At 32.7% G+C, this 288,358-nt stretch overlaps 5 protein-coding genes and 1 long non-coding RNA gene across 15 annotated transcripts; 3 read left to right on the top strand and 3 right to left on the bottom strand.

Annotated features, from left to right (window-relative positions):
- Window positions 1-47,965: 47,965 nt before the first annotated feature.
- On the bottom strand, window positions 47,966-183,335 carry LOC114342772 (zinc finger protein 665-like). Of its 9 annotated transcripts, XR_007698629.1 has the most exons (5): window positions 183,097-183,335; window positions 147,914-148,036; window positions 122,763-122,885; window positions 66,263-69,086; window positions 52,315-52,471 (listed from the first exon to the last, which is right to left on the bottom strand). XR_007698629.1 is itself a non-coding variant. In XM_050653413.1 (4 exons), the coding sequence occupies exons 1-4, from the start codon at window positions 183,209-183,211 to the stop codon at window positions 48,119-48,121; spliced, it is 1,626 nt and encodes a 541-aa protein (XP_050509370.1). In that variant the 5' UTR covers window positions 183,212-183,335; the 3' UTR covers window positions 47,966-48,118. The 9 variants fall into 9 exon arrangements, 8 of the variants coding, with proteins under 8 accessions (XP_050509370.1, XP_050509366.1, XP_050509367.1 ...); XM_050653413.1 differs by lacking the exons at window positions 52,315-52,471; window positions 66,263-69,086 and adding an exon at window positions 47,966-49,383; XM_050653409.1 differs by lacking the exon at window positions 52,315-52,471 and having other exon boundaries at window positions 59,486-69,086.
- On the top strand, window positions 173,623-175,233 carry LOC126886466 (uncharacterized). The gene is made up of 3 exons (XR_007698630.1): window positions 173,623-173,892; window positions 173,943-174,029; window positions 174,135-175,233. It is a non-coding gene; the product is annotated as an uncharacterized LOC126886466 (long non-coding RNA).
- LOC126886464 (uncharacterized) lies at window positions 181,424-182,876 on the top strand. The gene is made up of 2 exons (XM_050653415.1): window positions 181,424-182,167; window positions 182,225-182,876. Exons 1-2 carry the CDS (start codon window positions 181,755-181,757, stop codon window positions 182,541-182,543), a joined length of 732 nt encoding a protein of 243 aa, XP_050509372.1. The 5' UTR covers window positions 181,424-181,754; the 3' UTR covers window positions 182,544-182,876.
- Window positions 183,336-192,150: 8,815 nt separating the features above from the next.
- Window positions 192,151-192,792, top strand: LOC126886106 (uncharacterized). The gene has a single exon (XM_050652949.1). It carries the CDS (start codon window positions 192,151-192,153, stop codon window positions 192,790-192,792), a length of 642 nt encoding a protein of 213 aa, XP_050508906.1.
- A 4,140-nt stretch (window positions 192,793-196,932) lies between these two features.
- On the bottom strand, window positions 196,933-225,907 carry LOC114344297 (zinc finger protein 43-like). Of its 2 annotated transcripts, none has more exons than XM_028295139.2 (2): window positions 225,505-225,907; window positions 196,933-205,685 (listed from the first exon to the last, which is right to left on the bottom strand). In XM_028295139.2, the coding sequence occupies exons 1-2, from the start codon at window positions 225,620-225,622 to the stop codon at window positions 204,121-204,123; spliced, it is 1,683 nt and encodes a 560-aa protein (XP_028150940.1). In that variant the 5' UTR covers window positions 225,623-225,907; the 3' UTR covers window positions 196,933-204,120. The 2 variants fall into 2 exon arrangements, 1 of the variants encoding a protein (XP_028150940.1); XR_003654681.2 differs by lacking the exon at window positions 196,933-205,685 and adding an exon at window positions 218,639-219,148 and having other exon boundaries at window positions 225,505-225,644.
- A 10,861-nt stretch (window positions 225,908-236,768) lies between these two features.
- On the bottom strand, window positions 236,769-287,959 carry LOC114344298 (uncharacterized). The gene is made up of 5 exons (XM_050653408.1): window positions 287,704-287,959; window positions 287,500-287,643; window positions 285,979-286,191; window positions 257,623-257,940; window positions 236,769-243,648 (listed from the first exon to the last, which is right to left on the bottom strand). Exons 3-5 carry the CDS (start codon window positions 286,180-286,182, stop codon window positions 242,359-242,361), a joined length of 1,812 nt encoding a protein of 603 aa, XP_050509365.1. The 5' UTR covers window positions 286,183-286,191; window positions 287,500-287,643; window positions 287,704-287,959; the 3' UTR covers window positions 236,769-242,358.
- Between the last annotated feature and the right edge of the window lie 399 nt (window positions 287,960-288,358).

The raw sequence follows: 288,358 nt of genomic DNA, 5'->3' as shown, positions 1-288,358 counted from the left end.
TTTTGTGGATATATTTGCTGACAGGCGGTTGGAGATTCTGCCTCTGTGCCGTTTTAAAAAGTTTGAACCCCAATCGGGGCCAGGAGTGTTGTTTGTGAATCTGCGTTCGACGCGCCCCATTTTATCCAGGAATGACTTAACCAGCAGGCGTAAGTCTAACAGATCAAAAGGAAACCCCCAGGCGGATAATGTGTTCAAATGATCAATGATCAGGGTTTCTTCCTCCATTGTCAAAGCGCATGGCCTTCCTGCTACACTAAACGTATTCTTGTTAGAAGCTCTTAAATAGAGAGTAGATCGAGGAACTTTATATCTTGTTGCTGCCTCTCTGTAAGTTAAATTCCCACACTGAATCTCTCTTAGGGCGTCCTGCATGTTTGTTTCGGTGTAGCTATTATACGGCGTATAGTTTTGGCCGTTGCGACTGTGATGAAGAGTCTTTTTGTACTCTCGAACCATTTTTCCACTGAAAAATTAAAAAAAAACTTTTAGTAAGGGGCTATTCTGGACTACGGGGCAATTCTGGACAGTCAAAAAATGCCTGTCCAGAATGGCCCCGGTTGACAAATATACTTATAACTTTTTTTTGGCTAGAACAAAAAACACAACCTCAAGGGTCAATAATAACAAGCCATGTAACATTTTGTTAAGGTGAAAAACATTACCATTACTTACTTGGAAATGAGTGCAGCACAGAAAGCTTGACCGCTATATTTTTTTAACGGTTTTTCCACGAAATTTTGTTTGCGCGCCAAAAGGTGAAAATGCCCAGCGCGGACCTTCCAACAGTTATCAACCAACTGGCTGAATTTCTCGCGAAAAGTTGTGAAAATCACGCCACCCGCAAGTGCAGGCTTTCGGCGCGGTTGCCACGTTTACCTGAGAAAACGCGTTGTCCAGAATTACCCCGCATGTCCGGATTAACCCCGTTATACGGTACAAAGAAGTCGATAAGGTCTGGGATTTTATTTGTGTCAGTAGGCCAGTATGTTGGCTTTCCCGTTGATATTGCGTCGCATTTTATGTATTTCATTGCTTCCAAAAATTCTTTCCCTTTGGTGGTAGTCAGTCGTGACCCCCAATGCGTATGTTTTGCATTGAAGTCTCCTCCAAGGATAAATCTATGTCCTTGACTGGTCAGGAAATCTACATATTGATTTTTCTTGATGGCATGTCTTGGCGGACAGTACACCGCTGTGACAATTACCTCATAGTTTTTACATTTAATTTTTACTGATGTGGACTGAAATTCTTGAGTTCTGTATCCCATTTCCTGATAGTGCATAATCATAACAAATACAGATGAGGACATCACAATGAAGATAGGACTAGATGAAATAGAATAAGTGCACGATTATATGTATATATATATATATATATATATATATATATATATATATATATATATATATATATATATAGGTATCTGGGTCAAATTATAAAACTTGACAAGGAAAACCAAACAGCAGAGATTCAAAAGACGAGTTAGACTGGAATGGGCGGCATTTGGCAAACTAAGCTATAGGTACATCCTTAAAAACAAAAGATACCTACCCACAACATTTAAGACCAAGGTATACAATCAATGCGTACTCCCTGTTCTCACTTGGTTCCCAAACGTGGACGCTTTGCAAAAGCAAACATAGTAGTCCAGAGAAATAAGGTTTGTCGGGACACTTGAGCAGCTAGGTTGCAAATGGGTTTTTTTGGATACTATATACCTAATACATTATAAATACAAAAATGCCCGTCACAGTTCGGACGAGAATTTTAGTCATTAACAAATAAGGGGCAAAATGGCAGTTTCTTCGTTTAAATCGCTACTGGTAAAAATAGGGTAATTAAATATCTTATTTAAAATATTCAACTTTTACCAGATTAGCGAAGGTTTAAAATGGCAATTTTTGAATTTTAATCCGATCATTTGTTGTTTTCCTAATTGCAAAATAAGAATAAACTTTGGAAAATAAAAAATTTGCTATAACTTTTGAGAAAATCAACTTCAGACTTTGAAATTGCACAAGTTGGGTTAACCAGTACAATATAATGCCCAAAAAAATTTCAAGACGATTCCTGAATTAGTTTAAATTTTATTCAATTTGTTTATCCCAAACAGATTTTTTTTGCAATGTTATTGTTCAGAAAATAATAAGGATACAGCAATTCTCTGGAAACCACATAAAAGAAGAATACTTATATGTTTTCAAAGTGTTTAAAAAAATCAATAAAAAATAATTTTTATCATTCCGTAAACATTTTACTAAAGTAGAGTCATTTTTGGCTTATAAACAATTTAAATAGCTTTTTTGATATTAACTGTAGAGTAAATCTACTTTGGGATTTTAAAAGCTGGTATTTTTACACGAATTTTTGAAAAAAAAAAGCTTTTTGCATAGGTTAATTACGGTCAAAGTTAGCCACTTTTATTGTTTAGTTCATAGTTACTTCTATACACATAAAATTCTCCTATAACAGTGTTAGATACCAAACTCCTCCGAAACGGCTTGACCGATTTTTATGAAATTTTACACGTATATACTGTAGGAGTGAGGAAAGGTTTTAATCTATTTTTCTTACCCATAAGTTATAAAGTTATAAAAGTTATAAAGTTATAAAAGTTATAAAGTTATAAAGTTATAAATGACTTTTTTTTATTTTTGTGGACAAAATTGTCTACCTTAATTTTTTATGATCTAGCAATTAAAAATACATACAACCCTTAATTTTCACTCTTCTATCACCAACTCTTATTTTTTAATAGCCATCTATATATTTACATCCTATAAAATGCACCTGTTACAGTGTTACTTGCCATACACCTCCGAGACCGCTTGACCGATTTTCCTGAAATTATATGTATATCCAGTAGGTCTTAGAATTGGTAGTAATCTATTTTTTATAGCTCTAGGTGATAAGGGGGTTTACTCCTACATTTTGTAATGTTAGGTGGGGATATGTGTACATAACGTACTCTGCAAGAATACGAGTACATACAAATTTAAAAAATTATGATTAAAATCCATCAACAAGCTCCGGAGATATTAATCGCAACATATGTTTGAAGGATCAATTTTATTTTTTGAGTGCACGGATTTTAATATTCCCCCCCCCCCACCGATCACGAATAGACTTCATTAGGACGTCACTTTTAAAGCTTTATTAACCACTCTGTTGAAGTTCAAAGTTTACTCAAACTTTCACACATAAACTATATACCATGAACTTCAAAATGGCGCTAGTTGGGTTGCTTAATTATTATCTACAAAGTAGCAGTGAATTAAATAAAAAAAGTGGCCAACTTTGACCGTAATTAACCTAGGCGAAAAGTTTTTTTTTTAATTCGTGTAAAAATGCCTATTCAAATCCCAAATAGACCGGGCAGTATCGTCGCCCCCGCTAGCGAAATTATTCCGATTCGATTTTTTTGCACAAACTTACTCAAAAGAGGTTCTTATAACATATTATGCACAGGGTGCCGGCGGTGCCGTGGTCAAAAAATTGTTTTTCTACAACCGTGTTAAAAATGCAATTTCTAGCACTCCATACGAGCGTTAAAAATGCTACTTTAAGGCACTAGTGCTTTAAAATTTTTAGGCACTGTAGTTCGTAATGACCGTATAGGAAATTTTGATGTAATGTCAAAAAAATATAAAAATGGAATGTCAGTCAAGTTCAAGTAAAAGTTTTTGTAGATATTGTCCTGTAATTACGTTTTGTAGAAAAAATATTGTATGGTATGCGTGTTAAAAAGTACATTTTTAAGGCACTCATGCGAATTTCACAATTCGCTTCGCTCATTCTGCAAACATTCACATGCGTGCCTTAAACGTGTACTTTTAACCCTTATGTCATAAATAACTATTAAACATTTTTTTTAAACAAATTCAAAAAAATCATTTATTCATTGCGAACGATTTTTTTTAGATAATTTGGGTTATTCTGAGTAAAAAAAGTATCTTTCTCTGATTTTTCTCTAAAATTGATTGTTGTCGAGTTATATGGCCATTTTCGCATTTTTCAAATTTTAAATCGCGTATAACTCGACAACAATCAATTTTAGAGAAAAATCAAAAGAGACCTTTTTTTGCTCAGAATGTCCCGTATTATCTAAAAAAATTGTTCGAAGTGAAAAAATTATGTTTGTGAATTTGTTTAAAAAATTTGTTTAAACAATTTTTCGACCACGGCACCGTCCGGCACCCTGTAGATATGTTATAAGGACCTCTCTTTGAGTGTTTTTGTAAAAAAATCGAATCGGAATAATTTCACTAACGGGGGCGACGACACATCCTGGACCATAGCGCTAATCGTTAATAATTAATTACAAATAACAGCTTTATGATAAAATAATGACAAAAATCTCTTCAGGACCTTGAAGAAAGTGTTTAAAACTTGATTTGGTCACTTTTTGAATTTCATAATAATAATTTTTAATTGAGTTATTAAGCCTTGAAAATTGCCATTTTCGCATTTTTCAAATTTTTAATCGCTTATAACTCGACAACAATCAATTTTAGAAAAATATGACAGGAGGCCTTTTTTGCTCAGAATGACCCAATTTATCTAAAAAAATTGTTTGAAATGAAAAAATTATTTTTGTGAATTTAAAAAAAAATGTTTAAACAATTTTTCGACCACGGCACCGCCCGGCACGCATCTAAACATTCCGTATATGTATTTGGAACCTAGGAGTTTCCTATTGGTTCGTTGCAGCACGCGGTAATATTTTAACCAATAGGCGGCGAGGTTCCAAACGCATATACGGAATGTTATTCGGTCCCAAATTCATATACGGAATGTTAAATATGCGTACACCGAGAAAGATAAGTTTTTATTAGAGTCTGTTAAAAGGAGATTGATTTTAAAATACTTGTTACTGTATTATTAAATAAAAATAAAACAATTATAGTATTTGGAATGTTATTTGGTGGGAAATTCATATACGGTATGTTAAATATTCGTAGAATAAAAAGACGATTTTTATTAAAGCCAGTTAAAATGAGACTGGTGTTTAATAGTATATTATGTAACGAGCATTTAATGATGGTCGTTATGAAGCGAGTATAAGGGATACGAAACGAGCCGCCTAGCGGCGAGTTTCGTATAGAATACGAGCGTCATAATGATAATTAAATGAAAGTTGTATACATGATTTTTTCTATGATCATTCACAAAAAAAATATATTCAAATTTATTAATTTTGTAACGCAAACAAATTTAGTAGTTTGTCAGTCTGACAGTTTGTTTACATATTAGAGAACTGTCAAAGCGTATGTATTTGACTCGCCATTAGTTACTGCGCGTGTGCCACCTTTATCGCAAATGTCATATCGCGATTCTATTGGTTAAAAATCTGTAACTTAATGAAAATCTCTATCATAATAAATTTCATTATAATACAGGTAGTGACATCATAATTGATATATTATTCGCGGTGTGCAAGTACTTGGAAGGGGAAACGAGAAACGACCCTGCGCGAGTCGCGGAGAAATATTGCAACTATCTTAAATAATTCATACTGTCAATTGAAATTGTCAAATTGACGTATATTTCATACCTTCTGTCGATGAAGCAGAAAAATTATATATTGCTCCACAATATTGATATGATATGCAATTATTATATAAAGGTAAATTTAATTAATTTTATTTTGCTTGCAGTACTGAATTTTAATAACTAATTTTATTTACTACATACAATTGTTGACGTTTTCATAACATAACCTGAATCTTATTTTTTCTTCTTATTATTTCTTTGGACTATGGCCTTGACAATTATCCAGTAACCAGGACTAATATAATTGGCCAATATAATTAAAAGTGCGAATTTTAGTATAGAGCGTAGAAATAGGGGTCGCTTTGCCGAACTTGCACGGTCCCAATAGTATGAGAATAGAAAAATTATTGTTAATGTATTATTAAAGATCCACCAGGTAAAAGGTTTTCCTGTAGTTGGCTGTATACCATATAAAACAAAAAAAACAAATAAAGTCCTTTATAAAAGGTATATGTTTAAAATCCCTAAAAAGGGCTACATCACAGAACTAGTTTTCGATTGGTTGACCAATCATTATCAGTGCTTTCCTAACATGAATACAACCTGATAAAATGATGCAAAGGTTTTAAAATTTTGACTACGGTTAAAAAAAGTTTTAAGTTATACTCACGTGACCTTACCATGCTAACCACCAAAATATAATATTACAAATTTTATTTACATATATTACATAATTACAAATATTTTGGTGGTTAGCTTGTAAGATCACGTGAGTTTAACCTACAACCTTTTTTGACCGTAGTCAAAATTTTAAAACCTTTGCATCATTTTATAAGGTTATATTCATTTTAGGAAAGCACTGATGATGATTGGTCAAACAATCGAAAACTAGTTCTGTGATGCAGAACTTTTTACGGATTGTAAATATAAACCTTTTATAAAGGACTTTATTCGTTTTTTGTATTATATGGTATACAGCCAACTACAGGAAAACCTTATTCCTTGTGGATCTTTAATAATACATTAACAATAATTTTTCTATTCTCATACTATAATATATCAATTATGATGTCACTACCTGTATCATAATGAACTAGAAAAAATCGTGTATACAACTTGCATTTAATTATCATTATGACACTCGTATTCTATACGAAACTCGCTTCATAATGACAATCATTAAATGCCCGTTGCATAATATCGTCTTTTTGTTCTACCAATATTTAACATACCGTACATGAATTTCAGAGATGCAGAAGACGCAGGAGACGCAGAAGACGCAGGAGACGCAGAATATCGTGGCTACGCAACCTGAGAGAATCTTACGGATGCACATCAAACGAACTTTTCAGAGCAGCCGTCTCCAAAGTCCGAATAGCTATGATGATTGGCGACCTCTGTCGCGGAGATGGCACTTGAAGAAGAAGAAGATATGAATTTAGCACCAAATAACATTCCAAATACTACTTTCTCGGTGTCATAGGCGTAACCAGGGGGCGGTTTTGGGGGTTGTAACCCCCCCCCATTGGGATGTACTTTGAGCTCTATACACTTAACACCATAGCCCTCAGAGACCTTCCACTAGTTGTAACCCCCCCCCCCTTTCAGGTAGTTGTAACCCCCCTTAGGATCATCCTGGTTACGCCTATGCTCGGTGTACGAATATTTAACATTCCGTATATGAATTTGGGACCGAAAATATTACCGCGTGCTGCAACGAACGGAATGTTTAGATGATATATTATAAGGACCTCTTTTTGAGTAAGTTTGTGCAAAAAACTCGAATCGGAATAATTTCTCTAGCGAAGGCGACGATACTGCCCGGTCTAAAAGTAGTTTTAACCTAGAGTCAATATTAACAAAGCTATTCAAATTGTTTATAAGCTAAAAATGACTCTACTTTAGAATAATATTTTCGGAATAACAAAAATGACTTTTTAATTATTTTTTTTATAACTTCAAAATATAACTATTCTTCTTTCATGCAGTTTGTACAGAATGGCTATATCATAATTATTTTCTGAACAATAACATTGCAAAGGAAAAGCTCTGTAGGATAAACAAATTGAATAAAATTTAAACTAATTTACCAATCGCCTTAAAAATTTTTGTAAATTATATGGACGGTTTGTCTCAACTTTTCATGCAATATGAAAGTCTTAAGGTCATTTTCACAAAAGTTATGGCAAATTTTTTATTTTCGAAATTTGTCTTGCAATTTTCGAAGCAACAAATGATCGGACCAAAATTCAAAAACTGCCATTTTAAACCTTTGCTCATCTACTAAAAGAGGGATAAATAACATATTTATTACACTATTTTTACCTGAAAAAAAAATAAAATAAAGTAGGTCGCCCAAGATTGAGATGGGAAGAACAAGTTAGACAAGAAGCAGAGAAGAGAGGACTGCAATGGAGTATGGCAAAGCAATTAGCTCAAAATAGAACAGCATGGAAAAGAAGTATCAAAGAAGCACCACAAGATCAAAAGATATGGACAGAAAGATGGGTCAAATAAGTAATTTATATTCATTAAAATTGTATTGTTAAAATAAAAGTATTGCATGATTATTAAAATGTATTGAAATGTAGATATTGAACTAGTTGTAAACAGCCCAACACCGAAAGGTACGAATGGGCTTAACTGATTAAATAAATAAATAAAATTTTTACCTGTAGCGATCTAAACAAAAAACTGCCATTTCTGACCCTTATTTGTTAATAACTAAAATTCTCGTTCGAACTGTGACGGGCATTTTTGTATTTATAATGTGTTAGGTATTTAGTACACAAAAACCCATTTGCAACCAATTATGGCGTGCATAAGTATTATGTATGTACGTAATCTTATTATATTTGGAATATTGTAGCAAACAGTAATTTAGTATCTATCGTGGCTGAATGGATCAAGTAATCCAAAGCCAATAAAGAAAAAAAACCTGGCTGCTCAAGTGTCCCGAACATGGTATATTTTTGCCTTATTTCGCTGGCGTATAGACAAAATCATAAAAATTTAAAGAGCACAGTGGCGGCGCGTGACTTTTTCTAAAGTGTTACCAAAACCAGATTCAAAAAATCTTATTAAAAAAAATTAAGATATGGCTAAATGTATAAATACAGTGTGGGTCAAAAGAAAAGAGTCCACCTCGATATTTGGCAGTATTTATTAGATTTTAAGGAAATGACGAAACAGGACGATTTTTGGTCTAAGGGGGACACATTTTTACGGTACATACATCTGTCATTTGTCAACCCCCACCCCTTATTTTTAAATAGGGAATAGGGGTCGTGTGGTAGCTCATTTGAAAGGTTATTCAATTCTCTATTCGGTAATATTAACATTGACATAATTATTTATACAGAGTGTACAAGAAAAATGATTTTGAATTAAATTAATTGACACAAAAAGAAGAATGTATATAATTTATTTAACTCAAAATACATTCTAATGTTGACAGAAAACAGAAAAAAATGTTTATTTTATAAACAAAGATTGTTGTTGCTTAAATTCAATATTCAACCTACCAAGAGGCAGATGCATGAGTGGCAGCTTGAACATTGAAATTAAGCGAAAAGCAACGTTTATTTATCAAAAAAACATTTTTTTATGTTTTGTGACAGCAGTAGAATGTATTTTGAATTAAATAAATTACATACATTCTTCTCTTTGTGTTGATTAAATTAATTAAAAAAAAATTTCTTAGACATTCTGTATAAATAATTATGTTAATGTTTATATTACTAAATAGAGAATTGAATAACCTCTCAAATGAGCTAACACATGACCCCTATTCCCTATTTAAAAATAAATAAAGGGTGGGGAAAGTGGAAGGGAGGAGGTTAAGAAATGACAGATGTATGTACCGTAAAAATATGTCCCCCTTAGAACAAAAATCGACCTGTTTCATGTCCTTAAAACCTAATAAATACTGCCAAATATCGAGGTGGACTCTTTTCTTTGGACCACACTGTATATGGCTTCAATAATATCATTTTGTATTATCACTTGAAACTCTCGAAAAAACAGGTGACGTTTCTAGATGTTGGCAAAATTTTTGATCATTTTTGTCAATTAATGTTAAAAATTCCCTGTAATTGTCTCGATTGTCAGGGTCGTCGCTCTCAAAATTACCACGAAACGCTAATTCTTGTTCGGCCAAAAAACATACGGTATCTATTATTAGTGTGGTGCTAAGGATATACTTACCTATCCATTTTTTTTTTAACAAACTCATTATGTTTAGCAATATTTGCTTTAAAAGCTTATAGTTAAGAGAACTTTCGATTCTTGTTTTGCCAAACTGAATCAAATTGGCTATACATCTTACATTTAGGTAACGGAGAAATTTCATGTTTTCTTTTTAAAACTCTAAGTCTATTTAAATCGTGAACTCGGCCGCTGGTCCGCCCATTTTTCTGTAGAAACCAGAAGACATGGCCAACAATACAGTCTATTTTTCTTGCAACCACATAACCAATGATTTTCACTGTACCAACTAAATTTCGGATCCGGAGGTTATGAAACGAGCTGTCAATGATGTATTAATTAATAACATGAGCATAAGGAGAAGCGCAGCGCGTAATGAAGTTAAAAACAGCAGACTTGCTATGTATGTAAAAAGGGCAAAATATGTTGGTACCGAGCACATGGAATTTAAACCCAACTTTTGTAAAAGCCAAATCCTCACTCCTGATATGGAGACAGCATTAGAAGAATATTTACTCAAATCTGCAGCAATGTTTTATGGCCTCACGCCCAAATTGGTGAGGCGCCTGGTATTTGAATATGCTTCTATAAACTCGAGAAAAGTACCTAACACATGGGAAGTAGACAAGATGGCGTCAGAGTCTTGGTTCACTAACTTTACGGGTCACAAACGATCAAATTTATCGTCAAACCTGGTGTGAAACTCAAGCCATGTTGGCAACATTGTACAGCAAATTTAGTTGTACCGGGGCCGCTACTTACAGCACCTACATTTTAAAATATTATAGTAGATGAGATCAATTTTTTCGCAATAATAATGGTTAATGGTTTTTCGTTGTTTTTATGAAACCATTACATTGAAAGTTTAATTCAAAATCAATAGATTTTTGAAAATCCACTAATGTTTTAATAAGTTAAGGTGACCAACTATTTTTTGTTCAAAAAGAGTACACTTTGCAAGTATTGAAAATATGAAAATCTCCTAAACCTACAGAAAAATTTAAATCCTAATACTAAATCTGTTTCTGGGCAAAAATAATTAATCCTAATACTAAATCTGTTTCTGGGCCAAAAATAATTAATCCTAATGTTTCTGGGCGAAAAATTTAAATATCCTACTTCTAAATCTGTTTCTGGGACAACAATTTAATTAATCCTAATACTAAATCTGTGTCAGTGCCAAAAATAATTAATCCTACTGTTTCTGGACCAAAAATAATTAATCCTAATACTCAATCTGTTTCTGGGCCAAAAATAATTAATTGGTCCTAAAATGTTTCTGGGCTGAAAATTTAAATCCTTCTACTAAATCTGTGTCTGGGACAGCGGACCCATAAAATATTTATGTACATAAAAAAAAAGGATTACGAACGAAAACTTGTAAATATATGCTAAATAAATAATATGAGTTTTTGCTATCTACTAAATAATAGTTTTTCTCACTTAATTCGCGCAATTAGTCACTTTATATACCTAACGTCACAATGAAAAGTCTCTATTTCTCTGATTGAAATACAATCTTACATGACTTGTCTTATGTATTCATATTCTGGGCTAATTAGCAAAATACAAAGAAAAGTTATTTACCAGCAATTTTATTGCTGGAATCGAATCTTATTATTGTATGTATTAATAATATAGGTACGCAAAGTCCGCAGATAGTGTCCCACATAACAATGATGTTCGCATCATGTTCTAAGCATATGCTACCAACATTCGTCGAAGTATATCCTTTTTAGTATATGCATAGTACAAGCATAGCATGTACCATAAAAAACATTCTAAATTTCATGTTCTTTGCATGTGCTTCGAAGAATATTCTTGCACCGAATATACTGAGCACATTCGTGTACGTAGTATCTCGGAATGTTCGTAAAAGTTTATTCTTAGAATATACCTTAATCGAATATTCTTAGTATATGCGTAAGTATATGCAAAAGTATATGCTTAACACATACTTATATATACTTTTAAAATATCTTAAAAAGAATATACTGTATGTATGTACCTATAGGAAGAAGAATAATGTTAGCCTATAGATTATCAACTTCGCGTTAAGAATAATTAATAAAATTTAGGTATTTTGGTAGGTACTACTGAACTATCTAATTCATCATTTTTTTAAACCGTTTTAATTGTATGGTAAAAAAGTTTAAAACTTAATTCTATTGAAGAAAAATGAGAAATTCTCGTTTCGTTTTCAATTGAAATGAATACACCATTTTGATTTGAGTTTATACCATAAAAATATTTTTACCTATAATTTTCGGGAATCCGGAAACGGCCATTCATTGTCATTCTGACCCTTGCATTGCATATTTTATACCTGCACAAGGGAAGGGGGTAGGTAACAAAAAGGCAAAATATGAAAATAGTTTCCAGTACAGTGAAGGCATTTATGTCTACGCTGTGAGGAAGAAGCGACTGTATTTGTAGCTACAAGGACTAAAACACTTTAAGAACATAAAAAGCAGCTTGAAAATAATAAATTCATATTGGTACTTCAATATTTCCTAAATACCTAGTAAGTAAAAGTATGTATAATGTATATAGATACCTATAAATTTTAGTAATTTACATACATATTATATTTAATATTTGGCTATTATATAATTATATAAGCAGCATTTTTTTTTTGATGTGCACATAATAACTAAATATATTACTTATATTTTATATATAGGCTACTTACCCATATAATATTTATTATACATAGGTACCTATATAACTAACTGAAGTTTATATATTTTATACTTACTTTTTACGTAATATTGTAGAATGTAATAATACATTCTCATATGCAATTAGAATATGTAAATATAATATATTAGTAGAACCTAGGATGAGATTGGGTGATGTTGAAAACATACTTCTGAGAAATATAGCACATCCTTGGAATATTCTTCCCATATACTAAAAATATGTGCGATAGTACATTTTAAGTATATACATAGAAGGTATATAGCACTTCCTTGGAATATTCTTCCCATATACTAAAAATATGTGCCCTAGTACATTCTAAGTATGTAACTAGAAGGTATATAGCATTTCCTTGGAATATTCTTCCCATATACTAAAAATATGTGCGATAGTACATTCTAAGTATATAAATAGAAGGTTTAAAGCACCTACTTAGAATCTTCTAAAAAGTATGTTCTTGGTATATACTGAAAAGAAGTGCGGTAGTACATTCTAAGTATATACATAGAACGTTTAAGTACTGTAATGTAGTATATACTCAGTATATGCTCTGCACATTCGCAATGGTAATTACGCATATTCTAAGTATATACTTTTTCTGAAAAGTATGTTCTATGAATCTACTAAGAACATGAAATTGTTATGTGGGGTGCTGCTTTTTTTATGAACAAAATGGCACCCAAAAATCGTGTTTTTTTCAATTTTTGCTCTATAACTCCAAATATTTTAACTTTATACCAAAAACACCCAAATAAAAATTCACCGCAATTAAATTCTGCATAGAGACGTGTTTTTCCCGATTTACTTCGAGACGAAAACTTTCCCCGGAAAAAGCGGGTTTTTCCAACCAAATCTTTAATTTTCAACTAAAATTTTAGATAAGTAATTGTTATTCAATAACTAAATAACTTGGTAATGTAAAAGCCCTTTACGTATAGATTATAATTCCAGAAGCCGATGGAAATTGAATCAACAGTTTAGCAACAATTGAACTGGTAATTCAAAATTTACGGTCGCTATAATAACGACAATAATTATGATGCATAAGAATAACTATGATTTTTTTATAAAAAGACACTATACCTATCTAATCTACTTTACAGAATTGAAATTGGATTATTTAAGCGGCCTCAGGAATATTTTAAAATTATAAACAATTTTTTGGCTTATAAACAAATAGAATATCTCGGGAAGTATTAAATTACAATACTCAATCAATTCATAAACAACAATATTCAAACAATTCATAAATTTATAATGTTTAGCACCATGCAAAGCTTTAGTTAATAAGTCTGCTGGCATATCAGCTGTTTCTAAATATCTCAGTTCAATTTCTTTTCTGGATATCGTATCCCTAACAAAATGATAACGCACGTCTATGTGCTTCGACCTTTTATGGAATACACTATTCAGAGAAAGCTTTTGAGCCCCTTGATTATCATTGTACAATACAACAGTAAAAGATGTACCCAAGAGTTCTATCAAAATATTTCTCAAATAAATAGCCTCTTTTGAAGCTTCACTAATTGCCAGATATTCCGATTCGGTACTAGAAAGTGACACAGATCTCTGCTTCGTACTCTCCCAGGATATCACAGATCCAGCAAGTTTAAAACAAAAACCGGTGTAAGACTTTCTATCACTCACATTTTGTGCCCAGTCAGCATGAACAAAACCTTCCAAATTTTTGTCATTTTTAGTAAATTTCAGACAAAATGACTTGGTAGCCTTTAAATACTTTAAAACCCTTTTTGCTGCATGCCAATGAGATTCATTAAAACAATTGTTGAACTGACTTAGGTAACTTACGCAATAAGAAATATCAGGTCTAGTCATAACACAAAGATACATTAAACTTCCAATTAAATGTTGATATGGCACATCTAAATTACAATTGCCTTTTTCAAAAATTGGATTAACTTCCATTGGTGTGGTCACAGTTTTAGAACCTGTCATCTTAAACTTTGCCAATAAGTTGTCAATATATTTTTCTTGATCAAGTGTTATAATATTTTTATCTTTGTTTATATTAATTCTAACACCTAAACAGTTTTAAGCCTGTCCCAAATCTTTGATTTTAAATTTTAAACTCAATTCCTTCTTAATAAACTCAGTTTCATAAGCATTATTCGAAAAAAGGAAAAAATCGTCTACATACAAAGCAATTATTGTCATCATAAGACCATTTTCTCGTTTAATAAAAACACAAGATTTGTAATTTGACTTTTTATAACCTAATTCTGTCAAAACTACTTCAACCTTCTTATGCCAAACCCGAGACGATTGCTTTAAACCATAAATGGTACGTTTGAGTTTTAAAACTTTATTTTCCTGACCCTGAATGATAAAACCTACTGGTTGCCGCATAAATACATTTTCTTCCAGCTGACCATTCAAAAAAGCTGTGGCAACATCCAAATGAGTTATATCTAAGCCTAAATTAACAGATAGTGCTATCATTAACCTAAAAGTGGAATGCCTCACTACTGGAGAAAAAGTTTCCTGAAAATCAATACCATATTGTTGTGTAAAACCCTTGGCCACTAGTCTAGCTCTATATCTAGTCTTACCTTCACTGTCAGTCTTTCTTTTGAAAACCCATTTACAGTCTACCACACTGCCTGTTTCTGGAATGTCAGTCATTTCCCAAGCATCATTTTCATTGAAGGATTGCATCTCTTCTAACATTGCTTGCTTCCAATTATTCCCATCTGGTCTTCCCAGAGCTTGTTGGACAGTAATCGGATCATTTTCTAGATTATTTTCTGTGCATAGATATGTCACATAATCAGAAAAATCTTTAGGTTTTCGGATACGCTGAGGTCTGTCTCTATCCTCCACTGGTATATTCTGCCCCTGCACATCTTCTTCAGGTTCATATTCGCTAACATCACTTGATTCATTTACAGAAGTATCAGGTGTAGCAAAGGTTTCTGTGTCAGTTTCTTGCTCTACTAACTCTGGGTTTTATGGAAAGTTTTCATTTTCCCCCACTGAAACTGATACTTCCACATCTTCTGCAGAATTTTCACTTATAGAATTACCAATTTTATCCTCAAATATAATTACATCTCTGCTAGTAGTGATTACGTTTGTTTCTGAGTCAAACAGCCTAAAACCCTTAACGTTTTCTGAATACCCAATAAAAATCTGTTTCTTAGATTTCTTGTCCCATTTCAGTCGCTTTTCTTTAGCAACATGGACCATTGCATGACTTACAAAAACTCTAAAATGGCTAATATCAGGTTTTTTATTATACCACATTTCATAAGGAGTTTTGCTATCTAATCCTGAAACAGTCGAACGATTTCTAATGTATACAGCTGTATTAACAGCTTCTGCCCAAAATTTCTTTACAATTGAGCATCAAATACCATACACTTTGCCTTTACTACAATGGAACGGTTTAATCGTTCAGACATACCGTTTTGTTCTGGGGTATAATGGTTTGTTTTCTGATGTACAATACCATGACTTTCTAAAAAACTGTCAAATTGTTTGTTCACAAACTCACCCCCGTTATCTGATCTAAATGTTTTAATCTTTAGGTCAAGTTGTGTTTCAACTAACACTTTGAATTTTTTAAACGCTTCGAAAACTTGATCTTTGATTTTTAAAAAATAAACAAATGACATTCGTGTATAGTCATCAATTAAAATAAAAAAATACTTAGAGCCTCCAATTGACCTAGTTTCCATGGGTCCACATAAGTCTCCATGAACAACTTCAAGTGGCTTTTCTGCTCTTGTACATGTGTTCTTAAAAGACATACCAGTCTGTTTACCTTTACAACAAGTAATGCAATTAGATTTACTTAGCTTTGTAACATCTGAGCAACTGAGTCCTAAAACAGAACCATTTTTCATTTTATCCATGTCCAAACTATTAATATGACCAAGTCTACGGTGCCATAATTCAGAAGAGACATTAAAATTACATTGTTCAGAATACTGTACATTAGCTACATTAAGTTTATACACACCAATACAAAGTTCAGCAACAGCAATTAGACTTATCAGCATTAAAAATTTTACACAACATAGGTTCAAATATTATCTTATTTCCATTTTTAAGCAACTGACTAACTGACAAAAGATTTGTCGACAGCTAGCTCCTGAATCTATATACCAATCTGTTTTCTGAAAGTTCGTACTCAAAAATACAACACTAAAGGCATTTTCCTTTTTGTTTTGAGATTTTTCTTTTGCTAACAAAGGACACTTGTTTTGTAATGGCCTAACTGTTTACATCCGAAGCACCTAACTTCATGAGTTCGTTCTTCTTTTTCAACTCGATCACTTTCACCAAAATTCTTGCTCACTGTCGAATTTGACTGATTTCGATTTGGCTTATTTCTGTGACGGGTAAAAAATGCACCACTTTTATTATCACTATCACTTTCCATATCAAGGAGTTTTGCTTTAATACTATCAGTGGTAATTTTAAGAGAAGAACTTTCTATTGCAAGTACCATGGGTGTAAATTTCTCAAATAAGCCCGCAAGCATTAGGGAACCCACTAGTTCATCATCGATCCCAAATCCGGTACCTCGTAACCTCTGGCTTGTTTCTACAATCTGATTAACATACGAAACCATTGTATCACAATTTTCTAAACGAATAGAAATCAAATTGCGTAACAAACTTATGCGTCGTGTAATGCCAGAATCGTCAAACATTCACTTCAATTTATCCCATAACGATTTTGTAGTCTTCGCCTCCTTTATATGTATTGTTATGATCTGCTTTCTATTACTTTTATATTAATTATTATTTATTTGATCAATTATTTAATTAACGCAAATCATACATAAAAATATTAAGAAAAAATCTCAGGGTGCCTTTTGTCAAAAAAATTTAATTAAATTCTCTTAGGTTATCTTATCCTTTCTCGTGGCTTCAGTATCTCTTAGTTGATCCTTATCGGGACAAAAAAGGAAAAGGAAATAAATAGAAAAATCATAAATAAACACATACAAATACCTTTATTATCACAAGCAATGCTCTATAAATTTATCAATTAAATCCTGTGGGCATAACTTGTCCAAAAGAAACTTTTACCATATAAATTAATCTAATTCAAACAAATATTTACCGCTTTGTTCTTGATGCCCTTAATAAAAAACAAGCTAAACAAACAAATTTGGTATTCGCAAATTACTTATACTTCCTATTAAATTTTTGAAATGTTAGAATCTTAAATGCATATGCTTTTACGCAAAAAATTTCTGGATACCAGTTTCTATCGCGGTGTAATCAAAATGTATGATTCCGATGATTCAACTACAGCAGATGAATCAGGAAAAGAAAAGCTACAGATGTTTTGGATGCATTTCAACAATCTAAAAAAACCACCAGATCTCCAAAGAAAGATGACGGTTCCAACAAAGAAATGCTAACGCAAATTATGTCTATGTTAAAAAATCTTACAGAGGACACAGAAGAAATAAGAAAACAACAAAAAGTTTAAGATAAGAAAATGAAGGAGATTTCCGAGGAACTAAAAGAACTCAAAAAAGAACAGATTGAAAATAAAAACGAAATATCAGCAATGAAGAAGAATAATGAAAAAATGTTAAAAGAAATTAATAATTTGCAGAAAGAAATAATGAGTTGCAACGAGAGAATTCAATACCTTGAAAGCGACAAAAGAAGGAAAAATATAGTTATACAAGGCATCCCGATAACTACAAATAATCCAAAGATATTAAGAGAATCAGTAAAAAAATTTATCGACAAGGAAATGGGTATAGAAGTAAAAATAAATGAAGCAAGGAAATTGGGAGATAAAATATACTTGGTCGAACTGGATAGCAAATACGAAAAGATGAAAATAATGAAAAACATACCTACATAAACTCAAGGAACTGCCGAACCGCATATACATAAATGATGATCTAACAAAACGTGAAAGAGAAATACAATCCAAAATTAGAGCAACTGCTAAAGAAGAGAAGACCAAAGGGAAAATTGCTAAGGTGGGATGTCAAAAGTTAATTTTGGATAATGAAGTATGGAAATGGAACAGAGAAAGAGAAAAGTTGGAAAAAGTAAATTATAACCGCTCAAAAAACTAATAAGCAATAACGGACAGAACAATACTATAAAGACGACACGGCAAAGAAAAAGGAGACAAGAGGGAAAAGACGAAACAGAAAAGAAAACAATAAAATCAAATGAAGTAATACGTATGGCGACATGGAATATAAGAGGAAGTCACAAAGAAGGAAAATTAAAACAAATGGTACTTGAACTTAAAAGATATAGTTTTCAGATCGTCGCATTACAAGAAACAAAGTAATTAGGGCAATACAGTCAGGAAATAGAAGATTACTTATTCTTTAATAGTGGAGGGAAAAATAGAATGTTGGGTACAGGCTTTTTAATACATAAAAACTATAGAGCATCAATTGTCGAATTCAGAGCAATATCCGATAGACTTGGTGTTCTTAGAGTAAAGGGAAAATTCCAAAAAATATCATTTGTAAATATTCATGCGCCTTCGGAAGAAAAAGAAATAGAGGTAAAGGAAGAGTTTTATAACCTACTGGACCAAGTATATGAAAGCATCCCCAAATATGATCTCAAAATAGTCCTTGGAGATACCAATGCCAAAATAGGTAGAGAGGACATATTTATGCCTACTATAGGAAAATACAGCTTGCATCCAACAACGAATCAAAATGGACACATGCTCATCTACTTTGCAAGAGAAAAAACCTTTTAATAAAAAGTACCTACTTCCAGAGAAAGAAAATACACAAGGGCACTTGGAGATCGCCGGACAGTCAAAAGGTAAACCAAATAGACCATGTTTTAATAGAGAAGGATGTAGAAAAAAGCATAATGCATATACGTTCATATAGAGGGCCAGATATAGATTCAGACCACTTTTTAGTGGGAATAAAAATGAACCAAATAATACCTATAAATAGAAACAGAAACAGAGAAAAACGCATGATTAACAAGAAGTCAGGTTACAAACAGAAGAAGAAAAAAAGGTATACCAGTTGACACTTAACAAGAAACTGGAACTTATTACAGAAAATGACAATGTAGAACAAACATGGGACTTCAGCGGAAACACTTTACATAGAGCAAAGAAGAAAAACCAGCGCAATTTTACGAAATAAAAAGAGAAAATTTTACGAAGATAAGTTGAAAGACATTGAAGAGAATTACAAAAATAATCTTATTAGAAATTTATATCAAGGCATTAAAAATCAAAAAAGAGAATATAAACCACAGCCCATTTATTACAAAGATAAAGAAGGAAAAATGATATTTGATGACCAAGAAATATTAAAACGATGGAAACAATATTTTGATGAATTTTTAAACGGGGAGTACACAAATAATCACAATGAAGAAGACACAGATGATGGAAATGAAGAACACATAATTCACGATAATGAAGGATACACAGACGAAATAATGTATATGCAAAGAGCCAGTACGGAAGATCTAGCACCATCCCTAAATGAAGTTGAAATTATCATTAAGAATCTAAAAAACTATAAATGTCCTGGAAGTGATTCTATAACAGCGGAAATGTTAAAATATGGAGGAGCGCAGCTGACACACAAAATACACAAATTACTAAAAAACATATGGGAAAAGGAAGAACTACCAATGGAGTGGAAGCAAGCAGTGATATGTCCTCTTTATAAAAAGGGGGACAAAGCAGAATGTCAAAATTATAGGGGCGTGGCACTATTAAATGTAATATATAAGATATTAGCAGTCCACATCAAAAACAAGCTAGCAAGAAGTCTTAACAATAGCATAGGTGAATACCAGTGTGGCTTTAGAAAAGGGAGAAGTACTATAGACAACATCTTTACTTTAAGAGAAATACAAGCTGAGAGCTATGAATATAATAAACCAACAATGGCACTCTTCTTAGATTTTAAGCAAGCTTTTGATAGAATAAAAAGAAAAGAAATATATAAAGCGTTAAAAAATCTAGAAGTTTCACCAAAAATAATAAGAATGATAAAGCTTACACTTACGAAAACAGAAAATAAAGTAAAAGTAAATAACAAACTAACAGAAAATTTCGAAGTGAAAGAAGGAGTACGACAAGGGGATCCGTTGTCATCACTGCTAATTTAGGGCCGGTTGTTCGAACGCTAATCAACAATGATCATTATTAAATATTTAATTACTGTCACCAAAACTGTCAATGTCAACTTTGTTTGGGTTGCTGAAAACATAATTAATTACAATTATGAGATTTATGATTAATTATGTTAATAATTATTGTTATATTAATTGATCATAGTCTCAGAATTGTAATTAATTATGTTTTGACAACCCAAAAAAAGTTGACATTGCCAGTAATTAATTATTTGATAATGATCATTGTTGATTAGCGTTCGAACAACCGGCCCTATTGGAAATGATAATAAAAGAGGCTAATATTAACAGATCAGGACATATATATCATAAAAAACATCAATGTTTGGCATTCGCGGATGATATAGTAATTCTATCCAGAAGCAAGGAACAATTAAAAGAGGTAGTAGCACAACTAGAAAAGGCAGATCGAGAAAAAGGACTTTATATAAATGAAACAAAAACTAAGTACATGGAATGGACCGACAAAAAATTCGAACAAGGGCAATATTTAATGATAACAACGAATGAAGGAACAATGTATAAATTTGAAAAGGTATAGATTTGAATATTTAGGGACCTTATTTTCTAGTAAACCAAATATCCGGGATGAAATACACAAAAGACTATTGTCAGGGAATCGTTGCATGTATGCACTCAATAGAATACTCAGAAGCAAAAATATATCCAAAGCAGCTAAATTAAGAACGTATAAAACTGTGATACGACCAATAGTTACGTATGCCTCAGAAACCTGGACTATGACAAAAACCGAGCAATCAATGTTACAAGTATGGGAAAGAAAAATACTTAGGAGGATATTTGGGGGAAACATAATCAACAATCAGTGGACACGAAGAACAAACAAGAAGTTAGAAGAATTGTATAAGGAGCCTAATATAATTGCAGTTGTAAGATCACAAATACTTAGATGGTTAGGACATGTCCAAAGAATGGCTTAACTTAGAATGCCTAAAATCATGTTAAGCGCTACAATAGGTGGTAAAAAGAGAAAAGGAAGACCTAGGACCAGATGGAGCCACGAAGTTAATGATGACCTGAGGTATCTCAATGCAACCAATTGGAAAGAAAAAGCGAAGAACAAGCAAGAATGGAGGAAGATTGTAAACCAAGCCATGAGCCTGCTTGGCTCGAAGTGCTAATGTATATATATATATATATATATATATATATATATATATATATATATATATATGTGAAATGAGAAAATAAAATATTCTCTTGGCAGCCCGGCGAATAGCAAAATCAAGCTTTATAACAATAAAGCTATGAAAGGCGATGTAACGGAACACCAAGTAAAATGCAATTATTACTTGGTGGATTTATAGAAGAAACCCACTAGAGTATGCTTAGCGCGACCTCTATGTGTGAAATGAGAAAATAAAATATTCTCTTGGCAGCCCGACGAATAACAAAATCAAGCTTTATAACAATAAAGCTATGAAAGGCGATGTAACGGAATCCTTTTTCCGACAATACATCATGCAAACACCGTTTGGGCTAACCAATTCGTCTCTTACTGGAGAATACAGTAAAATGAAATGGATAATTGCATTTTAGCCGGATTCGAACCTCACCGGAGTCCGACTAGTTTCGAGTCATGTCAACTCGTCATCAGGGGACACTAGGTGAGTGTTCGAATTCAAGTAAAATGCAATTATTACTTGGTGGATTTATAGAAGAAACCCACCAGAGTATGCTTAGCGCGACCTCTATGTGTGAAATGAGAAAATAAAATATTCTCTTGGCAGCGCGGCGAATAGCAAAATCTTCCGTTACATCCCCTTTCATAGCTTTATTGTTATAAAGCTTGATTTTGCTATTCGCCGGGATGCCAAGAGAATATTTTATTTTCTCATTTCACACATAGAGGTCGCGCTAAGCATACTCTGGTGGGTTTCTTCTATAAATCCACCAAGTAATAATTGCATTTTACTTGAATTCGAACACTCACCTAGTGTCCCCTGATGACGAGTTGACATGACTCGAAACTAGTCGGGCTCCGGTGAGGTTCGAATCCGGCTAAAATGCAATTATCCATTTCATTTTACTGTATTCTCCAGTAAGAGATGAATTGGTTAGCCCAAACGGTGTTTGCATGATGTATTGTCGGAAAAAGGATTCCGTTACATCGCATTTCATAGCTTTAGGGCCGGTTGTTCGAACGCTAATCAACAATGATCATTATTAAATATTTAATTACTGTCACCAAAACTGTCAATGTCAACTTTGTTTGGGTTGCTGAAAACATAATTAATTACAATTATGAGATTTATTATTAATTATGTTAATAATTATTGTTATATTAATTGACTATAGTCTCAGAATTGTAATTAATTATGTTTTAACAACTGACATTGACAGTAATTAATTATTTGATAATGATCATTGTTGATTAGCGTTCGAACAACCGGCCCTTATTGTTATAAAGCTTGATTTTGCTATTCGCCGGGCTGCCAAGAGAATATTTTATTTTCTTATTTCACACATAGAGGTCGCGCTAAGCATACTCTGGTGGGTTTCTTCTATAAATCCACCAAGTAATAATTGCATTTTACTTGAATTCGAACACTCACCTAGTGTCCCCTGATGACGAGTTGACATGACTCGAAACTAGTCGGGCTCCGGTGAGGTTCGAATCCGGCTAAAATGCAATTATCCATTTCATTTTACTGTATTCTCCAGTAAGAGATGAATTGGTTAGCCCAAACGGTGTTTGCATGATGTATTGCTGGAAAAAGGATTCCGTTACATCGCCTTTCATAGCTTTATTGTTATAAAGCTTGATTTTGCTATTCGCCGGGCTGCCAAGAGAATATTTTATTTTCTCATTTCACACATAGAGGTCGCGCTAAGCATACTCTGGTGGGTTTCTTCTATAAATCCACCAAGTAATAATTGCATTTTACTTGAATTCGAACACTCACCTAGTGTCCCCTGATGACGAGTTGACATGGCTCGAAACTAGTCGGGCTCCGGTGAGGTTCGAATCCGGCTAAAATGCAATTATCCATTTCATATATATATATATATATATATATATATATATATATATATATATATAATGCCAGAATCGTCAAACATTGACTTCAATTTATCCCATAACGATTTTGCAGTCTTCGCCTCCTTTATATGTATTGGTATGATCTGCTTTCTATTACTTTTATATTAATTATTATTTGTTTGATCAATTATTTAATTAACGCAAATCATACATAAAAATATTAAGAAAAATCTCAGGGTGCCTTTTGTCAAAAAAATTTAATTAAATTCTCTTAGGTTATACTTATCCTTTCTCGTGGCTTCAGTATCTCTTAGTTGATCCTTATCAGGACAAAATAGGAAAAGGAAATAAATAGAAAAATCATAAATAAACACATACAAATACCTTTATTATCAAAAGCAATGCTCTATAAATTTATCAATTAAATCCTGTGGGCATAACTTGTCCAAAAGAAACTTTTACCATATAAATTAATCTAATTCAAACAAATATTTACCGCTTTGTTCTTGATGCCCTTAATAAAAAACAAGCTAAACAAACAAATTTGGTATTCGCAAATTACTTATACTTCCTATTAAATTTTTGAAATGTTGGAATCTTAAATGCATATGCTTTTACGTAAAAAAATTTAAGTTCTGATTATAAAGAAAATCTATCACATAGGTTATTGACTGACCTTTTTGATTTACACACAATGATGTCTCCTCTTGACCCAAACAGCTTCTCCTTGTTGACTATGTTAGGCTACCAATCAAAGCCCTCTCCGTTCTCAGCAAACAATCCAGCAGGATACCAGCAACTATTTCTCCAAAACACAAGCCAGGCCTCTTTTTGCCAGTACTCGTTCAATAAACTCCAAAACTCTCTCCTCTCTTTCTCTAAAACAATAATCTCCTGAGACCCAAGTATCTTTTTTACTTGGTGTCACACATAATTTTAATAACGATAATTCTTGCGGTAACACAATAATCTTTTCTTTTCCAAACTGTCTCAACATTCAAACAAAACTTTCCCCATTCCAAATTGCCAAGCCAATCAGAAACATTTCTCTCTCCACCTTCCTCTGTTTCATATTTGAAAAATCCAGTCATTCTGTCAAACAATACTTCTACTCAAAACTTATGACTTTTCGGAAATTATCTAAATTTTCCTATCATTAACCAAACATATTTAAAATTCCAATTCTCTTTACCTCTATTTTTCTAAAAACTAATAATTGCATCTACCTGTGGTTTACCTTTTCCCGTAAACAATCTTTTTAAAATTATAATCCTAAATAAATGTTCGTTTCACTTTTTATTTACAAAAATGTTTTTAATATTTCATGGAAAAACTCATTAAGGAGAGAAATCTACTACGTGAAAGCTAACTTCTAATAAATATTTACAAATTAATATACAGGGTGTATCAAATTTATGTGCCCACGTTATATAAAAAAAATAAAATTTTTATTCTATCTTTGATTGATAAATTGATACACAATAACATCCCCGCCTTGTTTTGAGATAAAATCGTTTTAATAAGTGCAACAAAAAAATTATTTTCTCTCGACAACAAACTTTTCTCTTGTTATCATGTTATCCTAACCTATTTCTCTTATCCTACCTTAAATTTTATGCATTTGTCTTTATTCGTGGTATTTGTACACATCATGGATATTGTAAACTCCTCGTATCTTTTCTGATTCCATATGCCTCAGAACATAACTGTTTATTCCATTTTCATTTTGCACGATGTATGGACCCTCGAAAATAGGCATTAGTTTTGCGCAAACATCCCCAATGAGATTTGATACTCGTAATGCCCTTACAAGCACCTTTTCTCCCTTCTGAAAAGTCACTGGTCGTCGTCTCCTATTATGATTTTGTCTTTGGAGATATTTCTCATTACTGCGCTGCAGCCTCCTCTGCACAGTTTCCAAAACTCGTTGGTATTCCCTCTGTTCAGGTTCTTCCCATGGCCGTACTGGCATAACACCCTTCATGATATATTCCGGAGTCTCTTTTGTCACCGTACTTGGAATGGTGTTTAAGTAGTTTTCTATTTCTGCCACTTTCCTATCCCATCGTCGATGTTGTCCATTTGCAGCAATACGAAGGAATTTCGTAGTCTCCTGTATAAAACGCTCTGAAGGATTACTTTCAGGATGTCGGATACTGACAAAATTTGTCACTATTCCCCTCTCTTGAAGCTGTCCGTTGAAACGCTCACTCCGGAAATACGTCGCATTGTCTAAGAGAATTCTTCTTGGTGTTCCTACGGTGGCTATAAAATTGTCAATCTTTCTCATTATTTCTTCCCCCTTTGTCGTACGGCAACTGTATAACTTTACGTATTTTGAAAATATATCGACCATCACCAAAATATGTTTGTTCCTTTGTGTGGTCATTATCAGATCACTTAACATATCTATTGCTACAATATCCAATCTTTGACGGGATACAATATTTTTAGCAATATTTTAATTTCTGAAATTTCTGCTTTTATATTTTTGACATATTTCGCATTTTTGGTTCACTGCTTTGGCAATCCGGTAATCTTTTCGGCAGATATAGTTTTCTCGAAAAACGAGCCAAACCTTCCTGCTACCGATATGCCCATTTTCATCGTGTAATTTTTGTATGATCCTCTCTGCCAATGTCTGTGTTACCAAATATAGTTCCTTTCCATCGATTCTTTTGAAGAAAATGTCATTTTCCCTCTCCGCTCTTCTTTTTTCTTTTTCCTCCAGATCTTCTTGATTTATTCTTATTTCGTTTAACGAAAATACACCTTCCTCTTGTGTCAAGATATTTAGTCCCACCTGAAAAACAATTGCTTCCTTTTTTCCAGTTCTTAATCCCGTGTGAGAGCGTGGGCTATAATGTTGTCTTTTCCTTTTATGTATCGAAACTCAAAAAAAATGCCTCGATGTATACGATTGTTAACCAGTCGATTTTTCATGATATGCACCAAAGCTGCATGATCTGTTTCGATTGTGAATTTTGCTCCTATAGGGGAGTGCATTTAGATTTTCACTTCGGAAAAAATCAAACAAGATAAAACTTTTTGTAATTTCATTAAGAAATGTTTAATAAACAACATATCAAAAAGTTCTACTCGAGAAGTGGGTGCTTCATTTTTTGTTAAACAAATGAACAGCGAAGTTAGATGTTTTTTTAAATAACTCCGAAAATATAATTTTTAGAAAAAAACTGACTTGACCATTGAAAAATTCAGAAAATTTTACAAAAAAAATCTTATATAAAGATTTTTCCAAAGTTAAATCTCTAGCTTCTGTAATTTTTTATTTATAACGCTAAAGTCACCCTTCTCACACACATTGGCGCATGTAAACTAGCGTTGGAAGAAGTGCACGGTTGAGTTTTTTTAATGTAATTCTTTAACTAATGAATCAAAAGAAATTTTATAAATTGGACATGAAAGAAGATGAAATAAGCTATCTTATGGTTGTAATAAAAAGAAATAAAATGTATGGACATAAGTACGGTGTGGGCGGAAAGTGAGCCTTACATGAATTTTGTTTAAAAATGATTTAAAAATGTGTAACTAATACAATTTTACTTCTAAAACTCCGAAATTTGCACAACTTACCTCTCAATCATCTGACTAAACGATGTTTCATTCAAAAAAAATTTCAAAAATTTAATTCAAATAATACGATGTCTCAAAAAATGTAATTTTTGGAAACTTCGTAGTTTTACAAAATTCCCACCATTTTAAAACGGTATTAGTCAAGTTTGAATAAATATAATAAATTTTTTTTGTTATTTGTTTAAAGCTTGGGATGTAATCTTTAAAAAACACTGAATTATTTTAATTTAAAAATGAAATAAACAATTTCTTTTTGAGAAAATTAAGAAAGATAACAAAAATGTAATAAAAAAACAGAAAATTACCAGCTGAAAAAATGTATATACAGAGTGATCAAAACTATTTTCTGTAAAAATTACCTATAATACATTTAATAATAAGCTTCAACAATAATAAATGTTCAACAAAAAATTTTTTTTTAGCTCTTATACAGTATGTCTGCGTAACTTGGAACCTATTCATAACTTTTTTAATATCAGTTTTACGAAAAAAAAGGTATTCTTTATAAAATACTCTGCATCATATATAGCATAAGATGCAACCATCAAATATCCAATTTTGTTAATTTTGTACGAGGTATGTCGAAAAATATGAATTTCACTCAGGAGTAAAGTACCTTTATATTTCACAATATCGAAAATGTTTATAAAGAAAAGTTGTTTGGAATTAGAAACTATATTTCAATATGTAATTATATCCTTCTAATCGAAAATTTGTTTTTTTTTAAATATTCTTTCTAATACATTTTAATTTTTAATTTATTTTGAAAATTATTTGTTTATCTTTTTTTTAAGAATGAAATTTCATATTTGTTTGATTGGATTCTACTTGTTTTTCATTTAAATATCCGCCATTTTGAAATTTAAATTTTTAATCTTTAATTCAGATTCAACAACCTGTTAAAAATAAAGACAATAAATGTTTTAGAAAAATGTTCTTTATTATGTTCTTTTTAAAAAAAATCCGCATCTTGGATCCGCCATTTTATAGTTTATAATGTTAACATTTAAGTTAGGCTTATCAAAGCTCTCAAAAATAAATATATGTAGAAATAAATACATTTTGTAAAGAAATTATGATTTTACAACTATTTTTTAAGTTATCCGCCATTTTGGATATGCCATTTTATAATTTAAATTATCCAGATTTGATTCAGGTTCAGCAACCTCTCAAAAATATCCACATATATGTAAACAAACACGTTTTATAAAAAAATCGGATTTTACAACTACTTTTTAAGGATTTTTAGGAAAAAATCCGCCATTTTGAGTCCGCCATTTTGAATTTGCAAATTGTAATGTCAGATTCGGGTTCATCATAATCAAAACTAAAATAAAAACATTCTTTATCAAAATAAAATGTTGAATTCACCCATATTCTTAACATTATTTATACAAAACAATTGTTATTGTTTAAACAATTAATAAACAATTAGCGGCGAAATTTGTGAGTAGAACTTTTTACTTTAATATATTTGTAAACTAACAAAAAAAGTTTTAGAAAAATATAACCTTGTTTGATTTTTTCCGAAACATTGTATCTTTTCGTTCTAATTGCACTCCCCTACTAATAGATAAAACCTTAATTTATTTACACAAAAAAGTACGCTAGCAAACTCTAATTCAGTCACAATGTATTTTCTTTCGTGTGTTTTTGTCACCCGGGAAATAAAACAAATTGGCACTTCTTGGTTGTTTTGTATCTGCGACAAAACTCCCGCGAATTTTTGGATGGACGCATCAGTTCGTAATATGAAAGGTAAATTGTACATGGGATGATATATTTTAGTTCCTTTCGAGAATTCTTCTTTTAATATTTGGAAAGCCTTCTCTTGTTCTTCTTTCCAATTCCATTTAACACCTTTCTTCAGTAATTTTATCAATGGAATCTCCTTCTGGCTCAAATCAGGAATTACTTTTTTGAAATAGTTGATCGTACCAAGAAAACCTCTCAATGTTTTCAAATTAGTTGGCCTTGGGTATTCATCTATGAGTTTTACCCGGGCCTCGGCTAAACTAACTGTTTTTGTTTCCAATTTAAAACCCAAATATGTCACTTCTTTTTGAAAAAATTTACATTTTTCAATATTCAATTTTAATCCGGCCTTGTCCAACTCTTCTAAGATAATTTTTATGTGTTTCAAATGACTCGATGTATCTGGTGAAAAAATTAGTAAGTCATCGATGTAGTATACTATAAAATCTTCATATCTGTTTAATATTGTATGGAGAGCTCTTACCAGTGCTGTAGAAGCACTTTGTAACCCAAAAGGCACTACTTTAAATCGGTACACAATACCATCGATCGAAAAAGCGGTGTAGTTTCTACATTTCTCTGCTAAAGGTATCAACCAAAAACTATGTTTTAAGTCAATTTTAGAAAAAATATGTGATCCTGTAATTCTCCCAAAAATAGCCTCGATGTTGAGAGGTGATTCATATTGAGATACCGTGTGTTGATTTATATTCCGGGCATCCAAACATAGCCTCAATTCTCCACTGCTTTTTTTAACAATCACGATTGGGTTGATATACGGCGAGTCACATTTTTCAATATACATCAGATTCTATGATTTGATCTTCTAATATTTTATTGATTTCTCCTTTCACCTCCTGTCGGTACTTATATGGGATGGGGTAAGTTTTCGATCGAAAATTTCCTAAGTATTTAATCTCAAATGAATGTTCATACTTTTTGGCTACTCTGTTTTCTTCATTTATTAAATTTTCATACTCCCTCAATATTTCACGCAGTTCCTTCTCCTTTTCTTCTCCACATATCAATTTTATTTCTTTTTCCTCCGATTATTTACACATGTTTATTGTGTATTCTGCCTCCTCCATTTTGCATACTTCTTCATCAAATATATGAAAATATTCAAATATTCTCTTTCGCCTTCTTTTTGTATTCTGATCTCTTCTTCTTCTGGGCTCATCTTTTCTTTTGAGGAATCCCAAACTTCATTTTCTTTAGTCCATCTTTTTTCTTCTTTTTCTTCTTCTGGGCTCATCTCTTTTTTCGAGGAATCCCAGGCTTCATTGTCTTTACTTATCTTCTGCTTCTTTCTCCTCTTTCTTTTCTGTCCTTGCTTCATTGCCAAATTCATTTCCACCGTTTGTTTTTTGTCTACATTATCCTTTTTCCGTTTCTCATGTTCCTTGTCCATTTCCAGAACGTCCTGTTCTTCTTCTTTTCCCTCTGTGATTTTCATACTGTTATTTTTGAAATCTATCACCACATGTTTTTCTGACAATTCATCCACTCCTACGATCATATCATGCATCATGTTCGGCATTATAACACATTGTAGTGCATAAAATTTCTTCCCCAATCGAACCTTTATTCGTATTCCTTCATTTATTGTTGATAAAGTCCGTTTATTTGCGCCCACTAAATTTACCCTGGGAATTTTGTAAATTAAATTCGTTAAATCAACCTCTTCTATTAATTTCCTGTTAATCAATGTAATTTCCTAACCAGTATCAATCATAATTTTAATCGGTTTTTCATTGATAAAACCATCTACAAATTTTAAATTTACTCCACTTCTTTTATCATTATTTCCTGCTAATTTAATAAATTCCTTCGGGTGACAAAAAATTCCTGTTTGTTCTTTTGTGTCTAGTGAGCGCCTTCGTGAAAGGACGCTTGCTGTTCTTCTTCGCTTCTTCTTCCGTCGCTTTGTCTCTCATTATCATATTCACCTATTTGCGTATTGTTTACCGCTCTTTTATTTTCTCTTGGTCTGTCGGACCCGTATCGGTTTCCACGATTTTCCTGTTCATTCCTTCTATTATCATTTCTGTCTTTTTGATATGTGCGGGTGCTATTTCTATTCTGGTTTTCTCGATATCTGTCTTCGTTCCATTGCCGATTTCTTTGTTCATAGTTTCCTCTTCGTTGTCTCTATTTTCGTTTTCCCTCCTATCTCTTCTTGTATAATCTCTCCTAAAGTTTTGTCTTCTATCTCTATAGTCTTGATTTTCGCGTTGTCTATAATTTTCTTGCGATCTTCTTATTTCTCTTTCCCTCATTTTTGTTTCTCGTATTTGTAAGAATTGGCACAAACTGTCGATATCTTTGTAGTTTTGTAAAGTTATGTGATCTTCTAAGGTATCTTCAAAATGTCTGGCTATCAGTTCTACTAGCTGTTCGGACGAATAATTGTAATGTATGTTCGGACGAATAATTGTAACGAGTAATTGTAATGTAGGTGTTTTGCATTGTTGTATAATTGTAATGCGTATGTTTTTTCTGAAATACCCATTCTATCATGGTACCTCCCATTTTGCAACTCCTTGTATATTTCCATCTGTTGTATTTTTCCCCAGAAATAACTCAGGAACTTTTGTTCGAACTTATGCCAATTGTCCAATTCTTCTTCTTTGCTATCAAACCATAAACTCGCCTCATCTTCAAGATTTTTCCTTATCATTTCTTTGGCTGTTTCGAAGATACCGATGTATCGTACTTTCTTTTTTAAATTATTTCCCCACCAAATCTTATTTTTACATCCTCTGTACTATGGATAATCGTTTCCCTTCTTTCTCCGGAATTTTGTTGATTTCTGATATCATCAATTAGTTTTTCATTTTCTGTTATTCTTTTTTCCAAATCTTCTCTGTCTACTTGAATAGCATTTTCCAACTTATTTTCCAAATTTTCTAGTTCCTTCTTCTGGCAATTTGTTAACTCCTCCATTTTATTTTGTATTTTCATTTCTTGTTCTTTTATGTGATCTTTCATTCTCATTTCTTGTTCTTTTATCTCGTTTTTCATTGTTGTCAAACAACCTTTTATTTCCTTTTCATACTTTTCTATGCGTTCCTCTATTTTGTTATTGTTCTCTTCTATTGCTTGTTTTGTTTCCTGTTGATTGTCATCCATTTTTTGACCCATTTTTTGTTGTGTTTCATCTATGGCTCGTTTTGTTTCTTCCTGATTTTTATCCATTGCCTTTTTTGCTTCCTCCATTGCTTGTTTTGTTTCTCTTTGATTTTCTTCCATTTTTTGATGTGTTTCATCCATTTTTTGTGACTGGAGTTGCATCAGGTCATCAGGTGTAATAATTTATCTATTCCTGATAATTCCTGTTTTTCTGATGCCATGATTGTTGTTTCGAAAATGTCTTCTTGTTCTATATGTTCTTCTTGTTTTTTGTTTTCTTTGCTTTTGCTTCTGGTGGTCGGCATGTAGTTAAAATTTTCTCCCCGCCTGATACGAAATTCGAAAATACCTTGTATGCTGTAGAGATGAAAATTTTTCTCTCCCCAAATATAATCAATTTATCACACACATTTTCAAATTGATCAAAATTCAAATCAATCAAAAATAAAATAAATATGTAAAATTGTACCTAGATAAAAAAAATAACTCAAACGAAATATTTCATAAATTGTAAATATATCAACTTTTTCCGACGGGCAAATAAATTTTCCTTCACCTGTTTTTCCGTTTCCTATCCTTTCAAATTCACAACCAGAGATACTTTAAGGCCTTACTTTGGTTCGCCATGTTGTTATGATCTGCTTTCTATTACTTTTATATTAGTTATTATTTATTTGATCAATTATTTAATTAACGCAAATCATACATAAAAATATTAAGAAAAATCTCAGGGTGCCTTTTGCCGAAAAAATTTAATTAAATTCTCTTAGGTTATACTTATCCTTTCTCGTGGCTTCAGTATCTCTTAGTTGATCCTTATCGGGACAAAATAGGAAAAGGAAATAAATAGAAAAATCATAAATAAACACATACAAATACCTTTATTATCAAAAGCAATGCTCTATTAATGTATCAATTAAATCCTGTGGGCATAACTTGTCCAAAAGAAACTTTTACCATATAAATTAATCTAATTCAAACAAATATTTATCGCTTTGTTCTTGATACCCTTAATAAAAAACAAGCTAAACAAACAAATTTGGTATTCGAAAATTACTTATACTTCCTATTAAATTTTTGAAATGTTGGAAGCTTAAATGCATATGTTTTTACGTAAAAAATTTTAACTTCTGATTATAAAGAAAATCTATCACATAGGTTATTGACTGACCTTTTTAATTTACACACAATGATGTCTCCTCTTGACCCAAACAGCTCCTCCTTGTTGATTATGTTAGGCTACCAATCAAAGCCCTCTCCGTTCTCAGCAAACAATCCAGCAGGATACCGGCAACTATTTCTCCAAAACACAAGCCAGGCCTCTTTTTGCCAGTACTCGTTCAATAAACTCCAGAACTCTCTTCTCTCTTTCTCTCAAACAATAATCTCCTGAGACCCAATTATCTTTTTTACTTGGTGTCACAAATAATTTTAATAACGATAATTCTTGTAACTTACTCTCTTGGACTTTACAGAATCAAAGAGGTATTTCTTCTCGATTTGATTTGTCTCTCGTTCCACTTTTCAGCTACTCTCACTTATCAAAACAACCACTAGTACTTGCTTCTGAACTACTCACGAAAACTTTTGACTGCTCTTCTCGAATGCCGGTAACATCTTTTCTTTTCCAAACTGTCTCAACATTCAAACAAAACTTTCCCCATTCCAAATTACCAAGCCAATCAGAAACATTTCTCTCTCCACCTTTCTCTGTTTCATTTGAAAAATCCAGTCATTCTTTCAAACAATACTTCTACTCAAAACTTATGACTTTTCGGAAATTATCTAAATATTCCTATCCTTAAACAAACATATTTAAAATTCCAATTCTCTTTACCTCTATTTTTCTAAAAACTAATAATTACATCTACCTGTGGTTTTACCTTTTCCCGTAAACAATCTTTTTAAAATTATAATCCTAAATAAATGCTCGTTTCACTTTTTATTTACAAAAATGTTTTTAATATTTCATGGAAAAACTCATTAAGGGAGAAATCTACTACGTGAAAGGTAACTTCTAATAAATATTTACAAATCAATATACAGGGTGTATCAAATTTATGTGCCCGCGTTATATAAAAAAAATAAAATTTTTATTCTATCTTTGATTGATAAATTGATACACAATAGTATATAAAGAGATGGATCTATGGTTAAGATAAGTTTTGCTTTAGTTTTCTGATCTTCACTCTTCGTGGCTGCGTCAGTTCCTGGTTCACTTTCGACACGTTCAGCAAGTCCTTCTAAGATGAAAAAATTCTGAGCAGCGAATGCCCAATCGTCATAATTAATACGACCTTTTAACTTCGGCACGTTCATCAACTAATTAGACGCCAATTATCTCTACAACAGAATCTGCACTTACTTGTATTACTATCAATTTTCTAATAATCAACCCTGGATATATCACGAATCAAACTGGACCATAACCTGTTGTTTAAAGTATCAACACAGTGGATATCTTACTGGGAAATTAGAAAATAAGTAAAACGCCATGTGCTCTTTTCAGAGTTCAGTAATTAACAGTGCGAGTCTCGTAAATTGCACGGCTTCGAGCCACGCTTCACGCAACCGTATTTGCGTACTTGTGTTTTGAGTTGTGTGGTCGTGCTCTGGTCGAGTGGAGTTATAATTTACCAAATTTAAATATAATCGTTTCTACTGATTCATAATATGTCTATAATACACACACCCAAACTTCTATGGAATCACCATGTATTTCAAAGTAATATTTATCTCTTTTGAAAAAACTTGTTATTGTTGCGAATATTAAAGGTTTTTATTGAAAATAAACAAATATATAAGACAATCGGATAGTACAACCCGGTACGATATAGATTATTTGCTTACGTTGCAAGTTGAACGAAAATAAATAAACTAACTTTTGCGTCAAAAAACGAAAATATGCCTCCTGTGGGGTTATAAAACTTACGACGAGGAAAGATTATTTGTCTTGTGGAGAAAGTAATGTTCTCAGATGGACATAGCTGCAGAGCTAGGCGTAATACAGGGTGTTCTGTCCAAAACATATGCTAGGTAAAAGGAACTAGGAAAGCTTAAAAATAAAGCAAGGGAAAGTCGCCAAAAGTAATAACGGCTCTCCACGATCATTTAATTGTCCAATCATCTGGAAGACACCCAACCATTTCTCACCTGCAGCTCCAAAGGCAGATTTTGGAAGCTACAGGTGTAACTGTTTCAGTTGAAACGATAAGAAGAAGAGCTCGTACCAAGAAGTATACAGCAGGAGACAGTTAAGACCGCGTCTCACCATCAAATAATTTGATCAAACAGTTTGAGCAAACTTGACGTACTTGAGGAAGTACGTCAAAGTGACGTCACAATTGCAGTTTTTTTGAAATTCTAAAAATCTGTGCTCTCACTATCAGTCTAGTTTAATCAAATATTTTGTATTGAGTTGTCTAACTTGTTTGTACTTTATTTAAAATTAAAATTTTTCATTATTATCCACAATGAACACTCAGGATGTGACGTCACTAACTGTCACTTTCAGTTTGCTCAAACCAGTTTGATCAAATTATTTGATGGTGGGACGCGGCCTTTATGGGTTCCCGAGTTATCCAGGCAGCACAAGATTGATCGCCTAAATTGGTGTCTTCACCACCAAAACTGGAACATTGGGAATTGACAAAATGTGCTATTTTCAAAAACAGTCAGGATTTAATGTAATCAGATGGAAAATCAGATGACCCACGAAATCGTGTACTTAGAGGTCCAGGAAGATAAGCAAGAACGAAAACTGTCAGATCTGTTCACAAATATGCAAGGGGAAGTGTAATGTTCTGGATGGGAATTGTGATCCGTAAAAAAACTCATTTAATTTTCATCCAATCAACTTTATCTGCTCACAGATATGTTGATAACCTGTAGTCAGGCTCTGGAGAGGTGCAACAGGAGAAAATTTAATTTTATTGCATGATAATGGACCTCTACATACCATTAGAGTGACTACAGACATCAATGAAGCAGAAGGTATCCCTTGTTTGGAGTGGCCTGCTTGCTCACCCGAGCTTAATCCTATAGAGTATTTGTGGGATATGCTTAAAAGAAAAATTAGAGCTCGCCGGGATAATCCACAAAACACCGCATGGCTAGTACAAGCTGCTTTTAAAGGATGGAGCAACCTACCACAACAAAATGTTGATAATTTGATTAGGAGGGTGCCCACGCAAACTAAAGCTTGCATAAGGACTAAAGGTGATAACACTGACTACCACAAAATATAAAAAAAATAAATAAAAATAAGTAAAACATTATTTGTTTTACATTGAAATTTTGTATGCTATTGACTTTAAAACAACTACTTTCAATTTGTTTGTTAAATACTTTATTGTTTTATTTAATTGTTATGTATTTGTTATTAAATTGCTTTAAAATAAATATTGTTTAACCTCATGTGTTCGTTTTTTTAAATTCGCACGGAATAGTAAGAAATATCAGATGATTCCATATAAGTTTGGGTGTGTGTATAATATATTAAAGTTTTTAAAAATTGCTAATATTATTAAACTTTTTAACATTGTATTTTAATATACTTTGTTTTATTAATAATAATATTACCTAAGTATTGCACCTTGTTCAAAAAAAGTATTGCACCTAAGTATTGCACCTTGTTCAAAAAAAGTTCAAGATAAATACCGCGATTTTTTCATATGAAAATGCAAAGCAAAATATAAAATTTGCAGAGTATGTAAATGCTTGTTTTTTGATAAAATAATACAAATTGTATGTAGGTAGGTAGAGTAGCAAAGCGTTGAGTAGTTATAGCAAAAGTAGCTACGCCATGTGAGACACGATAAGGATGAAATTAGTTTTATATTTTCTTTTCTCATGGAGCATGCATGATGGAGAGTTTTTTAAAATACGTAACAAAGCATGTTGTTTTGTTATCTATGTTGCAAATATGTTGGTTTTTTTTTCAAATTACAAAATATGTTGTTTTCAATACAAGTACCTAATTGTTGTTATTATTTACTGAGCCGTAAATTTACACTTGAGACACTGTGTCAGGTGAGGTGTTTGAAAATTTGAGTACCTTGATTCTGTGGTGTGAATTTCTAAAACTTTTAAGTGTGGTTAAACTTTTGTTTTATTTTCAAAGTGTTCTTTTTGTTGTAAGTAGAAAATGAATCGTTGTACTAAGTGTAACATGAACTTTTCGAAATCTTCTAACTTGAGGGCACATGTAAAAAGAAAACATCCAGGTAATATCATATTTTATACAGGGTGTTTGGTAAAGAATGAGCCATAGCTTAACCGTAGATTTCTGAGCTTAAAATAGGTCGATTTAAGCTAACTTACCTTAGTACTAAAGTTGATAATAACAAATACAGTTTGTCAAAATTAAACTTTTATTTTATTTATTATCTTGAATATTGAAATTTGGTAAGCGGGGTTTTTTGGGATGTCTTCTTCTTCTTCAAATGCAAATCCACTAATGGATGTTGGCGATCACATTTTCCATTAACTCTCTGCTTCTTGCAATGTGTATCAGAGATGTCGTTAATCCCTGTCCATTGCCTTATGTTTCGGAGCCAGGACATTTTCTTGCGTCCTATTCCTCTCTTGCCTTCAATTTTACCCTGGATTATAAGTTGAAGGAACTGGTATTTTTCGTTTCGCATGATGTGACCCAAATACGCCGTTTTTCTTTTCTTGATGTTTTCGAAAAGCTGACGTTCTTGGTTGATTCTTTTTAGGACATCCACATTTGTGACTTTCGCCGTCCATGGTATCTTTAGGATACGGCGATAAAGCCACATTTCGAAGGCTTCTAATCTGTTTATATCCCTCGTTTTGAGTGTCCAACCCTCTATGCAATATAGCAGCACCGACCACACGTAGCATTTAGTAAACCTTAGTCTCAGTGTAAAGTCGAACTCTGAGCAGGTCAGTACCTTCCTGAATTTTACGAAAGCTTGTCGAGCTTGCTCAATGCGACATTTTACTTCCCTGTCCGATGCCCAGTCTTCAAAAAGCCACGTTCCTAGGTGTTTGAATTTGCTCACTCTCTCAATGGACTTAGTATTCAGTGTTATGGTGGAGTTTTCAAATGCATCCAAGTTTCTGGAGATGATCATGAATTTGGTCTTTTTGGTATTAATCTCTAATCCCGTTCGCTTACTGTATTCTCCGATTATAGTGACAAATTGTTGAAGATCTGCTATGTTGTCGCAAATTAAGACCGCATCATCAGCATATCGTATGTTGTTGATCAATACTCCATTCACTTTGATTCCCATCTCTGCATCTTCCAAAGACTTGAAATATGGCTTCCGAATAAATGTTAAATAAAAGAGGGGAAAGCACACATCCCTGCCGAACACCCCTTCTTATATGTATTGATTTGGATATAGAATTGTCTATTTTTAATTGTGCTGCCTGAAACCAGTACAAGTTTTCAATGCATCTTATGTCTTTTTGGTCTATATCAAGCTTCTTGAGGATCTGCATTAACTTGTGATGTTGGACACGATCAAACGCTTTCTCGTAGTCTAAAAAGGACAGGAATACGTCCTTCCTCTGATCGTAACAATTTTGGACCAACACCTGTGTTGCTACTATTGCTTCTCTTGTTCCCAAACCTTGCCTAAACCCAAACTGAGAATCACTGATGTCCCATTCACATTTTTTGTATAATCTTTGATGTAGTATTTTTAAGAATATTTTTAAAGTGTGACTCATCAGGCTAATGAGTCTGTGATCCTCACATCTTTTTGCATTGACTTTTTTGGGTAGGGGAATACATGTATAGAGCAACCACTGCTGAGGATAGCAACCAGTTTCATAAATAAAATTAAATATTTTATGTAGTGCTGAAATTCCCCTATCATCTAGTAGTTTTAGTATTTCTGAAGGGATTTCATCAGGTCCAGGTGCCTTATTGTTTTTTGAATATAATATTGCCTTTTCTATTTCCTCTTTAGTGATTGAAGGGCCAGTCAGCTGGTCGTCTGTATAAACTTCACTCATGGGTCTTTCGTCATGAAAGAGCTCCTGGATATAGTTTTCCCATATATGAATTTTCTCTTTTTCACCTAGCACTACCTGGTTATCCTGATTAACTATAATAGTTGGTCTTCGTTTTCTGTATATTCCAGCAGTCTCCTTAAGTTTTTTATGTAAATTCCGATCGTCCTGCTGTCGTTGTAAATGTTTTAGATCGATACATTGTTGCTTAAGCCATTCATTTTTTGCTATTCTTATATTTGCTTTCATTTGCCTGTTAATGTTTTTATACATATTGCTGCCATCTGGGTCATTCTTGTGTCGTCGTCGTTCATCCATTAGTAATAGTATTTCTTCTGTCATCCATTTTTGCTTCTTGTTCTTTGGTTTGTACCCCAAGTTGCTTTTCATGATGTCTGTTACAGCACTTGTAATCGTATTCCATGTTGGTGTTAGATCTTCGGTAATGTTTGTCGTCAATATTTGAATTTGTGTGTTTATTTCATTACTTATTTCTGCTTGTATCATTGGATCTTTCAGTTTATCCAATGCGATCTGTTGTTGAGTTTCAGGCTTGTTTTTGCATGAAAGAGCGATCTTTATGACGGCCACTAATAGTACATGGTCAGACGGCACATCTGCTCCAGGATATGTGCAAGCTCTTTTGACAGTTGTGCTGAATCTACCGTTGATGAGAATGAAGTCTATCTGATCTCTTATTATGTTCTGAGCTCTATCGGCTGGAGATTTCCAAGTATAAAGGCGACGGGGGTGGAGTTGGAATCAGAAGTTTTTGGGATGAGAAATCTAAATTCGCTACCAAAACTGATGTATTACCCAGAGGGCGCCACATACGTCTAGTAACATATAAATTGACATTATATTGATTTTTTCCCACCTTTACACGTATGAGAGGAGTATGTCAACTAAAACTGTCACTGTGACAGTGGCATTTCTCAAACTCGTTCGATACGTCTAAAGGTGGGAAACAACAATATAATGTCAGTTTATGAGTTACTATCGCTAAATTTAATACCTCTACTAGGTTCATCTCTTTTTTATCTCACAACTTAATATCTTTTCCATCTTTTGCGTTATTTTGTCGGTTATTAGTGCGCTCATGACTGTATATTTTTCAATAAAAATTTTTGTTCTCTCAATATTTTTACTTAAAAAAAGGTATACTACATTTATCTCACTATATAAACTCAACTACTGTTTTCGAGATAAACGCATTTTACATCTGCGATACAACATAATTTTTTGCATAATACCATTGTAGCTAGACCCGAAAAATAAACATGAAACCATAATAATTGTGCCAGTTCTCATATTTATGTCATTGCATCGCAAATTCCATTTGAAGAAATTTGCAATACATTTTTGTAAATTTTTATGATTTTAAGTTATTTTTTGGGTGTAACTACAATGCTATTACTTATGCAAAAAATTATGTTGTCTCGCAGATTTAAAATGCGTTTATCTCGATAACGGTTGAGTTTAGCGAGATGAATGTAGTAGTATATACCTTTTTTAAGTAAAAACTTTCGACCTTTTTTTTAAACTCAGGAATCTAAGGTTAAGCTATGGTCCATTCTTTACCAAACATCCTGTATATCTACCCTTTAATTTAATGCACTACGTACAATTAATGTTTTAGATATGCTAGATATACTACTGCCAAATAACGTTCAACAAAGTAAATCTACTGTTCCTTGCTTAGAATGTAATAAAAAGTTTGCAAATCTGAGCAATCTTAGAGTTCATGTGAAAAGGCAGCATCCAGGTAGGTATAACGTATAACCAATACCAATACACTAAGTCAATCATAACCAAATACAATAATTACATACATGTTTTTTCTTTTTCAGATAAACTGACGAAATAGCACCTGTTAACAAGAAAACTTATGTGTGTTCCAGCTGCTCTGAAAGTTTTCACAATTTAAAAAAACTAGTTTCTCATAAACAAACTCATAATAATGCCTTAACAAAATTAAATTGCACGTTGTGTCAAAATATTAATTCTGGTCGAGAAAATTTAATTTTACATTATAGGAATGACCATTTCATTAACATTGAAAATAATTATCTGGAATTTGATACTTTTGAAGATTTTGAATCATGGAAATGCAAGGTTGAAGAAGAAACATTCTCATCATTTGTAAAAATGTATGGTTCAAAGAAAACCAGTAAGTGTACCATAACAAACTATAGTTGTCATAGGTCGGGTGAGTTTAATTCTTTTATTTTTGTTTTTAATTTAAAAAATATTATTCTGGTTATTTGACACTTATACAGGGTGAGTTATGAGGAACTGTACATACTCCTACCTCGTATAGAGGCCCCTATAGGGAATAACAAATGACCATTAAAAAGTATCTGCTCCCATTGTTTAATAATATACAGGGCGAGTTTCGCATTTTGACAGAAACTTGTATTCGTCATAATTTTTGAACGGTCAGATCGATGTGTCTCTTAATTTGGTCAATCGTTACACTATTACCACCTAATCAACTGATTTAGTCAAACTAGAAAAAGATCAGGTCCGGCTTTAAAAAATTAGTTCGTTTTGGTCTTAGAAAAAATTTCACCCTGTATACGCTTTTTGAAAACTCTAATATGAATTTTACAAATTAGACAAATAGGCAATTAAAATTGCATATTTTTCCCCACACGATTACTTAATTTTTTCTCTTTGGACTCTACAGTTTAACATAGACGTGATCAAATAGATAAATTTTAAATTTTTTCACTTAATTTTTGCGATTTAACTTTGCAATTCAGGAATCTGCACCTTTTATTTTTAAAAATTCATAACTTTTACGAGAAGAAGACTGAAAGTCTACAACAATTGTCATAGTCTTCACAATGGTAAGAGATATGTGGTACCATGTCACCTTTGTTTCTTGAGGTATCCTCTAACCACTGACCAATTTTCGTGAAAATCGATGAAGGTTCACCGAAATTGAAGGTAATCGTTGATTTTTACCTTCAGTAACTGCACTATACAAAATAAATTGCATGTTACTGATCTAAATGCGCGTAATTTGGGAGCTTATAAATTATTAAATGATATGTAGTCGCCAAATAATTAATTTAATACATTTTAAGTACAACTTTCTCTTAAGCCGGGAAGATAGGGTGGTTTTCTTGCGAAGGGGTTGTAGCTCAATAATCGAAATGCACGTGATTTAATAGTTTATTCTTAGAGTATATAAGCTATAGGAATTATATCAGCAATACGATATATTTTAAGTTTTCTCAGCATTTTTCTCTTAAGTTAAATCAATTAAAGGGTTGTTTGGGGGTGAAGGGGATGAGCTCAAATATCGAAACTATACAATTTCAAGAGCTCATAAATAGCTCGTAATTCTGCCGCAAAAACCGATTCAATATTCCTATTTTTAAGTAGTGGGGGGGGGCTGACTCAGCCCCCCACTAAAGTATTAAATTCCTGCTCAGTGGAACGAGCTCAAAATTTTTAGTTTGCGGAATATGAAAGCTCATAAATCAGGGCTATTTGTTTTTTAATTTTTGCAAGTGGGGGGGGGCAGCTCAACACGGGTTGGTAATTCTATAAAACTACGAAGATTTCAAAAATTACATTTTTTGAGACGTTATATCATTTTACTTTAATTTTTGAGATTTTTTTGAATGAAACATCATTTAGTAAGATGCTTGAAAGGTAAGTTATGCAAAATTAAGAGTTTTATAAGAAAAATTGTATTATTTACACATTTTTAAATAATTTTTAAACCAAATTCATGTAAGGCTCACTTTCCGCCCACACCGTACTTATGCCCATACATTTTATTTCTTTCTATTATAACTATAAGATAGCTTAAATATTTTTCTTTCATGTTCAATTTGTAATATTTCATTTATTGATCCATTAGTTAAAGAATTACATTAAAATAACTCAATCGTGCACTTCGGCGTACGTTAGTTTACAGTGCGCCAATGTTTGTGAGAAGGGTGACTTTAGCGTTATAAATAAAAAATTATAGAAGAAACAGATTTAATTTTAGAAAGTTCTTTATATAAGGTTTTTTTTTGTAAAATTATCTGAATTTTTCAATGGTCTAGTCAGTTTTTTTCTAAAATTTATATTTTCGGAGCTATTTAAAAAAACATCTAATTTCGTAGTTCATTTGTTTAATAAAAAATGAAGCACCCACTTCTCGAGTAGAACTTTTTGATCTGTTGTTTATTAAACATTTCTTAATGAAATTACAAAAAGTATTGTTTGTATCTTGTTTGATTTTTTCCGAAGTGAAAATCTATATGCACTCCCCTAACTTGTATGATTTTTTTCCAGTGTGCATAGCGACGAGTTTAATTATAATGACTAATAATAAATCTGTATGCCGGAGGTAAAGGGCACATGTCACAAATTTGTAATTTTACAGGAGAAGCGTTTTAAGTTTATTTTTGTGTTTGTTTATATACAGGATGGATGTTAATACACATTATGTCACAATCCCTTGTCGAATTTATTCTTAAGGTTATTAACTTTCAAAATTGTATTATTTAAAACACATATTGTTATACTAAACTTGATTTATTTTTAATAAAAAAAAAACACAATGTAGTGTACATAGTGCTGTTTACCTCTTTAAGATCTTTTGGGTCATGGTGTACTAGATGTTTCCTAAAAATGCATTATACAGTGTTAAACTTTAATTAGTTTCTCCTTCATGACAAACATTACAGGGTAAACTGTAATACTTTACCCTCCTTGTTTAATACTGGATTTATAAAGCAATGTACACAGAGGTATAGGATTTCATGTCAACATGGTGCCCGCTGCCTCTAAACAAAATGTGACATGATACTTTTTATAAAGTGCTTATCTTTGTTATTTTATAAAGTAGGACATAGTGCTTTATACCTCTGTGTGGAGAATTAAAAGTTCATTATAATATTGACAAAAATCCTAATATTGACAAAAATAGACATAGTGCCCTTTACCTCTGGCATACAGAAATATTCAGAGTACTTTTTTAATTGATTAAATTTTACGTAAGTGTTTTTGGACGTTTACTTTTTAACAGATTCTTTCTGTAGTCGTAATACTAAAACAATAAATAAAGCTAACTACTGATTTGTATGATTTATTATAAGATAGTATGGTATAACTAGACCCAAACCCAGACATCCAAAGTGAAAGTTATCCTTCAACACAAAATTGTTCTATATGGTCCACATAATGTTCAGAAAAAAGTCACACCATTTTGAGCGTCGGGTTTGGGGGGAGAGGGGGGAGGAATCGGTAAATTCGTAGTTTTTTACGTTTGCAATATTTTTAAAACTGCGGTTTAGCATGAACAACCGTCTATACAAAAATGTTCTACATTAAATTTGAAATAAAAAAGGCCCTATGCATAATCCTTCTAAAATGAACGGTTACAAAGTTACGGAGGTAGTATAGTATAATTGGTCCAAAAACAGGCCTAACCCAGGCATCTAAAGTGAAAGTTATCCTTCAACGCCAAATTGTTCTATATGGCCCACAAAATATTCAGAAAAAAGTCACACCATTTTGAGCGTCGGGTTTGGGAGGAGATGGGGGAGAAGTCGGAAAATTAGTAGTTATTTTACGTTTTTCGTCAATATTTCGAAAATTATGGTTTAGCGTAAACAATATTCTATACAAAAATATTTTACATAAAATTTAAAACAAAAAAGGTTCTATACATAATTGTTATAGCAATAACGGTTCCAGAGTTGCGGAGGGTGAAAAGTGGAGGTTTTCAATACTTTCTACTTATATTTTTTGGGCAATCTATATTTATAAAGAAATTTACTTTAACAGGATTCTGGTTTGTAAATAAAATTTGCTTTTTTGTTTTAAATTTTATGTAAGACATTTTTGTATAGAACATTGTTTACGCTAAAGCATAGTTTTAGAAACATTGAAGAAAAACGTAAAAAAGTACTAATTTACCAACTTCTCCCCCATCTCCCACCAAACCCGACGCTCAAAATGGTGTGACTTTTTTCTGAACATTATGTGGACCATGTAGAACAATTTGGAGTTGAAGAATAACTTTCACTTTGGATGTCTGGGTTATGCCATCTTTTGGACCAATTATACTATACTAATCAACTATTTTTTAATGGGAAATAAGCCACAGTTTTATCAAAAAAATGATTTTATTAACGTTTCGAAGCCCAAATCGGGTTTCGTTGTCAAAATACAAAATACTACTAAAATAAACAAAAATGTTGTTGCTAAGTAAAAAAAAATTCTAATAATTTATTTAATCTGACTCATTTATATTGACAATTCAGATGTATATTATATTATATATTTTAAAGTAGAAGACTTTGAAATTATATCGCCAATATTTATGAGTTGCGTTCCTGGGACGACTTTACTAAAAGATAGTTCATTCGATTACATGAAATCAGTCCCAACTCAAGAATATCTATATACAATACTAGCGCCGTAACTTTTGAACTGTTCATTTTAGAAGGATTATGCATAGGGCCTTTTTTATTTCAAATTTAATGTAGAACATTTTTGTATAGAGGGTTGTTCATGCTAAACCGCATAGTTTTAGAAATACTTGACGAAAAACCTAAAAAACTACGAATTTGCAGATTTCTCCCCCCCTCCCCCCCCCCCCCAAACCAGACGCTCAAAATGGTGAGACTTTTTTCTGAACATTATGTGGACCATGTAGAACAATTTGGTGTTGAAGGATAACTTTCACTTTCGATGTCTGGGTTATGCCATCTTTTGGATCAACTATATCATATTAATGTTCCAAGAGCTGAGACATTTTTGAGTAGGTATTTTAGGCAACCTGAAAAATTTTCAGGTGACTCTTCCATGATAGCCTAATACAAAAATGCCGGTCTGGCTGGAGGGTAGCGGTTATTTTCCCCAAAAATCCCCCCAAAATTAAACAAAAGGGTAAAAATTGTTATTACAAAAAATATCATTGACGTGACTTTAAAGTAAATTTAAAAATTCAAATATAAAGAAAATAAACGGGCCAGGCGACTTGAGGGCGAATTTAACTCTGCAAGATACTTGCATGAGCGCCCCAAGATTATTTTCAGGGGATGCATCTGAACTAACTACTATTAACGAGTATAAATTATACAACTATACATGCATAGCTATGTACATTACTTCCGGACAGGGAGGTGCAATTGTTATTTTGACAGGGTATTTTTTTTAATATTAAAAATAAACATTCTAAAAAAGACAGGTTTTTTGGTGAAATTTTCCAACTGCCAGGTGATGAAACAAATTACGCGTGCATATAAATGAAAAGCGCTATAGGTAAGCAGCAGTGTGAGAAAAAGCGTATACCGATAGCCGTTTGCGTCCTTTGTTGTAGCTGAGCGAGTCCGTTCGCTCGAGAAAAATCACGTGACCTGGCGATATCCATGTTGTTGTTCCTCAAAACGTTATTCCTCAAGTAATTATTATATATTATAGTTTTTTAAGTAACTTTTTCTTAATTAAAGAAAAATAATACGTACTATACAATAGATTTTGCAAATATGATAGAAAAAAACAAATTTATTATTATAAATATATAGGTAGAAAAGTATAAATCTATAACCTAAATTAATTCTGTGTCCGAATCTTGTACTTCTTCTTCAAACTCCTCATCTGAGCTTAAATATTCATTCTCTTCTTCTTCGACTCCCCTCGAGATTCAGATTCCTCTTTTACATGATCTGTAAATAGTTGTAATATGTTTTTAGAATTAATTAAAAATTAATTAGTGGAGTTTCTACGTATTCTCCGTCCTTTTATACGGAGTCGAAGCCTGGGCAATCACGGGCGCATCTGAAGAAAGACTTGCCGTTCTTGAGATGTGGAGTTATCGAATAATGTTAAATATATCATGGACACACGTAACAAACACGGAAACATTAAGAAAGATGAAAAAGGCAAAAGAAATACTCAACACTATGAAGGCAAGAAACATTAGCTACTTTGGTCATATACTAAGAAATGAAAAACGTGATGTGATTGGTTACTATAAGGAAAAGTATTAAGCATTGGTTATATAAGTAAGAATACATAGAAACTTAATCAATTAATCACTAATTAATTTTTCATTAATTCTAAATACATATTACAACTACATATTTACAGATCAGGTAGAAGAATCTGAGTCTCGAGGGGAGTCTGGCGAAGAACAAGAGAATGAACATTTAAGCTCAGATGAGGAGTTTAAAGAAGAAGTACAAGATTCGGACACAGAATTAATTTAGTTGATAGTTTTATACTTTTCTATCTTACTTTTTCTATCATATTTGCAAAATCTATTGTATAGTACGTATTATTTTCCTTTAATTAAGAAAAATTACTTAAAAAACTATAATAATATAATAATTACTTTAACGTTTCGAGGCACAACAACATAAATATCGCCAGGTCACGTGATTTTCTCGAGCGAACTGACTCGCTCAGCTACAACAGAGGACGCAAACAGCTATCGGTATACGCTCTTTCTCACACTGCTGCTTACCTATAGCGGTTTTCATTTATATGCACGCGTAATTTGTTTGATCAAATGGCAATTGGAAAATTTCACCAAAAAAACCTGTCTTTTTTAGAATATTTATTTTTCAAATTGAAAAATACCCTGTCAAAATAACAATTGCACCTTCCTGTGCAGAAGGAATGTACATGTCTATGCATGTATAGTTGTATATTCTATACTTGTTAATAGTATGTACAGATTCAAATGAAATCTTCTGAAGTTCAGATGCACCCCCTGAAAATATTCCTATGGCGCCCATGCAAGTATCTTGCAGAGTTAAAATCGCCTAGCGTGTTTATTTTCTTTATATTTGAATATTTAAATTTACTTTTAAGTCATATCAATGATATTTTTTGTAATAACAATTTTTACCCTTTTTTAACTTTGGGGGGGTGGGGGGTTTTGGGGAAAATAACCGCTACCCTCCAGCCAGACCGGCATTTTTGTATTAGGATATCATAGAAGAGTCACCTGAAAAATGTTCAGGTTGCCTAAAATACCTACTCAAAAATGTCTCACAGCTCTTATACTAGAAGAATTTAAATAAAAATACAATATTTCCATAAGTTTCCGAAAGTTTACCATATTCCCGGAAATTTTACATCACTAAGAGTGCACTCTCAAATGCACTTTCAAATTATTTGATTGATAAAATTGCTTAAAACAAATTTCACACTTGTGAGGTTTTTTTCCAATGTGCACTCTCAAATGTCTTTTTAAACTACCTGCTTCACTAAACGGCTTAAAACAAATTTCACACTTGTGAGGTCTTTCCCCGGTGTGTACTCTCAAATGTTTTTTTAGAATATTTGGCTGAGAAAACTGCTTAGAACAAATTTCACACTTGTATGGTTTTTCCCCGGTATGCACTGCTATATGTCGTTTCAACTTGCCCGCTGCACTAAATTGCTTAAAACAAATTTCACACTTGTAAGGTGCTTCTCCAGAGTGATTTTTTGTATGAGTATCTAAAGAAAATTTGTAATTAAACTGCTTAAAACAAATTTTACACTTGTATGGTTTTTCCCCAGTATGTACCCTCAAATGTGTTTTCAAATTACTTGCTTGATTAAATTGCTTAAAACAAATTTCACACGTGTGAGGTTTTTCTCCAGTGTGTATCCTTAAATGCTTTTTCAAATGGCCTGTTTCACTAAACTGCTTAAAACAAATTTCACATTGATACAATTTTTCTCCAGTGTGCAACCTCATATGTTGTTTCATATGACCTAGTTGAGAAAACTGCTTAAAACAAATTTCACACTTGTGAGGTTTTTCTCCAGTGTGTACACTAAAATGTTGTTTCAAATTATGTGCTGTAGTAAACTGCTTAAAACAAATTTCACAGTTGTGAGGTCTCTCTCCAGTGTGTACTCTCAAATGTTGTTTCAAATTACTTGCTGTAATAAATTGTTTGAAACAAATTTCACACGTGTGAGGTTTTTCCCCAGTGTGTATCCTTAAATGCTTTTTCAAATGGCCTGTTTCACTAAACTGCTTAAAACAAATTTCACATTGATACAATGTTTCTCCAGTGTGCAACCGCATATGTTGTTTCATATGACCTAGTTGAGAAAACTGCTTAAAACAGATTTCACACTTGTGAAGTCTTTCTTCAGTGTGAACTTTGAAATGCCTTTTCAAACTTCTTGATTCAGTAAATTCCTTAAAACAAATTTCACATTTGTAAAGTCCTTCTCCAGTCTGACATTTCATAAGTTCATTTAAATTATTTTTGGATTTAACATCTTTAGAGCAATTAGAACTATTTATTGTTACTTCTGCGGAGTTTAGACTTATTTGTTTTTTATTAAACGAATCCTGGGGTAACGTCTCTATAATTTCCATTCGGTTCCTCTTGCAAGACAGACCTGAAATAAAAACGAAATATCCAGTGAATTTAGAAGAATACTTTATATACCTAGATGAGCATTTAACTAGGTACATAAATCAGAAAGTTATATAAATTCAATTTAATAAAAATTTAATTAGGATTTAATAAAATCCAGCTTTAAAACTGCAATAAGGTTATATCATTAAAACTTCCTGTAAAAACTAGGTAGGGTTCAATTCTAAATTGTATAAATAGCCTTATTGCGTCTAAAAGTGCTATACAAATGCTTATGGTCATAAAGGGAGAAAATTAAAAATGTTCACAGAATGACAAAACTGTCTGGATAATAAAATATTTTGGATCAAGTTGCAAAAAGGAGCAGTTGCGCTCCACCAGTTGTGTACACCAATTGTGAAATGGATTACTTTATTGGAAGGCAATATGTTTCAAATATCCCAGGTTGCCGAGGCATTTAAGGATATAGAAAATATTTTTACCGAGAATATTCCATTATTTCCAATCAGTAAGTCTGAGGAAAACGAATGCTTACCTAAATTCGAAAAAAGAAAAAATGGCAGTGAAGCCTGTGCACTATGCTGCATACTTACTTGATCTTTCTTTAACAGCACAAAGCCTCACTTCTGAAAAGCACATATTAGCTATGCAGTGTAGAGACAAGAAAATAACCAATTATCTTAAGTTTATTGACAAAAAAGAAAACATTTTTACAGAACTAACAAAGTTCTATGCAAAGGCAGACCTTTGACCAATGGATTTTATTTGATCTAAATCCATATCAGAACATGAAAGATTAATCAAGACGGAGAGAGACTCTTCATCATATTCTCTTCATGATACAGAGTCCTGCTTGTGTGAAGAAAATTTCTCTAATTCAAAAAATAGACTCATATTTATATTTTTTATAATTATAATTCCTAAGAATTTTGTAGTTTCTTTTGTTATTATTAGTTACGAAAAAAGTTCCTGCTTTAATACTACATAGAAATACAGATTACCTGAATTAAATTCCTACGTAATCAATTTTGGTTTTTTTTTTATCTTTTTTATTTTTTTTTAACAAAATAATTTTTTTTAGTTTTAATTATAATAACTAATAACAAATATTCATAGTATTTTTTTAATTGATTAAATTTTAAGTAAGTATTTTTGGACGTTTACTTTTTAACAGATTTTTCTGTAGTCGGAATATTACAACAATAAATAAAACTATGATAACTGATTTGTATGATTTATTATAAGAATTTAAATAAAAATACATTATTTCCATAAGCTTCCAATATTCCCGAAAATTTTAAATCACTAAGGGTGCACTCTCAAATGTCTTTTCAAATTATTTGCTTGATTAAATTGCTTAAAACAAATTTTACACTTGTAAGGTTTTTCTCCAGTGTGCACTCTCAAATGTACTTTTAAAGTACCTGCTTCACTGAACGGCTTAAGACAAATTTCACACTTGTAAGGTTTTTCTCCAGTGTGCACTCTCAAATGTACTTTTAAAATACATACCTGCTTCACTAAACTGCTTAGAACAAATTTCACACTTGTGAGGTCTTTCCCCGGTTAGACAAGGCGAAAACGGCGGGTTCGAAGGGAAAAATATTCCCATGAGATTTTTTTGCATAATCACATTCGTGAGACATCCCAGAATAAGGTTCAAAAAGTCGCCCACGAGAAAAGTGGGCCAATTTTTTTTAACAATTTTTTTTAATCAAATTGCAAGAATCAATATTTTTGGCCTGAACAATTTTTTCTTTAATTTTTTGGACCATTCTGGACAAAAAAGGTCTCTTATAATTTTTCTCTAAAGTTGATCGTTTTCGACTTATAAGCAATTTAAAATTGAAAAAAACGAAAAATGGCGATTTTCAAGGCTTAATAACTCGTTTAAAAGTTATTATTATGAAAGTCAATATATGACTAAATCAAAGTTTAAAGCCCCCCCTACAAAATCCTGAAGAAATTTTTGTCACTATTTTATTACTAAGCTGTTATTTTTAAGTAATAATAATAAGTGCCATGCACGTGTGCGGGGCTGTAAATGCTGAGTGCGAGAGAGAAGCCATTCCAGCAGTCCAATTGTGCATCTTACTCGCACTCACATTTACAGCAGCGTCAATATGATCTAACCACTCATTGTTATTAATTAAAAATAACAGCTTAGTAGTAAATTAATGACACAGATTTCTTCAGGATCATGTAGCGGCGACTTTAAACTTTGATTTAGTCACTTTCTGACTTTCAAAATAATAATTTTTGACCGAGTTATTAAGTCTTAAAAATGGCCATTTTCGCGTTTTTCAAATTTTAACTTGCTTATAACTCGAAAAAGATCAACTTTAGAGAAAAATTATAAGAGACCGTTTTTGTCCAGAATGGTCCAAAAAACCTAAAAAAAAATTAGTCCGGGCCAAAAATATTCATTTTTGCAATTTGATTAAAAAAAAATTGTTAAAAAAAAATTGGCCCACTTTTCTCGTGGGCGACTTCTTGAACCTTATTCTGGGATGTCTCACGAATGTGATTATGCAAAAATATCTCATGGGAATATTTTTCCCAATGAACCCGCCGTTTCCGCCTTGTCTAGGTGTGTTTGTCCCGGTCCCAAACTCTCAAATGTTGTTTTAGACTATTTGGCTGAGAAAACTGCTTAGAACAAATTTCACACTTGTATGGTGCTTCTCCAGTGTGATTTTTTGTATGAGTATTTAAAGAAATTTTGTGAGTAAACTGCTTAAAACAAATTTCACATTGATACAAATTTTCTCCAGTGTGCAATCCCATATGTTGTTTCATATGACCTAGTTGAGAAAACTGCTTAAAACAAATTTCACACTTATAAGGTTTTTCTCCAGTGTGGACTCTCAAATGAATTTTCAAATGTGATGCATGACGAAACTGCTTCAAACAAATTTCACATTTGTAAAGTCCTTCTCCGGTCTGACATTTCATAAGTTCATTTAAATTATTTTTGGATTTAACATCTTTAGAACAATTAAAATTGCTTATTGTTACTTCTTCGGAGTTTAGACTTATTTGTTTTTTATTAAACGAATCGTCGGGTAACGTCTCTATAATTTCCATTCGGTTCCTCTTGTAAGACAGACCTAAAATAAAAACGAAAAAACATTGGGAAACATATCGAGTAATATTTTAATTATTATAGTCCAGTAAACTTTCTGCAACTTAAATAAATTGCCAAATCGTGGTATTTCCATTTGAACTTCCTAAGTTTTGCAATAGCTTCCTCGATTAAACTGTAGTTTACAAGTTCATAGTTCTTGTTACCATGCAAGTTATTGATGATTTGTATATTTTGATGGGATTATAAATTAGCCAAAGGGACAATTTTGAGTCGCAGTCTATTTAGAATAGTTATCTCGTTAACAAGTGCGTAAGTCATTGTTTGAAGTTACGTCACTAGAGTGTAATTATCAGTAGCTGTCATTAAGGACAGTCTATTATAGAAAGTTACCTAACCACATACTTAGTTAGTTACCTACTAATACCTCTTGTCTTAAGTCACAGGTTCCTAGCAGAAGGTCATTACAATGCGAAAAACAGCATGGGGCTCAAGACTAACAGCGCCAGGTAGAGTACTTTTATACCATCATCCAAGTACTGCAGTTGAGTTACCTATCCACATACGCTCCAACGTACTGGTCTAAGGATCCAGCTAAAATACCAGACCTACTTGATTTCTTCATAGTTAAAGGCACAGCAGCTGGTTACCTAAATGTAGAACCAAATCTGGACCTTTATTCTAATCACACACCAATAATAGCACAAGTTAGTGCCACAATTATAGAAAAAGAACTCCCTGTAATGCTATTCAACAATGAGATACTAATTGGTAACAATATAGAAACCAAATTGAGGCGGAAATTGACTTAAAAATATCATTAAAAAAACAGAAATTGAACCTGCAGTAAATCACAACAAACATTATCCACACTGCTGCGAAAAATGCAACACCAGAAATATAAAATCGCAAGAAAATAGCCGAGAAAATAAAACTCCGAAGGATTTGGCAACGTAATAGACACCTGACAAACGGGAGAAACTATGACAAAGCTTCTAGAGAATTAAAAGAGCTTATAAATTAGCCAACTTCTAATAAGGCTACTTCTTGTTGGAAACTAAAATTGTTGGAAACACAATTTCCTTTCCACAATTTTTTTATGCGATCAATATTCTCCGAGTTAAGGAGGAAAATAGTGGAAGCGGAGGGGAAACATAATTATTGAATTATCTCATTTATTATTAACTTTACGACATAATTGTACATAAACAAAAATAAAGAGAATTATATTTTATACAATTTTTGAAACTTCCAATGAAACACCAACCAAACTAAGTACATAAACGACATAAATAATAACTTATATGCATTAAGTTCACTTAATTTTATTAACTAGCGGGTTTTATTGGTTGAATTATTGAATTTGTCTGTCGATAATTAAATGTCATATCAGCTAACATATTTTAATATTCCAACAATTTTTTTTAAATTTTGGACACTGTTGGGGGGAATTTTCCCATCCCCCTCTTAGACCCGCCACTGGTTCTCTCGAAAAATTGTAGTAAATCGTAATTGCAACAATTTCAGTCCTTACACTTTTTGTCGAAAAGTTGAAAATGGCGAAGTGATTGAACAAAAACAGTTGCTTTAAAATCAATCGGGTCTTACGCTCGCGCTTTTAACGCATACGTACTACCTTAAATATTGATTTTATCAAAAAATGAAGGAGATCAAAATTGTACAAAATTTAATTCTCTTCATTTTTGTGCAAGTTAAAATTTGTTGTAAAACTAATAATAAACGAGATAATTCAATAAATCAATAATTTATGCTCTAACCGTCACTATTTTTCCCCATAACTCAAAAAATATGGACCGCACGAAAAAAATTATAATAAACGAAATTATAGAAAATCGCATTTTCAACAATTGCAGTTTGTCTATTTTTTGTAGAAAAGTTGAAAATGGCGGAGATATTGAGCAAAAACGGTTCTCGTTTAAAATCAAGATGTCGGCTAACGCAACTGTCAAATTCAGTCGAGATTTTAAATTTATACTACTATTGACCCCCCCTAAAGATTACAAAAATAAAATTTGGGGCAGCTCCTAATGCAAGGTCAAATGGTATCCCGACTGGGCTAATTGTAGATATCAAAATTGTATCTTTAAGTAACACAAACCAAACTGTTTTTCTATATTTTTAGGACCAATACAAACCGAGATACGGCATGTTAAAGGTTAGCTTTTTTCGTCAAATGCATAATTTAAAATAATCAAAGACAAATAACTGGAAAACTTTGCATTTTTCCAGGAAAACGTAGATGATGTTTTTTCAAGCATATAATAAGATCTGTAAAAAAAAATAATAAAAAGTTTCTAGCATAAAAATTGAACAACTTATGATAAAAAAAAGTCGGTACCTGTTTTTCTCTACGAAAAAAAAAAGCAGTGAAAACAACCCCCTAACTACCCTCGTAATTAAAAATTGGTCTTCGCCTTTCTGCAATTCCTTTTATATGTATATTATCAATACACCCAAGAAGTTTGACCTATTTAAAAGGCCTAATTTTAGAAAAATTTGAGTTTAAAGAAAAATTTATTTTTTGCAATTTCGCATTTTTTTTACCATTTTCTTCAAAATATCTCCGAAAATACTAGAAATACGAAAAAAATGATAGACAACTAAATTGTAGCTTTTTTAATAACTAAAATTTCCTTATGCATAGATTTTCATTACAGTGAACAGTTAGCGAGATAGAGCTGTTTAAAACATCTATTTACGAGCAATCACCCCCTTATTCGAGCCCTTCAAACCCACCTCACTTAAAAATTAAGGGATCTTACGGAATTTAATTTACATAGTCGTATAACTCTTCAAAAATGTTACAAGCCATTATTGAAAAAACTTTTTGTCGACAAAAATGAAGGGAGCTATGTTTATAAAACTAATTTTTTTTTCGAAAAATTCGAATAGTCCCCTTATAAAGCATTTTCAATGTATATAATACCACAGAACCGGTTCGTATACTGGATGATGACTAAAAAACTATTTGTATGTGTATTTTTACATATTTGTAAATTCGTATTTTTGTGTAAATAAATGTTTTTGTAATTCTTTAATTCTACTTTTTTTTGTGTATAGATCTATTAAATTATTTACTTATAAAAATTGCAATGTTATTAAGGGTGGTTTTTAAGGGTTGAAATATTATGATATTATATCCTAAAGCATAAAACAATCATTATTTAACCAGTCAAAACCAAATTTTACCCATATTAAAGTTTACAATGTTTTTATATAATTTTTGACAATAAGGGGTAGTTTACACCCCTAAAAATAATCAACACCCTTGAAAATGATATAGAATATGAAGTACAGGGTATGATGATCCTAACCCCAAATTTTTATGTAAATTGATGCAAGCCGAAATTATTCTTATAGGATAAGTAAACCTTTTATACATAGCTCCGACAAGGGTAGTTTTAAGGGTTGAAATATTACGATATTATATCTTAAAGCATAAAACAATCATTATGTAACTAATGAGAAGCAAATCTTGATAATATTAAAGTTTAAAATGTTATTTTATAATTTTTTACAATTCGGGGTGGTTTTCACCGTTAAAAAACCAAAAGCGTACAACGGCTCAATATAGAAAATGAACTAGAGGGTGAAATGAGCCTAATCCAAAATTGTTGTACAAATCGATACTGGAAGAAAAAATTGCCAGGTTTTGCCATTTTTCCAGCTTCATTTCCTCGATTAATAACTTTTTTAGTTTTAATTATAATGACTAATAACAAATATTCAGAGTATTTTTTTAATTGATTAAATTTTAAAGTAAGTATTTTTGGACGTTTACTTTTTCTGTAGTCGAAATACTACAACAATAAATAAAGCTAACTACTGTTACATTTTTACATAAATGTTACATTTTGTAGGCCATAGTTTGCATTTGTTAGAGGAGTCAATTTTATTTTTTTAATGTATAGGGGCAATCAGCTTAAGTTTAAGTTTTTGGGGTCGCCACCCTTGTCCCCCGGCCTCTATCTTGGAAAAGGGGTGTAAAGGGGTTTCGCGCTATATCTCGTAAACTACCAACCCTACAGAAAATCTATTGATATATAAAATGGAGCAAATTAAATTTTCTACAATTTTGTTTGTATTACTTTTATCGGCAAGTGATCAACAAAAAAGATATAAACAAAAAGTAAAAAATTTTTTAACAAGTTTCCTCTTGGATTTTCTAACTTTTATTTCAGTTGATTTTACAATAAAATAACATTATAGCAATTTTGTAAAGGGTTTTTCAGTGAACAATTTCCACTATAAAGTTGTTTAATTCTATTTACTTATCAAGTTTTACAGCGCTCCAAACTTGACCATATCCTCGAATGCTCATAGGGATACAATAAAAACAAAACGTTAGGCTGACTTTTGGGGGAAATTATTTGTCAGTGGGAAAGTGGAAAAATCTTTACTCACTGTTGTCGGCGAACGTTTTTCGTCTCTTTATATGGCCGAAATAAAGACGATTCTCTGGAAACCCTGAGATGCAAACGATTCGTTAAAACAGTGACAAAAAATGCATTTAATCTCTTCTCACTTCCTCCAACCCCAACAAGATACAGCCCGTTTCCAGACTCCGAGTGTATCACCAGATTCAGTTATGGCTTGGTAAACATTGTGATCCAGAAGATTGGGACTGGAAAAAGCATGGAAAATTTTGGATACTAATCCAAACTTCCACGCCTCCAGTACCCTGAGCTTATTAAATTCATCTTTTGCAGATGCAATGGAAACTGGAAGTGCATGTGGTTGCCGAAAAGCACACCTCAAATGTTCAGCAGTGTGCCTCCATTGTGGTGGTGAAAGTTGCAGCAACATCGTGGACATATCAACGTTAATTATTGAAGAAAATGAATTGGAGATGAATTACCGACAATGACGCCAACTCTAACTCTCATTATATTATTATATTATCTTATTATCACCTCGGATACTGATTCAGATCTTGACTCGCAGCCTGGACCATCGAAAAAAATTAAAAAAATAATAAGTATGATAGATCTTTTTCAACATATAATAATAAATAATATTATTTTGTCTACAAATTGTCCGTGTATTAGGTCTATTGGGGATACCACAAAAAACGCGCCTCCAGACTCTACCTCAGATGTGGCGGGGAAAAGGGTCAAAAATAGCTTAATAATAGCATAGGAAAATTAAAATCATAAAAATAAATCTATAGATAGAAAAGGGTCAAAAATAGCTTAATAATAGCATAGGAATATTAAAATCATAATAAATAAATATATAGATAGAAAAGTAAGCCTTGTTTTTATTGTATTCCTATGAGAATTCGAGAATAAATAAAATTAAACAACGCTATATTATTTTACTGTGAAATGAACGGAAAAAAAGTTAAAATCAAAAGAAAACTTCTTAAAAAATTTTCTCTTTTTTTTTGTTTATAACTTTTTTTTTGGTCACTTGATGATAATTCATAACTAATGGATATAAAATTGTAGAAAATTTAATTTGCTACATTTCATGTGTAATTAAATTTTCTGTAAGGTTGCTAGTTTAGGAGATAGAGCACGAAAGCCTTTTGCACCCCTTTTCCAAGATGGCGACCGAGGGACTAAATGTAACATTTCAATGGACATTTTTTTTCGTTTTTTTTTTCCGAAAATTTCCAATATTCCCGGAAATTTTATATCACTAAGTGTGCACTCTCAAATGCGTTTTCAAATTATTTGCTTGATTAAATTGCTTAAAACAAATTTCACATTTGTAAGGTTTTTCTTAAGTGTGCACTCTCAAATGTGTTTTCAAATGACCTGATTCACTAAACGGCTTAAAACAAATTTCATACTTGTACGGCTTCTCTCCAGTGTGGATCCTTAAATGCTTTTTCAAATTATTTTTGTCACTAAACTGCTTACAACAAATTTCACACTCATAAGGTTTTTCTCCAGTATGTAATCTGAAATGTGTTTTCAAATCACTTGTTCTAGTAAACTGCTTAAAACAAACTTCGCACTTGTATGGCCTTTCTCCAGTGTGTACTCTCATATGTATTTTCAAAGTGTTTTTTTGGCTAAACTGATTAAAACAAATTTCACACTTATATGATTTTTCTACAGTGTGCACTCTCAAGTGTGTTTTCAAAATGCCTGCTTCACTAAACGTCTTGTGTACAAGGGAACACAACCGGTGAGTAAACAAGAAGACGTGCCTTTTAGAAGAAGATTATAGTACAAAAGTCCTGTAAAAATTGTCCTGTCCTACCACGCGCTAGAACCGCCACTGCATTTAACTATGTATAAATGAGAAAGTCATCTAACTTCAATTTCATTACCTATGTAACTTGTCGACTTTTAGGTATTTTATGGTCATATTTTTAGGTGTTTCAGATGCAATTGTGATTTTACGTTTTTGAATTCTCCTCGATGTCTTCTTTCTTTTATGAATAAAATAACTTTTTTAATTTTAATTACAATGACTAATACAGTAAGTAAATCGTTCAGCTGGACATAGGGAACATACATTGTATATATTTAGATACATAAATACATACATTGTATTATATTGAGACAATTGTGGCAACTGCGCTCTCTCGATATTAACCTCAAAATTGACAACTCATTTCAACTGGCACAAATAAACGTCAAAATGACAATGTAGTAGCTAAATATTTTTGGCCTAAGGGAATGGGAAAACTGTTTATTTTTTAAATTAATTTTTAAATAAAAACTTTTAAAAATTAAAGTAAAATTATTAACTCATTAATCATAAACATTGTTTTCGATTTATGTCTGGGCAGCCTTGCTTCAAAACTCACTCATTCTATTCGTTCTAACAGCTATATATTGCACTAAAAACTCGTACTCGAACAGAAACTTCAACTAACACAGGTCAGCGCAGTTGCCACAACTATCTAAATGTATATTCCCTATGTCCAGCTGAACGATTTACGTACTGTATCAAATATTCAGAGTATTTTTTTAATTGATTTAAGTACGTATTTTTGGATGTTTACTTTTTAACAGATTTTTTCTGCAGTCGCAATACTACAACAATAAATAAAGCTAACTACTGATATGTATGATTTATTATAAGAATTTAAATAAAAATACAATATTTCCATAAGTTTTAGAAAGTTTCCAATACGAATATTCCCGGAAATTTTACATCACTAAAGCGCGTGACACACACGCAAACGCTGGTTTAAAGATCGCGGACTTAAGTCGACTTTACATTACATGATTTATCATGTGATTTGTCATATGATTTGGTCATGGAGTGAAATTTACATGTTTACACTGTGTGATTTGTCATATGATTTTGCATTGTTTATACGGCTCGTTTTGTCATAAGCATTGTCATGCGGCTCGTCATGGGAAAAATCATATGACAAATCATGTAGTGTAAAGTCGACTTTACTCGGCTCGCCGTTGGTGACACACGGCAGACTTAGGTATATTGTCGGTATTTTCAGCACCTACGTTTCATTAAAATGAACACTCACATTTGACATTACATTTTACAAAAAATATCGTTTTATTAAAAAAAAATTGTCGTAATAGACCACCGTAGTTCATTTATTCGTTCACTTTTTGTAAGTGAGGTAAGCTGTCAAAATTATGATGTGAAATATATCACGTGTTTTTGATCTATTATAATTTAATACAATGTAGGCCTATAAATAAGTCGGTTTACTCAAAAACAAATAATCTAAAATAATTTAGTATAATAGCTTAAAATAGTTTTTTACGGTTGTCTAAAAAGTTATAAAATGTAACTTGTCTCCTTTCAACAATAAACGATTCAATTATTTATAGGAAATTTGCTTAATTAGTGAAAATATACACACGAAAAAAAAACGAACACACGAAGTCAAACAATATTTATTTTAAATCAATTTAATAACAAATACATAACAATTAAATAAAACAATAAAGTATTCAACAAACAAATTAAAAGTAGTTGTTTTAAAGTCAATAGCATACAAAATTTCAATGTAAAACGAATAATGTTTAACTTGTTTTTATTTTTTTTTGTATTTTGTGGTAGTCAGTGTTATCACCTCTAGTCCTTATGCAAGCTTCAGTTTGCGTGGGCACGCTCCTAATCAAATTATCAACATTTTGTTGTGGTAGGTTGCTCCATCCTTTAAAAGCAGCTTGTACTAGCCGTGCGGTGTTTTGTGGATTATCCCGGCGAGCTCTAATTTTTCTTTTAAGCATATCCCACAAATCCTCTGTAGGATTAAGCTCGGGTGAGCAAGCAGGCCACTCCAAACAAGGGATACCTTCTGCTTCAATGATGTCTGTAGTCACTCTAATGGTATGTAGAGGTCCATTATCATGCAATAAAATTAAATTTTCTCCTGCTGCACTTCTCCAGAGCCTGACTACAGGTAATCAACACACCTGTGAGCAGTTAAACTTGTTGATTGGATGAAAATTAAAGGAGTTTTTTTTACGGATCACAATTCCTCTCCAGAACATTACACTTTCCCTTGTGTCAGATAATCGTGGCTCAGTGGAGGATGCACTTCAGATTATGGAAACACCAATAGCAATTAGAGAATTTATTAATAAGACCGACACTAGGGTAATTACCCCGGGAGAACGTTGAGTATTGACTGTGAGTGGTACGCGATTTAGTTGAAGACTCTTTCTCTAGCTGAGATATCATAGTTTTATAGAAGCTGAAATTGTGTCATCGTTGACACGAGAACCGCGTGATTTGTGTATCTAACGAAGGTAAATAGTTTTACTTTCTTCAGCACTTTTGTAACATTTCCAAATTATATTGTTTAATATTGACAAATTAGTATCTAAATTAATGATCCACATTTGTAAATATAAAAACAAATTATTTCGTGCGATCTCCTGGGTGATATAATTATACTGTTCAATATCGGATATTAATTCTGAATATTTGGTATTGGACATACTGCCCAACGGCCAATCTGGCCCAAGTGTCAGTACTCAATGTTTACAAGTATAACATAAACATAATATATTTCTAACATGATTATACAAAATAGTTTAAGAATAAATTAATATCTCTCCAACCGTAACCTTAGATCTCAATGTCGGACTCTATTATTTAGATCAAAATTGGGGCTATTGGAAGAAAATGTGGTGAGTTGAACGTCGGCTTTGGAAGTCGACGGGGAATCGTCTTTCCGGTTCCTAACTAACGTGTGTACCTCGCGTTCGGGTTTCTAATTAAGTGGTTTACCTGAGCGACATTTGGGTGTAACAGGACAGTATTTCCATAACGCGAGTAGCCCAATTACGCTAAATAAGGCCAATGTGATTCTTGTATCGTTCGCCAAGGCCTGTGTGTTAACTCTTCCTCCAGACTCTCCTCTTCAAATAGTATAGGACGGAGCTCTTCTCCTTGTATGTTAATGTGAGTGTGTGGTGTCGTATTTAACTTACGTCGTGTCCTCGTCACCAATTGTGCTACGGGAGTGATTGGGGTCTTCAGGTAACTGGTAACCGCTGTCTCCACTCCATTGCTAGTGGGGAGTAGTGTAATATTCGTCGTTTGGGCGATGCATCGGGGTGAGAGTTTCAGAAATGTGACTCGTTCCAGGACTCTTTCGTTCCGATTTCCATCACAAATAATAAACAAGTGTATCGTGATCGGCGTGATAACTAGCCAGAGGTTGGGAGTACCCATCTTACTCCACTGAGCTTGTTTTATTGTCCGGGTCACCACTGGACATGTGCTATTCTTAAATCGCTCATAAATTTCTTCTAGTATACAGTTTGGTTTGGTATCCATGTTCATTATAGCCGTTGGAGAGCACCCTATCTGTGCCCTTGTTAACTGGAAGCATCTTTCTCTATCTTCCGAGGTCAATTCGAAGTAGTGAAGTGTATTATAATCTACGATCAGTAGATTCCTTGGGCGGCAAATGAATGCAACACTGACCCCTCGACCCTTAGTGGTATAGCAGTGACCTTGAGCATGTTGTATTTATTTCTCCCTGTCACTATGAAGTAGCCGATGACCGTTATGTATTTGTCGCTATGTATTTGTCAGCAAGCGGCTATGCTTAATTGTACGTTAAATATAAACATATATATGAGATTGCTTTGTAAAATTCTGAAAACTACGTATTCAGGAAGGTTGGACGGTAGTACAACGCAAAAACCGACCAAAAAACAACAATCGACCCAATCCAATTAAAGGAACGAGCATGAATGTATGTGCAGATCTTACAATGGCAACAAAACAATCGGCAATATTTGTATCTGGTTTTTCTCCAAAAACAGAGGCGCAACAGATACTCGATTTTCTAAAACACAAAGATCTGGACAATGAGGTAATATGTGAGAAAATAAAGACTAAAACAGACAAGTACAAAAGTTCTTTTAAACTCACTTTACCTGATAATAAAAAAGCAAATATAATGAGAGAAGATCTATGGCCAAATGGTACTATCATTTTCTAAACCTACAGACACGCTCTCTCAGAATAAATCAGAGTGGCGTGGTAAACCTTCAAAATTGAGTGTTATACACTTAAACACTCAATCAATTGGCACCAGCATCAATGTATTAAATAGCATCTCAAAAGAATATGAAGATTGCCTTGCTCTTTGCCTTACGGAGCATTGGAAAACTGAAGACCAGCTTCAAAATTACAATATCAAAAATTTTAAACTTGTATCTTCTTTCTGTAGAGGTACCAATGAACATGGTGGAGCAGCTGTATATGTTCGAGATAAATATGCCAGTACAGCCAGGGAGGACATTATTAGTTTGTCTGAAAAATCAGTATTTGAATGTGCAGCAGCAGAAGTCCAGCTTAATAAAATGAAGATCGTTATGCTATCAATTTACAGAACCGAACAACCACAGATTCTTATTGAGAAATTAGATGAAATATTGTCCGATTTGATTTGTAAAGATTGTATAATTTTTTTAGCAGGGGCTTTTAACTTACAATATACTACAGGACGCAAGATGGCCAGGTATTTTAAAAAAAAATTAAGCTCTTTTAATATAATTCCTTCAATAACAGAATTCACACGCATAGATGGTGACAAAAAGTCGTGCATTGACAATATTTATACAAATATTGAAGCTTTTACATCAAAAGTTTTCAACCCTCACACATCAGATCATTTGGCTCAGATAGTTAGATTTGAGATCGGTCGAGTGCCTTCGGTAAGTATTAACAAACGCCAGTTTAATGCAGAAAACAAACATTTCAAATTCTTTGTTTGTTAAGTCAGGTGGATTGGTCTAATCTCTTTGCATGTCATTCACAAATAGGAAGAATTTAAAAATATTATAGAAACATTATTTCAGCAATGTTTTCCTGTAAAAAGATTTAATAGCAAAAATCCTTAAGAGAGTTGGACAAGTGCACCAGAGGTTACTTCCTGTAAATCACGGCTGGATATTTTGTTCCCTTTAAGTGCCAATAATGAGCTGTATCGAGAGGACTGTAGGGCTGAAAAGCGTAGATATAATAAACTTTTGGTTGAGTTTCGAAAAAACTTTTATCATAAAAGGTTGGAAACTAGTGATAACAAGTCTAAAGTTTCATGGCAAATAATCAAAGAAATTAAAGGGAACTCAAAAAGCTCAAATGTTCTGGGCTTACAAGGTGAGTCAAATGCTCTATCCAATGAAATCAACACTTTTATGGCAAATGCAGCTATAAATGCAGTCAATAAAATCAAGCCGGTAGAAAACTTCAGCATTAATATCAGCACTGTCTCAGAAAGTATGTTTTTGTTTTCTGTTTCTGAAACTGAAATTCTAAAAATAATTCAAAATCTAAAAAATAAACATAGCTCTGGTCATGATGGAACATCTACAAATATCATTAAATATGTTGCAGCTGAATTAAGTTATCCTCTAACTTACATTATAAATAATTCCTTCACATATGGCTACTTTCCATAAAATTTAAAGACAGCTCTGATGAAACCACTGCACAAGAAAGGTGATCCAACTAAAGTGGAAAATTATCGACCCATCAGTCTTCTCTCGTCCTTCTCTAAGATTTTTGAAAAAGCTATGTATAATAGACTTGAAAATTTCTTCAGGTCAAAAAATCTTCTCAAACAAACACAGCATGGTTTCCTAAAGGGCAAATCAACCTATACAGCTATATTTGATTTTGTTACTAAAATACTTGAAAACTTGGAACTAAAAAACAAAACACTAGGAGCTTTTCTAGATCTGCCAAAAGCATTTGACAGTTTAGATCATCAAATACTGCTGATCAAACTTGACAAGTATGGAATACGAGGCCCAGCTTTACGTTGGATAGTCATTTATCACAGGAAGGTCACAAAGAGTTTGTCTGGAAACTAATAGTGAGAGAACACTCTCAGAAGCACTGGATCTCGTGTTGGGGGTACCCCAGGGTAGTGTTCTTGGACCTTTTTTATTTCTTGTATACATCAATGATCTTGCTGAATCTGTAACAGATGAATCATCTAGCCTTATTAATTTCGCAGATGACTCAAATTATCTGATTTGGGCCAAAACTGTTGAAGAGTTGCTCTTAAAAACAGGTGAAAATCTGGAGAGGGCTGAGAGATGGTTTGCTGGGAATAAATTATTGTTAAACTGTGATAAGACTGTCTTCATCTATTTTAGAACCATTCAGTCTCGAGGTCCGATCACGAATATGGTAAATATTCGATCAGACCACATAGAAGCATCCAACTCTGTCAAATTTCTGGGTACCAATATCTGCAGTGGTTTGTACACCTATTGCAGTTATGTAAAAAACTGAACTCTGCATGCTACTCAATAAGAGTGCTTAAAGAATACTTACAACAGGATACTCTTCTCACTGTTTATTATGCTAAGTTTTATTCTCAATTACGTTATGGAATCATGTTCTGGGGAAATGCAGTGGCAACATCAGAGCTTCTTATCATTCAGAAAAAAGTAATACGGATTATTCTTGGGATGAAAATCAAGAGCTCATGCAGGGGGAGATTTAAACTACTAAATATACTTACTTTTCCAGCCATCTACATTTATGAATGTTTAAAGTTTCTTTTTAAGAACCCTACATTATTTAACCATTACATCCCCAATCATATCCATCACACAAGAGCTCTAAACCTAACTATCCCTAGACACAGGCTTACTCTAAAAGAACGGAGTCCACTATATGCCTGTATCAAATTCCACAACAAGTTACCATCAGCGTTAAAACAAGAGATTCAATTTGGAAGATTTAAAAGAGAGTTATTTAAATATCTGGTCATTGTAGAACCATATACTGTGGTGGAATACCTAGAGTATTAGTTGTTTTTGTTTTTGTAATATGTAATGTCTAATTTTTAATTTTAATTTTAATTATGATAATTGTTCTATGTACTTTAGATTTATACAATCTCTTTTTTTTACTTTTACCTTTAATTGACGTTATTTGCTCAAATATGTAAAAATTTTATGCAAATAAAAATTATTATATTCTATTCTATTCTATTTATTAATCAATCTCTTTTTTTTGCAATACTACTATCTGTAATAATAGGTTTGTTCTAGCAAACAGTCAAACTAGTCAGAAACCGTCAGCAAACAGTTGGTCAGTGAGAGAACATAATACAGTCACCAGTGCTATCCCCTCTACTCGTGCTGGTCAACTATTCGCTGATGGTTTCAAACCGTTTGAAACTGATGCTAGAACAAACCTAATTTTAACTCGCAATGCTGACTGATTAAATCTTTTCAAGGTGAGTTACCTGTTATTAAATATTGTTAAATGGTGTATGTGTAAGCTAAATTAGTTTTAACTGAAAATTTGTATAGAGTGGATTATTATATACGCTCAATATTGGAGAGATACAATTTATTCAAAAACTTACGGTTTTCCTTCTGATTCTGGACGTTGCGGCTCTCCTGGTTCTGCTGTGCTCCGTCAGCAGTCCTGTAGTTTGGAGTCTCTGCGGCTTGTCCTGGCTGTGTGGTGGCTCTATGGCGCTTGATTGTCGACCTCTGGCTCTTCTTCGTCTATCTGGATCTGTGGTGGTGGCTCTAAGGCGCTTCATTGTCGATCTCTGGCTCTTATTCGGCTATCTGGATCTGTGGCTCTAGGGCGCTTGATTGTCGATCTCTGGCTCTTATTCGGCTATCTGGATCTGTGGCTCTAGGGCGCTTGATTGTCGATCTCTGGCTCTTATTCGGCTATCTGGATCTGTGGCTCTAAGGCGCTTGATTGTCGATTTCTGGCTCTTATTCGGCTATCTGAATCTATATTTGTGAACAGATCTGACATTCTTTTCTTGCTTGTCTTCCTCGACCTCTAAGTTTACGATTTCATGGCTCATCTGATTTTCCATCTGATTAGATTAAATTCAGACTGTTTTTGAAAATAGCACATTTTGTCAATTACCAATGTTCCAGTTTTGGTGATGAAGACACCAATTTAGGCGATCAATCTTGTGCTGCCTGGATAACTCGGGAACCCATAACTGTCTCCTGCTGTATACTCCTTGGTACGAACTCTTGTTCTTATCGTTTCAACTGAAACAGTTACAGCTGTAGCTTCCAAAAGCTGCCTTTCGAGATGCAGGTGAGAAATGGTTGGGTATTTTCCAGCTGATTGGACAATTAAACGATCGTGGAGAGCCGTTATTACTTTTGGTGACTTTCCCTTGCTTTATTTTTGAGCCTTCCTAGTTCCTGTTACCTAGCATATGTTTTGGACAGAACATGTATTACGCCTAGCTCTGCAGCTACGTCAATCTGAGCATTACTTTCTCCACAAGACCAATAATCTTTCCTCGTTGTAATTTATATAACCCCACACGAGGCATATTTTCGTTTTTGGACGCAAAAGTTAGTTTATTTATTTTCGTTCAACTTGCAAGTCAAGCAAATAATCTATACCTTACCGGGCTGTACTATCCGATTGTCTTATATATTTGTTTATTTTAAATAAAAACCTTTAATCTTCGCAACAATAACAAGTTTTTTCAAAAGAAATAAATGTTACTTTGAAATACATGGTGATTCCATATAAGTTTGGGTGTGTGTAGGTGTAACTTAAACGCAGTAAAATAACGGCTCGCGGCTAGACGCAGTGATACACGTACAGGCAAGAAGTAAAATTTCAAACTTGTTGGATCGACGGCGTACTTACTCGGCGGACTTAAAGTACGCGTATTTGCGGTGACATACGTGCGAAAAAGTCGTTGAGCCATAAGTTCGCGTGCTTGCTCACGTGTGTGTCACCTCTTTAAGTGTGCACCCTCAAATGTGTTTTCAAATTAATTGCTTGATTAAATTGCTTAAAACAAATTTCACACTTGTAAGGTTTTTCTCCAGTGTGCACTCTCAAATGTGTTTTTAAAGAACCTGCTTCACTAAACGGCTTAAAACAAATTTCACACTTGTACGGCTTCTCTCCAGTGTGGATTCTTAAATGCTTTTTCAAATTATTTTTGTCACTAAACTGCTTACAACAAATTTCACACTCATAAGGTTTTTCTCCAGTGTGTAATCTGAAATGTGTTTTCAAATCACTTGTTCTAGTAAACTGCTTAAAACAAACTTCGCACTTGTATGGCCTTTCTCCGGTGTGTACTCTCATATGTATTTTTAAAGTGTTTTTTTGGCTAAACTGATTAAAACAAATTTCACACTTGTATGATTTTTCTACAGTGTGCACTCTCAAATGTGTTTTCAAATTGCCTGCTTCACTAAACGTCTTAAAACAAATTTCACACTTGTGAGGTCTTTCCCCGCAGCGTCTGTGTCGTTTTAGATGTGTCATCAAATGTCGTTTTAGATAATTTGGCTGAGAAAACTGCTTAAAACAAATTTCACATTTGTATGATTTTTCTCCAGTGTGCACTCTCAAATGTGCTTTCAAATTGGCTACTTGTGAAAACTGCTTAAAACAAATTTCACACTTGTACGGCTTCTCTCCAGTGTGTATCCTTAAATGCTTTTTCAAATCTCGTGTTTCACTAAACTGCTTAAAACAAATTTCACACTTGTGAGGCTTTTCTCCAGTGTGCACTCTCAAATGTCTTTTCAAATCATAGGCTTGAATAAATTGCTTAAAACAAATTTCACACTTGTGAGGTCTTTCTCCAGTGTGAACTTTGATGTGTTCAGTTAGATTACCTTTCCGAGTAAACGACTTGAAACAAATTTCACACTTATAAGGCGTCTCTCCAGTATGCACTATCATATGTCGTTTTAAACTATTTTTCTCACAAAACTGCTTAAAACAAATTTGACACTGGTACAGATTTTCTCCAGTGTGCACTCTCATATGTTGTTTCATATAACCTAGTTGAGAAAACTGTTTCAAACAAATTTCACACTTGTATGGCTTTTCTCCAGTGTGTCTTCTCAAATGTTGTTTTAAATTACTTGTTAAAGTAAACTGCTTAAAACAAATTTCACACTTATAAGGTTTTTCTCCAGTGTGAACTCTCAAATGAATTTTCAAATGTGATGCATGACGAAACTGCTTCAAACAAATTTCACATTTGTAAAGTCCTTCTCCAGTCTGACATTTCATAAGTTCATTTAAATTATTTTTGGATTTGACATCTTTAGAACAATTAGAACTATTTATTGTTACTTCTGCGGAGTTTAGACTTATTTGTTTTTTATTAAACGGATCCTGGGGTAACGTCTCTATAATTTCCATTCGGTTCCTCTTGTAAGGCAGACCTAAAATAAAAACGAAATATCCAGTGAATTAAGAAGAATACTTATATTCAGTGTTCAATCTCAAATTAATCCCTTAATTTGTATTCTCACATTATTCTTAACTTCCTAAACTTTTATAGTTTCACAGTGTACAGTTGAAACATATCGAGTAATATTTTAATTATTAGAGTCCAGTGAACTCTAATTAGTGAATATTATTCTTAACTTCCTAAACTTTTATAGTTTCACAGTGTACAATTGAAACATATCGAGTAATATTTTAATTATTAGAGTCCAGTGAACTTTCTGCAACTTAAATAAATTGCCAAATCGTGGTATTTCCATTTGAACTTCCTAAGTTTTGCAATAGATTCCTCGATTAAACTGTAGTTTACAAGTTCATAGTTTTTGTTACCATGCAAGTTATTGATGATTTGTATATTTTGATGAGATTATAAATTAGCCAAAGGGACTATTTTGAGTCGCAGTCTATTTAGAATAGTTACCTCGTTAAGAAGTGCGTAAGTCATTGTTTGAAGTTATGTCACTAGAGTGTAATTATCAGTAGCTGTCATTAAGAGCAGTCTATTATAGAAAGTTACCTAACCACATACTTAGTTACCTAACTAATACTTCTTGTCTTAAGTCACAGGTTCCTAGCAGAAGGTGATTACAATGCGAAAAACATAGCATGGGGCTCAAGACTAACAGCGCCAGGTAGAGTACTATTATACCATCATCCAAGTAATGCAGTTGAGTTACCTATCTACAAACGCTCCATACTGGTCTAAGGATCCAGCTAAAATACCAGACCTACTTGATTTCTTCATAGTTAAAGGCACAGGAGCTGGTTACCTAAATGTAGAATCAAATCTGGACCTTTATTCTGATCACACACCAATAATAGCACAAGTTAGTGCCACAATTATAGAAAAAGAACTTCCTGTAATGCTATTCAACAAGAGTACCAATTGGGAACAATATAAAAACCAAATTAATGCAGAAATTGACTTAAAAATATCATTAAAAAACAGAAATTGAATCTGCAGTAAATCACTTAACAAACATCATCCACACTGCTGCGAAAAATGCAACACCAGAAATATAAAATCGCAAGAAAATAGCCGAGAAAATAAAACTCCGAAGGATTTGGCAACGTAATAGACACCTGACAAACGGGAGAAACTGTGACAAAGCTTCTAGAGAATTAAAAGAGCTTATAAATTAGCCAACTTCTAATAAGGCTACTTTTGTTCTGAACGTTTATAAAAAATTTCAACTTTAAAAAAAATTTAGATTGCAAAATTATTATGTAAAATCCATTAGGTCGATTTTAATGAAATTTTTTGGACTGTTTAAGTATGTTAGATACATTTTCTAAGCAAATTACAAAGGTTCTAAGTGCAACCGAAATGGTTGAAAAACATTAAATAAAAACAGGCATATTTTGCCCCCTTATTTTGAATTTATTGCTATTTTGCAGAAAGGGTAATAATTTAAGACATCTTTAACCAGTCGTACATCATAGAAATTTTAATTATCTTTAGTTGATTTCTGCACGACTTTGTTCCAAAATGAATAATTTTATGGTTATAAGCAAGGAAAGTAGAAAAATTCGATGTTTTTCGAAATTTTTAATTTCTTTATTAATGGTCCGGGCATATTTGAGAAGGAGCATACGTCAATTATTATTACCTAACCTAAGTTATAACCTAACTTTATTTGCAAACATCCGACCGTCACCTCTCACATCCACCTCAAAACAGATCAGCTCTTGTCTATAAGGCTTATCTCCACTGTGTTTCCTTAAATGCTTCTTCAAATATCTTGTTTCACTAAATTGCTTAAAACAAATTTCACACTTGTGAGGTCTTTCTCCAGTGTGTACTATCAAATGTTGTTTCAAATCACATGCTTGAGTATAAGATTTCCCATCTAAATAGTTAATTACAAGATTTCAAACAAATTTTACACTGGTACAGTTTTTTCCAGTATGCACTCTCATATTGTCGTTTTAAACTATTTAGCTGACAAAACTGCTTAAAACAAATTTCACACTTGTATGATTTTTTTGCAGTGTGCATAGTGATGAGTTTAATTATAATGACTAATAATAAATATTCAGAGTATTTTTTTAATTTAAATTTTAAGTAAGTATTTTTGGACGTTTACTTTTTAACAGATTTTTCTGTAGTAGGAATACTACAACAATAAAGCTAACTACTGATTTGTATGATTTATTATAAGCATTTAAATAAAAATACAATATTTCCATAAGTTTCAGAAAGTTTCTAATACGAGTATTCCCGGAAATTTTTCATCACTAAAGCGCGTGACACACACGCAAACTTTCGGTACGCGATGTTTAAAGATCGCAGACTTACTCGGCTCGCCGTCGGTGACAGACACGCAAACTTTAAGTACGGGGGGTTTAAAGATCGCGGACTTACTCCGCTCGCCGTCGGTGACACACGGCAGACTTAGGTATATTGTCGGTATTTTCAGCACCTACGTTTCATTAAAATGAACACTCACATTTGACATTATATATTACAAAAGATATCGTTTTATTAAAAAAAATTGTCCTAATAGACCACCGTCGTTCATTTATTCGTTCACTTTTTGTAAGTGAGGTAAGCTGTCAAAATTATGATGTGAAATATATCACTTGTTTTTGATCTATTATAATTTAATACAATGTAGGCCTATAAATAAGTCGGTTTACTCAAAAACAAATAATCTAAAATAATTTAGTATAATAGCTTAAAATAGTTTTTTACGGTTTCTAAAAACTTAGAAAATGTAACTTGTCTTCTTTCAACAATAAACGATTCAATTATTTATAGGCAATTTGCTTAATTAGTGAAAATATAGGTGTAACTTAAACGCAATAAAATAACGGCTCGTGGCTCGACGCAGTGATACACGTACAGGCAAGAAGTAAAATTTCAAACTTGTTGGATCGACGGCGTACTTACTCGGCGGACTTAAAGTACGCGTATTTGCGGTGACACACGCGCGAAAAAGTTCGTCGAGCCATAAGTTCGCGTACTTACTCGCGTGTGTGTCACCCCTTTAAGTGTGCACTCTTGAATGTGTTTTCAAATTATTTGCTTTATTAAATTGCTTAAAACAAATTTCACACTTGTAAGGTTTTTCTCCAGTATGTAATCTGAAATATGTTTTCAAATCACTTGTTCCCGTAAACTGCTTAAAACAAACTTCGCACTTGTATGGCCTTTCTCCAGTGTGTACCGGGTGGCCAACTAAGAACGGCCGTCGGCTATATCTCAGAAACGGATTATGTCAGAGCTTCGGGATAAAAAATTTTATGACAAAAGTGACCTCGAGAAAAGCCTGGAAATTATTTTTAGAATTGTAGGTCTACCGCTAGATGGCGCAATTTAAACAGAAAAATTTAAAAAGGAAAATTTGACAAAATTTTACCAATTAACAGGCATTCAAAATACGATCATCTTATTCTTCATAAAATTATGCGTATATTTTGTAATACAAGTTTTGGTCAATCTTTTAAAATAAGAGGTAGGGGAGAGTGGGAACCTTGTTACGGAAAAGTGCTTGTAAGTCCGGTTCTGCTTAACCGATCTTTACAAATTTGGTCTTGTTGTAAACAGCTCTTTACTGGCAATGTAGGAGTTATAATGTCGAAGCAACCTAATATGTTTGGTACCTGCTAGAGGGCGCTATTTAATTTTTATTTTAAATCTAGTTTTCCTTGAAAAATATTAAATAGAAACATACCGTTTTATTATCAGATTATAAAAGAAGAATAAATTAGCAATAAAATACCGAAAACAGCATGTCGATATCTTCTTCCAATCCGGAGATATCTTAAAAAACGTGTTAAATGGGAGAAACTTTTATGCATATTCTAATTTCGACTTATTATGTTACTATATTATTAGGTAAGTAGGTATATTGTACCACCATTTATCTTATGAATCAAGGACTGATGAAAAGTATTAGGAAACTATTACCTAAGTCGATTAATCAGTAACAGTCAAATTATTACACTTCAGTAATAAGTATAAAATAAATTGCCCTTTACATACCTACAAGCAAGGCTATGATTAACAAATGAATATCGCTTCTAATGTCAAAACTTTTAATGGCGTTGTAATTGTGTCTATTGTTTATGTTGTTACCTTTTTAATTAATTACATTCGTTAATATAAATATAAAAATATGATTATTACAAATGAAGAAGCTTTTGACATGTTGGCAGTTTATTTTGAATGTATGAGAAATGCCACTGTTGCTGCTAGAGTATATGCACAGCAGTATCCCAACAGACGACATCACGGTAGACGAGTTTTTATTCGAATCGCACAACGTTTACGTACGACAGGAAGTGTGCATTTACCTTTGCATCGAAGACGTCGTATAGGTCGCACTGAGGAAAATGTAATAAACGTTTTAGCGTTTATAAATGTAAACCCCCATTTAAGCACAAGAGCTATCGCCAGAAGTTTGGGAATAAGTCGAACCACTGTCCAAAATATTTTAAGAGACCACAGGTAACTTTAGTAAATCATATTCGTTTACTTTATTCGCAATTAGAATACGCCATAATTTTTATAGTTCATCCAATATTTGAATGATAGTTTGTAAATATTTATATTTTCCACATTTTGCAAAATTTTAATTATCTCAAAATTTACTATTTTAGATTGCATCCATATCACCTTGTCCTACACCAACATTTAAATGCTGAAGATTTCGATACCAGGCTGGATTATTGTAACTGGCTACTAAATATGATAGACGACAACCCCGAATTACTTTCAAGTATTATGTGGTCAGATGAGGCTACATTTCGTAGTGATGGCCATGTAAATCGCCATAATATGCATTACTGGTCTGAAACGAATCCCCATTGGATGCAGGAGGTTCGGCATCAGGGTCGTTGGTCTGTTAATGTATGGTGCGGTATTCTAGGTGGACAAATAATTGGACCATATTTTTTTAATGAAAATTTGAATGGAGAAAATTATTTAGATTTTCTAATGAACCAATTGCCACTACTTTTAGAAGACGTACCATTAGCAACTCGTCGAGACATGATTTTTCAGCATGATGGGTGCCCAGCACATTACTATAGAGGTGTTCGGAATTTCTTAGACCAAACCTATCCTGATAGGTGGATAGGACGTGGAAGCCTATTTGCTTGGCCAGCAAGGTCCCCCGACCTAACGTGTTTGGATTTTTATTTGTGGGGAAGAATAAAAGAGATAGTTTTTATTAATAGACCTACGACAAGGGATAATATGATTCAAAGAATACGAGATGCAATACAAAGCATCCCAGTAGCAGAAATTGAAGCTTCCGTTTTATCCACTCGTCGGAGACTTTTGTCTTGTATTGCAAATGATGGACAACATTTTGAGCACCTTGGGCGCCATTAGTCTTAGTTTTTTCTCAGTAATTACTATTTTGGAATTTACTTAGGTACTTAGTTTGTGTATTATTGGTAGTAGGTAAGTATAAATTTTAATTTATGTAGTTAAAAGCCAATTGTATCTGAGCATTTTTTTTTATAATTTATGATTTACAATGTATTGTTATTGTAAATTAATGTAATTTGTAAGACCTATGCAATTATTAGTTAAGTTAGTGGGTTTATAACTACTGTTAAGTTAAGCATAAAAGTTTCTCCCATTTAACACGTTTTTTAAGATATCTCCGGATTGGAAGAAGATATCGACATGCTGTTTTCGGTATTTTATTGCTAATTTATTCTTCTTTTATAATCTGATAATAAAACGGTATGTTTCTATTTAATATTTTTCAAGGAAAACTAGATTTAAAATAAAAATTAAATAGCGCCCTCTAGCAGGTACCAAACATATTAGGTTGCTTCGACATTATAACTCCTACATTGCCAGTAAAGAGCTGTTTACAACAAGACCAAATTTGTAAAGATCGGTTAAGCAGAACCGGACTTACAAGCACTTTTCCGTAACAAGGTTCCCACTCTCCCCTACCTCTTATTTTAAAAGATTGACCAAAACTTGTATTACAAAATATACGCATAATTTTATGAAGAATAAGATGATCGTATTTTGAATGCCTGTTAATTGGTAAAATTTTGTCAAATTTTCCTTTTTAAATTTTTCTGTTTAAATTGCGCCATCTAGCGGTAGACCTACAATTCTAAAAATAATTTCCAGGCTTTTCTCGAGGTCACTTTTGTCATAAAATTTTTTATCCCGAAGCTCTGACATAATCCGTTTCTGAGATATAGCCGACGGCCGTTCTTAGTTGGCCACCCGGTACTATCATATGTCGTTTTAAACTATTTTTCTCACAAAACTGCTTAAAACAAATTTGACACTGGTAGTTTTTCTCCAGTGTGCACTCTCAAATGTCGTTTCAAATCACAGGCTTGAATAAATTGCTTAAAATAAATTTTCACACTTGTGAGGTCTTTCTTCCAGTGTGAATTTTCATGTGTTCAGTTAGATTATCTTTTCGAGCAAACGACTTGAAACAAATTTCACACTTATAATGCGTTTCTCCAGTATGCACTGTCATTTTGTCGTTTTAAACTATTTTTCTCACAAAACTGCTTACAACAAATTTGACACAGGTACAGTTTTTCACCAGTGTGCACTCTCAAATGTTGTTTCATATGGCCTAGTTAAGAAAACTGTTTCAAACAAATTTCACACTTGTATGGCTTTTTCCCAGTGTGCCTTCTTAAATGTGTTTTAAAATTTTATTACCTGCTTGAATAAATTGCTTAAAACAAATTTCACACTTCTAAGGTTTTTCTCCAGTGTGCACTCTCAAATGAATTTTCAAATGTGACGCATGACGAAACTGCTTCAAACAAGTTTCACATTTGTAATGTCCTTCTCCAGTCTGACATTTCATAAGTTCATTTAAATTATTTTTGGAATTAACATCTTTGAAACAATTAGAATTGCTTATTGTTACTTCTTCGGAGTTTAGACTTCGGTTTGTTTTTTATTAAACGAATCCTCGGGCAACGTCTCTATAATTTCCATTCGGTTCCTCTTGAAAGACAGGCAAAAAAAAACGAAATATCCAGCGAATTTAGAGGAATACTTTATAATTATACCTAATCTCCGTTTACATTAGAATCAGTATGGTTGTATATTGCAAGCGGGATTGCCATTCTGTTAATTATCATAAATAAATGCTTCTTTAGTATTTCACAGCAGTTAACAGCGATAATCCTCTAAAAGTACCTGTCTAATACTACTATCCTACGTACACTGAATCTAATGTCTGACATGCAATATAGATGAGCATTTAACATTTAACTATGTATAAATCAGAAAAAGTCATCTAACTTCAATTTCATTACCTATGTAAGTTGTCGACGTTTAGGTATTTTATGGTAATATTTTTTGTGTTTAAGATGCAATTGTGATTAAAAAAAAACTATCTACAGTGTGGGGCATTAGTGTAACAAATTCCAATTATTCGTTTGTCGTAAGAGATGCGAACAAAAGTTATGTAGGTAAAAGATAGGGTACAGATATGACCCTAATTTAAAAATATTTTCAAATATACAGAGCCACTCGTATTGATAGCGTGACACAAACTTATGTTTTTTATATGGAACACACTGCATTTTTACATTTTTGAATTCTCCTCGATGTCTTCTTTCTTTTATAAATAAAATAACTTTTTTAGTTTTAATTATAATGACTAATATCAAATATTCAGAGTATTTTTTTAATTGATTAAATTTTAAGTACGTATTTTTGGATGTTTACTTTTTAACAGATTTTTTCTGCAGTCGGAATACTACAACAATAAATAAAGCTAACTACTGATTTGTATAATTTATTATTAGTATAGTATAGTTGATCCAAAAGATGGCCTAACCCAGACATCCAAAGTGAAAGTTATCCTTCAACACCAGATTGTTCTATATGGTCCACACAATGTCCAGAAAAAAGTCACACCATTTTGAGCGTCGGGTTTGGGGGGGAGAGGGGGGAGAAATCGGTAAATTCGTAGTTTTTTACGTTTTTCGTCAATATTTCTAAAACTATACGGTTTAGCATGAACAACCTTCTATACAAAATTGTTCTACATTAAATTTGAAAAAAAAGGGCCTATGCATAACCTTTCTAAAATGCATGGTTCCCAAGTTACGGAGGTAGTATAGTATAACTGGTCCAAAAAACGGCCTAACCCAAACATCCAAAGTAAAAGTTTTCCTCCAACACCAAATTGTTCTATATGGTCCACATATTGTTCAGTAAAAAGTTACACCATTTTGAGTGTCCGGTTTGGGGCTTTGGGGGGCAGATGGGGGAGAAGTCGGTAAATTAGTAGTTTTTTTACGTTTTTCGTCAATATTTCTAAAACTATGCTTTAGCGTAAACAATGTTATATACAAAAATATTCTACATGAAATTTAAAACAAAACATCTTGTATACATAATTGTTATAACATCAACGGTTCCAGAGTTACGGAGGGTGAAAAGTCGAGGTTTTCGATACTTTTTATATTTTTTGGGCAATGTATGGTATAACTCTATACCAAAAGCCCAGACATCAAAGTGAAAGTTATCCTCCAACACCAAATTGTTCTATATGGTCCACATAATGTTCAGAAAAAAGTCACACCATTTTGAGCGTCGGGTTTGTGGGGGAGAGCGGGGATAAATCGGTAAATATAAAAAGTATCGAAAACCTCCACTTTTCACCCTCCGTAACTCTGGAACCGTTGATTTTATAACAATTATGTATAAAACCTTTTTTGTTTTAAATTTTATGTAGAACATTTTTCTATAGAAGATTCTTTACGCTAAAGCATAGTTTTAGAGATATTGACGAAAAACGTAAAAAAACTACTAATTACCGACTTCTCCCCCATCTCCCCCCCCCCCCCCCCAAACTGGACGCTCAAAATGGTGTAACTTTTTACTAAACAGTATGGACCATATAGAACAATTTGGTGTTAAAGGAAAACTTTTAATTTGGATGTCTGGGTTAAGCCTTTTTTTGAACCAATTATACTATACTACCTCCGTAACTTTGGAACCGTTCATTTTAGAAGGGTTATGCATAGGGCCTTTGTTATTTCAAATTTAATGTAGAACAATTTTGTATAGAAGGTTGTTCATGCTAAACCGCATAGTTTAGGAATACTTAAAAAACTACAAATTTACAGATTTCTCCCCCCTCTCCCCCCCCCTAAACCCGACGCTCAAAATGGTGTGACTTTTTTCTGAACATTATCTGGACCATATAGAATAATTTGGTGTTGGAGGATTACTTTCACTTTGGATGTCTGGGTTTGGGTCTAACTAATACCATACTATATAAGAATTTAAATAAAAATACAATATTTCCATAAGTTTCAAAAAGTTTCCAATACTCGAAAAATTTTAATACAAATTTTGTCCTGGTAAAAGGTATATTGGTTTAAAAAGCACCTATAGGGCTACAAACATAAACAAAACGTTTTCGCTCTGTAATAAGAGCATCATCAGTGTTACAAGCACATGGTGAGCGACCCAAAAATACAAAGGTTGAAACCTTTTACAAATAGACTAAAAGTATTATATAAATACAAACATCCTAAAATTCAAAGGATGGATAAAATTCCTATGGATGCGGCTTTAGGGCAACATATGACTCCCACAGGTGGTAAGTGGGTTAATGAATTAGGTCATTATGTTATAAGAGGTGACAGGCAACTAGTGTTGAAATTCATTTTTCCTTGTGGATTTTTTTCCAATACTCGTATTCCCGGAAATTTTTTATCACAAAGTGTGCACTCTCAAATGTGTTTTCAAATTATTTGCTTGATTAAATTGCTTAAAACAAATTTCACACTTGTACGGCTTCTCTCCAGTGTGGATCCTTAAATGCTTTTTCAAATTATTTTTGTCACTAAACTGCTTACAACAAATTTCACACTCATAAGGTTTTTCTCCAGTATGTAATCTGAAATGTGTTTTCAAATCACTGGTTCTAGTAAACTGCTTAAAACAAACTTCGCACTTGTATGGCCTTTCTCCAGTGTGTACTCTCATATGTATTTTCAAAGTGTTTTTTTGGCTAAACTGATTAAAGCAAATTTCACACTTGTATGATTTTTCTACAGTGTGCACTCTCAAGTGCGTTTTCAAATTGCCTGCCTCACTAAACGTCTTAAAACAAATTTCACACTTATGAGGTTTTTCTTCAGTGTGAACTTTCATGTGTTCAGTTAAATTATCTTTTCGAGCAAACGACTTGAAACAAATTTCACACTTGTAAGGCGTTTCTCCAGTGTGCACTCTCATATGTCGTTTTAAACTATTTGGCCGAAAAAACTGCTTAAAACAGATTTCACACTTGTGAGGTCTTTCTCCAGTGTGAACGTTCAAATGCCTTTTCAAACTTCTTGATTCAGTAAATTCCTTAAAACAAATTTCACATTTGTAAAGTCTTGCTCCAGTCTGACATTTCATAAGTTCATTTAAATTATTTTTGGATTTAACATCTTTAGAATAATTAGAATTGCTTATTGTTACTTCTTTGGAGTGTAGACTTATTTTTGTTTTATTAAACGAATCCTCTGGTAACATCTCTATAATTTCCATTCGGTTCCTCTTGTAAGACAGACCTAAAATAAAAACGAAATATCCAGTGAATTTAGAAGAATGCTTATACCTAGTGTTCAATCTCAAATTAATCCCTTAATTTGTATTCTCACATTATTCTTAACTTCCTAAACTTACACAGTATCACACTGTACCATTGAAACATATCGAGTAATATTTTAATTATTAGAGTCCAGTGAACTTTAATTAGTGAATATTAGTCCAGTGAATATTATTCTTAACTTCCTAAACTTTTATAGTTTCACAGTGTACAATTGAAACATATCGAGTAATATTTTAATTATGAGTCCAGTGAACTTTCTGCAACTTAAATAAATTGCCAAATCGTGGTATTTAGATTTGAACTTCCTAAGTTTTGCAATAGTTTTCTCGATTAAACTGTAGTTTATAAGTTCATAGTTCTTGTTACCATGCAAGTTATTGATGATTTGTATATTTTGATGAGATTATAAATTAGCCAAAGGGACTATTTTGAGTCGCAATCTATTTAAAATAGTTACCTCGTTAACAAGTGCGTAGGGCAGTCTATTATAGAAAGTTACCTAACCACATACTTAGTTACCTAACTAATACTTCTTGTCTTAAGTCACAGGTTCCTAGCAGAAGGTGATTACAATGCGAAAAACATAGCACGGGGCTCAAGACTAACAGCGCCAGGTAGAGTACTATTATACCATCATCCAAGTACTGCAGTTGAGTTACCTATTCACATACGCTTCAACGTACTGGTCTAAGGATCCAGCTAAAATACCAGACCTACTTGATTTCTTCATAGTTAAAGACACAGGAGCTGGTTACCTAAATGTAGAACCAAATCTGGACCTTTATTCTAATAATAGCACACCAATAATAGCACAAGTTAGTGCCACAATTATAGAAAAATAACTTTCTGTAATGCTATTCAACAAGAATACCAATTGGGAACAACATAGAAACCAAATTGAGGCAGAAATTGACTTAAAAATATCATTAAAAACAGAAATTGAACCTGCAGTAAATTACTTAACAAACATCATCCACACTGCTGCGAAAAATGCAACGCCAGAAATATAAAATCGGAAAAAAAGCCGAGAAAATAAAACTCCGAATGATTTGGCAACGTAATAGACACCTGACAAACAGGAGAAATTATGACAAAGCTTCTAGAGAATTAACAGAGCTTATAAATTAGCCAACTTCTAATAAGGCTACTTTTTGTTCTGAATGTTTTTAAAAAATTTCAACTTTGTAAAAAAAAATTAGATTGCAAAATTATTATGTAAAATCTATTAGGTCGATTTTAATGAAATTTTCTGGACTGTTTAAGTATGTTAGATACATTTTCTAAGCAAATTACAAAGGTTCTAAGTGCAACCGAAATGGTTGAAAAACATTAAATAAAAACAGGCATATTTTGCCCCCTTATTTTGCATTTATTGCTATTTTGCAAAAAGGGTGATAATTTAAGACATTTTTAACCAGTCGTATATCATAGAAAATTAAATTACATATCTTTAGTTGATTTCTGCACGACTTTGTTCCAAAATGAATAATTTTATAGTTATAAGCAAAGAAAGTAGAAAAATTCGATGTTTTTCGAAATGTTTAAATATTGTAAATTTTTTTATTCATATTCCGGGCACATTTGAGAAGGAGCATACGTCAATTATTATTATTAAAGTTGTCACCTAACTTTATCTGCAAAAATCCGAATGCCACCTCTCACATCTACCTCAACCCAGATCCGCCCTTGTCTATAAGGCTTTTCTCCAGTGTGTATCCTTAAATGCTTTTTCAAATATCTTGTTTCAATAAACTGTTGTGAGGTCTTCATTCAACTATTAGGTAAAAAAAACTCGTATAAGGCTGTATAGAACATTAATAGTCCGCGTTCTTACATATGGATCAGAGGCATGGACGCTAACTAAAACAGATGAATCCGCTCTATCGATTTTTGAAAGAAAGGTGCTACGCAAGATATTCGAAGCGGTCTGTGAGAACGGAATATGGAGGCGTAGATATAACTTTGAACTGCAGAATATCTACAAGCATATGTTTGGTGGAAAAGATATTATCACTGTAATTAAGCGAAACCGCCTGCAGTGGGCAGGACATGTAGCCCGAGCCCCTGAATCGAACATGATAAAAAGGATTCTAACAGCTCAACCCATGGGAATGAGAAGACGGGGTAGACCAAAGTTGAGGTGGATGGACGGGGTAACACAAGATGCCGAGAAGATCGGAGTCGGCAACTGGAAAGTGCAGGCAAGGGACAGAACAGAATGGCGTAGAACGCTTGAGAAAGTCGAGGCCCTCTAAGGGCTGTAGCACCAAGATGATGATGATGATGAAGATGAGGTCTTTCTCCAGTGTGTACTCTCAAATGTTGTTTCAAATCAGATGCTTGAGTACACGATTTCAAACAAATTTTACACTGGTACAGTTTTTTTCAGTATGCACTCTCATATTATGTCGTTGTAATTTTAAAACGGCTGAAAAAATTGCTTAAAACAAATTTTACACTTGTATGATTTTTCTCCAGTTTGCATAGTGGTGAGTCGAGAATATTTCCAAGCGAATATTCGCCTATAAAAATGGAAATATTTTCCTGACCGCCAATATTCCTGAATGGAAAAGTCTCCGAGAACTTTCGAGAATATTTCCGAGAACTTTCCTTAAAATTTCCAATAACTTTCCATAATATTTCAGAGAACTATTGAGCATATTTCCAAGAGCCTTTTGGACATTAAGAGGCAGTGACGTGACGTAAATTTACATTCAAGTAGCGCTATTTAATTCACACGACCGGCGAACCAACACCACTGCCAATTATTTTTAGTTTCTTTTCGTGGTTGAACAATTTGTTAATTTTAATTTAAATGAAAATTGAAATATTAGCTTCATTATTTTTATAATAAAAATTTAACTAGCCCACATATCTCTTGCCCGATTTAATAAAATCCAGCTTCAAAACTACAATAAGGTTATATCATTAAATCTTCCTGTAAAAACTAGGTAGGGTTCAATTCTTAATTGTATAAATAGCCTTCTTCTTCTTCAGGTTCCTTCCCCTATCGGAGGTTGGAAATCATCATCGCTATTTTAATTTTACTGGCCGCACTTCTGAATAATTGTAATGAGCTGCAACCGAACCACTCTCTCAAATTTCTTAGCCAGGATATTTTGCGTCGTCCTGGGTTTCTCTGCCCTTGCATAATTAACCTAACTAATACGTACTTCTCGCCCCTCATTATATGACCCAGATATTGAATCTTTTTAATTTTAAGAGTTTTTATGACTTCACATTCTTTCTTCATTCTTTGTAACACTTTAACACATTAGTTACTTTTTCAGTCCACGATATTCTGTGGATTCTCCTGTAGCCTTATTGCGTCTAAAAGTGCTTTACAAATGCTTGTTTATAAAGGGAGAAAATTAAAAATGTTCACGGACTGACAAAACTGAATGATAAAATATTTTGGATCAAGTTGCAAAAAGTAGCAGTTGTGCTAACACCAATTATGAAATGGATTACTTTATTGGAAGGCAATATGTTTAAAATATCCCAGGTTGTCGAGGCATTTAAGGATATAGAAAATATTTTTACCGAGAATATTCCATTACTTCCAATCAGTAAGTCTGAAGAAAACGAATGGTTACCTAAATTAGAAACAAAGTAAAGAATGGCAGTGAAAGAAAATAATCAATCATCTAAAGTTTATTGACAAAAAAGAAAACATTTTTACAGAATTAACAAAGTTTTATGTAAAAGCAGACCTTTATCAATGGATTTTATTTGATCTAAATCCATATCAGAAAATGAAAGATTAATCAAGACGGACAGAGACTCTTCATCATATTCTCTTCATGATAAAGAGTCCTGCTTGTGTGAAGAAAATTTCTCTAATTCACAAGAATAAAATCTTAATTATTTATATTTTTTATAATTATAACTTCTAAGAATTTTGTAGTATCTTTTGTTATTATTAGTTACGAAAAAAGTTCCTGCTTTAATACTACATAGGAATACAGATTACCTGAATTAAGTTCCTATGTAATCAATTTTGGTTTTTTATCTTTTTTATTTTATTTTTTTTTTTAAATAAAATAACTTTTTTAGTTTTAATAATGACTAATAACATATTCAGAGTATTTTTTTAATTGATTAAATTTTAAGTAAGTATTTTTGGACGTTTACTTTTTAACAGATTTTTTCTGTAGTCGGAATACTACAACAATAAATAAAGCTAACTACTGATTTGTATGATTTATGATAAGAATTTAAATAAAAATACAATATCTCCATAAGTTTCCAATATTCCCAGAAATTTTACATCACTAAAGTGTGCACTCTCAAATGTGTTTTCAAATTATTTGCTTTATTAAATTGCTTAAAGCAAATTTCACACTTGTAAAGGTTTTTCTCCAGTGTGCACTCTCAAATGTGTTTTCAAATGACCTGATTCACTAAACGGCTTAAAACAAATTTCACACTTGTACGGCTTCTCTCCAGTATGTATCCTTAAATGCTTTTTCAAATTATTTTTTTCACTAAACAGCTTACAACAAATATCACACTCGTAAGGTTTTTCTCCAGTATGTAATCTGAAATGTGTTTTCAAATCACTTTTTCTAGTAAACTGCTTAAAACAAACTTCGCATTTGTATGGCTTTTCTCCAGTGTGTACTCTCATATGTATTTTCAAAGTGCTTTTTTGGCTAAACTGATTAAAACAAATTTCACACTTGTATGATTTTTCTACAGTGTGCACTCTCAAGTGTGTTTTCAAATTGCCTGATTCACTAAACGTCTTAAAACAAATTTCACACTTGTGAGGTCTTTCTCCGGTGTGTACTATCAAATGTTGCTTTAGATAATTTGGCTGAGAAAACTGCTTAAAACAAATTTCACATTTGTATGATTTTTCTCCAGTGTGCACTCTCAAATGTGTTTTCAAATTGCCTGCTTGAGAAAACTGCTTAAAACAAATTTCACACTTGTACGGCTTCTCTCCAGTGTGTACCCTTAAATGCTCTTTCAAATATCGTGTTTCACGAAACTGCTTAAAACAAATTTCACACTTGTGAGGCTTTTCTCCAGTGTGCACTCTCAAATGTTTTTTCAAATCACAGGCTTGAATAAATTGCTTAAAACAAATTTCACACTTGTGAGGTCTTTCTCCAGTGTGAATTTTCATGTGTTCAGTTAGATTGTCTTTTCGAGCAAACGACTTGAAACAAATTTCACACTTATAAGGCGTTTCTCCAGTATGCACTGTCATATGTCGTTTTAAACTATTTTTCTCACAAAACTGCTTAAAACAAATTTGACACTGGTACAGTTTTTCTCCAGTGTGCACTCTCAAATGTTGTTTCATATGACCTAATTGAGAAAACTGTTTCAAACAAATTTCACACTTGTATGGCTTTTCTCCTGTGTGCCTTCTCAAATGTGCTTTAAAATTACCTGCTTGAATAAATTGTTTAAAACAAATTTTACACTTGTAAGGTTTTTCTCCAGTGTGCACTCTTAAATGAATTTTCAAATGTGATGCATAACGAAACTGCTTCAAACAATTTTCACATTTGTAAAGTCCTTCTCCAGTCTGACATTTCATAAGTTTATTTAAATTATTTTTGGAATTAACATATTTAAAACAATTAGAATTGCTTATTTGTACTTCTTCGGAGTTTAGACTTATTTGTCTTTTATTAAGTGAATCTTCAGGTAAAATTTCCATAATTTCCATTCGGTTCCTCTTGCAAGACAGACCTAAAATAAAAACGAAATATCCAGTGAATTTAGAAGAATACTTCCTAGATGGGTATTTAACTAGGTACATAAATCAGAAAAAGTTATCTAACTTCAATTTCATTATGTTACTTGTCGACTTTTAGGCATTTTATTGTCATTTTTATGTGTATCAGATGTAATTATAATTAAAAAAATTAAGGCACTCTGGGGAGTGCCGACAGAAGTGGAAACTTCATGCGAACCAAACGCCTTCGGGTATACACTCCTTCTAATTCAATACTTTTCTCCATCCAAAAAATGCACAACGTCCCCAAAAAAGTTTTCATTTCAAAAATTTATTTCGCCGAAGTGATGACAGTTGCTAATTAAATATTTTCCCCATCCAAAAGTGCACCACGGCCCTAAAGAAGTTTTCACTTAAAAATTTATTTCGTCGAAGAGATGGCGGTCGCTAATTTAATACTTTTTCTCCATCCAATAGTGCACAACGTCCCTAAACAAGTATTAACTTTAAAAATTTATTTCGTCGAAGAGATGACTGTCGTTATGACGGTCGCTAATTTGATACTTTTGTAGAGAAGTAGAGGACCTTTTTCCAAACAGCATCCTTTTCTAAATAGTAAGAAGGTCCTACAGTCTGTGTAAGTATCCTTTGTTCATTTGGTAATGGTAGTTTAGCTTTTCTTCTAGAACCCTTCCATTCCTTAAAAAGGAATACACGCCCCGCCACCGAACTAAATCAAGCTGCCGTTCGCAATGATCGTCTGAATGTACTTGTTCTTTCTTCTTTAGCACTATTTCGACCCCAGTACCCAAGTAGTTTGTGTTAATCCCTGGCTCCATCTGAGCAAGCCTTCTAAACGCTTCACTTTTTCCTCATCCAAAAGTGCACAACTTCCCTAAAGCAATTTTCACTTCAAAAATTTATTTCGTCGATGTGATGAAGGTCCTAATTTAATACTTTTTCCGCATCCAAAAGTTCATAACGTCCCTAAAGAAGTTTTCACTTCAAAAATTTATTTCGTCGAAGAGATGACGGTCGTGACGACGGTCGTTAATTTAATACTTTTTCCCCATCCAAAAGTGCACAACGTCCTTAAAAGTTTTCACTTCAAAAATTTATTTCGTCTAAGAAATGACGGTCGCTAAATTTAATACTTTTTCTTTTCCCCATCCAAAAGTGCATAACATCCCTAAAGAAGTTTTCACTTCAAAAAAACAATCTATATTGCGGCATCCTTAGGTGCCTATAAAGTGGCAACAGCCTGAAGGTTCCGACATATATGAAATAGTGCACCGTTGCTCTTTAAAGTACTCAGACAAGTCGGGGTCGATAGATAAAGCAGTTTAGAAAAATGAAAAAACAAAAAAGAAAACGAAAACTTGGGCGCCAACCTACCTGCGTAGGATTTTTGTAGATACAAATCGAACAGGAACTAAATGGTTGCCAAAAATTATTCTTTAAAATTTTCTGAAATGTGCGTGCATTAAATGTAAAATAAGAAATTAGAAATAAATGTAATAAAAAAATGAAAATCGTAAAAAAATTAAAATTCTAAACATTTATTTTACGCCAGTAACACAATAACACAAAATAGACGAAAACTTAGTCCTAAAAAATTGTCTCCTCATATTCACAGTGCCAAATCAGCATGAGTTCTTTTAGTCACCGGCACTGGAATTTACTATGATATAACACTATACAGTGATGAGAGCGCTAATAACCGGCAAAATAGCGCAAAAGATGGAAAACACATAAAGTTGTGAGATAAAAAGAAATGAAACTAGTGGAGGTGGGAGATTTAGCGATTAAAACCTAAAAATATACATGCTATTTATTTTTTCCCACCTTTAGACATATCAGAGGAGTATGTCAACTAAAACTGTCACTGTGACAGTGGCAGTTGTCAAACTCGTCCGATACGTTTAAAGATGGGAAACAATAAATAGAATGTATATTTTTAGGTTTTTATCGCTAAATCTCCCACCTCCACTAGTTTCATTTCTTTTTATTTCACAAACTTAATGTGTTTTCCATTTTTTGCGCTATTTTGCCGGTTATTAGCGCGTTCATCACTGTAGAAGAAACGTAAATATAGACATACAAGATAATAAAAAATCACAAAACATAACACCGTTAAAAAATGTAAAAATATAAACCGTTAAAAGTATAAATTGTAAAGCCTAACGCTTGTTTCACACACTAAGAATTTTGAACGTGCGATGGTTGAAATGCACCGCTTGAAACGTTCGGTGAAGGGAGGAAGATTCCATATGATTGCTCGAGCCACTATGTACATTTCAACCATCGCACGTTCAAAATTCTTAGTGTGTGAAACCGCGCTTAAGGTACTATTTGTATAGAAACTGCTTGCTAATCTTACTGTTGCATAAGCACATAGTGCACCTATTATTGTCGAAATTTAATTTTAAAAAATGTCCAATTAAAACTAGAAAAACCGAACAAAAAAATTGTCAGCACTGTAGGTTTTATTTATTTAAGATGCTGAGCTCAACAAATTCTAGGTAGATATTATTAAAATATACATTAACTAAATATACGATATATCATATTTTTATATAATCAAACATCAAAAGAAAGTTAATTTGGTTTGTAACCACTGGACAGTTAAGGCAGAAACGCATTAGAGTCGTGGACGCGACTCGACTTGTCGCAGACTAGTCTAGCTCAGATTCTTTACGTTTTAATCTTCATAAACGCACTTGGAGTCGCACTCCCGACGAGAACTTGATTCAATCTATAATGAAAATCTCAAGTCGTCTACTGTCTTGTTCGCGACGAGTCGCGTCCGAGACTCTCTAATGCGATTCTGCCTTTAAAATTAGTAAAAAAAAAATTAGGACAGTCTAATTATGTACACCTCTCCATTGAAGTTGATACTTTTGAGAAAAACTATTATAGAGTCAGATCAAAAATTGTTACCTGGATGCAACAACGGTACCATACTTAAACACTAAAAAAATTCGCCAGGGAAGCTGTCACTAGATACTTATTTCAGATCCCATAAAGAAAAAACGGTAATGAGAATCAGTAAAAAAGCTTGTACTGGACATAAGCAACACAATAATCAACGAATATATATATATATATATATATATATATATATATATATATATATATATATATATATATATATAACAAGGAGAGGTTAGCGCGAGTTAATAAATATCGGCATGGCTCGCAATAAGTATGAAAAACAAAATATGCACAAGGTGGAATGCAACCATAGACACGTGTTTCTGACTTATTAGTCGTCATCAGTATGATATAGCTAAACAGGTATGATATAGCTAAACAGTATGATATAGCTAAACTCGCGCTAACCTCTCCTTGTTTGATTGTTTAAAACGTTCTAAACGTTTGGCATTCCTTGCCTCAGGTAGCTGTAGCTTCCTCCGTGGATTTGTTAGTTGTTGCTCTCGAATCCTGAGGGTCTTCTAACATTATAGCCACAAATTGGTTGCATTGCTCCTGTTTAGCTATATCATACTGATGACGACTAATAAGTCAGAAACACGTGTCTATGGTTGCATTCCACCTTGTGCATATTTTGTTTTTCATACTTATTGCGAGCCATGCCGATATTTATTAACTCGCGCTAACCTCTCCTTGTTTGATTGTTTAAAACGTTCTAAACGTTTGGCATTCCTTGCCTCAGGTAGCTGTAGCTTCCTCCGTGGATTTGTTAGTTGTTGCTCTCGAATCCTGAGGGTCTTCTAACATTATAGCCACAAATTGGTTGCATTGCTCCTGTTTAGCTATATCATACTGATGACGACTAATAAGTCAGAAACACGTGTCTATGGTTGCATTCCACCTTGTGCATATTTTGTTTTTCATACTTATTGCGAGCCATGCCGATATTTATTAACTCGCGCTAACCTCTCCTTGTTTGATTGTTTAAAACGTTCTAAACGTTTGGCATTCCTTGCCTCAGGTAGCTGTAGCTTCCTCCGTGGATTTGTTAGTTGTTGCTCTCGAATCCTGAGGGTCTTCTAACATTATAGCCACAAATTGGTTGCATTGCTCCTGTTTAGCTATATCATACTGATGACGACTAATAAGTCAGAAACACGTGTCTATGGTTGCATTCCACCTTGTGCATATTTTGTTTTTCATACTTATTGCGAGCCATGCCGATATTTATTAACTCGCGCTAACCTCTCCTTGTTTGATTGTTTAAAACGTTCTAAACGTTTGGCATTCCTTGCCTCAGGTAGCTGTAGCTTCCTCCGTGGATTTGTTAGTTGTTGCTCTCGAATCCTGAGGGTCTTCTAACATTATAGCCACAAATTGGTTGCATTGCTCCTGTTTAGCTATATCATACTGATGACGACTAATAAGTCAGAAACACGTGTCTATGGTTGCATTCCACCTTGTGCATATTTTGTTTTTCATACTTATTGCGAGCCATGCCGATATTTATTAACTCGCGCTAACCTCTCCTTGTTTGATTGTTTAAAACGTTCTAAACGTTTGGCATTCCTTGCCTCAGGTAGCTGTAGCTTCCTCCGTGGATTTGTTAGTTGTTGCTCTCGAATCCTGAGGGTCTTCTAACATTATAGCCACAAATTGGTTGCATTGCTCCTGTTTAGCTATATCATACTGATGACGACTAATAAGTCAGAAACACGTGTCTATGGTTGCATTCCACCTTGTGCATATTTTGTTTTTCATACTTATTGCGAGCCATGCCGATATTTATTAACTCGCGCTAACCTCTCCTTGTTTGATTGTTTAAAACGTTCTAAACGTTTGGCATTCCTTGCCTCAGGTAGCTGTAGCTTCCTCCGTGGATTTGTTAGTTGTTGCTCTCGAATCCTGAGGGTCTTCTAACATTATAGCCACAAATTGGTTGCATTGCTCCTGTTTAGCTATATCATACTGATGACGACTAATAAGTCAGAAACACGTGTCTATGGTTGCATTCCACCTTGTGCATATTTTGTTTTTCATACTTATTGCGAGCCATGCCGATATTTATTAACTCGCGCTAACCTCTCCTTGTTTGATTGTTTAAAACGTTCTAAACGTTTGGCATTCCTTGCCTCAGGTAGCTGTAGCTTCCTCCGTGGATTTGTTAGTTGTTGCTCTCGAATCCTGAGGGTCTTCTAACATTATAGCCACAAATTGGTTGCATTGCTCCTGTTTAGCTATATCATACTGATGACGACTAATAAGTCAGAAACACGTGTCTATGGTTGCATTCCACCTTGTGCATATTTTGTTTTTCATACTTATTGCGAGCCATGCCGATATTTATTAACTCGCGCTAACCTCTCCTTGTTTGATTGTTTAAAACGTTCTAAACGTTTGGCATTCCTTGCCTCAGGTAGCTGTAGCTTCCTCCGTGGATTTGTTAGTTGTTGCTCTCGAATCCTGAGGGTCTTCTAACATTATAGCCACAAATTGGTTGCATTGCTCCTGTTTAGCTATATCATACTGATGACGACTAATAAGTCAGAAACACGTGTCTATGGTTGCATTCCACCTTGTGCATATTTTGTTTTTCATACTTATTGCGAGCCATGCCGATATTTATTAACTCGCGCTAACCTCTCCTTGTTTGATTGTTTAAAACGTTCTAAACGTTTGGCATTCCTTGCCTCAGGTAGCTGTAGCTTCCTCCGTGGATTTGTTAGTTGTTGCTCTCGAATCCTGAGGGTCTTCTAACATTATAGCCACAAATTGGTTGCATTGCTCCTGTTTAGCTATATCATACTGATGACGACTAATAAGTCAGAAACACGTGTCTATGGTTGCATTCCACCTTGTGCATATTTTGTTTTTCATACTTATTGCGAGCCATGCCGATATTTATTAACTCGCGCTAACCTCTCCTTGTTTGATTGTTTAAAACGTTCTAAACGTTTGGCATTCCTTGCCTCAGGTAGCTGTAGCTTCCTCCGTGGATTTGTTAGTTGTTGCTCTCGAATCCTGAGGGTCTTCTAACATTATAGCCACAAATTGGTTGCATTGCTCCTGTTTAGCTATATCATACTGATGACGACTAATAAGTCAGAAACACGTGTCTATGGTTGCATTCCACCTTGTGCATATTTTGTTTTTCATACTTATTGCGAGCCATGCCGATATTTATTAACTCGCGCTAACCTCTCCTTGTTTGATTGTTTAAAACGTTCTAAACGTTTGGCATTCCTTGCCTCAGGTAGCTGTAGCTTCCTCCGTGGATTTGTTAGTTGTTGCTCTCGAATCCTGAGGGTCTTCTAACATTATAGCCACAAATTGGTTGCATTGCTCCTGTTTAGCTATATCATACTGATGACGACTAATAAGTCAGAAACACGTGTCTATGGTTGCATTCCACCTTGTGCATATTTTGTTTTTCATACTTATTGCGAGCCATGCCGATATTTATTAACTCGCGCTAACCTCTCCTTGTTTGATTGTTTAAAACGTTCTAAACGTTTGGCATTCCTTGCCTCAGGTAGCTGTAGCTTCCTCCGTGGATTTGTTAGTTGTTGCTCTCGAATCCTGAGGGTCTTCTAACATTATAGCCACAAATTGGTTGCATTGCTCCTGTTTAGCTATATCATACTGATGACGACTAATAAGTCAGAAACACGTGTCTATGGTTGCATTCCACCTTGTGCATATTTTGTTTTTCATACTTATTGCGAGCCATGCCGATATTTATTAACTCGCGCTAACCTCTCCTTGTTTGATTGTTTAAAACGTTCTAAACGTTTGGCATTCCTTGCCTCAGGTAGCTGTAGCTTCCTCCGTGGATTTGTTAGTTGTTGCTCTCGAATCCTGAGGGTCTTCTAACATTATAGCCACAAATTGGTTGCATTGCTCCTGTTTAGCTATATCATACTGATGACGACTAATAAGTCAGAAACACGTGTCTATGGTTGCATTCCACCTTGTGCATATTTTGTTTTTCATACTTATTGCGAGCCATGCCGATATTTATTAACTCGCGCTAACCTCTCCTTGTTTGATTGTTTAAAACGTTCTAAACGTTTGGCATTCCTTGCCTCAGGTAGCTGTAGCTTCCTCCGTGGATTTGTTAGTTGTTGCTCTCGAATCCTGAGGGTCTTCTAACATTATAGCCACAAATTGGTTGCATTGCTCCTGTTTAGCTATATCATACTGATGACGACTAATAAGTCAGAAACACGTGTCTATGGTTGCATTCCACCTTGTGCATATTTTGTTTTTCATACTTATTGCGAGCCATGCCGATATTTATTAACTCGCGCTAACCTCTCCTTGTTTGATTGTTTAAAACGTTCTAAACGTTTGGCATTCCTTGCCTCAGGTAGCTGTAGCTTCCTCCGTGGATTTGTTAGTTGTTGCTCTCGAATCCTGAGGGTCTTCTAACATTATAGCCACAAATTGGTTGCATTGCTCCTGTTTAGCTATATCATACTGATGACGACTAATAAGTCAGAAACACGTGTCTATGGTTGCATTCCACCTTGTGCATATTTTGTTTTTTATATATATATATATATATATATATATATATATATATATATATATATATATATATATATATATATATATATATATATACTCTCAGTGTTTAGCGTCTACATTCGTTCCATAACCATACAAAAACACGAGTTAGTAGGTAAACTCGTAAATTATCCTAATCACTTCGATATTTATCCACAAATGATCTAGATCATTTACCACTGCACAAACTTTATTTATTTTGCCAAAATCTTTAAATATCCACGATAAAAACCGAAAAACCTCAACTCTACACTAACGGTACTAATCCGCCATCTTCCCCAACGTAAATTGATAGTACCCTCTCCCGGTCCCGGCGCGTCGATAAGGGTGGATTTTCAAAAATATCACCCTTCCCTCGACATCTACCAACCAAGGTATTTAGTAAATTTTCGGGTATATGTTGGTTGCATACCTAGTAGTGCATATTTCGAAGATTTCAAAAATTGCTACAATATGGAAAGATCAATAGAATCTTCACTGTTTAACAAATCACAAAAGATACACCACTTTACAACCATTTATTCCACAAACTACTTGGTTAAAGAATTTTAAAGCTCCACGTTAAAATGTAACCACCATAAAGACTGATTTATCTTGAGACGGGACATGGAACAATAGACGGCACACGTCCCGTTGCTAAACTAGAATATAAATAAGATCCTTAAAAATACAATTTGAGTATACTATACATAGTTTAAAGGAATTTATTAACAACTAGGTCATGTCAAAAAGGAGGTGGCCATTTTTGTATAACGGACTCTCTCTTTAACGGGAGTAAATGGACTCTTCCATTAACTATTTTACGCTTTTACGTGTAATTTTCATAGACATAATAAATCGTTAACCATAAAAATATTTTTACTCGAAATATTTTTTATTATACTTCATCAGTAATTAATTTTTTCGCAAAAATGTCTGCGACGAATGTCTTGTACTTTGCATCTTTTTTGTTAACCTCTGGTTTCATCGAAAGAGGCACCGGAAAGTTGCGACCGCAATATTACGGTGAATGGCATACAAAACTGTACCACGCACAATAATAACAGTGGTTTTCAAGGATGCGTTGGAAGCCACCGCAACGCAATATAAATATTACTTCAAAATAAAATTATATATAACATGGTGTTACTTTTGTGTTTGATGTAGTCAATCGATTTGGAACAGGTTTTGTTGGTATTGCACAAAGATCGTCTTTTAATATAAAGGTTCAAAATTATGAAATAAATTAATTTTTTCGAGAATAGTCACTTTCGATAAACTTCCCGAGACAGGTCGATTTTTATTTTTAAAGTATGATTTTTTTCCATATATGACATAATAGTGACGTCATCCATTTGGGCGTGATGACGTAATCGGTGATTTTTTTAAAATAAGTGTAGGTCGAGTAGGTAGCTCATTTGAAAGGTTATTTAATTCTCTTGTCAGTAATATAAACATTAATATCATTATCTATATAGGGCGGCCAACAAATAATTTTGAAATTAAATAAATTGGCGCAAAAAATAGAATATCTTATGTAATTTATTGTCTACATACATACATACTGATGTTAGAAAATATGAAAAAAAAATATTTAATAAATAAACATTGCTTTTCGCTTAAATTAAATGTCAAACAGTCATGCACCTGCCTCTTGGCAGTTTGAACATCTAAGTTAATACATACAAATATGTTTTTTCTATTTTCAGGCAGCAGTAAAATGTATTTTGAGTTAAATAAATTACATAAATTCTTCTTTTTGCGGCAATTAATTTAATTTAAAAAATATTTTTTGGTTACCCAGTATAAATAATGTTGTTAACATTTATATTACTGAATTAAGAATTGAATAACCTTTCAAATGAGATACCACACGACCCTTTTTCCCATTAAAAAAATCATCAATTAGGCCCAAATAGATGACGTCACTATTATGGCAAATGTCAAAAAATCATAATTTAAAAATAAAAATCGACCTGTCTCGGGATTTTTCTCCAAAGTGGCCTATTATCGAAAAAATGAATTTATTCCATAATTTTGAACCTCTCTGTATATCCTAAGACGTAACCAAATAAGCACAGCGTCAAACGAAAATATTCTCCGAACTTATTTTCGTTAGTATAGACTATTCCACGAATATACGCCTGTCTTGGATTATCGCGACAACGAATATTTTAGTGTGCAACATAAGAAGTGCGAAAATAAATGACTCTAATAATTGTTCCAATAAACAACAATGTATTTTTGCAATTTACTTTCGTTCTTTATAATTTGCACAGTAAAATATTCGTTGTCGCGATAATCCAAGACAGGCGTATGTTCGTGGAAGAGGGTATATGTAGATTATGGTGGGCCATTGAGTAATATGTTTTATTTTGTTTTTTTAATTAAGTTTCCTTACCCCAGAACGGATGTATGATAAGATAACTTACTTCACAGTGTTTTGTTTTATAATTAAATTTATTTGTTTCCACTGCCACAAGCTGTATAAAAATGAGATGTTTTCGAAAAAATCTAATCATCTAATAACTGTCAAATTCGTTTTTTTTTTTTTTCATTTATTATGGTCGCCTGAGCCAAAAAACGTGTTTGATAAGATAACTGCCAGCATAGATTGTTTTTTGGCTGATAAATAATTTTTATCTACTCTATCTCATATTATGTATAAGTTATTAGTTTGTAAAAACTGTCATTATAGATATCAGTGCGTGAAGGATTTAAAGTGGGCGTGAAGTAACAATGTAAACTGCTCGTCAAAAGTTAGGGATATAGAAAATTCTGCTGATTTTCATAGTTGATTTTTTCGCGAACAGGCGGATTCCGCTACTTTTTTTATTTTAGCCTTTTCTTTAGTATTTACAAAGTTGTGGAAAGGTTTACTCAAACTTATTTTTTGTACTTATACCGGGTGGAAGAAAAAAATGTTTTTCTTGTGTTAAGTTTGAGAAACCCTGTAGGTAGAACGAGGTAAAAATGTGAGTATACATCAAAATAATATTGTAGTCTTATGTTTTGTGAACATAAGTTTGAGACACCTTGTAGGGAGAAAAAGGCACAAAGGTGAGTATACCCCGATAATATGTTGTAGTCTCATATTTTTTGAATATTTTATTTTATTAATTTCTCTGATATCTTTAATAACAAAGAAACTAGACGGTATTACTCTTTAATATGTTTTTCTATGTTTCACATGTGTGATGTGACGCATGTCGTCAGTTAAAACACATATTAAAGAGTAATATCGTCTAGTTTCTTTGTTATTAAAGATATCAGAGAAATTAAAAAAATAAAATATTCACAAAATATGAGACTACAACAAAATATCGAGGTATACTCACCTTTGTGCCTTTTTCTCCCTACAAAGTATCTCAAACTTTTGTTTCGGTTAAAACACATGTTAAATTACAAAACCGTCTATTTTTTTATTTCTAAAGATATCAGGGACATTCAAAAAACAAAATGTTCACAAAACATAATGACTACAATACGATTTCGATATATACTCCCATTTGTACCTCGTCCTCCCTACAGGGCGTCTCAAACTTAACATAAGAAAAACATTTCTTTTCTTCCACCCGGTATAAGTACAAAAAAAAAGTTTGAGTAAACCTTTGCATAACTGTGTAAATACTAAAGAAAAGTCTAAAATAATAAAAAAAATTAGCGGAATCCATTAATCTGTTCACGAAAAATCTACTATAAAAATTCAGCAGAATTTTCTATATCCCTAACTTTGGACGAGTAGTTTATTTTAAATGGGATTTACTTTTTCGCACTGTTTTTTGGCACACTTTTATGTAATCAAATATGATGACATGTGAGCAATAAATTATAACAACAGTTTTGTGATTTGAAAGTTTTAAATGTCAAAGTTCTAAGAATTGTAGAATAGAAATGAATTCCAGTGACGAAGAGTTACAGTTTTTTTATTTGTTTATCGTAGATAAAATATTGTATGAAACTGTGCGTGAAGTACTTTTTGCGAACTTATGCGATGTATAGCACTCGCTCGTGCTCTAAACATCGCGTGCGTTCGCAAAAAGCATACTTCACGAACTGTTTCATAAATAACTATTTTCCACTGCCACAGAGCTATATAAAACTAAGAATTTAAAAAAAAAACTATATTTTTGCATGGTAGATTTTTTTACATACAAAAAAATTAAATTGGGCTAAAGCTGACTTTGTTTTGAACACATAAAAAGCAAACGAAAATACGCTCTCTCAACCGCTTGTATGTGACAAGGGTATGCTGTTACATACATATGCCAAAAGACTGGTGTCGGGATTTTCAACAACTTCCCTTATAGTCTAGGCGCCAAATAGAGGTCACCGTGTCCTTTTCAATTCTGATGGATAAACTCAACGGTTTTTTATGGATTTTTGACTTCTGATTACGAATTTTGAGGGTGGATTTCGATCCGAGTGGTTAAAAAATTGTTATAAACAATTTAATTGTTTATAAATTGTTTATAAGGCTCTGGCTCATAAACTAAGAGATAAAAAAAATGTTTCAAATAAAATTTGTTCCTTAATAAAAAACGAAGAAAAAAACGTTTATTAAACTTAAATCCAACAATTAGAACTCAAGATATTGTAAAATTCGTGCACAATGCAAATTGCAAAATAAGCATTTTTCGAAGCTTTATCGATCGTAACTCGGCTTATACGCATGAAAATGAGCCTTAGAAGGTCTCATTTTAAAGCTTAATTAATAGGCTTCCAAACAAAGTTTGTTAAATTACTTGATCTTCATTTGTTTTAAAGTTATATCGGTTTGAAGTTATAATTTTCTTAAAAAAATTGTACATTAATTTGTTTATAAGGGTTTCAAGCACAGTTGAGCTATAAACATTTATACTTTAATTAACAATAGTGATAGAAGAACTCAAAAGGAACAATTTGAGCTTATGAAAATGTTCGTAAATTTATTTTTTGCCAAGATGTCGATATTTTAATGGCGCGCTATGAGGCGCAAGATTGGCTCACAGCGTAAAGGTTCACGCGCTAACTTCTCGATGCAAATTATAATTTCTATGTATATATTGTATATATACGATATCTTCATTTTTCATTTTTAAAGATCCTAATAAAATTTTATCATATAATTTTTATAATTAAATCATCATACTGTACCTCGTATCACCTTTCATTCTATTTAATTTGTCTTCTATTTTTTGTACTAAATGAGAAAGAAACCATTAAAAACTAATATTTCAGAAATAAAACTAAAAAGTAAGTTGATATTATTTATTATTACTATTTTTACAGACATTTTTTTTCATACATCTGCATCGAGATATACAGGGAATCTCAGCTTTTTTACATCTGCATAAGTTCTCAGAGCAATTTTTACAGACACATGGTGGTACTAAATCTGATCTTGTAGGCATTAAAATTTAAACTTTTTGGGGCTTCAGATTTTCGTGAATCAAGTTCTTTTGTAATAGGTTCGAGGCACGTTAATTGTGTGTACATCACATAAAATGCTCGTTTTATATGCAATTGGATTGAGTTTGATGTTGGTGGCATATTTTGCAAACTTTGTTTGGAAGTCTATTAATTAAGCTTTAAAATGAGACCATGAAAAGCTCATTTTAATGCGTAAAAACTGAGTTACGATCGATAAAGCGTCGAAAAATACTTACTTGACTGTGAGCCGATCTTACGCCTCATAGCGCGCCTTAAAATATCGACATCTTGACCAAAAATAAACTTACGAACATTTTCATAAGCTCAAATTGTTCCTTTTTTGAGTTCTTCTATCATTATTGTTAATTAGAGTATAAATGTTTATAGCTCAAATTTGCTTGGAACTCTTATAAACAAATTAATGTACACTTTTTTAAAGAAAATTATAACTTCAAACGGGTATAACTTTAAAACAAATGAAGATAAAATAATTTAACAAACTTTGTTTGGAAGCCTATTAATTAAGCTTTAAATCATTCTAAGGCTCATTTGCATGCGTATAAGCCGAGTTACGATCGATAAAACTTTAAAAATACTTATTTTGCAATTTGCATTGTGCACTAATTTTACAATATCTTGAGTTCTAATTGTTGGATTTAAGTTTAGTAAACGTTTTTTCTTCGTTTTTTATTAAGGAACAAATTTTATTTGAAACATTTTTTATCTCTTTTAGTTTATGAGCCAGAGCCTTATAAACAATTTATAAACAATTAAATTGTTTATAACAATTTTTTGACCACTCGGATCGAAATCCACCCTCGAAATTCGTAACCAGCAGCCAAAAATCCATAAGAAACCGTTGAGTTTGTCCATCAAAATTAAAAGGCACGGTGACCCCTCTGGCGCCTAGACTATCTTTTGATAACTTCATAGCTACATGAGGCTCTGTCCATAAAACTTTCTAACAGTCGATAATCTCAAAGTATTCCTTAGCGCAAAAGAAAATAATTATGTTACTACGAAATATCGCTTATCTTTGTAATTTTAATTGTTTACTCTTAAAAATTGTTTTTCCAATTGTCTTATGTTTTTACGTTCATCAAATAGTATAGCCAAAATAATATTCTCTGGACTGCCAACGTATCCATTTCTTTGAATATTTTTGTAGACTAAATCTTTTAATTCTGGTAGTAAGACGAGGTCTGGTCGCAGAGTCTTATTGTCTTCAATAGATGTCTTGCACCATAAAGTCATGACGGTTAAGCCTTAATGTAGAGATGGCATGATGGAACTGGAGCAGGTATCTCGGAATAGGTTCTAATCGTCTATTCCACGCACCAGTGACAAAAAGTCGACGGCATCGGTTTCGATTCCAACGGCGCCGCATCGACCGCAATCCGCAATTTACAATAAACTCGAACTGGATTCTCGCTCGGAATAGGTTTTAGCACAGCCATTTAGACATCGAAAGAGCCACCGTAGGGTTGGTAGGGAACGCATCGCTGACGTTCGTTTCGATTTAGGGATGGCATGATGGAACTGAATCGGGTACGTCGGAATATGTTTCAATCGACTATTCCAGGTACCTACAAGTGACAAGAGATTTGAAATGAAACTTGAACTGATCTCTCGGAATAGCTACCATAGAGAAACGCGTCGGCGGCGTCTGTTTCGGTTCCAACATCTCACATCTGTTTAATGTGATGGGTTCAAAAGAATTTCAGGTCGATACGGCTGTAACAGATTTCTAATTGGCGGGTATAGTTGTCATTTAAAACTGTTAAAATTTTGACTCTTTCGCAGAATGTTTTTATTTAAATGACTCTAATCTTGTAATCTTATCGATCATATCTTCTATAATAACTTAGTGTCTTCATTTTCCATTTGCATAAATGAATTTTGAATAAACCTCGACTTTATATATATAGTGGCTAAACACCCCTTTAGGGGTTACGCCGCTTACGCTCTCTAGATCTATGGTTTGAGGTAGATCAGTCCTCATGTTCGTTATTTAATTTTCTCGGTTATTTTTCTCCACTCTTTCCTGTCTCTGGTTTTTTCTTTCCAATGTCGTATGCCCGCCTTGTTGAGATCACTTACTACTTCTTGTAACCATGTAGATCTTGGTCTTCCACGTCTTCTCTTGCCAGCTGGTGTCCATTCCAATATTGAGAAAATCGTCGTAGTTGATCCGGATCTCCATATGTGTCCTAGCCATTTTGCTCTTTGTTGTTTTATTTTACACACTATATCTTCCTTAATTTCATCCAGTAGCTCAAGGTTCGTTCTTTGTCTAAATTCATTGTCACTTATTTTTATTGGTCCTAATATTGCTCTTAGTATTTTTCTTTCTTGTATTCTAAGGTTTTCCTCTTGTTTTTTTGTCATGCTAAGAGTTTCTGCTGCATACATCATCGTCGGTCGAATTATTGTTTTGTATACTTTCATTTTTGATTTCTTACTCAATAACTTATTTTTAAGTAATTTTTTATTTGCATGGAAGCTCTTATTTGCTGTAATAATCCTTTCTTTGATTTCGGTTTCTCTTTCTCCATTGTTTGTTATTAATATTCCTAAGTATTTAAATTTTTCGACTTCTTCAAAAGTGTATTCTCCTACTCCAACCTTTCTCTTTTCAAAGTTTTTGTCAAATCTCATTATTTTGGTTTTCTCTTGGTTTATTTTTAATCCCATTACTTTTCCTTCTGTTACCAATTCGTTTAACATTCGTTCCATTGTTTTTCTATTTTTTGTTATTAGAACAATATCATCAGCGTATGCTATTATTTGTCCTTCTCTCGTTCGGAGGGTGCCTTTATTGATCTTCCTGACGATGTATTCTAGGGCAGGATTAAACAGAGTTGCTGATAATGAATCTCCTTGTCTCACGCCTTTATTGATGACAAATTCTTCTGTGTCGCCTACTTGAGTTTTTATGCTAACTACAGTTCTACTCATTGTCATTTGTATTAATCTTCTTAATTTATTTTGTATTCCCATTTCTTTCAGAGCTACCATTAATTTTGATCTTTTTATTGTATCAAATGCTTGTTGAAAATCTATAAAAAGTAGTTCAATTTCTATTTTATATCCATGTGCTGTTTCCATAATTTGTTTAACCGTATGTATGGCATCAGTTGTAGACTTTCCCTTAACAAATCCGCATTGATAGTGTCCTATGATATTCGTGGTAGCTTCGGTCAGTCTTCGTTGTATTAAGGCGGACATGATTTTATATGCTGTGTTTAATAGCGTCAGTCCTCTGTAGTTATTGCACATCTGTTGATCTCCTTTTTATGAATCGTGATAATTTGTCCTTTGTACCATTCTTCCGGCATTTTTTCTTCGTTCCATATGTCTTTTATTAAATTGTATAATTTATCTTTTAATTCTTCACCACCATATTTTATAAGCTCCATATTGATACAGTCCGATCCTGAGGCTTTACCATTACGGCTGCTATTAATAATTTCCTCAACTTCCTCTTTTGTTGGTATTTCTAGCTGGTTTCCTAACATCATTGTCTCTTCTTCTATGTTTTCATTTAGGTCTTGATCTTCTTGTTCTAATAATAATTCTTTAAAATAGTTAGTCCAAATTTCTTTATACTCTTCATCGTTTTCTGATACTTTTCCATTTTTATCTTTTATGCCTTTTATCTTTCCTTTAAAAGTTTTGTTCTGCTCACTAATTTTCTTATAGAATTCTTTTGTGTTTCTGTTCTTACTTTCTTTTTCTATTTCTTTTATCTTATCATCCAACCAGTTACGTCTAATTTTCCTTATTTTTTTCTTGCATTCATGTCTTATTCTATTGTATTCTTCCCTATAATCCTGTCTATTTGTTCTTATCCACATTTGTCTCATTTCTACCTTCTTTTTTAGCATGTTATGGCATTCTTCGTTATCTTGTCTTTTTTGTTTCTTTTTATCCCGATGTGAACATCCGCTGTTTCATTTATACATTTTTTTATATTTCTCCAATCTGTTTCTATATCCTTTGTAGGTTTAGATTGTTCCTTCAGTTTTTTGTTCATTTCGTCAGCATACTTAATCCTTATGTCTGGAGCATTCAGTTTTTCTACGTGCCATTTATTTTTTGTTGTCGTGTTTTTTAGAGTTCTTTTGACTTTTTGTCTTTCCTTTGCAGTTACCATAAAATGGTCTGTGTCTGCATGTGCACCTCTGTAGGTTCTCACGTCTGTTACCGATGTTTGCTTCCTTCTTGTAATCAGTATATGGTCTATTTGTGACAATGTTTTTTGGTCTGGGGAAATCCACGTTACTTTATGATATTTAGGATGTTCGAATTTTGTACTAACGATAATCATATTGGTACTAGCTGCTAGGTTACATAATCGTTGACCATTGTCATTAATTTTTTCGTGTATTGTGTGCTTACCTGCTACTTGGTTAATGTAGTCTTCCTTACCTATTTGGGCATTAAAATCTCCCATTACCAGTATTGTGTCTTCTCTAGGTAAATTCTCTATTTCTCGTTCGAGTTCCTCATACAATTTGTCTTTTTCCTCCGCAGCAGTACTTTCAGTTGGGGCATATACGTTTATGATTGATATATTAAATGGTTTGGCTTTAATTCTCAGGTAAGCCATGCGTTCATTTATTGGTTTAAATTGAATAATGTTATTTTTTATTTTTCCCATAATTATGAAAGCAACTCCATATTGACCTTGTTTTTCATGTCCCGAGTACTGTAGTGTGTAGTTTTTTTTATTTATTTCTCCTTGACCTGCCCATCTAATTTCTTGAATCACTGCAATATCAATTTGGTATCTTTCTAGTTCTGAGACGATCTCCTGCATTTTTCCTGGTTCAAGCATTGTTCTGATGTTCCACGTACTTATTTTTATTTGATCACATTTTTTCGTTTTTTTATTATATTTTTTTCTGTTCGTGTGTTTTATTTTATCTAATCTGTTCAGATCGGGGTGTGTAATCGGGGTGTCAAGATGGCGGCTGACGAATTAATATACAAAGAACTAGATCGTCTTAAGAAATCTGAATTATTGGAAATAATTATTCACAAAAAGGTTCCCGAAGGAATAAAAATTAGTGAAAGTGTCAAAAATGTTTTGGAGACCAGTGGATCTTCTTGTTCTGATGGTTCCGATGTGAAACTGTGCAATAGTGATTTGAGGTTAGAACTCACTCAACTACAGTGCAAGTTAAAGTGTGCCGAGATTGAGATTACTTACTTAAAATCGTTAAATACAGAGCTAGTAAAAGGTAATGAACGTCAAGATTTAATTATTTCTTTATTAAAAACGAATTCAAATAAAAATATTGAACATAAACGGACTACGTCCAACGTTGCCAATCCTACTAATGGGGGACCTAAACCACCTGAAAATTCCAATGCTGTAGCTAATAATAGTAGTCGTAGACGTAGTAAAAGTCAATCCACGTCTACTCTGGAAGCAGTACTTCCAGCTTCAGTTGATTTAGGAAGTAATGAGTGTCAAAAGGCCCAAGAAAGTATTATGTCATCTGTAATAAATCTTACGAAAGAAGCCACAAATGACGAAGCTCCATGGCAGAAAGTTCAAGACAGAAACAAAAGAAGGAGACAGTTAGTTGTTGGAACTGGTGCTGGATCTGTCAAAGGTGTTCCAAAATATGTAGATCTACATGTGTATCGCATTGATCCTAGCACCAATGTGACTGCAATGGAAAATCTTCTGAAACCCCATTTTCCGGAAGTGCTTTGCGAGTCTATAGAGTCTCGCTACCCAAGTCTTTACTCATCATTTAAGGTCCGAATATATCAAAATAATTTCAATAAAGCTATGGATCCAGCAGTCTGGCCTGAAAATGCATTTGTGAACAATTTTTTGTACCTACGCAAAAATCAGAGGTTCCAGAGGTAATGTTTAACCCTAAATTAATGTTATTAAATGTTCAAAGTATAAATAACCATAAAATATGTGACATTGTTGTGGATATTAATACATTTAAAAATATAGAAATCTTATGTCTAACAGAATTATGGGAAACCATTGACTCTATTAATAATGTATACATTGATGGATTTACTATGAGTAGTAGTTATTGTAGAAACTCTTCAGTAAGAGGAGGTGGTGTAGGAATATTCGTAAAGAGAAATGTAAACGCTCATAATATTAATGTTAAAAAATTCTGTTCTGATAAACAGTCAGAGTTTTGTTGTTCTTTAATTAGGGATAAAAACAATAATATCTTTTACATATTGAATTGCTACCGATCTCCGTGTGGAGATGTAAATATTTTTATAAATAATCTTGACTGTCTTTTAAATCATTTATACAAGCCAAATGTATGTTATATTTTGTGGTGACTTTAATATTGATATGAAAACGTCAAACAATAACCAAACAAAATTACTGAACTGCTTATCTACTTATAACATACATACTAATCTTGTCAAATGGCCTACAAGAGTAACAAATACCAGCATAACAACAATTGATAATGTTTTTGTAAATTTTTCTAATTTAGGTACATCATGTATTCTTGACAACACTGTCTCCGATCATAGAACTGTTTTAGTTGAACTTGAAATCGATATATCGACCTTGCCTATGTCTTGTCAAAAGCGATATTTTTCTGAGAGTGGGATAGATAATTTTGTTATGAGTCTTATGATGGAAGATTGGAATCATGTTTACGGTATACTTGACACTAATTTGGCTTTTAATGTGTTTGTTGATATTTTTTCGTATTATTTTAACATTAATTTTCCATTGCAAAATAAACGTATTATAAATGATCGTAAAAAATGGGTAAATACTGAAGTACGCTTATCTAGTAGTAACTTAAAAAACTTGCATGCCTTATCTAGATCCTGTCCGTGTTTTCGTGAATATTACAAGTTAGAAAAAAAGAAACACCAGAAACTTTTATGTTTGACAAAGAAAAATTATTACCAGAATATTATTTCGTTATCAGATAATCCTACAAAAAGTGCCTGGAGACTTGTTGCTGACGTGACTAATAATGTTGACAATAATGGAAGGAAAAATATATGCCTAAAATCAGATGAAAATTGTGTAATAGAGGAATGCCCTATTGTCGCTAACATGTTCAATGTTTACTTTAAGAATGCTCCAATTGAGGTACGTTCTAAAATTCCCAGTCATCAAAATAGTACTTTAAGGAAACCGCCTTATAATGAAAATGAAAATTTTTTACAATTATATTCTTACACTCCAAATGAGCTGAATGAATTATTGATAGGAAAATTGAAATCATCAAAATCCTGTGGATTTGATGAAATACCTCAATTTTTATTAAAAAAAGTAATTCCATTCATACTATCACCTTTAACATTTCTAATAAACTTGTCTTTTTGCAATGGTATTTTCCCGGATTATCTAAAGGTGGGAAAGGTCGTTCCTGTACATAAGAAAGGCGATCCAAAGGATATTAGTAATTATCGCCCAATAACTGTCCCTTCAGTGTTTTCGAAAATATTCGAATATTGTTATCTTAACAGATTAAACTCCTTATTTATTGGAGAACGGTATTGTTAGTAAATATCAGCATGGCTTTCAGGCAGGTAAGTCTACAAATACAGCAGTTCATTCATTTTATGAGACTTTAACTAAATATATTGATGCGGATGAATGCCCTGTCGGGATTTTTTGTGATCTCAGTAGGGCATTTGATTGTGTCGATCATAGCTTACTCATTAATAAATTGGAAAATATTGGAATAAAAGATCTCTCTCTAAAATGGGTAGAATCCTACCTATCAGAACGTCGTCAGTATGTCTCCTTAACAGATGTATCCCAACAATCAGTAAATATGTAAAGAAAAACTATTGTTTTTCTTTAATAGCTTTTCTTTTAATATTTATTTATATTCTCATTTTGTTACGCCACTGTCAAAACATTAAGTTCTTCTTTTTATTTTTATGTTGACTTATGACTTATGACGTGTGAGGTGTTTTGACAGTGACAATTAATTAATTTCGATGATTGAAATATTTGTTACCTGCTGAGCATTATAAACTAAAATCTAGAATATAAGCTTTAAATGTTGTTTCTTTTTCTTACAGGTAACGTTTTTGTAAATCGTTAATATTGTACATAAAATAATAAAGTTCCTTTTTCTTACAGAGAGAAACACAATTGAGTTTTTTATTCACCAAAAGTTTGATGGTTAAAAACATTATTACAAAACAACATTTTTGCTGATAGAAATATAATAATTTTCCATTATAAAATGGCAAAAACTGAGATTTGAATTTACCGTTAAATCATTGCAGACTGATACAAAAACAAATATCATCACGATCACCTCAATTGAGACTGAGGAAAATGAAATTTTTTCAATACCTAATGATATGCAAAATATTTCCTATCATAAAAAAATCCAGACGACAGCAGCTTTTGAGAAAGTAAAACGGGTTCTAACAAAACGGGGCACTACAAGAAAAGTTTGGATCGCAGATGAAGATATTTTGAAAGTTTATATGGACGAATATGGGAATATACAATTCAATGATTTTCTCTTAGAACAACAAAGCATTCAAGGGAGAGAATCTTTAACATCCACACCTGGTATCTCACTAGATACGTTAGAACAGATCTTAGAGAGGGTATCAAAGTCAAATGAAACACAATGTATTGAATCCTTTAATAAAAAAAAAGTATCAGAACAATTTGTGATAGAAAAATTTACAGGAAAAAATGTGAATGTTTTACAATGGATGGAAACATTTGAAAATGAGTGCACAAGATTGCAAATAGATAAAAATACTGAAAAAATTGAAATTCTAAGACTATTTTTAGAAGGATCATGTGTGGATTGGTACAGGTCAATGCTTATAAAATATTCAATAAATTCTGATTGGGATGAATGGAAAAACAAATTTTGTGATACCTATGCAGACAAAGGGTGGACTCCAGTGAGGTATGCGTTTGAGTTCAAATACATGAATGGTTCTTTATTAGAATATGCTCTTAAAAAGGAAAGACTCTTACTACAAATAAACAAGTCATTGAATAAAAAAATTATGATTGATTTGATAGCTATTGGACTCCCAAATTATATTGCTGATAGAATTGATAGAGACACTTTGAAAGAAACGGAAGATCTCTTCAATGAAATTAGAGGTCTAGAACACTTAATAAAAATGAAGACTTCAGAAAAAAAAGAAATACCATACTTTAAGAAAAAACAAGCCTGCAAAATTTGTGAAAAAGAAGGAAAAGGTTTACGTTATCATCTGGAATCAAGTTGCTGGTACAAAAGCAAAAGTGAAGTCCCGAAAAATCAAGAGGTAAGAACTGTCAACAACCATAAACTAGAATTAGAATTAAACGAAACAAATCCAAAAAACTGTTAATTCCACCACTAATTAGAATCAAGTTACTATTAAATGACACTTTAGAGATCTATGGAGTATATGACTCAGGATCAAATATATCATTGATTAATGCAAACTTATTACAGATAAAGGCACATAATAGAGGTGACCTTCAAATAGTAAACTTGAGGACAATTAATGGTGTGAAAAAAACAAATGGTATAGTAACACTTAAGATAAAAATCTATGACATTGAAAAAAAAAATGGATATATTTATTGTAGATGATGAAAATTTCAATTATGATTTTTTAATTGGGTTAGATTGTATTAAAAGTTTTAGATTTATTCAAAATGAGGATCTAAGGATCACACAATGCAACAGCTCTAAAGAAATTGAAAATGTGTCAACTATTGATAAAGTAAGCATTCCTGACTTTCCAGGTAACATATATTTAAATGCATCTAAAGAAAAGATTAATGATATATTCAAATATGAAATAAATTTTAATGAGAGTATAAATACTGACAATTTTGAAATAGCAATTAATCATTTAGATTTAAATCAGCAATCAGAAATTGAACAATTGATTAATAAATATAAATCAGCATTTGCTAAAGACAAATATGATGTAGGTACTATAAGAGAGTATGAAGCTCATATTGACTTAGTTGTAGATAAATACTGCTCCAAACGTCCATATAGATGTACCATTGAAGATAGAAAAGAGATAGAAAGTCAGATAGCAGAACTTTTGAAGAATAATTTAATTGAAGAGTCATATAGTCCATTCGCGGCTCCAGTGACACTAGCATTCAAAAAAGGAGAGGACAGAAAGACCAGACTCTGCATAGATTTTAGGGAACTAAATAAAATCGTTGTTCCCCAATCGCAACCTTTTCCATTGATCGAGGACTTAATGGTAAAAACTAGCAATTGTAAGTACTTTTCTACTTTAGACATAAATTCAGCATTCTGGTCAATTCCAATGAGAGTACAAGATAAAGAAAAAACAGCATTTGTGACACAAGAAGGCCATTTCCAGTGGACTTGCCTCCCATTTGGTTTGAAAACGGCTCCAGCAATTTTTCAACGTATTTTAAGCAGCATTATAAGAAAATATAAACTTTCAGATTTCACAGTCAATTATATAGATGATATCCTAATTTTTTCAAAAACCTTTGACGAACATATATTACACTTGTCCAAGTTATTTGATGCAATATTAAATGAAGGTTTTAGACTAAAATTTTCGAAATGTACCTTTGCAGAAAAATCAGTAAAATACTTAGGACACATAATAGAAAATAATTCCATAAGACCTGTAAAAGACTACTTGATTGCTGTGAAAAATTTCCCTGTTCCACAAACTAGAAAGAATGTACGTCAATTTTTGGGAAAAATCAATTATTATCATAAGTTTGTCCAAGATATTGCAATCATTTTAGACCCGCTGCACAACTTATTGAGAAAAGATGTTGACTTTATTTGGTCTAAGGAATGTCAAGAATCTTTCGATAGAATAAAGTCATTACTTTGTTCGGAACCAATATTAAGTATTTTCAACCCTGATTTGCCAATTAATATATATACAGATGCCAGCATAAAAGGAGTAGGAGCTGTATTAAAACAAATTGATAAAAACGGATGTAGCAAGCCTGTGGCATATTTTTCCAAAAAATTAATGGAAAGTCAAAAGAAAAAGAAGGCAATATATTTAGAATGTCTAGCGATAAAGGAAGCTATAAAATATTGGCAACATCTGCTCATTGGAAAAGAGTTTATAGTATATTCAGATCACAAACCTTTAGAAAATTTAAACATAAAAGCTAGAACAGATGAAGAATTGGGAGACTTGACATTTTACTTATCTCAATATAATTTTAAAGTAAAGTATAATCCAGGAAAATATAACCAAGAAGCAGACAGTTTAAGCAGAAATCCAGTTTTAGAATCTCAAGAAAATACAGATGAAGTATTAAAAGTAGTAAACTTGATTAATCTGGAAGATATAAAAATTGACCAACAGTTTCAAGAATAATATTTATTATAAAAAGTCAAACAGAAAAGACAAAATTATTTTATCTGAAGATTTAAGTAAAACATTGATAAAAAGTGTACACAATACTTACTGTCATTTAGGAACAAACCAGATGTTAAATAAAATATCACCATTTTATACAGCCAACAATATGACTACTAACATTAAGAAAATATGTGAGAACTGTGATATCTGCATTAAAAATAAATCAAGAAGGAAACCTGACTATGGTTTAATGTCACAATTAGGACCAGCGACATATCCATTTGAAATTGTCTCGATTGACACGATTGGTGGTTTTGGAGGATCTCGTTCAACAAAAAAATATCTTCATCTCCTAGTAGACCATTTCTCAAGATATGCCTATTGTTTGACATCAAAAACACAAAACTCTGATGACTTCATAAAGTTAATTAAAAAGGTAACAGAAGATCACAAAATTAAAACTGTGATGACTGATCAATATCCTGGCATCAACTCAAAAGAATTCAAAAATTTCCTAAAGGTCAATAACATAAAAATGATATTTACTGCCGTTGATGCACCATTTTCAAATGGTATCAATGAAAGGTTAAACCAAACATTGGTTAATAAAATCAGATGCAAAATAAATGAAGGTGACAGAAAAACAGCATGGACAACAATTGCTCAAAAATGTATAGAAAAAGATAATGAAACTGAACATACCATCACAAAATTTTCACCAAAATATTTAGTAGAAGGAGAAAGTGTAAGCATCCTACCAAACGAACTAAAACCTAAAGTCACAGATGCAGATCTCGAAATAGATAGAACAGTTGCCTTGAAAAATACAAAAAAATCACATGATTATAATAAAAAGCAGTTTGGACCATACAAAATACTAAAGAAGATTTCCAATTCAATTTACGAAGTTGATACTGGGCATAGGAAAACAGAATGAAACCTCTTCCATATAACTAAACTTACTCCAGTATTGAAAGAAAATATTTAGTGAAAGTTAAATTTTTGTTTTGAAACTCTCCAAGGGGGGGAGATGTAAAGAAAAACTATTGTTTTTCTTTAATAGCTTTTCTTTTAATATTTATTTATATTCTCATTTTGTTACGCCACTGTCAAAACATTAAGTTCTTCTTTTTATTTTTATGTTGACTTATGACTTATGACGTGTGAGGTGTTTTGACAGTGACAATTAATTAATTTCGATGATTGAAATATTTGTTACCTGCTGAGCATTATAAACTAAAATCTAGAATATAAGCTTTAAATGTTGTTTCTTTTTCTTACAGGTAACGTTTTTGTAAATCGTTAATATTGTACATAAAATAATAAAGTTCCTTTTTCTTACAGAGAGAAACACAATTGAGTTTTTTATTCACCAAAAGTTTGATGGTTAAAAACATTATTACAAATATTTGCAAATCAGATTACATTTACATTCATATGGGTGTTCCGCAAGGTTCTGTAATTGGCCCAATATTATTTCTTATTTACTTAAATGATATTGTCTCAATAAATTCTGCTGTACAGTTTACACTTTATGCAGATGATACTTCAATACTTATATCAGATAAATCACATATATCTCTTGAAAATAAATGTAACGAACTCTTGTGTGATCTTAGTTATTGGTTTTCCTCAAATTACTTACATCTTAATGCGGATAAAACGCATGTTATTCATTTCCACAATAGACAGAAACATCTGTTAGATATCGAACTATCAATATATTCTAAACAAATTGAAAAAGTTCAATGCCTAAAGTTTTTGGGTTTATATATTGATGAATGTCTCAATTGGAAAAGGCAATGTGATGATATTATTTCCAAAATAAACTCAGCATGCTACCTACTTCGAAACCTCAAGGATATACTAAGTGAGACACAGCTTATTATGCTGTATTATGCTCAGGTGGAGTCTCGTTTGCGGTATGGCATAGTATTTTGGGGTACGTCTTGTAAATTCAGTGAAGTCTTTCTATGTCAAAAGAGAATAGTCCGTTGTATTGCTGGTATTTCTCGAATAACTAGCTGTAAGAGTTATTTTACTAGATATAAACTTTTAACTGTGCCGTGCTTATATATTTTTGAAGTTTGTGTTTTTATTCATTCAAATCTTGAGAAATTTAAAACTAACGGTCAAATTCACAATATAAATACAAGGCAGAATCAAAAATTACATGTACCTTTTTCTAAAGGAAATATGCATTTTTACTCACCTGCAATAATAGGTCAAAGAATATATAATAAGTTACCCGAGCCAATAAAAAAGTGTAAGAATATGAAAATATTTAAATTAACTTTGAAAGATTTTTTATTGCAGAATACGTTTTATTCTGTTGATGAGTATTTTAGTAGTTGACATTATTTTAAGTATATGCTAGTAATTTTGTGTTTTCTATTTGTGTTTGTATTGTAATCTTAGGTTTAACGTAATTTTAGATTTACATTTATATTTACTAATTTTGTTTTCTAAACTGTGACTGATCCTATACAAATTGTATTTGTCAAAAAGGAAATAAAGTATTATTATTATTATTATTATTATAGATCCTTTTCCTTTGCCATTTTCGTGTCCGTTTTTTGTGTTGTATCCGATATTTGTTGTTTTATCAGTTTTTTGGCGTGTCTTGGTTTGCCCTTTCCAGTTCATTCTTTTCTTTGTTCCATTTCCATATAGTCCCGTCAATACTTAGTTTTTGATAACCTACTCTAGTGTTCTTACCGTTTTCTTTTTGAAATTTTGCAATTTTCCGTATTTCTTGTTGTATTTTCATCTCTTCTTGCGTTAGATCGTTATTGATGTATATTTCCGGCTTTGATTTCCTTAGTTTGTTTTTATTCTTCATAATTTTTATTTTTTCATTTTTGTTTTTTAGTTTTACAAGACATGTTTTGTCCCCTATTTTATAAGCTTCTTCTATTTCTACTTTAATACCTAATTCTCTTTCCACGAAATTTGCCATAACCTCGTTGACTACATTTGGGTTATTTGTATCCATCGGTAGACCCTGGACAATAACATCGTTAGCTTTTCTCTCCTTCTCGAACTGTTCTACCTTCATTTTCACTATCTTTAGTTCCTGTTTCATTTCATCATTTTCTTTTTTTAGTTGTTGGTTACTTTGTTTGAATTCATTTATGTATTTCTTTTTTTAATTCTCTTAGGTCATTTATATATTCTCGTTGTTCTTCTTTTATTCCTTTTACCTCCGTTGTTAGTTGTTGTGTTTCATCTGTTAAATATTGCATCATTTTTAAAAGCTGATCTATTTTGTTTTCATCGCTGTTCACCATTTTTATTTCGTTTTATGTATTTTTACTCTATATTATAGCAAGCGGTAAGCTCTAGTTCCCCAGTCGACCCGGCGGAGGCTCTAGAACTTCTCAAGCAATAATTGAGTATGATTTTAAATATATTAAAATTCTCTTTTCTTCGATATTTAGTTTATTTAGTTTATTATTAATTGATCGATTTCCTTTCTTTGATTTTTAAAACTTTTTGGAAAACCGGCAACGTCGCTTTTAATTTGATCAAGACTTATTGTCTTATCTGTTGTCAAAAGAACTGGAATTTATACAATGTCGTTTGTTTTGATTAAAGTAAAATGTTCTATAACTTACTTATAGGACGATTTTTGCCACTATTTTTTGCACTGTAGGTAGTTTATGTCCTTATACAATTTTTCACATATAGTTGAGTATTTATTTCGCACTATTACCTCAAAAATCGGGATAAACTCTGGTGAAAATGTTTAACACTTTTATTTCGCACAATGCGTTGTTGCCATCTCCAACCTCGACTTTAGGTAATTTAAAAAACCCATAATTACATGTAAGAAAAAATTGTTTTAATAGTTGTTATATAGATTTACGAATTGTAGAAAAAACATGGTAAGAAATATAAATATATTTAAAAATCAAATTAAATACATCCTCTAGATTAAAAATACAAAATTATAGGTACCCACTAGTTTGATCGTGTTTGAATTTGATGCAGCGCAAGACAATAGTGGCACAACTAGGAACAAACTAGGGCGATCCATATATCGTCTTTTCACGTCGGAATCGGAAACTCGCATTAGGTTTCTGGAATAGGTATTTGTTTGGAATAGGGTCAGTTCCAACCTATTACCGAAAAATGCTATTCTGTACGATCTCTACCTTAATGCAAAACCACATGAGCGCATACACTTTTATTACAAAATGGCTTAGTATTTTTATATTTTCCGAGGGATTTCCAATTGCTACATATAACCGAAAGATACGGGAAGCAGTGGTAAGCCAGCGAGAATGAACCATTTTCCCAGGCTGTCTCTTAGAAGGTTGTTCTGAACAAACACCACTTTCTGTTTGAAAAATATCGTACAGGAATTCTTGATCTGTACTAAGATCGTCACTGCGGAATTCGTCAGCTAATGGTTCTATGTTTGAAAATGAAGCTACAGATAGAGTTTCGCAAATAGATGAATTATAGGCAACTTGTTGGCAGACAGACCACTGCAGGGGCCTTCCAATTTTATTCTCCAGTAGGAAACAATATAATGCCTCCTTTACGCCCTGTATTTATGACAGTACCGTTCAGCACAGAAGCGTTGACGTCCAAGGTTACGTTATTTTAGAAATGAAATAACAATTGGTAATGTTAACTTTTTTTACACTATCGTATATTTTATTTGAGTATTTCATCACATTTTTTGAAGTAGGTTTCTAAATTAATTTTTGTCTATTTATTATTTAGTGGCGAAATACCCAAATAAAGTATCCGTTAGTATACAACGTATGCATGAACCCACCACAACAACACAGATTTTATTTCAAGTTTTTTTGGGGTACAAAATAAATAACCCTGATGTTTCAAAAATTAGATAATAAAAAAATATGAAGATCTGTGTTTGAAAAAGTTACTTTTTTAAATTTCTTCCACTGCCACAATGACGTTTTATATTAAAATAATATATAGCCTTTGTGGCAGTGGAGAAAAATATTTTTAGCTACTCGTTTTGGACTTAAAATTTCTATTTTAGTACAATGCAACTTTTTTTGACCTCCGGTGTTGTTATTTTACAGAAAAAAATTTTTCGGTCCACCCTAATGTAGATGGCGACAAATCAAAATCTGGTATGGATCTTCTACAGTTCTATTTTTAAAAAGGCCAGATTCACATCTTCTATGAATCTCTTTTTCTGATTCCTCACCATTTAGCACTACTAAAAGAGCGACGTTGAGCTCGTCCATGGTCGTTTTCACCGCAAAACAGTACTTACTAAGTGTACAAATTTCATTGTCGCAATGAAGAAACTTGAATTTTCCACCGCAATCTGACATCATTCATCGCAATACTGCGGTCGCAATTCGCAACCAAAGCTTTGCCGAGGAAACCGGTAACGACTAATTTAAAAGATGTCCATGCTGCCTTTTTCATTTGTTTCCATTTTTTCCACAAAGTTGGGATCTCTCCTTAGTTTTCTAATGTCCGGTCCGACAAAGATGCCTTCCTTTAGTTTTGTCGTGAATTTTTTTTATTATTTATTAAATTAACAATGCACCTAATCTTAAGACTAACCAGCATTTTACATTTAACTTAATCTACTACTGTACTGTCCTAGGTATTCCCAACGGTTCACCTTAGAATTTAATAATTATTGTTGCACACATCACTGTTGTGGCTAGGTTCACTGTCCGAATTTAAACTGACACTCACATTTTTATAGATTTATCACTATCACACAAATTCAAAAGGTTTGGTGCGTTTGAGCCTGCGGACTAGGTTTTGATTATCTAAAAGTTCTAACACTTCCCTGTTTGTATGGTTGTGGAGTCGTTTTTCGTGACCCTTGGCAATCTTCTTTATTTCTTCTTTGATTGTTGCTATACGAAGTTCCCGATGTAGGTCTTTGTTGCGGATATACCATGGAGCGTTGACTATGTTTCTTAGTATTCGGTTTTGGACTCTTTGAAGGCAAGCATAGTTACTCTCACTAGTACAGCCCCATAACTGTAGACCATAGGACCATACTGGTTGGAGCATTTGTTTGTAAACTAATACTTTGTTTTTGATTGTAAGTTGTGAGCTTCTACCTAATAACCAATATAACTTCTTGTACTTCAGTTTTAGTTCTTCGGTTTTCTTTCTGATATGTTCCTGCCACTTTAATTTGCTATCCAAATGTAGCCCTAGATATTTAACTGTTTTCTTGTACGGAACGATTTTATTGTTATTCTAACTGGGTGACTATTTATTTTTTTGTAGGTGAAATCGATATGGGCAGATTTCCCTTCATTGATTTTTATGCGCCATTTATTATTCCAGGTGTTTATTTTGTTTACTGCATTTTGCAGGTGTCTAGTTGTTTCTTCGAATGTTTCACCGAGTGATAGTATTGCAGTGTCGTCTGCAAATGTTGCCAGTTTAATATTTTCTGTAACAGGTATGTCACAAGTATATAATAAATATAGTATGGGTCCCAGAACACTGCCCTGTGGGATTCCTGCTTTAATTGGCCGTAATTCTGAATATTCGCCTTCCTGTTTAACTCTAAAAGTTCTATCTTCCAAATATGATTGTATTAGATGTACAAATTGGATGGGAAGATATCTTTTTAATTTTAGTAACAAGCCTTTGTGCCACACTTTGTCAAATGCTTTTGCTATGTCTAGAAAAATAGCTGAGCATATTTTATTCTCCTCCAGAGATCTCTCTATAATATCTGTTATTCGATGAATTTGGTCTATTGTTGAATGTTTATTGCGAAATCCAAATTGGTGGGAAGGAACAATTTCCCTGTGGTCGAGTATAGGTTGCATTCGTGCTAGCAATATCCTCTCAAATAGTTTGGATAAAATTGGTAGCAGAGATATTGGTCTGTATGATTCTACCTTGTTGGTTGGTTTCCCTGGTTTGGGAATCATGATTAATTCAGATGTTTTCCACGTTATTGGTACATATTGCAACCTGAATACTGCATTTATAAGGTTTGTGACTTTTACGATGGCCTTTCTAGGTAATTGTTGTAATATTTCTCCTGTTATTAAGTCAAATCCTGGAGCCTTTTTGGGATTGATATTGTTCTTGATTACGTTGGTAACCTCTTTAGGAGTAGTAGGCTTTATTATGTCTTGATCACTATTGTTCAAATCAATTTCAGTGCTTTGATCATCTTCGTTTTCGGCTTGATGATTATTTCCCATTTCGTTATTTTGGAATTTTCTAAGTATAAAACGAAAAGATTTGCTTTTTGTTTTCCATTTCTTGTCCATGTTCCATTTTATTTTCTAATCGGCGGAATCTGTTGCGTTGGTCTATTTATTCTTTTTGTACATTTCCACAACGAGTAGTCAGTGGTTTGGTCATCTGTCAGATCATTTAGGTATTGGTTTACTGATTCATTTTTAATTAAATCTATTTCCCTTCTTAACTGTTGGGTGAGGTTGTTTAATACATTTTTATTTTCTGCAGTTCTGCTTTTTTGCCATGCCTTCCTGGCTTTTCTTTTTCTTTACACCAGTTCTCGAATTTCTTTGGGATAATTTTGTCCTTTGGTTTTTCTTATAATTTGTTTGGTATTATTCCAAGCTGCTTGTTGTATATTTATGGTTAGTGTCTCTGTTTCTTCATCAAGTTGTTCATTAGTTTTGATTGGTACATTAAGCTCAATTCTGTCACTTAACTTCTATCTAAAGCTAGCCCAGTCCGTTCTCTTATTGGTTAATGTTGGGTTATTTTCTCTTAGTATTATATGCTCACTGATTGTGAGTCGTATTAGAGAGTGATCAGAACTGGGACCATCAACTTCTTCCATTTTCATAAAATTTGTTGCAACTTTTCTTGAAATGAAAAAGTCAATTAAGTCTGGTATTTTATTTTGATCAGTGGGCCAATATGTTGGTTTTCCAGTTGAGTGCCATTTACCGTTTATCTTTTCTATTGCTGCATGTAGTTCTCTACCCTTTGTATTGGTTAATCTTGAACCCCATACAGTGTTTTAGCATTAAAGTCTGCACCAATAATAAATTTTTCTCCAAGCGTGTTAAGCAAATGGACATAATTTTCTTTTTTTAGATTGTGTTTGGGTGGAAAATATGCAGCTGCTATTGTTACTTCATATTTTTTTGTTTTGACACTTATACTAGCTGCCTGGATGGCTTCAGTCTCTATATTTTCTCTTTCGAAGTGAATTAGATTATTCTTAACGATTATTGCTGCTCCTCCACTAGCTGTGTTTCTAGGGTGAAGAGCTTGATATATTTGATATCCTCTCAGTTTAATATATGTTTGTTTAGTGAAGTGTGTCTCTGATATTAAACATATATCGATTTTTTGGTTATTTAAGGTAAACAGCATCTCCTGCTGATGTTGCAAGAGGCCGTTTGCGTTCCAATGTAATATTCTTAACTCTTCCGCCATTTTATCGTCTACTAGTTTCTATGCTATTTAATCTTTCTAGGATTTTTTTATTGAATTCTTCTTGATTGTTCATGCGTTCTATTAGTATGTGTAGCATGTTTGATATCGAATTGAGATCATTATCTACTGGTTGTTTTGGCTGGTTAGAGGCTATTTGGGCATATGTTTTGTCGTGAATAAACCAGGAAACTGGCCCAAAGATATCTCAAACACTCCTCTTCTTGGTTCAGTCCCTTGACAAATTGTTTCAGCCATAACTTAATGTGAAGTGGTGGAACACCTTTTTGGTATCCTCAAGGCTTTTTTCCTCTCAACATTTTTAACCATTAAAAAAATTATCCACGGACCAAAAAAATTAATTAATAAAGATTGCGTTTACGCACCTTTGGCCATAAATGGGTTAAGAATAGAATATTGGTTCAGTGTGCCAATTGCAAAAAAAGCTTCATTAGATAATTCAAGTTCAAAAAAAGTTCATTAGGTAATTTGTGAGTTTTTCTTCCGATTCTTGTATTATTCCCCACACTTAAACAATAACTTAAGTGTCATGAAAATATTCAAGTAAAAAATTATTTTGACACAAATTAACAAACATTTTCTAATCTCACTCAATATAAATAATACCGTTAATAGATAAATTTACAAGGTATATTTACATTTAATTAATATTAATAACTAATTATTAAATTATACTAGGTAAATATACCTTGTATATTTATCTATTACCGATATTATTTATATCATTTTAAAGTGCGCATGCGTCTTCTGACACTTTATCCAATTTTGTGACAATTTCAGGTACCCGTGAACGCAACTATTATAACACAGTACTTAGTACTGAAAAGTAGGTGAAGCCGATTCGCTTTTCTGAGACACAACTGTCTAGTGACGTTAGTAATTTCTTTTTTGGAAAGTTCAGTTGTTACACGTGACTGGAAATTACTACACAATCAAACATTATGTTTGAAATATACCTGCTTTTAGCCGATATGATTAAGGGCATGGGTACGTATTTTCGGTTGCAATGCTATGCAAATGGGTATTCATTTTTTTCGAATCCTGAGAAAACTAATAAGTATTTTTGAAAAATTTAAACGCAGAATGAAAGATTACGTTCTTACCGAGGGCCGAAAGTCCCTGAAAACTTCTATAATGTTTATTTTAATAAATTAAAGGGGTGAAAAACTAAGAGAAAATGTAATGTGATTTTTAATTTCAAATATCTCATTCAAAAGAAACTTTTTATTTATTCTTTCATTCTGCGTTTAAATTTTTTAAAAATATTTATTGGTTTTTCAGAATTCGAAAAAAATGAACACAATGTCCGTGGTAATATTTTTCAAATCTATCTTTGTCTTACAATAGAATATTGTCAGCGTATTATCAGTCAAACAGTGACAATCAGTGACAATTTTAAATATTTGATATGACATGGGAATATTTTGATTTGTTGATTAAATAATATTGATATATAGTGCATTTGATAAATAATTGATTTAAGACGTGAACTTAATAAAAAGTTACTTATTCTGTATTATTTGTGGAAGATCCAAGCAGAGAATACATCAGGATAATAAATTCTGTGACCCAAGTATTTTGTTGTTAAAGATGTTCAAAATTGTAAGTGTTCCATAGTAACAATATATTATTAAAAAATCACTTTAACACTTTTCCTCTTTTCTCGATTGAGTATTATTTTTTGTTGTACATATAAATTATTACAATCACTGAATGCATAGTTAGTGAAAAAATTATCACATTTATTAACTGAATTAATAATTTGCAAATATACAAATAACAGTTATCCAAGAACATTCAAAAGCCGTCTCTTTAAGTTAATGATGACATTTTCAAGTAGAATGAAATTCTAGTAATGTTTACATATCCATACCAATGTGAATTTTACTGCAAGTAATTTGCCGTGTAAAGACAGAAAAAGTAGGGATAGCCGTAAAATATTTGCGAATTATGTACCGATGGCCTTAATAGTAAACAGATATAAATAACATAAACCTTGCGCCAATCAATAATTATTTTTATAAACCATTATAATGTATTGATAACAAAGGAGAAAATTATTTATTGTACAAAATAAAAATATTTTGTAGAAATAAACTCCACAAAATTTTATATGAGATTAGTACACACTCCCACTATTTCTAATAATTCTTCTTTTTTTTTTAATGAAAGATTCAAGTTGATTTGAGCAGTTAATAGTGTGAGGTAGGAATTTTTGTGTTGTATGTTTCCGAATTGTCAAAGTGAATCTCGGCAGAGCGAATTCGGTATAACTATAGTTCGAACAAAAGCTGTAAACATAAGTTCTATATTTTGGGCATCTTGTATTTTAACATTGTTCAGTAATATTTTTGGGACAACATTTAGTTTGAGGGTACGGGAACCGTGCAAGTTCGGAAGAGCGACACTTAGTGTCATAGCTCAGCAACATTTGAAGCACTTTTAATTATATTGGCCAATTATATTAGTCCTGGTTACTGGATAATTGTCAAGGCCACAGCCCAAAAAAGAATAAGAAGAAAAGGTAAGATTGAGGTTCTGTTATTAAAAGGTAAACCTTGTATGTAGTAAATAATTAATTATTTTACTTTCTTCTGCTTTATTGTGATGGAAATCCATTTTACTCATCCATTAAAAATTCAAAAAACAACATTGAGGATTGTCATTACGTCTCAGAAAGAATATTACACTTAAAACTAACAACGGAACATAAAGAATTACATAAAGTATGTGTATATAGTTCAGAAGACTGTAAGCCAAAGGCGGAAAAAAAAGCATTCTATGAGAAACTGCAAGAAACCCTAGACAACATCCCAAAAAATGACAGTATCTTGGTGATGGGAGATTTTAATGCCCGAATTGGGAAGAACATCATACCAGACATTAAGCAGAGATATAATGAAGACGTGTTAAATGATAATGGCGAGTCAATGATCAATTTCTGCACATACAACGAATTGCGCATCAATAACACCTACTTCCCTCACAAGAAACAACATAAATACACATTTCACAATACGAGGGGTCAGAAGTCAACTATAGACTACATAACAACAAATAAGAACATTCATCCTTCCCAAATATTAGATGTGGTAACCTCGAACTCAGCGAATGTGGGAAGTGACCATAGTCTGCTTATCTGCAAAATATGAATGGAAGTCCGATGGAAAACAAGAAGATCGCAAACAGTTGAGAAATCACAAAGAATAAACATCGAAAGCATGTGGCAACCATCAATCAGATATCTATACCAGAAAAGACTAACTTCCAAAATAGAAGCAAATAAAATCTTGGAGGAAGATAACATAGAAACAGCATGGAAAACACTAGAAGATAATCTGAATTCGGCAGCATGTGAAGCGTTGGGAACCAGAACAGTAAACATAAACCTCAAGAAACCTAAAAACCCCCTTGTTCCGACAAGAATCAAAACAAAGTGTAAAGAAAAACGAGAAGCCCACTTGAAGTACAGATCAAAACAAACACCAGAAGCTTACAATAACTACAAACGAATATGAAACGAGACTAAAGCATTAGTAAAGAAGACCAAAGACGAATACTGGCGGATTTTCTCATCAAGAATGGAAGCCGACTACTACGGACTGCAAAGGCAAATATGGAGATTTATTAGAACGCAGAGAAAAGAAATAAGCGAATTAACAGAAACCAACAAAATAGATGTCGATACCTGGACCGCTTATCTCACTCAATTGTATAAGAAAGGCGAAGACCAGACCTTACCAGAAACTCCAGAAATAACAACCGAAAATGTAATCGTCACAACGGAGGAAATTACTAATGCGTTAGAAAAACTGAAAAACCGTAAAGCTCCAGTAGGGCACTCAATGAGGTTATTTGGCTCCGAATTCCATCCTACTACATCGATTTACTTGATATTTTCACAATAAGTAGAGAATAACTCAAGAAACAAAGTCTACCCTATGTCGATGTGCGCTTTTATCTTGGGGGTGTTCCCCACCCCTTCTCGGGGGTGTAAAATTGTTTGGTTATATAACCACGGAAGTGGCTATAGAACCTAATTCTAAGCAAAAACTGTTCAATAGCAAACTGAATTTTATAGCTTTATTGTTATATTTGACCATTGTTTATGTCTCCCAGATCATAACTTATTTAGTTCAGTTGGTTTTATGCTTAAAATAAAGCACTGGGCCCTGAGCACGCCAAATAGAATTCTATTTTGCTGACGTCACAAAATCGAATTTCACAATGCAAGAATCGACGGCTGCTATTCAACGTGACGTCACTAAAATAAAATTCTATTTGGCGTGCTCCCACAGCAGAAGGTAACAGATAAAACTTAACTTTATCAGGATTACTTCGCATTCTACACTTCAAAACACACAGAAATGAAGCACATTATCGATTATTTCAGTAAAAATGTTAAATTAATCCTTGTACAAAACAAAATTACAAATAAATGCAACTAAAATTATCTAAAACACATTAAGAACTGATAGAATAACATTTATGTTTCCCTCTCAGTCGCCATATTGACATAATCTTGACTGGATGTTGGAATGGTCTATAAATTAATTAATAAATATATCACATGCTCTCTCCTGATTTATTCTAAGAACGTGGCAATATTGCCAAACACAAAATTTCGTTGTTTGTAGCTATTTTCACGAGCCCTTAAACTAAAAATGTTATCCTAATTTTGTTACATGTATTACCTGAATTATCTTCTGGTTCATTTTTCAAATCTTCCAGAATTATGGATGTGGATAACTGAGTTTCAATATATCTTGGATCATCTTCAACAAACTCTTCCTTAATTTCAGCTTTTACTTCCACTGCTAAAAAATACAAATTAGATCACATCGTGTAGTATAATTTAGTATTTTGTCATTGTTTTTTTTTTATTGATTAATGTTTTATAAACTTACGTGCATAGAAATCGGCCCACTTAAAAATTTGGTCAATTTTGATGTCTCATATTTCCTAAACCTGTTGTTAGATTTAAGTGATTTTTTGAACATGTTATAGCCTGATTCTTTAACAATACCAGTATAATAATATTGTTGCTAAACATGTAAATTTTCATTGTATACCAATACCGAGTGCACGAATCAAACTATTTTTTTTTCAAAGTTCGCATCACCCTGTGGAATATTCTAGCGTTTGCAAAATACTAAAATTAAAACCCAACTATAGCCTCAGACTTTCTTATCATTCTGATTTTTTATTCATTCGTTTATGTTGGATAATAAAAAAGTTAGGTACTTTAACAACTAGACATGTTCTTCATCAATACACGGTGTTTCTACATAAGTGCGACAAACTTTACGGGATAATTCTGCATGAAAAAATAATGGCAGTTGGCTTTATAAACGACGTATGTCCGCAAATGTTTCGTTTCCGAAATACGGGATGTTGAATTTTTTCTTACAAACTGACGATTTATGCTTTAAAACCCGTTGAGATATGCAAATGAAATTTGGTAGGTTTTAAGAGATAGTTATTGCGGATTTTTTGACATAAAATTAAGAATTTTATATTCACCATTAGCGTGCATACGGGTAATATGATCGGTCATATTACACGTATGCGCGCTAATGGTGAATATTAAATTCTTAATTGTATGTCAAAAAATGTGCAATACCTACGTCTTAAAACCCACTAAATTTCGTTGGCATATATCACCCGGTTTTAAAGCAATAAGATAAATCGTCAGTTTGTAAGAAAAAATTCAACATCCCGTACCTCGGAAACGAAACATTTGCGGACCTATGGTTATAAAGCCAACTATCATTATTTTTTCATGCAGAATTATCCCTCAAAGTTTGTCGCACTTATTTAGAAACACCGTGTATTGATAAAGAACATGTCTAGTTGTTAAAGTACCTAACTTTTTTATTATCCAACATAAAAGAATGAATCAAAAAACAGAATGTTAAGAAAACCTGAGGCTATAGTTGGGTTTTAATTTCAGTATTTTATAAATACTAGAATATTCCACAGGGTGACGCGAATTTTGAGAAAAAAAACACAGTTTGATTGGTACACTCGGTATACAATGAAGATTTACTTGTTTAGCAACAATATTATTACACTGGTATTGCTATTAAAGTATCAGGCTATAACATGTTTAAAAAATCATTTAAATCTTCCAACAGGTTTGGGAAATATGAGACATCAAAAATTACCAAATTCTTAAGTGGGCCGATTTCTATGCACGTAAGTTTAGTACGCTAACGGTAACATATTGCAAAACCTCTAAATTAGAACCGCTTGGACTGACATGAAATTTGGCATACACATAGCCAACAAGTCAAAGAAAAAAAGTGATATTGTGCCGATGTATGCTTTTGCCCTAGGGATGAGCCCCTTCTCGAGGGTGAAAAAATGTACGTCCAAAATAAGTCCGGAAATGGATAAACTGACTAATTTTAAGCAACTTTTGTTCTATAGAGTTTTTTCATAAGTCAATACTGTTCGAGTTATTTGCGAGTGAATATGTCCATTTTTCAACAAAATAACCACGGTTTTAGACGGTTTTTCACAAATAACTCAAAAAGTTAAGTCTTTTGTCGAAAAAAAAAACATTATTATAGTCTGTTCGCTAAACTCAGACGCAACTTTCTAGATATTTTAGTCGGTAATTTTGCTAATTTTAGCAAAATTGACAAAAAATAATTTTTAAATAGTTAATAATCACTAAATATTTAGTAATTTTGCAAATTTTTGCAAAATCGGCAAAAAACAAAAAAAATATCGACTAAAATATCTAGCCAGTTGCGTCTGAGTTTAGCGAACCGACTATAGCAAAAATACCTATAGCCTGTAAAAAAGTAAAAAAATTGTGTATATATTAGGTCTCCAGACCTAGGAGAAGCAGAGTTATAGCCAATGAAAAATAGGTTCATATTCGCCAAATTCCAAATCAAATATTTTAACGTGAAATACCAAAAAATGAAGCCCTTTTTGAGAAAAACTCATTACATCTTTTTTAAAGTGTTTAAAAAAAGCTTTATTTCTGTATTATAAAAAAAATTCTAGCATCAAAAGTAAACAAGTTACGTTCAAAATAAGGTTGGTCCCTAATTATAAAAATCACTCCCTAATTAACATCTTAAATGAACTTAATTGTTACCACTTCACAAGTTGCTTTACTCGTGTATGTATGTATTGTTTATATGATCTGTAAGTTTCTTCGGTTCAAAGTCCTTATTTTTGAAAGGGCTGTAGTAGAAAGGGCTTGTACTAATCACGAGTGTATGCACATTTTGAACAACCATATCTTAACCAATTTTTGTCTTGCAAAAAAAAAACAAAAAAATACAAAATATTCAGACAAGCAAATCTTACTTTTTTAGTGTTTGAAATATTTGATATTTCTAATCATTTTAAAATTATTTTGAAAAAAAGCATTTTTTCAAAATTAAAAAATTTACTTTAAAACCACATTTTTTCAAAAATAAGCACTTTGAATTGATGAAACTTACAGATCATATAAACACAACATAAGTAAAGTAACTTGTGAACCGGTAACGATTAATTTCATTTAAGTTGCTAATTAGGGGGTGATTTTCCCGATTTTTTTTTGCCAAAGCAAAAGGGACCAACTTTATTTTGAGCGGAATTTGCCTACATTTGATTCTAGAAACTTATTTATAAAAACAGAAATAACGATTTTTTTAAACACTTTAAAAAGTTGTAATGAGTTTTTCCCGAAAATAGCTTCATTTTTTAATATTTCACGTTGAAATATTCTATTTGGAATTTGGCGAATATGAACCTATTTTTTAATAGCTATAACTCTGTTTCTACTAGGTCTACAGACCTCATGCGTACACCATTTTTTTCACTTTTTTACTGGCTATATTTTTGCTAGGAATGTTTTTTCGATAAAATACTTACTTTTTGAGTTATTTGCGAAAAACCGTCTAGAAATGTGGTTATTTTGTTGAAAAATAAACATATTCACTCGCAAATAACTCGAAAAGTATAGCCTTAATGAAAAAACTATAGAACAAAAGTTGCTTAAAATTAGTTAGTTTATCCACTTCCGGGCTTATTTTGGACGTATATTTTTTCAACCCCGAGAAGGGGTTAAACTTACCCTCAGGTCAAAAGCACACATCGGCACAATATCACTTTTTTCATTAACATGTTATCTACGCGCATGCCAAATTGCATGTCAATCCAAGCGGTTCTTTAAAATTCACAGCAAAATCCGTGAAAAAATGGACCATTAATTATTCTAATGTCAAGTTTTATGTGAGGAAGAGCCTAATTCTGTAGAAACGTATGTTACAGTTTAAGTCCAAACCCTTCTTTCAGTGCATCATAGTTTGTCTAATTCGCTCTAACGATTATACATAGAACTTTATGTATGTTGTATGTGTATTCGTTGAAGTGTATTTTCATACTAAAGCGACTTATAGATAATTTGAAACAAAAGTAATGTATCGTAAACAGTACTTTCACAATGTTAACGGATAAAATGACAATTGAAGGGTATAGGGGAAAACAGCCAAAGTCACATTTTTTCAAAATTGAGTTATTCATGCCATTATCAGAAGTCGCTATTCTAGTTCTAAAAAACCTTAGTCCATAGATTTTAACGTTTGAAAATATACTGTACAGGCAAATAGCAGCCAGAGTCCACAGGCAGAAAACAAACACGTCTTACACATTTTACAGTCGACTACAAACCTTAGATCGAAGTGGTCGCAATCCGCCTGGTCTATTTTAAAAGATTGTAACCGTTAATGTGATTTTAATTATTTTAAGGTATTTTGAATATCATATATTCGAATGACTCGGTACTTGTTCTAAAAAGAACAAACTCAGTTTTTATTATTAATAAATCGAAAGTGATTCCGATGACACAGCTGAAAATCTTTCAGTGGGATGGACTACATTAGAGAGATATTGCAGAACCACTTTTGCACTTGCTGAATTTCAGCACGCGAAATTTGACAGCACATTGCTGAATTTTGACAGTAGAGCATGCGCAGATGTGATATTTGGCTTATGCTGAGTTATTGGAAATAGTGCCTGACGTTATTAGGGGAACTGTTAGGCTGTGGGGTATTCGTTTGCGCTATTTTCTTTTTAGGTTATGTTTGTTGTTTGTTGTCTTTCATTTAAACCAAGTTTATTTGTAATAATTTTCTAAAATGAGTACCTCAGACAATAGCAAACGAATCAGATTTACGTCTGATGACAATTTGTGTTTATTAAAACAAGTTTTAGGTCAACATCAATTGACCTATCCAGAAAATTGGACGTTAGTTCAGGAAAACGTGAAGAGTCAAGACTAAGTCTGGAAGACCCGTTGCTTTTTTCTCATGTACTTTCACAGATTCTGAACAAAAACACTCTGCAATTGAAAAAGAAGCATATACTTGCATCGAAGCATTGAAAAAATGGAGACATTATGTGATAGGAAGACAATTCAAACTAATCACAGATCAAAAATCAGTTTTGTTCATGTTTAATACAAACCATACAAGTAAAAAAATTAAAAATGAAAAAATTATGTGTTGACGTTTAGAGCTTTCTTGCTTTAAATGATACACTTTATCGTCCAGGAAAGGCTAATGATGCAGCTGATGCACTATCAAGAATATGCAATAATATAAATAACACAAACAACCGAACAAGTTATATCAATTACATTCAGATTTATCGCATCCTGGGATTACTCATATGCACCATTTTGTAAAAATTCGAAATTTACCTTATTCTCTAGATGAAATTAAACAAGTAATTACCCCTTGTCCAATCTGTGCAGAAATTAAACCCAGATTTTATGATAGCCACTTTACACGATGCAACTAATTGCGCAATTAATTGCACAATTTCTTGCAGCAATAGAAATTGCATCGTGTCATACGCGAATTGCACAGAAAAGCTGCAGCTTCTTGCAGCAACTTCTTGCTGCAAGAAGTTGCAGCTAAATAGAACATGCCCTATTTTTCATGCAATTTTTTCTGCAATTTGGTTATCTTTTTAATAACTTTTAAGGCTACACCGTTTGTTTTCACTACATTGACATTCTGTCATCAAAAATTTCAATCTAAACAATTTTTTAACAAAACTAGAAGAACTTTTTACCAATTTCACGCTTCACAGATAACATTATTCTGGTGGATGACTTTAATTATGTAACATAGGGATTAAAAAACTATTTTCTATTTGTATTTCTTACAACTTGTTTCCTTTTGTAAAGGAATAATGTATTATATTATAGGTAGGTATACTTTCATTAGGTATTAATTGATTTTGTTATAATACGTAATATTATAATTTTCTCAAATTATAATCTAACATTAATAGTGTATATAATATCTGATAACTCTAGGACTCTTCTCAAAAAATCACATTTAATTTATAAAAACAACATAACCTAAAATTGATGCTATTTTGTCAAAGTTTCTTTCATGTCAGTTTATTGCACCCTGTAATCACTTTATTGCAGAAAATTAGTTGCAACTTATTGCACAAGTTCTTGCGCAAGAAATTGTGCAATTAATTGCGCAATTACTTGCACCGTGTAAAGTGGCTATAAGAAAGAAGATGATAAACATTTAATCAAATCAACAGCTCCGTTTGAAATATTGAACATTGACTTAAAAGGTCCAATAGCCAGTTCTTCTAGAAATTCCTATATGCTAAACAATCATTGACCAATTTTGAAGATTTCCATGGGCTTTTCCATGCTCAGATACATCCAGTCAGACAGTAATTGAATGTTTGAATCAACTATTTTGTTTATATGGAATGCCGGCATATACAGGGTGCTAGTAAATACGTATGCAAAACTTTAAGAACTAATTCTACATGAAAAAAATAATGCAGGTTTGCTCTATAAACATATGTTCGCAAATGCTTCGTTTCCGAGATACGTAGTGTTAAAATTTTTATTTCAAACTGCCCATTTATTTATTGCTCTAAGACCAGTTGAGCTAAGAAAATGAAATTTGGTGAGTTTTAGGAGGTAGTTATTGTGCATTTTTTGAGATACAATTGAGAATTTTGTATTCATCATTGACGCGCATACGAGTAATAGTCTGAATTTTTTTAAAGAAAAAAATAGTACTCCACTGAGATATTTCAAATTAAAAATTATTTTAATGTCCGACTGGTACACACACCGGCAAAATTAGCCGAACACGTTAAAAATGGGACATGTTTGATGTCTCGTATTTCATAAACCAGTGGTCCGATTTGAGTGATTATTTTAGTATGTTATAGCCTTATTATTTAAGAATATCGATGTAATAATATTGTTGCTAGACAGGTAAATGTCATTTTATACCGGGTGTAACAAGCATACTGTATTTTTTTCTTAAAGTTCGGAACACCCTGTGGAATATTCCAGCATATATAAAATATTAAAATTAAAACTCGATTGTAGAATTATGCTTTCTTAACATTTTCTTTTTTGATTCATTTGCTTATGTTGGAAAATAAAAAAGTCATGTGCTTTAACAACTAGCCATGTTTTTTATCAATAAATCCTCATAGTAGGGGAGGAAAGTATACTAAATTTGCAATTACTTGAGCGTTCTTGTGACCTGGAGTGGATTGTGAAGAGTGGGTGCTACAACCAAAAAAAGTTAAGTTAAGTTTTCCATAAAGTATGGGACTCTCCATTTTTCAATTTAATTTTCCATTTGGAGGGGATCCAAATCTGCAATAAAAATTGGGGGCTCCTATTTAATATTTTAATGTAACCCCCCACCACACCTCCGTGGGCAGTCGTGTTTGATGCCATTCGGTAGATTTTTGAAAAATATTGAATAGGTGTATTTTACAGATTTACGATCTGATGTTCATTTCGCAAAATATCGCAGGGTTCGTATTTATAATTTTTAATTTACCCCCACCCCTCTCCGTGGGGTGTCACGAACCCCCACGGAGGTAGGGTGGGGGATTTAATTTAAAATCTTAAATAGGAGCCCCCAATTTTTATTGCAGATTTGGATTCTTTACGTAAAAATAAGCAACTTTTATTCGACATATTTTTTCGAATTATGGATAGATAGCGCTATAATCGGAGAAAAATGATTGTTTCAAATGGAAAATTAAATTAAAAAATGAAAAGTCCCCCACTTTATGGAAAACTTAACTTAACCTTTTTCTGATTTTAGCACATACTCTTTACAATCCAATAGGTTCCCATAACGCTCGAGTAACTGCAAATTTAGTATACTTTCCTCCCCTACTATGAGAATTTATTGATGAAAAACATGGATAGTTGTTAACGCACATAACTTTTTTATTATCTTACATAAGTAAATGAATCGAAAAGGAAAATGTTATGCAAGCCTAAATCTACAATCGAGTATTAATTCTATTATTTTACATATGCTAGAATATTCCGCAGGGTGTTCCAAACTTTAAGAAATAAACACAGTATGATTGGTACACCCGGTATAAAATGGTATTTACCTGTCTAGCAACAATATTATTACAACGATATTCCTAAATAATAAGGCTATAACATACTAAAAAGATCACTCAAATCGGACCACTGGTTTATGAAATACGAGACATCAAACATGTCCCATTTTTAACGTGTTCGGCTAATTTTGCCGGTGTGTGTATAATATTTGACAAATAATGACATGATTTCGAAGTCAGTTAAGCATGATATAATGCCCTAGGGCTTTATTTTGAAAAATAACGCAAAAGGGTATTAAATTTAAATAACTAATAAAATACTGTCAAGCTGACAAATAGCAACCCAAGAAAATTTGTACAAAGAAGTTTGATCCTTTAGTTGAAGAGGTTGATCTTTTAGAAGCCAATTCGGATTATGCCTCAATAGAGTATCCAAACGGAAAGTACTGTTGCAACGAAGCATTTAGCTCCTAGAAGTGACCTAAAATTATTGAATCATGATAACGATGAAGATGAAAGACCAAATAATACACTAGAAAATTCCACTACTGAATCATGAGACAGAAAAGGGCCTAGCCGGGTAAGGTGATGAAAAGTGCCCTCAACTCGATTCGAATTCCATATAGGTCACCGTTTAGCATATATAGTGAAACTAACTTTCTAAAATTTTTATCCCCCTAGGTGGTCATGTGACCCAGCCTAATTAGGGTTTTTGTTTTTATTTTTTATCTCAGCCGCATCGAGAACTAGCGAAAAACTTTAAATAAAAAAGTTGTAAGCTTTAAAATGTTGTCCGAAAAAAAATTTGTTTTTAATTTTTGGCGGGAAATTTAAATTTTAGAACGATTTCAAAATTTTAAATGAGTATAAAAAAATAACTAAGACATTCATTTTCACGAAAAAAATATATAACGTGTATTTTTGCATAATATTTCACCCTGAATTTGTTCAATTTTTTAAAATAGGTGGAACGCACCTTTTAAAATAAAAAACCGCATTTTTTTGTTTTTTTTTTTCGTTTTTTGATACAATTTTATACATATTTTTCAAAAAAGGTAACAGCGTCACTGGAGTAGGTAAAAAACTGAAAAATAATTGGGGTTTGCTTAATAACCATTTTTTGTAACGCCATCCATTTTCAAGATACAGGGCGTTGAAGAAAACAAAATTTTACACATTTTTTACGATTTTGCCGAAACTACTGGCAAGAGTTTAATAAAATTTGGCGAGTTTTAAGAGGTAGTTGTTGTGCATTTTTTGACATTATGTACAATTAAGAATTTTATATTTATCATTGGCGCGCATAGGGCTAATGGTCTGAACTTTTTAAAGAAAAAAGATAGTACGCCACTGACATATTTCAAATTAACAATCGTTTTTGAATTCCTCGTTCAATTTGTGACAAAAAATCTATCTTCCTATTTTTTCATACGAGGCGCCGTTTTGCTGCAAAAAATAAAATATCTTCACGCTTCCAAAGTAATCGAATTAGTTTTTATAATTGGATGTACGAGTTTGTGTACTAGATGTAGAAACTACTAATAGTAGTATTTTATTTCATAGAAGTTCAAATACTTTGTAACGGTTAAGATGTTTTATTTTTTGAAAAAAATTGCGCGTCGTATGAAAAAATAGGGAGATACATTTTTTGTCACAAATTGAACGAGGAATTCAAAGACGACGTTAATTTGAAATATGTCAGTGGCGTACTACCTTTTTTCTTTAAAAAGTTCAGACCATTACCCCTATGCGCGCCAATGATAAATATAAAATTCTTAATTGTATGTCAAAAAATGCACAACAACTACCTCTTAAAACTCAACAAATTTTATTACAATGTTGCCAGTAGTTTCGGCAAAATCGTAAAAAATGTGTAAAATTTTGTTTCCTTCAACGCCCTGTATCTTGAAAATGGATGGCGTTACAAAAAATTTTTATTAAGCAAACCCAATTTTTTTCAGTTTTTTACCTACTCCAGTGGCGGTGTTACCTTTTTTGAAAAATATGTATAAAATTGTATTAAAAAACAAAAAAAAAACCGAAAGAATGCGGTTTTTTTAAGGTGCGTTTCACCAATTTTAAAAATTTAAAAAAATTCAGGGTGAAACATTATGCAAAAATACACGTTATATATTTTTTTCGTGAAAACGAATGTCTTAGTTATTTTTTTATACTCATTTAAAATTTTGAAATCGTTCTAAAATTTCAATTTCCCGCCAAAAATTAAAAAAAAAATTTCGGACAGAACTTTTTCAAACTTTTTTATTTAAAGTTTTTCACTAGTTCTCGATGCGGCTGAGATAAAAAATAAAAACATAAAAACCCTAATTAGGCTCTAGGTGGGTCACATGACCACCTAGGGGGCTAAATATTTCAGAAAGTTAGTTTCACTATATATGCTAAACCGTGACCTATATGGAATTCGAATTGAATTGGGGGCACTTTTCTTCATCTTACCCGGCTAGGCCATTTACTTGTTCAAGAACTGAATCAAGTACAGTGAACTCTCTCTATAACAAACACGGATATTACGAGATTTTGATTATAACGTAGTACGTTAGATGTCCTATGAAATTCCTATTAAAATATAACACCGCTATAACGAGGTATATTTGGTTATAACGAGGAAAAATAAATGGCATATGGCACAGACAATATAATTTTGAACTATGCGCAGCTTACAACGAACCCAACGTCATAACATCCATAAAGATCGGACATCTGCACTGGATGGGCCATGTTGAATGGATGTTGGAGACTGAAACACCAAAGCATATAATGAGGCAGACACCATTAGGGAGCAGATCCAAGGGAAGACCCAAACTTAGATACATGGAACAAGTGGAACAAGATTTGAAAAAACTTACTGTGAATCTAAAACAAGTGGAACTGAGATTAATAATTGGAACAACAAAGCAAGGAACAGAACAGAATGGCGGAAATTCCTAGAACAAGCAAGGACCCAAAAAGGGTTGTCGAGCTACTGATGATGATGATGAGGAAAAATGAAATCGAAGAATATGTTTCTTAACCTGTTTTATTTATTTATTTATTTAGCGAAGTAATGACTATAAATAAATACCTTAACTGCTTGTATATAGAAATGCCCAACATCTGTTGGTCAGTGATGTAATAAACTCCATTGCCTGAAATAAACTTCTTTCTGTTTATCTATTGACCAATATTGAATACGTGTTGTAGGAAATTTACAATTTACAATGGTAAGTTTACGATGGTACGAAGTCTTATTGTCCAGGTCAACCATTGACACCTAACAAACTAGGTAAGAGGCATCAAAACATTTCAATATTATTGTTGTCTGATATAAAGAGATCTGCTTATAACGAGGTAATTAGTCTGCCATTTCAGTCTACTGTATCTGATGATTATCATAAACCAAGATTGGAAAATTCAGATTTTCAATCTAGCCGTAAATCAGCTAGAACTAAAAATAATCCAAGATATTTGCAAGATTTTGTTCCAAAATAGGGCCAGGTAAATGTAGTATATCCCTTTCAGTCACCATATTCGTTTAAACGAACATAACTTTTAAGCCCCAACGATATCTAATTGCCAATTTTTACATTGAACCACTGTGATCATCTCAACGAACATCATCTCTGTACGTTGTACCAGGCATAGTAATGTTTATGTTCATTACATTCAAGCATGCTGGCACGAACCTGCTGCAAAGCGAGTCGAAGGTAGGGATATTTAACACTATCTCCCTACCTTCGACTCGCTTTGCAGAAAGTTTGAGCCAGCGTGCTTGAGCATAGTGAGAAACAGTCAACAGCTGCATTTTGTTTTACTTACTTACTTAATCCAGAACTCGTCTACCTTTCGGTGTGAGTTGTTACGGAGTTAGGTTCTCCGTCGTTTTCTTCCACATTTCCTTCTATCCATGGCCAATGCTTTTGTTTCCTCCCATTTTATTCCTCTTTTGTCGGCCGCTTCCCTTACTTCTTCTGTCCACGTCATTCTTGTGCTTCCTCTCTTCTTTCTTCCCATATCTCTCGCTTCATATATCTGTCTTACTATTTTTTTCTTCTCCTCTTCTCAGTACATGTGCGAGCCATCTAAGTTGTCCTTGTTCGATTGTTGTTGTAACTGAGTGTATTTTCAGATTTTGTCTAAAGGTTTGATTTCTAATTTTATCTTTCCTTGTTTTTCCCTCTATTCTCAAAAATCTCATTTCTGTGCTTATTAGTCTATTCTTTTGCCTTTTTGTTAATGCCCAAGATTCACAGGCATAGGTTAGAGTGGGTTTCACAATCTTTTTTACTATTTCGGTTTTTATATTCTTAGGTATTTCTTTCTTTTTTAAAAAGTTACTCTTAATACTATTGCACAGCTTACCAGTCTTTCCAATTCTTTCATTTATCTCATCTTCTAATTTTCCATTCCGGCTTATGATTGCCCCCAAATACTTATATCTGTCTAACTGTTCAAGTTGCTTGCCATCTACTTCTATTTTGTGTTTTCCGTTTTGTCTTCCAATTATCATTGTTTTTGATTTTAATTTGTTTATTTTCATGTTTCTGATTTTTAGCTCTTCATACAATATGTTTATATTTTCTTGTAATTGTTTTTCTGACTCCCATTTGTATCATTCTCAACTTCCAATATCCTACATTATATTTTCTCCATTTGTGTTTGCAGTTTTTTATTACGTCATCTAGTACTAGGTTAAAGAGTAGTGGGCTCAGGACACAACCCTGTTTTAATCCAATGTTGCTGTCGAATACTTTTGATTTTTCATTTCTTGTCCTTACATAGCTTTTCGTTTTTTCATATAAACTCTGGATGCATCCTATTAGACCTTGTTAAATTTTTCTCTTCTCTAGTATTTTCCAAATATCTTCTCTTTTAATTCTGTCAAAAGCTTTTTCCATATCTATGAAACATGCATGTAATGTCGCCTCGTATTTCCGTGAGACTGTGTAAAAATATAATGTATCTGTAATAAAAGCAAGCCATAAAAATGAAAGCAAAAGTACCCTACTAGGAGTAGTTATTAACTGCAAAACTATCAATGACTAAGATGTGTAAAATATAAAAGTTTTAAGGTTCTACATTCAGCTGTTCCTGGTATGATATTTTAAAATATGGGCAATCACCCAGTTAAGTTTTCATCGAACTGTTGATCAGTCCACGTGGACAAAGAGCCACTCAAAGAATCGGATATTGCTGTTATGACCAACCATAATGCGTTATCTTTTATCGGAAGAACTACTCACCCTTCGCTCAAGATATAACAAAATTTGGCTGAGCGAAGCCATGCCATAAAATAGTTTATCACAAAGTGTCATCTTTCGGCATACCGCAGCCGTCCAGTGGTGTGCACGTGGTTAGGTATATTATTTTATTTTTAAATTGCGGCAGCGAAGCAGATTTTGCGAAACAAGAAACTGAGTTAAATTCAAATAGTGCACTGCAAGTGAATTTAATTGTGACTTCATCAGTGTTCTTTCTAAATTTCTTATACATTTTATGAAGACACTTTCCAAATGTGGCGTCTGTGGTGCAATAATAATTCTGCAGCGGAAGAGCCACTGGAACCCTCTAATCAATTGGAAGATTTACAAAGCTGTGTAATAAAACGTAAGCGACATTTTCGATAACTCTATGATGATGTCAAACAATACTTCGATTAATTCTTAAAGCCAATAATTTTAAGTACAAAACTATACAGGGTGAGGCAGGTAACTGGCCTATTAGAAATGTCTCGAGAACTGAAGACAACAGAATCATAAAAGTTGGTATAAAGGGGTTTTGAAGGATGATCTATTAAATGAAAATATTTTCATCTCTTTTCAACTTCCGGTTATACCGGAAGTTGCTTATAATTTCGTTTTTTTAAATGGGACACCCTGTATATTTTTACATTTCTGGATGCTCTTCGATGTCTTCTTTCTAAAAATATGAGGTTTTGTAATGTTATATAGGGTATTTTAAAAGATAATTACGTTTTTTTATTAATTTCGTAGCAATATTCATACCCTGTAGAATTGTAGTAGTTTGACATCTAAAACTCTACTTACGGTCAAATGATTTTTAATATAGTCTACTATTGTTAAGAATCATTAGTATAGCCAAATTTTTAATTTTAGTATACAGGGTTGGTCGAAACTTGGAATGAGTATTTTCTGAGTTTTCTTAAATGGAACACCCTTTATTTTAGTATTGTAATGAAATGATATTTTATGGTACTTTTTTATTTCTTAAGCATTCCCTATACCTAACTGCTTTAATTTGTGCTTAATTGTTAATCGCACTAATAATCTTAACTACGTAGGTATTTTGATAGCTAAACCATTATTGGTAATTTTAAGGATCAGTCTGGATTACTATGTATTTATTTCTGAAAAATTATTTGTGATTGAATATTTTCACGGCCAACCTAATAAAATTTTACGTATTTTTTTTGAAATTAATGTTTAGATTGAATCACCAATAACTTACAAATTAAAGCAGTTAGGTATAGGGAATACTTATAAAATAAAAAAGTACCATGAAATATCATTTCATTACAATACTAAAATACAGGGTACTCCATTTAAGAAAACTCAGAAAATATTCATTTCGAGTTTCGACCAACCCTGTATACTAAAATTTCAAAATTAGCTATACTAATGATTCTTAACAATAGTAGACTATATTAAAAATCACTTGAACGTAAGCAGAGTTTTTAATGTCAAACTATTACAATTCTACAGGGTGTGAATTTTGCTACGAAATTAATAAAAAAACGTAAATATCTCTTAAAATACCCTGTATAATATTACAAAATCTCATATTCTAAGAAAGAAGATATTGAGGAGAATCCAAAAATGTAAAAATATTCAGGGTGTCCCGTTTAAAAAAACGAAGTTATAAGCAACTTCCGGTATAACCGGAAGTTGCAAAGAGATGAAAATATTTTCATTTAATATATCATCCTTCAAAACCCCTTTATTCCAATTTTCATGATTCTGTTGCCTTTAGTTCTCGAGATATTTCTAATAGGCCAGTTATCTGCCTCACCCTATATAGGTCTGGATCCCGCGTATGAAAAAAAAAGTTGATTAATAGCAAGCTGAAAATTTGTTAATAGCTTAAGGGTGTCTAGTCGGACAAACTTTGATATATGGGAACACTGAAATAGGGGCAGTTTTAATTGTGGAACAGGTTAAAAATTTGGAACGGTCAGACCACGAAAACAGCACATTTATTTTGTCTGACAAAATAGACTTAAACTCTCCGAACAGAGATTAAACTCTCATGCAAAAATCAGACTGCAATTTATCACCTGTCATAATTCCTGTCATTTGACATATTCTACATGTTCCACTCATTAAAACGCCTATTTGGTGATAAATAGCAGTCTGATTTTTGCATGAGAGTTTAGTCTCTGTTCAGAGAGTTTAAGTCTGTTCTGTCGGAAAAAATACATGTGCCGTTTTCGTGGTCTGACCGTTCCAAATTTTTAACCTGTTCCACAATTTAAACTTCCCCTGTTCCAGTGTTCCCAAACATCAAAGTTTGTCCGACTAGACACCGTTAAGCTATTAACAAATTTTCAGCTTTCTATTAATCAACTTTTTTTCATACGCGGGATCCAGATACTAATAGATAAGCACCAGACTATTGAAAAGTATTACTAAGCTTTGTTTTTAAACCAAGAGGAGTACACTAAAAAGACATATTCACACCCAAGAAAGTCACTAGAAATATCACCAAACATGTCTTCTTTTTTGGTTAATCATATCGGCCTTCGACGGTTATCCATAAATATTATATTATACTAATACGTCGCTAAAGAGTTACAATCTAAAGGTCGATAAAGGTATATCTATCAATGAAGAATTTTGGAACAACTTACGTGTTGCAGATGATACAGTAAAGGCCGGGACACACATATCCGCACCAAGCCCACACCGAGCACAGACAGCATGGCCAGCCTTGCTGTCTCTGCTCGTTGCGGGCGCGGTGCGGACACGGTGCGGGCGCGGTGCGGACACGGTGCGGGCGCGGTGCGGACACGGTGCGGGCGCGGTGCGGACACGGTGCGGGCGCGGTGCGGACACGGTGCTGGTTCGGTGCGGATATGTGTGTCCCGGCCTCAATAATAACGGATTAAGACAATGATTTAGGGCCGGTTGTTCGAACGCTAATCAACAATGATCATTATCAAATATTTAATTACTGTCACCAACTGTCAATGTCAACTTTGGTTGGGTTGCTGAAATCATAATTATTGATTACAATTATGAAATTACTTAATCAATTATGTTAATAATTGTTATGTTAATTGATTAACTAATCTCATAATTATAATCAATTACGTTTTCAGCAACCCAATAAAAGTTGACACTGACAGTTGGTGACAGTAATTAAATATTTGATAGTGATCATTGTTGATTAGCGTTTGAACAACCGGCCCTTAGAGAACGTAATGCAACGCCTTAGTGAACGCTGTCATGAGTACGGACTGAAGATTAATTTAAAGAAAACCAAATGCATGACCATGACTAAATTAGTACACGTAAACATCCAATTGACTATTGAAGATACTGTAATTGGGAGTGTGGATACTACAAATAATTAGGAACATGGATAACATCAAATGTGGACAAAAGCAAAGAAATTAGGGAGCGTTCAAGTATTACGTAACGCGGTTTTCGAAGATTTTTGACCCCCCCCTCCCCCTTCGTATCGCACCTTAATGGGGCGTTCACGTATTACGTAACGCAATTTTTGAAGATTTTTAACCCTCCCCCCTTAGGTAATATTTGAACGGCCCCTTACGACACGTATTGAAATAGTACGTGCATAATTCATTAAGGCTATGGGTACATAATTCGCAAATATTTTACGTGTATCCCTACTTTTTCTGTCTTTACACGGCAAATTACGTGTAGTAAAATTCACACTGGTGTGGATATGTAAACATTACTAGAATGTCATTCTACTTGAAAATGTCATAATTAATTTAAAGAGATGGCTTTTGAATGTTCTTGGATAACTGTTATTTTTATAATTGCAAATTATTAATTCAGTTAATAAATGTGATAATTTTTTCACTAACTATGTTTTCAGTGATTGTAATAATTTATTTGTACAACAAAAACTAATACTCAATCGAGAAAAGAGGAAAAGTGTTAAAGTGATTTTTTAATAATATGTTGTTATTTTGGAACGCTTATAATTTTGAACATCTCTAACAACAAAATACTTGGATCACAGGATATATCTGATGTATTCTCTGCTTGGATCTTCCACAAATCATACACAATAAATAACTTTTTATTAAGTTCACGTCTTAAATCAATTATTTATCAAATACACTATATATCAATAATATTTAATCAATTTCTCAAAATATTCCCGATGCAATGTCAAATATTTAAAATTGTCACTGATTGTCAGTGTCTGACTGACAATATATGCTGACAATATTTTATTCGGTTGAGTGCGCTGTAAGACAAAGACAGATTTGGAAAATATTACCACGGCATTGTGTTCATTTTTTTCAAATCCTGAAAAAACCAATAAATATTTTTGAAAAATTTAAACGCAGAATGAAAGACTAAATTATTACCGAGGGCCGAAAGTCCCTTAGAATAAATAAAAAGTTTATTTTGAATGAGATATTTGAAATTAAAAATCACACTAAATTTTCTCTTAGTTTTTTCACCCCTGTAACTTATTAAAATAAACATTATAGAAGTTCTCAGGGACTTTCGGCCCTCGCTAATAACGTAATCTTTCATTCTGCGTTTAAATTTTTCAAAAATACTTATTAGTTTTCTCAGGATTTGAAAAAAATGAATCCCCATTTGAATAGCATTGCAGCCGAAAATACGTACCGATCCTCTTAAACTTAAAAAGTTTCTTTGTTATTAGGATATAAGGTTAGAACTAAGCCTAAGGATGCTTCGGTGTTACGTGTTCTCTACTCTTCTTTATGGCTTGGAAGCGTGGACATTAACAAGTCCATCAATTAGTCAAAAGATTACAATAACATGAAAGTTATCAGAGATAAAACAGGAAGGTTTACTACTTATGAGCAGTTGTATTACTAAAACGTATAAATTTGATCATACTTACTGTTTAATTATATGTGATAATTAATGTTATTGACAATTTTTTATACAGATATTATTATTTTACAATAAGTTCTGTCCAGTCGAGTCGATTAGTGTTATCACTATGTACCTAGGTATATCACAGATGTTGATAACACCGATATTTTTTTATTTAAACTTTTTCGTAAAATAAAATATTTACTGATACCCACATAATTTGAGGAGATGCGATGGTCTCATTTACAATTTACACTTAAAATCAAATGTTTGCAAAATAATAACTTTTATTTAATTTAAATTAGATATATACGCTACTGTTCACTAAATTGTCACCCTGGTCACTCTTAACAGTGTTGCCATTTTGCTAGTATCTTGTCCGCTCTTGTTAGCGTAAATTTTCCAACGGAATCCCGTCTTTACCATATTTCTTTTTCTGTTTTAAGAGCTTTTTCTATTATTTGTCTGATTATGAAAATCTGATCGTTCGTCCCTCTTTCTTTTCTGAAACCACTCTGGCTCTCCTCAAAGGTGTTCTCTAGTTTTTCTCTTAGCCTGTTTTCTAGTATACTAGCATAAAGTTTTCCTACTGTGCTTCCTAGTGTTATTCCTGTATAGTTTGAGCATTCTTTGCTATCTCCTTTTTTATACAATGGTGTTATAATGCCTATCTGCCAGTCTAGTGGTACTTTCTTTTCTTTCTTAGCTTGGTTCATGATGTTTAATAATTCTTGTTGTCTTTCTTCATTCATGTATTTGACCATTTCTGCAGTTTTTATATCGTCATGTCCTGGTGCTTTTCCCAGCTTGATTTTGTTGATTGCATTTGTTAATTCTTTTTGTGTTATTTTTTTCTTTTGTAAATTATGAAATATTTGTCTATGTAGAAACTGCTAGAAATATTTCTGGACCTTGGAGGTAAACTACACTATGTCATTTCGAGCAACTGTGTTTAGCCTGTGTTTACAACAAAGTTTAGAGCACTTAGGATGTTACTAAAAATCTGATATATCCCATAATTGGCTGAAAGACAATATGACCATATTTTAATAATAATATACAGGGTGTCCCGAAAAGATTGGTCATAAAATCTGTGGTTCAAAGGAAAAGGGGCATAAGTCACCTAGTTAGTCATTTTTAGGATTTGCCAATATTAGCAAAAGAGTAAATAGAAGCTATGCGCGAACTAAATATTTCAAAATAACAATATATATAAAGCCTTTTTAACCAGAGTAAGGATGATTTATTAATTAATCTTCTTTTGTGATATTTCTGTAATATTGTACTTTTTGAATTATTATTATTTATTATTAGTTTTGTGACATATGTCTCTTTTCCAAATTATAAAACAGGTAACACATTACTGTTGTCCATACTTAAGCCCCTTTGTATTGTCAGTGGGTAAATAAAAGAGAGGTTTTTTTAATTATTTATTTGGAAATTTTGTTTAGGATATTATTGAAACATATCGTCCGAATCACAAACATAATCTGCATCACTGACATTGTTGCCGTCTGGTTAATTTTCATAAAATGCATGGCATTCTGAATCTATTAAATTCAAAATACTTAGTAAATCTTTCTTTTTCTCTCTGCTTATGCTGAAGAGCTCAAGGGTCCGGTGTTGCACCTTTCAGGTTGCAATGGACCCTTCGATTTTTCCCTTTGGCAAAATGAAATGCACTTAAATAGTTCTTCTTGTTTTAGGGATGTTTTGTACTTAACAATGCCTTCATCAGTGCCATATGAACTCAATCTAATATCGTGCCACACAAATTTGCTTACATTTATATCAAAATGTCTTAGTTGAAGTGGCCCTTTTAAAAGTTTGGAAAAGTTCAAAAAGTCACATGTGGTTGTGGTTTTTCCATGAACACAATTATTGGATTTTGAGAAGTGAATTTGGAATTCATTTTTATACTTAAACATTATACAAAGGTATATAAAATTTTGCTGACTTCTAAGGAACTATCAAAAATAATAGTCTACTATGTATTTAAAAAATGAACAATGTGTCCTTCTTCCAAAATAAATTAATATGTAATAAAATACTTTTGGCACTAAAATACTGACAACCACAAAAGTCGCAAAGTAGACTATGAAAACCCTTTACGTAAGCTATCTGTTACATACAAAGAAATTTATTTTAAACTCATTTCTGTAATCAATCGCCGAAAAGATAAGGAACAAAAATATAATACTCAGGTTAAGCAATACAATACCAGTCGTCTGCTTAATCAGCCTGCTTAATCACAAAATAGATTAGGTATGTTACAGCTATCCATTACAAAGAAATTGAAACTCATTTCTTTAGTCAATCGCGGAACAGATAATTAAATCCACACAAATAATACACTATTATAATGTAGTGTTTGAAAGATAAAATTTATGAAAATGTCAAAATCTCAAAAAAGTGCACTTCGTGATAATTACCTCTAATAGGACGATATCAAGAAGATGGTTACAGGGTTTTAGAAAAAATATTAACAATAGAGGAAATAAGAACACATACTTAAGCATCTATAAAAAGTGTAATGTAGATATGTGTAGATGAAGTGTGGCAAAGAAGGAACATTTAAAATAGTTAAAATATGTATGTACACCCAGTTACCATCTTCAATACTTTTAGATTTATTAACAGTTGGTATTTGTTCTCCTACAAGAAAGTTACTGCTTGAAGAAGTGCCTGAAAAGAAGTAAACCAAACACTTTAACAGTATAGCTAATAATTAGGTACGCTGGTCCACATTAGAGTCCTTAATTTCCTATACAAAGCATAATACAACTTTTATTATTTCATTTAAGGGGAATAAAGGCGCAAAAAGTCGCTTGTCAAAATTTTCAATGTGTTTTAAATATATTCATTTTTTGCACCCTGAGAAAACTAATAAGTATTTTTGAAACATTTAAACGCAGAACGAAAGACTACGTTATTGCCTAGGGCCAAATATGGCAAAAGTTATGTTGTATTAACCTGCTTATTGTGATGCATTTTCCAACAACAAAACGTAATATCTGTCTGCTTCTATTAGACTGAGACATTTTCAACGATATTATTTATTAAATTTTCACTTAAATAGCTGTATTATTTACACAAAGGTATAAAATAAACACATAAAAACACTTTAAACAACGTTAAGCGTAAGAAGCGCCTGTGAGTTCTGAGCCGTTCCGTAGCGCATTACAGAACTAAGTCGACAAGATGACTTATTCCAAAACTAAAACCCTGCGCTGCGTGCCATTTAATAGGCGTAATTTAAGTCGAGTCCCTGTTCTTTATTGGTGTAGATAAAATATTGACTCATGCCTAATTTTTGAATGGCCCTAATGAATAAATGCATTACATTTTTCAGACATGTGGCCTTTTACCAAATAGAACATTTAAAATAATTTTCGTTAAACCCTTTTGACGATTTCAAGAAAAATGTGACTCATGCCCCTTTTCCTTGGAACCACAGAACTATACCACAGATTCTGGGGTCAAAAATAGGTTGATTGAACCTCACTTACCTATATACAATAGTGCACACAAAAAAGTTACAGCCCCTTGAAGTTACAAAATGAAAATCGATTCTTTTTCATATATCGAAAACGTTTAAAGATTTTTTATTGAAAATGGACATGTGGCATTCTTATGGCAGCAACATCTTAAAAAAAAGTTAAAGTGAAATTTGTGCACCCCATAAAAATTTTATGGGGGTTTTGTTCCCTTAAACCCGCCCAAACTTTTGTGTACGTTTGAATTAAATTAATATTGTATTACCATTAGTTAAAAACAATGTTTTTAAAACTTTTTGCCTCTTATTACTTTTTCGATAAGCTAGTGTTTATCGAGATATTTTGAATATTTGTTGAATCCACCACATATTTGTATATGGTTAAGTACGATTATAGAGACCTGTTAATAATCTGAAAATTTATTTATAATTTACATTTTTATGTATATTTTGAAGAAGAAGCCACATCTCAATAAAAGGTGACTTATCAAAAAAAAAAGACTAAGAGACAAAAAAGTTTTAAAAACACTGTGTTTAACTAATGGTACCACAATAATAGTTTAATTGGAACATACACAAACATTTGGGAGGTTTAAAGGAGCAAAACCCACAGAAAATGTTTATGTAGATATATTAAAAAAGAAGCTGCATCTCGATAAAAACTGGCTCATGGAAAAAATACTAAGAGACAAAAAAGTTTTAAAAACATTGTGTTTAACTAATGGTACCACAATAATGAATTAATTGGGACGTACACAAAAGTTTGGAGGGTTTAAGGGAACAAAACACCCATAAAATTTTTACGGGGTGGACAAATTTCACTATAATTTTGTTTTAAGATGTTTCTGACATAAGATTCATACATGTCCGTTTTCAATAAAAAATCTCTAATAGTTTTCGATATATTGAAAAAAATCGATTTTCATTTTGTAACTTCAAAGGGCTGTAACTTTTTTTATCAGCACATTTGTACTAAGGTAAGTTAGGTTCAATCGAACTATTTTTGACCCCAGAATGTGCAGTATAATTTATGACCAATCTTTTCGGGACACCCTGTATAACCAATTTGTATAATCCAACTAATAAAATTAGTAGATTAAAGGAACTTGTTCAAAATAACACCATGTCGATATAGTGTAGTTTACCTCCGAGGTCCAGATTTGTCTATGTATGAAATTTAATAAAAAAAATGTTTCACCCAGAAAGCGGATAGGTACAAGTTAACCCATATTTGGATCCCATACTATGACAAACATGATATCCACGAATATCATCGAAACAGAACCTCTACCATATCTAAGTAGTAAATATACCAATTGGATTAAATTCCGGGCTATCCTTGATGAAAGACTGGATCTAAACATCCCACTAAAATCGGATGGCGAAATTGACGAAGCAGTAAATCAATTAAATAGGATAATTCAGGAAGCTGGCTGGCAGTCAACACCTACACAACCAAGAACAATCATACACAAAGATTTACCCAACAAAATAAAAGAAAAAATCGCAGAAAAAAAGAAGACTAAGGAAAGTATGGCAAAGAACCCGCGCATCCCAGGATAAAAATAGATTAAACCAAGCTACAGCGCGGCTAAAAACTTTGTTAAACAACAATAAAAACAATGACATAAAACGATATCTACAAAATCTATCTGCCACGGAAACCTCCGAATGCTCGCTATGGAAGGCAACACGAAAGATTAACAGACCACAACTCTCTAATCCGCCTATCCGGGCCAGTAACGGACGATGGGCTAAAAGTAACAACGAAAAAGCTACAGTCTTTGCCAAATACCTGGAGGAAGTGTTCCAACCACATGCCCAAAACAACAACTCTGATGCAGAAGATAATATTCAATTGTATTTAGAATATCCATACCAACTAGAAGCACCGTTGGGAAATTCACAGCCAAACAAGTTTTCAACAAAATCCAAACAGATATGAATCCGAAAAAGTCCCCAGGGTTCGACTTAATCACTGCAAGAATTTTAAAAGAACTTCCCAAGAAAGGAGTGCAATATTTGACACAGATTTTTAACGCAATCTTAAGAACTGGTTACTATCCCCTTTTGTGGAAAGTGGCACAAATCATCTTAATACCCAAGCCAGGCAAGCCTGTAGAAGAAATTAAGTCCTATAGACCTATCAGTCTACTTTCAGTGATGTCAAAGGTTTTTGAAAAACTCTTACTAGACAGACTACAGCCAATCCTTGTGGAAAAGCAGCTAATACCCAACCACCAGTTTGGATTTAGACAACAACATGCTACCACCGAGCAAATTCATCGAGTTTGCAATTCCATAAACAAAGCCTTAGAAGAGAAGCAATACTGCTCTGCAGACTTTTTGGATGTGTCGCAGACTTTTGATAAAGTCTGGCACACTGGCCTGCTATACAAAATAAGAAAAGTCCTTCCTCTCAACTACTTTCTAATCCTCAAGTCATATCTCTCCGACCGCCATTTCCTTGTAAAAGTTAAAGATCAGTGCACTAACTTATATCCAATCAAAGCTGGAGTACCTCAGGGTAGTGTCCTTGGACCAGTTCTCTACCTACTCTACACAGCAGATCTTCCTACAAGCCAAAACATCATCACAGCCACATATGCAGATGACACAGCGATCATTGCAGCTCACTCAAACCCGTACATCGCCTCGCAACTGCTCCAGACAAATCTCGACAGAATAAATATCTGGTTACAAACATGGCGAATTAAATTCACTAATCGAAAAGATACGTGCCCAACCGTCTCATTAAATAATCAAGTACTACAACAAAAGGATGATGTAAAATACCTAGGTATGCACTTGGACCGCAGATTAACGTGGAAGAAACACATATTCACTAAAAGAAAACAGTTGGGTCTAAAACTCAATAAAATGTACAGGCTGGTATAATTTTGTTAAGTACTAAAATTATGATTTCATAGGTTATTGTCACTGGACAGTCTCCTGCAAGTCTCTTTTAATTGTTAAACAATTTACTTATTGTAATCATTATTACAGATTGTAAATAAATGGGATGTTAAAAAAAAATACTATGACAAAGGGATAATTTAGTATTGTTTTGCCATTGTTTATTTTATTGATTAATGTCATTTAATTATATTAAGGTTTATGTGAATAAAAGCCTTTGTCTGTAGAAAGGTATTTTACTACACATTGTTCAGTGCCACCTATTTTTATTTCTTGTATTTACAGTGGAACCTCGATTATGTGTCTCTCCATTAACCGTCACCTCTATTAACCGTCAGGCTATATACAGAAGTTGTATTGACTACATAAGCAAAAACTTTAATGTAAAAAATAAAAAAAAAAAGTTAATTTGATTTGTGATGAGGACACAAACGACTATCCATTGCTGACAGATAAAAAAATCGTTGAATTGGCAACAAAGGCAGACCAAACAGATTCAGAAGCTGACACAGACTTGGAATTTGACTGTAGCTATGTTGATGAACCTATTGTAACTGACAAAGATTTGCGTAAATAATCTAGAGAAGCTGCATCGCATATGCAATATTTCATCGAGTGGTATTCTCAACAAGAAAAAGCCAGTAAAGTAGATTGCATGATCTTATGCCGAATGTGATGCAACAGTAAAACAAACAAAGATTTCAGAATATTTTAAATTGATTCGATTTTATGAACACAAATCCCTCTTATATTGTCAAACAAACCATTCAAATGCAATTTGAGAGTTGTACTACAAATTTTTAATTTTTTTTAATGTTCTGTTAACCGTCTTTTCGATTATCTGTCATACCCTTGGTCCAGTGCCCTGACGGACAATCGAGGTTCTACTGTACTTGAATTATAGCTTCTGCTTCCTTTTTAAAATCAAACAACTGTGAATTTGGAAAGTCAACAAATGTATGTAATTATTCTTTACTATTATTCTTACCTGAGGCTTCCCCTGGTTCATTCTTCAAGTTTTCCAGATTTAGAGACGTGGATAGCTGATTCTCTGTATATTTTTGGTCACTCTCAAGGACCTCATTCTTAATTTCAGTTTGTATTTCCATAGCTAATAAATAACAGGAATTAGATTACATCGTTAGTGTCTAGTGTACTAATCAGTAGTAATTGTTATTATTTGTCTTACTTGAGCTACCTTCACCTGGTTCACTCCATAGATAAATAATATAGTATTACCTGGTTCACTCTTTAAATCACAAAGATCTGTTGATGCAGGAAAGTGACTCCCTATATATCTTGGATCATATTTAACAAACTTTTCGTTAATTTCATCTTTAAATTCCATGGATAACAAATTAATAGGTCGTTATTTACGATAATACGGTATTATCAAGTATTATAAAAGAAAAGTGCAATTTATAAATCTTCCAAATCTAAAAACACATGAAATTTACCAACCGTGAACCGTCGGCCATTCTGACAGTTCTGAGTTCATAGTTCATTGGAATGGAATGCCTCTTTTCATTCACAGTCATTTGTTTCGAGCTTGTGTCATATATGTTGTATTCTTTTTCTCATGATCATCTTTCAGTGCGTCACAGTTTTTCGATTTCTTTCTAAAGCATTAAATTGTATGTGACAGAAAAAAGGCACGTCGGTTATTACTTCTAGTTCTGTGATTATTCTAGTTGTCGATAGATGGCGCCATAATTAAAAAAAATATTTTTTTTTAATTAGATAATAATATTACAAATATAATCTGTATAATTTATAAGACTATACAAATCAAAGAAAATACCATTTTATAAATGCAAGAAACACATTTGATTTGATTTTATTCTAAATTGAAAATAAAATGTGACAACTGTCAGATTTAACTAAAATGTCATGTTAGAATAAATGTCATAAATGTGTATTATCACGGACTTACGGGACTTACCCTTTTTCCTATCATTTGTGACGCACTGAAAAATGATCATGAAAAGGACAATATAATCCGTTAATTATATTCTTTTTTCATGATCATCTTTCAGTGCGTCACAGTTTTTCGATTTCTTTTTAACGCATTAAATTGTATGTGACAGAAAAAAAGGCACGTCCGTGATTACAGACATTTAAAACATTTATTCTAGTTATTCTAGTTGTCGATATATGGCGCCATAATAAAAAAATAATTGTTTTTAATTAGATAATAATATTACAAATATAATCTGTATATAAGACTATACAAATCAAAGAAAACACCATTTTATAAATGCAATAAACACATTTGATTTGTTTTTATTCCAAATTGAAAATAAAATGTGACAACTGTCAGATTTAACTAAAATGTCATGTTAGAATAAATGTGCATTATCACGGACTGCTAGCAACCCTTTTTCCTATCATTTGTTACGCACTGAAAAATGCTCATGAAAAGGACAATACAACATATGACAGAAGCACAGAAGCTCGAGACAAATGACAATCGATGAAAAGCCCTATTGCTATCGTTTTTTTTTTGTAAGCATTATTAACAATCAGAATTACATATTCTATAAGCTAATTTGATAACAAGTACAATAACATATATTCTTGTTCTCATGATCATTTTTCAGTGCGTCATTAATTATGACGTCATATACTGTATTGGGTGTGTCGAGACTTATTTCATGTAATTATTGACGAATCTGACAGATGCCACAATCGTACTTAGCCTTAGGTGAAAAGCTTGTGGAATTAAACTAATTAGTAATTTAGTAGATTTGATTTTTACACAATATGTTAATGTTAACATGTAGGTATTTTTTATAAAGGGGAATAAAATTAAAAAGTAAACAATATTGTTAATTAAATTTATAAATAATTATTTATATGGGAAATAAGCCACAATTAAAATGAAAAAAATAATTTTATTAACGTTTCGACGCCCAAATAACGTTAATAAAATTATTTTTTTCATTTTAATTGTGGCTTATTTCCCATATAAATAATTAATCATAAAAATGCCACAAGGAAATAGCTTCAGAACAACATTAAATTTATAAATATGGAAACATTAAAAAATGACACAAAACTGTCCATAAACTGTGTTTTTATCTTCTTCTCTAGGTGCTGTCTCCGCTTCAAAAGTTAGCAATCATCAGAGAGATCTTTATTTCTGAAACAGCGGCTCTAAATAATTCATTGTTATTACATCCAAACCAGTTCCTAAGGTTCTTCAGCCATGAGTTACGTCTCTTTACAATGGATCTTTTTCTTGCATAATGACCTGGAGTATTAGATATACATCTCTCATCACATGTCCCATATATCTGTTTTCTTCTTATTTATTAGTTCTCGTTCCTTATGCGTAAGTCTCATTACCTCCACGTTGGCTATTCTATCTACTCATAAGATATTTAGCACTCTTCGGTACAAATCGAATGTCTCTAGTCTCCTCACGCCAATGACTAACTTTTAACGAACTAAATTCTAAACCAAAACACAAAATAATGCACAAAGACGTTGTGAAACACAAGTGAAGTCGAATTGTCATTTTGAAATTTCGAATTCGACTTCCCTTGTGTTTCACAACGTTTTTGTGCATTATTTTGTGTTTTGATTTAGAATTTAGTTCGTTAAAAGTTAGTCATTGGCGTGAGGAGACTAGAGACATTCGAGATGTACCAAAGAGTGCTAAATATCTCATGAGTAGATAGAATAGCCAACGTGGAAGTAATTACGCATAAGGAACGAGAAGAACTAACAAATAAGAAGAAAACTGAGATATATGGGACATGTGATGAGAGAAGTATATCTAATACTCCAGGTCATTATGCAAGAAAAAGATCCATAGTAAGAAGACGTAACTCATGGCTGAAGAACCTTAGGAACTGGTTTGAATGTAATAACAATGAATTATTTTAGAGCTGCGGTTTCAGAAATAAAGATCTCTCTGATGGTTGCCAACTTTTGAAGCGGAGACAGCACCTAGAGAAGAAAATAAAAACAATTTATGGATAGTTTTGTGTCATTTTTTAATGTTTCCATATTTATAAATTTAATTAACAATATTGTTTATTTTTTAATTTTATTCCCCTTTATAAAAAATACCTACGACACGTTAACATATTGTGTAAAAATCAAATCTACTAAATTACTATGGTTTGTTTTTAAACCAAGAGGAGTGATTCAAATTTACCGCGCTGTATTGCTTGTTTCTAATTGGTCCAACCGCAGGCAAGTTTACTCCACTGTTATAAAATTTTGACACTGGTGACATTTATCAAATTTTGACACTAGTGATATGTCATAGGTTAATTAAGTTATATCGGCGATTTTTTGTGTTTTCTGTGTTATTCCTTTAATTTTTAGATTGTTAGTCTGCTTTTATATAAAAAGCAGTTGTTTTTGGAACTCTTTAGAGACGTATTAATTTAATATAATATTTATGGATTACCGTTGAGGACCGACTAGATCAACCAAAAAAGAAGATGTATTTGGCTATTATTCTAGTAACTTTCTTAGGTGTAAATCTGTCTTTTTAATTTACTCCTCCTGGTTAAAAAACAAACTATAATTAGTTTAATTCCACAAGCTTTTCACCTATGGCTAAGTACGATTCTAGCATCTGTCAGATTCGTCAATAATTACATGAAATAAGTCTCGACACGCCCAATACAGTATATGACGTCATAATTAATGACGCACTGAAAAATGATCATGAGAACAAGAATATCAATGTATTATTGTACACTAAAATGGCGTTATTATGAGGTAAATCACCCAGCGGTTTCACCTCAGTTTCAGCGAAGATCTATGGGCCATAATCTTCGCAATATTCTGTTGTTTAGTGGCTGCAGTAATGGTAATATTAATTGGTTGGGGTGGTCTTCCAATTTCTCGTGGTGTCTGTTGGCTCTTTCTTGAATGACTGTGCTGACTAAAGCGTCGTTTAAACACAACGATAAGTCACAGCAACTAGTTGTGATGACAAGTTGAAACGCTGTTTAGACGCTGCGATTCAATGCGATACCACCTTCAACCCAACTCCAACTTTGATAAGTTGTGCGATGCACCGTTTACACACAGTGATAAGTTGCAACAACTCGATTGACCTTGATAAGTTGTTTGATTTATCGCTGTGTTTAAACGACCCTTAACGGGATGTTTAGGTCTGTATGAAGGGTTAGGTTGGAAATGTACCACGGGGCATTTGCGATGGTGCGTAGAATTTTTGATTGAGTTCTTTGGATAATTTTTGTGTTTGATTTGCTGGCACAACTCCATAGTTCTATACCGTACGTCCATATAGGTTTGATGACTGTTTTATAAATCAGCAGTTTGTTCTCAATTGAGAGTCGAGATTTTCTACCTATAAGCCAATTAATTTCTTTCACTTCTCAACTCAATTTGTTTCTTCTTCTTGAAAATGTGTTGTTTCCAGTTTAATTTAGAATCAAGATGAAGCCCCAGGTATTTGACGATGTTCTGTTGTGGTATGTTGACTTGATTAAGGCTAATATTTGGGCATTGCTCTTTCTTTAGTGTGAAAGTTATATGTGTTGACTTAGTTTCATTAGCTTTTATCTTCCATTTCTTTAACCACTGTCCAATTTGGTCTAGGTGTTCTTGAAGTTTTAATACTGCAGCTCTTGGATCCTCTTCAGTTGCAAATATTGCTGTGTCATCAGCGAAAGTTCCAATGGTGGTTTGCGGAGAGGTTGGTAAATCGGATGTGTACAGTACATAAAGAAGTGGACCCAATATACTACCTTGAGGGACTCCTGATTGAATTTTGTTACGGTTTGATAGTTCATCATCCACTTTAGTTTCAAATTCTCTGTGGTTTAGATATAATTTTAATAAGTCAAAGTATTTGTTGGGTAGGGATTTTTTGATTTTATAAAGTAATCCTGGGTGCCATACCTTATCAAATGCTTGGCTGATGTCCAGAAAGGCTGCTGTGCAATACTGTTTATTGTCCAAAGCTCTATTAATTACATTTGATATGCGATGGCATTGTTGCACTGTAGAATGACCTTGCCGGAATCCAAATTGGTGTTCTGGGATCCAGTTTTGGAATTCTAAGTCGCTCATAATTCTTTTAATTGCTATTGTAAAATATTTTTATTTGTAAACGTTGTAAATGTAAATAAGTAAATATATTCTTATTGAATTGAAAATAGTATAGTAAATTAAATTACACTGAACTCCTGAACTGAGACCCCAGTCCCAGTCAGTAGTATATCAAACTGAGTCTGAGTGCTCGTTTTCCTATAAAATGTGAGCGATTTCATATTTTTGGTGTAAAATTATTACTGGAATGCATAAAATCAAGTGTAATCAAATGGAAATAAAACAAGAAATTGGCGAGGAAACGTGTAAAGTAGAAATAGATTATAATCACCTGGATGATGCTCTGTTGGATGGCTTTAAATATGAAATTAAGGAGGAGAACAATAGCCAAAGTACACAAGGCACATGTGATTCTTTTGAATTAAAAAGATATCCCATCAAAACTGAAATAGAACAACATGGAAATGAACTTAAACCATTTGAAGAAAACCAAGAGACTGAAAAAGGTTAGTAACAAAATATTTAAGTCCTCCCATATTTAAAAGTACACTAGACTCCCTCTATAATGCGAACTGAAATGGTGCACTAATTACCTCGTTATATCAGACAACAGTAATATTGAAATGTTTTGACACCTCTTACATAGTTTATTAGGTGTCTATATTCGACCTGAACAATGAGAATTCGCCATCGTAAATTTCTTGCGTATTCCAGTGTCTTTCAGTGTCTTTGCGTATTCCTCTATGATGTGCGTCATTTTACGGTAATCTTCCGGGCTTTTTGCCTGGATGAGGGTTTCACTACCGCTCCTGGAGATCCTGTTTACCGTAATGACGTTTTGCTTTTGGGCTATACTGAGGATGGCCCCTGTTTCGCTCACACTCTGTAATTTTATTACAGGCGGTTTTCGTTGTTGTGTTACCTGTTGTTCAGGCAACGCGGTAGCTTCTTCGTCGTGGTTTGTCTCCATTTGGTCTGACTCCGAAACACTGGGGCGCCGTGTGGCAGGCGTATCTCCACCTGTGCTTGTAGCTGGATGGATTGGTGGAACTGGTCCTCGGGGCAGGATGAAGGTGTCTTGTATTGGGGGTGATTTAGACCTCATAGCGTTGTCTGCTTGGAGTTCCCATGCCGTTGCCTCTTCTTTTGAAATCGGTGATTTCAGTGTCGGAAAATCTTCTTTATTTTTCGATTTTTCAATCTTTTTTAATCTCTCTTGAGCGGTTGGTTGGGGCTTCTTGACTTCAGAGGTTGGCTGTGGCTTCTTGGCTTCAGAGGCTGGCTGTGGCTTCGGTTTAGGCTGCTTTTCCTGTTGTTGGCTCTTCTCAAGGAGTTTTCGAGTTTCTTTTAGCTCTGTCAACAGGTCGTCCAACTGGTTTGACATCTTCTTCATCTCATCCCTTAGTCGCTCGTTTTCTTCTTCTTTCTTTGCCAATTGATCTTCAAACTTGGCACTCATCTCTTTTAGCATTTCTCGCATGGGTGCTATTTCTTCGCTCTTCTCATCTTCGCTCTCGGATTTGGCTGTCCGAGCTCTCTTGGTGGTGCCTCTTTCAGTCGCATCTACCTCGTCTTCATCCATGGTCTCTGCCTTAGTCTGCGGTTCACTTTTTTGGTCTTCAGTTTTTCCCTCGCTTTTCTTGGAATTTTTCTTTTTCGCTGATTTCCTGGGAATTTGAAATTCCCCGTCTTTCTGCGACCGCTGGTCATCAGTGGTTGAGTTGTCGTCGCTTACATCGAGATGCTGAAAGAGATTAGAGCCCTCTTTTCGAGAGCCCTCATGTATCGGCGGGTAAGGCGCCTTGAAACGGGGGGGTGACCGAGATCTAACTCGAGACATCTGGGGCTTGGGGACGGATTGACCTGATTTTGGTGAAGCCTTTTTGTCTGCCGACTGGCCCGACGCCAGCTCGGCTTCAGGGTTGGCTCCCTGCACAAAGCGCGGTTGTTCACGTACCCAGACAGAACTAGGTACGGGATCCTCTTGACTTTCTCGTTCTACTGACCTAGGGGCCGGGGCTACCCGATGTAGATTCCAAAGAACTACACCTTGCAGTGTCGATACCCTTACGGAGGCTCAGTAGAAATCCCGTAACGGGCTCTCGTCGAGCCCGTTCTACTTTTTCCGCTAACAGATGTCCAGCTGTGGCGTCTCAGAGAACCGAATAAAATCAAATTCCCTAAGTTTCACCACATCCAGTCGATCGGCCTTTGCCTCTCCTTCTCGCCTCAGAGAGTGAGAAGTGCTCAACTGCTGTCTTGCTTACATTCAAGACTGAACTGAAAAGTTCACAGTCTAGCCACTCTTACTTCTTCGGCTGCTGTCGTTGCTTTCCGCTCCGCTGCTGGCACGTCTTGTTCTTACGGTGGCTGGCACCGTTACTATAGAAACACCTTATTAGTTTAAGATTTGTTTAAAGCAGGTTGCTAAAACAGTTCAATTAACTGGTTACGTGAAAGTTAACACTAGAGAAAAATCTCACTAGTCTGAAATTTGTTTTAAGCACTTTTCTCAAACATGTGTTTTAAAAAATCATCTGAGAATACACGCTAGAGAAAAACTTTACTAATGTAAAATTTGCTTGACGCAGTGTAGTGAACCACGTAATTTGAAAGTGCATTTAACAGTTAACATTAGAGAAAAGTAATACAAGAAATGATCAGTGTGAAATTTGTTTAGAGGTTTTCCTTTAAATAGAATTTATTTTCATGTATACAAATTCATTCTAGACTGGAGGGTTTGGTTTAGTTAGCGTAGTTTAAGGAAGTAGACGATTTCCTTGCAAAAATAGGGTTTCAAAGTGCTATCGAAACCGCATATTTCAGGTGAATGAACTTGAAAAAAATGCAAAACCTCACAATTTTTTCATCCAGCATCGATTTGTACAAAAATTTGGGACTAGGCTCATTTGAGAAGTTGTACGCTTTTGGTTTCTTTAAGGGTGAAAACTACCCCTAATTGTAAAAAATTATAAAATATTTTAGACTTTAATATGGTCAACATTTGTTTTTTTTTTAGTTAAATAATGATTGTTTTAGGCTTTAGGATATAATTCATAATATTTCAACCTTTAAAACTACCCTTTTTGGAGCTATATATAAAGAATTTATTTATCCTGAAAGAATGGTTATGGCCTGAATCGATTTGCATAAAAATTTGGGATTAGGATCATCTCACCCTGTAGTTCACATTCTATATCATGCTCAAGGGCGTTGATTATTTTTAGGGGCAGTGGTATAAACTAAACCTTATCGTCAAAAATTATATAAAAACATTGTAAAATTTAATATGGGTAAATTTGAATTTGATTGGTTAAATAATGATTGTTTTATGCTTTAGTTAGGATATAATATTTCAACCCTTAGAAATCACCTTTAATAACATTGCAATTTTTATAAGTACAACAGAAAAAAAGTAAAATTACGTACAAAAACATTTATTTGCACAAAAATACGAATTTACAACTACAAATAGTTTTTTAGTCATCTTCAGGTTCTGTGGTATTATAAACATTGAAAATGATATATTGCACTCCCAAGCAAGCCATTCGAATTTTTCGAAAAAAAAATCGTTTTATAAACAGTTCCTTCATTTTTGGTGATAAAAAGTTTTTTCACAAATGATTTTGTAGGGTTTTTGAAGAGCTATAAGACTATGTAAAAATTAAATTCCTTAAGATCCCTTAGTTTTTAAGTGGGGTGAGTTTAAAGGGCTCGAATAAGCGGGTGTTTGCTCGTAAATAGAGGTTTTAAACAGGTATACCTCGCTAAATATAAATGTTAGCTATTAAAAAAACTACATAGTGCTTTCTCATTTTTTTCGTATCTCCAGTATTTTCGGAGATATTTTAAAGAAAAGAGTGAAACATACGAAATTGCAAAAAATCAATTTATTTTTAAACTCCAACTTTTCTAAAATTAAGCCTTTTAAATAGGTCAAACTTCTTAATTATTAAGTGTATTGATAATACATATTTATATAAAAATAATTACAGAAGGGTGAAGATTACTTTTAATTAGGAGGGTAGTTAGGGGATTGTTTTCACTGATTTTTTTCGTAGAAGTAGGGACCTACCTTATTTTGATCATAAGTCGCTCAATTTTTATGCTAGAATTTTTTGGGAAAGGTCTAAGTGTACATGTACTTGAAAAAAAGAGTCTGTAAGTTTTTCTTAAAAAATGCAAAGTTTTGCCGTTATTTGGCTTTAAATATTTCAAATTATGCATTTGACGAAAAAAGATAACCTTGAACATGCCGTATCTCAGTTTATATTGGTCGTAGAAAAATTGTATAAAAACGGTTTTTTTGTGTTTCTCAAAGATATAATTTTGATATCTACAGTTTTTTTATAAATGCATTTTTTTCGAGTTATTCTTAAAAAAACCCTCCTATTCTTAAAAAGGTCGATTTTTTCGTCAAAAAACTAATTACTTTCAACCACGAATAACTCGAAAAATATTAGTTTTACGAAGAAAACGTAAAGAATATTTTTTTCTTAGAATCAATGGTCGATTTCCATGGTTGAAATGCAATGAAAAATTTTCACCCCCAAGATAGGGTGGCAAACACCCCCAAGGTTTTAGCGTACAGCGGCATGGTATAGAAAATGATCATTGGGCTATTCCCTACCTTCTGTGGCAATTTCAAGTAAATCCATGCTGGACGAAAAAATTGCGAGCAAAAATGCTTCATTTTCTGGCCTACTTGTATTATAAAAACAACAAAGTGTTCATTAGGGTGGAACGAAAAAAAAATATTTTATAATTTCAATGTGTAATAGTGATATAAAGTTGCCTCTATAGCTTTTGTTAAGCCACGAATAAAATATTTTTAGAGGTGCCGCAAAAGGGTTGAAATTAGAATTTTTAGTTAAATTTTGAGAATTTTGATGATTTGGTTTGGTAAAAATTGTAATGTAATTCCTATTTTAAAGGATAAATCCACACTCTAAAATTACTCTTTAAAGGTACTTTTAGCTTTAACTTACAACAAACCAATATTTATTCTACTAAAACTGGCAAAGTTTGAACTAGAATATCACATATTAAGAAATATTTAATAGTAAATATGTACTTATTTCATTCCTTAATATATGAGCCCATCAGAATCAAAACCTGTTAAATCCAAATTTTCGTTTTCCGTTTGTTTACACATTTTCAAAGTTCAAGTATATATTAATCTACAGGCTAAGGTCTCGGCTCAATACATTCTAAATCCGCTTTAAAATATCAGTTGACGTTAGAATCAAACCCTGCTATGTCCATTACTTTTATGAACAATAAAGCAATGGCGTAACCAGGATGATCCTATAGGGAGGGTTACAACTGTTAGAGGGTTTCTGGCGGTGTAGAATACCGCCAATTTAAGCTCGAAGTATATTCCAATAGGAGGGGAGGTTATAACCGCCAAAACCCTCCTGGTTGTGCCACTGCTAATAAAGTACTTCTTTTTCTTGTATATTTTGTATGTTTTCCTATCAAAATGGCGCAATACCCACTTTTAGTGCATTAATTGGGTCTAAAAGCAATTGAAAATGTGGAATTTGGACAATATTATGTGAGCTTAGAATCAAAATCTGCTAAATCCAAACTAAAAGTACAAATTTCTGAAGATGTAAGGGGCATGCAGAAACACGACTCTATACCAAATTAGTGTGCCATTTTATGACATCTATTGATGCTCCTTTGATTGAGAAATGCCGGAAACTTTTTGTAAAATTTACATCTTTAATTCTGCTTGTTCATTGGCGGATTGATACCTCTATGGAAAGTTGTCACTCCATCTTTTGCGCGGTCGGCCGATACTTCTTCTACCGATTGGTGATTTATCTCGTGCTATTTTGAACACACGTGTCTCCTCCATTCTGGTTATGTAGTTGTTCCATTCTTTTTTTCTATTTAGTGTTCATTCGTTTATACACTGTACGTTACATTGTCTTCTAATATCTTCGCTCCTCTTTCGATCTCTCTGTGTATTTCCTGTAATTCTTCTCAGTACTCTCATCTTTGCCGTTTCCAGTAGTCTTTGTGTTGTGGCTGTATCGGGTCTTGTTTCTGATGCATATGTCATTATTGGTCTTACACTGGCTTTATAAATTCTTGACTTCATCTGTGTTAATATGTCGGTTTCGCCATATAGTGTTATTAAGGCATCCTGCCAATATATTTGCTTTTTGTACTTGATTTCTCACTTCTTTGTCTAGGTCTCCGTAACTTGACAATGTAATTCCAAGGTATTTTACTTCCATTACTTGTTCAATACTGATACCATCAATTTCTATTTTGCATCTGATTGGTTCTTTACTGATTACTATTGTTTTGGTTTTCTGAGATGAAATTGTCATATGTATTGAATTCTTTTGCTCTTATGTTAAATCTGTGAACTAATCTTTGCAGACTATCTTCATCTTGGGCTATCATTCCTTTTGCGTCGTCTGCGTAGCAGAGTATTTTTACTTCTTTGTTTCCCATTCTATATCCTCTTCCTTTGTTGACGTTTTTGATGATTTCATCCATGATTAAATTGAAAAGCATAGGACTCAATGAGTCTCCCTGTCTTATTCCGCTGCCTATATCTATAGGTTCTGTAAGTTGTCCATCTCTTAGACAAGGAAAGAGAGAGGACGAGTAATCCCTATGACCAAAAGGGAAGCCGAACTGACACCAGAGATTTTGATCAGCGACGTATCTTTGAGGTATTGTTATGGATTGAGTATTTAAAATGAAATGTATTTAAAATGAAAAATTTGTGTATAGTAAATGTTTTATTAAGTTGCTCATATTACGTACATATGTTTCAATACGTACTTATGTTTTTATTACGAATTTTAGATGAGGATTTACCTTATTTTTATGGCATTTTAACCCTCAACGAACACCCACCACTGGTAACCCATTGATATATTTGATGTGACCGCCATGTTTTTGGTGCCAAACAAACTCAAAACTGGCTTCACTTTTTGAATGTGTATTAAACGAGTGTTACCCGTCCTCTCTCTTTCCTTGTCTAAGGTCCATCTATTCTGACTTCCATTTTGTTGTTTTGATAGATGTTCTCAATAGTTTTTATGATATCTAGAGGGACTTCTCTATTATAAAGAAGATGGATTACATCTTTGAGTCTTACTCTGTCAAATACTTTCTTTAAGTCAATCCGACATAGAAATGCTGGTCTATTATACTCTAGTGATTTCTCAGTAATTTGCTTTATGACGAATATTGTATCTGTATACGATCTTCCAGTAGGAAAACCCTGTTGCTCATCTGCTAAATACAAAAGTAATCATAGTAATCAAAGTAACGAATACTGTAAATGATTACTTTATACAAAAGTAACGATTTGTAACGAATACTCGAAAGTAACAATCAACATCACTAGTGGTGAAAGCACGGTGTTGCCAATTTCACTTTTTGTGTACGAGTACGAAAATAATTTAACTCTTAAGGCTTGGTCACACGGGACGCGATCTGTCGCGAGGGGCAGCAGTTTAATTCAAGTATTAATAGCCTTTACGGCTATAGTACGGGATCCGAATATAGGTCGATCTGTACCCATCTGCTTGCCGGATGAAACATTGTTTTTATTAAATTTCATACATAGACAAATATTTCTAGCATGGGTTGCCTTTAAAAATCGTGTCATAGCTATCCTTAAGAGAGGGCCGTAAGGGTTGAAATCAATATTTCAAGCACATTTTTTTTAAAGTATGCTAGAATTATTTTTATTTTTAAATTAAATCAACATTTTCATAGATTATTTAAGAAAAAATTCAAGGAAAAATATTGAAAAATAAGCCAACGGTGGCAAATTTTTAAAGACACCTCAAAATATAATGAATTTTGCGGTGGACATCAGAACTCATCGTTGAATCATGGTAAACAAAAAATTCAAAAATATTTTATTAGCTTATGAGTTTTTCGAGGTAACGCTGTTGAGTTTTTTAGTTTTATCGAATTTTAACTTTTTGATATGTATTCGGAATTCAAAACAACGAATTTTTTTGCAAAAAAAAGTGAAAATCAATATACAGTAGAACCCCGATTATCCGTGCTCCTCGGGACCGGACGTTGGCACGGATAATTAAAAAACACGGATAATCCGAACATTTATTTCTTATTGTAATACATTGTACGTATATCCATACATATAGCCCTACCATAAAAAGACAACAGAAAAAATAAATCTTTCATTATGAGTCTCCCTCTCCGCGTATAGAGTTTCCGTCGAGTGATTTACAGTGACGCTGTTTTGATAAAACCTCAAAAATTTAATGTAAGAAATAGAAAATCATAGCACGGATAATCCGCAGCCCGGATAATCCGCACACGGATAATCGGGGTTCTACTGTATTTATTAGGTTTGTTCCTACAAAGAATCACAAACTAGTTCATGACAGTTTCTAACTGCTGCACAATACGCATGTGCGAATTCAACCAGCCGCGAACTAGTTTGTGATTTTTGTTGGAACAATATTCTACCGAGCTGGCAAGTTGCCTAAGAGCAGTGCCCAGAGAAAAGAAAAGAAAGAAGAAGTAAGCATTCTGGAAAACGAAAACATTCAACTATTTTTAGGACGAATTCTATCTTCCAATCGTTGATTGACAGTGAATCCAAGATTCACTGTCAATCATTGTTTCATAAATTATAAAAAAGTATAAAACACTAAAATACAATAAATATGTACTTAAATCAACAAAACAACCAAAACAAAGGTATTCTCCTTTTCATGAACATTTTTCAGTGCGTCACAAATTATAGAAAAAAAGGTAAGTCCGTGATAATACACATTTATGACATTTATTCTAACGTGACATTTTAGTTAAATCTGACAGTTGTCAAATTTTATTTTCAATTTGGAATAAAACCAAATCAATTGTGTCTATTGCATTTATAAAATGGTATTTTCTTTCATTTGTATAGTCTTATAAATTGTACAGATTATATGGATAATAGTATTATTTTATTTAATAAATAATTCTTTTTTGATTATGGCGCCATCTATCGACAACTAGAATAATCACCAAACTAGAATAATTACCAAAGTATTCACAGACGTGCCTTTTTTTCTGTCACATACAATTTAATGCGTTAGAGAGAAATCGAAAAACTGTGACGCACTGAAAGATGATCATGAGAAAAAGAATACCTATTTGATATAAATAGTTATTTAGTGTGAAGTGTGAGCATGTGAGTGAATCAAAATTAGACTAATTGCGCATGTCCGTGATTACCAGTTTGCAAAAAGTTCGGAAACTTTTCAAACTGTCAGAAACTAATCTCAAACTGATTAAATATTTCATGGAACAGCGTACTTTGTTGACTAGTAATCAGAGAAAATCTTGTTGGAACGGCGAAATTAATATTGCGCATGCGTCTGACAGTCGGTGACAGTTTGAAACTTCTGTAGGAACAAACTTATTATTGTTAAAAAAAAGATAAGCATAAAACAAGAAATGTCTCGACAGCGTTACCTCAAGGAATGTCTTAAGAAAATATATACAAAATTTCAGATGGGTTGGTAAAGTAGATTTGAGTTACAATGTCTACAGCCTTTGAAAAACCAGTTTTGAGAAAAACGCGTTTAAAGTATTGTTAACTTTTATTTTCAATTTTTTTTGTATGTCAAATCGAAAGTAATGCACACCGAGATATGTTCTTGAATCGCGGAGTAATTTACAAACGAAAATGAAAACAGCTGTTGATCGTTTCTCACTACGTTCAAGCGCGCTGGCGCGAAGATGCTGCAAAGCGAGTCGAAGGTAGGAAGATAGTGTTAAATATCCCTATCTTCGATTTGCTTTGCAGCAGGTTCGCGTCAGCACGCTTGAATGTAATGAACAACGGTCAACAGCTGTCCTCATTTTCTTTTTTAAATTACCCTGCGATTCAAGAACATATTCCGGTGTGCATCACTTTACGATTTGACAGACAAAAAACTGAAAATAAAAGTTGACAATACTTTAAATGCGTTTTTCTTAAAACTTTTTTTTCAAAGGCTCTAGACATTGTAACTCAAAAACTACTTGACCGACCCACTTGGAATTTTGTATATATTTTCTTTAGACATTTCATCCGGCAAGCAGATGGGTACAGATCGACCTATGCGTATAGACAATTTGTTGAAGCGAGACAGGCTTTATCGATTCATCTTGCGATACAATTGTGTTAAATTAAGTACAGATATATCGCGCAGATCAATTTGGTGAAATGCAATTCCTCAAAACATTCTCGTGACATACGAAAATATTTGAAAAATCTATCTCACGTGATTACAGTTCAATACACAAACGGTGGTATTTCCCAAATTTTTCTCTCTTTTTCTACTGATAATATGCATCCAACATCGCCTGTTCTTACCATTATTTCGCAACAATAATAATAATAAAAGCAACTGTCCCTCCTCGTCTGAACTACTATGCTTTGTTTTGAAACCAGTAAACTAGACAGTTAAACTAAACAGACAGATTCACACCCAAGAAAGTCACTAGAAGAGCTATGGTATGGGAGATAAATTAAATTTTGGTTTGGACTGTAAAATATTTTTATGTGAATAAAATAGACCAAAATTTATTTTACAAAAGTACTTTAAGGAATGTGACAATTCTAATCTAAATTCAAACGTGGAATCTTTTTTCTTTTGTAATCAATATACTACTTGGTTCCCATAGTAACTTCATCTCGCCACCTTGTCTGTTCGAACAAAAAACCCATGGATGTAACAGGCGCTATTTTTCCGCACTGCATTGGCTTTCTTAGTAATGTCTTTTTGGTAGAAAAATGTCCTAACACAAATGACCTGTACACATGAACTTCCATAAATAATTTTTACACTCGTTTTTCTCCAGTATGTATTCTCATATGTTGTTTCAAACTACCTGCTTCAGAAAATTGCTTGAAACAAATTTCACACTTGTAAGGTTTGTCTCCAGTGTGTACTCTCAAATGCTTTTTCAAACTTCCTGATTCCGTAAATTTCTTAAAACAAATTTCACACTTATGAGGTTTTTCTCCTGTATGTGTTCTCAAATGTTTGTTCAAATCTCCTATTTCAGCAAACCTTTTGAAACAAATTTCACACTGGTGTGGTTTTTCTCCAGTGTGTATTTTCAAATGCCTTTTCAATTGACATATTTCTCTAAACTGCTTAAGACAAATTTCACACTCGTGAGGTTTTTCTCCAGTGTGTGTCATAAAATGTCTTTTTAAATCATTTGTTCGGGAAAACTGCTTGAAACAAATTTCACACTTGTAAGGTTTTTCTCCAGTATGCACTCTCAAATGTTCTTTCAGATTACTTCCTGTAGTAAACTGCTTAAAACAAATTTTACACTTATAAGGTTTTTCTCCAGTGTGGGATCTCATATGTTCTTTCATATGTCCTGGTTGAGAAAACTGCTTAAAGCAAATTTCGCACTTGGAAAGTTTTTCTCCAGTGTGCAATCTCGAATGTGTCTTTAAAGCAGACTTATCCGTAAACTGCTTTAAACAAAGTTCACACTTGTAAAGTTTTTTTCCAGTATGTATTTTCAAATGTTTTTTTAATATATCTGTTTGGGAAAACTGCTTAAAGCAAATTTTGCACTTGTAAGGTTTTTCTCCAGTGTGCATTGTCATATGTTTTTTTAATACATCTTTTCGGGAAAACGGTTTTAAACAAATTTCGCACCTGTAAAGTTTTTGTCCAGTGTGTATTATGAAATGTCTTCTTAAACTATCTGTTCCGGAAAACTGTTTGAAACAAATTTGACACATGTAAGGTCCTTGGCCAGTCTCAAGTTTTATATTTACATTGAATGTTGTTTCTTCAGTGTTTCTACTACTACATTTTTCTTTAGAAGATGAAGGTACAGTCGTTTTCATAATTTTCATTATGTTCTCCTCCTGCAGATAACCTAAAATACACACCAACCATAAGATTTTTACCAGGAAAAATTAACAACAATAGAAAGCAACAAAAAATGAGGACAAAAATGAACACAACTGTAAAAATAACTTTAATAAACAACATTAAGCATAATAAAACATTCAGAAAAAGTCATCATAATTGGCTCAACAATTTTTTGTGGATCTTGGGTTGCTCGCAGAGAAGTCCCACTTCCGTCGATTCCTAGCAACTTGGAAATGTAATATAATTGATTTGTACTGTCAATGTAATAATTAGGAAATGGCTATTATCGGTGGACGTATTTTATGTTATATTATATTTTTTCTACGACCGTTTATTAACATGCTCATTATTCACTATTTTTGAATAGATAATAACACCCATTACTTAATAGTTCATTACTCACGGGCTGAAGTTAGGTTCAAGTGGGGAATATCTTTTTTATTATTAGTCTTATATAAACTGCCAATAAAATTACTTAAACTTGCTTATTTGTCACAATAATTATTGTAATTTATATCAATAATTAACTTCGAAAAATTTTTAAATGATTTTTAACTGTAAAAACGGGTCAGTTTTTTTACTTTTATACCTTGTTTACTATTATGTATTTTGACGTTTATCATTTTCAATGACAGTGACATTAGCGCTGTGTTTATTGGAATTTAAAACTTTAAATTGTGTTTGTTTTATAAAGTTATACTTACTTAGTCCGTCCTCTTGTACCTTACGGCGTCGAGGTAAGTGGAGAAATCAGACATCCCCATGCCTTTCAGTCAATAGCTAGTATTTCTGCTTCTCTCCACCCAATATTTCTTTTTACGCAAGCCTTTCCAATATTTGCGTTCCACGTTCTTGCTGGCCTGCCTCTTCGTCGTTTGTTGTCGGATGCCGTTTTCCATACACTCTTTACAGTTCTACCTTCACTCATTCTCGCCATATGTCCGAATCACGATAACTGTTTCGTTTCAAGTCTGTCCAAGGTCCTTCCAATACCGCACCTTTCACGTATGTCTTCATTTCTTATACGATCACGTCTAGTCACCCCGGATACCGCACGTAAATATCGCATTTCGCATGCTTGCATTTTACTACGGATGTTGTCGTTCACTCTCCACGTTTCACTACCGTAGAGTAGCACCGGCTCGTATATAGTTTGAATACTTTCAGTTTTTGTTTTCAGGCTTACTTCTTTCTTCCTAATGAAACATTTATTTAGTATGTACATAGTATAATTTTGTTGCACTCATTACCCTGCTGTTTATTTCTGGTTCTATATTACCTTGTCCATTCATTGTTGATCCTAGATACTTGAAGTCCTCTACTTGTGTAATTATCTGATTATTCAGCTTTACATTTATATTTTCTCGAGTTTTCGATACTACTAAAGCTTTTGTTTTTTCAATATTTATTTTCATCCCAAATTTCTTAAAGGATTCATTCCAAACATTCACATTCACTTGCAAGTTTTTTTCTGATTTTGCCACAATTACATCAGGTCGTCGGCATAATATATCAACTCTGATACGTAAACTTGTTGAAGTTTATACACCCTAACCCCAGTTCTTTTTACCTTACCCCTGCATTATTTTGCAATTTCGTCCATTAGAGTGATGAATAACAAAGGACTCAGAACACCACCTTGTCTTACCGTGTCCTTGTGTAGAATTCTAGAGATGAGCGATTGTTCGTTCTTACATTATTACGTGTACATTTATATTATACTCTTTATTGCTTGGATTAACTTCGGCTTCACATTTCTACGGTTTAATATTTCCCAGATCTTGTTACGTGGCGCCCGATAAAATGCTTTTTCCAAGTCCACAAAACAGAGAAACAACTTACTGTTACGCTCTAGGGCTATTTCTGATAACTGTCTCACCGTGAATATGAGATCGGTTGTACCTCGCCCTGGCCTAAAGCCGCATTGGCTGTCATCCAGTGTGGCTTCGATATTTTCTCGCAGCTTTTTCTCTAGTATTATTTCCTAGATTTTACTAGCAACTACCAACAATGATATACCCCTGTAGTTAGAACACTTATGTTTATCACCTTTTTTGTGTAATGGTAGAATAGTTGCAAGAGTTTAATCTCTAGGTATGCATTCGGTATGCCAACAGCTCCTTATGATCTTCCATAGTAATTGTAATCCTTCTTCCATATATTTAATTAGCTCAACCTTAATATTATCGTGTCCTGCAACCTTGCCATTTTTTAATTATAAAATTACTTCCCTGTATTCTTCGTATGTTATGTAATAATCAATCATCATTTAAATTGAACTCCTCCCTATCATTCTCTATTTCGTTGTTGTCTCCCATTAATAATTCCATAAAATGTTCTCGCCATCTTTCGGTAATCTCTTCATTTTTTAATAATATGTTACCATCTTTGTCCTCTAAACCTGTTACTCCGTTTAATTTCTTTTGTTTTAGATTTTTTAGGGTCCTATAGAGCAACTTCGCATTACCCTTACTATCACTTTCCATTTTATTTCCAAATTCTTCCCATTGACGATTCTTAGCTTCTTTAATTTTATTTTTAACCAGTATTCTCTGTTCCTTATATTCTTCATAATTACTTTCACTTTTACTGCTTATATACTTTTTCCACAATATTTTCTTCTTCGAAACTTCCAATTTTATGTCATTATTCCACCAAGCTGTACCTTTCAGATATCTTCCTTTCGTTACACCACATACTTTACTCCCCGTTACATACACCAGCTCCTTAAAAATATTCCATAATATTTCTATATCCTCCTCATTTTTCCAATGTGTTTTTCGTTAATTTAATTTCGTTTCCAATTTGTTTATAAAGTTATATTGTGTTATATATTTTAAATACATTATAACATTATATATAGTTATATTATTATATAGTTAAATATAAATGTATATTATAACTTTATAAAATACTTCCACCGATAATAGCCATTTCCTATTTATTACAATGACAGTAGGTACAAAATAATACTTATAATTTTTCGGAAATGAATACAACATGACTATTGTCTTGTGCTTTTTACAATACATAATAAGACAGCATTCGCTAATTGTCAGCAACCAATTTATTCAGCTGTGTACTATTGGTAAACAAAATTTATTTTTGTAAATTATTATTTTTTCTTAAGTAGTTGATAGTTAGGTACAAATTTTTACCAATTAAAATAAAAAAAAATCGTAGAAAAAGTATAGTATTCTATATGTAATGGCTATTACTCTGATGAATTACGTAAACACGGCATCAAAAATGTGCCGTATTGTTTTATCCTTGTTTAACTTATTGTGAGAACAAATGATTGAATAGGGCTTTTCATTTACAGTCATTTGTTTCGAGCTTCTGTCATATGTCGTATAATCCGTGTATACCTATGCATATTATACACAGATTATACAACATATGACACAAGCTCGAAACAAATGATAATCGATGAAATGCCCTATAAATTAAGACAGATGCTAGTAAAACAAAATATTAATTAGTAGCCATTTTAATTATAAATCAAATTAATAAAAAAATAACTGAACTAAATCATATTAAACGTCATACGTATAATAGTATGACTGAAGTCAATAGAGCTATGTCTAAAGAAGGGAAATATCGTAATTTAAATTTATAGATATCTACTGATAATTTCCCACCTCTAAGAGTTTCATCTCTTTTTATATTTCACAACTTATTATGTCTTCCATATTTTGCGTTATTGTGCCGGTTATTAGCGCGCTAATCACTATATAACCTAAAACTGCTAACAAACCAGTAATTTTATTGTTAAACGTAGTTAACCCTTTCAGTCATGAGTTTTTGTTTGCAAAGATAAAAATTTTAAATTTTGAGGTTGAAATATATGATTTTTTTTTAAAGATTTATAAACAACAAATTTTGCCGATTTAGCCGATAGGTTTACAAAAACATATGGGTTTTGCCCAAAAACACAACGAAGAACCGTCATGTAACGATCACGTTACTATATAATTAACGTTCCATGGGAACGAAATAATACGTTCCATGGGACTGCGCAGGACGGTGATCGTTACATGGACGGTTTCTCGTTGTGTTGGAACAAACCTATTATTATGCTATTACAACGTACAGACACGATGTTCGTTGAGACGATTGCGGTGATTCAATGTAAAAAATGAATGAAAATATTCGTTTAAACGAACATGGTGACTGAAAGCCTTTCAGTGAAAAAGTTAGGAATAAAATGTTAATGTTAAATTATAGGCACAGAATATATAACCATACAGAACCGAATCTTATGTGGTTATTTATTCTGTGTTATAGGTTTGTTCCAACACAACGAGAACTGTCATGTAACGATCACGTTACTATAAAATAAAACGTTCCATGCTTTATGTGTCTGTAAATCGTGCGTTCCATGGGTTATTTTGTTTACTGCACAGGGCCGTGATCGTTACTTAGACAAGGAAAGAGAGAGGACGAGTAATCCTATGACCAAAAGTGAAGCCAAACCGTCACCAGAGATTTTGATCATCGACGTATCTTTGGGGTATTGTTATGCATTGAGTATTTAAAATGAAAACATGAAATGTATTTAAAATGAAGAATTTGTGCACGGTAAATGTTTTATTAAGTTGCTCATATTACATACATATGTTTCAATACATGCATATGTTTTTATTACGAATGTTAGATGAGGATTTACTTTATTTTTTATGAAATTTTAACCTTCAACGAACACCCACCACTGGCAACCCATTGTTATATTTGACGTGACCGCCATGTTTTTGGTGACAAACAAACCAAAAACTGGCTTCACTTTTGGAACATGTGTATTAAATGAGTGTTACCCGTTCTCTCTCTTTCCTTGTCTAAGGATCGTTAAGAGGAAAACTGACAGAGCGTATTGCGACATTCTGAGTGAAATAGTAATTTTGAAATAGTGAAAATTTGGTATTTATGACCCTTAAAATAACACCAAATGATAAAATTTATTGGCCTGTGGATGTCTCGTCAACCCAGGGTACGATCAGTGGCGTGGTAATTTTATGGTCAAACTACGTTTTGTTCTAATTTTTATCATTGTGAGAATTAAAAAAACCAACTAATATTTTTATCTCCACCACTGAGGGCGGTCAACTTTTTGGTTGCCTGTATTCTTCGGGACATATTTGGGACATTTTATCACAAAGTAAATATTACTAATTTTACCGTCTTGTAGGGTATCTGCGTTCTCTTTCTTTTCCACTATTATATATATTATATCTCTCTTTGCCGACGTTTAAATTAGGACCCACTTGAAGCTCGTTTCAACACGCGCCTCGACCTCGTCGTGAGAATTCCCCATTACATGTACGGTTTCTCGCTGTGTTGGAATAAACCTTATGTGTTTATTAAATATTTTTTTCATAAGAAAACATATTTTGTATAACTATGGCAACACTGGTTTGAATTACCCTTCTCGAGCACATGAAAAGCTTATGTCATTGTCATTCATTAGTCATTATGGCTCCAGTACACGTTGGGCCAACTAGTTGGGTTAATAAGTTGGGCCAAGTAAGAACAGTGAATACATGGTGATTACACGTTGGTGGAGTTATCAGTCTGCATTAACCTTTCTTAGTGAATAAACAAAAAAACAAACTCTGATTATGGATATGGATGTGGAGACTGTAGCAGCTGCCGCAATTAATTTGTACAATGTGTTCAATGCTTATAGAAAAGTGTACCAAACAAGAGTGATTAAAAAACAATGGCGCAAACGACCAGGAGCGTCATTTGAAATTTTGTTTGGGGGGGGGGGGCAAGCACTATATATACAATACATTATATATGATGTTATGATGAATATTGATGTATTTTTTGTAAATTTCAGTCATTTTTAGGGCCAGGGGGGCAAATGCCCCCCCTGGACGCCCCTGCAAACGACGGTGCTTTTACACCGAAAAAAGTATTCATATTAAAACAAAACCTTAAAATTAATACTTATAAACAGTATCAGTATTGTGAGAAGAGAAAACAAATATTTTAAACTCAACGACAACGTGTTCAGTGTTCATAACCAAACAGCTGTTTGGCAGATCGCGCAAGTCCCAAAAATCCTTTGATTTGTGCACCAAATACCGACAAGATTCGGTTTGTAGACCAACGCTGACCGCCAATCGCAAACTCATGCCAAGTGGTCCTGTACACGTTGGCCCAACTGATTGGCCCAACGTGTACTAGTCCCATTAGTTTCATTTCTTGTTTCGTGGTATATAATGGAGGACAACGGCGGCGTTTTTAGAAATAAGATGTCTTAAATGGGAATAACATAAAAAATAATGTTTACCCCCAATAAAAATCCATTGTACAATCATCAGTCAGTGAAGCAAAATTCATTGATATAAATTTTATATCCTCAAAGATCCTACCCTCTTATTCAACTAGTACCTTTTATTTTATAGTAAATGGGATGTTTTCTCGCCGGTTCATCCATACTAACGAGTTCACGTAAATACAAATACTATAATCAAAGAATACTCCATCCAACAAGAAGCGAAAGCATCGACTATTTCACGATCCAAATTTCTTTGCGCATGTACGATCCGCCATGTTTCATGTATTATTTCTTATTTCTCAACCTAACCCCTAACAGCTGTTTGTTGTAAAATTATTGTGTTGTTTGATCTTTTCTAATTGTAGAAAAAAGGATAATACTATTAAACATATCTATTGTTAAAATAAACTCTCATTACGATGGCTCCACGCAAAGGTGGATTTTCTTGTGTGGTTCGTACTGGGACGCCCCACTAGATCTTGAACAAATAATTCTCTTTTCAGTACCGAGAAATCGTAGCAGGTAAACGATCGTAGGGGTAGAGCAATAAGAGAAATTTCTTTTTAAACATTTATGTGATTATCATTTTCATTCATTTTCAAACATTTGTGATTTCATATACGTACCTATCTATTAAAATTATTTATTCCCAGATTTTTAATAAAGCTTTTTAATAAAAAAACAATTTAAACATAGCTATTTAGTGTTTAATTTAATTTGCAATAGTATAAATTTAGTGTACGGTTCTAGAAACAAAGGTCATTTTGAATTTATGCAAGGCAGGTCCACAACATCAATTTTTATTTTATGACAGCTGAGGGAAAAACTTATGAGTGGAAGAGAAAGACTTGCACATAGTATTTATTAATCTTGGGAAGGCATATAGCAAAGTTACCAGAAACCTAATGGTACTAAGTAGGAAAGGAGTGCCGGCTGAATATGTGAGAGTGGTATAAGAGATGTATCAGAAGGTAACAATTAGAGAGAGCGAATGCAGCTGAAACTGGAAAATTTTGTGTGAAAGCAGAGCTTCATTAGGGTTAGGTTAAGTTCCGTATTGAATCCGCAGTTATTAATAACTAGAACTAGCGAATAACTAGAAAAGATAATGTTAGGAATCAGTATATACGAAAAAATTGGGTGTGGATCCTATTGGAAACAAAATAAGAAACAGGTTAAGGTGGCTAGATGCTAGATCTGATGTCTTCTTTCTTTTATATAGGCAGTACTGCCTGTTTTTCTTCAACGGTGCATTTCATTCTGTCCCTAAATTGTCATTACAGCTTTTCCTTGGGCGTCCTATACTTCTTCTGCCAAACGGTGACTTGTCCCTTACTATCCTTGATTCAAACATCCTGCTTATATGTTTAATCCACTCTTCTTTACCCAGGTATTTATATTGTCCATCCCACATATGCGGCTGATTTCCTCACTTCTTACCCTGTCCGGTAGTCCTTTTCCAGCAATTCTTCTTAAGATCTTCATTTGGTTGGTCTCCAGATGTTTTTGTGTTTTGCTTGTATCTGGTCTTGTTTCGGCCTTATAAGTCATAACTGGCCTAATAACTGACATATATTTGGGCTTTGTTTGCACTCTTACGTGCTTGTTTTTCCAAATTGTGCCGTTTAGGCATCGGCCGTTCTACTGGCTTTAATTATTTGTTCTTTTACCTCTTCTTCGATATTGTTGTCAGCTGATAGATTAATTCCCAAGTATTAGATGCTAGATGTGATGAGATAATTGTTATATATCAAGGCGAGTTGAATTTGGTACAGTACAACCAGAGTTTCCAGAAACCTCAGATGTACAGAAAGAAATCGAAGGTGAATAAAGTCATTCTAGCCTCCGCCGCAGAGTTTCCTCGTGCAGCGAGAATATGGTGGTGTTGGAGGTCAATAGATATTCAAAGAAATTTCTCAAAAGGAAACAAAAAAAAATGATCAATCTAAGACAAAGTTAATAAAAAATTTAAAAGTATAATTCTGTACTAAGTAAAAAGGTCTTGGGTCAAAAATATCTATTTTTCAAGTTTTTAGTACGAAAAAAAGTAATATAAATCGATAGAAATTTTAATCTCTATTTTGAAATTAACTATTAAATTAAACTAAGCATCAAAAATCCATCACGTTTACATAAGTTTACAAAACTTAGTCAAAATCGATATTTTTAACTTAAAACCTTTTTACTTATCAGTACAAAATTGATATATGGGTTATATTAAATTTTACAGAAAAAATACAATTCATATTAATAGATCAACTTAAAAACACTATAGTTTTAATTATTACTTTGTTTCTCAGTGTAACTCAAATTTCCTACAGTTTTGAACGAATTCCTCATTACTTTTCTTAGTGTAGTGTGAAGTATTACCCCTACCATTCTCCGACCGATATTTCTGTCCCCTGAATATCAAAGGAGCCGACAGCTGCTTTCGCTTCTTGTTGGATGGAGTATTCTTTGCTATAATAGAGTGTAAACCTTTTGGACAACATAAAGTTTAGGGCAATGGCCATGCAACAGCATGAATTTTGTGAACAGTGTTGCCATATCTGTTTAGAATTTAGACATGAATTTAGACCTTGTTTAAAATGTTTTTTTTTATAATTTAGGCCCGGTCTTTTCACCTCCGAATAAATATGCTCTTATCTGGCAGTTAGCTATCTGGAGGATAAATATTTATTCGCCAGATAAAATGTACCCGTCTTTTCACGTCAATTTATGTTCCAGTTAGTTATCCGGTAGATAAGCTTAAAAGTAAGTTTGGATTCGGAACACACCTGATTTTTGTGTTTATTTTTATTCAGCTTTAACTTAACCTAACATAATTAGATTCACATAATCAAGACCAAGATGATTTTCTCGATTTTATTTCCATTTTGGAAGAAGGAAATGTAAGTAAATCAAAGAATTACAACTTAAAATAAGAAGTATATAAAGTCATAGTCATAAGGTTTAGAAATACATTTCCATATTTTAATCAAACAATATTGTTTTAGAAAGAAAACATTATGGTGAAAAAGTTTACTGGAGAACTTGAACAAGAGGTAAATAAATTTTAAATTAGTGGAAAACTGTTGATTTGTATGTAAAGAAGACAAAGACAAGTTTAAATAAAGACAAGCTAGCTAATGAAACAGATGCAGTGGTAATTTTGTTTACATAATTAATAATTTTAACATATTATATTATTAATATCTATTAACTGTTCAATGATGTAAAAATTTGTTAATGTGGGGAAAACTTTTATTTAAATTCAATACTATATTTCTGTAGTGGTAAGGCAAAAATTTGATTTTATGTCCGATTTTAGCCAGAATGAGATTATTTGCTTGATATGCTATTTAGTAAAATTTCTTCAAGATGGTGGAGTTTGGTATGTGTATGATGAAGGTAAAAACCCCTTTGTTCCACATATCTTTTGTATAAAAGTTATGTCCCCTTTTATTAGTAGAACCCCGATTATCTGGGTGGGCTTTCTATTACTCAAGTTGCATTTTTGAGGTTTTATCAAAATAGCGTCATCGTAAATCACTTGACTCTATATGACGAAAGAGAGACTCATAATGAAAGATTTATTTTTTTCTGTTATCTCTTTATAGTAGGTACATAATAATATCTATGTATACACATACATATTATGTATGTGTATACGTACGTATTATACATAATATGAAATACATGTTCGGATTATCCGTGCTTTTCAATTATCAGTGCCACCTTCGGTCCTGAGGAGCACGGATAATCGGGGTTCTACTGTATTAGGTAGGCCAGAACTTGATATATTACTTGATTTCTTATGTTGATTACTTTTCGTTTTTGGGTTGGCAAAACATGATTCAAACTTTCAAAATGCTCTCCTGAAAAATTAGGCTAGATGGACATATCAATCATCGTCAAAACGCTACAGATTTATAATCCATCCAACTGGTATATTGAATAGTAAACTAGGGAAATAACCAACTAAGTATATCAAAACACAATATTTTTAAAGATTGGATAATTTACATTACATGGTAACTTGAAGAATCCCAATAACAACAATAAAACCTAATTTTAATATTTGTTAGTAGATACCTTTCACTTTTCTAAATAAAAAAGTTAGTTACAGATATGACAAACATCTAGAAGATTCAATCCTGCGTTCTTAAAGAAAAAAGCTAGTTCCAGTAGTAAGCTACCAATAATAAACTAGAGAATGTATTACAAGAAAGAACAACGCTAATACTAAACATACCTCAATTGCTTCAGATAGAAAAAGAGGACGAAAAGGTACAACACAAGCGTGCTAGAGAAAATGAAAGGGCAGAAGAGAGACACAAAAATTCATTGATTTATTAAATTTAAAAATTAAATTATACAAAGGACAATTAAATAAAGAATAAAAAAATGATACATGTATATTATTGATCCTTCTATTTCCCCATAAAGCTTGTTACTGACCAGGAGGTATACTATAATAGATATATTACATCTCATAGTGCTCACTATAATAATAATTGAGCCTGCATAAACGGAACCATAATATACATTATAGTTCCATGTATGCAGCCTCACTCGTTACTATAGTGAGTGATATGAGATATATTTTAGTATAGATCCCCGTGCATGACAAGCTTAACACAAAAATTTTTATAAGGTTATCAAACATCTTCAGTAAATTCAATAATTTAGCTTATTCCTGGTCTATACTTAGCAATTCATTTTCAAAATTGTCTTCATTTTCATTTCTCTCTCTATGTTATAAATATATTGCTTCAGTGTAAGATAGGACAATTGAATCAATTTAATTGTTTTGTTTTCTGCCATATACAAAAAGGGCGATATGTATTTCTGGACTCATCAGTGGACAATCAGAATCTCCAAGTAACAACCCATTGCTATGATCTGAATTTAAACAGCAATAATACAGAATTATTTATATTTGGCACAAAAAATATTACGCTACCTACATTCAATACCACGTATGAGGATTTTTAAGTGAAACGAGTTAGAGGTTGATTCTGAGTATATTGTGCACACTTTACTGAATGATTCTAATCACAAGTACGAGAAATAATGTTTTCTCGTACTTGGGAATATACTCAGAATCAACCTCTAACTCGTTTCACCTAAAAATCTTCATACGTGGTATTAGAATGTAGGTAGCGATTAGTAAGAAGGTACCTATTTAAAACATATCCAGGGAGTATTACGAAATTGTCAGAATATAAAATCAGTTTTCCTATATTCTATAGATTTATTGAAAATTTTGAGAATTTCATGATACACCCAGTATGTTTTGGATACTTAACTCTGCAGCTTTTTTTTCAAGGTAGGTATCTACTGTTTTGGAGCATACTTAATTCTTGTTACTATATCAATACCTTTCATTTTGGAATCGTAAAATATTTGGCAATTCAAAGAAATCATTATTTTAAAAATGAGAAAACTAAACAATTTTTTAACAAAACTAGAGGTAAAACTTTTACCAATTTCATGTGACACAGATTATTCTAGTGGGTAACTTTAAGATAGATACTTATGCAAGATGGGATAAAAAACTATTTTATTTTTTACAACTTGTTTTCCTTTGTAAATGAATATAGTTGAGTAGGTATACAATAATACATAACTATTATAATTTTTTCAAATTATAACCCATCTTTAATTTAATATCTAATAACTCGGCTTAAAAAATTACAGTAGGTAGGTATGTATAAAAACAAAATAACATAAAATTTGTGATTGAGAATTTTTAGAAAGAACAAAATTTTACTTTTGCAATAAATTCAATCAGACCTACAAGATTTTAGGTTATATTTTTAGTTTCGTGGCAATCAGAAACCATGAAATATACGAAAATCAAAGTTTATCTTCCAGATAACTTCTTATTCGGTACTTTATTCGGCAGTTAAATATTTGATATTTAACGTCAATTTATCTGCCGGATAACTTTATTCCAGAGTGAAAAGACGCTACTTTTTTTATCTGTCAGATAAACTTCCCGTTAACTATTTATTCGGAGGTGAAAAGACCGGGCCTTAGATGTTTAAAATATTATAAAAAATATATGTATTTTGCTATAAAAAGTTATAATTTTTTAATTTATACAAAGCAGGATTTATAGAATATATTCTAAATTATTTTTGTAAATTCACCCCTTATACATTATCAGATATACTTGGCAATGGGGCTAAAAATTTGAAAACATAAATGGTCAGGATTGCAACAGATGGTCACCAGATGAAATTTTTTAACATTTCTTGATAAAATGTACCTGCAATTGTATTGTTTGTTAGTCTTTGCAGTTTGCTGGACTAAGTGCCCAGAAAGAATTTGTATTTATTTATTTATTTAACGGAAAATCTCCTTTTTACAATATAAAGATATATAAACATTTTTAACACTAACCTACTAACAAGTAAATATATCATAATAACATATTACCTACATAAAATACTTAAAATATATAAAATACAAAAATTACATAAATTACACAAATACTCCCTCAGTTGGTTCCTAACAAATAAATATATCACAACATATTACATTAAATACTTCCTCAGTTGGTTCTTAAACCTGGTTTGACTAACTCCCAGCAGATCTGTAGTTTTATTAATTTCATTACCCAGTCTATGAAATCTAGGTATAGGACTATTATATCCGTAGTTGGTATAATGAAAACTAATTGAGAATAATGGTTTATCTCTAATATTTACAGTGTTTAATTTAAAGTTGATTAGCTCCAACAAATCCGGGCAAGTTATATTACCCTCCAAGATTTTATGAAGAAATAAAAGATCATTAATAATTAAAGTTTTTTCAATAGACAACAACTTTAAATGATTATTTATTCTCTGATAAGAAGAAAATTGAGGCATATGTAATCTCCACCGACAAGTTTTCAAAAACCTATTCTGGACTGCTTCCAAAGATAAAATATGTGATCGATAATGAGGTGACCACACTGGTGAAACATACAATAGGATGCTGCGTACTAAAGATAAATACAAAGTCCTGAATGTAGAAACAGAAAATTCTCTAGAGTTTCTAGTTATAAATCCTAAAGTTTTCAAAGCTCTACTAGTAATAGATCTTAAGTGTGAGATAAATGTCAAAGAACTGTCAAAAATTACTCCTAGATCCTTGATTTCCCTAATTTTCTCTAAAGGAACAGAATTAATATTATAAACAAAATTTACAGGATTTGTTGATCTTGAGAAAGTTATTGTAAAACATTTGCGTGGATTTAAAGACATGGCATTATTGGTAGCCCAATTAATAAAGCAATTTAAATCATCTTGTAACTTGAAACAGTCAGATAATTCAGAAATTTCCATAAATAATTTCAGGTCATCAGCAAATAATAAAAACTTACAATATTTAAAACATGAAGCTACATCGTTAATGAAAATATTAAATAGTAAGGGTCCCAAATGTGATCCCTGTGGGACGCCAGAACTTGCGTTTATAGGAATCGAAGTAAAATTTTTTATTTTCACATACTGAATCCTGCATTGTAGGTAACTTTCCAACCAATTCACTAAATAGTCTGGAAATCCGATTTTAATGAGTTTTTGTAAGAGTAAATCGTGGTTCACTGTATCAAATGCCTTCGAAAAGTCAGTGTAAATCGAATCAACTTGGCACCTCTTTTCAAAGGCAGAAGTGATACAATGTTGATAAAGCAGTAAGTTTGTGTTGGTAGACTTACCACTCGTAAAACCGTGCTGTTGTTCGATCAGAATATTTTTACAATACCATGACAAGGGTTTATATAACAACAGTTCAAATAATTTAGGTATTGCAGAAAGTAATACTATGGGACGATAATTAGCAATATCATTTTTCAGACCATTTTTGAATACAGGGGTAATAAAACTATCCCGCCATTTAACAGGAAATTGTTGTAATTTTAACGAAGAATTAAATAAATAATTTAGTGGTTTGGAAAGACTACATTTACAATTTATCAAAAAATAGGCAGGGATACCATACGGACCACTAACCAGTTTACCTTTTAAAGAGCTAATTCCTTCATAAACTTCGCTTAGGGAAAATTGTATAAATGGAATGTCAGGCTGCCTAAAAATATCGTATTGCACATTTGACACATCTATATTATCACTTTTATAAACACTAGAGAAATGAGTAGCAAATAAATTACTAATGTCTGTACCACTTTCAGCAATTGTACCATTATAATGCATTTTATTGGGGATACCGTGATCTTGTTTCAATGAGTTAATGTGATTCCAGAAGTATTTTGTATTTTCACTAACCTTCAGATCAGTACTAGAAATATAATTATCATAACATGTTCTTGTCAAAGTTTTACACTGAGCTCGAAGATTAGAAAAGTTTAAATAATCACCAGCTGAGTTAGTACTTTTAAACTTAGCATGAGCTGCCTTCTTACAAGATATCAACTTTTTAAGTTCAGATGAGAACCAACGAGGATATACAGATGGTTTGTATCTTCTAATAGGTACAAACAAATCTAATGCTAATTTTAGAATCTGATAAAAAATTTCAATGCTAATGTTAATATCATCATTAGCTAAGAAATACTCCCAATTAATTGGAGCAAAATAATCATTTAAAGCTATATAATCAGCATTCTTAAAATCATAATACAGAATATCGCAAGACAAAGGATTAATATCACTAACAGTTAATTCACATGAAAGTGCAACATGGTGGTAATTGTTTGACAATAAAGTGTCCACCGCTGTGTCAACAGTAATTGATTCCAGAGCATCATCATTACAAAAACATAAGTCAAGTAATACTCCATGCTGATTTGCAACTACATTGGCCTGCCTTAAATTCAAATATGAAAAACTTTCACAAACCGTTAATGCAGGATATTCTGCAGGGCAAGAGACAGAAAGACCATCCTCAGTAGAATAATTCCAAGTTGCATGTGGAAGATTATAGTCTCCAAAAAGATATAAGCTACTATTAGGGTTGTTTTCAACAATAAACTCTACTGCAGAGCAATGATCCACATAAATATCATGATTTGATGATGGTGGAATGTAAACAGCTCCAATAATAACAGTTTCGTTATGGCTTGACAAAGAAACAAACAGATGTTCAACATTAATAAAGTGAGTGGTAAGATGCGTAGATTTAAACTTACTATTAACTAAAATTAAAACTCCACCACCTCTATTCTTTGAACTAGTATTTAAGTTTCTATCAGCTCTGAAAACACTATAATTGTTGAAACAAAGCTCATGATCAGTAAAATTATCTGTCAACCATGTCTCGACCAAAATAATAACATCATATATACAATGTGCAATAGCGTTACGTAGCTCAACTAGCTTTGTACGGATCCCACCAACATTCTGGTAATAAAGTAATAAAGGAGAACGTTTCAGTTTTTTGGAGCTTTTTTCACAATTGTTGGCATACCACGGATATATTTAATAGAAATATCAAGTTCACCATTATCTTTTCTTGCCTGAAGTTCAGACCGAACCATTTTTAGCTGGTCTTGCTGAAATTTAGTGTTATCGTAACTAATTTTAACTCCATCGGTAAGTTTATTTTTAGATTTCATTGCATCTTTTATTACATAAGAATTATTTGTAACAACTTTAATAGGCCTGGATCTACCATGATTTATTTTGCCAACTCGTATTACTTTAAGCACAACATTGGAATTTATACCTAGTTCATGAAGGATAGGTTCCAAACTGGCTTTATCACTATCAATCCTTTCTTGCAAATTGGTACTAGAAGACTCTTTAACATTATACACCATTAAGTTGTTTGCCCTAGTAATACGGTCCTGAACTTCATAGGATACTGTGTCTGAGTTTATGGAACTAGCGCCTGAATTTTTTAAAACTTGAACTTCCTTTTCCAAATTGGCAATCTTATCCACCAAGGAAGAAACTTTGTTCTCAAGAGCAGCAAATTTATTAATTAATTGGGGAACTTTCTTGAATGCAGATTTACAATCATCACAAAAGAAGATCAATGAACGTTTTTGAACTACAATAGCCCGCTGTTCACTGGCACACAAACTAGAACATTTTTCTTCCAAATGGAAATAAACACCACAGCTATCGCAACGGGCCGATTTTTCATCATCAGCAATATTAAGACGGCATTTTTCACATTTCAGTGGCATTCTAACCTCAATTTATTTGCCGTTAAATAAAACTATAAAAAATGATATTTCCACTCGGAAAAATTATAACAGGATTACAAGTACACCATAAATTCAAGATCCAACAACTTTTTTTGTTTCAATTTTAGTTTAAAAACAAAAATACAAGAATTATTACAGACAAAAATGACAAGCATGTGCACGATTTATAGGTTAGTACAGTCTCTGTATTTGTAGTGTAATTTGTAGTGTTCAAATTAAATTTAATAAAAATATAATGGCTACTTTTATTGTTGCTCCAGACGCAATTTTAAATAATAATCAACTGAGGATATAAATATGGAACTTGCGGCTACTTTTTACTGCCTTTTAGTAGTGTGTATGACTGTTTGGTGTGGTGTGCCATGCCGCAATTGATTAAAAACACAGTGCTGTGCAATGTATGCAACATACACAAGACACTGGTTAAACGTACTGGTCGTGTAGACGAGTTTATGTGGAAATGTAAACAATGCAAGACGTCTACATCAGTTCGAGAAGGATCATTTTTGCGAGAAGTCATTTAGCTATTTCCCAGATAATGATAATATTATACGGATTTGCAAATGACTTCCCGCAAAAAGTAATCTCCAAGGAAACATCACTGTCTGCCCCTACTGTTATTGACTGGTACAATTTCTGCAGAGAAGTGTGCAGTACATATCTAGAGCAACATCCTGTGGAATTAGGAGGGTTCGATGAACATGGAGAACCAGTCACGGTGGAAATGGACGAAACCATGTTTTTCCACAGGAAGTACCATCGAGGGCGGGCCTTCGGGAACAGACAGTGGGTTTTTGGAATGATAGAAAGGAACAGTGGAAAACTGTTCCTTACACCAGTGCAGGCACGGAACGAAGAGACACTGCTGCCCATTGTATCAAGGTATGTTAATATTACATATTTATATTTAGTAGTAGAATACAATGATATTCATTTTAGAACAATTCTACCGGGGACATTAATTGTCACTGATGGATGGGGATCCTATAGAAATATTGGTCGCTTGGATGGGGGTGTGTATGAACACAGAACCGTTATTCATCAGAATTATTCCGTTGATCCAGATGATGACAGTGTTCATACACAAACTATAGAAAGCGTTTGGATGCGGTCTAAGAAGAAGCTCCGTAGACAATGCGGGACTTCCATGGATTTGTTTCCATCGTACCTCCAAGAGTTTATGTGGAGGGAACGAATAAAGGATAAAGACCCATTTGTGGAATTTTTATTATGCATTTTAGAACAATATTTAGTTTAGTTAAATTTAAGTTCAGTTTAATTTAGTGTATTATTAGTTTTATTTCATAGGTTAGTTTATTCATTTAAGTTAATTTCTTTTATTACTATTTAGTATTTTAGATATTTTATTAGTTAGAGTTTACAGTCTACAGTTTGTTAGTTTCTTTTTATTACTATTTAGTATTTTAGATATTTTATTAGTTAGAGTTTACAGTCTACAGTTTAAGTTAGTTTCTTTTTATTACTATTTAGTATTTTAGATATTTTATTAGTTACAGTTTAGAAATCTTCACATTGTTTAGTGTTTCTATTAACTATTGCCACTATTGATTTTTATATAATTTTAATGCTTTTAATATATTTTCTGATTTATACTTCACATTTGTTTTTGATTTTTAAATTATATATTGTGTTCTTATTCAATTTTGAATTTTAGATGTTACAGTAAGAAATATTTTATAACATGGCAACACTGTCAGTGTTTTTAGATTACCTCAAATGTCAACTACAAATTGGTTATGTTTGGTTGCCCTAAACTTGATGTTGTCCAACCTTTTTACTAGTTTTCTTACCTTGGTAGTCTTCCCCTGGTTCATTTTTTAAATCTAGGTCTACTGATGTGGATAGCTCTATATAATTTTGGTCATACTCTTCAAGCTCTATCTTAATTTCAATTTTATCTTCCATAACTAATGAAACTGAATAAAAACATTCAGCAAAACTCAGTTAATAATTATTAATAGTAAAGCCTATTAAACGTAACATAAACACAATAGAAATCAATAAACCACTACTCTTATCTATGTCAATAAACGACATGACATATGAATAAAAATACTGTGGCAGCGCGGTGTTGCCAATTTCATATCTTGGGTGAAAAGTCCTCATTATGGACCCCGTTATATAAGATTTTATTAATTATGTAATGTGTTTGATAAGAATTTTTTATAAATAATTAGAATTAAAAACCGTCTGGAATTTTGGCTAGAAAAGAACGACCTATTACCAAGAAGTCAGTTTGGTTTTAGAAAAGGTAAATCCACACAAGATAGCCTCTGCCACTTTTTAATAGACATATAGTTCCTTTACTTATAAGAAAGCAGTTAGTGCTTTGTTCTTAGATATAAAAGGGGCTTACGACAACGTTAATCTTCACATACTATACGCGAAAATGTTGGAAATAGGAATACCCGAGATAGTAACATGGAACATCATTAACTTATACATTAATCGAGCAGTTCACGTTAGATTAAATGGAGATCAATCTAACTCCCGATACACATCTTTGGGACTACCTCAGGGTAGCATCCTAAGTCCTATATTATATATACTGTATACTGCTGACTTAGAAACTAAACTTCCTCAACACATAAAAATCCTACAGTACGCTGATGATGTTGCGATATATGCAGAAAATAAGTCAATAGATAGATGTAATAACTACCTTAAATCGACATTGAATATTATAAAAAAATGGGCTACCGATAATAACTTAACAATATCAGAGAGTAAATCAACCATTTGTTACCTTTACTAAAAAACGATATGTTCCTCAAAGCCATCTACAATTTGATAATACTAGTATTCCTTATAAAACTTCAATAAAATTTCTTGGCGTATTTTTAGACTCCAAATTAAATTGGAAAGAACACACAAATTACATATTACGAAGAATGGAAAATGCAATGAATATCATGAAGACTGTAAGTGTCAGTAACTGGGGAGCTGATCCAAACATATCAATATTACTATACAGAAATTTGATAAGATCAATCTTAGGGTCGATTTCTCATACCTGCGTTAATCTATGGTTCAGTTGAACCGGGTTCACAGGTGATCTCCGGTTCTGTTTGGAATGCATTTCTCATTGCGCGTTCATGTCAGTGCTCGTTCTACAGCTTTGGAGAAATGCCAATAGATGGCAAAAGGCAAAAAACTGTCGCCATTTTGAACTACCTTTTTTATGCTGTTTTTGAATAAAGTTAAATTTAAGTATTTATAGTCAAATAGTCATTTTAATAATTATAAATAAATATTATAAAAACACAAATAATGTTATCGTTTATCGTTAGGCTTAATATAATAAAATAGGATATATTTATATTATGACAGCGTTTCGTGTTAATACAACGCATGCGTAGTCCATGAAATCATCTGAACTGAGTTCTGAAATCTTTGAACGGCCGAATTCCACCGTTCAAGCATCGTTCAAGTTTAAACTGCCATCGGTTGAACGGGAATTGAGAAAGACGATTTTGACTTTAAACTGACGTTTACTAAAAGTTCAGGTTAAACTGGAGTTGAACTCGATATGAGAAATTGGCCCTTAGACTATGGATCTATTTTTTATGGCTCAGCATCAAACTCTGTACTCCAAAAAATCGAGAGGATCAAAAATAAGGCACTTAGGTTATGCACTGGTTATCTTCGTAGCACACCTATATTGGTCATGGAATGTGAGCTTAATGAACCTCCACTTTCATTACGCAGGGAATACCTAAGTGAGAAATTTATAGTTAAAACAGCGGTTAACGATAAACTGCTATTAAATAAAATTGTTCATTTAACCACCTCATACCTAACTCATTATTACTGGGAAAAAAAGAAACTGCTTTTAGTTGTGGAAAGCTTCCTCAACGTTTCTAATTCCATTGGCGACATACACCAAATTGAACAAAGCTCGTCTCGAAAGCTAAATTATGAAGATTATTTATCTCCAGTTAACTGTCATTTAAGTAATATTCGTGCGACAGACTTCCTTACTAAAAGAGACCACCTTCAGTGTGTACAAAAAAACTGGGGGAGTTATCAGAAATTATATACGGATGGTTCAAAAATGGAAGGAAAAGTTGGATATGCTATATATTACCCACAAAAAAGTATAAAAATAAACAACAGATTACCTGATAAAATGACAATTTTCACAGCTGAACTCATTGCAATCAAAGAAGCATACAAAATATGTATTAATCAAAAAGAACTCAATTATGTTATATTTACAGACTGCCAAAGCATTGTAAAGACATTGAAATATAATGTACATAATTTTGCAGAAAATTATATCATCAGTGACATCATAGCAATGAACAGTGAAGCTTTGAAATCGGGCAAAAATATAATATTGTGTTGGATAAAAGCACACATTGGTATAAAAAACAACGAAATAGTAGATGATCTGGCTAAAAAAGCAACAACGAAGGAATCCACTCTGCATACTTATCAACTTCCTATGGGAGACATAATTTCTATTATGAGATCTATCAAACGGACGAAATGGCAGGAACAATACAATAATTCAGACAAAGGAAATTATTACAAAAAAATCCAGCCTACACTTCCCATCAAGACATGGTTTAATCAAGTTTCCAACAAAGGCTTTATCAAAACTATTTGTCGAATAAGAAGTAATCACTGTCTGACTCCAGTCTACAAAAGAGAAATAGGACTTGTAGATAATGATGAATGTTTATGTGGAGAGCTAGCTGATCTACAACATATGCTATTAGAATGTCCTTTACATTTTATTGAAATATCAAACTTTTTTGCCAATCTAGTTCAAGTTAATGTACAATTTCCTTTTAATCTTATATACCTTTTACAATCAAACAATCTAGATGTTTATAAAATTTTGTACAACCATGTTAATTGTTTAAAATTAAAGCTCTGAGAAAAAAAGAAAAAAAAATAAAAAAAAAATAATTAAATAAAATAAAAAGTTACTAAGATCTAAACTTCCGCGAGGTTGAATCGGGTTTAGGTCTTAGCGCGATAAAAAAATATACAAAAAAAAAATAAATAAAAAAAAAATAAATAAAAAAAAAAACTAAAAAAAAAATAAAAAATGTAATAAAAAAATGTTAAAAAATATAATAAAAAAAAATAATAAAAAAAACAGAGTAAAAAAAAAACAGTAGTACTAATAGTTTTAAATTTAGATACTAAGCATATATTTTGTAAAAGAGAGAATTCAAAACACATTGACTGGCCAGTTGGTTGCTTAAACCAGTGCCAATAAAACATAAACACACACACACATAAATAATTAGCTATTAAGTTGAGTATTTCAAAGTTTTTGTTATGGAATGAAAGATTTGATAATTTGACTATTCTACTTTTCAACTTTGGTCGAGTATTTGTGAGATGAATGGTAGTTTAAATCCATCCCTGGATGAGTAGGCAGTCCCAGTGTATGGTGTAAGGTGCACACCTGCAAAATTTTACATAGGCACCCTTGTGGTAGGGGAGCCCAAGCGGAGATTTTTGCAGTAACTCGAGCGCGTCAGATTATCTTATGGAAAGAACCCTCGTACCCTATAGTATCATGGATGTACCTCTACCATATATTGGCTCTAAACACAGGGGAGTTCGTTAAGGGGGGGGGCGAAAAAAAATCTATCCTTAGAAAAACTCGAAATCGTCAGATTAAGATAAGGTAAGATAAGTACATGCAAAACAGTGTATATTTAAAAAATCTGACGATTTGGGCGGGGCGTAAGAAAATGGGTGAGTCACAAATGTTCACAAGAAAAAGCGAATATATTTCGCAAAATGAACGATAGATGTAAAAACTAAAAAATACGTGCTCAATATTTGTCAAAAATCTATCGAATGATACCAAACACGACTGCCCACGGAGAGGGGTGGGGGGTAAATTTAAAATACGAATCCCGCGATATTTCGCGAAATGAACATCAGATCGAAAAACTGAAAAATACATTTATTCAATATGTTTGAAAAATCTATCGAATGGCAGCGGATGTGGGGTCGTGGGGGGTTACTTTAAAATTTTAAATAGGAGCCCCCATTTTTTATTGCAGATTCGGATTCCTTACGTAAAAATAAGTAACTTTTATTTGAAACATTTTTTCGAATTATGGATAGTCCCCACTAAAATGGAAAACTTTACTACCACCTTTTTTGGTTTTAGAACCTACTCTTCACAACCTAATAGGTCCCCAAAGCGCTCGAGTGACTGCACATTTAACATACTTTCCTCCCCTACTATTGTGTTTTAGGTAATTTTATTTAGGTACTTTAAGTAGCGGATCTAAACATTTGCCTTAGGAGGGGGCAGAACTTCCAATGAAACGCCAGCCAAGAAACAAAGATAACCCAAACTACATGGATAGAGTTATTCGAAAAGGAACCAAGCGCATATTTAATAGTTCGGAGAAAATTACGTTAGAAGTTTAGTTTAAAAAATAAATCGTTGGTGTTCTTGTTAATAGATGTCGTTATAGTCGTTCTGGGGCTTAGATATTTTCAGAATATTCAATATACTCCAGTAGAAATTGGTTGGTCGTAATTTCTTAAATATTTTCGAATTTGTCACGAATGAAAATTACGTTAGAAATTTAGTTTAAATTATAAATCGTTGTTGTTGGCGCTTGGTGTTCTTGTTAATAGATGTCGTTGGAGTCGTTCTGGGGCTTAGATATTTTTAGAATATTCAATATACTCCAGTAGAAATCGGTTGGTGGTAATTTCTTAATATTCTCGAATTTGTCGCTTGGTTCCTTTTCGAATAACTCTATCCACATAAAAGACATAAATAGAAACTTATATACATTAAGGTCTCTTAATTTTCCTAATTAGTTTATTTATTGGGTTGAATTTGTCTGTCTGTGGTTTCATGTCAGCTATTTTTTTGTGAAAAATTATTTTTTTGTAACAAAAAAGTATTTTTGTTTCAACAATTTCTTCCTTTAATTTTGACCTTTTTTGGGGGTTCAAACACACAATTTTTGTAGGGTCCAAACTGCTTGTACTGTTTTTGTGTGCATTTTCATCATTTCTACCGTCCAGTGATGGAAATTCTAAAACTGATCCTAGTGCCCAACCAGTAGATACCTGCATTTATCCAAGAACTGAAATGATCGTCAATCGTCACTGGACGATCACAATTTTGTTGGAACAATCAGAAGGACGATGCGATGAAAGATCATTTTTTTGTTGGAACGTATTTTGTTTACCGCGCAGGAGCGTGACCATGATATGACGGTTTTTCGTTGTGTTGGAATAAAACCGCAGAGGCTGTTCTCACCAAAATCAACTGGTGACCGCAGCGCGACTCGGCGCTAGTATTTAAATACACACGTGTATCCACCTAATAAAAGGCAACTCAACTTGTTGCTCATCGATTGCTGACTGCATACCCTCTACAGTTGCTAAGAATAGCTTTGAATTTTGTGGCTCTCGTCGAGCACCGGAGACTTCAAAGCAGTTGATTTCAGTAAACATACAAGAACAACTGAAATAAAATTGCGGTTTCATTGTAATCGTGTTCAGGTCACTGGTTACTTTTGGTGAGAACACGGCCTAAGAAACTTTCTCCATTTTCCGGTTGAAATATGTACCTATTGCTACATTTTGCAATACGCAAACTTTTGTATCATTTTGGTATCTGATCAGTTTACTTTAAACAAAGCCTTTGGCGCCTTCTTGCAGGCCCTCTATCGCCGGCGCTGTCAGTAGGTTTCTGATAGCAATCAAGTTTAATAATATTATTTGCATCCCTTATCACTCGAACACAGTCCATAACGAAAATTTAGCACCTTCCCCGGCGACATCCTGATGGCTCAAGGCTCGAGCAATGAAAGGGTCTCTAATACTCCAACTTCAAAAGATATTACTCCGAGGTTGACTAGGATACTGAATAATTTACAAAATAAAAATAGTAATAATAATTGTTTTACAATCAATGTGGTTCACAGATCACCTTTAACAATTTCCAACCTTTTTTTTATTAAAGATAAAACTTAAATAGATCAACTTAGTGATAGTTTACAGCATTATCCGTTCTTCATGTAATAAGTCGTACATTGGTCAAACTTATCAACTGCTCATGTCTAGGATCACTCTCCATAAAAGTGATTCACGCCTTCACCCAGACGATTAGCTAAACACGTCTATTCCATGGACTTGCAAAAATTCACAGACCAATTATTAATCTCGAAAAAGAAAATACTGATAATGACTTTGATAAAATTTATTTAGAATTATGTCTCGGCAATTTTGGTAGTAATTTTCAACTTCAAGATGAAGATTTTGATGGAGTAATAGAAGATCCTTCCAGTAAACAGCATAGACAAATAATTACGTGAAAATTGAAAAAAGATACTTTCTATATGGAAAGATTTTTTTTTTAAATTCAATTCTACAAATTCAAAAATCTAATAACATAAAATTACATTGTTCTGAAGTTCACTTTTATTACTGCAGCATAAAAACTATTTAAAAAAAAATAATTTGTGTAAATAAAGATTGCTTAAATAAATCATACAGCTTTCAAATTATAATACATATTTGCATTCAGAGCGTTAAAAGGTACATGTTTGGTGGTAAGTTTTCCTAAAAAATCTACAACATAGAAAAAATATGTAGTTTTATTTTGTTATATACCTACAATTTGGCAATGCGTTATTTCGGTGTCTCTATTCGAGTTACATAGGAATAAAAAGAAGAAGAAATTTGCTCATTTTGGAAGCCGACAAAATACATTTTTTTACGTATCGGGTAGTGAATCGTCAAACGGGCAATATGAAAATTAATGGAAAATTCTAAAGTTTTCAATTCCTGCTTCCCTAATTATTTTACATCAAAAGTCAAAAGAAACTATTTGTAGTCAGGGCCGCCGAGAGGGATGAGCGGGCCCCGGCAAAAAGTGAAGAGAAAAAAATTGTTTAATTTTTATAGAAATAAAAGTATCAATACTAAATAATAAGAAACATTTCAAATATGGATTTTATTAAATTTTGATTATATTTATGATAATAAAAATATTTATAATACAGTTGCTTTTCGAGTTTTCTGATTGGTAAAGGTGTCTATAATTTTCGAAAAATCGCCTCATAGTATTTTTATGCGCGAAAGACAGCTAAAGGACCTTTCCGCTTCTGCGACAGTCACCAGTAATGTGCAAAATATTCTTAATGCAATGACGAAGTTAGGAAATAATGATTCCAATTTGTGATGTTTAATGTTATTAAGAAAATCTATTGGAGAAAGTTGAGATTCGCCAATATTATCCATGTATATCGCTCTCATGAAAATTTTCATCAATCAATTCTTCACTGCGATGTCTTCTTTATAAAACTCGCGCAATATATCAATATTTTTTGTTTAATATTGTCGCCATCTTCATCTCGGAATGTCCATAAAATGTTAAAAAGCGAATGAATTTCATTTGCCGCATTAAATCTTCTGGATAAATTGCTTATTATACAATGTATGACAATTTAAAATATTTCACAGCAAAATATTGCGTAGGGCTCAAAATTATCAGTCGTGTCACTACTATATGCTTTACTTATAGGTCTAGGCAAATCATCAAAAAATCTTGCAGGCTTCTTGCGCCGTTTTTCTTTATTTTATGCAAATTCTGGATTATTCCATAATTGCTGGCAACCAATTTAGATTATTCAATAATGGAAGACCATAAACTTCCCATTTTTTGTAAATCTTCTATTCAGCGTTCCGCAGTCACTTTGCAGTGTGGGCAGCATATCCCAATATAAAACTTATGGAACCTTGCAGCTCAGTGTTACCGGTTTTAAGCAGACGAACTTAAAGTCCGTCTAAATAGAATATTCCAGAAGTCCAAAACATCTTGATTTGAAAATCTGTGGGTTTTATTATTTTTAAATAATTCATAGATAGGTACTATGAAACATATTTATACGATATTAAAGATATATCATTTGAATATTAATTATAATTAGCCTGTGATTAATATTATATTTAATAGTTTTTTATGATATAAGTGTTAAAAGTACAATTTTAAGGCACGCATGTGAAAGTTTGCAGAATGAGCGAAGCGAATGCTGCAATTCACACGAGTGCCTTAAAAATGTACTTTTTAACACGTATACTTTCACTTAGCTTCCATTCGTCGTGGTAGTCAGACGTGCGTAGGAAAGAAGCTTGTTTTTTAAAACCGGTGTCTATAAATTAGATATTTAAATAAATATTTTGTGAACTTTAAAAGTAAATTAATTACACCAAATAAAAAAGCGAAATCGGAATAAAAACATTAAAAAGTTATGAGTGCAGTTAGCGGGGACGACGCCCCCGATAAAAATGTTTTAGAAACCCAAATGGATACAGAACATGCAACATCTTCAAAGGAGGAGCTATTAGGATTCCAAAATCTTGTTCCAGTTACACAGATAAGTACCACAAAACTTGTTAATAATAAACCCATTATCGATAATGACTTTGCTAATGTACACACTTCAATAACAAATAACATAAACAAAGAAGTAGGAACAAAAAGGGAGGAATTTCTTTACCGACAAAACGACCTAGGACCTTTTTACGCGTATTTAGAAAATAATTCACCCGATTTTAAAGGCAGATTAAACGCGTTAAGGATAGGTGACATTATTATCACAAATTTTAAAGAAATTGATGAAAAAATTGTAAGCATTGACGCAGTAGGAAGAAATAAAATACGTATAAAATTTAAAGATTATAAATCGGCTAACTATATATCTAAAAAAAATGAAGCAATATTTATAAAAAATAATCTAGACATATACATTCCTAAGTTTCTTTTAGTTAGACAGGGCGTAATAAAAGATATTTCCACAGAATTTTCAGTAGAGTATGTTAAACACAGAATAAAAATGTACGATTTACACTGTAAATTTGAAGTCCTTCAAGCCACAAGATTAAATCGAAGGCAAGTAGATGAAAACGGTACTCAATACATTCCAACAAAAACATGCGTAGTTAGTTTTAAGTCACAAGTGCTACCAAAATATATAACAATCAACAAGATACTAAAGGAAGTCGAACCATACAAACAAAAGGTGCTATTATGCTTTAATTGTCTTCGATTTGGACATACAGGTGGGCAGTGTAAGAGCAAGGCTAGGTGCGATAAATGTCAAGAATCCCACAACTCAAAAGATTGTAAAAAGACCGATCTCACTAGAAAATGTTTTAACTGTTCGGGGGATCATTTTACTACAAATTTAAGCGCGTGTCAAGAATTTCAGCGTCAAAAACTTATTAAAGACGCTATGACTTCCAATAATATTAGTTATCAAGACGCAAACAAACAGTTCCCCAGAAACTCCTATGCAAAAGTAACATCCATAAATACGGAACAAACTACAAACCTCTCCTGCCTCAAAACTTTCCCTCCATTAAATCCCAATAATTATACACCCACCCAATTCCCATCAAATCCAATTAACAAAATGTCAACTAATAATATATTCTACAATAATAATTCAAATAGTACAAATTCTCGAACATTCTAAAGACAGAGACCAAATAGTCCAGATCCAACATTAATTTTGCATAATGAAATTATATCTTCCCCTAGATCTCAATTACCTACGGGAGGAATATTAGACAGCATTAACTATAAGGGAAATATTAATAATAATCCAGTTGCATCTCCTTCAGACTTGAGCATGATAAATTCAATATTAGAATTAGTTATAGAAATTGTCACAAAAGTTTTAGTAACAAAAAGTATAAACATAAATAAGGAAGAACTCGAAAACTTAGTCAAATTAACTATAAATGGAAACACGTCATCACATTCTCAGACCTCAACCATGCAATAAATATTCTTCAATGGAACTGCCGTTCGGCAGTTTCTAATAAAAATAACTTAGAATATCTACTAGATAGGGGCAACTACTCCGTTGCACTTCTATCGGAAACATGGTTTAAAGCAGAAAAATACTATAATTTTAAAGGCTTCAACAATATTCGCTGTGACCGGGACGACGGGTACGGCGGCTCTGCCATTTTATTAAAATCAGACTTAATATACCAAGAAGTCTCAATTCCAACTACAATCAACTTTGAGCATACTTGTATCTCGGTAAATTTTCCAAATATACATAAAAAAATTTACTTTGGAACAAATTCCAAAACCATTCATAATTGGGGGCGACTTTAACGCACATAGTTTGGCATGGAACGATGGATATGACGATATCTATGGCACGATTCTTTTGGAAGCTATCGAACAATGCAACCTAGTAATTATAAACGACGGATCACCTACATTAGCAAACAATAAGAAGTCAGCTGTAGACTTGACCCTCTGTACACAGGATCTGACACAACTAATTACGTGGTGTACTTTAGAAGAACCTTATGGCTCTAATCACTTACCAATACACATACAATTTTAAAGGAATATCCCACCTGCGCAAATTAAACAGACAAAACATAATATATGGAGACTCAAGGCTGCTAATTGGGATGTATACACCGCTACCCTTGAAGCAACAGAACCAAAATCATCACTAATGGGCATTATCGACAATATTAACAAAGCTGCCGACAAAGCAATTCCGTTACGAAAATCAAACGCACAAAATAGAAATCATTGCTCAAAGGACTGGTGGAACGAAACCTGTAACATAGCTGCTAAAGCAAGAAAACAAGCTTTCTTAACCTACACACAGGCTCCAAATCTTCATAATCTAACAGAATATAAAAGACTTGATGCAGTAGCTAAAAAAACTTTTAAAGAAACTAAGAAAAAAAGTTGGATAAATTACTGCCAAAATCTAAATCAAAATACACCAATTAAAGAAGTGTGGAACAAAGTAAACCGATATAAAAACCGAAAACAAGCGAATAAACCCCTAATGGACCCCAAAGAAGACTGGATAAGCGAATTCCACACAAAAATCTCACCTCCATGGGTCGAAAACAACATTACTCAACAAATAGCTACTGTAAATAGGAACACTTCTTTCCTACAATCGTTATTTCAATTATGGGAACTCGATAATTGCATTAAATCAACAAATAATAAATCTCCCGGGGCGGATAACATTTCATATAATATGTTGCATAAAATGCCCTTAGACCATAAGAAAGCCCTGTTGGAATTGTTCAATTCGATTTGGATAAATAGGATTCCTTTTCCACCGATGTGGAAAGAATACATCATAGTACCTATCAAAAAACCTGGAAAACATAATGGAAATGCAGATTCATATAGACCCATAGTTTTATCATCGTGTATATTTAAAACCATGGAAAGAATGATAAAGAACAGGCTTGAATATTGGCTAAAAAATGAAAAAATATTACCTGACTCACAATATGCTTTTAGAAAGGGAAGATCTTCCTTGGAACCCCTAACGATACTAGTAAATGACATCTATCTAGGATTCACACACAAATACAGCACCTTGGCCACATTTTTGGATATAACTTCAGCATATGATAATGTTCAAATAAATATACTAGAAGAGAAGCTCATCAATATTGGTCTACCAACCTCCTTTGCCAACTTCATAAAATCAGCTTACTCTAATCGATCAGTTTCCTTAAAGATAAATCAAGAAATTTCGGAATCAAGAATATGTAGATCTGGATTACCACAAGGTAGTATCCTGAGCCCAATCCTCTACAGCCTGTACACAATGGATATAGAAAATGTTATCATCACAAAAGTCTAAAATTATTCAATACGCTGATGATGTTGTTATTTACACCAGTAGCAAATCAGAGGACAAATGTATAGAAAATATCAACACTGAATTTATAAAAATCCAAAAATACCTAGACAACATGGGACTTTCCATATCCGAGTCCAAAACCAATATATGTATTTTCTCTAGAAACAGAAACAACTATCAAAGACAATTAACAATAGGAAAATATAAACTCTGTATTAGTAACTCTGTAAAATATCTTGGTCTGCATCTAGATAGAAAACTATTATGGAAGGACTGTATCCACCAAATTATCAAAAAAACAAGTAATTCTATAAATATCCTAAGAGCGTTTTGTAGAGCAAAGTGGGGAGCAGACCCAAATACGGCTTTACTATTCTACAAAACAATGGTACGCTCAATAATGGACTATGGAAGTCAACTCTATGGAACAGCAGCAGATACACATCTAAATAAAATCGAGATAAAACAAAATAAATGCTTAAGAGTTTGCCTGGGATATCTTAAGTCAACGCCCATAAACATTATACAAGCTGAAGCCGTGGAACCTCCTCTTAAACTAAGAAGACAACTATTGAGCAGAAAATTCATGATAAAAACTATTTCAAAAAAAACTTCTTACCTCAATAGTGTACAGTCACTAACAGTTCAAGTTTTGACCCATAGATACTGGCACTTCAAGAAAACCCCCCTCATAGTAGAAACTTTCTCAGAAATAGCTGACATTACAGATATACTCTATTCCAACCAACTCCCTCCAGTTTTAATTTACTCACCTGAACAAATTTTTTCACGTGAAATTAGAACCTACCATTTTGAAAGTGAAGAAGTAGCAAGTATCAATCAAACAAAGTTCAACGAAACAAAAAACAAATACTGGCCAAACTATGATTCTATATTCACTGATGGATCAAAGTCAAAAGAATATACCAGTTGCGCCTTTTACCATTTTGAGAAAAAATACTGACAAAAAATTTATTTTACCAAAGGAAGCTTCCATATACTCTGCAGAACTAACAGCAATAGTGCAAGCTATGAAATACGTACTCGGCTCTAACCACGACAAATTTATAATATATACGGACAGCAAAAGTGCAGTAGATAAACTTAAAAATGTTAAAATAAATAGATCAGTTAATCATATTGAAGCAAAAATCCTGTATTTACATAATGAGATACACATCAAGAATAAAGTCGTCATATATCTATGGGTAAAGGAACACGCAGGCATAACAGGTAATGAAATGGTGGATGCCTTAGCAAAAACAGCTCCAACATCAGGACAAGAACTAAATCTTAAACTACCCCCGTCCGATTTATTCTTAAATCAAAGGAACAAAATAAATGAGATGTGGCAAAACCTATACAGTGCATCAACAACTGGAACAAACTTTTGTAAACACCAGCCAAGGATCCCCAGAAAACCATGGTTTCACAAAATACCAAACAGAAACTTTGTCGCCACAATAAATCGAATACGTGCAAACCATGCACTAACACCTTATTATAAGCACAAAATAAAAATTACAGACGATCCACTGTGTAGTTGTGGTAAAATGGGTACATTGGTACATGTTTTACTTGAATGTCCAATAAATATTGTAAACATTAATAATCTATATAAAAACTTAATTCACTACAAGATAAACCTTCCAATAGACCTAAATTGTATTATTTTTTCAGGAAATAATAATATACTTTATGTACTTCATCAACACATCATAAACTGTAAACTAAAATTGTAAAATTACTAACCAATTTTGTAAGCAATTCTGCAAAACAAACTAAATGTAAAGCATTAAAGGAAAAAAAAAGGTGAATACAAAAAAAAATAATAAAAAAAATAAACCAATTAAAAAAAAATGAACCAATTAAAAAAAAAAACAAAAAAAAAACAAAAAAAACAAAAAAAAAAAACAAAAAAAAAACAAAAAAAAAATAAAAACATACACACAAAGAGGGCTAAAACCTCCGCGGCGTTGAACCGGGTTGATGCTCTAGCGCGGAAGGAAAAAAAAATTAAACACCTTACACTTTACTAATGCTACATATTACTAACAAAACAAATGAATACATCATGCTCAAGTTTGATACTATGAAACAATTTACACAAACTATTTATACAATCTAACATAGTCTGGCTAATTGGTCCTCACCAAAGCCATAAATTCCACGAAAAAAAAAAACACGTGTACTTTGTACGCACCTAAGAAGCTATACTTCTATTATATGATTTCAACGAAATAAATATACTTTCAACAGGTTATTTGTATTTAAAGATTAAACTAATTTTTACTTACTACTTTCCAAAAATTTTTATTAAAACAATGCTAAAAATAAAAAAAAAGTTAGATAACAAACGGATTCGAACCGGCGACCTCTCGATCTCCGGTCGAACACGCTACCACAAAGCTAAACTCCCTTTGCTTTGACAGCTTACAAGATTTCTCATACACACTGACAAATTTAATAGACCAAGGTATAAAAATACTTTAAAATTTATTTAATATAAATATCAATATCTCTTGGCAACACTGTTCTTCATAAGAGTCTGTACTGAAAGGTGACCGTGGAACGCAGTATAGAAGCCCTGATATATTTTTAATATCCATATCTATAGTTATCAGACTGCACTGTAGTAATTGGCACCTGTAAAATTTTAAACCAAATCGATGACAATACACATTCAAATTTGTTGATCTATTTTTTTTATTTAGTTTATATTTGTTTTTAATTCCGGTATTTTATTTAAATTCATAACTTCTTCTACACATAAAGTGAAGAAGCAAAAAAAAAAACGGGAAAAATTACGACTTTGGTCTGGTTGACGCCAGGTCCCGGTAAAATGTACCGGCTGTACGGCCTTCGCGGCGGGCCTGTTTGTAGTAGAGAACTGAAATCTCTTTAAAACAAATATTAGATTTTTGTTCTACGAATTAAACATATTCCAAAATTTTTAAAAAATATATACATTTTCCAGAGTAATCGTGAGAGCTTTGACCTCTAAAAATCATACGAACACGCTGAATTTTGCTGAGAATGTCAATTTTGGGACCCCAAAAAGATGCAAAAAAAGTTTGCCACTCATACCGCCAGGCTTCCCCCTAAAACCCCCCATAAAAATAACAAAAATCGCGTAATTTTTATTTAGCAGCTGTATAGAACCTGACTTCATTTGCGACAAAATGCAAAAATTGGATACGAAAGCTGCCCTTTTTACCTTTAAAATGCATTTTGATTTTTGTGGATATGACACTAATCAAAAAATACAGAGCGGATTCATCTGTTTTAGTTAGCGTCCATGCCTCTGATCCATATGTGAGAACGGGGACTATCAATGTTCTATACAGCCTTATACGAGTTTTTTGAGACAGACGTTTGTTAGCTAAGTACTTTGATAGACTGTGATAACACCTGTTTGCAATTATTATTCGTCTTTTTATTTCCTCTGATGTGTTATTATTGGAGTTAACCGATGTCCCTAGATATATGAACTCTTTGACCGCTTCGAAGTTTTGGTCATTGATGATTAGATCTGCGTCAACATTTCCAGCTCTTGTGTTTGTGTTAGTCGCCATGAATTTTGTTTTATTTCGATTTATATGTAACCCCATTCGTTCTGCTGCTGCTACTAGCTCGGTTAGGATTTCCGCAGTTCTCGCTCTGGTTCTTGTTATAATGTCCACGTCGTCTGCATATGCTAGAATTTGGACAGATCTATTGAATATTATTCCCCTGCTATCTATATTAGCGTCTCGTACGACTTTTTATAATGCTACATTAAAAAGTTGACACGCCAGCGCATCTCCCTGCCTTAACCCCCTATGTATTTCAAATGGGGTTGACGAGTCGTTTTGAATTTTTACTGCTGATATCATCTTCGCCATTGTCACTTTTATCATACATATGAGTTTTTTGGGATTCCTAACTCATTCATAGCGTTGTAGAGACTTGGTCTTAATACACTGTCATAAGCAGCTTTAAAATCGACCTAATCAAAAGATATCGAATTTTTACTGTTGAGTTGATGCAAATTGTATTCGCTTATTGGCGATTCGGATTAAGATCGCAGCGCCAATGTGGTATCAAATTGAACCGAGCTAAGAGCCATTGTAATTGTTTAAGTATTGTATGTTGCATTAGTTTTATGTGTTTTTGAGTTAGTTTTGTTCGTTTATCTGTGTTTTTTTTTAATTTAATTATATTTTGTGGGACTATCGTTTATTCTTATTAATTAATAGACAATTTTGTTAGTTATAAGTTTTATTTTAGTGAACTTTATAAGAAAAAAATATCTCAGGTTAGTGTACACCAAAGATTGTAATTATTATTGTATGTCCTATTTTTTAGTCATGAAGTTACAGTTTAGTCGTGAATATACAGCAACAATTAAACGTGATTAAATAAACAAAGTCTCTAATGACAATATGCCTTATATAAAACATATAAAAATATTTAAAAAAAAAAAACATATTTAACAAATTACTCGCAGATCTCAAAGATGCAAATTTTATTACGGTTACAACTGATAGTTCAAACAGAAACGAGATCAAATTGACACCGGTATATGTTCGTTATTTTAAGCAAAATAAAGGTATCAATGTGAAACTTTTATTTTTTTTATGAACATCCGGGTGAAACATCTGATCTTTTAGTAGAACATGTTTTAAAATATATTAAAAGGTACTCTATTGATTCAAAAATAGTTTGCCTTTGTGCTGATAATACTAATACTAACTTTGGGGGTGTCAAAAGGCAAGGGCAAATTCGTTTTTTTCCTTGGACTACCCCTGTCCGGATTGGGCCTTAATAAATTATGGTAACCCTACTCTTAGCTCGGTTATTGCAATAGCCACCAGAGGGCGTATTGCTTAGGACGAGATGCCAATAGCAGTTGTTTTAGAGAGAACGGTACCTAGTCTCTACACAAAAGTGCTAATTAACATGATAAAAATGATCTCCGCTACATTTCTTGTTTAAAGCATTTTTTTTCTACCGGCATGTAGATTATTGCTAAATCGAATTCCCCCCTTCGAGAGAGGTTTTAGGAGGAAGTCCGGGGGCAGGAGTGGCAAACTCCTTTGCATATTTTTTGGGGTGCCAAAATTAACATTCTCAGCAAACTTCAGCTTGTTCGTATGATTTTTGGAGGTCAAATATCTAACGTTTAAATAATAATACTCTGGCAAATGTATTGTCTTTTTGCAAAATTTTGGGATATGTTTAATTCGTTGAACAATTTTAACATTATTTCAGTCCCCTACAAATGGTTTCTCATGACTTTTGTTATTATTATATAATAAATATTATATATTATTTAATAAATTGTTAATTAATGTTTAAAAATGTTATATTCAAAATATTACATCTTAACACTGAATAGTGTACGTACAACAACTGATAATAGTTCCGCGCCCAAAATTTCTGTTTCAAACAACTTCAAAAGAGCGAGCTGGGGTCTGACGTCACCAACCACAGTGTTCTCGTTCGCCCGTTCGGTGAGCTATTGCATTGAATGCATTTTGCCATTGCTGGTTGTGTCTTGTTTGCTCGTTGTTTATATTATTGTATTTAGTGTATAATATACTTTATCAAAATGGAAAACAAATTTGCGCAATATAACTATGTATATAGTGCCAAAATGCCAAGGCACAATTGTCAGAACATCCAACAAATATTTTTTTACTCTACCAGTAGAACCAAAAACGTCAATTGAAATGGCTAAAGGCATGCAGGTGAGATAAAAAGGATATTTCACAAAGGAGCAAAGGTCTTTATGTCTGTGAGGATTTTCGATGTGAGTATTTATCTAATTAGGTACCTAATACTAATAAGACATTTTCTATTTCAAGAAAAAATATTAGGTAGTTGTCGTTTCATGAAATGTGCCAACTTAAACTTGTTTATTTGTTGCAGTTGGAACAAGACATGGATAACTATATAAATTCAAGATTATGGGTGGTCCCAAAATTATTACGTCAGGTATTGTCCCGCACACATTTGATTGTTAACCAGACAGAAAACGAACGTTTTCTGAGCCCATGAGAGAAGCCCCCTAAAAGGGTTAAACGTCAGCTCCTTGAAGATGCCGCTTCCACATCCAACTTTGTTCTAGAGGACAATGATGATAATAGACAGTGTGATCCTAGTTTCACAAACTTAGTTCAACCAGGACCTGAATTAAACCAACCAGCTTTACCTCAAAAACTGAATAATGCATCAACACAGACTCACATCAAAATCAGAAGTAAAGGTATTCAGTGTAAATTTCTAAATTTCAAAGGAGTGTTACAGTCGGGTTGTCGCCATTGAAAATACATAATAAGGATGCATGTATTTCACCTATAAAAGACTTGCAAACATTATTTGAAGACACAAAAAGTTAATCAGGACGTTCTGTATTTGAAGGTAATAGTGAATATAATGGTAGTGATGACTATTGGTAAAATGAAAGTGATTCTTCTTGTGATGGAGATGTGAAAGAAGAGGAAGCAAAACAATTTAAAATGTTGTCTCTGAAGTGTACAGTGATGAAGTTATAATACAGACCTAGATTGTATACGTTTCAATTAATAGAAATATATTGTAAAACACAAACAATGCATCTATTTTTAACTTTAAAAAGAACAGGACACACATTTATGTCTCTTGGAGATGATTTCGGCATAAGCGAAAGCAATATTTGCAAAATCTGTTACATTAATTAGTAAATATTTAAGATCTTGTATTTTTAATCTCCATGTTGGTCCAGTTAAATTAAACTTATCCTTAGCATTTCAATTAAAGACGATTAAAATGTACTATACAATCCCCAGAATAGCCTAATCGATTTCTTTTTAAAAACCCTCGTGAGTAATAGGATGACTACTTATGCGTTTTAAGCACTTTAGAAGGTATCAATTTCTAAGGATTTATAAATTTCACTTTGAAACTAAATAAACTGATTGTAAAACTATGCAAGAATACAAATATCTGGTAATTTCCAATTAAATACGATTAAAATGTTATATATAATTCTCGTAATACTCCAATCGCGTTTAACCGGGCTAGACTCGTAGGTTGTGGTCCGTGACGTCAGACCAATAGGAGAACGTTCAAGGGCCTTCTAAGAAATTTGCATTTTATAGCATTTTCAAAGCCTCGTAATAAGCGTATGGGTTAAAAATATTTGTTTTTTTACATGCAAGCGTTTTAAGGTCATGTTACCTTATGTTTTTTAATACTAGGTTTGTTCCAACATGAACTTTTGGACGGTCCAGAAACCGTCACGAAACTACTTGTACCGTTTGTTGTGCGCATGTTCGTAATTGTATCGCCCAGTTATCGTCCCATGACGGTAATTTGGAAACCGATGTTGTAACGGTTATCTGACTGATAACTGATTTATCTATCATTATCATTTGTCATTTTTGTTGGTGACAGCTTGTGTTCTTTTAGTCGATCACGATTCCCGCTTTCGATTTGCAAAAAGGCTCAAAATTTGCAAAGGTCAAAAAATTTAAAGAATTAAATCCTAGTGCGCAAGTCAGTCCAACCAGCACATGCATTTGCCCGATTACTGAAATGATCATCACGAAACCGTCACTGAAAGAACACAATTCTTGTTGGAACAATGGGACGATCTGATGACGATCATATTTTGGTTAGAACGGATTTTGTTTACTGCGCAGGAGCGTTACCGTTTCGTGACGGTTCTCGGTCGTATTGGAACAAACCTATTATTTTAATATTTAAAAATTTATGCAAGTTCCTTATTCAACAATTTAGAATTTCCCATGGCCCGTTTGACGATTGACCACCCGGTGTTCCTCGGTTTTGAACTTTGAAATTCAATTTTTGATCTTTCCCGGTTAGCGATCCTGCTCCGAAAATGGGCTCGTTCTGTTCGGCAGAATTTTGCTCCCGAACACGTACTGACTAGAGCAGCGTTTCCCAACCGGTGGGTCGCGGCGTGGCTCTTAAGCCGATGCCACACTGCAAGATGCTAGATGGTGTCTTGAAAGGTGGATGGTGGAGGGGCGCTGCATCCAGGACGCAGTGAAAGAGTGAAATGAAGTCAGAAAGGAATCGTTTGTTTCATTTGTTACGTTACATTTGGTTTGTTTTTTAGCACATTATCGTCCTATTAGAGGTAAAACTCACTACTAGACTTTTCAGAAAGTAAAGAAAAATCGACTTAAAGGTATAGTTCAAGTGGAAATCGGTGGGACTTTGCATTTTATCAATGAAATAAGATATGTCTCAGACACTCCAGAAGCCGCTAACGATAAAATGTTTTAATTATCGCATTAATCATTGTAAATGAGTCGAGGGATATTAGTACAGTGAAAATAATAAGAGAAGAACTGGACGATAATTATTATAAAGAATAAATTTTAAAGTTTTTTCTACTTTAATGGCAAAAAAAGCAAGCTCATTAGCAGAAACCAATTCAAAATTATTTTGCACATCATATGTGAAACATCATTTGGTTGAAAAGTCTCATTTTTGTTGGCACAAAAATATATTAATTTGTCTGGACTAAATTACAGTTATGTTTATCTTGTTACTATCAACATTTAGACAGTGTTGCCAAACTTTATTTTGTTATTTTGGGTGTAATTTTTTTCCACGGATCTCCGAGGGTACAATACAAATTGTTTTTTAAATTCACCTGACTTGAATATTGGATTTTTTTAATGCAACTGCAAAGAACAATAAAACAGATATTTTAAGCCATGTTTCGTCACATAGTGAGTTTGCTGGGTCCCAAATTGCCCTTCTTTTATACATAACACTTATTACGCTTTCTTACATAGCCAGGCTACCCAGATGGAATATCAAACACGACTGATTTGGGTGGATAGATGCCTGGCGAACCACTGGATGGTTAGATGGTAGTGGGAAGCCACTGCGGCTACCGTCGTTTTGTTACTCGTGGTATAAGTAGCTGGATGGTCGCCAGACAGGTATCTACCATCCACCATCCTACCAAACTTCCTGCAGTGCGGCATCGGCTTTACAGTAGCTGTGTAGCGTACAGTGACCGCGTTCCTTATTTTTTTTCTATCATCATGGGTGAGGGATGGGTCGCGAATATTAAAAAACATCATAAGGTGGGTCGTCAGACATAAAAGGTTGGGAACCACTGGACTAGAGCAATTTGATGAGCGCACTTTAAGGTTTTTCTCCAGTGTGAATGTGTTTATGGTTATCTAAAGATATTTTCTGAGTAAAGTGCTTAAAACAAACTTCGCATTGGTAAGGTTTTTCTCCAGTATGCAATCTCATATGTGCTTTCAAATTACTATTATTAATAAACTGCTTTAAACAAATTTCGCACTTGGAAGGTTTTTCTCCCGTGTGTATCATCAAATGTTGTTTTAAACTATTTGCTTGGGGAAACTGCTTGGAACAAATTTCACATTTGTAAGGCTTTTCGCCAGTGTGCACTCTCAAATGAACTTTCAAATGTGATGCATGACGAAACTGCTTCAAACAAATTTCACACTTGTAAGGTGTTTCGCCAGTGTGCGATCTCACATGTGCTTTTAAATTACTATTATTGATAAACGGCTTTAAACAAATTTCGCACTTGTAGGGATTTTCTCCAGTGTGAACCATTTTGTGTTTATCCAAAGAACTTTTATGAGTAAAAAGCTTAAAACAGGTTTCGCACTTGTAAGGTTTTTCTATAGTGTGTGTAATTATATGTTGTTTCAATTTGTATGCCACACAAAACTCCTTACAACAAATTTCACACTTATACGGCTTTGTTCCAACGTGCAATCGTGAATGTATTTGCAAATGATTTGCTGTAATAAACTGCTTAAAACAAATTTCGCACTTGTAAGGTTTTTCTCCAGTGTGCGATCTCATATGTATTTTTAAATAACTTTTATTAAAACTCTTCAAACAAATCTCACACTCGTCAAGTTTTTCGCCAGTGTGCCTTTTCAAATGCTTTTTCAAGTGATCTATTTCTCTAAACTGCTTAAAACAAATTTCGCACTTATGAGGCTTTTCCTCAGCATGCGTTTTCAAATGCTTTTTCAAGTGATCTACTTCTCTAAACTGCTTAAAACACATTTCGCACTGGTAAGGCTTTTCTTCAGTGTGCACTTTCAAATGTGTTTTCAAATTACTTGCCTGAGAAAACTGTTTAAAACAAATTTCACACCTGTAAGGTTTTTCTCCAGTGTGAATAAGTGTATGATTTTCTAAAGAACTTCTCTGAGTAAAATGCTTCAAACAAATTTCACACTGGTAAGGTTTTTCCCCAGTATGCTTTCTCATATGCGTTTTCAAATGACCTTTCTGAGAAAACTGCTTAAAACAAACTTCGCACTTATAAGGCTTCTCTTCGGAGTGTACTTTCAAATGTACTTTCAAATTACTTGCTTCACTAAATTGCTTAAAACAACGTTCACACTTGTACGGTTTTTCTCCAGTATGCGACCTCATATGTCGTTTCATATCACCTACTTGGCAAAACTGTTTAAAACAAATCTCGCACTTATAAGGAGTTTCTTCAGCGTGTATCACCATATGCTTTTTTAAAGTATTGGTTTTACGAAACGGCTTTAAACAAATATGACACATGTAGGGTGCTTCACCGGTTTGGAGTTTCATATTTATATCTAATGTTGCTTCTTCAGTGTTTCTGCTTGGAGTCTTTTGTTTAGGAGATGAATGTCCAGTTGTTTCCATAATTTTCATTCTGTTATCATCCTGTCGACAACCTAAAATACAAACCAACTATAAAAATTTTGTTACAAAGAAAAATTAACGAAGAAAATAGAAAACGGGAGTAAAAATGACCACAAGTGTAAAAAAAAACTTTTTCTACGACCGGTTAACCGTGCGTTACTGCATACACACCACCACGAAATTTTTCAGTACCTTTCAACCACATGTTTAACCACCATCTACAGTGTTTAGTTTAGTAATCATTTTACTGTGTAAGAAGTAACATCGCATTTCATTTTGAGTATGACAAACTCGGCCGACTAATCCTTTTAGAAATTTTGTTTTAAGTTAATTCAGGTAAGTATTCTTTTTTCCTTTTTTTATTAGTTATTGTTACTATTAACTCTATTAACTAGTTTTGATGGGAAATAAGCCACAATTTTACTAAAAAAATGATTTTATTAACGTTTCGACGCCCAAATGGGGCGTCGTTGTCAAAATACAAAAAATATTAATGAATTAAACAAAAATGTTGTTGCTTAGTAAAAAAAAATTCTTCTAATAATTTATTTAATCTGACTCATTTATATCGGCAATTCAGACATATATTATACTAGAAGACATTATACTAGACATATATTATAGAAGACTTTAAATGGGCAAAATATGACCGCGGATTTTTGTTTTGTTTATGCAGAAATACATACAATACCTATATTTGTTTATTATGCAGGTGTTTTATTCCTTGTAACTAAAACGTATGTACATATGTACTATGTTTATGAGCTTTGTATGTATTTTGAACATATGTTCAATAATCCGAACAATTTGATAATCCGAACTACCCCTGTACCAATTAGTTCGGATTATCGACGCTCTACTGTATTTATGAGTTGCGTTTATTTGTTATTTCCCATCAAAGCTGGTTAATTGCAAAAATGCTACAAGAAAATAGCTTCAGAACAACATTATTGTTACTAGTACCCGATACTACTAAGTAGTAACAGTTATGTTATCTTTAACTTATTTCATTCCTATTTCCTTTGGTGCAACAATAGTACTCGGTCTACCTCGAGGGTCTAATCTACCTGAAGGATTTCGCGTACCCTGAGAAAATATTAGGGTGTTATTTGCATAATTGTAAAGATACTTAATTTGCATAAAGTTTATTGTACATTGTAATGCTTATTAGTACTTAGCAATAAATATTTCGCCTACAAAGGTGTTTTTCATTATTGTGTTCAAACCCTTCTGAGAAAAGATTTACCGATAGAACACCGACAAAAGAAATTTTTACAAAGTGAATAAAACGCATAAGTAAGAAGAATTAATATCATAATTTTACAAGTTATTACTTTGTCATATCAATTTAGTATTTTAGTTGGGAATAAGTCACAAAATTGGCTTATTACCAACTTAAAATAGTAAATTGAATTGATAAATTAAATTATTTTAAGTATTAATTCGTAAAATTAAAATAATAATTCTTATGATTTAAGTGTTTTAACATTTTTCTATGTGTATGGAAACTACCTCGAATACTTTGTTAGCGTTAAGATGTTTTATTTTTTTGCATAAAAACGGCGCCTCATATGAAAAAAAGGCAAGATATATTTGTTGTCATAAATTATACAAGGAACTCAAAAATTATTTTTAATTTGACTTATCTCAGTGGCGTACTATTTTTTTAATTCAGACCATTACTCGTATGCGCGCCAATGATGAATATAAAATTCTTCTGTCACTCACCGGCACAAAATTCCGCCACTCAAAATTTTTGATTAAGTTTGACATCTTATAACTTTATTATTTGTACTCCGATTTTCAAGATTCTTGTACTATTTTGTAGGTACATTTTGCAACGAAATTGAAAATGGTTATTCATTTTTGATTTACATGTTTACTCTGATTGGAGTACGAAGGGAACCATTATCGTTGGAACTTTACCGCGCTGAGCAGCTGGGACGTGAATTATAAATTGTAAAATTCCCTCATCTTCCTTAGTCTCAGCATCCGTTATGGCTTGTAAATTGTAGAAGCCTCGGAGGTGTATCCAGAGAAGGTTCCCATTGTTTTCAGTCTGGTGGGATGTAGAGTAACATTATGTTGTTTTATATGCCATTAGATTGAAAACTTAGTCTTTTGCTAGCAGTTGCCGCTAGGGCATCTGTGCCATTTTGTTCGTTGCAATCCGTGACTGCACGCCGGGGTTTGTTTTGGTTGGATCAAGCAGAGCAGCATATGTGCCTCCTGATGAGAGACTAATAAGTTTCGAAACCGGTAGAGGTGCTGAACTAAGGAAGATGAGGGAATTTTACAAATTATAATTCACGTCCCATCTGCTCAGCGCGGTAAAGTTCCAACGAGAATGGTTCCCTTCGTACTCCAATCAGAGTAAATGTAAATAAAAAATGAATAACCATTTTCAATTTCGTTGCAAAACGAAAATACAGCCGCACCATATTCTAGTATTCTAGTCCAATCAGAGTGCAGCAAGCACCTCTACCGGTTTCGAAACTTATTAGTCTCTCATCAGGAGGCACATATGCTGTTCTCCCTGATCCAACCAAAACAAACCCCGGAGTGCAGTCACGGATTGCAACGAACGAAATGGCATAGATGCCCGAGCGGCAACTGCTAGCAAAAGACTAAGTTTTCAATCTAATGGCATATAAAACAACATAATGTTACTCTACTGTACGGTCTGGCTGTATTTTCGTTTTGCAACGAAATTGAAAATGGTTATTCATTTTTGCAGTAATTGTTTGTTAAAAAGTTAAAAACAAAATATTTAATAAAAAATAATGTTCATTTTTTTATAAGAAAACATACTTTGTATAACTATGCCAACACTGGTTAGAATTACCCTTTTTCAGCATATGAAAGCGTTGTCAGTTGTCATTTCATGGTATATAATGGCGGTGGCTTTTAAAAATAAAACATATTTTAAATGGAAATTACATAAAAAAAAATTGCCTCCAAAATAAAAATTCATTGTACATCTGTACAATCATCAGTAAGTGAAGCAGAATTCATTGATATAAATGTCATATCCGTAAGCATCCTATCCTCTTATTCAACTAGTACTGGTTTAACTTTTATTTTATAGTGAAGGTGATGCTTTCTCGCCAATTCAAACAAACTTGTAAATTGAGTTCAGCGAAAGGCGATGATAATACATTTAGTAACAAGATATCGGGAAGTCTAGCGAATCGTGTTTGATACATACCAATACATAACGTGGGATCCAAAATTATTGTCACCATAGGTGGCTCTGAACGACAGCAATAGCTATACAGTGCATGTCTATTATTAATTCAGATATACTTTCCAGTTTACGTCAACTTTGACAGATACCTGTCACCTGTCAGTGTACGTACATCAACTTCTTGAGATGGTTATTTTTTCAAAGTGTTTTCAATTTTTTATTTGGAAAGTGGAAGTGATCATAACAACACTGAATATAGCCGCAGTTGGCCGTGACGTCACACTCCGGCTGTCTTTCAAATCAAAACAATACATACGTAATTTTTTGCAGGGATTGCTTTGATCCCAATAATTGTGGATCGCTCGTTACTATCAATACAGGGGCATAGCTACCGCCGTATCAAATATAAGGGACCCCAACATACAGGGGCTCTGTAAAACAATTGTTTCAGAAATTTTAAAAAGTTCCATTTGGAGATTATTTAGTATACAACTTATGCCTGGTTGCACCAACAGATCTGGGGGGCTAAATAATTTAATATTGAGGCCACACTAGCATCTAATACTGTTAATTATCGTATTATTTGCATTAGAAATATGTCAAATAATGCGATAATTAACGGCATTAGACGCTAGTGTGGCACCAGCATAAGGATTTACATTTATATTTAAGCTTACGGTAATTCTTCAGCTTAATATTTGTTGGAGCAACCAGGTATTAATGTCCAGTTGCACCAACAAATAAACGATTGATTTTTTGATTTGGATTGCCGTTTTATTTTAAAATACATTGCACCAACCATTACTCAATTGGAACCGATGATTTTTGATCTGTCAAAAGTAACCAACCGATTTTCTGCGGTTATTGGAATAATTTTTCACTGTTTATATTTTTTAGTGTTCTTAGCTCAGTTGTAAAAGTATCATCATAGTGTATGATTTAAAAAATAAGTTGATTTTAAAAAATAGTATTGTCGGTACCATTATTAATTTATATAAATGCATTTTTAATTATGTGGCTTGGTTCTAAAAGGGCCAATGTCAAATTTTTGTTGTTTTGTACAGTTTCTTTTGAATTTAATATTGACGAAACAAAATGCAAAAAATTGAAATTGGCCATTTTAACACCAAGTCACATAATGTGGCTTAATGCTAAAAGGGCCAGTGTAAATTTTTTGCATTTTGTTTGGTCAATATTAAATTCAAAAGAAAGCTGTACAAAAAAATAAAAATTTGACATTGGCCCTTTTAGAACCAAGCCACAGAATTATTTTTAGATATTGAATAAGCAATAACAGTGTTGGTTCAATTGACTAATTGACAATTCAATTTCATAAATAACCTTCCAAACTTTCTTTGACAGACCACACTCGGATTCAAATGAAATAATTTGTAGTAAGACGATGTTGCCACTTATATATATATTGTCGGTTTGTGAACCAATAGTTCTTTAGAATGGTGCAACTCGTTTGAAAAATAACCATTGCTAATTGATTTAAATCGTCGAATTGACGATTAGCAATTGATTTACAGTCTGATGGTGGAACTGGATATAATACTTGTCATAGACTGACCAACTTTCTGTAAGTTTTTCAATGCGTGTCAAAAGTAGAAAACAATGAGTGTGTAACCAAAGAAATCAAAATCTTTTTTGGGGTTAACCCGGCACCTGCCACGTGGCTTTTCAAGGCGCCAACTGCCACGTGGGGTGCTCACAGCACCCCTTAAAAATTTTCTGTGATCTACTTGTTTAAAAGACAAAATAATGTGTTGAGTAACACAAGAATATAAATAAACATGTTTTATTAACTTATTAGCCACTAATATGTTATAAAAGTGGGAAAATAAAATGAAAAAGGTGTTATAAGTAAATTAGCAAGTACCAAGCCATAATAAATGAAGTCAAGTAAAATATCTAAAAAAATTAAGATTTAGTGAGTATAGAGTCTATATTAATAATTTAAATCAGTTATTTCAATAAAAAATGTAAATTTGACCTGTTTATCAAAAATACAAAAAAAAATTTAAAAATTAAAGTGCCAGATGATGACACCCCAATTCGACTTTAGAGCTATAAGTTCAGAATGACACTAAATAACCACTTCAAACACTAACACATATATGCTATATAATATTATAGAAAGCTACTATGACGCACAGCTCGGTTACCAAACTTGAAATACCAAATATTTGATAAAAATGTGTTACGGGGTGCTGGTAGCACCCCACGTGGCAGGTGCCGGGTTAATATCAGTACCTAGCTGATTGCAGTGTACAAGGCCTTAAAACTCTTATTTATGTTGATTTAAACAGTTAACGGTGTGAGGTAGGAATTTTTGTGTTATATGTTTCCTACTCTGAACCTGTCAAAATGAATCTCAGCTGAGTAAAGTAATATTTTAAATAGGCTGAAGGATACAAGAAATCAAAATTAATTTTATGTTGTGATAAGGAGTCTCAAAAATCTAGCAAAAGAGTGGAGGGTAAAACTATTTTTAAAAATAAAAGATGAAAAGTAACAAAGCAATTTTTTAAGTAATACTTCTTTAGGCGCGTTTGGGAGTAAATGTATATATCAGGAGTGGGCAAACGTTTTTCAGTAAGGGCAACAAAATATTTTTGGTCTATTACCGAGGGCCGCAATATTTGTTACCCTAACATGTTCGAATTTTTAACTTTTTACTAATTTTGTTTACGGGTGGGGGGCATGGTTAAATTAAATAAACATATTCAGTACAATTCAAAGAATATTAAAAAAAAATCAAGACCAAATATTGAAAAATAAGCCAACGGTGGCAAATTTTTACAGGCAGCTCCAAGAAAAAATGGATTTTGCAATAGAACTCGTCAATGGATCATATGAAACAAAAAATTCAAAAATATTTTATTAACTTATGAGTTTCTCGAGGTAACGCTGTTGAGTTTTTTAGTTTTAACGATTTTTGAGTTTTTGATATCACTCAAAATACCAGTCAAAATAAGGAAATTTTTGTAAAAAAAAGGGTGAAAATTAACATATTTATTATTGTTAACCAAAACATATCTCGACAGAGTTACCTCACGAAATGTCCAAAGAAAATCTATGAAAAATTTCAGGTGTATCTGTCAAGTAGGTAGTTTTTGAGTTACAATGTCCACCGCCTTTGAAAAAAGCAGTTTTGAGAAAAACGCGTTTGGTTTGACAACTTTTATTTCAATTTGTTTTTTGTCTGTCACATAGCAAAGTGATGCACGCCGGAATATGTTTTTGAATCGTAGAGTAATTTACAAAAGAGATGGGAACAGCTGTTGAACGTTTCTCACTACGCTCAAGCTACTGCAAAGCGAGTCGAAGGTAGGGATATAAAATATGCTTTACTTCCGGTAATTTTACTCCGGTCAAGCTGAAAATTTTAGAGAGTATTCTTGAAGTTTATTTATTTATTTATTTATGTACTTTTATTTAAAATAACTTAAAAAATAAAAAATTTCAAACAAAAATTTTTTTCAAACCGTACCTTTCCCCCTAAACAGCATTCGCACTTAATTAAGCATGGTATTTCCCTCAAATATATGTGTATCTATATATTTATTTATTTTTATTTTAACTCTGAACCTATTTCTTTTTTTTTAATATTGTTTTGAAGCTATTTCCTTGTGAAATCTTATGCAATTTACTATTTTTATTGGGAATAAGCCACAATTTAAGTTTGAAATTAAATTTATTTGACGTTTCGATTTCCACTTCGGAAATCGTTATCAAAATACAAAACATTAATAAATTAAGCATTTATTTAATTAGTTTAATTTATTAATGTTTTGTATTTTGATAACGATTTCAGAAGTGTAAATGGAAACGTCAAATAAATTTAATTTCAAACTTAAATTGTGGCTTATTCATAAATAAAATAGTGAATTCTATTTTCACATTGCTATTAGTTACTTAAATATTTGAAGGGAAATTCCGTGCTTAAATAGATGCAACACGCATCATACATAATACGCAACACACGTCATTTAAATCACAATAAACAAACTTATAAATTTGAAAAATCTTAGATTCCCTTCATTGTTTTTGTTAGTTATAATTGAAATGATGTTGGCGTTGACTACTTGCAAAACATTTTTGCGCAATACCTGCTCATGGATTAAGCAGTGAAAAATAACAACTAATGTTCTGAAAATTGTTCATGGACGTAATCAAGTTTTCTCAACATTACAATATTTGTTCCTCTTAAATTTGGTGCTCCGTCAGTTATTACACTTACTAGGTTACAGCGTTAATTTAAAGTTTTCCAAACAGTTCCAGACTACTTCAAAAATATCGTTTCCATTTGTTGAAATTTCGTGGATTTCATTCAGGGAGCCGACAGAACTCTGACGGAAACCCAAATAATTGCCCGCGTTATGTTGAAAATTTGCGGAAAAATCACCCGCTGCGAAATTGTTAATTAATACCTGCATTATCTATATTTATTTATTAATATTAGCACTAATTAAAAAAATCTTTAAATGAAAATAATTCACTTTTTTCCGCGGGCCGCAAATAAATGTATAAAGGCCCGAGGGCCTTTAAAAAAAATGCGGCTCGAGGGCCGCACTTTGCCCACCCCTGGTATATATATGGTCCTGGGCGCAGCTGAAGTGTTATACATGCTCTGATTGGGTAATTACAATGACCTGTTAATAATTGTTCAATATGTCGGTTATGGGTAAACAAATATTGTTTATTAGTTTTTATTGTTGTGACAGAAACAAAAGCACGTTTATAATTTTAGTGACATTTTAAATAGTTTTTAAAAGCAACAGGTACGTAATTGTAAATGTTTCAGTATTGTAATAAAAAAAAACATAGGTACCTATTTGGAAAATGTAACATGTAAGTAACAACCTTCCAGGTAATGCTTTGATTTACATAGGTTTTCAAAGTATTGTCATTTACAGATACACGTTTTTGTTGTTTACATATTTTTTGTGGTTTTTAGTTGAGAAAAACACCGAATTATTGGCTGAAATTCATATCTGTAGATGCATAAAAATCTGCAGTTTGTTTTTAATGCATTAGGAAAAAATTTGTGTGAACATTATTTGTGAAATCAGCGAATTTATTTAATTATAATTGTGAGTGAAAGTATCTTTTTTTAACTAAAGTAATTAACATTAAAACCTGTGCTGATAAGGTTAATTTGTTTTGGAAACATTATAATTTTTATGAAGTGGCTACTACTCCGTGATCAGGATTAATATCTTTATTTATTTATATATTTTACACATAAGATTCAGCTGTCAATAGTCATTTCTGCATTAAATTAAAATTCAAAAGTGAGGATAAAATGCCTTCAGAACTGTGTACTAAATGTAAATATTCCATTGAAGGTAAAGATAAACCCTTATACTGTGACTGCTGCCGAGTAGTGTTTCACTTGTCAGAGGGTTGCTCAGGCCTCTCAAGCTCAGAAGCAAGGGCTGTGGTTCTACAAAAAAGAAACCTTCTCTATCTTTGTGTTGAGTGTCGTAATGCATTTAAATCAGCGCCCATGGTGGTCAGGATTGTCCAGGAACTTCAACAAGAGGTGGTTAGTCTTAAAAAGGAGATTCAGGAGTTAAAATCTTCCCAAACACTAAATACTGATGCAGTTTTTGAGGAGATAGAAGACAGGAGCCGGAGAGCCAAAAATATTATTATATACAATGTACCTGAAAACCATTCAAGTGATTCTAACATCCGTGCTGAACATGACAGAAATGAGGTACGTGGAGTTCTCAATAAAATTGGTGTAACCAACTGCACCTATAAAGCCTTTCGTCTTGGTCGACTAGCGGATAAAACAAGACCTCTTAAAGTCGCATTCAATGATTCAGCCCTTGTTATCTCTTGTTTAAAACAGCGCAGAGCCTTATTGGGTTCAAATCTGCGAATTGGAGCTGATCTTACCCTATTGCAATGTGAGAAAGTGAAGGCAGTTTATCAGGAATTGGAACACAGGAAAACACAGGGTGAAGAGGACTTGAGGATCAAGTACTTTAATGGGGTGCCCAGAATCGTCAAGAAATTTAATAATTCAAAAAACGATCATTGAGATTATATTTTCAGAATGCTGGGGGTATGTGCACCAAACTTCAAAATTTCAGACATGCTGTGGTTCTTTCTAGTTATGATATTATTATTATCATTGAAACGTGGCTTACTTCTAAAATCTTAGATGCTGAATTAAGATTGAGTGACTTTAATGTGTATAGGCACGACAGAGACACTCAAACTAGTTCGAAGACTCGTGGTGGTGGTGTCCTTATTGCTATCCATAAGCGCCTTCATTCAATGATGGTTAAGCCTATCGATTCCTCTGTGGAACATGTATTTGCACAGGTCATGTGTGCTACTAGAAAGTTAATCATTGGTGCTGTGTACTTTCCTCCACGGTCATCTGGGTCATTATATGAGGAGCATTCCACCTGTATCTTGGACTTAGCAGATAGATTCAGTGACTGTGAGTTCTGTATTTGTGGTGACTACAACCTACCTGAGGCATCCTGGTATAATCTTAATGATGAAGTAACAGTTGAGTGTCCTCAACACTATCCAGCAAATATTGTTTGTACTTGCTACAATTTTCTTAATACGTCAAAGTAAATACTTTGCCTAACCTTAATAATAAATTTTTAGATCTAGTTTTTTGTACGCAGAGGGATGCAGTTGTGTCGATTTCTACTGATATTCTATTAAATACTTCTCAACATCATTCAGCTTATACTATATTGTTACCTGCAGCTAATTTAAATTTATTTCTTAAATATGATGTCTTTTATCATGATTTTAAAAAATGTAATTATCAGGTTTTAAATGAACATTTAGCATCAATTCCTTGGAACGAGGTATTAGATGTATCAGATATTAATTGCTGCATAGAAAATTTTTACCATATTTTATATGACGCCATCAATATGTTTGTTCCTGTCAATCGGTTTAAGTCATTGAACTTTCCAGTTTGGTTTTCACGAGAATTGATTGAACTTGTCATACAGAAAAAAACAGCTCACCGGAATTTTAAAGCATCAGGCAACTCATATGAGGAATTTTCAGTGTTAAGGGAAAGATGTAAATCATTACAAGCAGTATGTTATAAAAACTATTTAGAGAATATTCAAGCAAATCTTTCAAGCGATCCCCGCTCTTTTTGGAGACATGTTAATGCTACACGTGGGTCTAACGCTTATCCTAATGTAATGTCTAATGAAGGTGGGGATGTAATTGCTCAGTGTGGTGAGGAAATAGTCAATATATTTGCCAATTATTTTTCGGGTACATATAATAATAGTGAGTATAATTTACCTAACTTTGATTTAGAGTACAGTGTAGATGTCCAAACTCTGGAATTTAGTCTGACAGATGTTTTTGAGGGAATTATGAGTTTAAAAACTACATATTCTTCAGGGTCTGATGGTATACCTGCAGCACTTATTAAGAACTGTATGTTTTCCCTTTGTAAACCTTTACAACAAATTTTCAATTTATCATTGTCATCATCTATATTTCCACATTATTGGAAAAATAGTTTTCTTACACCTATCTATAAATCTGGCAATCGCGAGTGTGTAAATAATTATAGAGGTATAACTATTCAATCAGCAATACCAAAACTTCTAGATAAAATGGTATCGATAAATATTACCTGGGCTTGCCGAAACATAATTATTGATGAGCAACATGGTTTTTCTAACGGAAAGTCAACTGTAACAAATCTTGTCAACTACCAACAATACTTGTTGGGTGGATTTGAGAATAAGATTCAGGTCGACAGCATTTATACTGATTTCTCAAAGGCATTTGACAGGGTTAATCATAACCTGTTGGTTCATAAACTTCATGCGTCTGGCTTTGGTGAACCCATTGTCAATTGGATTAAAAGCTTTTTGATGGGACGTACACAACAAGTTCGTATCAACAATTATGTTTCTAAAGAATTCCATTGTTGTTCTGGTATCCCACAAGGGTCTCATTGTGGTCCCTTGCTCTTTAACTTGTTCATTAACGATATTGGTAAGGCTATCAAAAACTCACACTTTCTACTATTTGCTGATGATCTTAAGTTATTTCGTTACATACATGATATATCAGATAGAGATCTTCTGCAAGATGATGTTAATAATATATGTTTATGGTCGAAACAAAATGGTTTAAGCCTAAATCCGACTAAATGTTCTTGTATTTCATTTGGTCGTATAAATAATCTAACAGCTAATAGATATGTTCTTAATGATGTACTCTTGGATTCAGTTACCGAGATTAAAGATTTGGGTGTATTATTGGATTGTGCATTGACATTTAGAAGCCATTATCTTAAAATTAAGGAAACAGGATTTCGCAATCTTGGTTTTATTTATCGCAACAGTCATGATCTCTCACCTACTGTATTCAAATTACTGTACTGCTCTCTAGTGCGCTCAGGACTTGAATACTGCTCTGTTGTTTGGTCTCCATTTCATCAAGTTTACATTGATGGATTGGAGAGCGTTCAACGGAAGTTTCTAAGATCCTTAGCTTATAAAGCACAGACTAATATAAGAAATACTGAAAATTTCGTCATAGATTATTCAGGAATAATGTCTCAATTTAATATTGCTACGCTGATGAACCGCAGGTTGAGAGCTGATATGTTGTTTCTATTCAAAATTCTAAACAATGCTATCAACTGTCCGTCATTGTTGGATAATGTGTACTTAAACACAATACATAGAACTCGACACACTGCACTCTTTTATATTCCTTTTCATAGGACTGAGTATGCTCGTCATTTTCCCGTGTCGAGAATGCTCAGCTTATGCAATGAAATGCTATTTGATCCGTTCTGTCCAAGCATTAATGTCTTTAAAAGGCAGCTTCTGAGTTTATTGATTTAAATATGTGATATTTTTTATCTTCTGTTACTGAATTTACTGTCTTATTTTACAAATTTTGTTGTTTAATTGTCTTTTATTCGTTGATTTTTGATGTTTTTTGTATATGATTTTTACTTTTACTATTTTTTTTTGTACTCGTTTGTAAATGGTTCTACCGTTGAAAGAAATAAATAAAATAAAAAAAATACATAATTTGATAGCCAACAAAATTTCTACCAATCTTCATCTAATATATTGTTTTCTTACTCTATGTTTTGTTGTATTTTATTATTTTAATTCCACAAAAATCAAACTAATTTGATTAAATTCGGAACTGTCAAAAAGTTTAAAACATTCAGTTTTGGTCTATCTTCCCACATGACGGGTGTGGCTAAACGCTAAGCACTTTAATTTCAAACCAAATCACTCTAATATGCGGGTTCGATCCCTGATGCAAATTTTTCTTTTTTTTTTTGTTTAAAGTATATTAATTTCATTGAAATCATATACTAGAAGTACAGTAAAACCTCGTTAACTGAAATAATTGGGGGGAGGCCGTTTCGAATAACAAGAATTTCAGTTAAAAATAACATTGTTTATTGTATTCTTCTTGTATCAAATTACATGGTATTGGAGATATATAGCTGCAAAACATCGTTGTCAAAGGAAAATACAAAAGAAAATAGAAAATTAAAAAAAACACTCTAAACATGTTGATTTTCCTTAATTTTATTGCTACATTTTATCCTTAATTTGAAATTCTTTTTTTTTTTGAGTTGTCAGAAGATAACAGGATTTCAGAGATTTTAGGATTTCAAGATAACATTTATATTACATATTACTGTTTAAATATAGGTAGGTATACTGAATTTGCTCAGCCAAGATTGAGATTTGGAATATGACACATTCGGAATAGGAAACATACAACACAAAAATTCCTACCTAACACTATTACCATGCTATTATGTATTTATTTCTACCATGAATTTATTTCTACAAAATATTTTTACTTTGTACAATAAATAATTTTCTCATTTGTTATCAATACATTATATTGGTTTAAATAAATAATTATTGATTGGCGTAAGGTTCATGTTATTCATGTCTGTTTAATATTAAAAATATTGGCTATCAGCAGGTATGTTTGGTTGTGTAGTAATTTTCAGTCACGTCTAGCAACCTAACTTCACAAAAAAAATTACCAATGTCACTACACAGTTGTGTCTCAGATTAGCGAATCGACTTTATTGATTTTTCACACCAAACACATTTTTAAAAGTATCTGTAACTTAAGTAATACATTTGAATTTGAAGTACCTATTACAATCCGTGAAACTTTCATCATTTCCAAATGATATAAAAAAGTAAGTTGAAGGACTGATTGCTAAAGATGATAAAGACATTTCATTTGATTTTTATAAACAGTTACTTGCTTTCAAAATCTGCTTGCAAACTGAAATTGAGAAAATTTAATATGTTAAAGAACTTACAGAATTATTAATATAATAGATATACTTAAATAACTTAGGTATAATATAAAATAACAAGAAAAGTTCATTTATGTACTCTATCTCATACCCGTGTTGAGCTGCCCCCCCCACTTGCAAAAATTAAAAAACAAATAGCCCTGATTTATGAGCTCTCATATTCCGCAAACTAAAAATTTTGAGCTCGTTCCACTGAGCAGGAATTTAATACCCTAGTGGGGGGGGGCTGAGTCAGCCCCCCCCACTACTTAAAAATAGGAATATTGAGACGGTTTTTGCGGCAGAATTACGAGCTATTAATGAGCTCTTGAAATTATATAGTTTCGATTTTTGAGCTCATCCCCTTCACCCCCAAACAACCCTTTAATTGATTTAACTTAAGAGAAAGATGCTGAGAAAACTTAAAATATATCGTATTGCGAATATAATTCCTATAGCTTATATACTCTAAGAATAAACTATTAAATCAAGAGCATTTCGATTATTGAGCTACAACCCCTTCGCCAGAAAACCACCCTATCTTCCCGGCTTAAGAGAAAGTTGTATTTAAAATGCGTTAAACTAATTATTTGGCGACTACATATCATTTAATAATTTATAAGCTTCCAAATTACGCGCATTTAGATCAGTAGATTGCAATTTATTTTGTATAGTGCAGTCACTGAAGGTAAAAATCAACGATTACCTTCAATTTCGGTGAACCTTCATTGATTTTCACGAAAAGTGGTCAGTAGTTAGAGGATACGTCAAGAAACAAAGGTGACATGGTACCACCTTGCGCCTTTACCCTGAGGGTGGATACCGCCCCTTCTCGGGGGTGAAAATTATTTTATAAAAAATAAATGCACAAATCAATAAAAGAACAAATTAAAAACAAAATTTATTATATAAAGTTAATAAAATAAGTCAATACTTTTTAAGTTATTAAAGATCAAAGATTTTAATTATTTGTGAAAAAAATGCATGTTTTGAAAAGGTTTTTTGTAAATCACTGAAAAACTTTAAGTTTTTACAAAAAAGTTAATAGTAGTTTAATTCGTATAGCTTATATTCTAAGAATAAACTCTTAAATCACGCGTCTTTCGATTATAGAGCTACAACCCCTTCGCAAGAAAACGACCCCATATTCCCGGCTTAAGAGAGAGTTGTTCTTAAAATAATTTAAATTAATTATTTGGCGACTACATATCGTTTAATAATTTATGAGCTTGCAAAATATACGCATCTCAATTATTGAATTGCCATTTTCTTTCTATAGTGCAGTCACTGAAGGTAAAAATCAACTAGTACCTTCGATTTCGGTAAATCTCCATTTATTTTCACGAATTGACAATAACAACTTGGGGTTTTAGCCTGGGGTATATGTCACCCCTTCTCGGGAGTGAAAATTACTTTATTAAAAATAACCCCACAAATCGAGAGAGGGACAAATTGTAAGCAAAATTTGTTATATAATGTGATTAAAATAAATCAATACTTTTTGAGTTATTAAAGATCAAATATTTTAATTTTTGGAAAGAAAATGCATGCTTTAGAGCGATTTTTCATAAATGACTCAAAAATTGTAAGTTTTTACAAAAAAGTTTTCATCACTAAAATTGAAGCTAATAAAAAATATAATAAATTGCTTACTTGAAAAACCCTTTAATGTTAATTTAAAGTAAGTTATTGGTAATTAAATGTATATTTTTTTCCGCGACTGTTAAAATCTAAGGGTTCAAGCTTAAATAACGGGAAAGAGATGCGTTTTATAACACTCAGGTACTAAATACTTGTCAAAGTACTTAGAAATATATATATATATATATATATATATATATATATATATATATATATATATATATATATATATATATATATATATATATATAGTTTAGCTCTCCAGGCCTAGAAGGCCCATGGCTTGGTTTACTATTCCTTTCCAATCTCTCCTATTTGCTGCTTTATTTTTCCAATTTGTGATTTTCAGTTCTTCTATGTCTTTTTCAACATCTTTCTTCCATCTGGTTTTCGGTCTACCTTTCTTCTTCTTTCCTCCTATTCCTCCCGTTAGTATTTTTTTGGGAAGTCTCGTGTTTGGCATCCTTTGGATATGTCCCAACCATCTCAGTCTTTGTGATTTTACGATCCCTACTATGTTTGGTTCACCATACATCCTCTCCAATTCCACATTTGGTCTTCTTATCCACATTCCATTCCATATCTTTCCGCCAAATATTTTTCTTAGGACTTTTCTTTCCCATACTTTAAGCATGACTTGCTCGGATTTGTTCATCGTCCATGTTTCACTGGCATACAAGACTATAGGTCTTATCACTGTCTTGTATATTCTTATCTTAGCCCCTCTAGATATGTTCTTATTTCTCAATAAGTTGTTTAGAGCAAAGATACAACGATTGCCAGCCATAATTCTCGCTTGGATTTCTTCTTTTATATTTGGTCTCCTAGTGAATGTCGCTCCTAGATATTGGAATCTCTCTACTTCCTCGAATTTATATATTTTTGCCTCTGTGTTTATTGTCAGGTATTGTCCTTGTGTGTATTCTCGTTCTGTCCATTCCATATATTTAGTCTTTTCTTCGTTTATGTATATCCCTTTCTTTCTTCCTATCGCCTCTAGTCTTTTTAGTATTTCTTTTAATTCTTGTTTGCTTCTGGCTATCATTACTATGTCATCAGCGAATGCCAAGCATTGGTGTTTTCGTTGGTATACAAGTCCTGTCCTGTTAATTTCGGCTTCTCTGATGACTATTTCAAGAAGGATACTAAACAACAGTGATGACAGTGGGTCTCCTTGTCGTACCCCTTCACCGACCCTAAACTTATCTGTTTCCTTTCCATTTATTTTAACCCTGTTCTCTGTTTCTCTGAGTGTAACTTTTACCATCTTTATTAATTTTTTACTAATTCCAATTTCACATAGTGCTTTGTATATTTCTTTTCGTTTAACTCTGTCAAAAGCTTGTTTAAAGTCAATGAATAGGGCCATTGTAGATTTTCCGTATTCGTAGCTTTCCGCTTGTATCTCACGCAGCAGGAAAATTTGATCCACCGTGCTGCGTCCTCTTCTGAATCCACATTGATATTCTCCTATGTCATTATCTATCTTTTGTGTTATCTTGTCTTTTATATGTACTGCAAGTATTTTATATGCAACGTTTAGTAGGGCTACTCCCCTGTAATTATGGCATAAACTTTTGTCGCCTTTTTTGTGAATTGGACACAGTGTGGCTTCAGTCCATTCTTTTGGTATGTGTTCTTGTTCCCAAATTTCTTTTATCAGCTTTTCCAAATGCTTAATTAGTACTGGTCCTCCATATTTAAACATTTCAGCTGTTATTTCATCCTTACCTGGGCTCTTGTTTTTCTTTAGTTTTTCTATTATTTCTTTTATTTCTTTTTCATTAGGCGGTCTTTCCTGTATTTCTTCTTGATCAATATTTTCATTCGGTCCTTCTTCTTCTTCTTCTGCATATTCTGTTGTGGGAATTTCATTTAGAAGCTCTTCGAAGTATTCTCTCCATCTGCTCAGTATTTCTTCGTCGCTTACTAAATTCCTTCCATTTTTGCTTTTGTAGTGTACAGGTTTTCTTTGGAACCCCTTTTTCTCATTTTTTACTCCTTGATATAAGTTCCTGACTTCTCCATTTTTATAGTTTTCTTCTATGCATTTCAATTTATCTTCGTTGTACTTTCTTTTCTTTGCTCTTATGATTCTTTTAGTTCGTTTTCTTTGTTCGTTGTATTGTATCTCCATCTCTGGTGTTTTCACTTGCATCATTTTGAGTCTTAACTTATTTCTTTCATCCAGTTCTATTTTACATTCTTCATCAAACCATTCTTTGAATCCATCTTTTATATTTCTATTACTGACTTGCGCTGCTTTGGTCATACATACTTTTATTTGCGTCCATTTTTGTTCGATGTTTTCATTTTTTGCAATATTTTCCAGTTCTCTAGTGACTAGTCTTTCATATTTACTTTGTTCTTCTTCTGACAGTAGTCTAATAGGTTTAGTTACTTTGTACCTTTTTTTCTGTTGATTTCTAAGAACTGGTATAACCTGTTTAAGTTGTATTCCGACTATAAAGTGATCTGTGTCTGCATCCGGTCCTCTATATGTTCTTATGTTCTGTATACATTTTTCCATGTCTTTTTCGATGAGCACATGATCTATTTGATTTATGGTTTTTCCATCTGGTGATCTCCATGTTCCTTGATATATTCTTTTGTGTTGAAAGTACGTGCTCATAACGATCATGTTTTTTTCTTTTGCAAAATCTATTAAGAGGTGACCATTTTCATTCGTTGTTTCATGCAGACTATATTTTCCTATGGTGGGTGTGTATATTTCTTCTTTTGAACTTAGAAATACCTATGAAAAATAAGATGCAGAAAAAGTTGATAGTATCAAAATCCGCTCACCAATTTTCGTGAAAATGAATGGAGATTTACCGAAATCGAAGGTACTAGTTGATTTTTACCTTCAGTGACTGCACTATAGAAAGAAAATGGCAATTCAATAATTGAGATGCGTATATTTTGCAAGCTCATAAATTATTAAACGATATGTAGTCGCCAAATAATTAATTTAAATTATTTTAAGAACAACTCTCTTAAGCCGGGAATATGGGGTCGTTTTCTTGCGAAGGGGTTGTAGCTCTATAATCGAAAGACGCGTGATTTAAGAGTTTATTATTAGAATATAAGCTATACGAATTAAACTACTATTAACTTTTTTGTAAAAACTTAAAATTTTTCAGTGATTTACAAAAAACCTTTTCAAAACATGCATTTTTTTCACAAATAATTAAAATCTTTGATCTTTAATAACTTAAAAAGTATTGACTTATTTTATTAACTTTATATAATAAATTTTGCTTTTAATTTGTCCTTTTATTGATTTGTGCATTTATTTTTTATAAAATAATTTTCACCCCCGAGAAGGGGCGGTATCCACCCTCAGGGTAAAGGCGCAAGGTGGTACCATGTCACCTTTGTTTCTTGACGTATCCTCTAACCACTGACCAATTTTCGTGAAAATCGATGAAGGTTCACCGAAATTGAAGGTAATCGTTGATTTTTACCTTCAGTGACTGCACTATACAAAATAAATTGCAATTTACTGATCTAAATGCGCGTAATTTGGAAGCTTATAAATTATTAAATGATATGTAGTCGCCAAATAATTAGTTTAACGCATTTTAAATACAACTTTCTCTTAAGCCGGGAAGATAGGGTGGTTTTCTGGCGAAGGGGTTGTAGCTCAATAATCGAAATGCTCTTGATTTAATAGTTTATTCTTAGAGTATATAAGCTATAGGAATTATATTCGCAATACGATATATTTTAAGTTTTCTCAGCATCTTTCTCTTAAGTTAAATCAATTAAAGGGCTATTTGGGGGTGAAGGGGATGAGCTCAAAAATCGAAACTATATAATTTCAAGAGCTCATAAATAGCTCGTAATTCTGCCGCAAAAACCGTTTCAATATTCCTATTTTTAAGTATTTTTCCCACTAGGGTATTAAATTCCTGCTCAGTGGAACGAGCTCAAAATTTTTAGTTTGCGGAATATGAGAGCTCATAAATAGCTCATAAATCAGGGCTATTTGTTTTTTAATTTTTGCAAGTGGGGGGGGGCCAGCTCAACACGGGTCTATCTCATATTATGAATAAGTTTTAGTTTGTGAAAACTGTCATTATAGATAGCAGTGCGTGAAGGATTTAAAGTGTGCGTGAAGTAACAATGTATTTTAAATGGGATTTACTTTTTTGCACCGTTTTTTGGCACACTTTCATATAATCAACTATCTTTAACTTTCACGTTGTCACGGTGATGACATGTGTATTTTGAAAGAAGTTAGAATTTTTAAATGTCAAAGTTCTAAAAATTGTAGAATAGAAATGAATTCCAGCGACGAATAGTTACAGTTCTTATTTGTTTATCGTAGATAAAATATTGTATGAAACTGTGAGTGAAGTACTTTTTGCGAACTTACGAGATGTGTCGTGTGCGTTCGCAAAAAGTATACTTCTCAAACTGTTTCATAAATAATTATTTTAAATTGTTTGGGTATCTTATTGGCTCGCAAGCATTTGTATTTTTAATTATTTTGTGAACTTTAAAACTATATTTAATAAATATTTTGTTCAATACAAAGGTTTTTGCTTCGTTTGTTGAACATTTTTTTTTTGCACTGTCACATTACGAGTCATGGAAATGGGCCCCGCTTTGATACGGGTCCATTGTGGGGCTAGCTAAAGCCACTGTATAAATACGAGATAAAAATAAACCATTTTACTTTTATTTATTTTCTTACCTGGGACATCTTCTCCTCTTTCCTTTTTCAAATCTTCCACATCTATTGATGTGGATAGCTGTATATCATTTTGTTGGTACTCTTCAACCTCTTTCTTAATTTCAACTTTACATTCCATCGCTAAAAAACTGAATAAAAATATTCTGCAAAATTCAGTTCATATACTTCAATCCTACATTAACCTAGGTAATTTCAACACTCAACAGTTTATTAGAGAATAAATATTCAATCAATAACTAATAAACCAACATAAGACATAGGATAGGCAGGCGATAGGAGCATCGACCCAATCGACCGATAGAATTAATAATAGAAACGAAAAGCGAAAAGGAAGGATTGATTAATAAAGGAATAATGAATAAAAACAAAACAAAAAAATATACACACACACACACAATGACAGTGCGCCAGTGCGGTGTTGCCGTTGCTAACTTCACATTAACCGCAAAGTGAATGAGGCCTGGTGGTGAATTTCAAAAGCATTAACTGCGGGAAAACATTGAAATTGTCTTTTATTTGTGTACATACCTTGTACATGTACATAGCATCATACTAGGGCGGTCCGATAAGTACTTAGCATTCAAAAGAAAAACGAAACTTTTGAAAAATGGCGATTTATTACTGAACCAGCGGCGTAACCGGGAGGTTTTGGGGGTTATAACACTCCCATTGGGATATACATACTTTGAGCTCTATACGCCTAACACCCCACTTAATTCCATACCCCCCAGTAGTTGTAACCCTTCCCTTAGGATCATCCTGTTTACACCGTTGTTCTGAACGTCTTCTTTTAGTTCGATACACTTGACTCAGCGATACTCCTCCTTTATAACCTGTCTCAAAAATACCTTTTCTCGAGATCTGCAAAGTAGGCTTCCGTGGGGGTGATTACCTCTTTATTCGACTAAAAATTTTGCCCGACGAGTGTCTTTCAAGTTTGGAAATAAAAAGAAATCGTGCAGGCCCAAATCTGGAGAATACGTGGAATGGAACAACAGTTTGTAGGTTTGTAGCAAAATTCGAGCAATTTGGAAATGGCGATGACTGAGTTGTGAGCCGGAGCATTGTCATGGTGGAAGAGTATTTTTTCTACCTCAATTGGGGCCGTCTTTTTTTAAATTCTACGTCGAATCGGGGTACTAATGTGGCATAGTAAAGTCCTGCGATCGTTTTAACCTTTTCCAGGAAGCGGATATAGACACATCTTGTGAATCTCAGAAAATGATGGCCATCGCCTTTCCGGCTGATTGGACAGTCTTCGCCCTCCTCGGAGCACGTTTGTGGGGTGACTTACACTGTATCGACTGTTCCTTGGACTATGATGTATACCAGTCGAACCATGTTTCGTCGAAGGTTATGAAACACTGTAGAAACTCATTTGGATTACGCTTAAACCGCGTCAGACACTGCACTGCTCTGAAATGATCTCATGGTTGCGTTTATTGTTCGAAGTTAGAAAATGAGGCAGCCATCGCGCCGACAGCTTTTTTATGCCCAACAATTCATGCAGAATATGACCAACGAGACCTTTTGAGATGCCTATACTGTCTCTCTGCTATCCCACGTACCTTCAATTGGCGGTCTACCAATACGAGATCGTTGGTTTTTTCCCGTTATACTGTGGTCGCCGTTTTCGGGGCACCTCCGTTGCCACCACCACGTTGAAACTCGTTAAACCATTTTTTGACGATTTGCATAGATGAAGAGTAACCGTTTACAGCATTCAAGCGCTTTTTGATTTCGCTGCGGTTTTCCTTTCTAAAAGCAAGAGCACAGCCACCTACAGTAACTTTAGGTGGCTGTGGCAAGAGTCGAATCACCGACTGATATTACTGTTTTCACTTTTCTAAAATCCCCAAACACGTCTGCTTACACACGCGGTCAAAACAAAACTACGAATCCATTTGGCTGATATTTTGACATAGGCCTTCTACAAAAATGTATTACACGATGGTAAATTTCTCTTGCAACACTGGCGCCATCGAGTGGAGAGGCTAAGTACTTATCGGACCACCCACGTATCGCTCACCCGGATGAAAAGTGCCCCAACTCAAAAAACAACTTTTTTCAGGGGAGACAAAAATAGAGTTAATTGTAAGTTTTCTCTCTTCAATCCTGACCCCCCGGAGGGAGTGTAGTGGTCGACGTGATGTCGTGTATTGTCCGTCTCCAAAGATCTCTGTCTCTGGTCATTTCTTTTAACTCATGCATAGGTCTTTTGCATATTCCTGTAATCTGATCGATCCATCTTGTTGGGGATCTTCCTCGTGATCTTCGGCCTTCCACCTTTCCTTGTATGAGTCTTTCCATGTTTTCTGTGTTGGCTCTCATAACATGTCCAAAGTATTTTAATTGTTGGAGATGGATTATACTGGAGAGCCGTTGGCTAACTTTTAGCTCTCTTAAAATCGAATTATTTGTTCTATGGTCGGTCCAAGGAATTCGTAGCATTCGTCTCCAACAGAACATTTCAGTGGCGTCTATCTTTCTTCTTTCCGAATTTCTCAGGGTCCAAGATTCACATCCGTAAGTCAGTATTGGGAATATTAAGCAGTTGATCAACCTCATCTTTAACGTACTTAAAATTTGACAGTCCTTCCATATTGTGGTCATTTTTGCTGTGGCGACTTTTGCTAGATCACATCTACGCTTTATTTCCTCCTGTAGTGACCCTGTGTTTGTGATTAATGATCCCAGATATAAGTATGAGTTCACAACCTCAAACCGATCAATTGTGGTTATATGTGGATGATTGTTATGTAGTCTATCCACTATCATGATCTTTGTCTTTGATATGTTTAATTGCAGACCAAATATTTGACTTTCGTTTTCAACCAGTCGTATAAGATCAATCAGCTCTGCTTGACTATTTGCAAGAAGGGCTGTGTCATCTGCGAAACGCAGGTTGTTTATTTCATGACCATTTATTGAGATGCCTTTTCCCATCCTTCAAGTGCTCTTCTCATAATATGCTCTCCATATATATTGAATAATTGTGGCGATAGTATACATCCATGTCTGACACCCCGTTCTGGATGAAATTCGTTTGAAAGTGTGTCAAGCACTTTAACTGATCCAGTAGTGTGTTCGTATAGTTGTTATAAGCGAAATAAGGTGTTGGGGTACGCCCACTTCTTTTAGTATTTGCCATAAGTGTCTCCACTTGACCCTGTCGAACGTCTTACGATAATCTATAAAGCATATGTACAGTAGATTATTGAATTTCCTAGATTTTTCGATTATTTGTCTTATATTTAACAGGTGTTCTCTAGTATCCCTACCTTTGGTAAATCCAGTTTGCTCTTGTGGAATTTCTCTTTGAAGGAATGTTTTTAGTCTCTCGTTGATTATATGTAGCATTATTTTACTGGCAAGTGATATAAGAGTTGTCGCATTTATGGACGCTGCCTTTTTTATGAGTTGTGGTTATTGTAGATTTTGTTCAGTCTTCAGGCGATTGTTTTGAATGCCATATTTGGTTACAGAGTAGATGAAGTAATTTTACGCCAGTTTCTTCTGTGGCTTTGAGCATTCCTGCTATCATATCTGGACCTGGTGCTTTATTATATTTGAGCTTACTGGTCGCGAGTCTTACTTCATTTTCAAGTATATCAGGTTCTTCTTCCACCTCGTCAGAGATTTGGTTAACAGGTTCTTGGCGTTGACCATCTTTTTATGTCCCTGCAATACGATCTCCATGTCTCTGCTATATCTTCTCTGTTTGTTCTCACAGTTCCAGTGTTGTCTTCAATGGCCCAAGTTCTGGCTTTAAAGTCTCTTGTTAAGTAGCGTATTTTTCTAAATAGATCTCTCGGCTGATTATTCTGTTCATGTCTCTCAATTTCTTTGCATATACCCTGGTAGTACTGGTTTTTGTCTGTTGCATCTTCGTTTTATATCTCTATTGAGGTTTCTTAAACTAGCTTTTTCCCTTTCACTATGCACGCCACTTTGACAAAGATTTCTTCTCAATGATTTGAAAGGTTTCATCTGTTGTCCAGTGTTTCCGTTTCACAGGATTATTTATCTTTGGATGATCAATTGGTGTTGTTACACAATGTTTAAAAGTCTCCCATATTTCTTGTGATGTTCCGTTACGAATAGAGGGCATTATTTTATGTACTTCCTGGAGAAGGTCGTCCTTCTTTCTGAGTTCTATCCTATTTGTCTCTTTTCGTTTGTTGGGCGCTTTAAGTTTAAGGTTTACTTTAGCTACGAGTAGAGTATGATCGGATCCGCATATCGCCCCTGGATATGATCTGACTGTTTGAATTGACGATCTCCAGCAAATATTGGTAAGGATGTAATCTATTTGATTTCTAGACCTATCTCCAGGACTTTTCCAAGTATAAAGTCGACGTACATGGTGTTTAAATCGAGTATTCATGATAGAATAATTGTTTGTGATAGCAAACTCGATTAAACGGTCACCTCTTTCGTTTCTCTGGCCTATACCGAACTTCCCCAGTACATTATTTATGTCGTCATTCTGTGTAGTGTTGCCAACTTTTGCATTGAAGTCGCCACATGTTAAAGTAAGCTCTTTATTTGGTATGTTGCCGATTGTCATTTCCAGTTTTTCGTAGAACTCCTCGATCTTTATGTCATCTGATGTGCTGGTTGGCGCATAAACTTGTATGATATTAAGTTTATATGGTTTGCCTTCCAGTTTAAGGAGAACTATCCTATCGCTCACAGCTTTAAATTCGACGACAGACTTTTGTAATCTTGGTGAGATCAGAATGGCAACACCTGTATAGTTCTGGGTCTCTCTTGTAAGTTTTAAGCAACTGCTAAAATTTATAAATTAAAAACGAAGTACAGTAGAACCCCGATTATCCGGGCTGCGGATTATCCATGCTAGAATTTTCTATTCCACAAATTGTATTTTTGAGGTATTATCAAAATAGCGTCACCATAAATCAGTCGACGTATATACGCCGAGAGGGAGACTCATAATGAAAGATTTATTTTTTCTGTTATCTTTTTATGGTAGGTACATATGTATGTAAATACGTACATATTATGTAGTATATATAAGAAATAAATGTTCGGATTATCCGTGCTTTTCAATTATTCGTGCCACGTCCGGTCCCGAGGAGCTCGGATAATCGGGGTTCTGTACATATATGGATAAGTGAACTTTTCTAATTGTGTAAGAGGCAAATCCAAAAGAACTGATATCTGATTTAACAAAGAAAAAAGATCAAAATTTTGAGTTATGTCACTTTTGATTTAAAATATTGATCACTTTTTAAAATTAACGAAAAATACCTATATAGGACACTTCTCGAAACACAACAGATTTTGTGATAAATAACGATAAGTTCACGTCGAATGTCAGAGCATTACTGAAAAGTGTCATTGTTCCGGAATAAAAGTATTCATTTTACCGCCAAAAGAAGAATGATACTACCACCATCTTTTGAAATTGGAAGTGAACATGTATGTAACATTGGGATATCGCCATATTAGTGTAGAAAACAGAGGTTGAACCTCGCAAAATGAACACAAGTCCGGTTTTATTTTTTTTTGGTATATCAAGGGGTGCTTATTATGAGACTAACTTTTTCTTAAAAAATTTCACCCCGGAACCCCCCCTTTTCATCCCTTTAAAGGGGGTAATTTGTGGTTTTTGCGAAACGTAGCCCTTCCTGTAGATTTTGCAAAAAGTTTATTTAATAGTAAAACGAAGAGGACTATATTTCCTACTATTTATTTCCCGACATCATATGTCTATCACCCACCGTTTAGCGGAGGTGGTGCCCCAAAATTGACAAATTTTTAAAAAAGATGTTTAAAAAAAATTATTTTTCCCTAACTGTAATGAAAATTAAGAAGAAACCCTGCGACAATTAATCGCAAATAAGTGGCTGATCTTTTGGTATAGGTTTCATTTAAGGGCAATTGCGAATTTTTTAATTACAGGGTGTTACATTTTAAAAAACCCCTTTTTATACCATCTGAACCGCCGATGCTAGAGTAAAAAAACTTTCAGTGATTATCCATGTACTAGTGTTATTTACAAATTTGTATAATGCACCCCCATATTTTCCCCGGAACCACCCCAAAAAGAGGAGAATTAATAAAGAAAATAATAAAAAATTTGATTTCGGGCCACCACCGTGGCTTTAGGGTGCAAAGAAAATAAAATAATAATAATAATAATAATAAAGGTCTTTATTTTTCCTTCAAGTACATACAGTACACAAAAACATACAAAATATAAATGCATAATATAACAACAAGAAAGAAAAAATGCCGAAGATCAGTTGGTACTGAGTTCAAGAAATCAGCACCTCTGCTTTTCATCTTAAGCAAGAGAAAAAATATATATATATATATATATATATATATATATATATATATATATATATATTTTTTTTTTTCATGTTCTGTAACATTTTAAAAACCGTGACTAATAGGAACATTTTGTAATTAAATATTGTAAAAAAACTATCACATAGTCTATACATGCTACATAACAGGTCATTAACTATGGCACATGTGTTACTCAGTTAGCAATTTAGTTTTAAGAGATTTCTTAAAAGATACAATCGACTTTAATTTTAATTCTTTTGCTAATCCATTATATATTTTTGATATTTGATATGTAAATGAGTTTTTGAATTGTTCTGTACGATGTGGTGGAGCTGTAATTGTATTTTTATATCTTGTATTAACATTATGTATGTCAGTTCTATATATAACTTTTTTAAAAAGATATGCTGGTAATGAGTTTTTGATGATTTTATGGAATAGACAAGCAGCATGTAGATATCTTCTCCTTTCCATGCTCAACCATTTTACGTGTTTTAGTTTGTGAGAAATAGGCTGGTGTCTTCTTACACCACAGATAAGACGAAGACACGAATTTTGAACCACCTGAATTCTTCTCCTGTCATCTGAACTAATACAAGGCCCGTACACAACATCACCATAGTTAAATTTAGACAAAACCAAACTTTCACACAGTATTCTTTTTATCTTGTAAGATAGATAGCGGCGATTATGATAAATTGTTCTTAAACTGAGAAATGCTTTACTCACACAGGTGTTAATATGTTTTGTAAATTTTAGGTGATTATCTAAAGTTAAACCCAGATTTTTAGCACTAGTTACAGGTTTAATGATTTCATTATCAACAACTATTTCAATGGTGTTACTCATCTCCAGACATAACCGGCTAGGACCACAAACCACCAGATTAGTTTTTTTAGAATTTATATTTAATGCATGATTTCTTGCCCAATCAACTAATGATTTAATATCCTGATTAACAGTCTCAATAGCACTTGCGCTGTCAACCGGGTAGAATGAATGGTAAATTTGTGTATCATCTGCATATAGATGAAAATTACAGGTATTCAGAGAAGTCCCAATATTGGTGGTGTATAAAGTAAATAAGATTGGACCTAAAATTGAACCCTGAGGCACCCCTGACAAGATGTTTAAAAAATCAGAGCACCTTTCATCTACTTTGACGCTCTGTTTCCTATGGCGCAAGTAAGACTCAACCATATTCAATGCATCCACGGAAAAGCCTATTGACTGCAAAATTGCGCAAAGTAGCGAATGATTAAGAGTGTCAAATGCCTTAGAGAAATCGATCAAAACTAAAATGGTAACTTTACCCACATCCCTTTCTCTCAAAATGTCATCAGTTATTTTAAGGAGTGCTGTTTCACAGTTGTGAAATGGCCTAAACCCGGACTGAAAATCAGTTAAGATGGTATTATTAGAAATATAATCGCGAAGCTGCATTTCCATGATGCGTTCTAACACTTTTGATAGAGTTGGCAAGATACTGATAGGTCGTAGATCCTTATATTCGGTTGGATTGTTACATTTAGGTATGGGTCTAATTAATGCTTTTTTCCATTCATCTGGAAAATAGTTATTAGAGAGGCAACAGTTCATTATATGTGTTATATAAGGAATGATTAATGGGCAACATTGAAGTAACATTTTTAAGTTCAAACCGTCTGAGCCTAAAGCATTAGATTTCAGAGTATATAACAGTTTTTGCACTAAATCACAGGGTACTGGAGTAAAGGAGAAAAGTTCTCGATTAGGTACAGTATTTAAGTAATAGTCAATTGTATTTTGATTGATTGGTAGTTGTGGGATGCATGATGTATAATACTGATTAATCTCATAGGGTTCTTTTAAAATTTCTGGAATTATGTGTTCATTCTTCCCAATATTAAGGAGTTTTAAGTTTTTCCAAGCATTTTTTATTCCACCCACATTCAGTTTGTGTTGAAAGAAGGCTTTTTTTTCATTCTCATATGCTAATGTTGTATAATTTCTAATCATTTTGTAGTAGTTAAGGTGAGCTGGCTCCTTAGTTTTCTGCCACTTTTTTTTAGCCTTGTCTCTTAGTGACATAAGAAGTCTCACATTATCTGTTAACCAAGGATTATATTTTTTAGTGACTTTAATCTTTTTAAAGGGAGCATGTTTGTCGAAAAGAGCCACAATGGAGCTGCTTAAGGATTTTACTTTGTCGTTGATGTTTTCAATGTGATAGATGTTGGTAAACAGAGTAGAGTTTAAATCAAGCAAAAAAAGATTTGCATCAAAGTGTTTGAAATTTCTAACAATTCTAAAGATTGGATCAGATTTTTCCGAGAAGATATTGATGTCACAATAAATAAGCTCATGATCTGTTATGTGATCAACAGAACATACACCAAAGGAGTTAATTCTATTTTCATTTGAGACAATTATATAATCAATCAGAGTCTGCGATGTAAGGGTTATGTGAGTTGGCCTATCAATAATCTGTACCAAATTAAAACTGTCAAGTAAATCATTAATTTTATGAGCTGGACTCAGATGTGAATTAAGTAAGTCAACATTAAAATCACCCAAACAGTAAATTTCATCACAATCTGTAACCATATCGGCAAGAGATTTTTCAAAAGATTCAACAAAGGTATTAATTGTGTAGTTTGGTGGTTTATAGACAACACCTATACCTAACAACAAGTCATTAATTTTGAGTTTAATCCACACTTGTTCTATGTGATTGTCAAATTTAACTTCGGAAAATTGCAAATTATTCTTTATATACATACAAACTCCTCCACCTCGACAGTCTGCTGTTCTGTCCTGACGAATTAAATTGTAACCATAAATTTGTATAGCATTATTCGGTATTGTTGGCTTGAGCCATGTCTCAGATACACAAAATATATCAAATTGTTTATCAATAACGTAATTACCTAAATCAACTATTTTAGGAAGTAAAGAACGAATATTAACATGTGCAATTTTTAACCGACCTGTTATATCTTTCTTCAAAAATTTCCACCACCATTGCCTAAAAATTCTTTATATCGATTCATGTGGAATCTTTTTACACCAACTCAATATGCATGGGTCATAATGTGTAGCAGACAGTATGTTCTTTTATTTTCCATAAGTACGTTATCAATAAAATGAATAGGTGACGAAAAAAAATAAATAAAAACTGGAGCCCGCCAAAGCATTTCTGAGGTTTACGGCACCACTATGCAGTAACGGTTGCTTATACGAAAAAAATGCATAGGACCTTATTTATAGAGAAAATAGTGGTCTTTAATTCTGTATAAGTTTTGTTTTAAAAACATGCATAGGTAATGAGAAAATCGTAAAAACATGCTCTCCAAGGGATAGGGGTAGTTTCTGCAGTTTATTTTCAAGGATAGGGGTAGTTTCCGCAGGGATGTTGCAATAATCATATATATTTATGAAAAAACCAATTGATGGAGCATATGTCCATGAGTCAAAAAGCAAAAAAGAAAATTTTTTCAACCCCCCTTCATTTATTTTTTTTCGGCTACAGGGGTTGCATCAAGAAATCGCTTTTGGTGTCCATGCGTGGGTAATAAAAACGTGCACAAAATGATATATGAAGCATTTTAATAAAAGGCATGGTGTGTGAAGGATTCCAAGAAAATCACTTTCTTTATTAATTCTCCCTTTTTTGAGGTGGTTCCGGAAAAAAACGGGGGTGAATTATAGAAATTTGTAGCTCTAGCATAGGCGGTTCAGATGGTGTAAAAAGGGGTTTTTTAAAATGTAACACCCTGTAATTAAAAAATTTGCAATTGCCCTTAAATGAAACCTATACCAAAAAATCAGCCACTTTTTTGTGATTAATTTCCGCAGGGTTTCTTCTTAATTTTCATTACAGGAAAAAATATTTTTTTTAAACATCTTTTTTAAAAATTTGTCAACTTTGGGGCGCCACCCCTGCTAAACGGTGGGTGATAGACATATGTTGTCGGGAAATAAATAGTAGGAAATATAGTCCTCTTTATTTTAGGATTAAATAAATTTTTTGCAAAACGTACAGGAACAGCTACGTATCGCAAAAACCACAAATTACCCCCGTTAAAGGGATGAAAAGGGGGATTACGGGGCGAAATTTTTTAAGAAAAAGTTGTCTCATAATAAGCACCCCTTGATATACCAGAAAAAAAAATAAAACCGGACTTGTTTCCATTTTGCTAGGTTCAAAATCTGTTTCCTACACTAATATTCTAAATTTGAAAATATATATATATATATATATAGGAAATAATTAGATTTATTTGACATGACATCTCTATTCAACGAGCATTTCATTGACAAAAGTTAGTGACAAGTTTATATGACGTCATTATTACATTTGGGTGAGATTGGAACGGGTAACTCACGTCTGTCATAATATTGGAGGTTAAATATAATGTCAAAATATTGTTTTCAAATAATTATTATAATCGCGAAGACGAAATACAGATTATTATAGTTTTAATACAATTCAATTAAAATACCCAACAACTTGAATCAAAATCAAATAGAGAAACTACAGTAACAGAATTTAGTGTGTAGACTGTTTCATATTTTAACCAACTTCACACCTATAAACAAATATCTTACATAACCTTCTATAGGACCTTCTATAGGTCAAACATGAGTTTGACATTTCTAGTAGGTACAGATAGTTATCTTTGTTTCGCACTCTTAAAGAGAAAGAGAAACAAACAGTAGGTGTAGCCGGTAGCTGCTGTTGTAAATAAATATGTTTTTTATTTGGCAACAGCGATTTCCTGCTAAACTTGACAGTAGCGAAAAAAAAAACAAATATATGAGGAAAAATGTGTTGAATTTGCCATCAATTTTGTACCATTGAGTTATGACGTCATTAAATCTATGACATACAAGCCAAGTTGTTTAAATGGGACCATACTATCCGTCAATGTTGGTGGATTTAGAAAACATGGAAACCACAGTTAATATAAAATAAACATACTTTTATTATTTTATATACATTACATAAATATACATTTTATATACGCTGTGAGCTCGTACGTAGAGGGGATATTTATAAATTCGTGAGCGCCAGTAGTGACAAGTCTGTAAACGTTTACCGGAAATTTGACATAAATGTCAAAGTGATTAATTTTAAATTAAAATTAAAAACATTAATTATAAAAAATATTAGTTGATCAAAGCTGTGGTTTATATTTTTACCTTAAATATACTTACGTTTTAAATTGCGTTTTTTAATGTTGTGTAATATGTAATTATAAATTAATCTTGGCGCCATCTACATGATAATTGTGAAAGTATCCGAAGTAAGAAATTAATATTTCATCAATAGAACGTCAAAATGATTAGCAAAATCTTAAAAAAATATATTATAATTTAATTACTTTTTAGCTTTACGATAACTTTTTATTACGCTTTTATTATAGCTTTTAATTACGATAACAATTAAATAATAAATTTAAAAATTACCGGTGAAAGTTGAATTAGTAACCGCTAGGAGCGACACCAGCGAAGCTCAGAGCGTATACAGTCGGAAAAATGAAAGATTACCCATGAACGATCACATCAATCACTTATTTTGTATTTGCTGTCTTTTTCTATATCAAACGTTTGTTGTTTATAGAAAAAGACTGCAAATACAAAATAAGTGCTTGATGTGATCGTTCATGGGTAATCTTTCATTTTTCCGACTGTACATAAGAAAATACATTTAAAAATATTGTCGTGTAATTATAATATAATTATTATACAATATACAGGGTGTCCCGAAAAGATTGGTTATAACTTATACCACAGATTCTGGGGTCAAAAATAGGTTGATTGAACCTCACTTACGTATATACAATAGTGCACACAAAAAAAGAATGTGTGTGTACTTTGTACGCACGTAAGAAGTTATACTTCTATTATATAATTTCAAAGAAATATACTTAACAGGTTATTTGTATTTTATTTAAATATTAAACTAACTTTCTTACCTACCATTTTTAAAAAACTTTTATTAAAAATATACCAAAAATTAAAAAAAAAAGAATATGAATCGTCCGGGATTTGAACCCGGGACCTCTCGATCTCCGGTCACACGCTCTACCCCTGCTCATATTCCCTTTGTTTTGACAGGTTACAAGATTTCTCATACATACTGACAAATTTAATAGGCCAAGTGAAGTATACAAAAATACTTAAATATACTTACTATTATTATAAAATATCTTATTCCCGAGGAAGACAAATCCAAAGACACAAAAATTATAATAAATAATACATTTACTAAAAACACTAATATATCCTTTCAGTGACTTATTTGCGCTGACAGCGCTGATACAAAAAAGTACTTTTTATATCATAAGATGACATTGTTTTGTAAATGTGTATTCAGTTTAAAAGCTTTTTTAAACTTTGCATGTGACTTGATTATTTTTTTTATTAGGATAAAAGTAAAGGTAGCTCAAGATATCTTTAGCGTCCCCTCCTCTTAAGTTTTTTTGTATCCGCCACTGTCTCATAGCAACTAAAAATCTCATAGTCTGAAATCATCAAACTAGAAAATATAAAAGAATACAGATAACAGTTTGAGTTTTGTAGGGTTTCCACGTATTTTCAAACTCGAGTCTGTTTAGTGGAAACGGTAATATGTTGTGTTTATTATTACCGCTTATAATCTGAATGTTATAGTATATCATATCTGAGAACATAGAACAAAAACTCTTGAAAGAATTAAAAAAATACTGGTTCGGTGAAAAGCGTAAAACAGAGCTGGAAAAAAGATCAGAGTGGAGATTAAAAAGTCTGCGATCACAAAACCAAAGCGACATAGAAAATTATGCGGAACAACGAAGGAACGTAAAGAAAATTTTAAGGGCACGGAAAAGAAAGTATATGGAAGGATAAAGTAAAGCATATTGACAACTACTACTACAACTACAACTGGGTGCCAGGGAAGAACCACGAGTGTAAGAGATAAGCAAGGAAACCTGGTAGTGAACGAAAACCAAATATGTGAAAGGTGGAAAGAATATTTCGAGAAGCTGCTAAATAACGGAGTGACTACTGAAGAAAACTATACTGTTCTTGAACCTCAAATAGGAAGAGAGGAAATCCCAAATCCCACAAAGGAAGAAATTGAAGAAATAATAAAGATATGAAAAATCACAAAAGTCCTGATGAGAGTGGCATTATGGCAGAGAACTTAAAACACGGAGGAGAGACCGCCGTACGAAAACAAATTAGTAAGCTAATAGTAGAAATATGGGACGCTGAAGAAATGCCCCAAGATTAGAACAAGTCCATTATGATGCTCATACACAAAAAGAGAAATAAAACTGAATGCGCAAACTATAGAGGAATATCCTTGTTACAGATAATGTACAAGGTGCTTGCGATATTAGTTAAAAAACGACTAGGTGTGGAAAAGAGCCTAGGAGAATATCAGGGAGGATTTCGTAAGGGAAACATGTTGAAACAAACCCTGATCAATTGAAACGAATACAACATTCCAGCGCAAGTACTGCTTATTGATTACAAGGCTGCTTACGATACAATAGACAGAAGTAAAGTAATAGAAACGCTAAAGGAGTTCCCATTACCAACAAAAATAATAAGATTAGTAAAAATGACAGAAAAACCATGTGTGCTGTAAAATACAATAGTACAGTTTGAAAAGAATTTTAAGTAAAAAGGGAGGTTCGTCAAGGAGGCCCATTGTCCACTTTGTTATTCAAATAGCCCTGGAAAAAGTTGCGAGGGATAGTGGGATAAATAGGTCCGGAACCCTTTTCTACAAGGAACACCAATGTCTGGCGAATGCTGATGATGTGGTTCTTATTGCACGAAGTGAAGAAGACCTGACAAGTACGGCAAAACTGTTTCTGGCTAGCGCTAAGGTCGGGCTGAAAGTGAATATCAATAAATCCAAGTAAATGGAAATTTGGAAATTACGAGGAAAAAAGAAGGAAGCAGCATGGGACAGTTTAAGTTACAGGTGGAGGATGAATCAGAGGTAGAATTTGAGAGGGTGGAGGAATATTTGTATTTGGGTACACTTATCGATCAGACATGTAAGGAAGAAACAGAAATCTAGTTAAGGATGACTAAGAGGTCGCTGGGGCTATGAACAAAATAATTAAGGCTAAAGAAATATCACGTAATACAAAAATAAAAGTATACAAAACAATAACTAGACCTACAATGCTATACAGGGCAGAGACGTGGATTATGGATAAAACCGTACATAATAGATTGGAAGCCTGGAAAAGAAAGATACTTCACAGAATATTTGGTGGAAAAGTAGTTGAGGGAGAATGGAGAAGACAAACGAACGAATAAGTGTAGTAACTGTATGCTAACCCGCTGATATCAAAAATAGTGAGAAAACGCAGACTAGGATGGCTCGGTCATCTAGAAAGAATGCAGGAAGGCAGACAAGTCAAGAATATTGGTAGGACAGCACCGGGGGACAAAAAAAAGAGAGGAAGACCAAGAAGGAAATGGAGAGATGCAGTAATTGAAATTGAAGACCTCAGTGAATTGGGCATCAGAGCTTGGAAGCAGACAGCAAAGAACAGAAACCGATGGAAATTATCCATCCAGCAATGGGACTAAAAGACCTGTTAGCGCTATACATACATACATAGTCTGAATACGCGTATATCAAGTACCGACGCTATATTTATAGTGAGGCAATACAACAAACCGGCATATTTATGTCTCTTGGACGTTAAGAAGATATTATCCACTTATTGTACGCACGATAGACACTATCAGGAGATCTATGTAGGAATAATCAAAATGATCATAAAAATATCGACCAAAACAATACAATAAAAGTAAAAGAAGAGTTATCTGATCCAACACAGGGATTCCCTGAGTCCTCTATAGGGCTTTTCATTCACAGTCATTTGTTTCGAGCTTCTGTCATATGTCGTATACTCCGTGTATATTAATATTATACACAGATTATAGAACATATGACAGAAGCTCGAAACAAATGACAATCGATGAAAAGTCCTATTGTTCAAACTGATCTGGATGAAATAATAATAAAAAAAAGAATACGAAATGGTAGAAAAACAAAAAAATATTCTATACAGACGTCACAATACTAATCTAGCAAAGTGAATATGGTTTACGACGTATGCTAGACCAATTTAACATAATCGCCAGAAAATTTAACATGTTAATTTCCCCAAAAAAGATAAAATGCAAGGTTATAACATAAAATCTACTAAGATCTAAATTAGAGCTGTAGGATCAGATAATATAACAAGTGATGGAGTTTAAATATCTAAGCATCACACTACCTAGCATCGGAAAGCTCGAAACAGAAGTGGAAGATCAAACGAATGAAACAATATGAAGAAATAAAATTATCGCGAAAGAAATGTAAGGCAGAATTTACAAAAAAGTCATCAGATCAATAATGAAGTATGCGGCAGAAACATGACCTGACACAGAGAACAAAAATAATGCTAGAAACAGCAGAGATAAAAACCCTTAGAAAAATTGATACAGTCGAACTCGCTTATTAGAATAGCCTTCGTGCCAAGCAAAAATATTCTTATAAGCGGGATATTCTAATAACCGATCATTGGTGGCTAGCTGAAATAAGTGTACCGAATATACGTTATAATAGTACATACTATGTCAACATACTATGTCAATATGTATATGCATATGGTTTTAGCTCTTTTTATGTCAATAAAAATTTATAATCTACCTACTTACAAAAATAATTACGAAACGATTAGACAATAAATTGGAGTTGGGTTTTAGAAAAGACTTCCGAACAAACGATTAACTATTGGTAATGAATAATCTTATAGAAAAATGCTGTTTCTAAAAACAGCCAAGTGTGTGTCAATGTACCTATAGAAATTTGTAGACAAATGAAATTATTTTATGACCTTGTCGGCATAGGATTGAATTTTCTGTGAGAAAGGAGCGTTTACTCATAACACAGTAATAAAGTGTTTATTAGGTACCTGACAAACCGTAATAATATACAAAACAGCAGGCTTTCGAAGCTCTTACCGACAAACCATTATATCAGGCAAAGTTAAAATTTTTAGGAAATTGTACGTAAAAATTTATTTGTTGACCTGAAAAAATTATTCTAAAAAGCGGTATTAGGTTACTAAACCATATTCCAATAAACGGATAAATTTATTAAAGGGTAAATGGAAACGTTTCGGGACCTCGAATTTATATTCCATAAACCGGGCTATTCCTATAACCGGTACTCTAATAAGCGGGTTCGACTGTAGTAAGAAACTATGGGAAAGATCTATAAGTACAGATGTACGACGGAGATGCAAGGTAGAGAAAGTTAAGGACTGGTTAAGAAATAGAAGAGTAGAATGGAAAGATCATAGCCGAACGAAGCAGAATGACAACAAATAGGATAGTAAAGATCGCGAGAAACAGTTCCCCAATAGGAAGATGATCAGTGGGAAGACCACGAAAACGATGGAGCAACTTACTGGAAGCACATTGAAAAACCTTGTACACCTCAAGTGACCTTGTTTGGCGTCCTTACTTAAATAAAACCTGCTCTTATATTTTTGGTACTCTTTTCATTTTTATGCCTCGAAACTCTTCCGGTAACTTATTGAAAATAGGCGCTATTTTTTTACATTCATCTGGCAGATGCAAATAAATTACACGTTTTTTAGTTAAACCATCAATTGTAGACGTATAAAAACGTTTATTCTTTTTTAAAACGATCAAAAAAGCTTTAATGGCGATCATACGCAGTAACTGAAAAGTAACCCTTTTATTATTTGAATATCTACAAACTTTTCTTGCATGAACTGTGATAGTGTTTTTGATTATGCCTACTAAATACGGCATCTCGTTTGATGATTTTTTAAATTTAGAAACAACTGTCACAGCCACGTCAAACTTGTATGCCACATAAACCATACCTTTAAAATATTCTATTAAAGAATTCTGTAAATCATATTTAATCTGTAATTTGAAATGTTTAAAATAATGATTAGTCAGTCGAAAATTTACACTAGCTTCTATAATTTGCTTACGGTTCTTGAATGTTTTTAAACTCCAAAATTTGAATTGATGTGTCAAACATTTATTTTGACTAAAACATTTGCGCATTTCTTTCGTTTCAAAGTTTAAAACTTGTCCAAAATGTACAATTTCGCAACTATCTTCCTCTAACGCTCTTTGTATTTTAGACTCATTCACTGGAAAATATTGTTTAAACGTAAATTCAAATAATTCAGCTGTTTCGCGGATCGGAGAACAAAATAAATAATCATCAGCAATGCGATGTAGTCTAAAATCACTTGTCATAAATGACTGTAAATGTTTTTGCTCTAAAATGCTGAGGTAAAGGCTACACAGAGCGGCAGAAAGATGATCCCCTTGAAGGAGACCGTGAGTCCACTGAAAGATTTTTTTGGAGTAAGTAACGTTCTGATTTTCCATGTGGTGAATCAAAAACTTTTTTTCTGAGTCTGGGAAGTTGCTCGCTCCGATTGTTTGGCACAACAGTTGGGTATCGACGTTACCGTAAGCATCTTCCAAGTCCATTTTAATGCCATACAAGTATTTGTTATGGTACGTATCCGCAGTGGATTCCCAAAACGAAAACACGTTGCAAGATGAAGCTGTACTAAATGATTTGGCTAAATCACGTATTTTTCGTGATAGGAGTCTGAATTTCTTTTTGGTTTCTTTGGTAATTGCGTTGGCGTACATGATTGGTCTATAGTTGAGACTTGCAGTATCTCCCTTGGGAAACAGCATTAATCTGCCTCTCGAATTTTGAAAATCTCCGCCCACTAAGTACCTCTCTGTTCTTAATATCCCAAATACGCCAACCTGTAATAATAAATGAAATTAGTTATGTACTTATTCTTTATTTAGTAAAATCCTTTGTAAAAAGTATATATTTATTAATTAAAAATCCCTTAAAGGACTACATCACAATAACAGAACGTTTTCAAGCTGAAAAGATCCATCGCAGTGCTGAACAGGATGCGAACATGCTGAGCCACCAAAATACAGGGTGATTGATTAGTGGGGTAAAACTCCGTAGATCCGATATAGTAATAGATATCAATAAAAGTTAATAACAAAAATATTAGCCAACTTTGAGCTTCACATTTCAAAATTAATTAGAATGTTACATTCGATAACATAGTGGGCAGACCAAACTTATATTTTTTTTTAAATGGAACACCCTGTATTTTATTTTATATTTGAAATCTCCTCAACTTCTCCATTACAAAAAAGAATGTGTGTACTTTGTACGCACGTAAGAAGTTATACTTCTATTATAATATAATTTCAACGAAATAAATATACCTACTTAACAGTTACAATACAAAAAATTAACAATAATTACCAAAAATGAACCAAAACTTAACAATGCCACATATTAAAAAAAAAGAAAAAAGTATGAATCGTCCGGGAGTTGAACCCGCAATCTCGCGATTTTTTGATCTCTGGTCCAATGCTCTACCAACAAGGCCATCAAGCCGCATGCTACTTACCTTTCAGATATACATAATTATACATCACGGTGACAAGTGAAATATAAAAATAGATGTTTTATTTTACGCCCAAGGAAGACAAATCCAAAGACACAAAATTATAATAAAAAACCTTTTAAACCACCTTTTTCAAATTGCGCAAGTTGTATTATTAATATTAATGTTAATAAATGAAATATAAATATTTTGACGTTTCACAATTTGACAATTCACTTTTAACTGCAGTGCCTTAAAAATTTTAAAGCACTAGTGCCTTAAAGTAGCATTTTTAACGCTCCTATGGAGTCCTAAAAATTGCATTTTTAACACGTTTGTAGAAAAATTTATTTAAAAACACTAATATATTCTTTCTACACCTTTTCTGGACTGATACATACATAAATTAAAACATTTTGAAGTATAACTTCAAAAATATAATATGAAAACTATTTAAAAAGGCAGTATAACTATTAACTAACCTTTGTTTGTTGTTTCTCTTCCCACAAATTTTAAAACGCAACAACCATACATAACCAAACCGTCAACCGTCCAAACCACAGCTGCGCTACAGCTGCCATATTGGATAATTTTTGACATGTCATTTGAACATCCAATCAGAACAAAGTTATAATGCGCATGCGCCCGGATCATATTTTTTAACATATAAAAATTCACCCGCATATCGCGCGTAAAGCAGTATAACTTCAAAAACATACCGGTTTGTTATGTTATACATGGTATTTACAAAGTTATAACCAATTTTTTTTATGAAAATCGTAACAAGTTCAACTCACTGTATAAATAAAAATCAGCACAAAAGCAATGGATTATTGATGCCATATTTTTTATTTATTGTCAAAATTTTCATAAATGATTGATATTGCTCATTTTCTTTATATTGAATACAGGGTGAGTCAAAACGCAAGTACATTATTTTCTTAGTAATTTTAAATAGAACACCCTGTATTTTATATCACTAGCGAAAAGTACCATTTCCGTACTTTAATTTTTATATAACATTCCCTATGTCTAAATTTATTAGTTTTCCAGATATTTTCATTTTTCAGAGCAAATTACTAATTACGGGTCTAAATCTTTCCAAACTTTAAGTAAGCAATGACTGAATTATCTAAAACTGACAATTTATGATTATTGATTGTCAATCTGATAATAAATGTTACAATGTAGCAAATAAAGAAGGAACAATAATTTATTAGTAATAAATGTTACAAAAAAAAAACACAAACACAAAATACAACATTTTGTGAAAACAATTAACAACTACTTTTGTATGTAAATGTAACAATGTAACAAATAAAGAACGAAATATATTTTATCAGTAAAAAATTTTACAAAAAAAAACATGAACACAAAATACAACATTTTTGAAAAATTAAAAGCTACTTTTAATAAAATATTTTAAATATTTAATTACATAAGTTGTTCAAAATGACCTCTTAACACATTTATGCATGCCTAAAAAAGGCCATTACTAATGTTACTTTTCCACAGTGATATAAAATACAGGGTGTTTCATTTAAAATTGCTGAGAAAATAATGTATGTACCTACTTGCATTTTAACTGACCCTTAATTAAATATAAAGAAAATTAGCAATATCAATAATTTTTAAAAAATTTGACAATAAATAAAAAATGGCATCAATAAACCAGTGCCGTTTTGCTTATTTTTATTTATACAGGGAGTTAAACTTCTTACGATTTTCACATAAAATTGGTTATAACTTTGTAAATACCCTGTATAACATACCAAACCTTTCTATTTTATGATGAATAAGTTAACAGGATCTCGAATATAAAATCAAATAGAGGATGTTCCATTTAAAAAAACATAAGTTTGGTCTGCCACTATGTTACACCCTGTGGTATTATAATATCACACTGTACAAAATATGTTTAAAACTCATTCAAAGTCATTAATCCATGTAGTATCTGTTCTTGTATCAATAACCGCAAGTAACATTGAATTGTCATGTTTTGTTATTATTTAAATGTGTATATAAACATTAACTCGGTGGAGAAAGATTATTGTACTCAGTATTTAATTAATGTAAGGTAGGTCGCTACTGATATATGTAAACAGATTGTTATGGTTAGTCATTGATGGAGTTGAGTGTAAATAATATAATGTATTTGAACTAAGAAGAGAGTTTTAATTAATTACGACCTAGAAGACAGTAACATCACACTACTTATTACATGGCGCTCCTGTAAATTAATTGGGAGAATCTTCTGAAAATGGGCGACAAAAATTGGAAACGGAGACGGCGAAGATGGACCAGGACGAAGATGCAGAGAACCCAGTGAACAAAGACACAAGTGGAAATAAAATGTAAGTAAGAATGTCTATCTTTATTAAAAATGCTTCCCTCGTTTTATATTATTATTGAACATTGAATATTTATCTTTGCTGATTTTTGAATAATTTATGAAGTATCGATTTTTTTAAGAATATCTATGAATTTTGAAACATGAAGTGATTTTTGAATTGAATATTTTTATCGAAGTTTATTATATATGCTATTCTTGAATTTTTGTTGAATTTTAAATCTTTATTGAATTTATTTGAAAAATCTCTATCCGATTTCGATTTTTAGTACGGTTATTTTTGAATATTTTATGGAATATCGAATTTTTTCCAAAAATTTCTATCGAAGTTTGAGATATAAACTTATTTTGAATATTTTTATCTAACTTTTGCATATGCTATTTTTGAATTTTTATTGAATTTTTTTTCGAATATGTATACTATTATTGAATTTTATTAGCAGTTGTTTTTGTTATTGATCTTTTAGATACATTTTTATCAATTTTGTGTTAAATTTTGTATGATATGAACCTGAATGAATAATTTTGTGTGATAAATGATATATAAATGATTTTTTTTAATGAATAATGATTAGTGATGACATACGTTAATATAAGAGCTTAAGATAAACATTGCTGTAAGTAAGAAATATACTTTTAACGAACCGACCTGATGAGTCGAGATAAGGAATCTGGAGAACTATATAGATAAGAAGAATAACTAACAATATTATAAGCTAAATATTATGAGGCAACTAGAGACAATAAGAAACCCACTGCTCTTGTCAAATTAGGAAGGTACTAAGTGATTTATAGAAGCTTGAAAGCTTATTAGAGACCCACTCTGTGTTTTGAAGGGTACCTATTTTATTCATGATTATTCGTGAATAAACAACGGCCTCAAAGCAAGGGATTGAGGTTGTGATATTTTTAGAAGAATTTGAACCGCATAAAATACCTATTTCGTGTTTTGAGTTAACTATACCACCTTAATGGTGCGTACAGATCAGGGCGAAAATTCGGGTTAATATTGGCGGAGAACTAAGACATCCGAGTGAAACCTCTTTTATTAAGGTAAAACGAAGGTATCGGAGCTAGTATATGAAGTGATGATTATGATGTTATATGAAATGATATATGAGATAAATGATATATGATTGTTATATGAAATATGTATGTGAAGATGAATTATATACACTGTAGAAGTGCTATTATATGAAGAAATATTAATTATATGAGTTGTAGTACCAGCCAAGAAGAAAAGAAAGAAAAAGGAGAATTTTTATTAAAATATGTGGGAAAAATGAAAGAAGACACATAAAAATTGCAAGAAAAGAAGCAAAATTAAGAATAATATCAAATAAGTAGCTAATCATTGAATTATGTCTAAGAGTTAAAGTTGTAATTTTTTTTTCTAAAGTAACGTAAATTATAAATAACTTATTTTTAAATGCGTATAATGAATTCAGGTTAAATTTTCGTGGAAAATGGAAGTGTTTGAATTAAGGATAGACAATATCTTACAATAAGTGTTAGTAGATAGTAAGCAAAGGGACACAAAAAGTGAAGTTCTTAGAGAGATTAAATCTTTATTATAGGTACAAGAGAGTTATTAGAAGTTTTTTAGAGACATAGAAGCTTTTTAGAGAGATTACATTTTTATTATAGGTACATTATTTTAAAGTTAGTAAGACATATATAAATAAATCAAAAGAAGACTGAAATAGGAATTATTAATAGAGTAAAGGATACATTTTTTACTTATTCGAGTAATATTAGCTTAGCTTAGGACTTTTAGGTAGATACGAGATTTTTAGTTAGGTATTCCCCGCTTATATGAGATGCCTATAGGCACTAAAAGACTATTTAAAAGTTAGGATCAATTTCATTCACTGTGGACACTGTTTTGATGAAGTGAATTAATGAACGAAAAAAAAAAGGACGAAAAGACACGACGTGAAAGTACGTGAACTAGTAATAGGTTATAAAATACCAGTTTTAGTATAGGGAAAATATGAACTTTTGTGTAAAATAGGAAAAAGAATATACATGTCTAGGGAAAAATTGATTGATCTGAAACGTACCATGTTAGTTAGGATAGTTAGGAAATTTAATTTTTGAAAATAGTATTAGGTAACCATAAACATTTTTGTAAAAGGGAAAGAGGAGCATCACATTTTAAAAATATGTAATTTTAACAAAACGGGGAGGTGTGGTATTATAATATCACCCTGTACAAAATATGTTTAAAACTCATTCAAAGTCATTAATCCATGTAGTATCTGTTCTTGTATCAATAACCGCAAGTAACATTGAATTGTCATGTTTTGTTATTATTTAAATGTGTATATAAACATTAACTCGGTGGAGAAAGATTATTGTACTCAGTATTTAATTAATGTAAGGTAGGTCGCTACTGATATATGTAAACAGATTGTTATGGTTAGTCATTGATGGAGTTGAGTGTAAATAATATAATGTATTTGAACTAAGAAGAGAGTTTTAATTAATTACGACCTAGAAGACAGTAACATCACACTACTTATTACAACCCTGTAACATTCTAACTAATTTTGTAATGTACTATTACTATAACGGATCTACGTAGCTTTACCCCACTAATCAATCACCCTGTATAAAAATATTTGGACAAAAACCCCTTACGGTAGGTTTCACAAAGTAAAGTTAACTTGTGGTTAAGAGATAACCAGTGGTTATCCTGAAATATGCGTTTCACAATATATAAAGTCAACGGCTGAGTTGTGGTTAACAGACAAAATTTTTAACTCGAAGATAGAGTGTCACTCAAATGTTGGTTTAGGGCCAGTTGTTCAATCAATAGTTAACTCATGGATTACGCAAACCATGTTTTTAAGAAGTTGTTCAATGCTGGTTAACTTTCGGATTTATTAAACCCGAGTACTGAAGCGGCGACAATGTTGCCAGATATTAATTAAAATTTGGGAACAAATTTTTCAATGAAAATTGTGCATAAAAATGTGTTCTGTGGTATATATAATGATTTTTGACGTGTATTGTTTACATTTTCTTTTAATATTCATGTGCATTTGTTGTTAATTTGTATCAGTGATTATTTTTGTGTTTTAAATTTCAAAAATCTAAGAAAGCAATAAAAGAAACAGAGTTGCTAACTTTACTTCAAGAAAAACTTATGTTGAAATAGTAATGATGATTTTTTAGCTTATAACAATAAAAATTTTATACCAAATAAATGTTTTTTAATTTCTTTCCCAAAAAATTAATGAAAAGTTTTCCAATTTGTTTTTACCTGATTTTTACACATAATGAAGAAGAAACTTGTGTAAAAATATACAGGGTGTTCCATTTAAAAAAACGAAGTTATAGGCAACTTCCGGTATAACCGGAAGTAGCAAATAGATGAAAATATTTTCATTGAATAGATCACTCTTAAAAACCCCTTTATTCCAATTTTTAAGATTCTGTATAGAATTTCTATTTCTAATAGGACTTTTATCTGCCTCACCCTGTACATTATGTGTATGTATACATAAATAGCATAGAACGTACGCAACGCTTATATAATATAGGTATAGCACTTCTTTTTGGATGTGGAAAAGCATTGAGCTTGTAATTTATATACTATAAGAAGTTTTCACTTCTGTCGGCACTCCCTTTGAGTGCTTTAAATTTTGTTGTTGTTGTTGTTGTTTTTGTTTATATTGTATTTACTAGTAGGTTACCTATGTAATTTCTTTGTTTTTGGACATAATAGGGACTTGTCCCTCTGCCCTTGTTTAAGTATAATAATAATAATATCAAATTTTATCAATCCTGCATGAGATATTCTATTCTCCACAGGCTAAGAAAAAACAAAGAAATAATTAACACTGTAGTAAAGAATAGAAAATTGTCTTACTTCGGCCACATTATGCATAATAATAAATACCGACTTCTACAGTTGATTCTACAAAGCAAGAGGCCCTGGACGTAGACGTATATCCTGGCTGTCCAATCTTAGGAAGTGGACTGGTCTAACGTCAACTGATATATTTCGAGCTGCTGTGAATAGAATAAGATGGGTCAATGTCGTCGCTAACATCTCCAGAAGATAGGCACCTTGAGATGATGGTTAAAATTGTCCTAGATTTAGCACTAGGCATCATAGGACTCCCTATGTGGTAGTGACGTTGATTATCGTTACTTTCGAGTATTCGTTACAAATCGTTACTTTTGTATAAAGTAATGTTTTACAGTATTCGTTACTTTGATTACTATGATCACTTTTGTTACTTTTGTATTTGGGTACCGGTAATCATATCGAAAATCGTATTTATCAGTAGGTAGGTATTTTGTATAGGTATTCCGTTATCACAAGTAATCATTTACAGTATTCGTTACTTTGATTACTATGATTACTTTTGTTACTTTTGTATTTGAGTACCGGTAATCATATCGAAAATCGTATTTCTCAGTAGGTAGGTTGTAGATACAATAGTCGTTACTCGCTCTGATACGATTGGTACGAAGTAACGAAGTAATCAGAGTAATTAAAGTAGATACAGTAGTCGTTACTCGCTCTGATACGATTGATACGAAGTATCGAAGTAATCAGAGTAATCAAAGTAGATACAATAGTCGTTACTCGCTCTAATACGATTGGTACGAAGTAACGAAGTAATCAGAGTAATCAAAGTAGATACAATAGTCGTTACTCGCTCTGATACGATTGGTACGAAGTAACGAAGTAATCAGAGTAATCAAAGTAACGATTTGCCTCTCTGTATAGTAATCGTTACTTTCGGTATTCGTAAGTAACGAGTACTTTGTAACGAATAGTTACTTTTTCAACATCACTACTATGTGGGCTGAACATCCTGAGGTTATGTCCTCACATTACACACGGTAGTTAACAAGAACTCAGTTGTAAAACGATGTAGCGATACTAGTAAGCTTTGTAACCAAACCAATTCATAGCGTAGCTGTTTCTGTAAGCGCAGCGTTGGCAGGTTATCAAAGTCAGAAAATTGTTAAGAACAGATATGTACGTTACGGACAGCGTTAAAATTATCGATAATTATCGTACACCTGGCAACGCTGGACGATATTTTAAGAAGCGTTAAATTCGATCGGAAACATTAGGGTTTATATCGACAGACTAGTAGGAAATGTAATTTCTATCTGTCTCTATTAAGTGGGAATATAATTTTATTATCTCTGTCAGCATATCTGGCTAATTTTGTAATTCGCACCGTGCGTCTCCCCTCTATTTACAGTCACGTGACACGCTAACAGTTTTGTAAGGACGTTTTAGCATTGAGTCTTATGGGATTATTTTGTTAAACTTGAATATTTTATTTTCTAGGGATATTAACCCAATACAAATTGTTAGAATTCATTAGTTATTCTTTTATAGTGTCACTTATAGTTCAACAAAAATATTTTTTGTTGTTAATAAAGATTTATTGACATAATTTGCGATAGTGAGGTTATATAGGACATACCGTATCCGTACATTTTAGAGTCAATTCGGATTTATTAGAGCTAAAAAGTGTATGTACAAAACTTATAAAAATGTAAATAATATTATTATATCATGTGTATATTGCCATATCCTTTGTATACAGGGTGTTTGGTAAAGAATAGGCCATAGCTTAACCTTAGATTCCTGAGGTTAAAATAGGTCGATTTAAGCTAACTTACCTTAGTACAAAATGGTATCTCATGGGAATATTTTTTCCAACGAACCCGCCGTTTTCGCCTGGTCTAATAATGATTAAGGAATGGTTTTAGGTTTGCGCAAAAGTCAAGACAATATTTTATTGAATTTTTAGATTAAGTATATCTGGGAAAACACTTACTCTGGACTAATTAGTAAAATACAAGGAAAAGTTATTTACCAGTAATTTTATTGCTGGAATCGAATCTTATGGCCCTATAATATTAATAATATTAGACAAGACGAAAACGGCAGGTTCGTTGGAAAAAATATTCCCATGAGATTTTTTTGCATAATCACATTTGTAATACACCCCAGAATAAGGTTCAAGTAGTCGCCCACGAGAAAAGTGGTCCAAATTTTTTTAACACATTTTTTTCAATCAAATTGCAAAAATTATTATTTTTGGTCTGGACAATTTTTTTAAGGGTTCTTTAGAGTCTCTTGTAATTTTTCTCTAAAGTTGATGGTTTTCGAGTTATAAGCAATTTAAAATTTGAAAAACGCAAAATGGCCATTTTTAAGACTTGATAACTCAGTTAAAAATTATTATTATGAAAGTCAGAAAGTGACTAAATCAAAGTTTAAAGCCCCCCCCCCTTACTAACCTGTTATTTTTAATTATTAACAATAAGCCGTAAGAGCGTATTGACGCGACTGTAAATGTGAGTGCGAGTAAGATGCCCCATTGGACTGCCGGAATGGCATCTCTCTCGCACTCACCATAGACGGCCGCCTAATACGTGCTGGCGCTCGTTATTATTACTTAAAAATAACAGCATAGTAATAAAACTATGAAAAAAATTTCTTCAGAATCTTGTAGGGGGGCTTTAAACTTTGATTTCTGACTTTCATAATAATAACTTTTAACCAATTTATTAAGCGTTGAAATTTTTCGTGTTTTTCAATTTTAAATTGTTTATAACTCGAAAACGATCAACTTTAGAGAAAAATTACAAGAGACCTTTTTTGTCCAGAATGGTACAAAAAACCTAACAAAAATTTGTACGGGCCAAAAATATTGATTTTTGCAATTTGATTAAAAAAAAATTGGACCACTTTTCACGTGGGCGACTTCTTGAACCTTATTATGGGATGTCTCACGAATGTGATTATGCAAAAAAATCTCATGGGAATATTTTTTCTAACGAACCCGCCGTTTTCGCCTTGTCTATATAGGTATGCAAAGTCCGCAGATAGTGTGCTACTTTTTTTATAAAAAAAAATGGCTCCCGAAAATCGTGTTTTTTCAATTTTTGCTCTATAACTCCAAAGATTTTAACTTTACACCAAAAACACCCAAATAAAAATTCACCGTTATTAAATTCTGCATAGAGACATGTTTTTCCCGATTTACTTTGATGAAAAGTTTACTTGGAAAAAGCTTGTTTTTCCAACCAAATCTTTAATTTTCAACTAAAATTTTAGGTAAGTAATTATTTATTAATAATTAAATAACTTGGTGATATCAAAACACTTTTGGTATGGATTATATTTCCAGAAGGCGATAAAAATTGAATGAACAATTTAGCAACAATTAAATTGTTAAATAAAAATTTACGGTCGCAATAAAAACCATAATAATTACGATGCATAAGAATAACTATGATTTTTGTATAAAATACCTATCTAACGTACTTTGCAGAATTGAGATTGGACTATTTAAGCGGCATCAGGAATATTTTAAAATTATAAACAATTTTTTGGCTTATAAACAAATAGAATAGCTCGGGAAATATTAAATTAAAGTAAATGATAAAACGGTATTGGAAAAAAGGCAGCACGACGCTTCTTTTAAAAGAAAAAACGTTTAATTGCGATGAGTGGTTCCAGAGATACAACCGGTCAAAGTTGACCGGCATGTACGGCAAAGATATAAACAATAAGATGGTAATTTTCAAACCATCACCTGTTTATTTCGGTCCTCTTTCTCCACACAAAATTTCATATCTTTAAAAGACTCGTAACGTATATTATTATAATAAAACTATCAATATTACGAGTGAAAAATGCCAAAAATACCATAATTCCAATCAAAAATTAGCTTGGAGAAAAAAGACTCTCACAGTACAGGCGGGTTGACATTACTAGTGAATAATTTGTTAGATATCCGTGCTATTGTTAGATATTTTATTATCTATTTTCAAACTCGAGCAGTACATTTGTATTTATGCAATGCATAGATATTTTATTATCTATTTTCTATTCTATTCTATTGTTAGATATTTTATTATCTATTTTCAAACTCGAGCAGTACATTTGTATTTATGCAATGCATAGAAACAAATGTACTGCTAGAGTTTGAAAATAGATAATAAAATATCTAACAATAGTACGGGCAAAATACGTAAGCGTGAGCCACGTTCGTTGTTCACTAGTAATGTCAACCCGCCTTACAAGATCGGTATACGTTAAAAGAATGTATTTTCTTGGCTCCCATGGAGCAATTTTCTTCATTTTTTTTTGTTCCCAAGTAACTCGAATAGAGCCATCTAACTAACGCATTATTAAATGTCAAAGTTGCGTTTGTTTTGTTCAAATAAATTAATTTATTTATAAGAAAATAAAACTACATATTTTTTCCACTTGTAAACTTTTTTAGAAAAACTTAGCACAAATGTACCTTTTAACGTTTACTATAGAAATATTCTCATTTGAACCGTCTAGTTTCTTTGTTATTAAAGATATCAGAGAAATTAAAAAATAAAATATTCAAAAAATATGAGACTACAACCTAATATCGGGGTATACTCACCTTTGTGCCTTTTTCTTCCTACAAGGTGTCTCAAACTTTTGTTTCGGTTAAAACACATGTTAAATTACAAAACCGTCTATTTTTTTTGTTTCTAAAGATATCAGGGACATTCAAACAACAGCATGTTCACAAAACATAAGACTTCAATACGATTTCGATATATACTCCCATTTGTACCTCGTCCTCCCTACAGGGCGTCTCAAACACTCAAACTTAACATAAGAAAAACATTTTTTTTCTTCCATCCGGTATAAGTACAAAAAAAGTTTGAGTAAACCTTTGCATAACTGTGTAAATACTTAAGAAAAGTCTAAAATAATAAAAAAAATTAGCGGAATCCGTTAATCTGTTCACGAAAAAATCTACTATAAAAATTCAGCAGAATTTTCTACATCCCTAACTTTTGACGAGCAGTTTTTTTAAGCGGCCTCAGGATTATTTTAAAATTATAAACAATTTTTTGGCTTATAAACAAATAGAATATCCCGGGAAATATTAAATTAAAGTAAATTATGAAAACGGTATTTATTGGAAAGAACGCGGCATGACTCTTCTTTTAAAAGAAAAAACGTTTAATTCTAATAAGTGGCTCTTGAGATACAACCGGTCAAAGTTGACCGGCATGTACGGCAAAGATATAAACAATAGGATGGTAATTTTCAAACCATCAATTTTTTGTTTCAGTCCTCTTTCTCCACACAAAATTTCATATCTTTAAAAGACGCTTAACATATATTATTATAATAAAAACTATGGATATTACGAGTGAAAAATGCCAAAAATACCAAAATTTTAATCAAAATTTAGGTTGGAGAAAATGGAATCTCAAAGTTCAAAATCGGTATACGTTAAAAAAATGCATTTTCTCGGCTTCCCATGGAGCAATTTTCTTCATTCTTTTTTTACTAGCCATCTAACTAACGCATTATTAAATGTCAAAGTTGCTTTTGTTTTGCTATAATAGATTAATTTATTTGTTATAACAAACATTTTTAATTTGTTTAAACAAAGATTGTTTAAATAATTATACAGCTTTCAAATGAGAATATTTCTATATTAAACGTTAAAAGGAACACTTGTGATAAGTTTTTCTAAAAAAGTTTACAAGTGGAAAAAAATATGTAGTTTTATTTTCTTATAAATAAATTAATTTATTTGAACAAAACAAACGCAACTTTGATATTTAATAATGCGTTAGTTAGATGGCTCTATTCGAGTTACTTGGGAACAAAAAAAGAATGAAGAAAATTACTCCATGGGAAGTCAAGAAAATGCATTGTTTTTAACGTATACCGATCTTGTACTTTGAGATTATTTTTTCTCCAAGCTAATTTTTGATTGGAATTATGGTATTTTTGGCATTTTTCACTCGTAATATTGATAGTTTTATTATAATAATATACGTTACGAGTCTTTTAAAGATATGAAATTTTGTGTGGAGAAAGAGGACCGAAATAAACAGGTGATGGTTTGAAAATTACCATCTTATTGTTTATATCTTTGCCGTACATGCCGGTCAACTTTGACCGGTTGTATCTCAGGAACCACTCATCGCAATTAAACGTTTTTTCTTTTAAAAGAAGCGTCATGCTGCGTTTTTTCCAATACCGTTTTTATCATTTACTTTAATTTAATATTTCCCGAGCTATTCTATTTGTTTATAAGCCAAAAAATTGTTTATAATTTTAAAATATTGCTGATGCCGCTTAAATAGTCAAATTTCAATTCTGCAAAGTACGTTAGATAGGTATTTTATACAAAAATCATAGTTATTCTTATGCATCGTAATTATTATGGCTTTTATTGCGACCGTAAATTTTTAATTAACAATTTAATTGTTGCTAAATTGTTCATTTAATTTTCATCGCCTTCTGGAAATATAATCTATACCAAAAGAGCTTTTATATCACCAAGTTATTTAATTATTAATAAATAATTACTTACCTAAAATTTTAGTTGAAATTTACAGATTGGTTGGAAAAACAAGCATTTTCCGAGGAAACTTTTTGTCAAAGTAAGTCGGGAAAAACATGTCTCTATGCAGAATTTAATAACGGTGAATTTTTATTTGGGTGTTTTTGGTGTAAAGTTAAAATCTTTGGAGTTATAGAGCAAAAATTGAAAAAAAAAACACGATTTTCGGGCGCCATTATGTTTATAAAAAAAGTAGCACACTATCTGTGGACTTTGCATACCTATATTATTAATATATAGGGTCATAAGATTCGATTCCAGCAATAAAATTGCTGGTAAATAACTTTTCCCAAAAATCGCCTATTCTCCGATAATCTGCCCAGACTATACCTCAGTATGATATTAAAAGAATTTAAGCTACTTCAAATGTAGCTGTAATTCTGCACCAGAATTTTAAAGTAAAACTAGCATTTTACATTTTATTTATTTGATAACGTCAAATTGTATAACATAATCCGTGGTCGGAGCAGTAGCCACGTTCTGTTGTATGGAGTAAACCGACTTATTTCGTATTAATTAAATAATGACGCATGGGTAAAAATCCATGGACTCAATTTTAGATACATACCTGAAACTTATTCCATTCCTGTCTGGGAATGAATTTTATCTCGTATGTTTTCAATAACCTAATACAAACATAAAAATGCCGTATTAAAGGTTTTACAATATTATCTAAAAGATAAATGTTGTACTCGAGAAGTCGGGACATTTGTATCTTCTTCTCTTTGGAAAATTCCTGGAGCCAGTCTATACATCCTAGGTCATATCCTTCTATCAAGCTGGATTTAAAGACGCATTCTCCCCGACTTTGACTTGTTAACTTATTGACTATGGAATAAAACCTTTTCCTATTCTGCGTACTTCCAAAATAATTCTGAGGAATTATCTAAAATTATTATATAATATATATTGTTATGAGTATATATTGTTATGAATATATATTGTTATGAGGTATTTGTAAAATATGTTTAAAAAAATATTAAAAAAATAAAAAGAAAAAATTAAAAAATAATAATAAAAACATGAAACAAAAAAAATAAATAAAAAAAAATTTATAATAAAAAAAATAAAATAAAAAATTAAAGAAAAAAATCACTAAGAGGATTTAAAGCTCCGCGGGGTTGAACCGGGTTGACATCCTATCGTAGTGACAAAAAAAAACAAAACAAACAACAAAACAAAAAAAAACTAAAATAAAATACAAAAAAGAATGCATTTATTTTAATATTAAGATTAGTATTTTTATTTGCAAAATGTAAGTATACACTATGTGTTCTTGATAAACATTGAGTAGTATAATATATTTATATTTATTAACATAGTATGTACATTAGCTGTAATAAGTAGGTAAATAAGAAGTAAAAAATTGTAATAATATTATAATAACCAAGTTTCACTAATTGGCAATATCTTTAATACATTTATTTTTGATTGAGACTGGCTGAATGACCATAGTCCAAGCCAAAAAAGAAAAAAAAATTGTTATGAGTCTCATATACTGCGAATGTTGGAATTTATTAGAGATAAAAATTTGTAGCACAAACCCAAATGTTTACTATACAGAGTGGGACAAAGAAACCTCGATATTTGGCAGTATTTATTAGATTTTAAGGAAATGAAGAAACAGGTCGATTTACATTTTTACGATACATACATCTGTCACCCCCTCCCTTCCATTTCACCACCCCTTATTTTTAAATAGGGAATAGGAGTCGTGTGCTACCCCGTTTGAAAGGTTATTCAATTCTCTATTCAGTAATATTAACATTGACAAAATTATTTATACAGGGTGTCCAAGAAAATTTATTTTGTATTAAATTAATTGACACAAAAAGAAGAATGTATGCAATTTATTTAACTCAAAATACATTCTACTACTGACAGAAAACAGACAAAAATATTTATTTGACAAATAAAGCTTATTTTTCGCTTACATTCCATATTCAACCTACCAAGAGACAGATGGGTGGCAGCTTAAACAGCTAAACGAAAAGCAATGTTTATTTATCAAAAAACATTTTTTTCTGTTTTGTGACGACAGTAAAATGTATTTTGAATTAAATAAATTACATACATTCTTCTTTTTGTGTCATTTAATTTATTTAAAATATTTTTTCTTGGACACCCTGTATAAACAATTATGTTAATGTTTATATTACTGAATAGAGCATTGAATAACCTTTTAAATGAGCTAGCACACGATCCCCATTCCCTATTTAAAAGTAAGGGGTGAGGGAAGTGGAAGGGAGGGGGTTGACAAATGACAAATGAATGTACCGTAAAAATGTGTCCCCTTAAGCGCTTGTTCACAATGGACGTAACCATAAGATGAACATACTTAAATCGTTATCATTTCGTAAACCGTAATTTGTAGATAATTTTATGAAGTGTTCACAATAGACTTAAATTTTACGTAACAAAACAGGTATTGGCTGTGAGTTTCGACGGTAGCGCTATCTCGCGGTTTGAAACTTATACTTTTCTGATAAAATTTATGTATGTGAAATATACAAAACGAGAAAAATAGATACTTATCTAGAAAGACACAAATTATGAACTGAAATATTATTGTTACCTGATTACTAAACGAATACACAGAATTAATAGTAAAATTAATTATGTTTTTTTTATTTTATTCATTATAATTTTAATATTTAATATATAAGTTCGTGAGACTGGATGACTGCTTACGCAAGAGACCATTGAGAAAAAGAATAAGTTTATATGAATTATTTAACATTTTAAAGGTTACCTCTGTTTATTTTTGTGTGCTTACTGCTTTGATTATTAAAATTTGCAATTAGGGATTCCAATGAACTGTCAGTGGTGGCCGGTGGATGGCTAAACTGACATGGCCATAGACATAGTTAAGGGGGGTGGTCATGGCGTATCTAATGTTTACCTTGAATATTGACAAATTTGTAAAAAATATCCTGTTTGGTTTTGTTTTTTTGTTAATTGTGTAGCGAAATTTTTGAAATTGTGATAGCAAATTAAATATGAAGTGGTTTAAACATTGGATACGCCTATGGATGACAGTTTCGCCATCCAGCAGCCATATTATATCACGTGATTTGGAATGCCTAATTTGTATGAATTGTAATTTGTTTGAATTCTATCAAAATGGATATTAAACATTATACTGGATTCAGTCTTATTTCCCATGATATCCAATTTCAATCAGCAACACCAAAAAAGGAAAGGATTTAGTTGATACAGGACATGTACGCAATGTTTCCGAATATAATAACTGCATCCAGTACTGTTATATTCAATATTTTTACATGAATCAATACAACAGCTGCAATATCTTGTTTTCTTTTTTGAAAAATCCATATTACCCGCCATTTCAGTTTGTGAAGTTTATCAAATGCACAAAACAAAACTGCCAACTGCCACTAACACAGCGTTGCCACATTTTATTTAGAAAATCTACTGTAAGTTTAGCTTACTAAAATCTACTTATCAAAAACTAAAATATACTATAAAACTTTATTAATATATTTGTATATAATTTATGACCTTTTATAATAAAAATAACAGCTGACTAACTAGAAATTTTTTTTATTTAGCTAATGCCTCGACAACTAATGGGCATTGGCATGGTGATGGTACAGTGGATTTTACCAATTAGGTAGCTAGTGTTAAGTCGACTTTACATTACATGATTTATCATGTGATTTGTCATATGATTTGGTCATGGAGTAAAATTTACATGTTTACACTGTGTGATTTGTCATATGATTTTGCCATAAGCATTGTGTTTTATCATAAGCATTGTCATGCGGCTCGTCATGGGCAAAATCATATGATAAATCACGTGATAAATCATGTAGTGTAAAGTAGACTTTATGTGTAGTGTGTGTGTTGAGTAAGTGTCTTGTTACTTTGGAAAGTCGATGTCATTGTCTTTGCAGAGACTACAGATCCCCCAAGGATAGAAACTATTTTCATTTATTAATTTATAATAAACGAAAAATTCTCTACCCTGGTGAAATTCAAACTCACGACCATTCGGACCTTTCGATCTAAAAGTAGGCGCTCTTACTACTGAGCCACAGAGGGAGTTTAACTAGAAATTAATATGACTGTTTGTAAACAAAAACCAAACTTTTTTATATTTTAACTGGGGAACAAAATGACCAACTATAATTAATTTTTATCAGTTTCATATTTAATATTTATATATAATATTTTGTCATCCACTGATTTTAACATCTGCATATCTGGATCACATTCTTCAAACAATTATTTCGCATTTTACATTAGAAACACGCAAACACAACATTTGTTGTTTTGCAAAGTTACATATATTATAATTAGGCCCGGTCTTTTCACCTCCGAATAAATATTTATTAGGAAGTTTATCCGGCAGATTACATGTAAATCTGTCAAATAACCTCCGAATAACTTTTATTCGGAGGTGAAAAGACCGGGCCTTAGATATTTTAGTTTTCCATCGTTAGCTTCTAACAGGCTCACCGACCACCGAATACCAGAACTCTTCAATAACACCTGAAATAGGTACTGATTGCACTGCTACTTGAAATCTACAAGTTTGTTACACCAGAATCCAGTTTCATTTCTGTTTAATATTCATCATCTACGTCCTGGGGCTAGATTCCGTGCACTGTAGATATCTACACTTCGCTTTCTATCGATGTCAATTGTCGTGAAAATATTTGAATTTTTAGTTTTAATTGAATTATTTTCTAGTTTTGCTAGTTGATGCTGAAGTGACACTTGTAAAACAAGAAAATATTTGAATTAAAACTAAAAATTCAAATATATTGACATTGATAGAAAGCGGTCGGCGGTAGGTTTGTTCCAACATGAACTTTTGGACGGCCCAAAAACCGTCACGAAACTGCTTGTACCGTTTGTTGTGCGCATGTTCGTAATTGTATCGCCCAGTTATCGTCCCATGACGGTAATCATATATTTGTCATTTTTGTTGGTGACAGCTTGTGTGCTTTTAGTCGATCAAAGGCTCAAAAAATTTAAAGAATTAAATCCTAGTGCTCAAGTCAGTCCAACCAGCACATTATGCATTTGCCCGATTACTGAAATGATCATCACGAAACCGTCACCGAAAGATCACAATTCTTGTTGGAACAGTGGGAAGGACGATCCGATGACGATCATATTTTTGTTGGAACGGATTTTCTTTACTGCGCAGGATCGTTACCGTTTCCTGACGGTTCTCGGTCGTGTTGGAACAAACCTGGTGTTAGCGATTGTACACAGAATCCCACCCCTGAATCTTATTTTCGGTAATGACATTGGGAAATTGTAACAAAATGTCTAAAAATTAATTTAGAAATGGGGGTAAATACTATTAAAAAGCAAATTTTATTTTAGTCATAAGAAAATGTTGAAATATACCAAAAATCTACTAAAAAATATTGCCTACTAGAATTTTTTAAAAAATATCAAAAATATACCAAAAAAGTAGAAATCTACTAAATGTGGCAACGTTGCACTAACAGCTGTGGCGAAAACCGTCAAATCCCCTCTCCTCTACCCATGGCGCGCCATTTAAATTTATCAGATAAATGCACAAAACTGCCACTAACAGCGCTGGAGAAAGCTGTCAAATCCCCTCTACCCATCGGCTCATGGCCAATTTTGATTGTCAAATATGTCAAAACGTTATGGGTTTATGTAAATACCTAAACCACATTCAAATAGCAAATTCCCAACTATAAACAAACGCACGTGTTACTATTCGCCTTCTCATTCGTCAAGAGGCTGTTAAATGTAATTTATTGCCCTAAACGAGGCGAATTCTCATTTTACAGGTCCAAACTGGTCAGTCTGCAAATTCAAATTGTAGGTAGCGTGTTGGTTTTTAAGATACACTTCAGGACGACCCTGTTTAGCTTCCATGCGCGTTTGTTTACTGTAGGAAATATGTAAAATGAATGGACTTTACATGTTTTTTTTTTAATTTGTGTGCATTTAACAAAAATATGAATACAGCTCGTTTGACTTGTGACCTGTTTACCATTTTATTGGAAAATTTAAAAACAAATAAACCAAAAAGAAAAAAGGAGAGTTTAGGAGGCTTATGAATGAAATGAGGTTGTATGATGCAGAGTGGTTTTTTACTTATATCTACAAGGATTTTTATATACATTTTTAAAATGTTTATCACCCTTACTATACAGGGTGTTAGTAAATAAGTATGAAAAATTTTAAGGGCTAATTCTACATGAAAAATTAATGTCAGTTTGCTCTATAACCATATGTCCGCAAATGCTTAGTTTCGGAGATACGGGGTGTCGAAATTTGGACATCTTGGATTTTAAAGCACCCTAATATATCTGTGTAGATATTGGCATTGAATTCGACCCGGGCCGACCGTCACATGTAACACCGTTGCCGTATCCTCTATTTTTTCATACTATCACGTTACAATTTTTTTGATATTATATTTGTGTGTGAAATGTATCATTTTTGTGTATTTTAGGTATGTTCTAATATGTTATGTATATATAGGTTTTTACTTGATTATTTTAAATCACTGTGACGTTTAACTTGCTAGAAACCTTGTAATATTGTGTACCTAATGTGTTAAAAGTAAGTAATTTTGAAACACCAATTAAGTAAAGTTTATTATGTTGTTGTTTTCACCAATTTTGAAAAAATGTGAAAACATTGAATTGTCCACGTCCGTCTGTCCGTCCGTCCGTCTTGTCTGTCTGTTTGCAAACTCAACTCCTTCGTCATTATACCAGGTAGAATGACAAATGAGGTGTCAAATGAAAGCTTATCCAAGGATGGTACTAAAGGTGAGAAATTTAACCTAGGCTGTCTGTCCGTCTGTCTGTCCGACCGCGTATATGATTCCTTCGTCACTGTACCAGGTAGAATGACAAATGAGGTGTCAAATGAAAGCTTATAATCCAATGATGGTACTAAAGATGAGAAGTTTGACATAGGCTGTCTGTCCGCCTGTCCGTCCGACCTGGTATAGTGACGGAGGAGTTATATTCGCGGACAGACAGACAGACGGACAGACAACCTAGGTCTAATTTCTCACCTTTACTACTATCCTTGGATTATAAACTTTCAGTTGACACCTCATTTGTCATTCTACCTGGTATAGTGACGGATGAGTTATACTCGCGGTCGGACGGACAGGCGGACAGACAGCCTATGTCAAATTTCTCATCTTTAGTACGATCCTTGTATTATAAGCTTTCATTTGACACCTCATTTGTCATTCTACCTGCTATAGTGACGGATGAGTTATATTCGTGGTTGGACGGACAGGCGGACAGACAGCCTATGTCAAATTTCTCACCTTTACTACGATCCTTGTATTATAAGCTTTCATTTGACACCTCATTTGTCATTCTACCTGCTATAGTGACGGATGAGTTATATTCGTGGTTGGACGGACAGGCGGACAGACAGCCTATGTCAAATTTCTCACCTTTAGTACCATCCTTGTATTATAAGCTTTCATTTGACACCTCATTTGTCATTCTACCTGGTATAGTAACGGAGGAGTTATATTCGCGGTCGGACGGACAGACAACCTATGTCAAATTTCTCACCTTCAGTACCATCCTTGGATTATAAGCTTTCATTTGACACCTCATTTGTCATTCTACCTGGTATAGTAACGGAGGAGTTATATTCGCGGTCAGACAGACAGACGGACAGACAACCTAGGTCTAATTTCTTACCTTTAGTACTATCCTTGGATTATAAGCTTTACTTTGACACCTCATTTATCATTATACCTAGTATAATGACGGAGAAGTAAATGTTATTATTCTATTATTCTTGTAGGTATATTTAACATTGATTGAAATTATGAAAGAAATATATAGAAAACAGCATGGCAACACTGTGATGCACAAACATAAAAATGCAGCCACATTCAGCTGTGCCAGCTGTGCGTTACATAGGGTGCTTTAAAACCCAAGATGTCTCGAAATTTTTATTTTAAACTGCCAAATTATTTATTGCTCTAAGACCAGTTGAGCTATGAAAATGAAATTTGGTGAGTTTTAGGAGGTAGTTATTACAAATTTTTTGACATACAATTTAGAATTTTGTATTCATCATTGGCGCGCCTACGGGCAATGGTCTGATTTTTTTTAAAGAAAAAAATAGTACGCCACTGAGATATTTCGAATTAAAAATTATTTTTAAATTCCACGTCTAATTTATGTTAAAAAATCTGTCTTGCCTTTTTTTCATATGATGCACCGTTTTTATGCAGAAAAATAAAACATCTTGGCGCGTATTTTTCATTTCTTAATACATCATCAAGAACTATCCAATATAATAATACTAAACTAAACAATAACAGAAAATATTACTAATAAGATTTCAACTAGGTGCAAAGCTGCAAGAAATGTTTACCTTTACAGGTAACAGAAGAATTTTATATTCATCATTGGCGCGCGTACGGGTAATGGCCTGAATTTTTTGAAGAAAAAAATAGTACGCCACTGAGATATGTCAAACTAAAAATCATTTTTGAATTCCTCGTTCGAATTTACGACAAAAAATCTTTCTTTCCTTTTTTTCATACGAGCCGCCGTTTTTATACAAAAAAATAAAACATCTTAACGCTTACCAAGTATTTGAGGTAGTTTCCATATGCATAGAAACTTAGTTTAAATACTTTGTAAACGTTAAGATGTTTAATTTTTTTGCATAAAAACGGCGCCGCATATGAAAAAAAGGCGAGAAAGATTTTTTGTCGTCAATTGAACGAGAAATTCAAAAATGATTTTTAGTTTGACATATCTCAGTGGCGTACTATTTTTTTCTTCAAAAAATTCAGATCATTACCCGTACGCGCGCCAATGTTGAATATAAAATTCTGTTACCTGTAAAGGAGATCATTTTAAACATTTCTTGCAGCTTTGCACCTAGTTGAAATGGTACTAGTAATATTTTCTGTTATTGTTCTAGTTTAGTATTATTATATTGGATAGTTATTGATGATGTATTAAGAAATGAAAAATATGCGCCAAGATGTTTTATTTTTCTGCATAAAAACGGTGCATCATATGAAAAAAAGACAAGAAAGGTTTTTTATCATAAATTAGACGTGGAATTTAAAAATAATTTCTAATTCGAAATATCTCAGTGGCGAATTATTTTTTTCTTTAAAATAATTCAAACCATTGCCCGTAGGCGCGCCAATGATGAATACAAAATTCTTAATTGTATGTCATAAAATTGGTAATAACTACCTTCTAAAACTCACCAAATTTCATTTTCATAGCTCAACTGGTCTTAGAGAAATAAATAAATTGGCAGTTTGAAATAAAAATTTCAACACCCCGTATCTCCAAAACTAAGCATTTGCGGCATTAATTTTTCATGTAGAATTATTAGCCCTTAAAATGTTTCATACTTATTTACTAAAACCCTGTATAAGTAGGGCTTTGAACGCACAAGCTGAATTAAAAGTTCAATATCCACGTTCTAAATTTCATTTAATTTATCAATTTAATTTATTAGCAAAGCGCGAGATAAACATAGATTAGAGTAATGGGGTAAACAAAAACAAACCATAAGTAAACTGACAGAATCCACCTGTCTGAATAGGGCTTTTCATCGATTGTCATTTGTTTCGAGCTTCTGTCATGTGTCACATAATATTAATATATCTACGTCATACGTCTTCGGTTTCTATCATTGGTAATACCAATAACGTACGACATAGATATATTAATATTATGTGACACATGACAGAAGCTCGAAACAAATGACTGTGAATGAAAAGCCCTATTGTCAAACTTAACTGATCACCAACATTAAAATACAAAAAAATACTACATTTGTCCTTAAAATTCACGTAATTCGAACATAAAGTTGAAACAATCTCAAATGTAATCCTTACGTTTAAACGTAAGACAACCAACCATATCCATAAATTTTACGTTTACCCACTGTGAATACTTACATTTGATTTCTACATGTTCAACTTTATGAATTACGGATACATTATGCGTAAATTATGTTTTACGTCCATTGTGAATAAGCGCTTAGATAAAAAAATCGACCGGCCTAGAACACGCCAATGCCAAATAGAATTCTATTTTTCTGACGTCGCAAAATAGAATTTCATAATGGGAGAATCGACGGTTGCTAGGCAACGTAACGTCACTCAAATAGAATTCTATTTGGCGTGCTCCCGCACCTGTTGTCATTTCGTTAAAATCTAAAGCCGGACTCAAACGACTCCTTTACTTGGCGAATAATCGTCACTTGCGCATACTTGCTATGTCGTCTGAGTTGGTTACTCGCACAATTATTTGTCACTCGTTGCCACTTGTTCGTCTTCCAACTGTTGTCGGTAAATGACCCGAGTCAAAGGGATCACGATTATTCGCACACTTGCGAAGTACATACTTGTCTATACTTGCAAAAGCGGTCAAAGGAAATGTATAAATAATTGGCATTTTTTGCGACTATTCATTTAGACCAGTGTATTTAGCATTAAAAACACCGGAATAAATCGATTTTTATATACACCACCTAGATACTTGCTAGTTTTGCATTGTGTTCAGGATGATGTCAGGAAAAAAGTCTACAATAGAAAAATGGGTGGAAAGGCCTAATTAATAATTGCTTTTTAAAGTTCTTAACATGCATTAAAAAGTGCATAAACATGTCAAAATAAGCATATTAAGGACCAAGTTTTGTTACTGGCGGGGTTTTTGAGGTCGCTGAACATGACTACGCTATCAGAACCTACCCCCGGAGCACCTGGTGCCCAGGGTCACTGCTAGGTCACGTCATCTTAGAATGCAAACGGATTATACGGGGGTTTGGTAGCTGCTGAACGCGAATACTCACATCAGAACCGACCCCCGGAGCACCTTTTGCCCGTCTTCACTTCTAAGGCACGTCATCTTCTGGGATTTTTAAGGTTTTCGGCACTGAATGCATGTCACTGACTGCATGAATAGATTAAGTAGGCGGTTTTTGGGGTCGCTGAATACGAATACTCCTTTAGAACCGACCCCCCGACCACCTGGTACACAATTCTAAGGCATGTTATTTTCAGGAGTTTGGAGGGTTTTTGGGCATCAGGTGCAAACGGGGGGTCGGTTTTGATGGCGTATTTTTGCTCAGCTACCCCAAAAACTCCCGAGTAATCTGTTTGCATAAATTTAGTGCCGAAACCCCTATAAACTCTAGATGACGTGCCTTAGCAGTGAACCTAGACACCACGTCCCCCGATTTTCAGTTCTGATGGCGTATTCGTCCTCAGCGACCCAAAAACCCCCGAGTAACAAAATCTGGCTCTAATACACTTATTTTGACATGTTTATGCACTTTAAAATGCAACTATGCATTTCCAGCAATTTTTCTATTGTTGACTTTTTTACTGGTGTCATCCTGAACACAATGAAAAAAGTTGTAACTTTCTACGTGCTGTATTTCAATATCGATTTATTTTTTCCTAAATGTCCTGGTCTATTTATTAGTAATCACACCACTGATTAATTTGTCATACCACTAGGCCGCCTAGGCCGCGGCCTAGGGCCGCAAACCAAAGGGGGCCGCAGCGTTTTGTAAAAAAACTTTTTTGGTAAAAAAAAATTGTAAAAAAAATCCGTGTCCGAATATGGACACGGCTTTGCGCATTCTACTATGCATGATGACATCTAATGCATTTGGAGAAAGATCATTCGGCGTGTTGAAACGAATCAAAAACTGACGAAGATTCTAGATTGTCTAGTTTGGTTAGTTTTGTTTCAAATGCTAAGCTTTTTCAAGCCTTAGACTTTAACGGTTTGATCAAAGATTTTGCAGCCAAAAAAAGTAGAAAAGTGAGTGTTTAGAGTTTAGATATGAGATTTATTATGAGTATTGAGTGGAGTGAGTGTCAATGCTAATCATTAATCACTAATCCAGCTTTATCCAAATTAAGAACATTACATTGACGTTTTTCAGAGAATAATGTGACAATTTAACGATCTAAAAGTTTATTTGTGGTATTCTTGATATTTTTATTTTTTAGTACCGTAGCCTATTACTGTTTACAGTTCATATTATTTTGCTTGTTTTTTTACTTATCACGTCTTCTCAACTCGGTTTTTTTAGTCTTTTGTTGTACCTGTATCTACTTTTCCCACGGATGAAATAAATTCTATTTAATTTTAACAATTAAAGGCATAGGCGCAAAATCTCGCCTGTCAAAATGTTCAATGTGATTTAAATGTATTCATTTTTTTCGAATCCTGAGAAAACTAATAAGTATTTTTGAAAAATTTAAACGCAGAATGAAAGATTACGTTATTACCGAGGGTCAAAAGTCCCTGAAACTTCTATAATGTTTATTTTAACAAGTTACATAGGTGAAAAAAAGAGAACATTTAGTGGGACTTTTAATTTCAAATATCTCATTCAAAAGAAACTTTTTTAACAATCTTTCATTTTTTCATTCTTTCAATCTTTCATTCTGCATTTAAATATTTCAAAAATACTGACTTACTAGTTTTCTCAGGATTCGAAAAAATTAATACATTTAAAACACATTGAACATTTTGACAGACGACATTTTGCGCCTATGCCCTTAACTGCAATACTAATTTAAGTATAATATTATAATAATTTTAGCAATATTAATAATTTTATAAATAACTGCCGTTTGCTAACTTTTTGAATGAAATATTTTCCATAAATATAGAAATCTTTGTTAGAGCTGATTTGGGGTTTTAGCCAAATTTGTAAACAAAGATTATTTAATTAGTGAGTACAACATTTCTATTCATTTATGTTATGGTTTGTATGTTGTACCAATTTTAAAAAGCAAAATTAAAATAAACGTTATGTATTAATATTATGTGCTTTATGCTTTAATTACATAATCGTGAAGTTATCGGGGGCCGCTCGGGGTAATTTAGCCTAGGGCCGCAAGTACCCTAAATCCGGCACTGAAACGTTTTTTAAACGTTTTTTTTTTGTTTTTTTCCTAAAATTTTTTTTTTTGTATGGAACAAAGTTTTTTAGGTTTTTTGGATCATTCCAAACAGAAAAGGTCTTTAGTGACTTTTCTCTAAAGTTGATAGTTTTTGACATATAAGCGACTAAAAATTGAAAAATTGCGAAATTGGCCATTTGTAACCTTCAAAAACTATGTGAAAAACTTAAAATTTGAATGTTGCTAAGGTAGGTAGATATTCTTTAAACATCGATTGATGTAATCCCGAAGAGTTTTTTGCAATACAGTATTCAAAACTCCTTTGTTTTTTAATTTATAATCTCGCGTGCGCGACACTATTTTCCACCGTTTCATGTGTATACAGTATGGTGCAAATGAAAGGAATAAATTCGTTATTTCGTAAACCGGCGACTTTAAGGAAAAAACTTTTAATAGCTCATTTGAACGGTTCTTCAATTCTCTATTCAGTAATGTAAACATTTACATAATTATTTATACAGGGTGTCCAAAAATTTTTTATTAAATCAAATTATTTGTAAAAAAAAGAAGTAGAAGGACACCCTGTATAAATAATTATATAAATGTTTATTTTACTGAATAGAGAATCGAAGAACCTTTCAAATGAGCTAGCACACGACCCCATTCTTATTTAAAAAAATCATCGATTACGTCATCACGCCCAGATGGATGACGTCACTAGTATACCATATACGCGACAATATCATAACTTAAAAATAAAAATCGACCTGTTTCGGGATTTTTCCCTAAAGTCTAACGAATTTATTCATTCCATTTGCACCATACTGTCGGTGGAAAATAGTGTCGCGCACGCTTGATTAGCAATTAAAAAACAAAGCAGTTTTGAATATTGTATTGCAAAAAACTCTTCGGGATTTCATCAATCGATGTTTAAAGAATATCTACCTATCTTGGCAACATTCAAATTTTAAGTTTTTCACATAAGTTTTTGAGGGTTAAAATGGCCAATTTCGCAATTTTTCAATTTTTAATCGCTTATATGTCAAAAACTATTAACTTTAGAGAAATGTCATTAAAGACCTTTTCTGTTTGGAATGATCCAAAAAACCTAAAAAAACTTTGCTCCATGCAAAAAAAATAATTTTGGGAAAAAAACAAAAAAAAAACGTTTAAAAAATTTTTGACCCACTTTTGGTCCTGGCCCTGGCAACATGCAAATTTGTTAAAAGGGGTCATTTTTGAGTAAGATTGTGCAAAAAATCCGAATCGGAATATTTTTCCTAGCGGATGCGCAGTAGCTTTCTGGACTACAAGTAGGCGAATAATTCTGTACTTGCGAAGTACACGAGTCATTTGAGAGAGGCTTAATAAATACAGCCAAAAATCGAGGTGGGCTGTTTTCATTGGCCCGATCTGTATAATTAGGTAGGTTACACTGTAATAATCAAATATTATACTGGGTGTTTGGTAAAGTAACGAATAGGCCATAGCTTAACCTTAGATTCCTGAGGTTAAAATAGGTCGATTTAAGCTAACTTACCTTAGTATGAAAGTTGATAATAAACGGAATACAGGGTGTCAAAGTTGAACTTTTATTTTATTTATTTTTGAATATTTCCTGGCAGGCACGGGACAATAACACGAAAGGTAAGTGGGGGTTATTGGAGCGAGAAAAAATTGTTGAAACATAATAATGTTATAATAACATTATTAATATTATGTTTCAATAATTTTTTCTTTAATCTTGGACTTTGGGAGGGGGATTTCTTTTTCAATTTTATTATACAATGTGTTTGTGTAACTTGGAACCATATGGAAAACTTTTTTAATATCGATTTTACGAAAAAAAGTTATTCTTTATAAAGTGCTCTGCATAGTCTAAAACCTAAGATACAATCAGCAAGTATCCAATTTTATCGATAATATACAAGGTATGTCCAAAAATATTAATTTCGCTCAAGAGTAAAGTGCCTTTATATTTCACAATATCGAAAATTGTTATGAAGTAAAGTTGTTTGTAATTAAAAATTATGTTATAATATGCATTTGCACTCTTATAATTAAAAAAATTTTTTTTGAAAATTTTCCTCAAATTACGGATACCCAACATTATTTTTATTTAAGATAACTCCGTTATTATTAATTTTTCGAAAAAAAAAGTTATTCTTTATAAAAATGTTTGAATAGTCAAAAAACTAAGATGCAATCATAAAATATCATTTTTTTTTAATTCTATACGAGGTATGTCAAAAATATGAATTTCGCTCAAAAGTAAAATACCTTTATATAATACCTTAATAGTTCACAATATTTCAACTAGAAGGATGCCATTGCATATTGAAACATAGTTTTTAATTCTGAACAACTTTTTATAATAACAAATTTCAATATTGTGAAAAATAAAGGTACTTTACTCTTCAGCGAAATTCATATTTTTTGACATACCTCGTACAAAATTGACAAAATTTAGTATCTTATAATTTTATCTTGGTTACTAGACTATGCAAGACTTTTTATAAAGAATCACTTTTTTCGTAAAATTAATAATAACGGAGCTATCATAAATAAAAATGATGTTGGGTGTCCGTGATTTGAGGAAAATTTTCAATTTTTTTTTTTAATTAGAAGAGTGCAAATGCAGATTATAACATAATTTTTAATTACAAACAACTTTTTCTCAATGACAATTTTCGATATTGTGACATATAAAGTCACTTTACTCTTGAGCGAAATTCATATTTTTTGACATACCTCGTATACCGTTGATAAAATTTGATAACTGATGATTGCGTCTTAGGTTTTAGACTATGCAGAGCATTTTATAAAGAATAACTTTTTTTCGTAAAATTGATATTAAAAAAGTTTCCCATATGGTTCCAAGTTACGCAGACACACTGTATATACACCGGTGTTTTAGGCGACAACGGCCTTCCGGTAGGGATCTATGGGGGAGTATCACCGAGCCGCCAGCCCTTATCTCTTGCCGTACGCTCCCTCATAGGCCGATCAGACGCCCGCATTTTCCAGTCTAAGCGTCAGATTCATATTAGAATTTTATACTGACGCGTTAGCCTTTGTTTTTCCGATGACCTGGCTGGAGCTTGAATTTGCATTCCTCACGGCGATGTGAAGTGCGGTCAGCCGCTCGTCACACTGAGCTATCCGATCGACAGCGATCGATCTGAGCTATCCGATCCTTTTCATTTTTACTTTGGAATATTTAATATGTAATTCTAAGTACCTATTGCTTTATTTTGTAATAATTAGGAAAAATATTTAAGTACTTACTTTTCATTTTTATTTCACGTAAGTAGGTAGTTGCAAATTCCACATGTTGCAATATCTTCTATGTAGGTACTTTTTTTTTCGGACAGGGGAGTGCAATTGCACCCCCTTGCACCTTGCTGCCGGCACCACTGTAATGGCTAATTTAACGGTTTAACTTTATTACATTCTCTTCCCATATGTTCTCTTAAACTACATCTACCCTATTCATTCAAGTTCCATAGCTAGGATATTATTCTGCAGACTACACTCCTTTTCTCTCTATTTTTTTTGGCTTTAAGGTAACACCCACACAGCCAGACACAAATTTTGTAAAAGAGAGTGCAAGGATTTGACACAAGGATTACACTCTTCTCGCCCAGGGGCCGATCAGGGCATTTTATAAACGATCAAAGGTAGGCCTCGGATAGATAAGGTACATATACATTAAGGAAAGACATAAGGTGGCAGCAAAAGGTATTATTAAATTTGTATTTTTGTTATTCTGACGAAATATAACAAACAATCGTAAATTTATTTTCTGTTTAAAGCAAGAAGATACATTATGTTATATGGGCTTTCAATGTTCAATTGTAGAAGTTTTCTGAACAGCTCATTGGATTGAGCCCTATATTTTTCGCAATTAAAAAAGATGTGGTCCAGGTCACCGATTTTATTACAAACTTCACAAAGATCACTCTCAAGTATTTTGATTTTATGTAAGTGTGCTGGATAACATGCATGACCAAACTTCATTCTACTAATAGTGGTTATGCTTTTGCGATCGTAATCGAACTTATTGTACCAAGGTTTTTCCTCAATTTGGTTTCTAGTCTGGTGTAACGTGTTGGATTTGTAAAGGTGTATTCTTGCCACAAGTAGGACCATTTTCTCATCATTTTATGTTTTGATATGTTTATTTGTTCATCCGTAGTTAATTGGCAATTTATCTGTTCCCCCATTTCTATGCTTTCTTTGGCAATTTTATCTGCAATTTCATTGTTTGTTATTCCTACGTGTGCTTTAACCCAGAAGAATTTTATAAATTTATTTTGATCTTGTAATTTTTTAATAATTGTTTGAATGTTAAAGATAATATCATTTGTTGTGTTTGAGTTGGATTTTAAAATTTTAAGAACTGAAAGTGAATCGGAGAAGATAATGGCATTCTGTTCCTCTTCCTGTTGTACATATTCTAGTGCTTTTAGAATTGCTATTGCCTCGGCTGTGTAGATAGATGTGTTTTTATGTAGCTTATAGTGTTTTGTATTTCTCTCTATTTTGATTTGCATGATAAAAACCAGCAGTCACTATAGGTTTGTTCCAACACAACGAGATACCGTCCATGTAACGATCACCGTCCTGCGCAGTAAACAAAATAACCCATGCAACGCACGAAATATGGACACAGAACGCATGGAACGTATTATTTTATAGTAACCTGATCGTTACATGACGGTTCTCGTTGTGTTGGAACAAACCCAATATTTTCTTCGTCATATGACCCAAACACTCAAGCTTTCTTCTTTTAATTTTCTTTATTTTCAGTCTTTGTTCAACCGCTGAAGTAGGTATCTCTTTATTTCTTTTTCTATCTGACCACAGTCCATGATATTCGCAATAGACAATAGTAGCACGATATTTCTTAAAACATTCAATGTTTTTTATGCACTTGTATATTAAGGTCCATGCCTCGACACCACATAAAAGAGTTAGTTAATACTAATACAGCTAATATATTATATTAGCTGACATGAAGCTTAAGAGCCAACATTAGCGCGTCATCAATATTACTTCGGGATATAGTAGCATACCTTTTTTCGAAAGTTTTGCGAAACTTTGGCAACAGTGCGTCGACATTATGTGACATAACTAAGATGAAGGCCTGAATATCGTGATATTATACTCATAGGCGCGCTAAATGGAAGTAATAGAAAACAATTTTATTATAATTAAATAAATATTTGTAAAAATAAACCAAAACAGGTTAAAATTTTAATAAAAGCGTGTATTTTAGTTTCTTTATTTATCTATTTGTTATTTAAAATCTAAATTTTAAACTATTGATGATATTTCTAAACTAAAATTCCTCCTAAAACGTTATATACTCGCATTAGACTTTGAAATATACGTAAAAAAATATACTTACCTATTGGGACCGTGCAAGTTCGGAAAAGCGACACCTGGTTTCTTCGCTCTGCACTTTTATTCGCACTTTTAATTATATTGGCCAATCATATGGTCCTGGTTACTGGATAATTGTCAAGGCCATAGTCCAAAAAAAATATTAAGAAGAGAAAATAAGATTTAGGTTATGTTATTAAAACGTAAACAATTGTATGTAGTAAATAAAATTAGTTATTAAAATGCAGTACTCCAAGCAAAATACAATTAATTAAATTTACCTTTATATAATAATTGCATATCATATCAATATTGTGGAGTAATATATAATTTTTCTTCTTAAATGACAATAGGTATGAAATGTACGTCAATTTGACAATTTCAATTGACAATATGAATTATTTAAGAAAGTTGCAATTTTTCTCCGCTATTTGTGCACGATCGTTTCGCGTATCCCTTCCGAGTACTTGCACACCGCGAATAAGTAAAACTCACAATTAACAATAACCTATTTTTTCAAATAGTCCAACAACTTAGTTCTATTACACAAACACATAATAAATCAATTATAAATAAACACTACTTCCCTATGGATCAACACTAACGAATTTAAAATAATATACTACTGCACTGAAGAGATATCGATACTGATAACAGGACAGATCAGAAAATCGTGTTATTACACTTAGAAATCTGACGCAGGTTTGTCAAAATGACAGTGACTATTTCTCTATGTTGCCTAATCAGTTATTAGTTATAATATGTTCGATTTCTTGTTAGAGATAAAAAATTTTAGTAGTTCCAATGTGACACAAAATCTAGGCATGGGATAAAAAAGTTTATTTGAAGAAAGTTTATTATTTCGTTCTTAATGGCGGTACAGACTCGTTTTTTTAATATTGTATTTAATTATATATTAATTTCCACATACTATAGTATATTGTACAACAAGAGAGAAATATGTCGTTTTCTCACGTGTTGTACACTGTACTTTTTCTATGGATGTGTTTTTGTCAAGAGTTCAATCTTCAAAATTAAATAATTTAGGTGCTATTATGTAGATTATATGCCAAAATTGAAATAAAATACATATTATATACATATGTAGGTATTTCATATTCTTAATATTTATATATGTACTTTTTTCTACGACCGTTTAATAACATGCTCATTATTCGCTATTTTTTCATAGATAATAGCACCCATTACTGTACCCGTGAGTAATAATTCATTACTCACGGGCTGAAGTTACTCACGGGTCATTACTCACGGGCTGAAGTTAGATTCAAGTAGCGCATGCCACTTTTAATATTAATCGTATATAAACTGCAAATAAAATTACTTAAACTTGTTTATTTAATACAATAATTATTGTAATTTATACCAATAATTAACTTCGAAAAATTTTTAAAGGAATTTTAACTGTAACAATGTCAGTATATTTTTTACGTTTATATATTGTTTACTAAAAATTTTGACGTTTATCATTTAATTTGGTGACAGTGACATTAGCGCCTTTTGATTATGTTAATTGGAATTTATAACTAATATTGTGTTTGTTTTTCAAGTTATATTGTGTTAAATATGTTATAACATATTATGTATAATTATATTATTATACAGTGGAACCTCGATTATCCGTCTCTTCATTAACCGTCACCTCTGTTAACCGTCAGGGTACATACAGAAGTTTTATTGACTACATAAGCAAAAACTTTAATGGAAAAAAATAAAAAAAAAGTTTATTTGATTTGTGATGAGGACTCAAACGGCTATCCATTGCTGACAGATAAAGAAATCGTTGAAATGGCAACAAAGGCGGACCACACAGATTCAGAAGCTGATAAAGACTTGGAATTTGACTGTAGCTATGTTGATGAACCTATTGTAAATGACAAAGGTTTGCGTAAATAATCTAGAGAAGCTGCATCACATATGCAATAATTCATCGAGTGGAATTCTCAACAAGAAGAAGCCAATAAAGTATATTGCATGATCTTATGCCGATTAAGAAATTCAGCCGTCGCAAAATGTGAAGCAACAGTAAAACAAACAAAGATTTCAGAATATTTTAAATTGATTCGATTTTACGAACACAAATCCCTCTTATATTGTCAAACAAACCATACAAATGAAATTTGAGAGTTGTACGATGAATTTTCATTTTTTTTAATGTTATGTTAACCGTCTTTTCGATTATCCGTCATACTCTTGGTCCGGTGCCCTGACGGATAATCGAGGTTCTACTGTATTATAATATATACCTAGTTAAATGTAAATATACATTATAACTATATATCAAATATGTCCACCGACAACAGATTTATTAGATTCACTGACAGTAGGTACAAATTTAAGCTTATAATTTTTCGGAAACGAATAGAACTTATATTGACTATTTCCAGTAGTATTTTTACAATAAATAAGAATTTAGTAATAGTAGGCAACCAATTCTATTACTCACTCTGATGAATTACGACACTCGCCTACGGCTCGTGTCGCAAACTTCATCATCATGAGTAATAGCCATCATTACATGCTCGTTGAATAATATACTATTATTTATTTAAAATTATAGTTACCAGTTATATTTGAACAGTTTTGAAAGGTAAAATTCCTCGTAAGTTTTGATTTGACACATTTTATTTGACAAATATATTTGTGTTTGTATTGTGCATGTTACCATGAAAACCGCGATTCTACGTATGGAACCCGTGAGAAAAAATATTTCTCACTGCAATGGCCGACTTTTCTCACACCCTGAGAAATTGTGCGTTTTGAATGTATGTAAGTAGTGAGAGAAGTTGCACATTGTATAGCATCCATAGAAAAACATATTTCTCAAATTGGGCTCTCTACCGCCATTCTTTAACGTACGAATATGTGTGCCAAACATCTCGAAAAAATATTCAAAATTAAAGCCGCCATCTTGGAACGCGTGTTCCGTTTTGATGACGCGCTACTGTAGCCTTTTAAATCATAAACAGACAAATTCTACCCAATAAACACACTAATATAGGGACCCGCGCAGACTGCAGACTTTTTATCGGCCGATAGTTTAGTCGGCTTCTTAATCAGTACAGAGAGGTATAGAGATGCGCACATTACACCGATTTAGTCTCGGCCGACAAAAAAGTTTGATGGGCTTCCCGATTGCATTCAAACTAAAAAGTTGCCCAGCTGTCGGCCGACTGTTTAATCAGTATTGGCTAACTACGCCGTGCGCACACAGGACGATTGTTTTGTCGGCCGACAGTTCAATTTGGAGAATTCTCTATACAATTTTCGGATTCGGAATGTAAATGACGGTTTGAATTTTTGAATACAGTCATGTTTAAAGAAAAAGAAAGAAGGTAGCCTTTTGTTGTCCTTTCAGAGAAGAAGAGAACTACAGTAATGTAAACAAAAATGCAAATATCCATTCCATTGTTGTAAGTCACGTATGTTAACAATATAAATAGAAATAACAAAGAGGCAGGCAATGGATACGAAAATAGCCTTTCTTTAGAAAATGTAGAGTCTTTTGCTTTGCCAATATCTATAATTTGGTATTTCCACGATTCTACGCCAAAATTCCCATTTTTAAATTTTCGTAGAGAAAAGAATAGAAGGTTGAGGGCAGTGTTTCCAGGATACCGAAATTTCGGTAGGTCTACTGAAGTTGGCTCCTTCTTCTTCTTTAAGTGCCGTCTCCTAATCGGAGCTCTAAAAAGTTCTATAGAACTGCATTTAAACCAGTCCCTTAAATTCTTCAACCACGACACTCTCCTTCTTCCTACACTCCTTCAGCCTCTTACCTCCCTGTATTATCAATCTTAGCATTTCATATCGCTGTCCCCTTATTACGTGTCCCAGATATTGTAACTTTCTTATTTTTATTGTGTTTATTAATTCGCATTCTTTGCCCATTTCTCGCAATACTTCCGTGTTCCTTTTCGTCTGTGTCCATGCTATTCTAAGTATCCTTCTGTAACACCACATTTCAAATGACTGTAGCTTATTTACGTGTTCCTGCTTCAATGTCCAGCATTCAAGTCCATATTGCAGTATCGAGAACACGTAGCATCTCAAAGCTCTTACTCTCAGTTTGAATCTAAGGTCTTTGTTGCAGAGAATTTGTTTTCATTTTTACAAATACATTCCTTGGTATTCTTATCCTGGTCCTTATTTCTATCGTTTCTGTAGTTCAGGTTCCTAGGTATTTGTATTTGTCCAACCCTTTATATCGGCACATATCCCAAATGTATGCTTATTTGTATGTTTGTTTTATTATTAGATACTATCTTGCAAATTGGATGCACCCAATACTCTCGGAATCTTTTCTTAATTTTCCTTCTCTGTTGTATGAGAGCAATAATCACATTTCTGGACAATTTTTTCATTATGCACCCACTCACTTCAACAGTCAAATACGAACTAGTAATCGTTCAAGAATAGTTGGCCGATAGTTGTTGCTAGTCTGCGCCCCTTCACCAACCCGACTGTTTGGTTCGGTGTGCGCACTAACAGCCCAACCCGACTAAACTATCGGCCGACTAAAAAGTCTGCAGTTTGCGCGGGCTCTTGTGTAATAGTCCTGTCGCCAGGGGGGGTACAACGGCCTCCTGTATTCAGATGGACTTACCCAAGTTTTTTTTATGTATTTTGACCTGTAGAACACGAATTTTTTGGGTAACAGTTGATCCGGATGTCGATAAGATTGTTATAAACCAAGAAGTTGAGGAATCACATAACAGCGATTTCTCGCAAAACAAAACATTTTTTTGTATTTTTTGGTCCATTTTAACCGAAAAATGTTCCTACAAATTTTTTCGTAGGATGCATAGTTTTCGAGATATACGCGGTTGAACTTTCAAAAAATCGAAAAATTGGAATTTTTGAACCCGAAAAACTTTTGATTGAAAAATAAAATAGCAATTCTGCTTACCGCATTTGAAAGTTCAAGTCAAATTATATCGGTTTTAATTATTTGTATTGCCAAAAATGTATTATTTTATTGTTAAAACAAAGCTATAAACACCTAGTGCTTGAGTGATGTTTCAATGATTTCTCATTTAAAATCGAACGAGTACGTAGAGGAGGTAAAAGTGCAAGCGGGGCTATTTCTAAGTAGCATGCATTAAAACGCATGTATTAGGCACGGGAAACAGTATGTGTTTATAGCTTTTTTTAACAATCAAAAAATAAATTTTTAGCAATGCAAATATTCAAAACAGATATAATTTGACTTAAACTTTTAAGGGCGGTAAGCAGACTTGCTATTTTATTTTTTATTCAAACGTTATTCGGGTTCAAAAATTGCAATTTTTACATTTTTTGAAAGTTCAACCGCGTTTATCTCGAAAACTATGCATCCTACGAAAAAACTTGTAGGAACATTTTTTGGTTAGAATGACCCAAAAAATGCAAAAAAATGTTTTGTTTTGCGAGAAATCGCTGTTATGTAATTCCTCAACTTCTTTGTTTATAACAATCTTATCGACATCCGGATCAACTGTTACCCAAAAAATTCGTGTTCTACGGGTCAAAATACATAAAAAAAACTTGGGTAAGTCCATCTGAATTAAGAAGGCCGTTGTACCCCCCCTGGCGACAGAACTATAAGTAGTGTTAGGAAAATTAGGGGAACTTAATAAATAAAGTTATTATTTATATCTTTTATGTAGTTTGGGTTTATGTTTCTTATGTCTTTGGTTGGTATTTCATTAAAAGTCCCTTTCCCCTCCCCCTATTTCATTACTATGCTTACAAAATTAAGTAATATTTGGTAATGAAAGCATAATGCATTAAAAAAATATTTAATACCTACTCAGAACTCTCTTATCCACATGGTATACAGTGGCGGCTGGTCAGAGGAGGCAAGGGGGGCTTAGCCTCCCCATAATTTTTTTACACACGCTACACTGTTTTGTTTACTTTGCTTCGCGTTATTATCGCAAAAAGTTATTTGAACAAGTTGTTCCAAATAATATTCTAACCTCACATACCAAATTTCAGCCCAAAATTCGCACTTTTAGTTTTCTCATTATTTGTAGTCGGGATCCTAAAATCGCAGAGGAGGCTGCTGGCCGAAAAATCTCACTTGCTAATGCTCCGCCTAGCCCAGCAGCGTTTAACCCATTTAGCGCCAAAGGTGCGAAAATGCACCATTTTTTTGTAGAATTTTTTTTTGACAATTCGTTAATTTTTTTAAAATCTTTGTATTTTTTAAGCAACCAGAAGATATAAGTGTAACTAAATTTAATTTTGTTTAATTTCCAAACTCATGTTTTCATCACAAAAATATTTTCTAAATGTCCGACATTTTCAATCCTTCGACATAACTTTATTTTTACTGTGGTAATTTTATTGACATAACACTTTTGTGGTCAAATAAATTAAAACATTATTTTTTTAACCTATTTGTACACCAATTGTTATAAAAATACAAAAAAAAACATTTTCTGATTCATCAAATCTCGTGTTTGAAAATAATGGTTCGATAACGAACCATTGACGGAAGTCGACATATAATCCTGTCTGATCAGGAATAAGTTCAAGGTGATGCACAGGCAGTAATTTGTTGGGATATTTCTTTATTATGTGTAAAAACACATCTCCACTATGCTTGCGCTCCGAGCTCCTGCAACTGCTCCACATAGTGGACACGTTTGGCGCTCCCGGACTGTGCAATTGTGCGCACTCTGCCTCGGCGCTCCAATCTGTGGCAGTTTATATCTAAGGGAGCGCATACCGTATCGATTGGAGCAGTTGCAGGGAGCGCGGAGCGCAAGAAGTTCGTGAACATAGTGGATGGTTGGCGCTCTCGGACCATGCAACAGTGTGCGCTCCGCCTCAACGGTCCAATAGGTGGCGGTTTATATATAGAGGAGCGCATTCATGTAGATGGGAGCAGTTGCAGGGAGCGCAAGAGGCTTGTGAACATAGTGGATGGTTGGCGCTCCCGGACCGTGCAACAGTGCGCCAACGAACGTGCGGCAGTGCCTCGGTGGACCAATATTACGAACGTAGTGGATACGTACCTTTAGAAAGACGGGTATTCTGGTATTCAGTTTTGTTATAATCTAGGGTGGGGGAGGGGGCTACATAAGGGAGGTTGTGTAGTGTTTGTAGACAATATGTCGATTTGTCGAATTTATGCAACTGGCACAGTGCAAGATACAGGATTGGAAAGTGTAAACTGAAAATATCTAAAATATTTTCTAAAAAAGATAGAGGGCTGTTCGACTTCGTTTTTGAGAAAGAAGCTGAAGAAGGTGTAGGCAATGTTCTAACCATACTATTTTTGTTTATCAAAACTTCCAGGTCCATTTATACTCTAAATGTTCTGAGACTTTTCACAAAAAATAAATTGTGTATTTCAATTTTTATATCTCATTTCCGCCAAAGGTTCGAAAACGAACCATTTTGTTGTTGTGACACCTGCCATTATCAAAGTGTAAAACAATTTTTTTACGAATGTTTAAGTTTATTTTACTTTAGTTAATCAAATATATTACATATTATTGCAGTATTTCTTTGCTTGGCGGTTAATGGATTAACGATGGTTTAAGGAGACCCGGTCTCCTTAGAGCTGCACATCCCTTAACGCACACGCTGCCCGGAGATCGGGCAAGTGTGATTTTTCGACCAGCAGCCTCCTCTGCGGATTTTAGGATCCTGACTACAAATAATGAAAAAACTAAAAGTGCGAATTTTGTGATGAAATTTGGTATGTGGGATTAGAATTATATTTCGAACAACTTGTTTAAAAACTTTTGATATCTGTAATGCAAAGCAAAATATCGGTAATTTACCGTGTTTTTGCATTCGCAGAGTAAGCCGCTTTTAGAATTAAAAAAATTCAGTTGAGTATCTTAAACAATGTAAACCTTCAACCTGTATGGACTGCAAAACTTCAAATCTGTATTTATTTTGATATGCATATCTACTTACAGAGGTAGAATTGTTAACAAATAAACAACACAAACTTTGGTAATACACTTTTACAATTATACTAACTATTTTTAAAATGATATGATATTATGAAATAATTATGAATTATGATAATATTATAAAATGTAAATAAAAAATGGTCAAAAAAATGGGACCTTAAATTAGATTTTTTGGCGGATTTTTTTTACTAGTACAAATTTGTCTAGATAATTTACAGTTAGGTATAGACTCCCCTATTGAAAAAATACCGAGCCGCCACTGATGGTATTCAAATACATGTATAGTTTGTAATGCAATGTTTTGGTCACATTAGATGTAGAACTGAAAACTATGTGGGACGGAGGAAAGAGCTGTTGATGGAAGAAGTAGAGGAACATCGAAGATAAAAGGACTGTGTGGCAGAGGTCTTCATCAAGAAAATTTTAGTTGAAGAAGACATGATGAACAGAAATGAGTGACGAAGAAGAGTAAGCAACAAGACCCATGAAAAGTGAAAATCTGAGGAAGAAGAAGATACAAGTACAGTTCTATATTTTATATTGGTGAATAGTACCTATATGTAGATGCAAATAATGCACCTCCTTGAAAATAATCCTGCAAGCACATGAGTGATACAGAAAAATTTACTAGAGTAATTTCCTGTAAGTACAGGGTGATTGATTAGTAGGGTAAAGCTCAATAGCTCCGCTATAGTAATAGATAGCAATAAAAGTTAATAACAAAAATTTTAGCCACCTTTGAGCTTCACATTACAAAATTAGTTAGAATGTTACAGGGTGTTCGATAACACAGTGGCAGACCTAACTTATGTTTTTTTAAATGGAACACCCTATATTTTATTTTATATTCGAAATCCTGTTAACTTCTCCATCACAAAAATATAAAGGTTTGTAATGTTATACAGGGTATTTACAAAGTTAAAACCAATTTTGTATGAAAATCGTAACAAGTTCAACTCCCTGTATAAATAAAAATAAGCACAACAGCAATGGTTTATTAATGCCATTTTTTTTATTTATTGTCAAATTTTTTAAGAATTATTGATATTGCTAATTTTCTTTATATCAAATACAGGGTGAGTCAAAACGCAAGTACATTATTTTCTCAGTAATGTTAAATGGAACACCCTGTATTTTATATCATTATTGAAAAGTAACATTAACATACTTTAATTTTTATATAACATTCCCTATGCCCAAATTTATTAGTTTTCGAGATTTTTTCATTTTTCAGAGCAAATTATTTTAGGTGTTTAAATTTATCTAAATTTTAAGTAAGCCATGACTGAATTGACAATTGAAGATTACCGATTATCAATCCGGTAATCAATGTAACACTGTAGCAAATAAAGATAAAAATAATTTATTAGTAATACATTTTACAAACAAAAACACAACCACTACATGCAACATTTTTGGAACAATTAAAAACTATCTTTTTATGTAAATGCAACAAATAAACAAAAGAAAATTAGTAATAAATTTTACAAAAAAACACACAAACACAAAATACAATATTTTGTGAAGACAATTAAACACTACTTTTGTATGTAAATGTAACAATGTAACAAATAAAGAAGGAAACATAATTTATCAGTAATACATTTTGCAAAAAAACATGTTTGAAAAAATTAGAAGCTACTTTTAATAAAATATTTTTAATATTTAATTACATAAGGTGTTCAAAATTATCTCCTAACACATTTATGTAGGTACGCCTAAAAACAATCATTGAATGAGCTACTTACTCTACGGAGCATTTGTACATTAACACATCGAAATACACTTTGTATTCTATTTTTCATCCCATCCCTTATTGTTGGAGGTACTTTATAAACTTCATTATTAACGTAACCCAAAAAAAATTAGTCCAGTTTATTAAATTATGGTGATTTGGGTGGCCACGCTACTGGTCCATTGAAAAATGAAAATATCTCGAAAACTAATAAATTTAGACATAGGGAATGTTATCTAAAAATTCAAGTACGGTAATGGTACTTTTCAATAGTGATATAAAATACAGGGTGTTCCATTTAAAATTACTGAGAAAATAATGTACTTGCGTTTTAACTCACCCTGTATTTAATATAAAGAAAATTAGCAATATCGACCATTCTTGAAAATTTTGACAATACGTTAAAAAATATGGCATTAATAAACCATTGTTGTTTTGCTTATTTGTATTTATACAGGGAGTTGAACTTGTTACCATTTTCATATACAATTGGTTATAACTTTGTAAATACCCTGTATAACATAACAAACCTTTATATTTTTGTGATGAAGAAGTTAACAGGATTTCGAATTTAAAATAAAAAATAGGGTGTCCCATTAAAAAAAAAAACATAAGTTTGGTCTGCTACTGTGTTATCGAACACCCTGTAACATTCTAACTAATTTTGTAATGTGAAGCTCAAAGGTGGCTAAAATTTTTGTTTTTAACTTTTATTGCTATCTATCATTATAGCGGAGCTATTGAGCTTTACCCTACTAATCAATCACCCTGTATAGTAACACTGCATGGAAAAATAAAGAGCTCAAATTGTCTGATCTAGATCAGACATCAGACAATGGTCAACATGTAGTTAAAAATAAAATTAAAAATGTAGATTGACGTTACTTTAGTCAGTTATTAAATGAATCCCATATTTATTATAAAATTCATGCTTTATAAAACATGAATATAACTTACCCAATCCAATAATTCAATGATACTTTTTTCTGCGTCACAGGATTTGGCTAACATTTTTCTGTATCGTTCAGTAATGATCCTCAAAATAATAAAGACATATAACTTAGCGTTTACTTTTGTTTTGATAAATTTAGACAATTTGTCATACTTCCACTGGCTCCTCGGTGGCTTATAAATTGCCAGAGGATAGTAGCTGTCTTTCATTTTAAAATTCTGTAAAAAAATAACAGATATGACAAGTTTTAACCAGATAAAATTTTCATTCAATAATTATAACTACACATCGCACCTCCGTTCAAAGAGTGTCATAAGTCAAAAAAGCAAAGTATGGAGAAAACGACATTTAAAATTTGTGCTAAAATTTTTCCGGGTTTAATTCAAAAACTACTAAAATTAGAGTAATAACTATTTTAGTGAGTTACAAAAATCTTTAAAGCTCTACCAAATAGTGTATTAAGTCTACAATAGATATCTAATATTAAAATATATATTTTTTTGAGTTGTGACACAATACAGATAAAATAAGAAAAATCTACAAAATAGTATTTATTTGAAGTGGCTTTAGCAGTACAAGTATAATACAGTACAGATAAACTGCTCGTCAAAAGTTAGGGATATAGAAAATTCTGCTGAATTTTTATAGTAGATTTTTTCGTGAACAGATTAACGGATTCCGCTAATTTTTTTTTGTTACTTTAGACTTTTCTTTAGTATTTACACAGTTATGCAAAGGTTTACTCAAACTTTTTTTTGTACTTATACCGGGTGGAAGAAAAGAAATGTTTTTCTTATGTTAAGTTTGAGACGCCCTGTAGGGAGGACGAGGTACAAATGGGAGTATATATCAAAATCGTATTGTAGTCTTATATTTTGTGAACATTTTGTTTTTTGAATGTCCCTGATATCTTTAGAAATAAAAAAAATAGAGTGTTTTGTAACTTAACATGTGTTTTAACCGAAACAAAAGTTTGAGACACCTTGTAGGGAGAAAAAGGCACAAAGGTGAGTATACCTCGATATTTTGTTGTAGTCTCTTATTTTGTGAATATTTTACTTTTTTAATTTCTCTAATATCTTTAATAACAAAGAAACTAGATGATATTACTCTTTAATATGTGTTTCAACTGACGACATGCGTCACATCACACATGTGAAACATAGTAAAACATATTAAAGAGTAATACCGTCTAGTTTCTTTGTTATTAAAGATATCAGAGAAATTAAAAAAAAAATATGAGACTACAACATAATATCGGGGTTTTACAGCTGCGTCTTTTTAATAGTCAATAGGACGTAAAAAGTATTTTATTTTGATACCAAAACACAAATTTAGAAATTTTGGCGTTTATGCCTTTTTGTCGTGACGCCATCGATTTATATTTGACCCGGAATCTGAAACTATGTTATCCAAGCCAGTCAATACAAATTTTATCACAAACACTATATAAAAAGGAAAATAAAAAGTAATCAAAAATGAAAAAATTCAATAAATTATGCTAATGCTTTCATAATTCAACTTACCCAGATAAAACAAATTGGGGTCTATGTTAATACATGGTTAATAAAAAAAAAACTTCCTAATTATGGTATCAGTAATATGCAAAACGAAATAACGACGATACTCAGCAGACCACCAGGCACAGGTCAATAGGTAGCAAAATAAGCCTATAAAAATGACAAAAATTATTCAATAAATTAAGCGAATGCTTTCATAATTCAACTTACCCAGACAAAACAAATTGGGGTCTATGTTAATAGATGGTTAATAGAAAAAAAAACCGTGGTATCAGTGGGTATGCCAAACGAAGAAACGATGCTCAGATCAACAAAGTACCAAGCACTGGTCAAAAACATAGATAAATAATATAGTATATACATAAGTATGATAAGTATATGGGTCAAAAACTCAAGTCAAATGTGACTATGTGACCATTATAAAATCTAATTTTACCGCGTTAATTTTTTTGACTTTGATGGCATTGACAAGCATGACAAATGATTTTGACGTTTATTATGAAAACCACAAACCATACATATTCATAGACGTTTCACGTAAATTGTCAAGGTCAAGACCACAAACCATACATACTCATAAACGTTTCACGACCATGTTAATCTTTCGGATCGAATCAACGCCATCTCTTGATTGGAATGGGAACTAAATTGACAAATTTTAGTTACGTGAGAATTTCAAATTATAAATTTTGCGGGATTTTTGAGGAAAATTTCGCAGGAAATTAAAACAACAGAAAGACAATTCAATGTTTTATTCCATATTTTACTGAAAACTTCAAATATTCCAATTTTTTTTTCAGAATGCTAAACACTACTGCCATGTGTCACGTGAAAGCACTGATGTGTAATATTGAGTTGAATGAAA

This window comes from Diabrotica virgifera, chromosome 6 (genome assembly GCF_917563875.1).
Source record: "Diabrotica virgifera virgifera chromosome 6, PGI_DIABVI_V3a".
In the NCBI taxonomy this organism is placed as follows: domain Eukaryota; kingdom Metazoa; phylum Arthropoda; class Insecta; order Coleoptera; family Chrysomelidae; genus Diabrotica; species Diabrotica virgifera.
The sequence above is the reverse complement of the archived record's forward strand: the minus strand, read 5'-3'. Positions and strand labels throughout refer to the sequence as shown.

Bases quoted from the DNA above. Each gene is read 5' to 3' on its own strand.
- LOC126886464 (XM_050653415.1), top strand. From the start codon at position 181,755: ATGCAAGACGTCTACATCAGTTCGAGAAGGATCATTTTTGCGAGAAGT. The intron at 182,168-182,224 runs GTATGTTAATAT...TATTCATTTTAG, and splicing joins CTGCTGCCCATTGTATCAAG to AACAATTCTACCGGGGACAT.
- LOC114342772 (XM_050653409.1), bottom strand. From the start codon at position 183,211: ATGGAAGATAAAATTGAAATTAAGATAGAGCTTGAAGAGTATGACCAA. The intron at 148,037-183,096 runs GTAAGAAAACTA...GTTATTTATTAG, and splicing joins ACCAGGGGAAGACTACCAAG to CTATGGAAATACAAACTGAA. The intron at 69,087-122,762 runs GTAATACATGTA...TTTTTATTTTAG, and splicing joins TGAACCAGAAGATAATTCAG to GTCTGCCTTACAAGAGGAAC.
- LOC126886106 (XM_050652949.1), top strand. From the start codon at position 192,151: ATGTACGATTTACACTGTAAATTTGAAGTCCTTCAAGCCACAAGATTA.
- LOC114344297 (XM_028295139.2), bottom strand. From the start codon at position 225,622: ATGGAATGTAAAGTTGAAATTAAGAAAGAGGTTGAAGAGTACCAACAA. The intron at 205,686-225,504 runs GTAAGAAAATAA...TTTGTATTTTAG, and splicing joins AAGAGGAGAAGATGTCCCAG to GTTGTCGACAGGATGATAAC.
- LOC114344298 (XM_050653408.1), bottom strand. From the start codon at position 286,182: ATGAAAGACAGCTACTATCCTCTGGCAATTTATAAGCCACCGAGGAGC. The intron at 257,941-285,978 runs GTAAGTTATATT...TAATAATTTTAG, and splicing joins TCATTGAATTATTGGATTGG to ATAATTCCTCAGAATTATTT. The intron at 243,649-257,622 runs GTATGTATCTAA...TTATTATTACAG, and splicing joins AGGAATGGAATAAGTTTCAG to GTTGGCGTATTTGGGATATT.